Source organism: Lissotriton helveticus, chromosome 1_1 (assembly GCF_964261635.1).
Source record: "Lissotriton helveticus chromosome 1_1, aLisHel1.1, whole genome shotgun sequence".
NCBI classification, from domain to species: domain Eukaryota; kingdom Metazoa; phylum Chordata; class Amphibia; order Caudata; family Salamandridae; genus Lissotriton; species Lissotriton helveticus.
Window position 1 is genome coordinate 1,486,242,199 of NC_136057.1, and position 288,358 is coordinate 1,486,530,556.

A 288,358-nucleotide genomic window follows, 5' to 3' on the forward strand; every position below is an offset into this window, starting at 1 on the left:
CCCATGTCGTGGAGCGCTTTGTGTGCGTGGGTGAGGAGCCTAAACGTGATCCTCTTGCTGACGGGGAGCCAGTGCAGGTTTCTCAGGTGGGGTGTTATGTGGCTGCGGCGAGGGATGTCGAGGATGAGTCGTGCGGAGGCGTTCTGTATGTGTTTCTGAAGTTTGGCTGTGGTTCCTGCGTACAGGGCGTTCCCGTAGTTCAGTCAGCTGGAGACGAGGGCCTGGGTGACTGTCTTTCTGGTTTCGGTGGGGATCCACCGGAAGATCTTTCGGAGCATGCGCAGGGTGTTGAAGCATGAAGATGAGATGGGGTTGACTTGTTTGGTCATCGTGAGGGAGGAGTCCAGGATGAATCCCAGGTTGCGAGCGTGGTCCATGGCTGTCGGTGCGGTGCCCAGCGCCGTGGGCCACCAGGAGTCATCCCAGGTGGATGGGGATTGTCCGAGGATGAGGACCTCCGTCTTGTCTGAGTTAAGTTTCAGACGGCTGAGCTTCATCCTATCCGCGACGTCTTTCATTCCTTCCTGGGGGTTGGTTTTGGCGGTGGCTGGGTCTTTGGTGAGGGAGAGTATCAGCTGGGTGTCGTCGGCGTAGGAGATGATGTTGAGGTTGTGATTGCGAGCGATGGCAGCGAGGGGGCTCATGTAGATATTGAAGAGGGTTGGGCTGAGCGAGGAGCCTTGGGGTACGCCGCAGATGATCTTGGTGGCCGTGGAGCGGAAGGGAGGGCGGCGGACTCTCTGGGTTCTGTCGGAGAGGAACGAGGTGATCCAGTCCAGGGCTTTTCCTTGGATCCCAGTGTTGTGGAGGCAGGTTATCAGGGTGCGGTGGCAGACGGTATCGAAGGCGGCCGAGAGGTCTAGGAGGATGAGAGCGGTTGTGTCCCCCTTGTCCATCGGGGTCCTGATGTCATGGGTGGCTGCGATGAGGGCGGTCTCGGTGCTATGGTTGGCTCGGAATCCGGACTGGGATGGGTCGAGCGAGTTGTTTGCTTCGAGGAATGCAGTCAGTTGTTTGTTGACGGTCTTCTCGATGACTTTAGCCGGGAAGGGAAGGAGAGTGATGGGGCGAAAGTTCTTGAGGTCTTTTGGGTCTGCTGTGGGTTTCTTCAGTAGGACGTTGATCTCTGCGTGCTTCCAGCTTTCTGGGAAGGTGGCTGACGCGAAGGAGTTGTTTATGATGTTCCGGAGGTGGGGTGCGATGATGGCATTGGCTTTGTTGAAGATGTGGTGAGGGCATGGGTCACAGGGAGAGCCAGAGTGGATGGTGTTCATGACGTGGGTGGTGTCTTCAGTGCTGACGGGGGTTCAGGCGCTGAGGGGGGTGGGTGTGATAGTTGGTTCGGTGGCTGGAGGTGTGGTTTGGGTGCTGAAGCTGTCGTGTATGTCTGCGATCTTGCAGTAGAAGAACGTGGCGAGGGAGTTGCAGAGGTCTTGCGACGGTGCGATGCCTTTGTTGCTGGCCCTGGGGTTGGAGAGTTTTTTTTACGATGTTGAAGAGTTCCTTGTTGTTTTGGGTGTTGTTGTCCAGCCGGTCTTTGAACGATGTCTTTTTGGTGGTGCGGATCAGCTGGTGGTGTTCGCGAGTGGCGTTCTTGAGGGCTGTCATGTTTTCTGTTGTCCGTTTGTGGCGCCAGGTTTTTTCGAGGGTTCGGCAGGATTTCTTTGAGGCTTTGAGGGCGTCGGTGAACCACATGGTTTTCCTGTTTCTGGTCTTGCCTGGGGGGTTCTTGAGAGGAGCAAGGTCGTCGGCGCAGTTGGTGATCCATTGTGCGAGGTACTGGGCTGCCTTGTTGGTGTCAGGGGTATCGACTGGTGGGTTGTGGCTCACCGATGTGGTAAGCTGGTCTGTGGCGACTTTGCTTCAGCATCTGCGGGGGATCTGTTGCGTGTGGTGGTGGGATGTAGTCTTCTTGAAAGTGAAGTGGATGCAGCTGTGGTCTGTCCAGTGTAGTCCGGTGGTGTGGCTGAAGGAGACGTGGTTGCTTGCGGAGAAGAAGGGGTGAGCGTGTGGCCGGCGTAGTGGGTGGGGGTGTTCACCAGTTGCTTGAGTCCGAGGTTGTCGAGGTTGTCGAGCAGGGTGGTGGTGGTGCTGTCGTTGTTGTTCTCCAGGTGGAAGTTCAGGTCCCCTAGGAGGATGTATTTGGGCGATGCTAGGGCGTGCGGGCTGATGAAGTCGGCAAAGGGTTCGCTGAATTGTGTGCACGGGCCCGGGGGTCTGTAGATGAGGGTTCCTCTGAGTGTGGTCTTGGGGTTGGTGTGGATCTGGAAGTGTAGGTGTTCGGCGGCGGAGATTTTGTCTTCGGCTTTGGTTGTGACGCTGATGGTGTTCCTGTAGATGATGGCGATTCCTCCTCCGTTTTGGTTGACGCGGTCCTTCCGGGTGATTTTGTAGCCATCAGGGATGGCTATGGTGATATCGGGGGCCGAGTAGGCGTTCATCCAGGTTTCCGTGAGGAAGGCGACGTCAGGTGCTGTACTGTCGAGGAGGTCCCAGAGTTCGATGGCGTGTTTGTGGATGGAGCGGGCGTTGAGGAGGATGCACGTGAGGTTTTTGTTGTTGTCGCTTTGTTCGGTGGGCGGGGTGCAGATTCGGAGGCATGTGAATTTGCAGGTTTGGCAGGCGAAGGGTCCGTGGGTTCGTTTCGGGGCGGCTCGACAGCAGGCGGGTGAGCGTCCGGCATTGAGTGCGTTGAGGGTGGCGGTGTTGTATCTCAGTCGTGTGTCCTGGCTCCTGCGGGGGCCAGGGGTTCTGGTGCTGGGCGCGGTCCAGGCACGGACGGGCGCAGATGGGCTTGCCTTTGGCGCGCCAGTGGCCACTGTGCGGCCTCCATATGAGGGGCTGTGGGAGGGAGGAGCAGCTGGGAGGGGGGAGTGGGGCGGCGAATGGGAACAGCGGGGGGGCGGGACCGCAGGGACGCAGCAGTGGAAAAGGTGGCACAGAGAGAAACTGGGGAAAGCGGGTAGAGGACACAGAAGGCAATATGGTGGAAAGGGGGCACAGAAGGCAAAAAGGGGGGAAGGGGGTACAAAAGGGCACAGCAGATGTCAAATGGGGAGTACAAAATACAGAAACAAAATCCAAAGGGAACAAGTGAAACCGGGAAAACAGAAGGAAACCGGGGAAAAAAACGGGAGATGGACACAGAGACAATACGGGGAAAGGAGGCACAGAAGGGCACACCAGATGTCAGGTGGGGAGTACAAAATACAAAAACCAAAATCCAAGGCAACAAGTGAAAAACGAGGGTGAAGACCAGAGGAGACTCACGCAGCAACAGGCAGCGGCAGGGGCAAGGCGACAGCAGATTGCGGGGGCAGCGTCACAGGAGGACCGTGTAGCGGCTGGGGGGCGGCCTACCGAGGACAGGGTCAAAGGACCTTCACTGTCAACTATGCCTCGAATGCCATGGGCTACCACTACCAGTGTTGACTCCATACTGTGACCACTTCCGAAGCATATTTGAGACCTATCTAACATCCTGCAGGTGTACATCACAGGTGTCAGTTTTGCATGTAGGGCCCTCTCCTGGATTTCCGCTGGTAGCAACCGTAAAGAAACAAGTCGATTATTCATGTCCTTGGGGTTCTTTGATGGTTATTAATAAGAAGGAGGTGAGATTTATTTTATAATTGGAGATGGTAAGGGGAGGGTTTTTACAGAGCGTGATTGGATTCGGTGGCAGGAAGCAACTGGGTACAAAAAGTGTTTTTTTCTTTTAATGGGGGATGAGAAGGGGGAGCTTTTTGCAAAGGGTGGTGTAGGTGGATGGCAAAAAGATACTTATTTTTCTTTTTAGATTTGGAAATTAGCAGAGGAGGGTTTTGACAGGGGGTGATGGGATTTTGTGACCTGAGGCCAGGTAATTTGTTTTTTTAGTATGGGGGTGTAACTCAACAGTGGCGGGTGGGGTGAGTAGCAGGAGACAAGGGGCCAGATGTAGGTAAAATTATTTTACCACCTCTTAAATACCGAATCATACCGATTCGGTATTTAAGAAGTGGTAAAATATAAGTACCGAGATGTAGGTAAATACAGATGTGCATTTACCGAATCGGTAAAATTCGGTATTTACCGATTCGGTAAATACCGACCGGTAAATGCCCATTCATTCCTATGGGCTTTGAAGCCCATAGGAATGATTGGGCATTTACCGGTCGGTATTTACCAAATCGGTAAATACCGAATTACACTAGGGTGCAGGGGGTGTCACTTTGACACCCTCTAGCACCCCCAAAACGGGTTCAGGTGCCATGTGGCAGGCATACCTGCCCTAAGGGCAGGTCTGCCTGTCATATGGCACAGGTGTGCATGCACACATGTGCATGCACACCTGAATCGGTATTTTACCATCAACTTGTATTTGATGTTAAATACCGATTTTGTAGGGCTAGTGGGACTCAGAAGAGTCCCACCTACATCTCGATTTTACCGATTCTGTAAAAATACCGGTCGGTAAATTTACCGACCGGTATATTTACAGATTCGGTAAAATTACCGAAATTGCCTGTTTTCAGCACCTACATCTCAAAAGATAAATACCGGTCGGTAACGGCCGAATTCGGCCGTTACCGACCGGTATTTGGCTACCTACATCTGGCCCAAGATGCTTTATACTTTGTTAAAATTTAAATAAAATGATTTATGGCTCCCCTATTACTTCTCCTCCCCTATAAGCTTTATCCGAGGGATGCAGGGGCTGATGATCTGGGAGCCATATGTAATATATAATTTTAGATGGGTAAAATGTACATTCATAAATGTTTTTTTCCCTCTGACTTCTGAGTGACTTCATAGACAACTCGAGCTTCACTTTTGCCGTCTTTTCTATGTCACTCAGAAAACCTCAATGAAAAACATCCACAGTTAACTTTCTACAATTCTTTATATTATATTACTGATGTTACTAATGGGGTCTTTTGCTGTGGTAAAAGCATACTTAGGAACCGATTACGATGTCGGTCAGAAGGGCATCTGAGAGCCTTTTGGGATCGAACCTTCCGACCGACTTGAAGTCGGTTTTCCTGAACGACGCATTACTATGCCCAAAAACCATTACTTACCGACCGAATCGGTAACTCCAATTCCGACTGGATCTTCTGCATGGGAAGCCTTCAGAAATGCTGAATGAAGCCGTTCGGAGCCACTTCGGAGTCCAAATCCGCTCACCCTTTTAGGATGCATACTTCCAATGCGCCAAACCGTTAGCACAAACCCCCTCGTCAGAGCAGTAGGAAGCGGAGTATTTCAACTCTGAATCTCGTCACAACACAACTCCTGTGTCTGAGGCTCTGCAGCTATGCATCCCTCTACTATACATCTTTGATGAATACTCCAACCCCATCCGACGTGGTCATCTCAGACGGTAAGTTAGACACTTACACCTACAGAATAATGTAACTATCCCACAAAAGACAATACAGTAGAAACCAGGGGTGTTACTAGAGCCAAATTTCAGGGGGGAGGTCTGTTACTTCCAGCAATCTAGAGCCAAATTGGGGTTGGGGGCCACTACTTCTAGCAATGTAGAGCCAACTTGGGAGGGAGTTACTACTTCCAGCAATGTAGAGTCAAAGGGGGGGCTTCTACTTCCAGCAATGTAGAGCCACATTGGGGGAGGGGGTACTACTTCCAGCAATGAAGAGTCAAATTGGGGGGGGGTACTACCTCTAACAATGTAGAGTCAAATTGGGGGTTGGTACTACTCCCAGCAACGTATAGTCAAATTAGTGGGGGGGTGACTACTTCCAGCAATGAAGAGCCATTTTGGGGGGGGGGGGGACTACTTTCAGCAATATAGAGTCAAATGGGAGGGGATACTACTTCCAGCAATGTAGAGTCTAATTGGGGGGGCTACTACTTCCAGCCAGCAATGGAGAGCCAAATTTTGGGGGGGGGCTTTTACTTCCAGCAATGTAGAGCCACATTGGGGGGGGCTGCTACTTCCAGCAATGTAGAGCCAAATTGGGGGGTGGGGGCTACTACTTCCAGCAATCTAGAGCCAAAGGGGGGGGGGCTAATATTTCTAGTAATGTGTCCTTTAATAATGTAACAGGTGCTCATGCAAAGTGCCTCAATACCTTTGAGTGGAGTACGAGCTGTAGAAAACTGCAAAAAGAACAAAGCCTAAGGTTACTAGTCAGGAAATGTAGTCTCACACAGGGGCAGCAAAAGTAATTGGCAACTTGAAGGTATAGACGGAGTGCAGATGTATGTGCTCTAGGGACTGTTGAAAAACAACAAAGCTTTGTCATCAAGTAATTGATTACTTAAAGACCTGTGAAATACTCGGGTGCTGCTGCGATAAGATGACAGACCAGCCACAGCAGCTCAAGAACTGTCTTTGTTTGTGGTAAGCTGTCTCAGCCTGGGCTGACCAACACAATGTGGGGGAGGAGGGGGGTGCTGAAACACATTGAGCTATATGGGTGTTGCGTTCTACTAGAAAGTGTTCTGTACAGGCTCAAATTGGGAAGGCAGGTGATCCAGCGCTCTGATTGAAAAACTGTCTCACCAACGCTACCTATCACCACAATACTCACCATTAATCATGAATCATTTACAAAGGCCCCTAAACCAATGAGACAATTTTTTGAGCGACTGAATCATGTGACCTAATTAATCATAACTATTCACAAACTATTTACATAACTATATACAACTGCAGTTTATCTATTCTCACCATGGTTTTAAGCATTTATCATTTATAATTAGGCCACTAAGACGATTGGATCAACTGTTGGAAAGTAGACCATGAATAAACAAGACCAGCTTGTCGTTTCAAATCTAATTTTTATTAACTTTATTTATCAAAGAAAGAGCATTTTCGTTAAAGAATCTTTATTTTTAAAACTAATATGAAAGCAGCATTATAATAAGAAATGATTTATTAGACTGACATTCTCAAGGCAAACTCAGAAAACATGAATAATTAGCAAAAATAACAGTTTCCATTCCCTAAATCTATTTCCCTGTCTATTTCTCACTCCACCTAGAAAGGAAAAATCATTTAAAGTCTGCTGTCCTTACGTGAGCCAAAAGTCCAACAGCATGTCACGTCAATCAGGAATCGGAAAGTAAGAGTTTTTTCCCTGCTCCAAGTGTCAGGTTTTATACCTTTCTAACTAGCTAAACTTTCTACATTTTACATTCTTTTGCACAAAACCGAGTTTCTTATTGGCTTTCCAGTGTCAGTCCACAATAAAATGTTAAGTCATATCTGAAGTCCAGGCTTTACATAAGCCCTATTGTCCTTTACTTCCACAACTTTCGGCTTCCTCAAAAAAGATAGTTTTCCCTCGAGTTTCAAACTTTAACTTCCTAGCCTTGGCAGACACATTAAGTTCCTGTCCTTGAGCCTTTTTCTCCGAGAGCACATTCTGCATAACGAAAGAACTGCTTTTTCAATCAATGATGTCAGTGAAGTAAAAATCTCCACATCTGCGCATATGCAAGGCTCCACTCTGGACAAGCTTTCACGTCTGCAGTTCTATTAGCCATTTTCTGAACCAACTTTAGGCCTCTCTTTAGAAACTATTATTAAACAAACACAAGACATCAATTAATTAAAAAATTGAGACCCATTCTATTTCCCACACCCAATACTAAATGAACCCGTTAATTATGTTATCTAGCAAAGCACACACAGGCAGCATCACAATTACTTTTCTTCTTTGTACTGCACGATTCTCCACGAGCTTTTGTCACAGAAAGGACATAACATAAGCACACAAAATAAGCACATGCCATTAGTTAACCAGCCGCATTTAATACTGACAAAGACAATAGACAAGATTAATTTATTATTTTTCTTTGCGTTTGCAACATAAAGCACATTAATTTATCCCGCGTGTATAAATGATTGAATTTCTTAAACTAAGTTGATTAGTAATTCACCACATGCTTATTAATTCAATTACTTCTGTTATGGGAGATCAACTTCGCAAGTTTGAACAAAATCTTGTTCTTTACCTTGCTCCATCAACTCCCTCATCTGGTGATTTCAAAATCACCAAATAAAACTCAATGTTTTTAAATTTTCAACCCTTGAACATGTTTTGGACTTTCTTAATATTAGTATCTCTAAAGTTTGGTTTCATCAACTTTTCTGCAACTTTCATATTGAGTTCTCCGAAACTCTTCTAATTCTATTTATTTTTATTTTTCTTTTCTAAGTTTGTAAATTCTTTTCTTTTCTATTACATGTTTTCTTCTCCTGTGTATCATGCAACTAAGTTTTAACAAAAGTATCACTATAGCTATGACTATTAAAGGAAAAACTATTTTACCAATAATTGAACTACCAATCTCTAGAAACCAGTGTTTGATTGCTGCAATTCTCTTACCCAAACGTTCCGAAAAACTATCATCTTCTAAAGGTTTTACCTCATCAGGTAACTCAGTAATGTTTTTGATAAACATTTCTATATCCTTACTTTTGTCAGGAATATATGTACAGCAATGTTGGACATCTAAAATTCCACGAACTCCACCCTCTTTTGCCAGCAGAATGTCTAAAGCAAGACGATTCTGCATTACCATTGTTCTCATAGCAATAAGCTCTGTATTCACTAAATGAAATCCAGTAGCAGTGTCTGTTGACAGCCTATCAACAATTGTAGACATTTTTCTAATTTTGTTTGCATTCAGGGTTATTCCTACCATAGGTATTACTGCACCAAATATGTCTCCCAAGATTTCTGAAAAGCTTTTTCTTCTGAATCTACTCAGATGATTGCTAATTTCAAATGAACCCTTTGCATTTCTATCTACATGAAAAAACATTTGAAAAACTAATCCCACGTAACATGTCCCATACCAGTGGTCTGGGAGATTGTACTAAGCTTTGTTCCCACAAACAAAATAAATTCCAGGAAAAATTGGATCCTTGCCTACCTTAAATCCCCATCCCCCTATAATGCGATAAGTGTCTTCACATTGACTTGCACCTACAAAATAGTTATCAAACAAAGTATTATCTCTTCTAATACATAATTTTCCACTAACAGGTTTATCTATATGAATTGCAACATTTTCATTTCTTCCATTGAGTTTTTCATCTTCTATTTGCCAAAATGTTGACTTAATTTGTTTCAACAACTCATTTCGCTTATAAATTGCCCTTCTCTCTTCCACCAAATTTAAGAATGTTTTCTCTTCTGTTCTCAATTTACATGTTAAATTATTTCTAAAAGCATACTCATAAGTAAATTCACTAGTCACTAGGAAAAATTCCCTCATCTGTTTAGCATATTTCACTTTATTCAAACTATTATCAACTTTTAAATTTGCAAAAATCTCATCAAAATCTGAGTTATAGTACTCTAAACGACCTGTTTGATAAAAACAAACTAGCTATTACACTACAGGTTATGCCATAAGTAAGAGGAAGCATATTATATGTAACACCTTCAGACACAGAAGTAGGTAATTTCACACAAATATAGCAATCTTTTGCATCCATCACCTTAACATATTCAGATAAAAGTCTTGAAAAAGTATTACTAGAAAAATCACCTACAGATCTATCTTGGTAAATCTCTGGATTATGCACAATAATTTTATCCGATTTTTCATCTTTATCATGATTAAACACAACTTTACTAGTCATATTAGTTTTATACATCTCTTTATCTACTCCAAAAGGAAAAATGACAGCTAAAATTAACCAAACTAAAATTATCAGGATTACACATATTGAAGACAATTTGCAACATCTTCTGAAAATTGAGCATCTCGAATTAGTATTAGTAGAAGGCATCTTTACTTACAAACAAGAGCCTTTGAAAAAAAATCAAAAATTAAAAATTACTAAATATACTCCTCTCTCTTTTTTTTTTAACTGATAACTTTATTCTCTAACAGCTTTTCTTCGACCTTATGCCATACATCAATGTGTTTTTCCAGCTAACACAATTTCTTTGACCTTGTGTCACCTAACACAATTTCTTCAACCTTATGTCACCTAAGGAACAAAATCAATCATTGTCACTTGCATCATCCAAATGAACCTGATTACTATTTACCTCAACTACAGGTGGTATAATTATATAGGTCCATTCAGGTGACTTGTACTTCTGGTTTGGCTTTATTACTCTTTTTGCTCTGCTGTTAATCACTTCAATTTTCTTTCCTGCTTGTTTTTTCTTATTTGAGTCTTCTTCCTTTTGACTTGAAATCTCATTGACTTGCTCTTTTGCTATTTTAAATTTTAGGCCTTCATTTTCATTTGGCCAATTATCTCCCTTTCTTGATAATTTCTTTTTTGGGTCAGCTAGATTATACTCCACTCTCCAAGCTCTTTTCCTTGAACTTTTTACTTTTGATTCATCTTCACTTTCATCTGTAGGAAGGTGGATATCTGACTATGGTTGCCCCCAACTTTTTGCCTAGTGTTTAGCTGGTTTTCGACCTAGTTGGCCTGGGGCCCTGCTATTCAGGACCCAAGACTAATTGCTCTCTCTGTAAAATGGACTCCATGTACCTTAGGTACATACCTAATTGGATACTGGGTCACCTTATCAGTCCCTGTACAGTGTACCTTAGGTACCCAGGGCATAGGTGTACCCAGGGCCTACCAGGGGCTGCAGCATGTATTATGCCACCCCTGGCTGGCCATCCAAAACTGACACAACTGGCTGCTAAGACAGCTGGGGCAAGGTGGTGTAATCACCCTTTGCTGTAGATATAGTATACCTATATCTAACCCTAAAATGGACACATATCCTCCTATCAGTCACTCCTATGGCAGGCCTTATCAATCCTGAAGGCAGAGTGCTTGAAATTATGTGAGATGGTGCTCTAGCATGAGCTGAGCCTGTCTGCAGCTTGCGGAACCAAGTCCTTATAGCCGTTCCATGATAACTCTATACCATATACTCTTAAGTGCATTATAATCCTCGCGGTTGAATGCTAACTTTGGTATAGCATTATCAAAACATGTCGAGTAAGGTGTCATACGAATTGGAATACTACCCCCTCGCCAGTTCTGGCGACGGGGGTAGCATTCCACCCTTCTAGAGGGACACGACATGTATGTAACTGTGAACCCCGGTTAAAGTTAAGCAGAGCCTCAGCATCACAAAATGGATGCTGCCATCACAGACACAAGTCTGACCTCCTGCTGCTGGGAGTCCTTCCAGCGAGGGAGGCTTGGACAAAGGGTTTCCTGCCTTGGGAGGTGCTAGGACCACCCCAGACAGGATTTTGTGTATTGGGTAGGACCGGCCTGAAAGGAATGAGACATGCCTGGGGCACACAAGGTGCCCTGTGCATACACCGGTTCAAACCAGTTGCTGGGGCACCCCTGCCTCAGCTCTGGCACGAAGCCGGACAAAGGATAGGGGGTGTAACCACCCCCCTTTCTGGTCACACCCAGGGGAGGGACCTAGTCGTAATGAAGCCCCCTTTAGGAGAATAAAGGTAGGAGCTGGTCCCATTCCAAACTAGATTATCCTGAACAACTTTTACAAGAAGAAACTCTGGACTTCGACGTTCTGCTCCACAGAAGACTGAAGAATCTCCCTTGTGGGCAAGGAGTGTCCACCCTGCAACTGCAGGCACCATCAGGCGTCCAGCGGCTTCACTTTGTCGTCTTCCCTCGAGGATCCAGACTTCAGAGCCTGACGAGACCCAGATTCCCAGACCTCTCCGACCTCAACTCACATCTGCAGCACAGCTGAGATCCGTTGGTGCGACGAGACACTTGGGACCGGCCATCTTGAACGAAACTGCACTTCGCTTTCAGCATGACTTCTGAGGTAAACTCGACTAAGTGCTTTGGGGATTGAGAAGCCGCAGCCCCGAGCAGCCCCTGCACCGAAGACCAGCCCTCCAGCATCCACGAGATCTGCGTGGGGCCCTTTGGCTTGGTTGCTGCTCGACGCGTTGTCTGGTCACTTGCCGGCTGGCTAGTGACCTCCTAGACGACGATCCTTGAAATCTTCACTGCTGGTCTGGTTGCTCCAGACTGGCCCTTGCTCCCCTCCAAAAGAGGAGCACCCCGGACTCTTCTAGTCCGCACCAGACGCCTTTTCCACTCACCGCATGGGTTGCCTTTGCCAAGGCCTGTTGACGCCGAATCCGGAACAGACAATGCCGACAGCGAGAGCCTGCGTGGGACAGCTCGTGCCCTCATCCTGGTTGTCGAAGACACCTCCTGGTCCACGTGGCTGCAGAGTCAAGCGTCCACTCTTCACCTGATCGCAACGACGACATCTGGTTCCTTCCTGGTTCCACTCCGGTCACTGGCTAGTGACTTTGAACATTGTCCCCTCTGCTTTCAGGTCCTCTTCTTCCTCCATCCACCCGTGGATCGCACCGGACATCTTCAACTTGGTCGCCTGCAGCATCTTTCTTCAAGGCTCCATTGACTTTGACGCGGAAACCCGACACACTTTGACACCTATGCACCCGCAGCCCGTGGGTGAGGTAACAAGAGCATTTCGGTGCTCAAGGGTAGATTAACTCTCCTAGTGTCCAGATTTCCAGTTGTTTTAGTCCTAGATAGTAAAGATTGTCCGTACTTACCTTTTTCGTAACTGTACAGTCCATTGACTTTGTTCCGCATCTCGCGTGTGAGTTCACACTCTGCACACGCGTCCCGTGGGCCTCCTATTACTTACCTGAGGTTAGGATAGTGTAGTCCCAGCGAACCTACAGCCTATGGACAGCTCCATTCCTTCTATCGATTTCCTTATACCATTTACTTAGTATATGGTTTGTCGTGCCCCTAGGGCACCATTGTAATTTTGTGCAACTTATCGTATTTTTCCTAAGAGATTGTCATGTGCTTAGCCCTCTGACCTCATAAAGAGTTCAGAGGTGTTTGTTATTAATAAATATACTGTTTATTTTCATAACAACCTGTGTGGTGTCCTTTCATCTGGTATTCAAGGGGTTATATGTGGTAAAACAGCTGGCTTCACATGCCAAAAGAGTTTAGCCTAAGACTGCTTTGTCCATTCTACCATTAGGATAGCTGGTCTATAAGGTTGACTTACAACCAATCACCATAAGGGTTGTTTGGACTGATACAAGGTGATCACTAGAACTAGTGAACATCATATATCAGGCCAACTTCTCACATCATCTGTTTCACTTTCTGTGTTATCAGCTTTAGATCCAGGTACTTCTTTACTCAGCAGTTTCACCCTGTTAGGAACATTATCCTTATAGCCGGTACTTGGAATTTCTTCTTCTTCTTCTTCTTCTATTACTTCCAATCCACCAGTTTCAGAATTTTCGTTCCTTCTTCCGGAGCTTCCAATCTGCTTTTCAATACTCTCCTGATCTTGAATCACCTCTTGTTCAGACTCTTTTTCTGCTATTTGATCTAGCAGATCTACATCATTTTCAGAGTCTGGTATTACAATCTCCTTATTTTCCTCTTTCAATGCCTCATTCACATTTGAATTTTCCAGATGTCGACCTTCTTGTCGATCTATAGGATCGGGATTTCTTTCAGGTCCTTCTTCTGAATCTGAATCAGCTGTTGTTTCACCTTCGTCAGGATTTTCGGGTGCTGGCACACGTATTGTGTGACTAGCATGAATCCATCTCTTCAATCCTCTACACTTTACTGCATTTATTGTGACTAATATCACTTGTCTTGCCTTCTGCCACCTTGGTACTAGGCAATTTCTTCTCCAGTGTACCTTTGTTCTTACCCAGTAACAGATCATGAGCTTGTTCTTTCTCTTTTGTAATTACTTCGGTTCCCACCTGATGGAACACAGAAGTCACCACATCAGATAGATTTTTGCAGTAAACCATAATGACGCTATCATTAATGCTCAACAGTTTATCAACTGGAACAAATGCTTGCCTCATGACCCTGCCCATTAGGATCTCATGAGGGCTCAAACCTGTCTTTCTATCTGGAATGCTTCTCAAAGACATCAAAACAAGTGGAAGTTCGTCAGTCCACTTCATTCCTGTCGCTAGACACATCTTTGCTATTCTGTTTTTTATTGTACCGTTCACTTGCTCAACAACACCTGATACTTCTGGTCTGTAAGCACAATGCAGTTTTTGCTTTATGTCCAGTGCTTCACATATCAATTTTAGCAATCTGTTTTCAAAATGTGTTCCACGATCAGTCTCGACCGTCACTGGAAATCCATACCTTGGTATGATTTCTCTCAAAAGCAATTTTGCCACAGTAACTGAATCATTGTGACGTGTTGGGAACGCTTCTACCCATCTTGAAAACAGACAGATTATCACCAAGACATATCTGAGTTTGTTGTGAGGTGGCGTATCAATGAAGTCAAGCTGTATTCTGGTAAATGGACCACCCTCCCGTCCTATGGTTCCCATGCTCACAACTGTTTTTCTGTTTGGATTGATCTGCTGGCAGATCAGGCACCTCTGACAAAAAGATTCTGCAATTATTCTGAATTTTGGATTGTACCATGCTTGTCTAAACAATCTAATCATTGAATCTCTGCCAATATGTCCCGGACCATGGTACATGCGTACCATGTCAGAAATCATACTGTCTGGCATTACTGGTCTGTCATCTTTGTAAACCCAAACCTCATCTTCTTCTCTCTGTCTGCATCCTGCTTTTAACCATGTGTCTTTCTCATCATCATCTGCTTCATCTTGCAACTCTTTTACTCCTTGCCAAGTCTCAACTACAGATGTTAGCATAAGTGAGTTCAAAACATGTTCATTGTCTTTTTCCCGATTAATAGACATATTATTCTTTGCACATAATTTTGCTATTGAGTCAGCATATGAGTTTCCTTTGGTTATGTAATCCTCTCCTTTTTTATGTGCTGTGCACTTTACAAGTGCAATTTTTTCTGGTAGCTGAATTCCGTCAATTAATCTTTTGATTAATTTTGCATTTCTGGTTGGTGATCCCGCAGAAGTCAAATAACCTCTTTGAGACCAGAGCTGGCCATAGTCATGGACTACGCCATAACCATATTGACTATCAGTCACTATGGTAATTTTTAACTCTTTTCCTTTTTCACATCCACGAATCAAAGCAATCAATTCTGCTACTTGAGCTGAACGAATTCCTTTGAGACAAGAAGCTTCAATTACATCTGCAACTGTGCACACAGAATATGCTGCACTCAGAACACCTTCATCTGTTCTTAAGCATGAACCTTCAACAAATAGAACATAATCTGATTCAGCTAATGGGACATCTTTTATATCTTGCCTAGGTTTAGTGCAATATTCTAATACATCCAGACATTCATGATCAATCTCATCCCTGACTTCTGTTTCTGTACCATTCGGTAATAATGTGGAAGGATTTAAATTCACACATCTCGCTATTGAAACATTGTCTGAACCAAGAATAACCTTTTCATATTTTGTTAGCCTGTTATTCGTCAAATGCTGTGTTTTGCTTCTAGTGAGAAGAATTTCAACTGAGTGTGGTACATATACTATTACAGGAAATCCCATTATTATTCCTTCACTTTGTTCCAAACTTACACTTGTTGCAGCTACTGCTTTCTTTTTTTTGAGAACCTTTATTGTCACTGCAAGTAAATACAAGTATGGGCCTACAACCACCTCGGCCGGCCGCTAGTCAAGTCGTATGTACAGCAAAGCAATGCAGAACAATACAGCAGCCCGAAAATCAGGGTCTAAGAAGTGTCCAGGATATAACTTGTATTCAAGCGTACTGTGCAAGATTCAGGATTTGAGAAGGTTCATTTTACAATAAAGAAAAACTCAGAATCAATGCCATACGGTCATACATGGTCCTACAATAGCAAGCAGGAAACAGGAAATCCGCAAACAGTGCAAATACGTTTGAAGTAGTGGGGGTAAGGCACACGAGTCAGGATAAATGTAAAAACAAACGCGTTACGTAGCAAAGCTGCACCCCACCCCTCAAAACGAAACATACTGTAGGAAACACGAAAAACGATGACACCAAAAAGGAAGAAAGACAAAGGGCCATAGAAACAAAGAAAGAACAAATTAACAAACCCCATCCCCCTACCCCCCCACCCTGCACCCCTGCAGAAGGTTACGGCCTATCCCCCCCCAGCAGCGTGCCTGTCGCCCTAAATAAGAGTCCCGAAATATAGAAAAAGAGAAAAAGAGGAAAAAGAGGAAAAACATGGGGAGGGGCCATCGATCTGGCCACCCGGCCCCCCCCCCACCACCACTGCGCACAGTAAACATCCTAAAAGCAAGATCAGAATAGCCATGGAAAACATTAATCACTGATAGCACAATCAATAACATCCCCGCTGAGTGTCCCCCAAGTCACAGTCAGCCAACAATAAGTTCCACTATGTCCTAGACGGTCTCACCCCTGGCCTTTCCTATCAGTAGTACCAACATATGTCCACTTATCAATCGGCATACAGAGCAGAGTGGAGGGTCCGAGTGATCCGGGCGGACCGGGCAGTGTTGTTATTCCATGGGACTTCAGCCACCAAAACCCAGCCGAGCATGGATGGCGGAAATCCGTCCGTGTCAGTATCGACCCCGAAAACATCCTCCAGTCCGGACACAGTCTCACCAGCCAGGGAAAGAGAGTCACACCATCCAGTAAGCGCTGAAACGCCGCCGGGGAAGCCCGAACCACGGATCGACGTTGTCTCCCCAGCCGACGAATAGATAAGTGCCCCGACGGGTCACTCACATGTACAACAGATCTGTCCAAAGCGATCCCATGAACCGGGTCTCCCAGCGTCTCCACGAACATAGGCGTAGCTGTAGCACTCATCACTGACGCAGGCAGCTACTGCTTTTAAGGAACCTGGTAATGCTTTTGCAACTGGGTCAAGAACAGCTGAGAAATAGGCTATTGGCTTTCTCAGTCTTCCGTGTCTTTGAATCAAAACTGATAATGCCCATCCTTCTCTTTCACTGCAGTACAGCTCAAATTCTTTTTCATAATCAGGCATTCCCAATGCTGGAGCTTCACACAAACTTTTCTTTAACTGTTCAAAAGCTTCTAATACATATTCAGTTAAGCTAATTGGGTCTTTTATGTCTGCTTTTGTCAGTCTCTGCAGTGGCTTTGTGATTACTGAAAATCCACTAATCCATTGGCGACAATAACCAATCATTCTTAGAAACATTCTGACCTGTCTCTGTGTTTTTGGAGGTTGCATTGCTTGAATCATTTTTATTCTTTCTGTTGTCACCTGTCTGACTCCCTTTGCAATTCTGTGACCAAGATATTTTACTTCCTGTTTGCAAAACTGTAATTTTGCAGGAGACACTTTATGTCCCTCATCTGCCAAATGATTTAAAAGAGTAATGGTATCTGTTACACAATTATCTCTCATTTTTGCAGCCACAAGGAGAACATCAATATACTGCACTAACGTAGATTTTCCAGGTAAATCTAGATTTTCTAAGGATTTCTTTAGCAACTGATTAAAAATAGATGGACTTTCAGTATATCCTTGAGGGATACGACACCATGCTAGGATACGCTCTTTGAACCTGAACGCAAAAATTTGCTGGCTTTATGGATGCAATGGAACAGTAAAGAATGCATTACATAAATCAATAACTATATACCATTCTGCATCATGCGGAATCTGATATAAAATTACCGCTGGGTTTGGTACAACTGGACAACATGGAACAACTATTTTATTAATCTTTCGAGGTCCTGAACAATCCTGAAAGTTCCATTTGGCTTTTTAATTCCCAATGATCGGTGAATTACATGGGCTACTCTCTATTTCTTTTAGAACACCTTGTTTTATGAACTTGTCTATCACAGGAGTTACCCCTTCAATCACTTCTGCTTTCATTTTATACTGAGGAATGTTTGGATAATCTGCTCCTTGTTTTACTGATATTTTTACTGGGTCTACATTTTTCATCAAACCCATTTCATCTCCAGTAAAATCCCACATTTTTACATTCACTGTCTCTTTTAATTCTTCAGGTAGATTACTCTTATCAAATACAGGAAATAATTTACTTTCTTCTGCCTCAACCATTAACATTGTTAATTTGTAAAGCCCATCTTCTTCTGGAGTTTGGAGCTCAATACCATCCGGTGAGCAATATATTTTACAATTCATCCCTTCCTAATAGATTTACAGGACTGCTATCACAAACTACAAATCTATGCATGTCCTTAAATTTGCCAATTTCAACTTCAACTGGTTCAGTTAAATCTGTTTTTATTTGCTGATTAGCTACACCTACTACTTGGATCTTTTCACCAGAGAGAGGAAGGTTTTCTATTTCCACTGATCTAACAGTAGAACGGGTAGCACCTGTATCCACTAGGAAAGTAATTTCTACATCATTCACTTTACCATTTACAAATGGACCAGATTGATCTACCTCAAGAGTGGCTCCAAGCATACACTCTTCCTCCTCTCTCAGGCACCGTCAGAAGTAATCTTCAGATTCACTCCCTCCATCTTCTTTCATCAAAAATTGTTGTGAAACATTTGACACATTCACTCTTGGCGATCTGTTTACCTGTTCGCCTCCGCTGAATCCTGTTTCTGCACTGTATCTCTGCACATTTACACAGTTTGGAAGTGGCGGTTGTGGTATCTGACTCTGCTGAAACACTACCTGTCGCTGTAGCTGTTGCTGCTGATTTATCTCATTCTGCATCTGTGAATTTAATGATGCATTTTTAAAATTTCTGGGCGGATTCTTACATTCGCGCTTCCAGTGTCCAATTTTGCCGCAATTAAAACATGGGAGTTTCTGTTTTAACTCTTCAATATTTCCCATCAATTTTGGCTTATTATAATTACCTTTAAATTTCCCTTGATTCTGATGAACATTTTTATTTCCTAAAGTTGCTATTTGTTGTTCAGCCACTTTTACCTGAGCCCACATAGCTTTTTCTTTTAGCTTCTTTTGTTTCGCATCTAATTCATCACTACAGTATTTTGCCTTTCTCAAAATTTCATCTACTGTGAGTGATTGCCAACCAACTATCCCAGATCTAATCATTTCACCAATTTCAGGTCTCAAGCCATATACAAATCTGTATATAAAATGGCTCATATCCTTTTCACTCAAACTTTAATAACCACTGTATTGTTTAAATACCAACAGTAATCTTTCATAAAATGAATGTACTGATTCTTTTGGCTCTTGGGTTGTTCTATCTATTTTAACCCAATCTACTTCTTTTGGGGGAATCTTGTTTTTCAACCACCCAATTACCTTTTCATACACTTTCATTACATCTGATGAAGGAGCACCTGTTACTTTATTTCGAGCAGGTTCTTATTTAGGCCAATCTATAGAAATTTTACATTCTGTCCATAGATCTGATGGGACAACTATGTCAAAGAATCCATCAAGATCAACTCATAAAACTTTTGAAACTTTCACAAATCTGTACACCTGTCGATACCATTCCACAGGTTTTTCTCTCAATCGAGGAAAATCATTTGTAAACAGTAAAATGTCCTGTCTTGTCCAAGGAACATGCACATACCCTCCTCCCGGTATTTCTCTCATTGGAAGCTCATTTACTACTGTTCCTTTTCTCTGGTATGAAAAGCTAAGGTTGTTCTGTCTTCCTCTCTTTTCTTTGCCCATTTTATTCTCCATTTACTTAGTTCACCCCATTTTCTCAAGATGACAATGAATTCTTTTATATAAATTATTCTTCCAGTGGTATTCATATTTTCAATATCTTTTTCAGAAAAATCTACTCTATAATGTTTCTGCAAATTCTTTTGCTTACTTAAATCCACTTCTAATTCAAAAGCTATTTCTTCTAATTGATCATATTTGTTTTTCGTTTTCCATGCTATGCTTTTACAAATAAATAATAATTCATCATCCTGATATGCCTTCAAACTGTTAGTTCCAATTGTTCCAATTATTAATTCCTCTATATCTGCTTTTAATTTTGCAACATCAAGTAATTTAGATTCTGGACTTTGTGTTAAATCTATTTTATTCGCCCTCTTTTCTGGAGTTCCAGAGTCAGAATCTGCACCAGATGGAGTTTTACATGACAAACTTTGATTAAAAGTTAAATCGGGCATCATTGTTTTCTCTCGGTGTATTTCAGACAAGTCTGAATAAAAATTTTCAGCCACTTTCTGTATTTCTGCATCCAAAGGAACAGTTAAAGCTGAATGTCTAACTTCTTTTTGATCAAATACTGGAAGAACTGGTCCAATCGTTACAGGTACTGTTACTGCTTCCATGTTTTTAGTCAACTGCTGTATTAATTCATCTTTTGAACGAAAGTGTTCTGAAGTATTTGGTAATTCCTCACACCTTTCTGTTCTCATTACATTTCTTGGGGTTTCATTTATTTGAACTGGGGTTTCAGCATAATTTCTATTTTCTCCTGATATACTAGAATTACATCTTGTTTCTACTCTTTCAGGTGATTTTCTATTATTCAGATTTGTACTAGGAGATGTCTCATCAATTATTTCTCTTTGAGGAGCACTTTGGGAAGATCTTGGTGGGGCACTTGGGGAAGACCATGAACAAACTGGTTGATAAGGTGGCGGTTTTCTATTAAATATTTCTTCTAATACCGCATCCTCCTGATCACTTTCTTCACTATTTTTCTTTTTCTTTTGGGCACTCTTTTGTTCAGTTACCTCATTAACTATTCTCGCTGGGTACAAACCATCACACATATCTGCACGTCTCCATCGACGCATTCTATCCTCATGTGCTTCTCTATCAAGACCTAATCCAGTACCTCTTGGGATTCCTCTATTCTCTCGTTCTAATTCAAACATTTCATCCTCCCATTCAGCTAAAGCCTCAAATTGAGTAGGTCTAGGCTTTGGTACGAGTTTCATCATCTTTTCTCTTAAATTTTTCAAAACTGCTATGTTAAATGATCCATCTTCCGGCCATGCCAATACACCATCATTTTCGGTATATTTCATCCAATTCTCAATCCAAAGACAAGTATGATAACCATATTCACCTAACATATAAGCTGCAGGTGTTTTGTACTTATGAAGTAATATTCCACCTCGCGTTTCAATTTTCTTGTTAGGTTTAATTTTGTTTTTCAGTTTCTGAAACCATGAAAGCTTCTTTTTCTCCTTCATGTAATAATAATCCATGTTTTTAAACAATTTCCCTTACTTCAGAAAAGATCGTAACTACTTCTAACAAGGAAGTTGTTATTCCGCAACACCAACCAATCCGTGCGCGAAACTCACCAACAAGCCAATCAGGTTAAGCTACGTCACTGTCTTGCTCAACCAATAGAATTACTGCTTTTCAGGATGAGCCAATCAGCTGTAAGCTTGCATTAGTCACATGAGCCAATCAGTGCGCGAACACTGTGACGTATGTTAGCCAATCACAGCGCGACACCAGTGACGTATACTGCCGCTGCAGCTTCTTTGTCCCTCGCTCCGCTCCTTGAACTAACACCTCCTTTATAAAATATTTTCACAGCGCCATATTTACAAAACTTTCAATTGAATTCAGTTAGTAACTTCATAAAAACAAACCATTTGTCTGCTTCGCTAAAATAAAGTGATAGCTTTCCCAAACATACAAGTATTCTTTTGCGTGAAATAGACGACGCTATTCTCACAGAATATTTAAATTCGTTGATAAAATAAGGCTACTTTACCCTTCTAGCAGGTAATAGTGAACTCGTTTCTCTCAAAATGCACATACAGAGATATTTTATACCTCCTTAGAGACAATTCAGAGTTTCACTCGATCGTATATTACAAATTCATTTACGCACATTCATACAGGAAAATCCCTAACCATGCATATATAAATCTTTAGTAGAACTTTAACCCACCAATAGAAATCCTCACTCGCCAGTAAGATAGACGACGCTTCCTTACCCTTCACTCAAGCTTGGATAAATTCTACTACTCTTTTCACAGTGAGTTTTAAAACAGGACATACGTCCCTATACTCGAAAGCTACGATTTCATAGACAACCCTCACTATGCATTCTACCTTACACACCTAAAATCCCTAAACCTGTGCTGTACGTCCACAACACATGTGATATACGGCGATACCACTATTTTGAAACAGATCAAATGCACTATGTAACTTCACCTGTTACACTTCTCTTGCCGGCAAACCAGGAATTTTCACACTGCTGGAAAAAACCTTTCAACTACATATAACAACTGAACAGACTTAACATGTTTTAGACATCAATCCTATGTATTTACCATGTAACATGTCAGTTACCTAGTAACCGCACTCTGCTACCAAGTAATTGATCCAGCGCTCTGATTGAAAAACTGTCCCACCAACGCTACCTATCACCACAATACTCATCATTAATCATGAATCATTTACAAAGGCCCATAAACCAATGAGACAATTTCTGAGCGACTAAATCATGTGACCTAATTAATCATAACTATTCACAAACTATTTACATAACTATATACAACTGCAGTTTATCTATTCTCACCATGGTTTTAAGCATTTATCATTTATAATTAGGCCACTAAGGCGATTGGATCAACTGATGGAAACTAGACCATGAATAAACAAGACCAGCTTGTCGTTTCAAATCTAATTTTTATTAACTTTATTTATCAAAGAAATAGCAATGTCGTTAAAGAATCTTTATTTTTAAAACTACTATGAAAGCAGCATTATAATAAGAAATGATTTATTAGACTGACATTCTCAAGGCAAACTCAGAAAACATGAATAATTAGCAAAAATAACAGTTTCCATTCCCTAAATCTATTTCCCTGTCTATTTCTCACTCCACCTAGAAAGGAAAAATCATTTAAAGTCTGCTGTCCTTACGTGAGCCAAAAGTCCAACAGCATGTCACGTCAATCAGGAATAGGACAGTAAGAGTTTTTTCCCTGCTCCAAGTGTCAGGTTTTATACCTTTCTAACTAGCTAAACTTTCTACATTTTACATTCTTTTGCACGAAACCGAGTTTCTTATTGGCTGTCCAGTGTCAGTCCACAATAAAATGTTAAGTCATACCCGAAGTCCAGGCTTTACATAAGCCCTATTGTCCTTTAATCCACAACTTTCGGCTTCCTCAAAAAAGATACTTTTCCCTCAAGTTTCAAACTTTAACTTCCTAGCCTTGGCAGACACATTAAGTTCCTGTCCTCGAGCCTTTTTATCCGAGAGCACGTTCAGCATAACGAAAGAACTGCTTTTTCAATCAATGATGTCAGTGAAGTAAAAATCTCCACATCTGCGCATGTGCAAGGCTCCACTGTGGACAAACTTTCACGTCTACAGTTCTGTCAGCCATTTTCTGAACCAACTTTAGGCCTCTCTTTAGAAACTATTATTAAACAAATACAAGACATCAATTAATTAAAGAATTGAGACCCATTCTGTTACCCACCCCCAATACGAAATGAACCTGTTAATTATGTTACCTAGCAAAGCACACACAGGCAGCATCATAATTACTTTTCTTCTTTGTACTGCACGATTCTCCACGAGCTTTTGTCACAGAAATGACATAACATAAGCACACAAAATAAGCACATGCCATTAGTTAACCAGCCGCATTTAATACTGACAAAGACAATAGACAAGATTAATTTATTATTTTTCTTTGCATTTGCAACATAAAGCACATTAATTTATCCCGCGTGTATAAATGATTGAATTTCTTAAACTAAGTTGATTAGTAATTCACCACATGCTTATTAATTCAATTACTTCTGTTATGGGAGATCAACTTCGCAAGTTTGAACAAAATCTTGTTCTTTACCTTGCTCCATCACAGGTAATCGGGCATTGGTTGATGGGCTGGTACCCCAGAGTCACCTGTGGGCAGTTTTTTACGACCTCTGTAAACCACCCCAAGAGACTGACATACTTCCCTAGTCCCCACCGGGCCACTGCAATGTGGTCCCAGTATCATGTCCGCTCCCCAGCTGTGCTGTAAATTGGGGGCCAGCCTTTGGGGCATACTCACCCTGGCGCCCTGCCTTGTGTCCCCTTATAGAAGCAGTGTTATCTCCCCCACCGGAACATCACTTTTGGTACATGGCAGATGTAGGGAGGTTGCGTTGTATGTAGGGGCCTTGCAAGGAGGTAAGTTCACTTTGGCCATTCTCACCTACCCCCTACCTCCTTTGTCATCAGCAGGGTGCTTTCTCACACCTCCCTTGCCAGGGTAATGCCCTTAGGCTACAATGAAAGGGATGATCATGGAATGTTGGCCACTCTTAGAGAACCCGAGCCTCATTGTGATCCCGAACCGACCCTGGTTCCGTAGCATGTTGTGTATGTCAAAGGAGGGAATATCATCATCATCAGGTAGGTATAGTCGCACCGCTAAATACTAGGAGAAACACACATTTGAGGTTGTAACAGGAATGCCGATAGCCTCAGATATGTATGTATCACAAAGTGAATGCAGGACTCCCCCACAACATGCAAAAAAACATCTCAAGGCAGCAGAACTGCAATTTACTCACAAAAGTATGTCCGCAAATACATATCCACTGGCACCATGCCAACACCTACATGTATCTGTCCAAAGGACAAATCCTAATATCTGAAACACATACAAAGACCACAACATCTCATGTCATAGGAAGTCACATTGCAGGGAGTGACATAATTTATCCTAATAACCTTGTCATTTCTTAAACACTATAGAAGTACATGTTGTACTCCGGATAGCTTCCAAAGAAAATACAACATGTACAAATCACACAGGAAAGTGAAGTCAAAATCTATAGCTGATCTACCAAGTAGCGCGAGAATATATCCGCCCAATCAGATGGATAACCTAGGCCTAGCTTATTTAATATCTCACACCTCACTTTACATGATGCACCAATTGTAGACAGATCAATACATGTCTACAAACAACAAATTGAATACTCCAGTACAATGAGGACCTCCATTCCCCTTCAGCCCAATCTCACAGTCTTCAGTTGGGATACGATCCTGCCACATGGAAGTGTGCTAAACTTCTTCCCCTTCTGAAGAAACCTACTCCCGCCCCCCTGCAGCCGGCCAATTATCGACCCATTTCTCTTCTTCCTGCACTTGCTAAAGTATGTGAAAAAGTGGTCTTCCGGCAGCTTGAGGCTTTCGTGGAATCATCAGGGGCACTCCACCCAGCTCAGTCAGGATTTAGATCCTCCTACAGCACGGAGTCTGCCCTGGTGGAGATGTCGGAGGCTATCATAGAGTGTCTGGACGGGGGCGGCAGAGCTGCCCTGATCTTACTCGACCTCTCTGCCGCCTTCGATACGGTGCCCCACCAGCGGCTTCTGGACAGACTCTCTGCTGTAGGAATTTAGGGTCTGGTCTGGGAATGGATTAAGTCCTTTCTGGACTCCCGCTCACAACAGGTTTGCATGGCCTCATGCTCTTCTTCTGTCAGGAATCTGGAGACTGGGGTGCCACAGGGGTCGACCCTCAGCCCCCTCCTTTTTAATATCTACCTGATGCCGCTTGTCTACCTGGTTGAGGAGCTGGGGGCCAAGGTGATCGCGTACGCAGATGATACGCAGCTGCTTTTCACCTGGGATGATGCTAACCTGAACACCGATATGGCTCAGAAATGCCTAGCCTCGGTTTTTCAATGGCTGGCCCAGGTTTCCCTCAAATGTAATGAGGACAAATCGGAGGTCCTTCTCTACGGCCAGTTTCCGGAGGATTTCAGGACTCGTGTGTGGGCCCCTGGGCTTCCCTTGCCCGGTGCCCAAATCAGGGCCAGCAAAGAATCTGGGCATCTGGTTTAGCGAGGACCACATAAAAAAACTTACGGGAATCAGTTTCGGCACCCTCAAAACCCTTAGGAAATGTTTCCCTCTGCTCCCTAGGGCAGCGAAAGAGATGGTCACCCGTGCCCTGATTGTATCAAGACTGGACTACGCCAATGCCCTGTTCCTGGGGCTGCCAGCTTATCTGCTGCACAGGCTCCAAATTATTCAAAACGCTGCAGCTAGGCTTCTCTTTAATGCCCCAACGCGATCTAGCGCGTGTCAGTACCTACGTGAGCTGCACTGGCTTCCGGTAGCTCAGAGGGTGCAGTTCAAAGCGATTACTCTGGCCCACAGAGCACTTCACGGTCTGGGCCCCATCTATCTTAGGAAACGTTTCGCCTTCTATGTGCCTAAACGCCATCTGCATAATTACAAAAAGGGCGTTCAGCGGCACAACGCCAGATGGTTGTCCCTCCCTTCCGCAGAGTCTGACTGGGAGGCAAATCCATCCCTGCTGCTCTCCAACATATTTCGGAGTTTCAGATCTTTAAGAAGCAGCTAAAAACCCACCTGTTCAGCATGATTTACTAACTTGCGCCCTGCTCCCTCCTTTGCTCTCTTCCATGCCAGGACACTATAGAGCAGAGGTCTTCAATCTGTGGGGCGCGACCCCCAGGGGGGTCACGGAGTCCTTGGAAGGGGGTCGCAGATTCTGTCAGTGCATGCAGTTCCTGGCGTTGGGCTGATTGAGAGTGCTCACAGCGGAGGCCGAGTTCACACCGAGGGGTGAAAAACATCAAAGCCGCATTAACAAGTAAAAGATCTTTTGAAGACCTGTCAAGTACTTGGGTGTGACTGTGTGTGTGTACAATCCTGTCATCTACCACATACCAGGCTTACATGCCAGGAACTATCACAAGGAATCTGCTGCCCTTTGGGCCTGCAGAAAAGGTAAATTAGGATTTTAAACACAATTGCTTCACAGAATAGCAGTTCATTTTCTGCATGATAGTATCAAGAGCAGAAAGGGTGTGACTAATGATTGATTCTTTTGTGAAACAAAATCACAATTCATATGTGCTACCTACATTAGATATGCAGTAAAAGCACACATTTTACTTTTAGTCCTCCTTTTGAAATTATATTATTGAAATAGTTCACAATTTAGTCGCATCGGGTTTAGTTTTGTTCCGAAAGGAAAGGTTGACAAATAGAAGTTTAGATTAATTAAAGATTGTTTCTCCATTTCTGCTGCTCCCAAATGGAAAACACACCTCTCGGGAAGTTGAAATCATGGAAACTCATATTAGTTCATCTTTGGTCTATCGTAGCATGCGAACTCCCAGTGTTTAGGGTAGCTAATATTTGCAGTTAGTGGTAGTATGTGTCCGTCTAAAGCACCTTCTGGTGTCCTTTTAGGCAGCAAACGTTTGAAGAAAATAGGCTGACATATGGCTTATTCGGGACCATTCTGTTTTTCCTGCATTTCTTTTAAATGTATTCACGTCTTGAGGAAGATGATCACTGCTTTCGTTACAATTGCATACTGCTCATATAATAGGAAGCTTGTTATATGCTGCTTTTTATGAGCGGGCTTCACTTCACAGCGCAGCTGTCGCCAGACAAATATGTGAGCATCTCTACAGAGGTTTTGGCTCCGCCCACATTTTGAGAGCCAGGAGTACAGTAGGTATTAGAATTCTTTCGCTTTTTCAAGAGAGGCTCCCTGTAATAAGAATTCATCGTTTACAGCTTTTCTTGCTTCTTTACTATCGATTGAGGACTGAATATGTTGTTCTGTAATGAAATAGATGGGTTTTAGATTTGTGAATCTCCAATTCTTGCTATTTTCTTTCCCAGACTTCTATTTTGCTGTTAATCACTTGTTTATACATCTATCTTGTTGTTATTTTATCTTGGACAGATCCTTTATGCAAGACCTCTAAAGGCTATTTTTTCCGTGAGCCACAGTATAGGAGTTTGAAGATTGCCTTGTATATTTAATATTTGGAACTCTGGGCCTAAGAGCCTGTGATATCTAGTGCCTATACATTTCCTTTTTTTTTTAGATTCAAATACGTTTTTATTCATCAAAAGGAGTACAGGTTGGATGGATGGATGGATGAATGATGGATGGATGTGTGAAAAGATGGGTGGATGAATGATGGGTGAATGGATGGATGAAAGGGTGGATGGATGAAGGATGGATGTAGAAGGATGGATGTATGGATGGAAGGATGAAAGGGTGGATGTATGTATGGATGAAAGGGTGGATGGATGAAGGATGGATGGATGGATGAAAGGATGGATGGAAGAAGGATGGATGTATGGATGGATAAAAGGTTACATGGATGAATGATGCATGGATGGATGTGTGAAAAGGTGGGGGGGTGAATGATGGGTGGATGGATGGATGAAAGGGTGGATGGATGGATGTATGGATGAAAGGATGGATGGATGGATGAAAGGGTGGATGGATGAAGGATGGGTGTATGGATGGGAGGATGAAAGGGTGGATGGATGTATGGATGCATAAAAGGTTGCATGGATGAATCATGGTTGGATGTGTGAAAAGGTGGGTGAATGGATGAAGGATGGATGTATGGATGGAAGGATGAAAGGGTGGATGGATGGATGTGTGAAAGTGTGGGTGGGTGAATGATGGATTGATGGATGCGATGAGGTCTAACAGGCACATTTATGTTTGTCAAAAGTTGATGATGAGGACTACCAGTTTCTAGAAACTTTTTTTCGGAAGGCGGTCCTTGAATTTGAATTTAAATTTGAATTTAAAATACTTGTAGAGCGCAGCATACACCATGCGGTTTCTTGGCGCTATGGAGGCAGAATTAGCAGAGGAGAGGCAATATCTACTGGTGCAATGAGGGGTATTTACAGAGGGAATGCCTGAGTAAATAAGAAGGTTTTGAGGTCTTTACGGAAAAGAGAGTAGTGCTTGGCCGACCGTAAGTGGTCGGGGAGGGAGTTCCAAAAGGTGGGTGCCAAAACAGAGAAGTTGGCCCCTCCCCACTTTTTGCGTTTGTAGCGGGGTACCTGCAAAAGTGATTGGGATGATGAGCGGAGCTCTCTGGCAGGGATATACTCCTTTATCAGAGAGGAAATGAAAGCGGGAGCTGAGCCCTGGCGCGCCTGAAAGACCATGCAGCCAGTTTTAAAAAGAGATCGCTCCCTAACAGGCAGCCAATGGAGCGCCTTCAATAGAGGGGTTGAGTGATGGGAACGGGAAAGGCCGTACACTAATCGAGCCGCCTTGTTTTGGACCATTTGGAGCTTGCGAAGGCTATACGCCGGAATGCCGTTGTATAGGGCGTTGGCGTAGTCCAGCCGGGAGATCACCAAGGCGGACATAATCAGTTTTAGTGCCAGAGGAGAATAGAAACGGGAGACAATACGAATAGTGCGGAGAGTGAGAAAGCAGGAAGAGACAACAGAACTAACTTGTGAGTGTAGGGTGAGTTGATTATTCATTTTAATGCCTAGTCTTGACTATGGGAGAGGGAGTGGGAGGGGGACCAAAGGAAGAGGGCCAAAATAAAGAGTTCCAGGGACTGGAAGAACCACCCGTGAGAACCAACTCAGTTTTATCCGGGTTCAGCTTCAGATGGTTGTGGTTCATCCAGTCCCTGATAAAAATCATAGTAGTCTGAAAGTTAGAAATAGAATAGGGAGATGAAGAGAGGTTGAAGATGAGCTGGAGGTCATCCGCATAGTTATATACGGTGACCTCCAGCTGCTGAAGTGCAAAAATTAGGGGATAGATATAAAGATTGAACAAAAGAGGAGAAAGAGAGGAGCCCTGGGGAACACCACACGTGACCTTTAGTGAGGTAGCCGAGAAATCCCCCAACCGGACCGCCTGGGTGCGGTCCCTCAGGAAGGACGATAGCCAAACCAGGGCTGAGCCCGCGATTCCCGCCGCTCTGACACGTGTAAGCAAGATGGAGTGGTCCACCGTGTCAAAAGCGGCGGAGAGATCGAGGAGCACCAAGGCCTGGTGTTTGTTTTGGTCCATGCCCTCCCTGAGGTTGTCCAGGACTGACACCACAACGGACTCAGTAGAGTGCCTAGGCCGAGAGCCCGCCTGACAAGGCGCCAGGCCCCCATTTGCTTCAACATGGGCGCTGAGTACCGATGTGACATGGCGCTCAAGCACCTTGCCCAAGTAGGGCAACAGTGATATAGGGCGATAGTTGACTGGGGCAGAGGGATCTGCACCAGGCTTCTTCAAAATGGGCACTATTGTAGCAGATTTGAGTGCTGGGATCACAACCCCCTGAGCAAGGGAACTGTTGAGAAAGGTGATCGGGGGTTGGGTGCAAACAGAGTAAATCTGTTGAAGAATACGGGCAGGGCAGATATCTGCCGGGGAGCCTGATTTTACCTTAGGAAGTATTGCCAAGAATACTTCTTCGGTGAGAGGGGGGATCGAGGAAAGGCAGCACTGGACAGTAGGAGGAAGGGGTTCAACAAAAGTCAGAGAGGGGGGTGAAATATTGGCTTTGATGTTAGTAATTTTTTCCAAAAAATAGGAATTCAACGAATCACATAAGAGCTGGGTGGGCGGGGGATTAAGTGTAGCCCTGTCAGAGAAGGCTAGATCGTGGATAATTGTGAAAATCTCCCTAGATTTGTTCTCAGCCACCAGAATTTTTGCTGAAAAATAGGCAGTTTTGGCGTCTAGTATGGCTTTTTTGTAGTCGCTTAATAGTGTGGTGTAATGTGTTTTCAGTAAGGGACAATAGTCCCTTCTCCATTGCCTCTCAGCCCGCCGAAGGGTCAGCTTTTTTTCTTTCAAATCTTCACTGAACCACCGATTTGACTCCTTAGTCCGTCTAGTTGAAATCCGACGTAGGGGGGGCAACCGAAACGCTGCCTCCAGCGAGCCAGGTGTTAATGGCTGTGGCTTGTGATGAAGTAGATAAGCCCGCCAAATTAGGTGAAGAGTTCAGGAGAGAAGAAGATAACGAAGGGAGGTCGACACGGTTCCAATTCCGCGCCCAGGTGTTTTTGGCAAGCGGGACCTTAGTTACAGGGTTGAGGTGGAGGGAGAAGGAGATTAGGGCATGATCTGACCAGGGACATGGGGACACAGACACGGACGAAACGGAAATATTGAGAGACCAAACCTGGTCTAACACATGTCCGTGTGAGTGTGTCGGGACTTGTATGTGAGAGACAAAGTTTAGGGATTGGAGTGATTCTGTGAACTGTTTGGAGGAAGTACACTCAAGAGGGTCCGTGGGCCAATAGTTAAAATCGCCTAACACTAGGACCGAGGCGTAATTGACTGCCAGCGTGGCCAGTAAGTCCTGCAGGGCTGGCATGAACAAGTGTGAGGACTGGGGCGGGCGATACATTAGTAGACAAGTGAGCGGGGGAGAGAAGGTGAGAGAACGCGCCACAAGATGCTCAGTGGGGGTAATGAGAGGAGAAGAAAGAAGTTGAAAATTATACTCAGACCGGGCAATAAGAGCCACACCGCCCCCTGTCTTACCCGCTGGGCGGTCTGCACGGAGGGCCACGTAAGAAGTGGGGAGAGCAGCCAGAAGAGAGGGCAAAGAGGACTCACAGAACCAGGTTTCGGTTAAGAATAGTATGTCAGGCTTGTGAAAGTCAAGCAGAACATACAGTTCCTGATAGTGTCTAACCGCTGACCTGGTATTGAGCAAGATGATAGACAAAGGAGGGAGAGAGGATGAAGGACTAGGGTGAGAGAAGGGCAGCGTCGAGGATGTCGACTGAGAAGATGGAGAAGCAAGACCGAGAGAGGAAAGGTGGCAGATGATGGAATCAGGTAGAGACCGATAGCCCTGTAAGGCTTTTAGATCCTCTGAAGAATAGGAGATTTGAAGGGCGTGAGGACACGCCCCTAGCCCCGTCCGGCCGCGGACGGGCGCAGACGGGCTTGACTTAGGCTCGACTTCGGCGCGCCTTCGTCGCGCCCGCTGCGCTCGTCCGCTGCGCTTCCTCATAGGGGACATTTAAATAGGGGCGGAGCGCGGGGGTGTGGCGCCGAGCTAGGTCGCCTGACCAGCCCGATGTAAGATGGCGCCCGCACACCACCGAGCCCTGGGAGTAAGTGAGGTTATTCTCCTGTTAATTTTCAGCAAGGTTAAAACAGAAGTATAGCAATTTAAAAAGCAATGCCACTGCTCTCAGTCAGCAGGGCGCTACAATAACACACAGTAAAACAGTGCTGCTCCTGTCTGCATGCGCGAACCCTCTGCCACCGGGGTCGCCTTCCTCCAACAGCGAGCAATGCAGAGCCACTCCTAAATAGGGGCGGAGCGCGGGGGGTGTGGCGCCGAGCTAGGTCGCCTGACCTGCCCGATGTAAGATGGCGCCCGCACACCACCGAGCCCTGGGAGTAAGTGAGGTTATTCTCCTGTTAATTTTCAGCAAGGTTAAAACAGAAGTATAGCAATTTAAAAAGCAATGCCACTGCTCTCAGTCAGCAGGGCGCTACAATAACACACAGTAAAACAGTGCTGCTCCTGTCTGCATGCGCGAACCCTCTGCCACCGGGGTCGCCTGCCTCCAACAGCGAGCAATGCAGAGCCACTCCTAAATAGGGGCGGAGCGCGGGGGTGTGGCGCCGAGCTAGGTCGCCTCACCAGCCCGATGTAAGATGGCGCCCGCACACCACCAAGCCTTGGGAGTAAGTGAGGTTATTCTCCTGTTAATTTTCAGCAAGGTTAAAACAGAAGTATAGCAATTTAAAAAGCAATGCCACTGCTCTCAGTCGGCAGGGCGCTACAATAACACACAGTAAAACAGTGCTGCTCCTGTCTGCATGCGCGAACCCTCTGCCACCGGGGCCGCCTGCCTCCAACAGCGAGCAATGCGGAGCCACTCCTAAATAGGGGCGGAGCGCGGGGGGTGTGGCGCTGAGCTAGGTCACCTGACCAGCCCGATGTAAGATGGCGCCCGCACACCACCGAGCCCTGGGAGTAAGTCAGGTTATTCTCCTGTTAATTTTCAGCAAGGTTAAAACAGAAGTATAGCAATTTAAAAAGCAATGCCACTGCTCTCAGTCAGCAGGGCGCTACAATAACACACAGTAAAACAGTGCTGCTCCTGTCTGCATGCGCGAACCCTCTGCCACCGGGGTCGCCTGACGCCTAAAAAGGTTTTACAAGGGGGTCTCGGAATCAAAAAGTTTGAAGACCTCTGCTCTAGAGTAACAGTGCGCGCTACAAAAACCATTATAACATAACAGTCCCACATCCTGTGTCCCGATGAGTGCAGCCATGTGAGAGCAGGTCCTCATAGGGAGACACAACCAGAATGGGTTGTTGGATGTGTCAGCAGTAACAACATAGGAAGGACCCAGCACAGATCCAGAGCAGGACTCAAGCTAATTAATCCCTTACATATAATCCCTACCATGCACACAGGTCAGATAGCATGCACACCACACTCAAATATATAGGAACACAACTTTCTTGGAGCACACTATGCTTTGTCAGGCCACGTTGACATGCCCCTGGTGGACCCGGACAATTCACCCACCACTGTTCACAGAGGCCAGCCAGTAGGGCATGGGATAGGATACCTAGTGTACAGTCAGGACAGGGTATCACATGTCCCACTTGGAATCACAGCACTCAAAAAAGGGACAAAGTGATATCAGTCCATACGGAGCAGCCCTCAGATCTGCACTTACACAAGGGATGGTTCATCACCCAAAACCTTGGGTGAATGAAGACACAGATCTCTAAAATAAGACATTTTCTCACATACAAAAGACAGAAACAGGGAAATGTGTTTGCTGGCATATGGTAGAATGAATTCCCGGCACACAAGTCACAAGACATCTCCATATTCAAACTAAAACCTCTCTATCAGCTCATTATCATGTCCTGGACACAATTTAGGATGTATAGTAAATCATCTTTATTAATTAGGAAATGCTGCTCTGGTCAGATGGGCAGGACAAACATTTAGCAAGGAATCAAGCACACCACAACAAGAGCATATGGATCAAAATCAAAGACGATAAACATAACAAAATAAAACAGCATAGAGATCATGTGCATTTTAAATGTCAGCAACACATATACCTCACAGGCCACACATGGGGGGTGAGACTAGAGCCTCTAAGACAATAGCAATTGACAACAGTTGTCATTGTAGCGCATGTGTACTCCAAAAGACACCCCTACACGTGAACAAAGGAGGAAATGTCATGCAGACAGTCTGCCTCACATGACAGAGCAGCTGTCTCATCTAGCCATGTCCGGAACACCTCTCAAAGTGCCTTTGACATGTGTCTTTGACCATCAGCCTACAAAGTCCTACACCCATACAGCGGCTCTTCATGTAACAGTTTTACCAACAGCTTAGCTACTGCAATCCTCTGGAGGCACACAAATCAATCCCTGATCTGAGCAGTAGCCTCAGCCCTACACCATTAGCAAGTCTCTGTGCACAAGTGTTGCTGTCTTGGGACTGCAGTGGCTCTAACAATTCATGCACATGGGTGGCATATGATTACCATGTACAGATCCATCCTTCTTTGGATTACTTCAAAAACATCATCACCAGGAATATCCCTCTCTCCATCCACTCCAATGCAAGGAGATTGAACCAACCCCTCACTGGTCCAAATGCATCTGGAACACAGCAACACAGGATTATAGCATACAGCCATGTACAGAAATGATGTATCAATTACAAAATAGGTGCATTACGTTGTGTGCACAGATAGCAGGACACACACTTTTGTAGTTGGACAGCTGAGTCGAGACAGGGCCTGTGCCACATGTCAAATTTACTGGAATGGAGTTTGGCATCATGCCTTAATGTATATCTGTAGTGCCTAGCCTATTCTCACTCCTCGCATGTGGTGTACTCATAATATCTCAGTGTCCCATAGCAAGCGAGCAGGTGACAGTGGGTCATTCTTCATGTGTCCAAACACATCAAACACCACCCTTGAAGTGCAGGCTGTGTGTTTGGGGCCGAGGCGCCGAATCAGTGCTTGCCACTCTCCATATGTGTCCCATCTCAGCCATCCATGTGCAAAGAACTGGAACCCTGCAATGTTAGGATCTTCCTGCAACTGGACAAAGATAATGTGCTCCTGGTCCCTGATTGGGTACCCCACTGAACTCAATCCTGTGTCTCTCCAGGGGTTAGTCCTTCTCATAAATTCTACTGTGGAAATGAGCCAATACGTGCATAATAAGAGACAAAGAGTAAGGGATCATGTCCCTCAGTAGCCACAGGCCCGCTACCCCAAAACCACACTTTCACCAGGCTGTCAGCTCCACAGGGGAGCTGTGCTTCACGGAGCAACATTGATCCCAAAATCTCATGTGCCATGCATTTGAGAACATGCTTACTTTGTACGACTGCCTACCAAACAAGCTTTACACTGGTTATTGCAGTTGTCCTGCCACATAACATTCCATTTAAACAGTCTGGACATCCTTTGCTTTGGCAGATTCAGGGACACAGTGCCACACTTATCATGCCACCATTGCAGATCAGCCCTCGCAGATTGGTGTCAAACTCCCTGGAGGTGGCACCAGGCACAGCCACTGTGTGGCAAAATCACAAGATGCAGGGGAGCATTAACTTCTTAGAACGTGAAATACAGCCTTGGCCTGTAATTGGAAAAGTGATCCTAAAAAACATCTGTGGACGTAATGAGGATATGGCCCTGCTAGGATTCACACAGTGAGACACTTTGCATCATCACAGTTAAAGATCCATCATTTCAATAAAACAGGAAGCTCACACATCACACACATGGACTGTGGATGTCTCCAATCACTCAAGAGAGATACAGTCACCTGTTTCAAGTATAAGCTCATAGGCATTATCGAAACTGGGCGAGAGGCTGAACAATGCATGCGTGGTCAACGTGGCAGTGCGCAGAATCACTCGGAGTATCTCTTGTACCAGCCACCGGCAGGAAGGTCAAGTTCAGGTAGATTCAATCCAGTCAGGAATCAGGAAACGTCTAACTTGCATTCAGACTAGGGGAGAAGGTATAGGCCACAACAATACACTGTGAAGGAGTCATGGATGCCTGCCTGACTAGTGTGCCTCTGGGGCAGGTGATCGCTAATCATCAATTTCTGCTGGGTTGTTGTTAAGCAACAGAGGAGGTAGGACAGCAGTTGCCCGACTTCTCACTCCGTGGGTATTCCAGCTTGTCATATTGCAAAGTAAATGCAATGCAGTTGTACAATCAGATGGGTGTGGTGTGTTTCAGCATCAATAAACAACAGACTATCTCCTCAGGTCTTATCAAAGCACCATAGGCCTATGCTGGGTTGTAGAATATGGTCTATATCTAAACTCTCTCATTAAACCTCAAGCAAAAAAATGTGTTGAACCAAAATCAAGATGTGACAATAAGGGGAAATGTATCCCTTAAGGACTAGAACCCTCACTCACCAGTAGGTGACATGCTTCATCATGTGGGTTCCTCCTTACCAGTAGAAAAATCTAGTCCTACTGGAAGCTACGACTTCTTCACTGTGATGAAGGAGTTCAGAGATGTTTTCTTTCAGTTATTTCTATGGGGGAAGGATGCTAAATCCCATATGTGGGCCTCAAGGAGTAGCGAGGGTGCAGCGCAAAAGAGAGACAAATGTGATGAACTAAAGAAAAAAGTGAAAAGTTAAAACTGCCTAGGTTGATGCACAACCACACATTTATTCACATGCTCTCCCTGACAGGATTAAAACATAATGCAAATCAGTAGTATAGATTTAAAACTACTATTGGTACAAGGTCGACATGTTTCAGCCATATGATCAGTTTCCTGTATCAGTGGCTTTCTTCAGGACCAACAAGAATAAATAATTATATTTGCTGCTGCTGATATACACAGTGTAAATAAAGAATGATACAAAGCAAGTATTCCTGCGTCGTTTTGTCATGTAATACATGGAATATCTGAAAAATAAATGAGAGAGAAGAGAACAGACACATACATCATTTGAAGTGCTCTGCTACTGACATAATCATGTGTCATCACATTGTCAATAGCCTTAGATATCAATAGTAAATCATGCTTCACTTACCCTCTATTTTTTTTTTTTTTTTTAATATATTTTTATTGCAGAATCAGGAATAACAACATCCAACAAACCAACCCATACACCAACGGCACCCATCATACAGTGCAATAATAATACAATACACAGCCGATTGGCCCACATCCCGGAGGCTGGGCGGCGCTTCAACGAGTCAGTTCACTGGAGGTACCTCGGTGCACGCCCTATTCGGGACACAGGGCAAGTGTAACACTTCCTTTCTGCTTTTATCCCAGAACAACCCCCCCCCTCAACTGCTGCTAATGCGGGTTCCACCATCCCCCTCCTGCTCTCGGGTGACAAATATCAGGAAGCTTTGACAAGCAAGTAGCCACACGGAATCCCTGGACATTACTGATCAGTGTCCTCGCCTTCGGTTATGTAGTCCCTTAATGCCTGCACCACCAGCTCCCAGGACCGTGCCAGTTCCAAGCTCTTCTCGTTGCCAGTTCTAGTCGCCTGGCGCATTCGTAACACACTCTCACAGCTCGACCACTTCACCAATTCATTCCTCCACCTCCGTACAGACGGCCCCTCTTTAGACTTCCAGTGCCAAGTGATTTCACGCTGTGCCAGTATCAGTCCCAACCCAATGAATTTGCTCGTAACCTTGGTCTTTTTGGTATGCGGGAACCAAAGAAGCAGGCATGCGGCCATGTCAAAGTCTACCTCCCGATCCGTAACAGCATTCAAGAGGTCCCCCACCTCAGACCAGTAGTCCCCCAATGACGGGCAACCCCACAGCATGTGATCAAGATCCACCTCAGGTTCTAGACACCGCGGGCACATGGCATCAAGCACCTGGAAGTGTCGCCGTAACCTCTCCGGGGTCAAATATGCCCTATGGAGCACAAAATAATGCACCTGTTGGAATCTCGCATTCCTCGTCCCTTTCCAGGTCCTGTGTAGGACCTGACCCCATACAGAGTCCGGGATCTGTCTACCGACGCTGGTCTCCCAACGCGACTTCAGCTCAACCAACGGGGCCAGACCATCATTTAACATCCTATTGTGGAGGCAGGTCACCGCCTTCACGGTGCCCGCTGCCATCACTACATATTGGCACACCGTCGTCACCTCCGGCTCAGCCAATCCACCCCCCCAATGCCTCTGCAGGGCCGCGACAACCGCCGCATGCAACAGGAAGGTACCACTCGGTAGGCCGAATTGCTCTTGTAAGGTTTGGAACGGGGCCAGCGTCCCGTCCACATAAAGGTCTCCTACCATCTGCAAACCCAGATCCTCCCATTCTAACAATTGGGACCAATCACCTCCATGCGGTAAGGCAGTGAGCATTCCCAGCGGAATCTCCTGTGCGTATGGCCGGCGCTTCCCAGCCCTCTTCAGGTGCCTGTTCCAACACAATCTGAGCGTCCATTCCTCCATCGTGAGGTCCCTACTGGCCAGTCTCTGTTGCATCACGATAGACGACAAGACATGCCTCTGAATGCCGACCCCCCGGCCATCTTCAGGCCCCCTGAACTCTCTGGCCACGTTCTGCGTCAGGACCTGGAGCTGCGCTGCCAGATAGTATAACTCATAGTCGGGGACGGCCATCCCTCCCTCACACTTGGGTCTCATCAGGGTGGTCAATGCCACCCGCCTGCGGCCGTGGCCCCAGAGAAAGCCAGTCACCAACATCCTCAGCTCCCGAAAGATACCCTGCGGGATCCACACCGGCAGCGTTCTAAAATAGTAGAGGAGCCTCGGGAGTGCCACCATTTTCAACAGCGCCACACGGCCCAGTACAGACAGCGGGAGAGAGGCCCAGAAGTCCATACTGCCTCTCAGCGCCCTAATACAGCGCCCCACATTCCCCTCAAGGAGGTCCGCCGCGTCATGGTAGATGCGCACTCCTAAGTAAACAAAACAAGAGGGTTCCCACATTACCGGCCTCGTGAGCTGCGGGCAGAGCGTGGTCTTCCGCAGCGGAAACACACATGTCTTAGTCCAGTTCACCCTGAGGCCTGAGAGCCTCCCGAACCTGCCCAACATGTCCACCGCGCCTTCAAGAGCCCTTCCAGAGTCCGCCAGGTACAGTAACAAGTCGTCGGCATACAACGAAATATAATGCGAGTCAAGTCCCTGCGCAATCCCGTCGAAAACCACTCCCGTTCTCGCCTGCGCCGCCAGTGGTTCCACCGCTAGAGCAAAGAGCAGAGGAGATAGCGAGCAGCCTTGCCTCGTGCCCCTGCAGACCGGATAAACCGAAGAGACCAAGGTCCCCAGTCGCACCCGCGCCTTAGCCGAGGAATAGAGCACTTTCGTCCAGCCCCGGAACCCCTCCCCAACCCCGAACTTCAACAGCACGCCATCTAAAAAATCCCATTCCAAGCTATCAAACGCCTTTTCAATATCAACCGTCAACACTACCGGGCCTGGATCCGCCATGGCAGCACTATCAAGGACCCCAATCAGCCGACGGACATTCATCGAAGTGCTCCTAGAGGGGATGAATCCCGCTTGATCCCTATGCACCAAAGAGGTCATCAGTGGTAGGAGCCGGGTGGCTAGGATTCGGCTCAAAATCTTATAATCTACAGTCAGCATAGACAACGGACGAAAAGAAGAAACATCTAAAGCATCCCTGCCCGGCTTCAGCAGGGGCACAACCAGCGCCTCCGTCATAGAGTCAGGCAACCGCCCCAATTGTTTCGCCTCCGCATATACAACCTGCAGTCTGGGTGCCAGCACTTCCATAAATTTGACGTAGAACTCGATCGGCAACCCATCCACCCCAGGGGTTTTGTTCCGCGCCATATGACAAATCGCCCCTCTGATTTCCGCTAGGGTGACAGGGCCCCCCAGATCCCGGGCATCCTCCTCATCCAGTACCGGCAAAGGGATCTGATCTAAATAATCGCCAATGTCCGCGGCGTCCACTTCGAGGTGGCTGGTGTACAGACCCGCGTAGTAGGACTGAAAGCGCCCCAGGACCGCTGACTGCGAATAAACCACTTCCCCATCCTCCTGTCGCACACTCATAACCGGACAACCTCTAGGGTTCGGATCAGCCAACTTTGCAAGGAGCGTGCCCACTTTATCTCGCTCCTCATGCACTTTCACCGCATACAACTTATAGTCATAGCACCGCAGTCTCTCCGTTTCAGTTGCCACCGCCTCTTTAGCTCGCAACAAGCTGTCTTGCAGCTCCGATTGCTCGGGTCGCAGCCGTTCCACCCCTCTCAGCACTTCCTCCGCCTTCGCGAGGTCATTCAGCACTGTTCCTCTCACAGTCAGAAACCGCCCCATACACACCCCCCTCACCACCACTTTCATCGCATCCCATTCATTCGCTCTAGTCGCTGTCGACCCAGCATTGACCGTGAAATATTCGTCTATACCCTGTCGGACCGTGTCACAGAACGCCGGATCCTCCAGCGTCTCCGGACGAAGTCTCCACGTAGGGACCGCCGATCTCGCCAGCTGCCATTGCACAGAAATCAGCAGTGGGTTATGGTCCGATATGGTTCTAGACAAATATTCAGAGTGAACCACCACCTGCGCTAGAGATTCGCAACACAGCACCGAATCCAGTCTAACATGCAGATCATGCAGTGCTGAGAAGTAGGAATAATCTCGAGTTTCGGGGTGCTGCGCCCTCCATACATCCACCAAGCCCCACCTCTCCTGCCAGTCCCGCCTGTGGGTCGCAAGTCTGCGCACTGGGGAGTCTACCAAAGGCGGGTGTGACCTGTCCAGCAGCACATCTGAAATGGAGTTAAAATCCCCCGCCAGCAATACAGGGCCCGCCAAATAATACGCTAGTGAGCGCGACAAACCCTCAAAGAAGTGTGCTTGATCAGCGTTGGGGGCATAGATGTTACACAGCACCACTTCCCTACCACACAGCCGTCCTTCCACCACCACATAGCGACCCTCCGGATCTATCCTCTGACTCGTGACTTGGAATGGCGTGCCCGCTCTGATCCATATTAATACCCCTCTGGCAAACGCTGAGTAAGTCGTGCCAAACACCTGACCCCGCCACCTCCTCTGTAAAGCCCCACATTCCTGCTGTGTCAAGTGAGTCTCCTGAAGCATCGCTATCTGAACGCCCCGCCTCACCAAGTATGCATGTACCTTGTGGCGCTTAACCATAGTTCGAATACCCCGGACATTCCATGTGACACATTTCAAATTAGGTAACGTCCCCATAGAGCATCAATCCCAACAGTGGCTCACGCCAATAAATGTGACCCGCATCGCAGCAATTGTACAATCCCTCCAACACAAACCCCGTAACTCCCAACCCCCCCCTCCCCAGGACAGGGCCTAATAACCCAGCTTCAGCCCCGTTCCAAACCTCAAACACCCAACACATCACACTAATCTGTGGTCGACACCACAGAAGACCTTAAGGGTCTAATGAGGACAATGGAGCTCCGAACCAGGACGACAGAGCAGCCACCCCGCGCCCACAGCCCCATACTGCTAGTGCAGCCCCATACCTGGCAGTCCAATAGAAGTCAGGAGCGTCCAGACCTGACAGAAGTTCAGCGGCCATGAGCTTCAGCCATTAAAGATACCATCTGATGTTTGTGGGGTAACCTCCGGCCCCTGAGCTCCCCCCACCTCCGAGCCTTCATCACCGGACTTCACACCTTCACCCTCTGAAGCCGAACCTCTGGAGGCGTCATCCCGCTGCGAGCCCGTGATGGACGCCGTGGCCTCCAGCGCACTCTGTCTATCGGCCAGTATTTGCGCCTCTCGCTCGGCCCGTTGGCGCCTATTCCGGGAGCGGATGCGCTGCGACTTCCTGACCCTGACCGGCTGCTCGCGATCCCTGGCGGGCCTGTGTGCTCGATCCGTCCCTGCACGATACAGTTCCAGCCAGGACCATGCTTCATCGGGTGTTTGGAAAAAGTGAGCTCTGTCATCAACAATGATCCGCAGCTTGGCTGGAAAAAGCAAGGAGTATTGAATCCCTTCCTCTCTCAGCTCTTTCTTTACCGACAGAAAAGACGCCCTGCTCCGCTGCACCTCCTGCGTATAGTCCGGAAATATCGTCACCTTGCTGTTGTCCACTTGGAAGGGCCCATGATCTCTCGCCCTTTGGATCAGCAGATCCTGGTCCTTGTAGTGCAGCAGTCTGGCCACCATCGGTCGAGGCGGTCGGCCCTCCAGGGGAGGCCTCGCGGGCACCCTGTGCGCTCTCTCCAGGGAGAAGAAGGGGGAGAGGCCCTCCGGCGCCACCACCGTGCGGAACCAGTCCTCCAAGTAGGCCACCGCATCATCCTTCTAAATTTTCTCTGGAAGCCCCACCACCCTCACGTTGTTCCGGCGGTTGCGTCCTTCCGCGTCCTCTGCTCGACGCTCCAGAATCGCCAGTCGGTGGATAACGTCATCAAGTTTGTGCTCCGCCGTGACCACCGCCGGTTTCAGCTCCTGGAGCAGTTGTTCATTGGATTTCACACGGTCAGAGAGCTTGGCGTGGTCCGCTCTCAGCAAGCCAAGCCCGGACGCCACCTGCGCAATATCCTGGTGCAGCTCATCCTTGGTGGTAGGGATCGCGGCCAGAATGGCATCAAGACGGAGGTTCAGCCGCATCTCCTGCGGCGAGGGTTCCGTTAGGACATCGCCATCCGCGGCCCCGGTCGTTCCGTCACCTCGCTCATGAGGCGCAGCGAGGCCAGCCCCCTGCGCGGCCATCTTGACGACGGGAAACGTGCCACCCAAGCCTCTTTTAATGACGGTCGGCTGCTGCCGTCCTTCCGTCCTTCCCGCTCCCAGGGCCACCTGGCACAGTCCAATGGCAGATCACAAGGTGCGCAGCTCCCCGGTCTCCAGACGGCGCCAATGGTCCTTCCCCAGCGCTCCGTCGCCAACCACCAGCTCAAGAACGGACTCCACGCAGCCCCACCGATATCCTCAGTGCGTCGCCAAAGTGCAGGGGCCAGGGGTGTGAGCCTCCACGGAAGACCGATAGTCAGGGGTCGCCCCACCGGGCAATTTGAGCCCCCCGCCCCCGGCGGCACCAATCCGCGCTGCGTCAGCGCACTGCGGGGTCCACACACTGCCTCACCCCCTCCTGCGGCCAACCGGGCGTCCACTCGCTCTGGGCAGCTGCCCCCTCAGCACACGGCCTCTGCGTCAATATCCCCAGGGAGGGGTCGGCCACAGTCGTCAACAGCGCCGCCACCGGTGCAGCGCGAGTGAGGGCTTCACTCTCCTGCCGTCCGGGCGAGCAGGTGGGGGAGGGGCGCCGCTCGCGCCAAGGCAGCGCCGCCGTCCTTCTCCGGTGCTCCGGTCCCGCTTCCTGGGATCCCCCACCAGCGCACTGCTACTCAAAGGCCCCCAGGCGCCTCAGATCGCTCAGCACCCCACAGCGCGCCGCTCTCCGAGCGCTCGCTCACTTGGCGCCGCCATCTTGGCTTTGTCCTCCGGCCGCACCGATCAGGATGCCAGGTCCGTCCGCCTGCTGCGCCCAGGGTGCCGACGGGGGTCAGATGCTCCCCGTTAGTTCAGGGACCCCGCCGAAGCACAGTTCCAGCTGCCAGGTAGCGCGGGGCCAGCTATTCCAGGAGAAAGACGGGACTCGGCGCGGAGCAACTCGCTCACGCAGCCATCCCGGTCGGTGCCTAAACCGCTTCACTTACCCTCTATAGTAGGATATTCAAACCTCACCTCAACCTGGCAGGCAGCTCAGGGAAGGAGGCCCCGCTCTGTGGGAAATACATTTTTTACACCTATAAGTCACACCTAAACAAAACATCACCAGTTTTATTGGGGTGACTCTGAAACTCCCGTGTACTCAAAAGTGCCAGACTGCCACATATCAAAGAACATATCTGTTATTTTTCTAAAGGATAAAGTAAGAACTAAAGTAAAAACTACATTATCCTGTGTCCACGTCTAACTCACTGTTAAAAAAACTGATTTTCTAGCTTACTATCATATGGTGGTTGGCTGTATACCACCTATCTAATGTAAGCATATGGTACTGCTTAGCTGTAATCAGCTGTCTTGATATTACTGAATCCCATCCTTAAGAAACCAGTTAAACTGAGGTTATGACTGGTTATGGCCCCCCTGAGGGAGTACATATGGTTACAAAAAGCAAGGAATCATAGAGGACAATGCCACTCTACCTTCCAACTTACAGCCCACTATGAGGCATTCTTTCTATGTAGAGAACTATCCAATGAAAATCCTTTCCTGAGAGGATATTTTAATTGCAGAGCAGTTAATCAGAGAAAGCTAGCCACTTACCTGTCAGTCGGTACCTCTTGGCAAAACAGAGCCTGCCCCGGGAGGTACCGACCTAACAGGGATGCCGGATTTTATAGTGTCTCGTTTTTCAAACGGCGCACAACCCAACGCAGTTCGGATAATTGTTGGAGAACATAAAGATACATAGCAGGTAGGTTGCCTGTGATTCAAATGTGCAGATTCTATGGCCGAGCATTGCGCAGGCGTGGTACTCGTTACAACAAACACTATGTTAGAGCGCATGCCTGTACATTGTAGTGTGCTATCACTGCACATGCGCATTGGATTCTACGTCCTGCAGGCAATGATGAAGCCACCTAAAGGCCTGACAGAATTGCACGCTGTTTGAAAAACGAGACGCTATAAAATCAAGCACCCCTGTCAGGTTGGTACCTCCCGGGGCAGGCTCTGTTTTGACGACTGACAGGTAAGTGGCTAGCTTTCTCTGATTAACTGCTCTGCAATTAAAATATCCTCTCAGGAAAGGCTTTTCATTGGATAGTTCTCTAGATAGAAAGAATGCCTCATAGTGGGCTGTAAGCTGGAAGGTTGAGTGGCATTGTCCTCTATGATTCCATGCTTTTTGTAACCATATGCACTCCCTCTGGGGGCCATAACCAGTCATAGCCTCATTTTAACTGGTTTCTTATGGATGGCATTCAGTAATATCAAGACATCTGATTACAGCTAAGCAGCACCATTTGCTTAAATTAACATGGATAGGTGGTATACTGCCAACCACCATATGATAGTAAGCTAGATAATCAGTTTTTTAACAGTGAGTTAGACGTGGACATAGGATAATGTAGTTTTTACTTTAGTTCTTACTTTATCCTTTAGAAAAACAACAGATATGTTCTTTCATATATGGCAGTCTGGCACTTTTGAGTACACTGGAGTATCAGAGTCACCCCAATAAATCTGGTGATGTTTTTTTCGGTGTGAATTATAGGTGTAAAAAATTTATTTCCCACAGAGCGGGACCTCCGTCCCTGAGCTGCCTACCAGGTTGAGGTGAGGTTTGAATATCCTACTATAGAGGGTAAGTGAAGCATGATTTACTATTGATATCTAAGGCAATTGACAATGTGATGACACATGATTATGTCAGTAGCAGAGCACTTCAAATGATGTATGTGTTTGTTCTCTTCTCTCTCATTTATTTTTCAGATATTCCATGGATTACCTGACATAACGATGCAGGACTACTGGTTTTGTATCATTCTTTATTTACACTGTATATATCGGCAGCAGCAAATATAATTATTTATTCTTGTTGGTCTTGAAGAAAGCCACAGATACAGGAAACTGATCATATGGCTGAAACATACTGACCTTGTACCTATAGTAGTTTTAAATCTATACTACTGATTTGCATTGCGTTTTAATCCTGACAGGGAGAGCACGTGAATAAATTTGTGGTTGTGCATCAACCTAGGCAGTTTTAACTTTTCACTTTTTTCTTTAGTTCATCACATTATTTGTCTCTCTTTTGCGCTGCACCCTCGCTACTCCTTGAGGCTCACATATGGGATTTAGCATTGTTCCCCCATAGAAATAACTGAAAGAAAACATCTCTGAGCTCCTTCATCACAGTGAAGAAGTCGTAGCTCCCAGTAGGACTAGGTTTTCCTACTGGTACGGAGGAACCCACATGATGAAGCATGTCACCTACCGGGTGAGTGAGGGTTCTAGTCCTTAAGGGATAAATTCCCCCTTATTGTCACTTTTTGATTTTGGTTTAGCAAATTTTTTTGCTTGAGCTTTAATGAGAGAGTTTAAATATAGACCATATTCTACAACCCAGCACAGGCCTATGGTGCTTTGATAAGACCCGAGGAGATAGTCTGTTGTTTATTCTGTCTAAAGGGGAAATTTTTCCTTGCAGGTCTATAAACCTGATTCCCTGGGACCCCAACCCCACTCTTTGTTGCTACAGTGTTTCAGCATCTGTCAGGATGGCTAACATCATAGCCTGCAACTGACCCGCAGTCTTTTGATGACCTAGTGATGACTGTATACAGCAGAGCCCTGGGGATATTGGCCCTAGACAACACCCAAGTCTCCAGGCCCAGCCACTCAGTACTGAGTTCAGTGCTGCACACTCCAATAACCTAGAAGTTGTTGTGTACCAGTCATCATTGAAATATTTGAAGACCGAATCCCTCGAGGAATTAGCAAAATGCACGGCCAAACAACAACGTAGGATGCATTCACCATGTGTGGTCTGGGGGTGCTGCACACTACTCCCAATCTGTATGTGTATTTGGCCATCGTCTGATAGTCATTACAGCTGTTCAGCATCTTCCTCCTCAGGCTGTAGTGTGAGCTGCTAACAAATAATTCCATTCCGAATGTGCAGATAGTGATCAGTAGAGTTGTAGGAGTACTCATGAGTCTCAGGAAGTAGAATCCACCAACAGTGTTTGAGGGATCTGTGCGCTGCCCATTGTTGAAGATAAGCTGCCAGCACTGGAGAGGATGCTGGGGGTGCTTAATCTGTGGCTCTCAGACACAATTGACATTGACGCACTCACGCCAGGGGATATGGGTACAGCTTTTGAGGATGAGGGATATGTGCATAATGAAGTTTGCTTTGTCCACATTTGGCACTGAAACAATGTCCCCTAATCCGTGAACACATCAAGGAGACCCTCTACAAAGACATATTGCCCTCAGGCTCTGTGGCAGTATTTAATGGGCTAAATGGGACCTCGTATGGACCCACACAAGGGCTACCCTTGCCAAACCAGAGTACAGTATGCATAAATATTGGTCATGCAAACACTTATGGAACTGGGTATAATGATCCGGTGTCACATGTGTCTCTTGTAACTTTTTTTCATCAGCACATCCAGAGTTATCATTACAATGCATCTATCTCAATTGGTGTGCTCATACCTCTGACATTCAAAGTCAGAATGCCATTAGTAGCCATGTGTGTAGTGTACTGGGAAGTATGGGGGTGCATTTCAGGAGTAGTCTGCCCACAGGTGGCCTACCAACACACATCCTGGAGTATCCTCCTGGGGGGGGGGTATGACCCTCTAAGCAATGGACTGCCATTCAATGTTCATGCATCATGACAGTAAAATATGAGCACTCAACACTTTCATCCCAGGGCAGTATCCAAGGGGAACAATGAGCAATCAGTGACAACATTTACCTATAATTGGTGACTTGCCATTTATGCTCACATACAACTCAGACAAGGCAAGGCTATGTGGAGGAAATGTGTCCTATGATGCCAATAGGTTTTGCAGACGCCATTGTTCTCCCAGCAGCCATTTCAACACTCTGTTATGAACAATCAGTGCCAGATAGCATGCTGCAGCTAACACATACTACATCCCCACCTTTCATGGCAACTTATATCCATCTAATCTGCACATGTGCACATTTCAACATTACCTCTTGCTCTATATATTCTTAGTTTACTCATGCTGGTCGGACCCTCTCACATCCACCTCAAAGTAAATGTTCATTTCTCAATCTATCCATCATACACAAGCTCTTCATTATCACCCTGGGGTGCAGCTATTCTGAAAACCATTTCTGCCCTCCAAGCTCCACCCTTGTACTCTGAGTCTTCTACCCAGACTCTCACAATCTCATACTGGTGCTGCCCTTCGTACATCTGCACCTACATTCACAGCACCACTCTTCATCACTCTGTACACAATACCTCTGCCATACATGATATGCACACAATGTACTGTACTCATCATCTTCTTAGTAAACGTTATATGATCATGTCAAATGTACACTTATCACCATTTGGACCTTCTCTAATGTCTTGGATTGCACTTTCATAACAATGTGCAGCATCACATCCAGCTCTGACATTCACACTCACCACATCACCACATCTCTCACCTAGATACATACATTGCTCAATGAATATGTCCTCATTCATTCGTGTCTCACCTTTCACTCTCCCTACTCTGCTTAAATTCTACTGATAGTCATGTCACAAACTACTGCATCCACAGATTCAAAAACATGCAGCAACTGGACAACAACTCACATCTCCCCATACAGCACCCTAACTTAAACTTGCACAGCTGGTGTATACCCTTGACATCCACTCATCCACTTTGTTACAACCAACAAGTTTAACTTAGCTGTGGATGTGACAGGGCCACACGGAGATGAGTGGCCACATGCATCAAACGATTTTGGAGTCGCAAACGGTGCGAATCGGAAAATTCGGCCGTTTGTGATTCCAAAATCAGATTTTGGTATGCATGAAACAATTGTTCTAAGACCGCAATTTTTTGCATTTCCTAAAAATGCGATTGCATTTAAGGAATTGCATTTGTGTGATTCCTTAAATGCAATGCATGAATGTTTTCAAAATTGCGAATTCTGAAATAGGAGGTGCAAATTAACACGAGGTTGACCCTCGTGTTAATTTGCGAAATCTTTAAAAAATGCTCAAATAAGCATTTTTGAAAGTGTCATGTTACACACACATGTCCTTTGGACATGTGTGTGTGAAACTTGCACTTAAAAAAACATTTCAAGGGTGCAGGGGGGGGGGGTCCTTTGGACCCCCCTCAGCACCCTTGAAATGCATCAACAAATTGCGAATCGCAAAAAAAATAATGTAAAACGGCATTGATTCCTATGGGCCTCTAGGCCCATTGGAATCAATGTAATGCCATTCCTTAATTGCGATTCGCAATTAAGGAATTGCAAATACAGAAAATTAAGAAATCCCAAAAATGTTTAGGATTTGTTGATGCATAGGATTTTGCAATTCCTAAATTGCGATTCCTTAATTTTCGCAATTTAGGAAATGCAAAATCCTACAATGATGCATGTGGCCGAAAGTTCCATGCTCCATACCTCCATTTACTTCTGAACTTTAACAAATACCTTTATCAATGACACTGCTCTGTCACAGTCATCTCTCACCATTGTGCCACAGACTACAGCTCTCATCTCTTGCCAGACTCCAAACTGTCTAACTGGTTCAACCTCAATCACATATACCTTGCCCAGGCTTTAACCGGTCTGACATGTTCACACACTCTGATTTCCACACCCCAGCATTTCCAAACATTCACATTGTAAGGATGAGGCTATTTCAGGTCTCCTATACAGGAACTGCCTTTGAACCTAACTCCTACCTTACACACTCATAAAAATCCTAACTTGTCCTGCCCTCATTTCATATGAGTCTCCAGTCCATTACCAAAATGGAGAAACAAGTCTCTCTCACCTCTACCTTTGTTAAGCTAGCTCAGCCCATGCAACATCAACCTTGCAAAACACATCTGCAGCTAGGCCTCACATTCCAAGTTCCATCTCCTCCGTGGTCTGCCAACTTAGTGCATTGGTGTGAAACCGGCTCCTGTGGCATCTGTACAGCAGACGGGCATGCAATACTTCTGTGCACTCACAGTCTACTCTGCTTACCACATGTAGCACAGGGCAATCCAGTAGACTTAACAGCACTCCTAGTTCAGTTCTGTGTGATCTATGGCAGCTTCAACCATAGCTCAAAAGTACTCCATTGTCAAATATGCACATATAACAACCTACACACAAATCATAATCTCAACTACAAATGATGTGTGATTGAAATCGTAAATTCCTAGTTTGTACAGACAAAACAATTGTCAGTGGAAAAGTGTGAAAATATTCAAAATCTCAACCATTCTCAACTCTTATCACTTGTCACTCATCCCTGTTGAGCAGTGGACAAAGTGCTATAATTACATTTTGCTTGTCTGACTTCAGCTGTTGGGGCGTACCATAGGAATCCCCGATGTTCATCCAGGTAGGGGCAGAGATTGCTGCGGTGTATTGTCATCTTAAAAAGTCACATCTTCTGCTGTGTCACAAGAGGAGGCTAGAAGAGGCATTGGATAACCAAGCACACACAAATGTTGTTTACTCAGAATGCACTAACAGGACTTGACATAGCCTAGCATTGCCAACCGGACAATTAGATGTACACTAAAAATACCCTTTGAAATTATTAGACTTTGCCTAAATGTCCGAAATATAAATAAGACACAAAGACCATGCAGCACCAGCATTGTCCCTGAACAACTAGATGAAAATCTTGGACACAACAAACATAGTCCACTCCTGACAGTATCGTCACAACTCTGAATCCATAAGTATATAAGTCACATATGTGGCCTAACTGATATGGCTTTTACAGCCTTTGGCAAATACAAACAGACTGCCATCTTAGGTACAATGTTATATGTGTCAAATCCCATCTCTTAATCATATGCCTGAAACAAAAACATTTATAACTTGTGGCGATATGTGAAATGCACTTGCAAGTTGCACAATTTGGTGGAAAAGGTAGACACATACTCATGATACATATCCCTATGACGTCACACAAACAAACCCTTGTCAACCCAGGATACACTATAGGTTTCATTGTGGAACGCCATAAAGCTTATCAGAATGGCAAAAAAAGTTGAACACACAACAAAACCACAAGCCTGAAATACCACACAATGAGTCTTGGTTACAGTCCGCGTGTCACACATCCTCTCTGGCCATGTAGACACACTCAGTCACCTATTTCACAAATACTCGTTAAAAGCTTGGCCAACATATTGCATCTAACATCAGTGTGGGATAGACCATACATCCCCATACCTCTGCTCAACATACTTTGGTCTGGTGCATCAAATATCAGGCTGTAGGAGCAAATGCATGGCTATGTGTGCCCCAATACAGAATCTAAAGGAACATCACATGAGCCTGATGTGGCCCAAGTCCATTTCCATGAGTTGTGGAATGGACAGACTCTCACACTCAAACTGTGGCATGAGGCTACAATGAAAGGCACATTACATCGCTAGGCACAGTACAACTCCACAATCACTGCATGCCATCACTAGCATTCTAATTGTGTGACAACCATTCAGCCACTATACTCTGTGTACACATGCAGCTAACACCTACAACAAGTATGTCTCTGTAAGGACTGTAAAACACTGTAACTTACTGAGACATGTCCTGGACACACACTATCCACTTGATGTCCCCCCAAAAAATCAAAGTTGGAATGACTGCCCTCTCATTGTACAGGCCCTGGACAATAGAAATCACAGACACATTGGCTAACAAGAATATTCACAGGATGTGGAGTCCAGGGAGGCAATAGGGTCGGGACATTGTCAGAATAATGCTTAATTTACACTAAAAATGGCCACAGGAAATGTATCAGATGGGTCCACAGCCTTGAAGGATATTTGCCTACAGTGTCATGCTACATGTGGCAAAGTTGTCCTTACCACTAGTCTACCAGATCTATAGAAGACACAGACTTGGGTCCACCATTATTAAGTCACATGAAAGATTTGTACCATTACTTTGTGTAGTACATGGGTGTGTCCAAGGTCACTGCCATGTATTCAAACCCCATCTATATGCAGGTGTATTGATCAGACAGTGGTGTTCCTGCACATAACATGCAGCATGCTTCTCCTAAGTTGTTGCACTTTGATAGAGACCATAGACACATTGACTAACAAGAATATTCACAGAAAGTGGAGTCCTGGGAGGGCACAGGGTCAGGACACTGTCAGAATAATTTCTAACTTACACTCAACATGGGCAGAGGAAATGTATCAGATGGGTCTACAGCCTTGAACAAAATTGGCCTACAGTGTCGTGCTACCTGTGGCAAGATTGTCATTGCCACTAGTCTACCAGATCTATAGAAGACACAAACTTGTGTCCACCACTATTAAGTCGCATGAAAGATTTGTACCATTACTTTGTGTACATGGGTGTGTACATGGGTATGTCGAAGGTTACTACCATGTATTCAAACCCCATCTGTATGCAAGTGTATTGATCAGACAGTGGTCTTCCTGCACATAACATGCAGCATGCTTCTCCTGAATTGTTGCAGTTTGAGAAACTTGCACTATGTTGACATATGAAAGCATGTGTAAGTATGATTTAAAAATGAAAAGGTTTGTGACTTCACGTGAGACTGGTAGATAAAACTGATGTTGACTATGACAGCCAGCAAACGTAGACACCAACATCTTCAATACATACTGTCAAAGTGCCCCATACTCTATGGACCACATGCAATCCATGCCATAGTAACCTCATTGTATACTTACACTACTTATTGTACATGATTTCCAGTTCACTAAAAAACTATTTGTGGGACACAGAAATCAGAAGACCGGAATGTAAACATGCTTTATTCAGCATAAAAATAAAGGTAAATAAATCTCAAAAGGCCAATTGGCAATCCAACATGGGTGTCAGGGACTGTCCGGGACTATGTCGGGAACACAGTCAGGGACATGGGCAAGGACTGGGAACTGGGTAGAAAACGTACCTCAAAGACAATACTCACAGTGAACAAGAAACATGACCTAGGTAGTCAGCTGTGCCCACGGACCCTGGCGATCAAATAGGAACAAGCAAGGCAGTAACAGCAAGGGGGTAGAAATAAACACAAGCACAATAAGCAAGGAGCTAGCTAGGAGGAGTGCTTAACAGGAAAGGAAGGAAATCGCAGGACACGCTTGGCAGAAAGCAGGTAACAAGCATACAAGATAACAGAAGCAAGACTGCAGAAATAGAAAGACAGCAAACGGAACGGGAACAAAGGAAATGGGAAGAAAGGCAGGGAGGGGAAAAGGATATACAGAAGGGGAGGCTACAAGGGTATACCAGAATAGTGCCGGTTCAGGAATCAAAAAACTAAGTAGCATGGAAGGCAGCGCTGGAAAAGGAACAATAATTGAGCTAAGGCTCAGGAACCAAGGTAGCACTGCAGGCAGTGCTAGTATAGGACCAGGGAATTACTAAAACTTAGGAGTCAAGGTAGTATTGCAGACAGGTCTGGTTCAGGAACAGGGAATTACTAAAGCTTCAGGAGTCAAGGTAGCACTTCAGGCGGTGCTAGTTCAGGGACAGGGAATTATTAAAGCTTCTGAAGTCAAGGTAGCACTGCAGGCAGTACTGGCTCAAGGAAACAGAAAATAGCTACAGCTCAGGATACAAGGAGTAAAGAGAGCAGTGCAAATCAGGAACAAGAAATAGCTGAAGTCCAGGAACAGGAATAAAGAAATATCAAAAGCTCAGAAAACAAGGATCGGTCTCACCGGAAAACAGCTGCAATGACCAACCCTGGGCTGAAGGGCGCTGGGGTTTAAAAGAGCTCACGGTACTCAAGCACATCAGCCAGCCACAGGTGAGCTGAATTGCTCCACCTATCATTGGCCTGCATGGGTGGCGACAAAGCAGTGAGCAGGGGATTACAGGTAATGGAGTTTCTAGCATGAGCAGACTGGCTTCCACAAAAACCGTCATGGATTGGGAATGGATGTCAATTCCTAAATGATGTCCAAATGCCTAGAAGTCAGGATATGTATACAGGGGAGTGTGTGGAAGCATATTAGAATACTGGAAAGCCCCACAATTCGGCCCCATGGTGTTGGGAACAAGAGCACAGGGAGTGAATCGTGACAATGGGTCGATGGGCCCAAACCACCATACCCATATTTTCTTCCTTGCATATTTCTGCTGGGGGTCACCTCCCTGGAAAGGGGCATCTAGGGGGCATGCCAGGTACCAAAGGGACAAAACTAGGGAGGACTGGGTTGGGTTTGGGGAGGGATGGAATCAGGAAGGTGGGTCCACTTCAGTGGTAGTATCAGATTGAGGGGGCAGTGGGTTCACCGCAGAGGTAGGCTCAGATTGAGGGGGGGTCAGCTGTAGTGGGAGGGCTAGATGGAGGGGGGATGAGCTGGGCTTGACTAGTTTGGGAATTTTATAATCTCGAATGGTGTGAACAGGAATAGGGAGAGGCTGTGACTGTTTTGAACGGGCATGTTTGGATCTGGAGGTACTGAACTGGTCTAGGGAAGTATGGGTAACTGGAAGGGGTTTCGATTTAGAAGACCAGTGGGGGGGGGGGGAGTTCTGGTGGGGGTGATTTCGGGCTCTTTTCCCTTCCGGGGGGAAGGCAGATGTAGATGGCAGGGCCGGGGGTGGGTCTCCTCTTCTTGATAGGTGCTTGGGAAGTTTGCATAGTGAAGAGTTTTAGGGGAATGAGGTGGATTGCCTCTGCTGCGGGTGGAGCAGGAGAAGCAAGGGTAGGGGTTGTGGAGGCAGAGGGTTCTGAGGTCTACGGACTGTCTGTGGATGCATGTGTGTTGTCTGGTGGTATGTTTGTGGTGGCGAGTGTGCTGTCTATCTTGTGACTGTGCATGTGTGTGGGTTTGTCCTTGTGTATGTGTGTTTGTGTTCTGCATGTGGATGTTGAGGTAGGTGCACACATACCTTTGTGTGTGATTGGGTCAGGAAGGGTAGTTGGGACTGAGGATGTGTAAGAGGCAGGAGAGGGGTGAGAAAGCTGGAGCTGGGACACTGCTGTCCTCAGGGTGGAGGCCAGCGCCTGATTGGATCTCTCTAGGGCATACATGTCAGAGTGAATGCTCTCCAGGAATTATACCATTTGTGTAAGGTGATTGGTATGCACCTGGTGAACATTCAGCCCTGCTGTCTGCCCCACAGAGATCTGCCTCAGGATGTCGATGGCCTCCACATTCAGGGCAGAAGGGGAGACATGGCAGGAAGTGAGTACCTGGCATGAAGGAAACGTCTCCCCTTCTAGGGGAGCGGCCACGGACAGTGGAATGGGTAGCAGCTGAGAGGGTGCAGATGGTATGAGTGGTGCTTGACTTTGATTCAGAGGATTCTGTTCCTGGATCATCTACCACCACTAGGAAGTCCTCACTGGAGCTTGAGATGGCTGATGATCCAACTGATGTTTCTTCAGATGTGCCCTCAGTGAGGCACCCCTTACCCTCTGCGCCACTGGGTCCCTCCTCCTCAGACTCAGCTCGGGACCCAGTATGATGAGCTTCTTCCCCTTGGTCCTTGGAACTGCCTCCTCCACTGGCCGGTGCTGATGCTGTGAACAACAAGGAAAAAGAATCATGTAAGTTATCTGTATGTACTTGATACATGGGTATCATCACAAATCTTCACAGATCAACCAAAAACATAATTTGGACTTGTGCTATTACATTTTGATATGGTTCCCTACATGGCACTTGTTAGAATGCCAGTTAACCATTGGTCCCTCACACACAATGTTCTCTGCAACACAACATTGGGTACACCAATATCAAAAACAACATACAAAATGTCAACAATTTCACTATGTAGCAGGTGATGTATTGTCTTTTGCTTCTGACAGTCTTGTGTCATGACAACCCACGGGGGGTTAGTACAGGAGCCTGTTGGAACTTTAACCTCTTTCATGCTCGTGACTGCCATGAGTCGTCAGGGGTCAAGGTGGGTTTGTGCACAGGACGGCCCCCGGCCATCTGAATCCCCGCCCACTAATGGAAACGTCTGCACAGCGCGAAAATTCCGCACTCACGGAAGGGGTTATAAAGGGTTTCTGCACCCGGCAACCCTGCAAATTTAAGTGCTCCAAGTGTGGCGGACGCCACCCTCTCACGCAATGCTTCACGTTGGCCACACCCTAAGAACAGTGGCAAGTTACCAAGGGTCGGGGGCACACTGGGCCAAAGGGTTCCTACACCGGTTAATGTTGAGGCTATGAGTCCGTGGCTCTCATGATACCCTGACAGAGAGGCCGTGCTGAGGATTCATTGGGGTTTCACGGAGGGTTTTCGGGTGGGTTACCAGGGCCCCGGGAGCAGAGATGGGCAGAGAATTTGAGGTCAGCAAAGGAAGTGCCGGTTGTTGTTGCAGCTAAATTGCAGAAGGAGGTGACTGAAGGTAGGATAGTACGTCCATTTGACCACTGGCCTGTCTCAGACCTGATTATATCACCTTTGGGAGTTGTGCCTAAGAAGGAGCCAGGGGAGCTCAGGCTGATTCATCATTTGTGCTGGCCGGAAGGGAGGTCTGTGAAAGATTTCATTGCCGAGGATTCCAGAGTTTTGAATGCTTCTGTTGACGATGCAATCAGTTTGGTGCGGGTGTGTGGGCAGGGCGCAGAATGTCAAAGTGTGACATAAAGTCGGCCTTTCGCCTCCTTCCCATACACCGTGCGGATTTCTCATTGCTGGGGATGTAGTTCGAAGGGCCATCTTTGTTTTTTTTTTTTTTTAAACACTCTTTATTCATAGCTGTGCATATCAGAAGAAGAACATGTACATTTTCAACACACGTATGTATGCAACAACCACCTTTAACCGCTTTTCTCCCCAATCATATCTTCCCTTAAACTCAGGGGTAGCCTTCGAGACATATATCGTGTGAAGAGTAATATAATGTCCTTGAATGTCTCTAACATCTTTCCGGTTCCAATACAAATCAGCAGTATATCTGCTACATTGTCCTGTATTACAATAGGAAGAGAACAAAATAACATACCCAGCATCCATCCCCCTCCCCTAACAACCCTCCCATACTCTATCCCTCCCTTACCCTGGTGGTAACCGAATCCTCCCTGAGCTACCTCCAGCCAACTATATCTAATATGTACACTGTCCAGTGTTGAACCCTGGTAAGTCGTGAGTTTTCTCTGGAACTAACAGATCTCGTCAGGGTGACCTCTATGCTGTGCACTATCCCTACTCTCCATGCCCAGGTGCCGGGACTAGGTCCATTTCTTCCAGCGCCATTAGCATAATCTCCCAGTCTTGTGATATGGGATATTTTCTTTGACCGCGCGCCTCCTCCCTTCGGAGAGCTGTCCCCTCTGCTCGTCCCCACTTCACTAATTCTATCTGCCATAACAGTGGCTCCGGTGATCTGGGGGATTTCCACCTCATCGTTAATGCTATGACTGCCAGTAGGAGTGCCAAATCAAGGAATTTCAACTGGGCCTTCAGTGACTTAGGTCGCCTACGAGACCCCACTAGGCAGAGCAGTGCTTCTTCTGGTACTGGCAAATGAGTGACCGTCTGTAGTGCCTGGCACCCCCCCGCCCAATACCCCCGTATGCATGCACAGGACCAAACCATATGTAGGAACCCAGCCTCGTCCTCTCCACACCGTGGGCAACAGTGGGGGGAGTTCGGAAACATTTTGTGTAGCCTTTTGGGGATCAGATAGGCTCTGTGCAAGACCATCACCTGTATAAACCTGAACTTAACGTTTCGTGAAACCCGCCTAGGGTGTTCCAGGATCATCTGCCACTCTTTATCTGTTAGCATCGTGCCTGTGTCTTGAACCCAGGTGTTCCTAAGTGTCATGATCGGAATTGATGCATGCGTTTTGACCCCTGTGTACAGCCAACGGACTAAGCGTCCCCCTGCTCCCATGTAGTATAATAAATGAACCAGTTCGTTCTGTGCAGGTTGGAGTCGTTGTGGCGCCCAGATGGTTCTAATATAGTGCGTGACTGTGGCGTGTAACAGGTAGAGTCTGTGGGAGCGCCTGTGGCCTGCAAGAAGGTGTCATGATCTAGTAGGTTACCGTCTCCAAAAAAGGTGCCCACCCCTGTTATCCCGGCCAAAGCCCAGGGGCGCAATACCCTTTCTGTAAGCCTACCCTGTGGCGTTGGGATTCCCAATAGGGGGACGTTTGCTGCATATGGTACAGCCGGTGAAGTGTATGCCAGGGCTTTCCTCCAACACAGCAGAGCCGTGCGCAAGAGCGGGTGACAATCTGTGCGAATCCGACTTCTCGGGAGCAGCAGGGCGTGTAGCTCTCCCCGGTCCAGCCTTTCCGGTGTATAGTCAATTTCGTGGAGATTCCTGCCTGCCGTCCAGTAGGACAGCCATTGGAGTTGACTAGCATAATAATAGCCACGGAAATCCGGGGCTCCTGGACCCCCCCGATCTAGTCCCTAGTTGCAGCTTACGTAGGCCAATCCTTCTCCTACCGACACCCCAAATGAGGCTGATTAAGAGGGTATTGAGTGTATCAAATACTTGTTGAGGTAGAATTACAGGGAGATTAACGAAGAAATACAGCATGCGGGGGAGCATAACCATCTTGAATATCGTGATTCTGCCCATGACTGACAGGGGCAAAGAAGTCCAGAAGCCCACAGAATTTCGAAGACGCGTAGTAGCTCGTTTAATGTTCCCATCAATTTGGCCTTCTGGCGACCTATACACCTGGATCCCCAGGTACTTAAATGTGGTCCGGGGCACCGGGATTAGGTAAGCTCCAAAAGGGATGGAGACAGGGCTTAGTGTTTCCCTGAAATAAAAACCCTGTGATTTGTCTGGGTTAATTGCCAAACCCGAAATCTCCTCAAAGTGGTTAAAGATATCGTGAATATAGCAGTATGATCCACCTCCAGGTCTTTGAAGTATAGTAAGATATCATCTGCGTAGATCGATATCAAGTTATGTGTACCCCGAATCGGTACGCCCATCTGCTCTCCCAGAGCACGCAAGGCTATGGCCAGGGGCTCAAGGGCGAGGACAAATAAGAGTGGGGATAGGGTGTAATGAGTAGCTATCGGAGATGTGCCGTCCTGTGCGCGCCCTAGCCGAAGGATTTTTATAAAGCATTCTGATCCACGCCAAGAAGGAATCTGGAAGCCCGAATCTCTCCAGGGTTGCAAACATGAATGACCAAGACAAAGAGTCAAATGCCTGCCTGAGATCCAGCGCTACACAGCCAGCCCTGGGGTTATCCCGCGGCGTAGTTGTCATGAGTGCGTGCAACCTCCGTGTGTTCAAGGAGGTGCTCCGTCCCGGGAGGAACGCACATTGTCACGATGGACAAGGGTGGGAAGATAGGTTTGTAGCCTCAAGGCGATCACCTTGCTAAGTATTTTATACTCCGTGGAGAGCATCGACAGGGGTCTATAGTTTGTCATGTCCAAGGTATCCCTGCCAGGTTTAGGTATAGAGATAACCAGTGCCTGCATCGTCGATTCAGGCAAGTGTCCCTCCTCAAGCGCCGCCCGGTATACTTTTTCCAGTACAGGCACCAGGGGGTCAGAGTAGGTCGCGTAAAACTCCACAGGAAGCCCGTCTATACCCGGAGTTTTATTGTGGTTAAGGAATTTAATGGCAGTCCGTATTTCACTCTGTGTGATGGGCCCCTCCAGTTCCCGTTGGGCGTCAGCCGTCAGGGCCGGAAATGGAAGGTCGCGGAGGAACTCAGACACTCGGTCCGGATCCTCTCGACCAGAGGGGGCATACCATATTTTCAGATGGTCATGAAACGCTCTGTTGATCTCCAATTGTGAACGGACCAGGTCGCCCGACTGGGCACGTATTTGGGTTATCACCGGAGGGTCGGGTTGGTCTCATACTAAGCGGGCCAGTAAAGCCCCCGATCTGTCCGCCTCCGTATGCTGTCGGCGTAGTTATTCTTTGTGGTCTATGACCCTCAACGTTTCCAACATATCAGCATGATCTATATTACCTTTTTGCAACTCCCCTCTCTTCTCGGGGTCTACACTCGCTTCTCTTTCAAGTATCTTTAACCGATCTTCAATCTCACAGAGTTTTCAGTGAATTTCCTGTCTGGCTCCCACCAGCTGGCCCATGGCTGCATCATGCACCACCACTTTCATGTCGTCCCACACCACCAGATTGGTAGTGGCGGAGTCCCAATTTTCTATAAAATATTTACTCAGAGTATCAGACAAGGTCGCCCGGAAGGGGCCGTCCTCTAGGAGGAGCGGGTTTAACCGCCAGGTAGGAACCAGGGTCGGGACTCTGCCCCAGAGGAGGCTGAACAACAGAGGTCTGTGATCTGAAAAGGTTTTGGCTAAGTACTCCGGGTTTCCTACCTTCAAGACCAGTGACCCGGAACACATAACTCTGTCAATTCTAGTGTGCAACGAGTGTAAGTGTGAATAATAAGAATATTCTTTTAGCTCCGGGTGTAAGGCACGCCATATATCAATCAGGCTCCAACCTTCCGCCCATGTCAGGAACATCTCTGTCAGTCAGGAGACCCCAGCGATTTGTAAGGGGGGGGGGAGGGTGTGATCTGTCTCGGCCCAAGTCCAGAACCATGTTCCAGTCACCACCCAAGACCCAGGGGATTTCCGCCCAATCTGCGAGCGCCAGGCCCACCGAGATTAAGAATATATCGTGATCAAAATTCAGGGCGTAGATACATCCAATCACTATCAGTATACCATCTAGGGTGCCCTTCACCAATATGAATCGGCCCTACTCATCCACCTTTCGCTCCAGCCCTTCAAACGGTGTACCATGTCTGACCCAAATAGTTGCCCCTCTGGAAAAGGCAGAGTATGTCATTGAGTAAATAGTACCTCTCCATTTTTTCCTCAACTTTAGAGCTTCCGTTGCAGTGAGGTGGGATTCCTGAAGGAAAGTGACCTGTGTGTGGTGTCTAAGTAGGAAGGAGTGTATCCAGTGTTGTTTCTGTATTGCCCCAAGTCCCCGCACATTCCAAGTAGTAAACCTATACGATCCTACAGTGTCAGCCATACTCGTACGTAGTCCAACTCAGGAGTGGCCGGAGGCCCTTGTCATGATCCCTACTTACTAACCACCAGGAGACTACCCACCCCAATTCCCATTTTAAGAACTGAACAGAAACGGCGCAGCAAAGCAACAGTGCTGGGCCCAACTTTAGAACAAGGAACAAAATATCCCGAACACCAGTGGATTCATCTTTGGGGGGGCGGCCTAGCACCAATCTAGTCATCTTGCCATTCCTACTGGGTACTGCTGGCTCAACGGTACACTGTCCCTGGGGGCAAAACTGCAGAAAGAAAAAATGTTTGATTCACATTCGCTGTTTATAGACATCCTGGTAGGACCCACCTCCCACCTCTGTGAAGTGTGCTCTCTCTAGGGGAGGGGAAAGGAGTGGGCTCCCACCCACACAGGATGGGATGTTGCTTGAGCCGGATAAAGAAACACAGGCTACACATCGTAAAACAGCAATAAATACATGATGGCAATTTACACGCCTCCCCTTCAGTGTGCTAAAACATTGAGCCACAATGAAAGATCAAAGTTTAAAGCATACAATACGTTTGTCATACTAGTAGTCCTCTCCCATCGGGGCCAGCCTCACTCTCAATTGTCCATCAGGTCATCTGCCTCTCGAGGCGTGACGGTAGGGAACAGGATTACACTATGTTCCGAATCCGAATGGACAGTGCTGTCTTCCGAGTCTGTTGCGATCTTTCCGGAGTCTTCTCGGAATGTGCCCACCATCGCCAGGGCTTTGATTTGGTCTTCCTTCTGTTGTTCCCGCGAAGGGCCGTGTCTTCTTGCCTCCCGTCTCAGTTCTGGGGACTCCGTCTCGTCCCGTGCCTGGCTATCCCTCGACTCGCTGTTGGCCGACTCCTGGGTGACCTCCTGGCTCCCATCGATGCACATCAACTCCAACCACTCTTCGACATCCGAAGGGCTCTCAAAGAAGTGTGTCTTCCTGCCATGAATAACCTTCAGATGAGCCGCGAAGAGGAGCGCGTACTTAAGCTTAGCCTTTTGTAACTTCCTCTTCACCTCCATGTACGAGGAACGTTGCTTCTGGACCGTGTTGGTATAGTCCGGATAAAGGGAGATCCGTTGATTGTCATACTGGATGAGGAATTTTTCTCGCGCCTTTTGCAACAAAACATCCCTGTCTCAATAATTGAGTATCTGTACAATGAGAGGGCGTGGGGGGCTACCTGGTCTGGGCTGACCAGTCGGGATCCTGTGTGCTCTTTCTACGCAAAAATGTGACGAGAGGCCTTCCGCCGTAATATGCTCTGGGAACCACTGTTCCATAAAGTCTGCAGCGTGGGCCCCCTCACACCGTTCCGGAAGGCCTATGATGCTGATATTATTGCGGCGATTACGCCTTCCGCGTCCTCCTCCCACTCCATGAGAGAGGTGACCTGCAGTTGGAGCTGCTGGATAGAGGTAGTATGGCCCGCCACCGTTGGCGTAAGGTCCGCTATAGCTAGGCCCTGGTCCTTGACTTTATCCGTCAGTTTGTTGTGGTCTGCTTTCAACAGGGACAGGTTCGTGGTCAGGGTGCCCATCTGCTGTTCGAGCACCGCCCTAGAGTCACGTATTTCTTTTAGTATTATGTCCAGTTTGTCCACTTGTTGCTCATCTCCGTGGAGTTGCGCGGAGGTCCCCGAGAGTGCCCCCCCATCCCCAGCAGCCTGCACAGCACAAACCATTGTGGGTCCACCCAAGCTCTCTGTCACTCTCACTCCCTTGCGGACCATGATGACCTGTACTCGTGTTCCCCTAGTAGTGAGCTCTGTGGGGGTCCCCGGGGAGGCCCCGTCCCAGGAATCAGTCCTACGTGAGGGATCCGTCCCAGAAAACACTCAACGGCGGTCCTCTGGCCTGTGGGGGCAGTGGGTTCAGGCAGGAGACACTGTGCCCCTACAAGTTAAGGTAGTTGGGGGGTCCTTTTGCACAATCCCCACCTTAGTCAGAATGCGTCCCTAACTGGGAAGTAAACCGCCCCTCTCCACAATCCTGCTCTCCAGTCTAGAAAGTGGGTCCCCCCGGAGTCCCCCACAACCAAGGACTTGGGCCTCTGCACCCCCCTGCAGCGTCGATTGCTTCATGTCCCAGAGTTCCGCCCCGATCCGGGCCTTGAAGTGTTCCGCGCATTCAACGCGCGTTCTTAGATCCCCTCTGTGTGTCGTGGGGCTAGCGGTGACTCTATCTCGTAGGGTAGGACCGAGCTGTGGCAGTATCAAAGAAGGGGGGGAAGGCCTCTCCCGTGGCCTCCCGCACCTGGCCGGGATCTCCCGCAGCTCCGTTGTAGACGGCAATCTCCCAAAACCGGGGGGGGTGCCCAATATCTCCGCCCCGCTCCTCTGCCCCAGTCCGCCAGCCTCCTACCTTCCACCAGTGGTGTCGCACAGTTCAACGGTCCCGTGGCAGACCTCAGCAGCGTTATGCGCCGGTGCGCTCCTCCTGTTCACCACGGCATACCCGGGCTATATGTCCGCCCGTCTCCACTCAGTGTCATTAATTACGCCTCTCAGATAGGCGTCCGGACCCTCCCGTTGGTGTCGCTGTCCTGCGGGGACTCTGGACCGGGCACTTCCGGTGTTGCTCGGCTCGGGTGTTCCGGCCTCGGCTCTCACTGTGGCCCCTGGCTTCAGCTCAGCCACATCACAACAGGCCCACTCGAGCAGCGCTGGATTTTACGGGACCTCCTTCGTCCTTCAGCGGGTCCCAAAGGCATGGCTGGGCTCTGTTAGTGTTCCCCCGCCCGTCGCCACGTCCCTGGGGGGGTCCCAAGGTGCCAATGGTCAGGATAATGCCCCAGTCAGTCCCGGAGCTCTAGCAGTACCCGACTGCTATCATGGCCGGCTAGCCACGCCCCCCGAAGGGCCATCTTTGTTGACAAGGTTTTGCCCATGGTTTGCGCGATTTCCTGTGCATTGTTTGAAGCGTTCAGCTCTTTTCTGCAGTGGGCATTTACGTGCAGGAGCGGTCATCTTGAGGTGTCTCACTACTTGGACGATTTTCTATTCATCAGGAGAGCTCGGTCTGGTGAGTGCGAGAGGGCGCTTAGTCAGTTTCAAGTCCTTGCGCAGGATTTCGGGGTTCCATTGGCACTGGAAAAAACAGCTGGGCCCAGCTGCAGTTTGACATTCCTGGGCATTGAGTTGGATTCAGTCACTTGGGTGGCCAGGTTAAAGTGCCGGGAGGGCTTTTTGCAGATGCCTCTGCATTGCCATGTTGGGTGCCGTGCTTCCACATCACAGAGTCAGGATCTCGATGGTGGTCAGGGCGGACCTTTGGGTGTGGCAGATGTTTCTGTCTGACTTCAATGGTGTATGACTGGATTTTGTGGATGACAAGATGGTTTGGCAGGTGCAACGTCTCTCTGACGCTGCAGGGGCTTCCGGGTTTGGGGTCTACTGGGACAGGAGATGGTGCGCAGAACAGTGGCCAGGACATTGGTTGAAACAGGGCAGGAGTATTGCTTTCTTAGAATTCTTCCCACTGCTGGTAGTGCTAGAGGTGTGGGGCTTGAATTTCCATAACAGGTCAGTACTGTTCCACGTGGACAATATGACAGTAGTGGACTTGGTGAATAAGCAGAAAGAAAGAGACCTGCATGTGCTGTGCTTGTTACGAAGTTTTATGTTGCATTTCCTGTGTTTGAATGTGCTGTTTTGCGCACAACATGTCCCAGGTGCAAGCAATGATGTTGCAGATGCATTGTCTTCTTCGCAGTGGCAGCATTTCAGACATCTGGTGCCGGGAGCAAATGCTCGAAAGACCAAGGTGCCGAACGGCATCTGGGCCTGGGGTGGAATGAGAGTAGTGGGCCTCGTCGAAAAATCCGTAGCTGACTATACGAGGCACACTGACAGATTGGTGTGGTCTGAATTCAGCGCGTTTCTGGGATGGACCAGTGAGACTTGGCGCAGGTCACGGCAAAACTGTGAACAGGGAGTTATTCGTTTTGTTTTGGATTGTATTGACAGGGGGTTGTCTCAAACAACGATTGGGGGCAAATTGGCGGGAATTTCTTTTTACAGCACGTTGTACATGGGTTTTGATCCAGCAAAGAGTGAGTTGTTGAGCTGTAGTGTAGTTCCTATCATCCCAATAGGCTCTGCGCATTGGAATAATACCTACAGCAGTAAAGGCCTAGGCCAGACGTTAACTAGGTCTACTACTGTCGATACTAGACTTAAAGTTTTGGGTTTGCCAGCTTAGCTCAGAGTTCACTAGAAACTTTCTCGAATGTTCAAGGAGGACTTAACTTCCCTGATTAGACAAGAAGGGATTTAGTTTCTGACAACCATAGAACATGACAACTTTGCTCTCCCCTAATCAAGAGTAAATCTCGAGAGTCGTGTGAACAAAAGGCAATTTATTTTACTCAGTCAGTACGTGCATTCTTAGTCTCATCAGAATGTAGAGAAAAGGAAGAGACGGGCGTGTTCAATAAAAAGGTGTTATTTATTGATCAGTCTCTTTTCTCGTACAAGAGAAATGGATCGATATTATTGCAATACTTATAGTTAAGTAAAGTGCATACATTAAAAGCAATAGTATAAAATAATACTGTAAAAACATTGATATGGTTTCTAAGCCATATGATGTTTTAAAATGAATAAAATATATTACATACACATATACATTTGACTAAACGTACTCAACTGGTGTTTCTAGATACGCCTACCCCGTGTACCTGACCTAAGTCTAATACGTGGGCGGGAATAGAAAGTTACAGTTTAAGTTAAGTTTGTTTTTGCCAAGTGAATAACTAAAGAATTCTCTGTGAGGGGTTATTCAGTTCTGTACCTGGAAGTTAGGATGAATGAGGGATGGTATCTCTCTCTCTGGTCTCGATATTCCAGGCTGCCTGCGAGGGCTACCCAGAAACGCCGGGGCTGGAATTCTCGGCAGGAGAAGTCAGCGCGTCTCTCAGCGCGTCAGGAAGGCGGGGCTGCTGCCAGCGGGGTCTGCTCTGCTCTTGGCTTCGGCAAGTATGGCTGCTCCGTCTCGTCACCACGCGTGTGTTTGCCTAGGGCAAGATCGGTAATATTTATACCTTTAAGGTACCGAGATTGACGTAAGGATGGACATAGATACGTCAATAAGGATGTCATACGACTTGCTCGTTAGCACATTCTTTTACTGAAGTTCTCGGTGAAATCAAAACAATGGCCGCAGGGTTTTGCCCAGGTTGTCATAGGTTTGATTTGTTATGAGAACTCCGTATGCCTTATCAGGGGCTGGAGGAATATCGCTTGTCTAATTAGATCGCAAGCGTTATGACCTAATCAGATAACACGTTCCTGTGCCGTAGTGTGACTGCGTCAGATAACGGTATCTGCATCATGGGGGTTTTCTGCCTCATGGGCTGACTGCTAGTTAACTTGTTGGTTTGTTTAACTAGAATAGGGTCAGGAATAGGGGGATCGATTCAGAACCTATAGGAATACATGACACCCACTCCACGCTAACTATGGACATATTTACTAATCTAGGCATAGTATAACATAGTACAACATACTATAGAGTAGTGTGTATACCTTACCACCCCAAAATACATAAATGCATTTTGAAATTCTTCAAATATACGGAAAATTTGCAGACATATATATTGTATGCACTCAAGCTATGGAATAATGCTAAAGTAATCACGCATTTGTATACATTATTGCTTATTTGGTATATGAGAATTACACATGAAATGGTTTCTTAAATACAGAAAAAAAGTTTCGAGACCATTCCATCACAGAATAAAATATTTGTGAACATACCAGCGGGCAGCTAAAGTCTATAAAGTATCTAAAAATAGAAATCTTAGTTCGTTAGGAATAGTTCCTTACTTTAAGCAGAAGATAAGTGTCCCGAAAAACCGAAAAAATGAATTGGGGCTTCTGAAAGAGTTGCTGTCCGTGAACTGGAGTGAAAAATAGTTCATGTGACTTTATTATTTAAAGTTGAAGGCCGAATTCAGGGAACGCCGTGTGCGAGCTTGCTCAAAAGTCTCTATTTCTGTTCGGGTGAGAACATCATATCATTTAGGCTTTCGAAAAAACTGTCAACAGCTTCCTGGGAAAGTTCCACTAACTCGGAAATAGGTGTAATCATGCATTCTTGCGCATGATTGTCTCCATTGACATTCTGATTCGCATTGCTGACAGAAGGTCGTACCTGTTCGATGCTGCTTTCATCTTGAACTTCACTACCCATCAATCGTAGTGGTGAAGCTTCCACGAATGCCGTCATCAGGATTGGTAGCCTTTGAGGGCAGCACAAAGCATGAACCTTGATCGGGCTCAACAATGTTTCTGCATCAATCGGCGCATCCGATTGTAGCGTCAGACAGGTGTCTAACACGCATTCTTCTCCGCATAGCAGACACCTCAATACAGGTAAAACACATCTTTGCCACATTGGTCGAAATTATAGAAACCAAGTCATGTTCAGGTCTCTAAGCCGGGAGAGTCCCAGGATTTTTGATATCCGGTCCCGGTATCCAATGGCTAGGATTGTTTCTTCCCTTGTCGCAAGAGTTTTGTCTGTGACATGGGTTGCCATAACGAAAAATAAGGACTAAGAATAGGATTCCTGCAATTAGTCCCAAGATCAGGGGAAGTCCGCCAAAAATCGAATGGACGAAATCTGGAAAAATACCCAGTATGGCTTTGAATGGTGTTAATGCCATCGAAAATACTGTCTTAAATACCTTTGAGACCCCATTGGTATCAAAAATATTTAAGATTTCATTCAGGATTTCCGCGAAATGTACGGGGGAATTAGTTGATAATAATGTATGTATCTCTGCAGTCGTCCTTGCGACTTGTAGATCATACGTTTCTTTTGATGACGAGAGCCTGGTAGGCGCCTGAAGAAGCACTGTTTTCATTCTGCTTAAAGTATCTATTCGAATAGAAGTAATTTTCAAATCGGGCCATGCCCTTGCCTCCCTGTCTGGGAAGGAGCTGGGGAACAATGAGCGTCCACAGCACTTGACCTTCGCAGTCGTAGTTACTAGATAAGGAGTCCCGGGCATAAGACTACAACATCTACGGTCTACAATAAGACTGTAACTCCCATTATAGAGTCTTTGAAAGAATGGTTCTATTTCTGTTGCAGGTGCGCCTTGCTGGTGACATGAAAGGTTGTATGAATTCCCTTCACAGGCTCCATGCAAACTAATTCCGTTACACAGAAGTGTGCCACTTAGTGACATCGCACAATTGTTGCCACTAAGAAACACTTTCTGTCCTTTATTACTGACACATGCATGTGAATAGGGCAGGTTCCATGTTGTTTTAAGGTACCCCTTTCCCAATTTCTCGTACATGCCAGCCTGTATATATTTTTGGCAGTATTGAAACCTGAAGGTTGAGATTGGAATATTTATTATCCCATGTATTATCCATTCACTGACAGGTCGTTCTGACATTGTCACTGGTAATCTTTCGAGTTTTTCAATGCTCAAGATTGTATAATCAGCACCCTTTTGTGCCATACTGATTTGTCTATCAGTAAGGTTAAAGATTTGGAATAATGACGTTGTGTTGATTAGACGCCAAGGCACATAGCCTGAACGCAGATTTTGTAACGTCCAGCCAAGCTGTACAATAGAACGCAATTGTGACTGACCGTGTTGTAATAACAGTAAGTCCTGCGATAATATGTCGATTGCTGAAGACACAATGCTGTCCAAAGAAAAAATTCTGGAGGACAGAGTCATTAACCCATTGTCCACTACAGAAAGTGATTTTTCCAAATTAATACGGTCAATTTCCCGTATTCTCTCTGCTGTTTCAATTTGAGTAACCTTCCAGGCCTCATTGTATGCTGCATATACAGAGGCTGCTATGAAACGCTTTTGACGCTGTTTGCGTGGTCCCAAAGTGAAATCACGCAAGTCAGCACCATCAGTAAGTAAAGTTAGGTGTTGCTTAATTTCTGCCAGTGTGGAAGTTTGTAGCCACTGAAGGCATAATTTGCCCACACTGTAGGTTGTTATTATCCCTGGGTGATATCTTTGAGGATATCTAGGGTCTGGCCTGGTCATTTTGAACCCCTGTGTTTTGTTCAGGAATCTGTCTTGACAGTTATTAGTATCTGTGGGCCAGATCAACCACTGTTTCCAATCAGGATGTGTTCTGTTTTGGTTTAATATATGGTTTACGTCTATCTCTTCATCTGTATCAGAGTTATTGCTAAACATTGTTGGCTTTGGAATAGACGGTTTATTTAAATCTTTGATTTTGGCTAGGCCTAGACAGGTGGTTTGTTGAACAGTGTCATTTAAAAATATCATTTGTTCTGGGATCATGCAGGCTCTAAACAAAGCTTCTATACCCTGTACTTGCCATTCTTTTGTACCCCAAACACTTTTCAATTCAACATTTTTGTCCCAATAATCAAATCCTAAAGTATTCATTTTTTCAAAGAATGAGTCTGAATATAACAATTTTGTGTTGGTTATCATGGTCTTGGTCCCTGTTTTGTTTGACAATTTAAAATAAAATGTTTCAGCATTACTTGTGTTAAAACCTGAAAAATATGAATATTTGTCGTAAACGGTTCTTGAGCTCCCTTTTGGAGGTGTTGCACAATGTTCCCATTGATTATAATTTAAAACATTTCTAGGTTGTGCAGATCTATGTAAAAACTGGTTACCATAGTGGTTATAGCAATATATACTATCATAATTTGTAGAACCCTGCAAATAATCATGTTTGGTAAATTTAGCAGACATTACTAAGTCAGACATCATATTATTAATGCTTTCGAAGTCCCAATCATCAGCAAATGAGTTTGGTTTTGCAAAGTCACTCAAGGAGATCTTAATTTGGTGTGGATATTTCAGGATCTCGACCGGACCATAAATTTCATAGTCAGTGTTGTCCCAGGCTACCCCACCAGGTATCGGATTGGCTGTGAAGTTGGCTGAAGAAAGTTCTCTTTTCTCGACGTGTGAAGATGTGTGTGGTTTGAGGATCAAGTTGATTTTCTGACTTGCTGTGTCCATTTTAGCATATTTTCCCTCAATGAAGCGTCCCAATGTTAGTATCATGATGAGCCAAAGTATGAGGATAAATGCACCAAAACCCACCCAAAATTCAATCCATGGGGAAATCAGATATGTTTCTTTCAGTTGTTTCAAAAGTTCCTTAGCTTTATCTTTAAAGGTTTTTGATGATGGCTGTGTCTTTGATTCACTGAAGCCTTCAGAGGAATCATCGAAGTTTATGAAGTAGCCGGATGCAGTTCTGTCAATAGTTCCAATTGGTTCAGGATTACTGTTTCTTGCATTTTCACTTGGTACTTCATTATAGATTGGTGTGTCTCTGCTAAATGTTTTTATTTGGGTTTTCAGAGGTCTGAGTTCTATTGCATTGTTGCATAGTCCTTGTTGTTTTTCTTTAGGCGTTTCGAATGTGATGAGCCTCTTCGTTAGAACCTCTGTACTGGTAGCAAACCTTGGTGTTCTGCTACTTATTGGGAGTCCACTTGGCCTACTGTTTGTTATCGGCCACATGTTGTGGTTTTACCAGGTCGATGGATACAACTCGGTTCTCCTTTTTACCAGCAAGTGGCGGTAGTAGAACTGATCTTGTCCCGTTGACAGACAAGACTGGAACTGCTTTTCTGTAAGAAGGCCCAAATTCCTTCTTTACCGCGATCTTTTCCCTGACTAGATCCCCGACTTTTGGAATCCAGACAGGTCTTGCTGGGACAGGTGGTGGTTCTTCAGTGGTTGTTGGCTGTTGTTTCAACTTTATGTTGCTCAGGTCTTTTCTTGTTTTGTTTAAGTCCTGCAAAATAGCCAAACGGTCTTTGATATCAAAGCATTTTTCTTTCACCACTGAAGTCTGACTATCAATGTCAGAGATCATCATCCTAGTTCCAAATAATAATTCGTAGGCACTGAATCCCTTCAGAGAATTTCTTGGCAAGTTATTGAGACTACGTTGGACACTTATTAGATGTTTGACCCACCCAGCTCCCGAACCTAATATCCTTTCTGCTATAGATTGCTTTATGCCTTGGTTTTTTCTTTACACCATCCCGTACCCTCAGGAAGGAAGTGAGAAGATTCCCGCTGGGCTATGCTCATTTGGTCATGTTTCCCATCAGGCTGTTGGGCTAGAGTGAAAACAATGGTCAAACGTAGCATGCTCTTAGCGTATATGCCATTTAGACTCGCAAATCTTTGTATAACAGTCCGGACGTCAGCCGAGTGCTGGTGATCTACATTATAAGTGGAACTAGCCTGTATAAGTTAATCGCAACCCTTCCTTTTTACTCCTGATTTTTCCTGGAGTAAACCGACGAGGTATTAAACTGTTTCTCTCCCCACTGCGATCTCTGTTGCAGTTTGGGCAGTTTTTTACAAACATGGTATGATGCAGGCTCATGCCTGGCCACCAGTACCGTGATTGTAATTCTTCCAGAGAATTTTTTAGTTTGAGGTGTCTGAGACCCTCGCCCATGTGTGCGTCTGCGATTAACAAGTTTCTCCTGTCCATGTTTGGAATCACTCTATCCCCCACTCCAGGGATTCGAGCAAAAGGGACGGAGTTTGCATCGATTATGTATGTATAATTGAGTGGATAGTTGATCGGTAACGCTGAGCAGTCGCCTTTTGATGACGTTTTCACCGCCAGTACTGTTTCACCGTCAATGTATTTTAATGTACGCTTTTTTCGAACTACGGGAGCCGATTTAGTGGCTGCCGCTGCGGCTGTTTCAGCCAATGAATTCCCTGCAACGTGAACGCCATCACGCTGATGACTCAGTGAGTGTGTCACGTGAGTCTTTGGTAGTTCTTTTTGTAAAAGAGCTATTTGTTCCCAGAGCAGTTTTTGCTTTATTGGTGCATCTGTGTCATCTTTGTAACCGTTTTGAATCCATGTCTGCAAATCGCTGTTATATGATTTGACGCAGTAATATGAATCTGACACTATAAGTGTCGGGAATTCACAATCCGCATTATCTAGCGCCATTTTCAATGCTAATATTTCAGTTTGTTGTTCTGAATTAGTTTCTACTGAGTGTGTCTTTGTTAATAGAGGTTTTAGTTTACCTCCGCGCCACACTTCTTTTGTAATCTCACATGTGGGGTTGTATGCCTGTTCTCCCCAAACGGAGGGTTGAGCATGTCCGTCTGTATAGATTACACAGGCGTAATGTCGTAAAGGCAGAATGTCGATTGGCAGAGGATATGTTTCTTCATAATCTAGATTTTTTAATTCTTCTAGTCCCTAGAAAATTGTCAGCCAGGCTATACTTGATAATTCATATCCTACGTATAAGACTGTTAGATGGGCAATTCTGGATTTTTTAAAGTTGAATTTGTAACCTTCTGCTGCGAACCCAAGTATTATGGTGTTCACTCTCTTCAAGTGAGTCTCCAAGTCATCATCTGTTAAGTAAATGTCATCGACATAAGATAATGCTTCATCATCATATAGTTGTAGTAATTCTGTTACTCTCGCTGAGAATGCTCCCGGGCTGTTCTTGTACCCCTGGGCTAACCGACAGAATTGTTTTTGAGTGCCATTTATTGAGAATGCAGTTAAATATCTGCTCTCTGGTGCTATGTTTTGACAAAAGAATCCATTAGAGATGTCTAATGTTGTTTTGTATTTTTTGCGCACTATGTTATTCATTAGTGCAGCACTGTGTGAGTTTTGTACTGCAAAAGTTTTGCAACATGTGTTAAGGTGTCGGTAATCCAAAACTAGATGATATGAATTGTCTGGTTTGGAGACCGGAAACAAAGGGTTGTTCATTTGTGAGGTGCAAGTTTCAATCACCCCCTGGTATTCTAGCTGATCTAGTATTTCATTTACCTGTTTTTTAGCTTCTTGCTTAATTGGGTACTGCCTTTGTGCAGTTGGTTGTGATTTTAACTGGATTTTGTGAGGAGGAGAGTCCTCATCCCATCCTACATGATTTTTATATAAGGCAGGAGCTAGAGCCACTGCCCATTTTCTGGCAAGTGTGTATTTTTTATGAATCGGGATATGATTCGAGAAGGCAGGCATAATTACTTCTTCGCCATGAGGGCACTCCCTTACAAACTCTGGTGGCCAGTCTTTTTCAGCTAGAAGGATATCATAGCCCTTGGAGAGATTATCCCAAAATAGTCCCCTTATTTTCCTAGTCTTATCCCCCTCTATACGCAATGTTATTTCGTATATTTTGTGAGGTTTGCTAACTCTGGTGTCCGCAGTTTCCACTTGAAGATATTCATTCGTGTCCACTGTCTCCAGATGATTCATAAGGACTTTGCGAGCTATGCTCACTTCTGCTGCGCTGTCTAGCATTATCTGAGCCCATTCTCCGTTTTTCAGTTGTGTCCTCAGTATTCTCGGCATTGTTAACTACCTTGATACTAGCTACCTTCTTTTTTGGAAATTGTAATTTCTTTTTTAGCTGAGCAGGTTCCTTGTCTTTGGACTTGGTGTGCTCTTCTCTTTGTTCTGATCGTCCTCTTCTTTCCGATTTCTGCGAGGAAGTCTGAAAAGATTGAGAGGGACGTGTATCAATGTCTTGATATCTATCAGGCTTTTTTATATTATCCCTATTTCTAAGGTTATATCTTTTCCCAGAGGGGTCACTCTGGGGTGACCTGTGTCTTTGGTTCGGAGATTTCTCTCTTCGCCTAGGAGACCTTCCTCTGGACTGGAATTTCTTTTCTTTAGGATTGGATTGTTTGTTTCCATCCCAGTTCTTTTTTGGTGAATTATTATTAAAAAATATTTTTTCTGGACTTTCAGTCAGTTGTGGTTTTACTGGTATTCCACCTAAACTATCTCTGCCTAGTTCCTCATAAGATTTTTCTATGATTCTGGCAATTTCAGCTGGTTGGTCTGCTATATATGTCTCTTTTAACCTCTGGCGAATCGCCACATTTGCTGCTTCTCCTTTTATGTTGGCTAATAGTATAGCCGAGACCTGCTTGAAGTCTTTTAGTAATTTCATACCAAGAGTTAAAGCGGGTTCAGGACCATATTCATCTTGAATTTGTTTTAGCACATCTGGTATTACCGAAATGGATGGAACACCGTGCGTTTTTGTGTAGATGGAAGCAAAGACTGTACCCCAAGTATCACAGTCCTCAATGTGTGGTGCGATTCCCATTGGGAGACAGATAGTCAGAATCCAGTGTTTTTCTAGCGGGGTGGTGTCAGGAAACACCGCCTCAATTTGGGTAATTTTCTGTGCCAACCAGAATGGTATTTGTTCCCGTTTAGCCGGTACTTTACCTAGGCAGGACTGGATGTTCTGTGGTGTAATTTTATTTGTGTTCCCCTGGTGAGGGGTCAGCTGTGGAAGTTTAATCGCTGGCTGAATTGTTGAAGTCCGCATCACATACTGAACTAATTGTCTATGAATTTTTATTAATTGTTTTAGCTGTGTTAACAGCTCTGCTACAGACATCCCATTGATGTCTGGATGTGGTGTGTATCCGGCTAGGACCGGCCACGTTGCTCCTGGTCTACCTAAAGGACCGAGCCTGGTGATGTGATTGTTATGTTTTAGGGCGCCATCAAATAAGAGCAAATGCTCTTGGAATTTGAGTGGTACTTCCACCTCCTCGAAAGGAGTGTACTCATTAGGAGGTTCCTCTATTTTGTAATAGTGGAAGTACTTTGTTACAGCATTTGCTGCTGGAAAATGTATCCATGAATAGTATACCTCTGTCTGCCGATATTCGTGTGCCTCAATTACGAATATGACTGTGCCACCTCTGGGTGTCAGTCCATTTTCTATAAGTTTTAGGGTTATAGATCTCCTTTTGATGACCGGGATGAGTATTATATCCCCGTCCGCATCTCGTGCTGCAGCATCAGCCGCTGCGAGTTCAGCTGCTAATCTAACTGCCTCTCTTTCTTCTTCATTGTCTGACATTTTACTGTCCCGAAGGTTATTTCTTTTGTTTGCAGATCAGGTTTCTTATGGAAACAAAGATTAGATGCACAATATTTTGGAACTGTTTATCCTTCAACGTTGACTTATACCAAGAAACATACATAGGAGTTCCCTCCTGCGAGTTTCTGGCGGATATAACCTTTCACCCACTCCAGACATCTTTGGAGTATTTGGGAAAAGGGGTCTGAGTGAGAAAGCACGACTGAGTTACTCTAAATGTCTTACGTTAGTTTTATCGCCCTTTCCAAACGCGTTGGGCGCCATGTAGTGTAGTTCCTATCATCCCAATAGGCTCTGCGCATTGGAATAATACCTACAGCAGTAAAGGCCTAGGCCAGACGTTAACTAGGTCTACTACTGTCGATACTAGACTTAAAGTTTTGGGTTTGCCAGCTTAGCTCAGAGTTCACTAGAAACTTTCTCGAATGTTCAAGGAGGACTTAACTTCCCTGATTAGACAAGAAGGGATTTAGTTTCTGACAACCATAGAACATGACAACTTTGCTCTCCCCTAATCAAGAGTAAATCTCGAGAGTCGTGTGAACAAAAGGCAATTTATTTTACTCAGTCAGTACGTGCATTCTTAGTCTCATCAGAATGTAGAGAAAAGGAAGAGACGGGCGTGTTCAATAAAAAGGTGTTATTTATTGATCAGTCTCTTTTCTCGTACAAGAGAAATGGATCGATATTATTGCAATACTTATAGTTAAGTAAAGTGCATACATTAAAAGCAATAGTATAAAATAATACTGTAAAAACATTGATATGGTTTCTAAGCCATATGATGTTTTAAAATGAATAAAATATATTACATACACATATACATTTGACTAAACGTACTCAACTGGTGTTTCTAGATACGCCTACCCCGTGTACCTGACCTAAGTCTAATACGTGGGCGGGAATAGAAAGTTACAGTTTAAGTTAAGTTTGTTTTTGCCAAGTGAATAACTAAAGAATTCTCTGTGAGGGGTTATTCAGTTCTGTACCTGGAAGTTAGGATGAATGAGGGATGGTATCTCTCTCTCTGGTCTCGATATTCCAGGCTGCCTGCGAGGGCTACCCAGAAACGCCGGGGCTGGAATTCTCGGCAGGAGAAGTCAGCGCGTCTCTCAGCGCGTCAGGAAGGCGGGGCTGCTGCCAGCGGGGTCTGCTCTGCTCTTGGCTTCGGCAAGTATGGCTGCTCCGTCTCGTCACCACGCGTGTGTTTGCCTAGGGCAAGATCGGTAATATTTATACCTTTAAGGTACCGAGATTGACGTAAGGATGGACATAGATACGTCAATAAGGATGTCATACGACTTGCTCGTTAGCACATTCTTTTACTGAAGTTCTCGGTGAAATCAAAACAATGGCCGCAGGGTTTTGCCCAGGTTGTCATAGGTTTGATTTGTTATGAGAACTCCGTATGCCTTATCAGGGGCTGGAGGAATATCGCTTGTCTAATTAGATCGCAAGCGTTATGACCTAATCAGATAACACGTTCCTGTGCCGTAGTGTGACTGCGTCAGATAACGGTATCTGCATCATGGGGGTTTTCTGCCTCATGGGCTGACTGCTAGTTAACTTGTTGGTTTGTTTAACTAGAATAGGGTCAGGAATAGGGGGATCGATTCAGAACCTATAGGAATACATGACAGAGCAGAATGTTGAAAGGTTGGGGGTGGGAGCGGGGTAAGGGAGTGTGCCAAGGAAGGCAATTACTTTTGATCTGTTGCAAGGTTTGTTGGCAGAGTTGTCTCATTGTTGTTATGATGAGCATGAGGTTGCGGTGTTCTGTTTATGTATGATATGGATGTTCTTTGGGGCGTTTCGGGTTTCAGAATTGTTGGGTGCACGAGGCAGGGCGGGGATAATATATGAGGACGTGCGCTTGGACGGGACGCGTTTGAGTATTTGGTTGGGTCGTTCTATATTGAACCGGACGGCTAGGGGCAAATAGGTGTGGCTGAGTGAAAGCAGTTGCGTGGGGGCATGCCCGGTGTTGGAGTGGAGAGGTTTTTGTCAGCAGGCACAGTGGGTATCTGGTGAGATATTTTGTCATGTTGTTTGTGCATTGGGCATCCAAGTATGCAGACAGGCAGGTTTACGGCTGTAGCTTGGGCCTGCGCAGCAGGCACCATGAGGTGCATTGGTGGGGGAAGAGCAGGATGCGCTGGGGGCGTTGTTGCCCTGGCTCGCAAAAAAGTTGGCGCAAAGAGGCTGCCTGGAAATGTTGATGATACATCTGGGTAAAAATGACTTAATAAAGCAGTCTGGTGTCTCCCTGTTACATTTGATGCAACGTGATTTGGAGGCCATGAAGAGCAATCTTGCAGGCGCATGTATTGTTTGGATTGAGTTTGTACCAAGGAGAATCTGGATGGGTGCACTAAAGCCAGCTGCAGTTGAAAAGGCTTGAAGGAAATTGAACCGCGCAATGAGAGTTTTTTGTAGGAACAAAGGTATCAAGGTGATTGATCATGTGGGTTTAAGGCTGGAAGAGCCATTGCTTTTTCGTGATGATGGGGTGCACCTTTTGCACATAGGTAATTCATATTACATGATGGAAATGAGAGACCTCATTAGAAAATTGTGGAATTAGTCCATTTGGTGTCAACGGGCTTGAGGGCGAAAGGTGCACTGAACTTGGGTGGGGCAGGTGACCGCCCTACGGGGGTTCCCTGGTTGGCAGTACTGTGGAGGAGTGGAGAGTCTATGACAGGCATACTCACCCCCCCTCCGGGCGGGGTGATACAGGTGTGTGATGGGGGTGCGGGATGGAAGAGTGCGATGGCTGGAGATACTGGAGGAAGTTGAAAGGTAAGTGAGGAAGCAAATGGAATAAGGTAGGAGGTCGCTGAGTGAAGCGGGAGAGAGTAACTGGAGTGTGGGAATGGATGATGGATGAAAGAAATGATGTTTGGTATTGTTTATAAGTTTATTGATGTTTTGGTTAAATATTGTTGTCAACTTTGTTCTAATAAAATGGCCTTTTACGCTAACATACAGCGTGGAGTGGTTATTGCGCAATGCGGCCCCCGGGGGGAAGTAGGGTCGGCAGACCAGTCTCCCTCCAGGGTTTTTGCGCAGGACAGGAAGGACAAGGCTGTAGGTAGGGTCAAGGGGTTGGGTTGAGGGTGGGGTCAGGGCTAGAGTATAAGGGGGCAGGGGAGGATATGCCATCCTCTTCCTACCCTCAGCGCCATTAGGGAAGGGTCCAGTTTTAATTGGTCCACCATCCCTCCCTACATGTTACAGGAGTGGAAAACGGGTACTTACCCAGAATAGCGTGCCAGTTTAGGACGAGTTGAAGGGTTGTGCTAGAAGTACTTTGGAGGAGCGGGGAGTCTATGACGGGCTACTCAGCCCCCCCCCCCAGGGAGGGGGATACTGGTGCATGAGGGGGATACTGGTGCATGATGGGGATGCGGGATGCAAGAGTGCAATGGCTGCAGATGCTGGAGGAGGTTGCAAGATAAGTGAGGAAGCAAATGGAATATTAGAGGAGGTCACTGAGTGAAGCGGGAGAGAGTAACTGGAGTGTGGGAATGGATGATGGATGAAAGACATGACGTTTGGTATTGTTTATAAGTTTATTGATGTTTTGGCTAAATATTGTTGTCAACCTTGTCCTAATAAAATGGCCTTTTACGCTAACATACAGCGAGCGTGGAGTGGTTCTTGCGCAATAGGTGGTGTTGGTGTTTAAGGAGAGACTGATAGTTCAAACTGAAGAATCAAAATGGTCTGACTAGATCCTCCAGAAGACTCCGAGATCTGGTCAACCATAGTGGGGGAAATCTCAAAGCCGTTGGCTGCAGATGAGTGCTAGGCATTACTATCATTGCTGTTTTCATCGATCGAACATGCATAATTACAGATGTCACAGGCTAAAGGACTCACCCCAGGCGCATTAATCCAACAATCCGTGGGGTGGACAAGCTGTAAAGCCTTTACTTGGTCCTCATTGTAAAATAACCTCTCCAGTAGACAGGGACCAGGGTTTGTGGACTCTGGATACATACGGGCACAGGCGGGCTTTCCATCGGCGCACCGGAAGTGCACCCACTGCACGTGTCTGCTCCCCGGCCATCTTACATAGAGATGTATCACTTGGGGCTACACCATAAACAGCAGAGAAATTGCAGCACAACAAAAATAGCAGTCGGGCGGGGAAACTGCACTTAAACATGTGCTTTTCCTGCAGCTCAATAAAGAGTAACACACAAGACCCAAGTCCCTCCGAAACACCCTTTGTTACCACAGAAGGCAAGGATTTTAAACCAAACAAGCCAAATGAAAACAGAGTAATTAAAAAAAATATTAACCAACATACGTAGGAGCGCAGGGAAAAACTATTTTATTAAGAGGCTCTAGCAGACGTAATAATTAGGCAGAGCGAGCAATAAAATTCTTGTGTTTTATAAGCATACAGAATGTAAACATCTCTTGCGACCTACAGCCAATCCACAGTTCCTAGGCTTGGCCATAAACTTGACCTCTCTCCACTTACTAGAAAGGTGCATCAGGATAGTGTGGAAAAGTAAATTTTGCCATGTTCTGTGTCCCTACGAGTCCTCCATCATATGTTATCTGTGCATGATTAAATATGCATATGTATTCCCTATGTACCGATTAAAGACGCAATTACAGTTGTGTCCACCTCTAGTATGTCAGTTTCCAGTTCTCGTGAATACTACGAATATCAGGCCTATGTAAAGTTACGTTGCCACGTTTCTCAGTGTGCACGTTATTCCATTGTAAAGTCCCCGTTTCTAGGCCTCAGAAGGACCTGGACACCAGATTCAGCTCCTGTCTCCTGTCTCCTGAAGCCTCGCTGAGGAGCGATACAGCCCCCACCTGTATCCTCGACCCTTCACTTACTTCCTGCCTCGCAGTGCCCGGCTCAGCCTAGCTCTGCCTCTGAGTCTGCCAAGAGTATGTTATGATTCCAGTTATCAGTTCAGTCCTCCTTCTCTGCATTCCTAAGCTACTGAATTGCATCAATAGTTTCCGTCATTGTCTAGCCTTTACGTCTCCACGTTAGAGAAATTCTGCATTTAATGGTCATTTAATATTCTTCATCATGCCCTACATGTAGAATAATGCATGCTCCAGTCTTAGAGTCTGTTAGCCTTTACCCCGATAACTTTTGGATTCTATCAACATGTTCTCTAAACATCAGATACTAGATACTGTTTAGGTACATGTCGCCCTGACTCTCCAGACTTCAGTCTCTGCTCCTAGCACAGAGTTCGTAGCCCCCAGTTTCTCCTAGTAACACGTCATTGCCAGTTTGCGCGCACCATTAGGTCAGAGGTCCCGGCTCCTTAGGTAGCCCCCTCCATGTCTCCGCCCCATTCATGACATATTCTGTTACGTTTGCATCACATGTCCATGTATACGCCCTGTTACACCTCTTTTCACCCTTATCTTTCGCGACTGCTACGCATCACGCCTTCTGCTCCACCCACTGCTACGCCTATTGCAATGTATTGCTATGTGTTTGCGTTATGTATATATGCTGGTGTACTGTTATTAAAAAAGTCATCCTTTTCCTGCTTTTTGCCCGATCCTGACCCCGGCAGCGCTGTCGGGCCCTGCCATCCTATTCCTGTGCAGGTTGTCCTGTCCCTGTCCTTTATGCTGTATTAAACCTGCAAAACTCCTACTACCTCGAATCTTGACTCTTATTTATTGAGCTATCTGTTATTACTATGCCCAGACAAACCTAGATCAGATATTATTTATTTATATACCACATAATGGCGCCCGAATAGGGACTTGCCCTTTCCCCACGCGTCGGTGAAGCCACGCCGACCCCCTGACCCTCTGCAGTCGTGACGGAACTCTTCTGCGCACCGGCAGATATTTCTGCTTCAAGTATCCCTCAGGCCCACGGAGGAGACGGAGGAGGCGGTCCAGCATCCAGACGAGACGGTGGAGGAACGCGGCGAGTCCCGACCAGAGCCCAAGCCGAGAGTCCAAGGTCCGAGGTATCCGGAAGCCCACCCGTAACAGAAGTCCGAAGTTCGTCCGTCCGGCGTTGAAGCAGTCCAGTCCCGTCCGAGGCCTTCCGTTCTTGCTGCCCGGTGAGTACCGTTGCTGGGGTAGTATCTAGACAGGGTCAGTCTAATTGACTCTGGTCCGTGGGTTGGTGGTACACAGACCCACAAACGAAGTGTTCACTTCGGTGGATGCGGGTCCTGACGTGTCTCTGTATGAGACCGGTAAGTTTCGTACTGTTTCAACAGTGCATCTAGTTTCTGTTCCAGTCAGTTCTGTTCTCGAGAAAATTCATGTATTCTGTTTTCCGTATTCCAGGTAGTATTCTGTTCGAACTGTTATTCTGAATGTTATTCATGTATTTTAATGTCGTGGTATGAGTGCGAAGTGATTATCGTGTTTATTGTGTATTGTATTGTGTCCAGATTATAGTTCAGTCATGCCACTCTTCTCAAAACTGCGTCAGTTAAAAACCAGAAAAGGTCTGTTAGAAGCAGCAGTTCCTGTCCCGCCTAGGGACAGTCCAGGTCATTTTATGTATCAGAAGCATGGCATAAGCGCCATATTGTATCTAGATTTATGGGTAGAGTATACCAAACAGTTAGAAGAAAAGTATAGATGGCCCGTATCAGGTACATGGGATGCCGAGTGCATCATGAGAGTAGAAGAAGCATTATGGAAAAAGAAAGCCAGACAGTCACAGAAAGATGCCATCGAGTTATGGCGCAAAGAATCTCATAAAAGAACCGAAAAAGAAATCAGAAAGTCAGAATTAAGTAGAGAATCCTTGGAACGAGCCCAAGAAAGGGAATTAATCGAGATTGGTGAACGAGTTAAAACCGAACAGTCAGACAGACAGAGGCATGCCCTCATCAAGGGTATGTATCCTCTCCTTGCCGAGGGCTTGCCAAAAGCGACCCCAGAGGCATCCAGTAATTTCCCGCCACCATTAGTTCCGACCAAGCTACGTCACAAACAGACCGCAGCTGATATTTTTATTTCGTCCTATTTGGACGACACAGTCCCAGAATATGCAAATCCTGTTCCTGCACCGCCAGTCCCTGTAAATCAGGCACTTCCCGCTCCTCCAGACACCGGAGTACCTGTTACGGTACCCCCGGTCCAGCCCGCCATACAAGTCCAGCCTACATTTCCATTTCCCACTCTGCCAGGACGAAGAGCATCAGTAGACGACTCTAGTTTAGGGGCCGCAGGAGGAGGTCCTCCTCAAACCCCGCCGCCACACAAGCGTTTAACGACAGCCGAATTACATATGCAAGCGTCACAGCGTACGCCCAGGTATCAGTCTGTTGCAGAAATAAGAAAAGCCCTTACCGAATGTGGCTATGATCCAGTCCCAGGCGAGGATAGTATGGTTTTATATTCATTACGCGTAAGAAAGGTGACCGAGTATCTAGTCACCCTACCAGATATGAAAGAAGATCTAGACAGAATATATCGTTTCATTCGTACCGGGAATGATCCAGAAAGTATTAGTGATGTCATGTGCCAAAGAAAAGCTGAAGTCCAGCTCATGCTATTAAAGTTTCTGATTAATTGTCTAATAAGGGAACAAGATTATCCGACCAAAGATCCAGTCGAAATGAGAACCCTGACAAGGTGGAGTGATAATATAGCCGAGGGTAAGCACAAGACTATCGGTGCTATAGAGAGTATGTATAAGAAGATTCGTAAAGAAATAATAAGGATACACGAACAACGTAAAGCAGCACAAGTAAGCGAGAAAGAAAGTAACTCTGATACTGAAGAGGTTGAGGACGAGAATCCCGACAGAATAGCGTATGTAGGAAAATCTAGATTTCCAGATCGCCATTTACGCCTAGAACACAAGTCTATTTTTCATCATCCAGCACCAGAACAAGGTTCTCTAGAACAAGTATTCCAAGCTACCGATCACATTCTGAAATCACGAATCGGTTATAGCGAGTTAAGTACCATGCATGAACAAGAACTAGTCCGATCAGCAGTCCGATGGATTACTGATTCTACCACTTTTCCAGACGAAATAGTGGCACAAATGTTTCTGAAAATGCCCCCAGCCGAGCAACGACTGGCGGGTATGTATATGATCCAGCACCTCATTACATTGTATGAGGGTCAGCACTCTGATCCAGGCCCGTTACATGATATCCTGAACGAGTTACTCCAGTATAGATGGAAAGGTTTAGGTACCGATTTAATTAGTGTCATTCTAGAACAGCGTCACAAATATAGAACGTTTTTGAATCCGCATTTTGTTCATGTCTCACCCCCAGAAAGTAAACCATTTTACATGGAGAGACAGAATCCGTTACGAGAAGTCCACCCAGTTAGAGGAACGGGTGGCGAACTAGAACGAGTGTTTGTTTACACTCCGATTACAAAGATGGAACTTCTAGAGATGAAGAAATTAATTCCCTGTCATGATAAAGATCCAGCAGGGTTCCACCGAGAATTAAAAGACATGCTCCGTATGGGAGAATACACGTATCCAGACATAATTAAAATGCTGAAAGTTCTGTTGCCCGCAGGGGTGTATGAAAAGCTCAAGGAAAAAGATTGGGAGGTGGGAGAGAAAAAGATCGATTGGGCAGTTCTAGAAGCTGAAGATAAGGCACGAGTACCAGGTACCGGTCTTGGAGCGAAATGTAAAGAATTACCTGAATTATTGATTCAAGTTTTACCCAGATTGTTAACCACGAAAAAGGAAGACTGGGATGCAATCTCAGCCTGTAAACAGAAACAAGACGAAGACATTAGTGATTATTATTCCAGATTTGAGAAATGTTTTAGCATCAACAGTGGCCTCAAGACAAGTAGTGAGTCATACCCTCATCTTTTTGTTACTAAATTAGTCGAGAATTCAAGTCCACCAATTAAAAATCGAGTTTTGAAAGTCGAAAGTACCTGGCAAGCTAATACCCCGTCCCAGATGTTACAGATGCTCCAATACCACCAGAACAGACTCAGAGAAGAACAAGATCACGAGAGAAAACGTATGAAAGACACGAAAATGAAAGTACTAGTTGCACAATCTGTTCCTCAAGACAGTCAGAAGAGGGGACCGAATCAAGCCAGTCATCCTGCAGCTCCCGTTAAAGGGAACTGCAATTATTGTAAACAGCCAGGTCATTTTATAAACGAATGTGCAGTTCTGAAACACAATATAGCTACCGGTAAGACTAAAGAAAGACCACGTCCGCCAAGACAAGAACAAGTTTCACAGACTTCTCAGCCACAGAATGCACCACAGACAGTTAAAGCACCGCAGCCTATCGCTGCAACACAGCATGTTACACAGCAGATGTACCAGTATGCTCAGTCCGAGTATCCAGAGTATCAGCCATATTCATGAAACAGCCTAGAGAGGGAGGTAGGCTTGCCTCTCATCGAGATACCTGTAGATCAAGAAGGTCCCTATGTTCACAGTCAAGTATTAGGGAAAGACAGAAAGTTTCTGATTGATACAGGGGCAAGTAGGACCACAATAAGTCATGCCGAAGTTCCAGGGGCTCCGCTCTCAGGCTCAAGAAATGTTTCCCTTGGATTTTCAGGAAAACCTATCGTAAATGAAATATCAAAGCCAGTTACTCTAGAAGTAGGTCCATTGTCCCGTACTACTGATCTGTTACTTACTAAGTCATGTCCAGAAAATCTATTAGGTATTAAAACACTGAAAGAATTAGGTGCAGTTATATGCTGTTCCCCAGAGGGAATACGATTGTTCCTACGTGACTTCAAGGGTCACTATGTGTTACGAGATTTTGATCCTAGATTGTCTAATGTTCCGCAGCATCTATGGGCGCAAGGTCCAACTGATGTTGGCTTTATGCAAATCACACCCCATCGTGTGACTCTCAAGCCAGGTGTAGTCCTGCCACGAATCAGACAGTACAGATTGCCACCTGAGGCTGTAGCAGCCTTATCCAAAATTATTGACGAGCTCATCGCTCAAGGAGTAGTTGTAGAAACTGACTCCAATGTATGCAATTCTCCGATCATTCCAGTCATGAAACGTACTGATCCAAATGCACCCCCAGTATATCGATTAGTGATTGACCTACGAGAACTTAATAAATGTATTATTCCTCAGTACCCAGTGGTCCCAGATATCTCTTCCCTATTAACAGTTATTGATTCCGAAGCTTCATTCTTTACTGTAATCGACCTCAAGAACGCATTTTTCAGTGTCCCTATTCATCCAGACAGCCAGTTTCTTTTCGGATTTTGTTTAAATGGAAGGAGCTATATGTTCACACGAGCTCCTCAAGGTTTCACAGAAAGTCCTAGCATTTACAGTCAAGCACTTAAGAGACAACTAGACAACATTCACATGCCAACTGACACTGCCCTGCTCCAGTATGTCGATGACCTACTGATCACAGCCCGTTCTGAACGTGCTTGCGAGCGAGCATCCCTTACAGTCTTGTATTTCCTAGCCGAGATGGGGCACAAGGTGTCCCCTTCTAAGCTTCAATTCTGTGTCCAGCAAGTGGTCTACTTAGGACACTTACTGTCCAAGAGGGGTAGGCAGTTGACACCAGACCGTATCCAGTTAATAGCGAGTCTTCCCCAGCCCAAGACCCAGAAGGAGGTACGTGCTTTTATTGGCCTTACTTCTTACTGCAGACAATGGATTCCTCAGTATGCATTTCTAGCTAAGCCACTGGTACAGTTAACGACACAGGAGGCAGCCGTATCGACTGTACTCCCTTGGACATCTGAACATACACTCAGTTTCAATGAGTTAAAGAAAGCTTTATGTCAAGCTCCAGTTCTAGCTACACCAAACTACAGTAAGCCTTTTACACTTTTCGTCACAGAACGCGAAGGTACGGCATTATCTGTTCTCACACAAGATCAAGCAGGACAATACAAGCCATGTGCTTATTTTTCGAGCACATTAGATCCTGTAGCCCAGGCTCTGCCTGCGTGCCTCAAGTCAGTTGCAGCCACAGCACTAGCTATCAGACAAAGTGATTCCATAGTATTAGGACACTCCCTGACAGTACAGGTTCCACACTCCGTGGAAGTTCTTTTAAACCGAACACAAACTCAGCACCTGACAATTGCACGTTTAACAGGTTATGAATTGACACTGTTCCAGCCACACATAGAAATCAGACGCTGCAACGTTTTAAATCCTGCTACACTGTTACCATCAGTTACTTTGAGTCCGGACACACACGACTGTGTGGAAGTAATTAATATTACGACAAAGCCAAGACAAGATCTGACAGATATTCCGTTACCAGACCCCGACCTGACACTGTATGTGGATGGTTCATGTATGAGAACAAGTACAGGAGAACTAGTCGCCGCGTATGCAGTGACTACTGACACTGACGTTATTGAGACACACCGTATTGACACCCTGTCCGCTCAAGCAGCAGAGCTAGTTGCTCTGACACAAGCCTGTATACACGCCAAGAACTTGAAAGTTAATATTTACACCGATTCACGTTACGCATTTGGAGTCGTAAACGACTTCGGAGTGCTCTGGCAGGAGAGAGGTTTCATGACTTCACATGGAACCAAGATTCAGCATGGTCTCCTTATTCAAGCTCTGTTAGATGCAATACATTTACCAACATCCATTGCTATCATGAAATGCAAAGCACACACGAAAGTTACTGACATTGTTTCCCAGGGTAACGATCTAGCAGGTCGCACAGCCAAGCTTACAGCACAGACTCCAGACATTCCAGTTAACATGACACACACTCCAGATCCGACTACATGTATGACAGTTAAGGACCCTACTCAAGATGTCATGGATATCCAGTTACATGCTACTCCCGATGAAATCAAGAAATGGTCCGAACAAGGAGGGGTCCAGACAGATCAGGGATGGTTAACGAAGGGTAGAGACACATGGTTTCTCCCCGACTCTATGGTTCAAGTCATTATTAATACCGCACATAGTCCAGCACATTTAGGAGAAAAAGCTATGTTAGACAGTATCCAGAATATTTGGTTCAACAAGCATTTACGAGCTGCAGCCAAGCAGAAAGTCCGTACCTGTATGATATGTTGCCAGTTCAATCCAGGTAAAAGTGTCCCGGTGGAACAAGGTGGATTCCAGCCCCCTGACCACCCTTTTGAAGTCCTCCAGATGGATTATATTCAAATGGAGCGATGTCGAGGTTTCAAGTATGTCCTTGTAGTTGTATGCGCTTTGTCCAGGTGGACAGAAGCATATCCAGTCCCAGATTACACAGACGCGACCACTGCCAAGCAGTTGGTTCGTGAGTTTTTCCCCCGTTATGGACTCCCTAGGGTCGTATATTCTGATAACGGCCAGCCATTCTCATCAGAGTTAATGAAGCACGTTTCCCTGTTGTTAGGGTACCAGTGGAAGTTTCATTGTGTACGCCATCCTGAAGCAGCCGGTCTCGTAGAGAGACATAACCAGACTTTGAAAATCCGTATTGCAAAAGTTTGTCAAGAGAAAGGTGTAGACTGGCTAGTAGCTCTGCCAGTTGCTTTGTTCTATATGCGCATGGTCGCACACTCCAGATCAGGTCTGTCCCCGTACGAGGTCGTTTTCGGCCGCCCCCCTAATATGTGGGGTACACCTAGACCCCGAAGTATTACCGATGTTTCAAGTAATATGCTGACAGATTACCTAGCTTTCTTGATGTCTGCCCTCAACTCTTGTCGTTCACAGGTTGCCGCCGCATTTCCAGACAATACCGAGGTGGCACCGCATGAAATCGTTCCAGGATCCATGGTCTTGGTTCGCAATTTTGACCGCTCAAGTCCGCTGGAGCCACGCTGGAAAGAGCCCCGACAAGTCCTCCTCGCCACACGTACAGCCGTGAAGTTGGAAGGACGCAAAGGCTGGGTGCACCTTTCGCACGTAAAGAAGTTTTACGGACTGAAACCCGTCTCAAAGAACATTTCCCAGGATTTGAAGGATTGCCAAAGTACTATTCTCAAGGACTGTCCCGCAAAGAACAATGATACTGCACCCTCCCTGTTAGAGAAAACTCCGCAACAGGAGTATAAGTTGAAACTCCGGTCTAGTAAAATAAGTCAGCCAGTTTGATTGTCTAAGTCCTCCCCTAGGTGAAACGGTTAGACTGTTTCTGACATGTATAAAATAGACCCCCATAGTGAGAGAGTTAGTCAAAACTCAATTCGATGTATCGTTTTCCTATGTTTCATATTATTTCTCAGCATTATGATTTCCTGCACCAGTTATGCATTTTATCTGTATTTTTCAGTTTCTCATGTAAATAAGTCTGCTAATGCTACAGTAGAGCATACGTTTAGTGATCTACCTCCTCATGAACTCTCTTACCGCCTCGCTATGCGTAATAATTCTTTCATCCGCATGTTACATTATTCACACCAGACCAGCAATGCCACTAATTGTTGGGTGTGTGGTCGACTCCCCCCTTTCCAGATGCCGAAGGGAGTTCTGCCACTCTTCCCTTATCCTTTTTCACATAATGGTTCGTGTGGAGCATGGTCCACGTTAACGTCATCCTCAACAGATATGTCTTTTCTTAACAGTACATGTTTTCCAGACAAGCAAGGTCTCCCCCACAGAACCGGGTTAGATCTAGAAAATGAAGTGTATAATTCAGGTAACTATTCTTCGAATTTCATGGTCCTGAATGTTCAGTCTGATACTACTCCAGACTTACCTGCTATTTCAGTACTACCAGTCAAAGGCGAATTATGTGTCCGAAATAATGGTTCCGTACATGTAGGACATAGTGATTGTACTACTATTGTCAAGTATAGTGACAGTGGGAAATCTATTTTCAAAGCTTCACGTCATTCTTATTTTATTTGTGGTCAAACTGCATATGTTCGTCTGCCCCTCGATTGGGAGGGAACCTGTTACATTGCCTTCCTACTGCCACCTGTTTTCCTAGCCCCACCTGATTATCATAGAAACACACATCTAGTACACATTAGACATAGAAGGGAGATCGAGTCCCCCATTGTCGATTATACTGAAACTGCTCTAGAACAGTATACAGATTTCAATAGAGGTTTCTTTTTCTTTATAGGACCTATCCAGAATAGTAAGCTAATTCGTAGATTAACCAGAACCCTTGAAGCTGTAGTAAATGAGACTGCCTCTGCTTTAGGTAACTTAACCGAAGAGCAATCTGCTATGAGATTTGTCGTTTTGCAAAATCGTCTCGTCCTTGACGTCATACTGGCCGATAGGGGCGGGGCCTGTAGAGTCATCGGATCTAGTTGCTGCATTTTCATTCCAAATAACGCGCCGTCTGTTTATTCAGCTATAACCAGACTCCATAAAATTGCCCATCTGTTACACCAAGATCCAGGCACCTGGACATGGTCCGGTTGGTTCTGGAACATAATTTCCGCCTGGGGATGGAAAGTATTGTCATTTCTAGGTATTGCAGTAGCGATCATATTCAGTTGCTGCCTCTGTATACAATGTGGCCCTGCGATTTGTGGCATTTGTGCTACCTCTTGTATTCCTAGTCCCAAGCCCCGTTCTAAATCCCGTTCCAGGATAATTCGAGACGAGCAAATGATACTGTATGAAATGATAGATGGTATCATGAATATTGATGTTTCCTGATGGAAACGTAGTGACAAGGAGGGAATGTGGAAAAGTAAATTTTGCCATGTTCTGTGTCCCTACGAGTCCTCCATCATATGTTATCTGTGCATGATTAAATATGCATATGTATTCCCTATGTACCGATTAAAGACGCAATTACAGTTGTGTCCACCTCTAGTATGTCAGTTTCCAGTTCTCGTGAATACTACGAATATCAGGCCTATGTAAAGTTACGTTGCCAAGTTTCTCAGTGTGCACGTTATTCCATTGTAAAGTCCCCGTTTCTAGGCCTCAGAAGGGCCTGGACACCAGATTCAGCTCCTGTCTCCTGTCTCCTGAAGCCTCGCTGAGGAGCGATACAGCCCCTACCTGTCTCCTCGACCCTTCACTTACTTCCTGCCTCGCAGTGCCCGGCTCAGCCTAGCTCTGCCTCTGAGTCTGCCAAGAGTATGTTATGATTCCAGTTATCAGTTCAGTCCTCCTTCTCTGCATTCCTAAGCTACTGAATTGCATCAATAGTTTCCGTCATTGTCTAGCCTTTACGTCTCCACGTTAGAGAAATTCTGCATTTAATGGTCATTTAATATTCTTCATCATGCCCTACATGTAGAATAATGCATGCTCCAGTCTTAGAGTCTGTTAGCCTTTACCCCGATAACTTTTGGATTCTATCAACATGTTCTCTAAACATCAGATACTAGATACTGTTTAGGTACATGTCGCCCTGACTCTCCAGACTTCAGTCTCTGCTCCTAGCACAGAGTTCGTAGCCCCCAGTTTCTCCTAGTAACACGTCATTGCCAGTTTGCGCGCACCATTAGGTCAGAGGTCCCGGCTCCTTAGGTAGCCCCCTCCATGTCTCCGCCCCATTCATGACATATTCTGTTACGTTTGCATCACATGTCCATGTATACGCCCTGTTACACCTCTTTTCACCCTTATCTTTCGCGACTGCTACGCGTCACGCCTTCTGCTCCACCCACTGCTACGCCTATTGCAATGTAATGCTATGTGTTTGCGTTATGTATATATGCTGGTGTACTGTTATTAAAAAAGTCATCCTTTTCCTGCTTTTTGCCCGATCCTGACCCCGGCAGCGCTGTCGGGCCCTGCCATCCTATTCCTGTGCAGGTTGTCCTGTCCCTGTCCTTTATGCTGTATTAAACCTGCAAAACTCCTACTACCGCGAATCTTGACTCTTATTTATTGAGCTATCTGTTATTACTATGCCCAGACAAACCTAGATCAGGTATTATTTATTTATATACCACAATAGACTGCCGCTAGCAACTGCAATGTGCCAACCCTAATCACATTTGCGATGTTATCTTCAGTTGATAGTTAATATTTAAAATGAAATGTGTGCCTGCCATCTTCAGACAGCATTCATGTAACAAACCAGGCCTGCCAATTACAGTGCAGAGGGGTGTTATGTGTGCCCGGCTGTGTGCAATTTTCCTTCTGTACTTAGGAAACTTTGGGATTAGACCCGTATTTTTTCCACAAACACACTTCAACAGGTGCATGCCACACCAGTTAAGTAAGGTGTTGGTGGTGCCTCAGGAGGTGAATCTCGGCCACAAGCCTTAACACACCTCCAAATTAATTTGATTTATGACTTTTAATGCCCAGCATGAACCGCTTTTAAATGTTCTCTAAAACGATTTACATCTTGAAAATCAAAATACAATTAAAATAAAAAAAGATTAGCTTTCAATTCCAGCTGCCAGCGGTTACCATTGTCTGGAGGGACCAATTTGGCATGGGGCTGGCTGTCCATCTGCAGGCAGTAATTATCATTATCATTACTTTTACTTTATTTGGTTGTTTACTTAAAACCATCAAAGTATACAAATAAATCCAAGATTTTACCATTAAAACAATTAAAAGAAGATACAATTCTTCGGTTACATATAAAATCTACAGTAACAATAACAGGAATAAAATGTTAAGATTGTTAAGACAAGCAGTCATCCAGTTGACTCCGACACAAATAGGGGCACACCACTTGGGTCTCTTTGGAGTAAAATGTTGTATACAGTACCCAGTTCATTTGCTCTGACAACTAACATTTCATAACCGCAAAAACTCAGCAGAGTCTAGGATGAAAACTTCTATTGATTGATCCAAAATAAGACTAAAAAAACGACTGACTGCAAAAACTATTGGTCCTGTAGTATCTATTTTCAGGATTCTGTAGGCAGCCTGGTGTTGCCTAACTCCAATGTTTAAAAAGATCGGTCGTATCCACCTCCTGCAGATCGTTTGGTATTTAGTGCAGAAAAAGAGTATATGTTCTTCTGTCACTTGAGGTCTAGCACAGGCAGGGCATAGTTCTAATAATAGTCCAACAGCCTGATTGCTAGAGAACCTTAATAAGAGGTTGCCATACCTGAATCTAACATATAGACTTTTGGCAAGAGGTGGTGTAATTTGATCCCAAAAAGGTTCAAAACTAGGGCATGACTTGGCACTTAAACACTTAAAAATTGTGGTGTTAATTGGTTTGGTGACACAGCACTCTCCCACAGCCACCCACCACCTAGTCTTGAGCCTAGATGGATCTCCTCTAGTTGCCCTCTCTGGGTGTTCCCATGTTTCTGCCATACCAAGTGATTTATAGCAGCTTGCAACATGTTTAAACCTGGGTAGACTTTTGGCACCACTGATCATCAGAACCACCCTCGGGGAATTACAGTAATCAGAAGCTGTGATGTTGTCCACAGACATAGCCAATATGTTAAGGGTTTCAATGAAGCCATGTCAACAATTCTTTTTGTAATTAGGTGAAAAAACAATGGGGTCAGAGGGATAGTGATAGGTACAGAAATAAGGGATCTAGCGAAGATGTTTTCAGATATTGTCAATTTGTTTGTGTTAATGTATCCCCATATCTCTGCTCTATACAAAGCTCCACTCTGGGATTTTCCTCGATACACTTCTAGTGCTGAAGTCAGCGATCGGCTGTAAGACTGCCTGTGGTATCTCAGTATTGATTTTGACCTAAGGGTAAGAGAGCTCTTTTCCAGTTGTTGTTTCCAGCCAAGTGTGTCGCTTAGTCTTATCCCTAGGTAGTCAAACTTTTTCACCCGCTCCAAGGTTCAAATGCAATCCTGACTTCTCGTGATTTACCTTTAGCTTTCCCGAACACCATAAATTTGGTTTTGGCTACATTAAGTTCCAAACTCCTGTTCCTACAGAAGTCGAAAAACGTATCCACTAACATTTGGGGTTGTGGAAATAAGTAAAGAATGATCTGCAAAGAGCTGAATTGGGACCTTCGTGCGATTCATGATGGGAGAGTCATTCCTACAGTTCAATAGACTATTATTAGCCAAGTTGTTAATTAACAAGGAAAATAGCGTGGGAGTGATTACGCACCCCTGGCGCACCCCACGCTGTATGGGTATTTTGTCAATTAATTCACAATTTGTTCCCCACCTAACCTGGGCATAGTTGTCCCCGTGAAGTCTAGCTATCAGAGTCACCGGGTCTATTGGGGTCCCTAGGTCAAGCATTATTTTCCACAGCATTTTGCTTGGTACCAAGTCGAACGCAGCTCTTGGGTCGACAAATGTTACTTAAAGTTTTTGTTTTTTCAGTTGCACGTATTTCCATGTTAACAATATGCATCTAAAAGCCTGATCAAATGTGCTGATTTTGGAGCTGAAGCCTGCTTGATTTGGGGACAATATCGCCTTCTCTTCCATCCAGCTGTGGAGTTTTGCCTGAATTTGCCGTGCAAAGATCTTTTGCTGGTTGTCAATCAAGCTGATGGGTCTATAATTGGAGGGGATGGAAAGTCTCCCTTGTTGTGTATAGTAATTATCTCGACTCCCCTCAAAGTTGGTGAAATAGCCCCACCAGCCGATATGCAGTTTGTCAAGAGGTTTATATACGGAGCCCATATCATGGGTTACGATTTATATAAGTATCCCGGTATCTGATCAGGGCCAGGGGACTTTCCTGCCTTTACTCTGTTTATTGCTGACGAGGTATCATCCAAGCTAAAAAGTAGCGTTGTGCCAGTCGTAAGCATAACAGGAGGGATGTTAGAAATGTTTTGTTCAGTTCTTCTGTTGTGTATACAGTCAGCGTCCGCATTCCTGGAGTATAATGTAGAGAAATTCTCAACCAAGACCTCCGGCTGAATGTGATAGCTAAGGGTATTTGTGTTTTCCAAGTTACCCGTTGCACAAATATGCCAGAACAAGAGGGTGTCTTTGCATCTGGCGGCTAATACCAGGTCCTGCCAATTCGTATCTGCGAAATCACATTTTGCTTTTTCAAGTGCAGTTTTATACCTATTGCGTGCCAGGGCTGCCCCAGACTGACTATGCTCCTTAACCGCTAGCTGTAAAGCCTCTGTTACTGATTTGCATTCACAATTAAACAATTTGGTGTTTGTTTTGCCAGCAGGCCTACTACCAGAACTATTTTTAGTGAATATGGTTTGCAGTGCTCCATAAAATTCATTATGCACTTATAGTTTGGTGGTTGGGCCTGATGATATACACAATCCAGGCTGCTACTCAATCCAGACAAAAAGTGTGTAAATAATTAATAGATCCTAGCATATAGGTGCAGGTCTGCAAATACTTTGGGCCAGGTGACTCTCTACGATTATTGGTTACGACTTACGAGAGGTTCATCCGCCCTGGAAAGACAACTAGATAGTTGCCTATCCAATGCAGAACCCATCATTTTTAACAACAAGGGATTGTGATTGCTGTCAAGCCTCTGGCAATTAACATGTCCCTTACAAGTGACCAAATTCTAACGTCAACTATGATATATTCAACTATGCTTGTGTTGGCACCGCATTTGAAAGGGGTCTGCCTATGTATGTCTGATGCAGTCCTCCCATTACATGCCCTCATGCTCCTTCCTGTGACCAATGATGCAATCTGCAGGGACACAGAGGTTGGTTCACGACAGTTTTTGTCCGTTACTTGATTGGGTATGCCCCAAATCTCATTCTCCTCCTCCAGTAAAATACTTAATAATGGGGAGGGTTCAAAAGTGGCATTGAAGTCCCCTGCAACTATGATCTTGGAATTACTTTGGTATGCTCCCATCCGATCATCTAACAATGATAATACGGGGGACTCGCTACTGTAGGGTTTGGACCTAGCATGGATATTAAACACAGTTATGTTTAGACCTGTTTGAAAGGTAAGCTGGATCCCCGGTATATCTTGTGATTTAATGTCAAGTGTTTATATTTGCAGGCTAGGGTATTCCTCACAAAGATTATCTGTCCCTCACTGGCTCTACCCATTTTTTTGGGTGCTATGGCTTCCACGCCATAGGTCGTGTAGCCGTTTCTGTGTACTCTATCCACAGCCCAAGTCTCCTGAAAATACAAATGTCATTTTTAACTATAAAGGAATGCCATTCTGGGTCTTTTAATTTTAAATGTATCCCTGCCAGGTTCTAGGAAATTATGTTTAAGCTGTTTTTTGCCTCATTACTAGGTATGGCTAGGCATCTGCAGAACTCTGTGTCAATAGGCAATGTATTGTCGGTGGTGGGTTTAGTCGATCTGGTACAAAAGGTAATTGGCAATAGGCGCCCAGCCTTAGCTGCACCAGAAATGCTAGTGGGTAATGCATCATTTTTCACTTCGAGATATAGATTCATAGTGGGTGACCCAACAGCATGACTGACTTCAGGGGATTTTACATTTAAAGGTACATGAAAGGGAAGAGAAAAGTTATTAATGTTGCTAAGTCAACCCACACCACCCAATGGGGATGAAAGCCTCACCCTTGATATAAAACCATGTGATACGTCAGTTCCTGGGCTGTAGTACTTAGATCTAATGTGGGAATTATTTAGGTGTTTTGTCCTAATATCTAGTGGCACTTCCTGTTTCTCCCAAGAAGGAAGAGGACGCAGGAGAGGCAGCAGCAACCAGCTGGCCGGCCAGGAGGACTGCTCCGCGAACCCTGAGGAGGCTGCGTAAGACGCTGGATGCCGCCATTGCCCCGCTGTGGCTGTCTGTCTTTGTGTTACCAATAAAGTACACACTTACAGTGGGAAAGGTCCTCTATCACAAAGGCTTTAGCACACGTAGCATTTGCAACAAAACCTGCACAATGACAGCATCCGTCTTTATACTGCATCATATTATAATACGAATGCTGTCAGTAAGCATGTCATTATAACACAATTTATCGTTGTAGCCAACTACTGTAGTCTAATTTTCCAGACTCAGGTATGCCCCATGGGCTGAAATAGATGCACGACACAGGGTGATCTAGAGGCCATCACACAAGTGCTCTAACCTGCGCAACTGCACCTGATAAGCCCTGTAAGTTTCATGTATAAGTCCATAAGGTGCATGAGGGTTAACAGAGCTTGTAAAGTCTCTCCTTTCTCATTCAGGTTGCAATACAGGGTTTGTGCCAAGTTCGCAAGCAAACATATCTGTACTAACAGTCCCATCGAACCTCGTGAACGTCACTCTGCCCCATCTCCAACTTTCTTTATAAGGTATAGCAGACACCAAATAAAAACATTAAGTGTATTAATACTGAAGTATTATTTTAATACCCAAGTATTAATGTGCAGTTACTGCTAATTCGTTATTAAAAAGACAGGCCATTTAAAGGAGTTTTTAAGAAAGTGACTTATTTTTAGGAGCAGGATGCCAAGCTAAGTAGGGGTTTGTGTGGGAATGTGTATTAATGCTCAGGTATTGATTTTAATACCTGGGTAGTCATGTGTTTTACTGTTTTTTTTTTAATAAAAAGATTAGGCATTTAGATGAGTTTAGTAGAAAGTTACGTACTTTTAGGATCGAGATACAACGGGAAAAAGGGATGTTAGGTGAGTAAGTGTATTAATGCTCAGGTATTAATTTTAATGCCTGGTTATTAATGTTCTTGTAGTGTTAATTGTTTAGTAAAAAGATCAGGCATTCAAACAAGTTCTTAAGAAAGTTACTTACTTTTAGGAGCAGGGTGCCAAGGCAAATAATGGGTTTGGGTGGGGAATTAATTTTAATACCTGAGTATTAATGTATGTTTGCTGTTAGTTTTTAATACAAAGAACAGGCATTTAAATAAGTTTACTCGAACATCACTTACTTTTAAGAGCAAGATGCTAAGGGAAAGCAAGGGCTTTAGGTTCGGAAGTGTATGAATGCTCAGGTATTACTTTTAATACATGGTTATTAGTGTGCTTTTACTTTTTTTATAAAAAGATCAGGAATTTAAACTCCTTCTCAACAAAGTCACTAACTTTTACGAGAGGGATGCCAAGGGAAATAGGGAGGTTTGGATGGGGAAGTGAAGTAATACTCTGGTGTTAATTTTAATACCTAAGTATTTATGTGTGTTTACTCTTCATTGTCAAATAAATAGAACATACATTTAAACGTGACTAGAAAGTCACTTACTTTTAGGAGTGGGATGCTAAGGGAAAAAGAGGTTTTATGTGAGGAAGTGTAATAATACTCAGGTAATCATTTGAATGCCTGGGTATTAATATACACTGATTTGCAAGTATGGAAAAAGTTATTTTATAATTGAAGAGTATACATTAAACGTAGCAAGAATAGGATATACCCCAAAACAGAATTTATTTTGACAATTATTTTAAATATAATAAATTCTTATAGAATAAGCCGTGTTTAAAAAAACACAAACTAAGTAAAAAAGTCAAAATTGTATTTAAATTTTAATTGAAGACCCAAAACATAAAATGTATTATTTTACAAATCCTATTTTCACAGAGCAAGTGTACATTTTTAATGCAGACATACAATAAGTTTTATAAACATTGAAAAAAATATATACTCAAATATTTGTATTGGTACAAATGGTTTCAAATGTATTTTCCCATTCATAACAGATTACAAAGACATAAGAGGAAGAACTTCAAAAAGTACATTGAGGCATGGAAGTGACAACATTTGGATCCCAGAAAAGAATAATGTTAAGATAAGAATGATTTTGGGAATGTATATTTAATACATATCTTTATCTTTACTGTACTTTACTGTAAGGTAGAATTGGGCAGGTAGTAAGTTTATTGATCCAGTAAAAATGCACGTTGTCTAGATCTTAACAACAAAACACTTACCCATGAATGTTGCAGCAGTTTTCCCTCATTGCAGAGTTTTTGGTCAATAAAAAAAAAGTAACAGTCTTCTTCTCAAAAAAGCAGAAGAGATGTTAACTGTTTAGGGACACGCAAAAAACTAATTTAGTTGAAAAAGAAATTGCATGAAAACCAATTACATTGAGGTGTAATATGAAAACAGGCAAGTTATGTGGTGGGTAGATAAGTTGAGTTAGTAGTGTAGTATGTATGCAAGACTGTCCAGGTAGTCTGAAGCCACCATCAACGAAAACTGTTGAAATTTGGCCAAAAGTCGTTTGGACATTCCTTACTCTTTTTTAAACAAGTGGGTTCAGGCTACCTGATAGTGATTGTGCAATCCTCATTTCTTGAAAACTTTGTTCCTTCTTAAAAATTAACAAGAAATGATATAGGTTAGAATGATGTTTGCCAAATGTTTTATTGAAGGAATTGTGCCATCACCTCTATTGCATTGTAGGTTCTTGCACCACCCACTAAACAGGATGTGTAGCAGTTCCACCACTAAATAGCAAATCTAGGTTTAAACCCGTAGGTCCTGCTTAGATTGCCGATCCAGGTGTTTTCAAAGTAATTTGGTAAGGGATACATTTTTCACCATTTTGGGCAAAGTAATCAGATTCTGAAATTGCAGTGTTAAATTCTTCTACTTTGTCAAGAGGCACGAAAGTTAATGCAGTTAATTTACGTAATTCACACTGCAGTTTACTTTCTGCAAAGAAATCCTCAATTAAGGATGCTTTTTGTATTTTACACCAAAACGCCTGAGAAAAGTGAAAAAAACATCCTTGAATTTGGTTTTCTAGGTACAATTTGGTAATTGTATTTATCATTGATAACTCAAAGTCAATTATTACTTTTTTCTGACTTTTACTCACTGTTCTAGCTTTTACCACAGATACAAATTCTATATTGAGGACAGCTTATCAGGTATTAAATTATATACCAAATTCAAAGTGGTATTATTTATGTTAGAATGCATTGTGTACATTTAGGTGAATGGATGGGGCATAGATTTAAAGGTCCCATCCAGCATCTAAATTTCAGAATTATCAAGACTTATTAGATTATGTTCTGTGGTAAAAAGTTGTACTCTTTATTGAGGGTTTTGGTTGTCGTGGAGAAGGAAAGGTTCATCAGTAAAAGTTAAAGTAAAGTTTATGAGGTATGTGAATATCGGAGTATATTTGCAGAGCAAAACAGTGTGGATAACTTGCCTGTTTTCTTCTTTGTGCCAATCTACAGAGTTTGGAAATGGCTATCAACATTCATTGTAATGTTTTGTGATACCTCGCACAAATCTGGGCCACAGGGATCATTGGAGGTGAATGCAAGCGTTTGTATGTGTTACACATGTTCTCCACTGCAGAGTGGTCATGTTCTGTTGTACTAAGGACAGCCTGCTCCAGGGTAACTGCTTTGCCTGTGCAATGGGACAGGTGATACTGCAACACCTCCAATTATTTCTGGGATTAGTTATCTTCCCCTTACAGTAAAGATAGCCATTGTATTTTAAAAGCCAGTTTCTATGTCTCGAAGCAACATACAAAGCTTGGTGAGAAGGAGCCATTTTTTTCAAGCTTGTGTGAACAAAATTTAAAAAGAAAAGGCATAATAATTACATTTATTTGGTATGAAACTGATATTTTTCTTTTAGTTTTCCTAATGATCAGTTGGAGAAATGAACAAGCTATTACTTTCAGCAAGAGGTGAAAAACAATCGGAGGAACATCTCTTCAGGAAGACAATGTGTAAAAACTTCAAAACTACAACATGCCTTGTGGGAGAAACACATTGTTAGCTTTTTTGCACAATAAGTCTTACTTGTGTTTACCTTAGTGTTGTCTTGTCTTGGATGAAGTGGGTTTCTGGTTTATTAATGATTTTGGGTATGTGGTTTCTCAAAGTGGCCATTCTGTTACCAAAAACACTATTATACCAGAGTATTATTTACTGTTTTAGTTTCTGAATATATTAATAAACCAGAGTGTATGTTCAACACCTGCCATAAGTTTAGTACAAGGCAGAGTGAGAATAATAAATTTGACCCCAGCCACTGACCAGCACCTCGCCTGAGGGTCGCGCCCAGAGGAGTGAGAATAGTAAATTTGCCTCCAGCCACTGTCCAGCACCTACCTTTAGGGACACCCCAGAGGAGTGAGAATAGTAAATTTGCCCCCAGCCACAGTTTAGCACCTCCCTATAGGGATGTCCCCAGCGGATCGAAAATAGCCTGCCTGAGGGACACCCCAGCGGAGTGAGAATAGTGAAGTTCAACCCTCCCCCACACACTGTCCAGCACCTACAACAACTTTATACTTACAATGTCAAAACAAACCTTTTCTCTTATAAGAGGAGTATGGTTTGACTGCAATGTAACTGCCACAACAGTTTCCTTCTACAGTTGGAAAAAGAGACACATAGGGTTTTTCAGAAAATATACACTCCACAATGGAGATGTCATATTTTAATACATGTCCCCATATAACATTCGAAGAAAAATGTCCCAAGGGGGTATTGCTGTTTGTTAACTGTAACATTGATTTGAAAACGTATTTTACCAGACCAAAGAAAACTTTTCTTACTTTAGAAGTGATTCATTCCCCAACAATAATACAGGCAGTTGTGAAGCCTGTCCGTTTTCTGAAATAGAGGAAAAACATCTTATTTCTTTTTGAGCATTATGTTTCTAAGGTTATAACAGAAAGTAGGTCTAAATGTGGAGCCTAGTTTAGTCACTAGGTGGTACTGTCTCAAGTTGCAACAATTATTGACAGCACAGGTGTCAGCCATGTCTGGTGGTGATCAGTGTCACAGAGCAACTGACATATAAATATTATAGACCACCATTTTGTTGTTTTACCTTTGGTACGTATTTTTAAAAATGAAAATATGTTTTAGAATGCAATTTTTTAAGGAAATCGTTTGTGACAGACTGAGCCTTTTTGTTAACAATAGTACCCTGTGCTGTTTGTAACTATGAGAAAACATGTAGCCATTTTGATTTGTGGAATTAACTTTTACTTGAACCAGACAGTAAGGCAGGGTTGCATGTGCATTCACTTACTGCACATGTGCATAGGCATATGGCTGTCATAAGTGAGCCAGCAAAGGATGAAAGGAGAACAGTGCCTCGTCTTAGTATGTATGGTTCGGTGCTGCTCTCTCTCATGCAAAGCACTGCATCAACTTAAGTTGTTGTGCTGCATTGCAAGACTTCTTAATCAATCTGATGCTTAAGCCATGTTTTCCTTTATCCCAATAGTAGAGGGCACAAAAAGTGCTGCAGTCTACAGGCGGTATTTACATTTTCATGCCATCTGGTGTTATATGAAAAGTGGGTTCATATTCAAATTGTGAGTTGGAAATCCCATCGAAGGTTCCCTGTCTCCCTACAAAAGTTACTATTATTTTTCTTCATATTTGTAAACATCCTTTTTTTCAAATTAATAGTTTCTCGTGCTCTTAAAGTAGCCACTTGGCCTGTGCCATACATTTTCAGAGATTACTAAGCAATTCATTATTTCTCTTCAATCAGATGTGGAGTATAAAAATCCAAGAAACTCATTCAAATATTGTGTGGCTACTGTTATAGTTTGTGACTACTGTAAGGCAAAAACAACTGAATGGTCCCAAATTCGGCATTATGTTGTGGTGAGGATTCACTTTGGCTTGAAAAATATTTAACGGCCTGAAGTGGACCATTATTAGGTTAAAATATATGCACAGGTATGATTTGATTATCACCTAAGAATAGAAGCATTAATGGGTTTTTTCTCAGGTCTAATTTGTTTCCCAAAATGACTCAAATAGAGAATATCCTATACATCACTAACTATATTACATTAACTATTAAGGACATGAGCAGGAAAACCCAAGGACCTAAAGGACCCAAAGACATAAACCGAACCACAGGAGACAACATGTGATCGTTTCTAAATAAAAAAGGACAACAACAGAAAACATTCCCCTAAATTCATCTTTTCCGAATTTCTGGATATCTGCCAGCAAAGAGCTTGGGGAAGCCCGGCATTTTAATCATAACATACACTCTCACCTAAGCATGGAGCTGTGTAAATACAGAAACAATATGTAGAAATATGGCCAGTACAAAGGGTCCACTATTTCCGCATCCAGGAAACCTGGGTGTGTGGAACAATAAGAGAGATATCCCACCAGGGAATACAGTTTTGACTGACTTGTAATTTGCCCCTAGTGACTTCTGATTTTGATTCTGAATCAAAATTCTCTTTATTCGGCTGTAAAACAGCCAAAAAAGCATGCTAGATATGTACAAAATAACAATTAAATACATACAAATTATTTAAAAGCACACAAATAGAATACATAAAATCATCAATTTTGGTAATATTAATGACCAACAATCTAAATAAAACAGGCTGGGATAAACAAAACCAAATTTAAAACAGAGACGGGTGCAAATGCATCACTCTACTAAAATCAATCTAAAGGCATCTACGTCCTGGAGCGGACTGCGACATTAAGAAGCAGAATCACATTTCCACATTTCGTCATTTGGTAATGCCAGTAAAAAACGGTATGATTGCATACAAAGCAGTAGATTCCAAAGTCTCATAAATGGTAATAGGAATTTTTGGTAAACATTTGATAGTATTACCAAAAGAAGAGAAAATTTAACATAGTTTGTTTATGCAAGCTAGTACGTAGGCATTCTCTAAAGTCGAGCGGAGGCTGGTATCCTGCCAGAAAACAAATAAAATATTTCACTGTACCTGTATGGAAGCTAAACACTAAAAGCCTGTCCCAACTCGCATTGGTATTCAGCAAATAGTTGATAGAAATAGCCCTGGGATTAAGATACAAGTAATACGTAATACTTAATTTTTGTCTTTCAGCCATCAACCTCTCTTCTTTAGCTTGCTCTAGCAGCAAAACTTGCACTTACTTTCTAACTGAGGCTGCCCGCGGCGTTCTGTCTATAATCATATCAGGCAATCCAATGGCTTCCATAAATTTTTTTGATATATGCTATCCAGGGATCAGAAGACCCATGCACATGTGAAACAATCCAAAATTATCTCTCCAGTTAATTTAGCTTCTTCTGAGCTCTAGATAGATAGCCACAGGAGAATTAGCCAGCTACTATTAAAATCGCCCACAAAGTCTAATCCTAGTTCATTGTGGCAAATAAAGCTAGGAGGTTGACACAGGGGCTGACAGTACTCTCCGACAGAATCATTTTTCCTTCCTGTGGAGGGTAATTAAATCACCCAAGCCCCATATGCCTGCCCCATAAGTTGCTATGGGAGGAACACACCATGCTGAATATATTTGCAAGAGGGATGTAAGAGCCCTCTCTACCTTAGGGGACGTGAGACTTTTCAGAGAGCGAATAGCCCTGGAAAACTATGACCTAATTCGTGCGATAAGCACAGACCTTGTCCCAGATGAACTGTGATTGACCCCGGGTAAGGCAAGGAACTAGTACTTAATACTACGTCCTTACCCACTGTAATAATTAAGGGTCTCAGAATTTTGGGCCACAGGTCATTATAAAAGACTATCACCCAGATTCATGAAGGTGCCTTTCTGCGAATAGCAATTTGCGAGAAATAGCGATTTGCAATTTGAAATTCGCAGAATGGCATTCATGTAGAAATGCGATTGAAAAAAGCGAATCGCAATCGGCCGCAATTGCCGATAGCAATTTTGCCACAATCGCTTAAATTTCGCAGAATCTGCATTTTTCCATGTAGAAATTGGTTGGTTGGTTGTAATACTTTATTCGATATATAAATATCATAAAAGTACAAACAATTTAAACATAAAAACACACATATCTAAAATATCATATTCAGTTCGATTCATTCCATAATATTAAAAAGATAAAAGAATATTTACATATAAAACACTTGATTATATATAAAAAAGTCATAGGTCATATGCAGTAGCGGGTTTAGGTGACAAGTTAGCCTTCAATAGTTTTTAGCAGCCTTGATCGTATAAACCATGCATTTGATAGATACTTAGCAATCCCACATACGACAAACAGAGATGTAGTATCTGATGAGAGGATACGCAGAGCAGACCTAACATCTCTCACTCCCAACTCTCTACATACAGGTTTTAACCATCTAGCTCTTGGTTTTTTATACGCTGTACAAGCGAACAAGAAATGGGGTAAAGATTCGCTCATACATGGACAACCTGGGCAGGTATGGGAATGGGTCCTCACTCCTTTCCATCCCTCCATGAATTTGTTCAGAGGAAGTACTCCGTATCTCATTTTCATGAAGAGCGTCCTATCTCGTGGGATTTGGATAAAATCAAGGAAGGGTTCAAACTTCTTGGTAGGTTTTTGTTCCAAAAATTTTGTAGTTAGAGACCCCCATTTTGTACTTTTTAATTCCTCCGCCTGGACCCATTCCCAGTAGATTTTTTTTAAATAATTTGCTTGTGGGGAGGGGATTGGGAGATCCAGAATTCACCCAAACCTAAATTCAAAACCAACTGCTTTAGTTTGTTTAGCCAGTGGATCTTGTTTGAACTATTCAAAGTGATCAGCTCATCCAACACTAAGGCATAGTTTGCCAGTTCTGGCGTCCTTCTCAGGCGCACCCAGAACAACAAAGGACGAAGGCGCACAATGTCTGAGATAGAGTGTTTTCCCATGTCTATAAAGAGCGGTTTAAGAGGAGTAGAGGGCGGAAGAGCAACCATCTCCCTCATAAACGTATTCTCTGCTCTTGCCAGATTCGTGGTGTTTTCACATCCCCACAGCTCCGAGCCATAGATAGCAGAGGCCAAGGCCTTGCCATCATAGACTGCCAGCGCTGGGGCTACTGGTCTGCTGGTGGACAAGCGCTGATTTCTCAAGATTTCTCCAGCAGTTCTTTTAAGGTTCAAGAGCATTTTGGCCACATGGGAGTCCCATTTCATTCTGTTGGTGATCCTGACACCCAAGTAGTCAAACTCCTCCACCACCTCTAGTGGGGACCCATTCAACGTTACACTCATTCTCCTGGCTTTTTTTCCTCCTGACAACACCATCACTTTGGTTTTGGCTGTGTTTACAGTAAGCCCCCTCTCAGCACAAAATACATTGAATCTATCTAGAAGCTTCTGGAGCCCAGAGGGGGTTTTGGACAATAAGAGGGTGTCATCTGCAAAGAGGAGAGTAGGTGTTTTCTCGCCCGCCAGGGAAGGGGCATCCGTAGAGTCCTCCCTCAAATGGTCTACCACCCCATTGATAAAGAGGGAGAACAATGTCGGGGCCATCGCACATCCCTGGCGGACTCCCCTCTGTACAGGCACCCTCCTAGTAAGTTGTCCCTGGGCCCCCCACCTGATTCTGGCGTAGTTTCCCTTGTGGAGTGACCGCCCCGACGCTGTTGGTAGCGGTCGCTCCCCCACGCTCCCTGCTCTGCTTGGTATCGTTGTGCTGCGATCCTACCCAGACCTGTTGCCTTTCAAATCTGCTAGCCCCTGTCCTCATAATCGCTGTAGGGCGATCAGCATTGCATAGATTAAAACTGAATTTCTGGCCGTTTTGCCGACTTTAGCACTGTACTTAAATTCTACGCTGTTGAAACGCTATTTGTGTGATATTGCTCTACCTGATTAGGAAATCGTTCACTGTTGCGCTTTTGCACACATTGTGTCAATATCTCATTTGTCTTTGTGCCTGTGTCTACTTTCGTTTTTGCTGCCATTTTTGTTGTTATTGTGCCTGGAAGTCCGTCCTCTACAGCCCGCCCCGCCTCCCAGCTGAGCCTCCCTCGCCCCTCCCCCTCCACTATCTACATATGACAGATGCTTTTACGCGCAGCGTTCACGCGCAGCGATCGCGCCCCATGCGCGCCGAAGGTGCGCCAAAGGTAAGCCCGTCTGCGCCCGTCCGTGCCTGGACCGCGCCCAGCGCCAGACCCCCTGGTCCACTCAAACCCCACTCCACCCGCATAACTTATGACACCGCCACCCTCCTAACCCTTAACCCCGGACGCACATCACAATGCTACGACGCTGCCCCAGGACACACCCATGGACCCTTCACCTGCCACTCCTGCGACTTCACCTGCACTAAGACCCCCACCAATTTCTCTAACTCCAAACACAGCTCCGACCCTAACCACCTGAAGTGCATCCTGCTAAACACCCGCTCGATCCACAGACACGCCACTGAACTCTGGGACCTACTCGACACTGCTTCACCGGACATCGCCTTCCTTACAAAACTTGGATGAACGCCTCTTCAGCGCCCGACATAGCCATAGCCATCCCGGACACTTTCAAGATCATCCGTAAAGACCGCACCAACCAAACAGGAGGAGGCATCGCCATCGTCCATAAGAACACCATCAGAATCACGACCAGCCTCGACGATAACCTTACAACCGCCGAACACCTCCACTTTCAGATCCACACCGACCACAGAACCACACTTAGAGGCACCCTCATCTACAGACCACCAGGAACCCGTAAACAATTCAGCGAAGACATCCCTGACTTCATCAGCCCACATGCCCTCGCCTCCGAGAACTACATTCCACTGGGAGACCTCAACTTCCACCTGGAAAAGAAAAACCACAGCAACACCACCACCCTTCTGGACAACCTGGCCAATCTCGGACTCAAACAACTTGTTAACACCGCCACCCATATAGCCGGACATATGCTCGACCCAATTTTCACCTCCAGCAAGCACATCTCCTTCGATCACACCACAGCTCTCCATTGGACGGACCACAGCTGTGTTCACTTCAGCTACAAAACTACCTCGACCCACAACTCCCCACAACCTATTCCACGAAGAAACTGGAACAAAATCACCACCGACCAACTCCTCACATCGCTCAAACAATACCCTCCCGCCCCCCCATCGGATCCAAATCAAGCGGCCACCAAACTCAAACAATGGATCACTCACAGCGCTAACGAACTAGCACCCTTGAAAAACCACCAAACCAAACAGGGTAGCAAAAAGGCCCCCTGGTTCAACGAGGACCTTAAGAAATCCAAGAAACTATGCCGTACTCTCGAGAAAACATGGAGAAAAAAACCCAACCACTGACAACCTGACCACCTTCAAGACAGCCACCCGCAAACACCACCAATTGATCAGATCCACCAAGAAATCAGCATTCAAGGATCGACTCGACAACAACGCCCAAAACAGCAAGGAGCTATTCAACATCGTCAAAGAATTTACCAACCCCACCACAGCCTCAAACGACATTACTCCCTCCCAAGAACTCTGCGACTCGTTATCCTCCTTCTTCTACAACAAAATCGCCGACATACATAACAGCTTTGAGAACATTCCCATAGAACAGTCCACTCCACCCACCTCCGAACCTAAACCGCCCTCTAACATCCTTAACGCCTGGAACCCAATCACCACTGAAGACACCAGCCGCCTAATGAACTCCATCCATTCAGGCTCGCCAACCGACCCCTGCCCCCACCACATCTTCAACAAAGCAGACTCCATCATCGCACCCCATCTCCGTGATGTCATCAACTGCTCCTTCAACTCCGCTACCTTTCCAGAAAGCTGGAAACACGCCGAACTCAACGCCCTCTTGAAGAAACCCACAGCGGACCCCTCTGAACTTGAGAATTTCCGCCCTATCTCCCTCCTCCCATTCCCTGCCAAAGTCATTGAGAAAGCCGTCAATAGACAGCTCGCCGCTTTCCTTGAATCCAACAACTCCCTCGACTCCTCACAGTCCGGTTTTCGTGCCAAACACAGCACCGAAACCGCCCTTATTGCAGCAACAGACGACATCCTAACGCTACTGGACAACGGAGAAACAGTTGCCCTCATCCTACTCGACCTTTCCGCCGCCTTCGACACAGTCTGTCATAGCACCCTCACACAACGCCTCAGCAACATCGGCATACAAGGAAAAGCCTTGGACTGGATCATATCGTTCCTCACCGGAAGAACCCAAAGAGTCCGACTCCCCCCATTCATATCAAAGGCCACCGAAGTCATCTGCGGAGTACCACAAGGATCATCACTCAGTCCCACCCTCTTCAACGTTTACATGAGCCCCCTCGCATTCATCGCGCGACAACACAACCTTAACATCATCTCTTATGCTGACGACACCCAGCTGATCCTCTCCCTTACCAAAGACCCCAACACCGCCAAAACCAATCTTCATGAAGGCATGAAAGAAGTAGCCGAATGGATGAAAAACAGCCGCCTAAAACTCAACTCAGACAAAACGGAAGTCCTCATCCTAGGATCATCCCCCTCTGCCTGGGACGACTCATGGTGGCCATCGGCCCTGGGCACGGCACCCATACCCACAGACCACGCACGTAACCTAGGTTTCATCCTAGACTCCTCCCTCTCGATGACCAGACAAGTCAACGCCGTCTCATCCTCTTGCTTCAACGTACTTCGTATGCTCAAAAAAATCTTTCGCTGGATCCCCACCGAAACAAGAAAGACGGTCACCCACGCACTGGTCACCAGCCGACTGGACTATGGAAACACCCTCTACGCCGGAACCACATCCAAATTACAGAAAAAACTCCAACGCATCCAAAACGCATCAGCCATTCTCATATTGGACATCCCGTGCCAAGCTCACATTACCGGTCACCTGAAAGACCTCCACTGGCTTCCCGTCAACAAGAGAATAACGTTCCGTCTCCTCACCCACGCACACAAGGCCCTCTACAAACTAGGACCCGAATGCCTCAACACACGACTGTCCTTCTACACACCGACCCGCCAACTAAGATCCTCCAATCAAGCCCTCACCGCAGTTCCGCGCATCCACAAATCCACCATGGGAGGAAGATCCTTCTCCTACTTGGCGGCCAAAACCTGGAATCCTCTCCCCAATCACCTCCGCCTTACCCAGAACCACATTTCCTTCAGGAAGGAACTTAAAACCTGGCTATTCGATAAATAATGCCCCCCTTCCCCAAGCGCCTTGAGACCCTCTGGGTGAGTAGTGCGCTATACAAATTCCTGAACTTGAACTTGAACTTGAACTATCAACTCCAAGAGATAGCTCGGGAACCCCATCTCCAGTAGTACCTTCCAGAGTTTATCTCGGGGGACCAGATCAAATGCCATTTTTAAATCTATGAAGGCCAGATATAGATTACCCTTTGCCACACAAACCGTCTTCAAATAAATAGCATACAACCTGAAGACCTGATCTATTGTTCCTACATTTCGTCTAAATCCTGCCTGGAAATGGGTGAGTATACTGCCTTCCTCTATCCAGGACCCTATTCTGGTAACGATGACCCTACCAACTACTTTCTGAATGGTGTCAATGAGGCTAATTGGTCTGTAGTTGGCAGGGTCCTCCCTGTTACCTTTCTTGTATATGGTCACTACCTCTGCACCCTTCCATGACTCAGGGACAGGATGCCCCTGCAAGATCAAATTCATTAGTAGGGTGATAAAGCACAACCATAATTCGGGTGCATATAATAATAAGTCGCCAGGAAGCCCATCCGGGCCTGCTGCCTTACCAGGGGATAAGTTTCCAATGGCTTCTTGTACTTCCCTGATATGAAAGGGTTCAGGATCACTATGGGTCTGTGATATAATAGTGATTGGTGGTACTACGTGTTGCCCCAAGTTAACTGGGTCGCAGTACCCTTTTGCAAAATGAGTATACCATTCGTCTTCCGTAATATGGTTCGGTATGGGCTCTACACCCCTTCTTTCCAGTTTATTTATCAGGTTCCAAAAAGTGGTCGAGTCTTTCAAGCTGGCCGCTTTTTTTAATTGCTGCCAGTGCTCTTCCTCCCACTCTTTTTTGGCCTGTTTAATACTAATTTGATAGGCCTTGCGAGCTAGCTTCACTGCCATTGGATCTTTCTTCCTTATGGCGCACGAAATGGCCTTTCTCTTTGCCCTGCAACCTGCCGTGTACCAGGGGGTTCCCTTGTTATGTATATTGTTCTTTACTGATCCTCTGTTCTCTCATGTAGAAATTGCGATCTCGCAATTAGCGAAATCGCATTTTGCGATCTCGCTAACTGCGAGATCGCAAAAATGGGAAGGCGCATTTCGAGCCTATTGATGACATCACAACCAGGAAGTAGGCTTTTCCCACCCACAAACAGAACACAGAGCCAGACAGTGGAAGCAGCATTCTGAAGAGCTCCAAACCTTTGACAGTGCAGCACCCCAGCAGGACACAAATCCTCAACATGTCCCAGGAAGCAGCAGGGAGCAGTGGGCAAGGGAGGAAGAGAAAACACAAGTTCTCTGAACTAGAACTCGAGTATTTGATTGAGGGGGTCACCAAGGACCATGCACGCCTCTTCGGCAAAGACTCCCGGAGGGTGCTAGAGGCAGACAAGCGCCGGATCTGGCAGCGCATCCGCGCTAAAGTAAATTCGGTTGGGGTGACCCAGCGGTCAATTGATGACCTCAAGAAGCGCTGGTACGACCTGAGAGGTCGTTCAAAGGAGCGTATTGCCGAGAGGCTTGGGGAGCGACTGGCCACCGGTGGAGGGGAACCTATTGCCACACCAAACACTCCATTGGAGGACCTCATAGAGGACACCATCGCACCAGAAGCCTGCGTGGGGGTAATCCAGCTGGACTCGTCCCGACCCAGCCAACAATCAGAAGGTAAGTGCCATGCGACTGCGACCCTGTCCCCCAACAATGCCCATGACTCCTGAGCTAGCAATATGACATCCCAAGTAATGCAGGCCATGCACACCTGAAATGCCCCATTGCATTGTGGTAGTTGTAGTGAAATCATAAATCCCCAGATAGCTCAACACAGCCAGACCTGTCAAATCAAAGTAATTCCAAAAGCCAGTCAGGGAAAGCAAGCCTGCATGCATGTATCAACATCTCATGTGCAAGAGACATAACATTAATCATGCCCCCTTTACATCACAGGTGCTGTCGACCAATCCAGCACTGATAGCGAGGCCCTGCACATCGCGGAGACCCAGGAGGACACTGAGGGTGAGGGCCAGTCCAACCAACAACCCGGTCCATCACAGCCACCTGCAGTGCTTCCACCACCACCACCCCGTGTGGACAGGGCCACCCCTGTAGCCACAGGTGTCCAGCCAACACCCCAATAGACATGCACAGCAGTGGTACAGGCCACACCACCAGCGCCTAGGAGGCAGACGAGGCGCACAGCTGGATCAAGAACACACTCCAGCGCACTGAGGCGCCAGCAGCGTCAGGCCTCAACAGGCACGGGCAGGGCACTCCTTCTTCCTGATCCTGGCCTGGCCATTGAACGCCGCATGCTGGCGGTGCACCGTACCCAGGTCCGTCACCTGGCAGCAATCCACACACAGCTGCAGGCGACTGGCCAAAATATCGCCCAGATGACCGCAGCTGTCAGGGAGAACAGCCAGCTGCTGGTAGCCCAGCAGGACATGACCCGCCGCCGCCAACTACTGGCCCGCCTGTCGGCCTACACCAGGTCGAACCACATTGTTGGTAATACGACGTCACAGCTGGCACGCAGGTCACTAGCCATGCAGGGCCAGATGGTACAGTGTTGCCAGGATGTGGCCAGGTCACTTGATCTGCTAACAGCAGCAGTGCTCGGCAGCCAGCCCACTGCCCATGGAGAACCAGGGGGGCCTGACGATGTGAGCAAGGTAGCGTCGACAAACAGCAGCACATCCTTGCCGCCTGTGCCTGTACGTCGCCGCAGCAGAAGGCCCACAGCATCAACTCGGGCCAACACCGTCCCTCAGGACCCAGAGAAACGACTTGGTGCGTCTCGTCGCAACCGCCAGTGAGAACTTGGACACTGTCGGTGGGGCCATGCTGGAGACCCCTGCAAGCCCTCTACCCCTGCATGGGGAGGTATGAAGAAATACTGTCCTCATGTGACACCAAATAAACAAAAGTCCACTTTATTGTGCATTAACAATAAAGTTTTATGGTCTGACTTGAATCGAACTCATGTCATTATTACATTTGTCATGCATGAGTGCAGTGTTTTGCGAGGGGTATGGGTGCACTAGAAACAGTTAATAGTGATGTGGTTGCGGCGCCTGTGTCCTTCAGCAGGATTTTCCCCGTGTGCATGACGCACATGTGGAGGTGGGCGGTTGTCCCCTTCCGACTCACTGCCAGATATCTCCACTGGTATCCTGCACTTGGTAGCAATGTTGTGGAGTATTGCACACACTGCCACGATGCGTCAGCAGACCTCAGGTGTGTATTTGATAGCCCCACCAGTCTTGTGAACTATGCGGAAACGGCTCTTCAATAGGCCAAATGTCCTCTCAATGCAATTTCTTGTGCGTATGTGTGCAGCATTGTAACGCCGTTGCTGTGGTGTGGCAGGGTTGAGGTATGGGGTGAGGAGGTACTCACGTAGGCCGTATGCGCTGTCACCTGAAGGTAAGAAGCACAGGGTGAGTGCCTGTTCTGCGCAGATACATGATCACAGTGTAGTATTTGGGGGCATGTGTACTTACCTAGTAGGTGTCCTTCGCCAAAGTCTCCCCTGGCCAGTCGTGTGTGCATGCCGCTGTGCCGGAAGATGAAGGAGTCATGTGTGCTCCCCGAATATTGGGCCACTATGTCCGTGATGATAGTCTTGGTGTTGCAAACCATCTGGATATTGAGGGAGTGGTAGGACGTGCGGTTGTGGTACATGTATTCAGTTTGTGCTGGTGGGCAGATGTGGATGTGGGTACAGTCAATGCATCCAATTACATGTGGGAATTGTGCAACGTTGTAGAAATTAAGCTTGGTGTCTTTCAAGTCCTGTTAGGTTTTGGGGAATGAGATGTAGTGGTGTAGCCGGGTCAGCATTGCATCCAGGAAACTCCTTAGGCAGCGGGACATGGTGGGCTGGGATATCCCCCCTGCAACAGCGACTATCCCCTGGAAGCTTCCGGAGGCCAGTAGGTGCAGGCTGCACAATACCTGGACATGGGTGGGCACGGCATTGGTCCTCCTTGTTGGGTGCTGCATCAGGGGGTCTAGGTCCCGGATCAGCTTGATGATCATTGCCCCATTCAGGCGGTACTTAGAGTAAATTTGCTCATCAGTTTGGCCCAGAAGGGTGATCCGCTGGCGGAAAATTCGCTCCTGGATCCTGCGTCTGTTCTGTGCTGCTCGCTGTAGCCTTCGCCGCCTGACCACCATGTAGAGTCCTGGCATTGTGAGAGTCCTCATGCTCCAGCTGCGTCCCCTTAAGTGTGTTTGGTCAGAGCTGCACCTGTTGGTAGTTTGGTAAAGTCATTTATTTATTTATTTATTTTCCTTCATGGTTACCACCTGGTTTGGGTTCTCCTTAAATTGCACCTCGCAAATAGCGAATTTTGGGATTTTCGCACTATGCGATTTTTTTTGAATAGCGATAGCGATTATTTTGCGATTTCGCAAATTATTTCGCAGAATCCATGGTATCTCGCAAATTCCGATTCGCTAATGGGCTTCTTCCTGGATTCTGCGAGTTTATTTGCGACCTCGCATTTTTTCTTTAGCGAATTCGCAATTATCGAGTTTTCACTATCAAGAATTCCTTTTCTTCAAATTGCGCTCGCAAATGCGAATTCGCAGCCATTTGGAGCGCAATTTGGCTTCATGAATCTATGTGTTAGTAAAATTAGTTAATAGAGGTGCTCACCACGGCGGGGCGAGGATGACTTTCTCGCCAGCGAGATTGACAGGCACTCGTAACCAGAGCCTGCCACAGCTTGCCTGAAGTTTTAGGGATTGCGGAGCAGGGCACTGCATTGTGGTAGTGGAGTGTCAGTGTTGGTGCCAAATATCGAGTGTGAAATCTCAAGTTACCATAATACGGCTGCCATACGAACGAGACCAAAATATCGACAAGACTATATACAATGCTATACAGAGTGGGCTACCTGAACATTGGTGGTTTGAACCAGTCACCACTGACAGCCGTTGTAACTTTCCCGCCCCTCCTTGAACACATCGCAAGAAGCGCCCGGTGAACTGAGCGGGGCTGCCACCGCTGGAGAAGACGAATGCGGCACCAGCGGGGGATTGCCCCTTACTCCCCCAGACCTCCCAGACCTAGCAAACGGGAGTACAGCTTGCGCTCGCCCTCAGGGGGCCAAACAAACCTACCTGCCTGTGCGGAGGGCTGCGGGATTCGTCAGAGAGCAGAGCAAACAGACCTGCAACCCGCCACCGTCACACGAAAGCCGCGAGTAATCGCTGCAGCGCGGTTATCACAGATCAAAGCAGCCCGACTGACGGAGGCCCCAATCAGCGAGAAGCCCAAAATAGTTAAATACGCCAGCGGAGGTGCAAACAGCAGCGCCTCCCATACGAATCGTGGTGGAGTTCGAGGAGGCTGCACTGGGCACTGTAGGCGTCTTGGGGCTTTGGCATCCTGTGTTTGCGGAGCAGAGGCAGGGGCTTGAAACCAGCTCACTAGACAAGTCTGGGCTGGATTACACAAGCCTTGAATGTGTGCACCTCCAGCCAACAATAATCTACCACCAAGCCCTGTGTGCCAGAACTGTTGACGGTGGGCCTTGGCTGCAGACTACACTAAAACAGACAGGGGGGCACTCCGGAAGTTATCGATCAGCTGTGGTTTAAGTTGTTGTTTAGTTGTGTGCTGCAGGTGGGTGTTTGTTGCTAGTGTGACCAGATCAACGAGTATTGTCTGCCTGCCTTTTAATGTCATTTTAAAGCAGGGACGGCTAGTGGAGACAAACAGGGTCCCGCTTAGTGCCACAGTTACCTGCTGCCACTTCTGCCTAGGGGGGCTGCTGACTCGGATCTCTCTCCACTCGCCTCCACCTGGCTCCACGCACAGTCCAGGCGGACCGCAACTACCAATCTGCTGTGCGTGGCGCACCATCAACTACGTCACGGCAGAAACATCAGGAGGCGCTTTGGAAGCACCCAGAGGAGGCCGGTCCGGGCCATCTTTCTGACTAACAGCCAAAGTCAAAAGCTGTTAGTAATCAGGTACTGTTAGTATGTCTATAATCTACTACCTAAATCATAATATTTGTATACACTTGTGGGGTTTTGTGTAGGGATTGGTGTTCTACAGCCCAACTATGAATAAGCATAAAGGAGTTGCGGGCACACTGGATGCCTTTTTAGTTAGGCCGGAGTCCTTATTGACTCATGAAATAGAATTAACTGAACAGCCCCTTTCCTTAGACCCATCTACTCGGCAGAGACGTCTATCACTGGGCGTCTCTGATTCTAACCGGGGGGGACTTTGCACAAACATTGCCATCTATAATGCCTTCAAATGTGTCATTGAATTCACCTGTGCTAGTTACAGACTCAACACTACCTGCGGTTTTGGAAGCTCCTTGAAGGCCACCAGAGCAAGGAGTTCCAAAACCTCAGATGCAGGAAAGGACACAGAGCCATCAAAAAAGGAAAAGCGGGGTGCCCAAAAAGTTAAAAACGTGAAGGGATCTCAACTTGGTAATTATGTTAAAAAGGCAATTGCTCATGACGTGTTGATCACTACTTCGGTTGGTACACAGACTGATGTGGTCCCTTTGCTCCCTGCAACAAGACACAATAGTACTGTGGTGTTACAACTGCCACTCATTCTACAGTTGAGGCCTCTGTAGTAAGTACTGTGCTAGCCTGTGTTGAAGAATTGTTTGAAAAGATATTGACTCCTTTATGGGAAAAACTAGATCGATTGAATCTTGCCATAAACAGCTTAACACTTTGCGTGCTGGTGACGGAACCACTCTGTCATCAGCCACGGACGTGCTGTGCTAATGACGGAGTGGTTTCGTCACGGCCCGGCTGCCGCGCCTGCGCGGCATCAATTCCGCGCCTGTGCTGAGCGTTCTATTGAGCGGGCGGGCCGTGACAGAACCACTCCGTCACAAGCACAGCGCACTCGTGACAGAGTGGTTCCGTCACGAGCATGGCGGCGCCGCGTGGCCCCCTTCCCCCTAGCACCGCTATTCCGCCGCGGCCAAGGGGTTAAATAATCTAAGTAGCAATAATGTGACTCAACAACCAAATGCTACAGTGAGAGAGGGCTGGAGGTAGTAGCAGAGGGTAATCAATTTGAGAATTTGCGAAATCTAGAGGGTAAGGCTAATGATTGCCCTTTGATAAATCACAATGCAAAAAAAGCAAAACACAGGAAGTACCCAAAGGCTTGAACAGGAAATATGTAGAAGCAGCACAATACTGTTTCACAATGCTCAGCCACAGACACTGGGTCCAACAATATAGCGAGTGGCCTAACTAATGTTTGTTTGAAGCCTAATACTGATGTGTTGAAGCTACCACCAGCCATGTGTCCCTATGTGCTAGTTCTGGAGGGCGTCCCTCCTCTTAGGGAAGATCAGAGGGAGACGTGGGCCGATTTATGTAATAAATCCACAGATTGGTTAGTAAAACATAAAAGATTCCATCCGTCCACCGTAAAGGAGATCTTAATGGTTGGGTGGGTTGGTACATCTCCCAAGTGTATTGATGGTGACTGCATTGTGATTAATTTCCTCAGGCCACAGATGGTTCGTAATTTATTAAACTTGTGTGCCTTACCCTTACCCTGTACTCAGAACACCAGCATTTGTGCCCTTCCTCTCGGATACTTCTAAAAACGTCCACTTGGGCCTTTTTCGTACAATCCCACTCCAACTTCTCTTTCCAACAGGTTTCAGGCTCTATCAGATTTAAATGCCCAAGACTGACAATCATCTGTATTACAACGTGAATCGCAGTTACCAGATGGTTCTCAGTCTCCAGTATTCACTGCTTCCGCAGATAATTAAAATGGTCAGTTAGATTTATACAAGGATCAGGACGGGATATGTCTGGCATTAGTACAAGCAGCGGCTACACCCCATGATAAATTAGAGGTATGGTCAGCAACTTCGCCTGACGAGAGTGTGGTTACAGAAGATGTTAACCAGCCAGTACAAAATAAGTGAGTTGAATATTTTAATCTCAAATGTACCAATGATGATAATATGGGTCAGGATATTGCAGGAACTAGGAATGGTATGGAAGTAGCACCTAATCAACTAACTAGGAATGAAGGGCAACCAGAAATACGATTCACATCATGGAATATAGCTGGGCTGTCAAGAAAACAAGTTGATGCAGAGTGGCAAGAGTACGTTGGGTAAAGTGAAATAATTCTCTTGCAAGAAACCTAGGCCTTAGAAATCCCACATAAAATAGGATTCAAAACATATGGCGTTAATGCTATTCCCTCGACTAGAGGGAGGCCTAAGGAGGTCTTGTTATCTGGATAAATATTACGTTATGTATTGATATATTACAGTTGGATTTTTCATCACAGGATTTAGTTGAAGTGAAGGTCCGAACACAAGACAAAAACGAGGTATACATAATAAACATTTACAATAGATCTAGTATAGCTAGCAAAGAATCTCCTGTATTAGAACAACTAGACCAATTTTTAAGCACAATTGACCGAAGGGTTAAGGTAATTGTGGGGAGCGATTTTAATCGTAAATTTGAGCCTTTCGTGGGGCTCAAAATATTTTCAAAGAAGAAGACATGGCAAACAATATTCCCCCATTGGAAAGTACCCCGGCAGTACAGTGCACAGTTGCTGTTGCACAGTTAACAAGATTGGTGTCAGGACATGGTCTCCGAGCTTGCAACAGCCATTTGCCTTCTGACAGCCCAAATGCTGCTACATTTAGCAGGAGTAATGGCAAGAGTTGTATTGATTACATATTGGTATCCATTGACCTTTGGGCAATTTTATATGATCTCATAGTTTAGGATAGATCTGATAGTGACCAATATCCTCTATGTTCGACAATAGCAGTAAAAAAATTTCAATTAACACCCTTGGACAATAGAGATATTAACTTTACTGTCATCGAACCACTACTAAGTAACAACCGTAGAGCCTTAAAATGGCCCTCTGTAGGGGGAAACAAAGAGGCCATGAAACAGATCTACGAAACTTTTGTAGACATTATTTCTCCATATGTAGATCTTCCTGCTCCAGATTGCCCAATCATGGATATTCATCATACACTGGTAGATGTACTGACACCTATCTTGAGTAGGATTCCTAAAGATTGTAAAAAGGGGAAAAATGATGTTAATAATCCTTGGTATAATAAAGAGTGCAGGGAGGCAAAAAAGGAGCTTATCATGGCAACAAAAAGTTAAAAACATAGTTATATTAAGGGAGAAAAGGACCAAGGTCAAGAAATCCCTAACACAAACCAAAAAACCATGGGATGATAATATTTGGACCGAATTGATCAGTGCAGCCAAAGCCAAGGACCATTTTAGTTTCTGGCGATTGATATCTAAAGGATATAAGATGGAGAGCTGCTGCAAGAACCTCTTTTTAGATGCTAAAACATGGGTCAGCCATTTCTCCAGCCTTTTTTCTAAATCTACGAGTGATATACAACTTGACATGCAAGATTATGTAACAGCGCCAACTGTAGCCCCTTTACATTTTAGTTTGGAAGATACTCTGTTAGCTCTAGATGCAGTAAAACCAGGAAAGCGCCAGGTCCTGATAAGATATCGTGTGATTTAATAAGGCATGATAAAGAGGTTTGGGGCCCTTATATAAATTTTTTATGCAATTCAGTTGCCGCAGGTGGGTTAATACCGGAATCATGGAAAGGCGCCGAAATTACGACAATTTTTAAAAAAGGTAATCGCCAGGACCCTTCGCACTATCGACCGATTAGTCTAATAGATGTTTTACATAAAGTTTTTGCTCGACAAATTTTAACAAAATGAAATGCTTGGAATGAGGAGAATAATATTTTATCAAAATATCAGGCCGGCTTTAGAGCCAGAACCAGCACAATTGACCAGGTATTCAGATTTCTTTGTATGAGTTGGAAATATACAGTATTTAAGAAGGGCCATCTGTATATCGCCTTTGTTGACTTAAAGGCCACCTTCTACCTCATCCCTAGAAGTCTCCTCTGGAAATCGCTGAAAGAATGAGGAGTACCGGGGGAAATACTATTGCAAATTATAAGAGCAAGCAGATAATTTTGCAAAGGCCAGATGGGGGCCGAGGGGGGAGTTAACCAAGCCAATTAGAGTAAATAGGGGAGTTAGGCAGGGATGTGTGCTGGCACCCACCTTATTTTCACTGTATGTAAATAACATTCCAGAGTATTCATTGGGCTGCAAACATGATTCTCCCAAATTAGATGGGGTGCCAGTACCCGCCCTCCTATTTGCAGACGACACCATCTTATTATCCCAAACTCCAAAAGATATACAATGTTTAATAAATACCTTTGGTACATATTGTGAGGCTAAGGGCCTGGAAATAAATGCTAGCAAAATAAAATATATGGCAATTAATCCACATAAGTCTTTTAAAAAGAACTTAACTGTTAAAATCCTGAAGCTAGAATGTGTGCAAAATTGTAATTATTTAGGGATAACTTTGGACACTAAAATGTCTTGGAAACCGCAACTGGAGAAAAATAAGACTATTCTACTCCAAAATTCCCTGCCAATAGTTAAGAAACATGAGAGCAGCATGTCTAAAGTGGTATCCCCAGCCCTTGAAGCATATAAGTACAGGGCACAATCGGCATCACTCTACGGGGCAGAATTGTGGGGGCCCTCATCAAATAATACTTTTATGGTAGGTGAAAATACGTTTTTTAGGAAATGATTACGCCTTTCGACGCGTACTCCTCTAATACCTATAGTAATGGACCTAAATGTACGCAGCTTGGACCACCAGGCAATTCTAAGGCCATTGTTGTTCTGGGTACGATTGTGGTCCACAGAAGAGCTTGTACATTATACAGAAGGGCTGGAGAAAATTCTACGGCTCAACCGTGGCACAGGTTTGCCATGGCTTAAGCACGTCCATGGTTGGTTCATTAAATTAGGGTTGAAGCATTTTTGGGAGGAACCCGCTCAACTATCTATGGTCTCTAAGAAAAAGTCACCCCTGGAGAGCCCCCGCCCCACCAATACTTAATTCATCAGTTACTTCTCCTTTGTTACCAAACCTGATTCGAGCCTTAGTGTCCATGCCCAAGCAGACCAACAGATGTACTTATGATGGAATATTTGCAAGTTAATAAGAGATTGCCACAACTTAGCCCAATTAACACAGTTGAAGGCCATTGTTAAGTACATAAAGGCTAAATAAAGAACAGACTGCTTGGCCACAGTACACTTCCCAATCATCAGGTTTAGGTTGAGACATTGGTCGATCGTACCTATGCCTCTTCAAAATCCATATTGGCATTTATTTAACACATTATTTCAGTGCCCAATTTGACTTCTGATTCTTAGGTGGTGTACGGTCTGCCTTGCACCCACAACTGCCTGCGCCTGACGAGGAGCTGATGGTGGTCCTGGTTTCTGACAAGGAAGATGGCCAAGAACTGTGTTTTGTAACCCAGGAAAGCATTTCAAACAGTCAATCAGGGTTGGAGGATTGACTTTAAAATGTATTTGGATACTGGGCTTTTACTTTGAAATCGAACATTAGTTGGGTATTTGAACTTTCTTTGTGACTATATATTAGTTGAACTATTTCCATTTTTTATTACATTATAACATTATTTCCTTTGCCCTCACTATACCTTGCTGGCCACACTCCTTTGGTGGCGGGGATTGTATTTTTGCATATCATGACATGTTTTGAATCATGTATAAATCATTTATTATATTGTAATGTCAATGCCCGACAACTGGTGGGCTTACACTATACTTTTTATATTATTATTTTCCTAGCCCTGAGGAAGTCGCGGGTTTCTTGTCCCGTACGACGAAATACGTGTTGGCTGGACGCAGAACAAGACACTAATATTAAATCATTTTGTACTTTATTGGTTGTTTCTTGATGACAAAAAGTTTTTTGTACTTGTAATAATCTATACTTTGGTGTGCAAGGGATTGGCATAACATTATTCCCATCTGATATTCTCTACGTTATTTTAGTCCCTGCCCATCCCCCAATGTAATTCTAGCTCCCTACATCCTTTTTTTTTAAACAAGTCTTTATTGAGATATTTTTAACCCCTATTTTACATACAATCAGAAAAAAAAGACTCCGCCCTCCACCCCCCCTCCTCCCCAGGCATGAAAGCATAAATATTTGTACACGGTTAGTGATATGACATTTTTGTTAGAACAATTTGACACAAGTATTATACATTTCCTATATTAGTTCACAAGATTTGACATAGTTGAGTTATAAAGGAAGATTATGTATCCAGCGTGTGAGGGTGTCCCAGATTTCCAGCCCTGTCATTTGTTTCCTTCTACCCTTCCTACGATATATAGCCATTTCTAGGTTATATGTGGCCAGGAGTCTCGCCCGCCATTCTTGAAAAGCGGGAGGATTGGGGTCTAGCCAGGCTGCGGCCAAACATATTCTAAAGACTGGTGTGGAGATAAATATAAGCCCTTGCATTCCTTTAGGACGAATATCTCCGTCCAGCCCTAATACTAATTCACCCGTTGTAATTTCAATTCTTGAATTAAAGATTTCAGACAGAAAGGTGGATATTTCCCTACGAGCTGTACCCAAAGTAGCACATGTAGCAAATATGTGTACGATGTCTGCCTCATACTGCATACAACGTGGGCATTCCGTGCCTCTGCCCATGCCCCACTTGGAAATCTTTTTTGGTGTATAGTATAGCTGGAAATAGGTTTTGTAGTATTGGGCTTGTAAGTTAGCCAACATTAACCATGATTGGGATGCTTTGAAGGATCTCTCACTTGTCCCTTCCGCCACATCCAGTTTATCTTGTCATTTTTCCATGAATTTTTCCATGTCGTCCGGTAGTGCGGACGTCAGGTTATCATAAATTACTCCAATCTTAACAGTCGTATTTAGGCTGATTATTTCGATTGTCTGATTTTTTTTAAACTTAGATGGGCCTCCCCCTTTTTTTATTAAGAAGTCTCTGATTTGTAGGAACTTAAAGAAGTCTCTTTGGTTTAACCAAAATTCCCTTTTTAGTTCCTCGAATGACTTGAATCCTGTGTTGGAGTAGAAATTGCCACACCAGGTAATCCCTGCCCTTTGTCACCTTTTCATGCATGCATTGTTAAAAGTCTCTGGGATGTTGTTATTCCCCAATAGAGTTGTATAATAGGAGAATCTCCCGATGCCCAGGAGTTTTTGTACGTTATTCCATGCCGAATATACACCCTTAAGAGTTTTAAATCGTACCCTTTTAAAATAGCAATTATACGTTAATCGCCAAATATGTTCACTAGCTTCATTGCCTAAGATTGGTTCCTGTGGTGTTGGGATCACCCCCTCCAGCTCTGTGTACATTTTTGGGGTAAGCAATATATTGCTATACTTTAGTATCGTGGACCACCAGTAAACTTTGAGGTTGGGTAGTGCAAGGCCACCTCTATCTTTTGGGAGTGTGATGTATTTAAGTGCTCTGCGTGGCCTTTTGTAGCTCCATATAAATCGAGAAAATAAGTCCTCTATGTCTTTGAATATTCGTGGGATGAAGTCAAAACATATGGTCCTAAAAAAGTATAACAATTCGGGAAAGTATAGCATTTTTATGGCCACTAGGGTCAGGTGTAGATTATCAATTCTATGGAGGTTTTTTTCTGTTTGTTTTATAAGTTGTTCCAAGTTGACTTTAATCAGATTATCTAGGTCGGCGGTTATATTAACTCCTAGGTACGTGGCATTTGCGACTATCCGGTTTTCCTGGTATGTGACCTTGCTATTAACAACTAACTGGGGTTTGCCCTGGTTAAGCTTGTATCCTGATACCTCCCCAAATTGTCTGGCTTCTTCTTCCATAGCTTTCACTGCTTCCCTGGGATCTCCTGTGACTATCGCTATGTCGTCCGCATAGGCTAAGGTCTTGGTATCGCCATTTATGGTTTTGATTGGTGGAATTGCCAGGTTGGATTCTAACCTAAGAATAAAAGGGTTAATAAAGATTGCAAATAATAAGGGGGAGCAAGGACACCCCTGTCTTGTCCCTCTGGTTACTCTGATTTTCCCAGACATCTCCCCATTTATCATAACCCACGCTTCAGGGTTTGTATATAAGATGCAGGTGGCTTCAATAAATCGCTCACCAATCCAACTCTCCGACATAGCTGTCCAAAGGTACTGCCAGGAGACCCTGTCAAAAGCCTTCTCCATACATCCATGGACGAATGCACTATTTTTTTTATCTTTTGCTCTCTCTCCCATCAGACAGTTGATATATTGTAAAATTTTGTGTTTTTTCTGTGCAAGGAGATGAATGTAGGAGAAGTTATTTATTGTGGCCTGGTTGTGTCAGGATAAATCAATGACTGGTATATAAATTATTCATGGGGTTGGATGCTGATGCCCATGCCCACTTTGGGGAGGGGAATGGTCCTGAAGGTGGGTTGTTGGTATGGTATGTGGGTGAGGTGAGCATTGCAGGTTGGTATTGTGCCCTAATTGACTGAGGCACATGGCTTGGGCCTTACCGATTGATAAAGGCACCCATGTGATATGGTCTGTATAATCAGCATGGCACCTTGAATTAGCCTCCGTCGACACACAGAGATGTGTTTGGTACAATTTCACCATGTCCTGGAGTAATTTTTAATGTCAACAAAGATACAGGTCTCTATCAATCTTGGGTCATGTTGCTGGTGGTTTTCGAATTTTTGCAGGATCTACCCCAGGTGGCCATTATCAACCCCGCACAGAGGATTGGGGATTGCACAGATCCTCGCAGAGGATAGCATTCGCCTGTGCAAACTCCCCCTCTTCTGCATGAGTGACATCTCACTTGTTGTGGAAGGGACATTATTTAATAGGAAAGAAGTCCTCCTCACCCGGTGTCACTCAGAAGATTGAGAGAAGACCAGAGATGCACCTAAGTTGAGAGGTGGAGGAGTGTACTTGTAGGCTGATGGCTGAATTCAGGTAAGTCCTGCACAGGAGGGCAAGCATCTGTGACGTTGTAGCTTTTGCCTTGGTACTTGTAATTGTTAAAATCATAAATGTGAATCAAGACATGACCTTAATGAGTCAGTTAAAGGCATTTTCGATTATTGTACACGTTTGTGTTGAGCACATTTTATCTCAAAATATATACCAAAAAAGCATTAATGTTTTCTCATGAGTTTGTTAGTGGCATGGAAATCACTGTAACATACCTTGTGGGTGGTGTTTAGATGTTGTGTCTTGCTGCCCTAGCACTGTGGAGGCTCCTCCTGCTCCAGCTTTAGCTACCAATGCACCTGATAGAGGGACTGCAAAAAACAAACAATGCATACATTTCAGAATAATTAATTATCAACGGGGGTGGGGGGTGAATCTAAGTGTGAGTGACTGTGAGACGTGTACCTGTCTGTGAGAGGTGAGGCGAGTCTGACATGAGTTTGATGTTGTAATGTAGAAGAAAGCAAGCGCGAGTTAGGTTATTACCTTGCCTTATGATGTGATTTCTGTAAAGGGGCTGAACATGTGGCGGGCAGCGTATGTTGACGAGAAGATGTGTTCATCGAGGGGAGTCAGACAGAGACGGGACCCGACTCCAGGAACCTGCATCCTGGAACATCTCCCCTTCACACACCTCCTCTAATTCTGCCACTTCTTTGTCAGGCCCCTCGCGGTGCACCGTTGCCCCCAATACATTCCCAGAGTATGTCAACTTCTGCTACATGAAGTCCTTCTCTGCTCCACTGAGTGCGTATGGAGGCAGACCATTTAGCTCTCTGCATTTATGTAATGATAAGCAACAAGGTCGGTTTCCTCCTCTGTGAAGTTCCACGAGTGGTGTCGACTACATCATGGCGGCTGTAGCGGTTATCTGGCACTGTGCAAAGTAAAACAGCCCAAGGAGAACACAGCAGATCATTCGGTGAAGGCTGTTTGTTTGTGCTTGCAGGGATAATGTTTGTCATGTGTTTGTGATTTAGGTCAGATAAATGGTGTTTCTTTACAGTTTTCAATTCAGATTTCTTCTTAGGCGGAGATCTCTGCCTCAACGTTGGGGGTATCTGTCTATAGCATAATTGAAAAATACACCAGGTATTCATTTATAAGTCTCTCCGTCCCCTCGTCTGAGTTTGTGGAGACTGATCAATCCTTATTCTTGGCATATATTTGCACCTGGAAATAGTGAATAGTATCTAGGCAGAGATATTCTGCACATGTGTAAGTATACACTTTTATGTGCAGCGATCTCTGCACGTAGATTTACCTTTCGGAGTCAAGGCCACTATCATTAGCTGCTACCACGCAAACAGAGACAGAAACAAATGTTGTTTTCATTTGTTAGCACATTAAAGCTAGACCTATTGCATTTGCCAATGATCAATACACTGTGCGAAGAAAGTAAATTAATTTTACCTTATTAAAAACCCACAACTATGCTTACATAGTGGGCACTGGATCTCCTGCGGTCAGACCGCCGGTCTTTTACGAGTATTTGCATAGTTGAATATTCTTTATTGCCAGTTATTATGTAGCAAAGGCATTTCCATCTTTCCTTTCTCACAGAATCAGAAGACAATGGTCAGATTTCTGGCTGCACCTCAAATTCGAAAAGTCCTTTCGGTAGCAAAAGCCAAGATTCTTCTGTGCTTTGGTGACCCTACCTTAAATCCTTACAATAATTTCCCATATATTATAGTGAAACATTTTTCGACCTTCCCAGAAACGTCCTCAATTATGGACTATCACATGACAATGGTAACTTGAATTTGTTTCACTGTTGAGTAATGAATCCAGAAATGAAGTAATTAAAGGTATTTATTCATATAATGAGAATACCAACGGAGCTTCCTTTCCTCAGTCCTTCTCTCTGAACAGCTGCTTCAGTTAATCCAGTTTGTCCAGTGAGAACAACTGATGAAGTGGAATGCTCTATTGAACAATAACATTCTACAAGTACATTTAAAGCTCGAGTAGCAACACGAGAACAGATTCTTTAAAGATACATAACACAACACATCTTCCTCCTAATACAAAAAAAAATACAAATGAAAAGAAAAACATTAATCAAATAAATCATCACATACAAAATCTTTTAACCATACAGGTTTAGATCTAATTCTCACAGATCGATCAACATTAATATTATCATCATGTGATGTATCAACAGAAGATGTAACACTATTTGGAATAGGAACAAAAGAATTGTTGTCAACACTATCACTATTTGGAACACTATTAGAAAGTTCTACATTTTCTATTTCCTTGGATGTCCCAGCATTATCTGTTGCCTTAGATGTTCCAGCTGCACCACTTGTTCCAAAACCAATAGTTCCATCATTTTGATTTTTCTTCATTCCTAAATCTTGATTCTTAACTCCTTCGACGCTCATGACGAGCTCAGCTCGTCATGGAGTTGCCATTCATTTCAATGGAAATTACATGGGAAGGATGGAAAAGGCCTTAGCATCCAAGTGGTTAATGAGATCATCTTCAATGATAAAATGTTGAGAATTCCCTTTAGAAAAACCTGAATCTCCTGTATTTTTGTACAAACCTATGTCACTTTTGAGAACTGCAATACGTTTTAAATTCCACACTTTGCCATCACTTAAACGAACCGCATTTCTAAAGATTTTTTCTACTTTTAATGGTTCAGAAAATTGACTCTCACCTTTTTTAACCTACCAAGGTTTTTTACCTTTGACCCAGGATCCTACACTGATATTGCAAAATTTTACATTGTGTTTCAAGATATATATTTCCTTGTTCCTCAAATGTTTATCTTTTATTCTGTTCCTTAACTCTTCCAAAGGAATCACTGGTTTCTCATTTGTAACCATCTATTCTGGATTACACTTAGTACGTACAGATCTTCCCCTCATAACCTCAAAAGTTGATGTACCTAAAACTTCATGAGATGAAGTTCTATACATCCAAATGTTCTTAAACAACTGTAACTCCCAATCACAATCATTACTCACAGTGTCGTGTATTTCTATAGGTTCTGAATCGATCCCCCTATTCCTGACCCTATTCTGGTTAAACTTACTAGCTAGTTAACTAACAGTCAGCCCATGAGGCAAGAAATTCCCCATGATGCAGATACCGTTATCTGACGCAGTCACACTACGGCACAGGAACGTGTTATCTGATTAGGTCATAACGCTTGAGATCTAATTAGACAAGCGATATTCCTCCAGCCCCTGATAAGGCATACGACGTTCTCATAACAAATCAAACCTATGACAACCTGGATAATCCGTGCGGCCATTGTTTTGATTTCACAGAGAACTTTAGTAAAGAATGTGCTAACGAGCAAGTCGTATGACATCTTTATTGACGTACCTATGTCCATCCTTACGTCAATCCCGGCACCTTTAAGGTATAAATATTGCCGATCTTGCCCTATGCAAAACACACGCGTGGTGACAAGACGGAGCAGCCATACTTGCCGAAGCCGAGAGCAGAAGCAGACCCCGCAGGCAGCAGCCCCGCCTTCCTGACGCGCTGAGAGACGCGCTGCTATCTCAAGCCGAGAGACCCAGCACCGGCGCTTCCGGGTAGCCCTCGCAGGCAGCCTGGAATATCGAGAGCAGAGAAAGAGATACCATTCCTCATTCATCCTAAATTCCAGGTACCGAACTGAATAACCCCTCCTAGAGAATTCTTTAGTTATTCACTTGGCAAAAACAAACTTAACTTAAACTGTAACTTTCTATTCCCGCCCACGCATTAGACTTAGGTCAGGTACACGGGGTAGGCGTATTTAGAAACACCAGTTGAGTACGTTTAGTCAAAAATATATGTGTATGTAAATATATTTTAATCATTTTAAACATCATATGGCTCAGAAACCATATCAATGTTTTTACAGTATTATTTTATACTATTGCTTTTAATGTATGCACTTTACTTAACTATAAGTATCGCAATAATATCGATCCATTTCTCTTGTACGAGAAAGGAGACTGATCAATAAATAACACCTTTTATTGAACACGCCCGTCTCTTCCTTTTCTCTACATTCTGATGAGACTAAGAACGCACGTACTGACTGAGTAAAATAATTGCCTTGTGCTCACACGACTCTGGAGATTGACTCTTGATTAGGGGAGAGCAAAGTTGTCATGTTCTATGGTTGTCAGAAACTAAATCCCTTCTTGTCTAATCAGGGAAGTTAATCCTTCCTTGAACATTCGAGAAAGTTTCTAGCGAACTCTGAGCTTAGCTGGCAAACCCAAAAATTAAGTCTAGTATCGACAGTAGTAGACCTAGTTAACGTCTGGCCTAGGCCTTTACTGCTGTAGGTACTATTCCAATGCGCAGAGCCTATTGGGAAAATAGGAACTACACTACATGGCGCCCAACGCGTTTGGAAAGGGCGATAAAACTAACGTAAGACATTTAGAGTAACTCAGTCGTGCTTTCTCACTCAGACCCCTTTTTCCAAAATACTCCAAAGACGTCTGGAGTGGGTGAAAGGTTATTATATCCTCCAAAACCTCGCAGGAGGGAACTCCTATGTATGGTTCTTGGTCTAGTCAACGTTGAAGGATAAAACAGTTCCAGAATATTGTGCATCTAATCTCTGTTTCCATAAAGAAACCTGATCTGCAAATAAAAATAATACCATCCTGTCAGTAAAATGGGAGACAGTGATGGAGAAAGAGAGGCAATTAGATTAGCTACTGAAATAGCAGATGCTGATGCTACCATGCAAACAGCAGACCCGGATATAATACTCATCCAGGTCGCCAAAAGGAGATCTATAACCTTAAAACTTATAGAAAATGGACTGACACCTAGAGGTGGCACAGTCATATTCGTAATTGAGGCACACGAATATCGGCAGACAGAGGTATACTATACATGGATACATTTTCCAGCAGCAAATGCTGTAACAAAGTACTTCCACTATTACAAAGTAGAGGAACCTCCTGAAACGTACACTCCTTTCGAGGAGGTGGAAGTACCACTCAAATTCCAAGAGCATTTGCTCTTATTTGATGGCGCCCTAAAACATAATAATCACATTACAAGGCTCGGTCCTTTAGGAAGACCAGGAGCAACGTGGCCGGTCTTAGCCGGATACACACCACATCCAGACATCGACGAGATGACTGCACCAGAGCTATTAATACAGCTAAAATAACTACTAAAAATTCACAGACAATTAGTTCAGTATGTAATGCGGACTTCTACAATTCAGCCAGCGATTAAACTACCACAGCTGACCTCTCACCAGGGGAACACAAATAAAATTACACCACAGAACATCCAATCCTGCCTAGGTAAGGTTCCAGCTAAAAGGGAACAGATACCATTCTGGTTGGCACAGAAAATCACCCAAATAGAGGCGGTGTTTCCTGACACCACCCCGCTAGAAAAACACAGGATTCTGACTATATGTCTCCCAATGGGAATCGCACCACACATTGAGGACTGTGACACTTGGGGTACAGTCTTTGCTTCCATCTACACAAAAACGCACGGTGTTCCATCCATTTCGGTAATACCAGATGTGCTAAAACAAATTCAAGATGAATATGGTCCAGAACCTGCTTTAACTCTTGGTATGAAATTACTGAAAGACTTCAAGCAGGTCTCGGCTATATTACTAGCCAACATAAAGGGTGAAGCAGCAATTGTGGCGATCCGCCAGAGGTTAAAAGAGACAGATATAGCAGACCAACCAGCTGAAATTGCCAGAATCATAGAAAAATCCTATGAAGAACTAGGCAGAGATAGTCTAGGTGGAATACCAGTAAAACCGCAACTGACTACAAGTCCAGAAAAAATGTTTTTTAATAATAATAATAATTCAATCAGCCTTCGAGGCATTAACAACACCGTGTAATTTACCAACAACAACATTGGATCCAGATTGGTTGCAATGGGTAAATTCAATCACAACGGACAAAGTATACTACTTCTTTGATCCAGAACTAGAAGAATTGAAAAATCTAAAATATGAAAAAACGTATCCTCTGCCAATCGACATTCTGCCTCTAAGACATTACGCCTGTGTAATCTATACAGACGGACATGCTCAACCCTCCGTTTGGGGAGAACATGCATACAATCCCACATGTGAGATTACAAAAGAAGTGTGGCACGGAGGTAAACTAAGACCTCTATTAACAAAATCACACTCAGTAGAAACTAATTCAGAACTGCAAACTGAAATATTAGCTTTGAAAATGGCGCTAGATAATGCGGATCGCGAATTCCCGACGCTTATAGTGTCAGATTCATATTTCTGCGTCAAAGCATATAACAAGGATTTGCAGACATGGATTCAGAACGGTTACAAAGATGACACAGATGCACCAATAAAGCAGAGACTTCTCTGGGAACAAATAGCTCTTTTGAAGAAAGAACTACCAAAGACTCACGTGACTCACTCACTGAGTCATCAGCGTGATGGCGTTCACGTTGTGGGGAATTCATTGGCTGAGACAGCCGCAGCGGCAGCCACTAAATCGGCTCCCGTAGATCGAAAAAAGCGTACATTAAAATACATTGACGGCGAAACATTGCTGGCGGTGAAAACGTCATCAAAAGGCGACTGCTCGGCGTTACCGATCAACTATCCACTCAATTACACATACATCATAGATGCAAACTCCATTCCTTTTGCTCGAATCCCTGGAGTGGGGGATAGAGTGATTCCAAACATGGACAGGAGAAACTTGTTAATCGCAGACGCACACATGGGCGAGGGTCACAGACACCTTAAATTAAAAGATTCTCTGGAAGAATTACAATCACGGTACTGGTGGCCAGGCATGAGCCTGCACTACACCATGTTTGTAAAAAACTGCCCAAACTGCAACAGAGATCGCAGTGGGGAGAGAAGCAGTTTAATACCTCGTCGTATCAAGGCAGATAACATCTCCACTAAAAAAAGAATGGCTTGCGATTAACATATACAGGCTAGTTCCCACTTATAATGTAGATCCACAGCACTCGGCTGACGTCCGGACTGTTATACAAGATTTGCGAGTCTAAATGGCATATACGCTAAGAGCATGTTACGTTCGACCATTTTTTTTTTCTTTTTCTCAGGCAATCCAGCAGAATGGCCAAATGAGCACAGCCCAGCGGGAATCTTCTCACTTCCTTCCTGAGGGTATGGGATGGTGTAAAGAAAAAACCAAGACAGAAAGCAATCTATAATAGAAAGGATACTAGGTTCGGGAGCTTGGTGGGTCAAACATCTAATAAGTGTCCAACGTAGTCTAAATAACTTGCCAAGAAATTCTCTGAAGGGATTCAGTCCGTACGAATTATTATTCGGAACTAGGATGTTGATCTCTGACCTTGATAGTCAGACTTCAGTGGTAATAGAAAAAACCTTTGATGTCAAAGACCGTTTGGCTATTTTGCAGGACTTAAACAAAACAAGAAAAGACCTGAGCAACATACAGTTGAAAGAACAGCCAACGACCACTGAAGATTCACCACCTGTCCCAGCAAGACCTGTCTGGATTCCAAAAGTCGGGGATCTAGTCAGGGAGAAGATTGCGGTAAAGAAGGAATTTGGGCCTTCTTACAGAAAAGCAGTTCCTGTCTTGTCTGTCAACGGGACAAGATCAGTTGTACTACCGCCACTTGCTGGAAAAAAGGAGAACCGAGTTGTATCCATCGACCTGGTAAAACCACAACATGTGGCCGATAACAAACAGTAGGCCAAGTGGACTCCCAATAAGTAGCAGAACACCAAGGTTTGCTACCAGTACAGAGGTCCTATCAAAGAGGCTCATCACATTCAAACGCCTACAGAAGAACAACAAGGACTATGCAACAATGCAATAGAACTTAGACCTCTGAAAACCCAAATAAAGACATTTAGTAGAGACACACCAATCTATACAGAAGTACCAAGTGAAAATGCAAGAAACAAAAATCCTGAACCAATTGGAACAATTGACAGAACTGCATCCGGTTACTTCATCAACTTCGATGATTCCTCTGACGGTTTCAGCGAACAAAAGACACAGCCATCATCAAAATCCTTTAAAGACAAAGCGAAGGAACTTTTGAAACAACTAAAAGAAACATATCTGATTTCTCCATGGATTGAATTTTGGGTGGGTTTTGGTGCATTTATCCTCATACTTTGGCTCATCATGGTATTTACCTTGGGACGCTTCATTGAGGGAAAATATGCTAAAATGGACACAGCAAGTCGGAACATCAACTTGGTCCTCAAACCACACACATCTTCACACGTCGAGAAACGAGAACTTTCTTCAGAACTTTCTTCAGCCAACTTCACAGCAATTCCAATACCTGGTGGGGTAGCCTGGGACAACACTGACTATGAAATTTATGGTCCGGTCGAGATCCTGAAATATCCACACCAAATCAAGATCTCTTTGAGTGACTTTGCAAAACCAAACTCATTTGCTGATGATTGGGACTTTGAAAGTATTAACAATATGATGTCTGACTTAGTAATGTCTGCTAAATTTACAAAACATGATTATTTGCAGGGTTCTACAAATTATGATAGTATGTATTGCTATAACCACTATGGTAACCATTTCTTGCATAAATCTGCACAACCTAGAAATGTTTTAAGTTATAATCAATGGGAACATTGTGCTACACCTCCAAAAGGGAGCTCTAGAACCGTATATGACAAATATTCATATTTTTCAGGTTTTAACATAACTAATGCTGAAACATTTTATTACAAATTGTCAAACAAGACAGGGATGAAAACCATGATAACCAACACAAAATTGATATATTCGGATTCTTTCTTTGAAAAAATGAATACTTTTGGATTTGATTATTGGGACAAACATGTTGATTTGAAAAGTGTTTGGGGTACAAAAGAATGGCAAGTACAGGGTTTAGAAGCTTTGTTTAGAGCCTGCATGATCCCAGAACAAATGATATTTTTAAATGACACCGTCCAACAAACCACCTGTCTTGGCCTAGCAAAAATCAAAGATTTAAATAACCTATCTATTCCAAAGCCAACAATGTTTAGCAATAACTCTGATACAGATGAAGGAATAGACATAAACCATATACTTAACCAAAACAGAACACATCCTGATTGGAAACAATGGTTGATCTGGCCCACAGATACAAATAACTGTCAAGATAGATTCCTGAATAAAACACAGGGTTTCAAAATGACCAGGCCAGATCCTAGATATCCCCAAAGACATCACCCAGGGATAATAACAACCTACAGTGTGGGCAAATTATGCCTTCAATGGCTACAAACTTCCACACTGCCTGAAATTAAGCAACACCTAACTTTACTTACTGATGGTGCTGACTTGCGTGATTTCATACTGGGACCACGCAAACAGCGTCATAAGCGTTTCATAGCAGCCTCTGTGTATGCAGCATACAATGAGGCCTGGAAGGTTACTCAAATTGAGACAGCAGAAAGAATACGGGAAATTGACCGTATTAATTTGGAAAAATCACTTTCTGTAGTGGACAATGGGTTAATGACTCTGTCCTCCAGAATTTTTTCATTGGACAGCATTGTGTCTTCAGCAATCGATATATTATCGCAAGACTTACTATTATTACAACATGGTCAGTCACAATTGCGTTCTATTGTACAGCTTGGTTGGACGTTACAAAATCTGCGTTCAGGCTATGTGCCTTGGCGTTTAATCAACACAACGTCACTATTCCAAATCTTTAACCTTACTGATAGACAAATCGGTATGGCGCAGAAGGGTGCTGATTATACAATCTTGAGCATTGAAAAACTAGAAAGATTACCAATGACAATGTCAGAACGACCTGTCAGTGAATGGATAATCCACGGAATCATAAATATTCCAATCTCAACCTTCAGGTTTCAATACTGCCAAAAATATATACAGGCTGGCATGTACGAGAAATTGGGAAAAGGGTACCTTAAAACAACTTGGAACCTGCCCTATTCACATGCATGTGTCAGTAACAAAGGACAGAAAGTGTTTCTTAGTGGCAACAATTGTGCTATGTCACTAAGCGGCACGCTTCTGTGTAACGGTATTAGTTTGCACGGAGCCTGTGAAGGGAATTCATACAACCTTTCATGTCACCAGCAAGGCGCACCTGCAACTGAAATAGAACCATTCTTTCAAAGACTCTATAATGGGAGTTACATTCTTATTGTAGACCGCAGATGCTGTAGTCTTATGCCCGGGACTCCTTATCTCGTCACTACGACGGCGAAGGTCAAGTGCTGTGGACGTTCTTTGTTCCCCAGCTCCTTTCCAGACAGGGAGGCAAGGGCATGGCCCGGTCTGAAAATTACTTCTATTCGAATAGATACTTTAAGCAGAATGAAAACAGTGCTTCTTCAGACGCCTACAAGGCTCACGTCATCTAAAGAAACGTATGATCTACAAGTCGCAAGGACGACTGCAGAGATACATACATTATTATCAACTAATTCCCCCGTACATTTCGCGGAAATCCTGAGCGAAATCTTAAATATTTCTGATACCACAGGGGTCTCAAAGGTATTTAAGACAGTATTTTCGATGGCATTAACACCATTCAAAGCCATACTGGGTATTTTTCCAGACTTCGTCCATTCGATTTTTGGCGGACTTCCCCTGATCCTAGGACTAATTGCAGGAATCCTATTCCTAGTCCTTATTTTTCGTTATGGCAACCCATGTCACAGAACAAAATCTCACGACAATGGAAGATACGATCCTAGCCATTGGATACCGGGACCGGATATCAAAAATCCTGGGACTCTCCCGGCTTAGAGACCTAAACATGACTTGGTTTCTATCATTTCGACCAATGTGGCAAAGGTGTGTTTTACCTGTACTAAGGTGTCTGCTATGCGGAGAAGAATGCGTGTTAGACACCTGTCTGACGCTACAATCGGATGCGCCGGTGGATGCAGATACACTGTTGGTTCCTACCAAGGTTCACGCACTGTGCTGCCCTCAAAGGCTGCCAATTCTGATGACGGCATTCCTGGAATCTTCACCACTGCGATTGAAGAGTAGTGAAGTTCAAGATGAAAGCAGCATCGAACAGGTACGACCTTCTGTCAGCAATGCAAATCAGAATGTCAATGGAGACAATCATGCGCATGAATGCATGGTTACCCCTATTTCCGACTTAGTGGAACTTTCCCATGAAGCTGTTGACAGTTTTTTCGAAAGCCTGAATGATATGATGTTCTCTCCGGAACAGAAATAGAGACTTTTGAGTAAACTCGCACACGGCGTTCCCTGAATTCGGCCTTCAACTTTAAAAATAAAGTCACATGAACAATTACAATCCAGTTCACGGACAGCAACTTTTTTCAGCAAGCCCCTAAAATATTTTTCTATATATTTTTTCCCGGGACACTGATCTTCTGCTTAAAGTAAGAAACTATTCCTAGAGAACTAAGATTTCTATTTTTTTAGATTCTTTATAGACTTTATATAGACTTTAGCTGCCCGCTGGTTTGTTCACAATATATTTTATGTGATGAAATGGTTTCGACTTTTTTTCTGTATAGCCATATTAAGAGCCATTTCATGTGTATTTCTCATATACCAACAAGCAATAATGCATAAAATGCGTGTTTACTTTTGCATTTAATTCATAGCTTAAGTGCATACAATATATATGACTGCAATTTTTCAGTATATTTGAAAATTTCAAAATGCATTTATGTATTTTGGGGTGGTAAGGTATACACTATACTCTATAGTATGTTGTACTATGTTATACTATGCATAGATTAGTAGATATGACCATAGTTAGCGTGGAGTGGGTGTCGTGTATTTCTATAGGTTCTGAATCGATCCCCCTATTCCTGACCCTATTCTGGTTAAACTTACTAGCTAGTTAACTAACAGTCAGCCCATGAGGCAAGAAATTCCCCATGATGCAGATACCGTTATCTGACGCAGTCACACTACGGCACAGGAACGTGTTATCTGATTAGGTCATAACGCTTGAGATCTAATTAGACAAGCGATATTCCTCCAGCCCCTGATAAGGCATACGACGTTCTCATAACAAATCAAACCTATGACAACCTGGATAATCCGTGCGGCCATTGTTTTGATTTCACAGAGAACTTTAGTAAAGAATGTGCTAACGAGCAAGTCGTATGACATCTTTATTGACGTACCTATGTCCATCCTTACGTCAATCCCGGCACCTTTAAGGTATAAATATTGCCGATCTTGCCCTATGCAAAACACACGCGTGGTGACAAGACGGAGCAGCCATACTTGCCGAAGCCGAGAGCAGAAGCAGACCCCGCAGGCAGCAGCCCCGCCTTCCTGACGCGCTGAGAGACGCGCTGCTATCTCAAGCCGAGAGACCCAGCACCGGCGCTTCCGGGTAGCCCTCGCAGGCAGCCTGGAATATCGAGAGCAGAGAAAGAGATACCATTCCTCATTCATCCTAAATTCCAGGTACCGAACTGAATAACCCCTCCTAGAGAATTCTTTAGTTATTCACTTGGCAAAAACAAACTTAACTTAAACTGTAACTTTCTATTCCCGCCCACGCATTAGACTTAGGTCAGGTACACGGGGTAGGCGTATTTAGAAACACCAGTTGAGTACGTTTAGTCAAAAATATATGTGTATGTAAATATATTTTAATCATTTTAAACATCATATGGCTCAGAAACCATATCAATGTTTTTACAGTATTATTTTATACTATTGCTTTTAATGTATGCACTTTACTTAACTATAAGTATCGCAATAATATCGATCCATTTCTCTTGTACGAGAAAGGAGACTGATCAATAAATAACACCTTTTATTGAACACGCCCGTCTCTTCCTTTTCTCTACATTCTGATGAGACTAAGAACGCACGTACTGACTGAGTAAAATAATTGCCTTGTGCTCACACGACTCTGGAGATTGACTCTTGATTAGGGGAGAGCAAAGTTGTCATGTTCTATGGTTGTCAGAAACTAAATCCCTTCTTGTCTAATCAGGGAAGTTAATCCTTCCTTGAACATTCGAGAAAGTTTCTAGCGAACTCTGAGCTTAGCTGGCAAACCCAAAAATTAAGTCTAGTATCGACAGTAGTAGACCTAGTTAACGTCTGGCCTAGGCCTTTACTGCTGTAGGTACTATTCCAATGCGCAGAGCCTATTGGGAAAATAGGAACTACACTACAACAGCACCTTGTATAGCATTTTTTAGTACCCTGTTGACTCTCTATACCATACCGTTACCACTTGGATTATATAGTGCTGTAGTGCAATGTCTTTTACCCACCTTCTTAAAATAATCCTTGGCAATATTTGAAGTGAACTGTACACCATTGTCACTAATAAACAATACTGGTAATCCTTCACCAACAAAAACACAATCCAGAAAATGTATCACAACTTCAGAACTGATTTTCTCAACTATTTTCAAAACTGGCCATCTAGAAAATAGATCAATAACAGTTAAAACATACTTGTTGTGTGCTCCAGTAGGCCCCATTATATCAATGGCAACTGTGTGCCAAGGTGCTTTGGGAATAATAGGCTCAGCCATAGCTGGTTTCAAGGATATTAGAGTTTTGTCTGAATTAGCACACCAAACGCAATCACTAATGATTCTTTCAATAAATAAATCCCATCCTCGTCGCCAAATTTGTTGAGTAATGAATCCAGAAATGAAGGAGTTAAAGGTATTTATTCATATAATGAGAATACCAACGGAGCTTCCTTTCCTCAGTCCTTCTCTCTGAACAGCTGCTTCAGGTAATCCAGTTTGTCCAGTGAGAACAACTGATGAAGTGGAATGCTCTATTGAACAATAACATTCTACAAGTACATGTAAAGCTTGTGTAGCAACACGAGAACAGATTCTTTAAAGATACATAACACAATAATCACCTGCCTAGGACTATGATATTCTTTCAAAAGTCCCTTCCATTAGAACTTACCATTAGCAGTTTAAAATTGCACGACGGACAGCCAGATCATGAGATCGGAGACAAATGGAACAGTCAGTGTGATGGGCACAAAAGAGTCACTGATATGAAAGCTACAGACCTGCCCAGATATTTCCTAGAACACACAGTCTCTCCAGATCAAGAAACAGCAATCCCCTCCAGCTTCAAGGAATATGGAACAAAAGACAGCAGCACAATACAAAAACGCAGATGAAAAGAAGAGAAGTCCTTAGGTGTAAGTTCAGGCCAAAATGCAGCAATACAGTCAGTGGGAAACTCCAATTAATTACTTGGAGAGGGAATCTCTGAATCATCAGTACACCCGGCTAATATATTTGCGACCCAAAGTGACTGTGGTTGGCAAAATGTGAATGAGAATTGTTTTAGCGGGCCAGGAGATGAGGCAGCAGTAGGAGAGGTTAGAATGTTTAAGTGTTTTTTCCAGCTTAAAGGCAACGTATTTGTACTTCGGCTTGGGTGTACGTTTGTCACTATGGTTTAGTTATATGATATATGTCCAATTTCCAGAGATTTGAAATCATTCATTCTTTCTGAGGACTCATCCCATTAATTTTCCATAAAGTGCGAGAGACGGATCATGGTAGGAGCAGGCAGCAACCTTCGCCTGTCGAGCCATTGTGTTCCTTCCAACTGCCCCCTGTCACCATGTGATGTGGTTCTACTGGGTCCCGGGGTTAAGGAAGAGAGGTGGAGGCAGTGGGACACTGTAGAGTTGCAGTGACCCCAAGCCCTTCATTGTGGGCCTCCGTTGGATTACCCACATGGTCACACCTTTCGTGTGACTACAGAAGCTCTTCCATCATCAACACACCTTCCTAGCTGTACATCAACTAACATGGATGCTCTCTTGGGGGTCTACTCTCTTGAGCTAGGACCCCTGTTATGCTCACAAGAAGTTTAATTGCCTATCTCATTAATTTTCCTGACTGCCTTATGGCCTATCTATACGTGAAAAATGCAGACTTGCTGTGCTAACACTCACCTACTCCAGGCAGTCTATGCCCCTTTATTTCCATTTGTAATCCGTCCATTGGACCAAATCGTAATATGAATGATCTACAATAAAGCAATGGCAGAAGGAGAAACTGGTCCCCATCCCGCAAAACACAAATAAATGATAAAAAAAAAGGAAAAAGCTTAGAGATCAAATTGAGGCCAAACTCGTGCTTGTGCAAGTGCTAGCTAAATGCCTACAGCCATATACAGAGGAAAACTTTGTAAGCCAGTGACACTTAACACCAAATGATTCTCAGTTGGGGCAATATAAACTGACAGACACTGCTAATTGGCTGAAGCCAACTGACCCAAAGCCCCCTTTGGTAGACGTTATTCATTGCGTCCAAAACTTTGTAAAAATATGTACTTTTGCTAAACCTGCACCATTTGTCCAGCAGAAGGAGGTGAGTCTCCCGTCCTCACTTTGGTTCTGTGAATGTGTGCGGTTTGCTGCCTCTTGCATGTTTCCTGTGTGTGTTTATTGTACAGTGGGAACGGGGCAATCTAACTTCAACCTGTGGTGCCACATCAGATCCCTGCCTTGTAAGAACTAGTAATTATGACAACTGAAAAAGTAGGTGCAGTCCTTTTCAGTAAGGTGAGTTTATTTTGTATGCTTGCAGGAGGATAAAATCAGTTTGCCCCTTTACTCTTTCAATAGAATGTCCTAACACTTTTTAGGTCTCCCCTACGCAGCTGGCACGCGCTGCTTAGGAGGACCATTAGCCGTCGTTCTGCTCTTTTTCAAAGCACATACTCGTACTAGTGGCGGCATCCACCTTGCGGGAGCGCGCAGGGCGCGCCACAAGCATGAGTATGTGCTTCCAAAAAGAGCAGACTGCTCTCCGGAGCGCGTGCCTTTCTCCTCGCTCACACGTCCCGGCAACTCACTCGCTCCGCCCTCTCCTTCTCGCGTCTCAGCGTCTGCTCAACTTACTCAACGCCAGTGACAACACCCATGCGCAGGTCGATCAATGGGAACTACCACAAAAAGCAGCGCAAGGCATTAAGTTAAACACAGTAATATATCCCACAATGCACATCTTACAGAAAGCTATCTGGGCCCAAACCAATCTATCCCCACATGAATCCATCATGTCCTCTCCAGCGAAAAATGTGAGGTATGTGTATTGGTCAATCTGGCGCACATTATTCAGCCTATGGTGATGTAATGACGTGTTCTTTGCTTACTTCTATAATGCTTAACTTAATCGTCTTCCTCCAACGACTGGCCCCTTTCTGAGGTTGAAGCAGGAACAATATGATAGCATGAAACTGAATGATCCAGCACTACTCGTCAAATAGCTTGCTGGAAAGGGGGCACTAACTTACAATTACGGTCTGCTTTTCACAATGCTGAAGTTTGTGTGTCATAATGCCCCACAGGCCAATCGGAATGTCTCTCAAAAAATGTTTCCTCTACTTCTTAACTCTTCTGAAGATAGTCATTGTAGCCCCGCACGTGCCTGGTAACAGAGATAGCTTATCAAGTACATTTTGCAAAAGTACACCGCCATGTTTCCTTTAGCTTTTTTTTTTAAACCAAAGTCTAAGAGAGAGTAAGTTGAATCCCTGATGCTCCCAGGTATGTTTATAATACATTAGTGCATGTTTTTGATACCATTTTCATTGAGATAATAGCGTTTCATCTGCCTATTCCGTTTTTAATAATTCTACAAAGAGTTTAAAGGGGGGGGGGGGGCAAAGCAGATTGCATATGTTTGCCGCTCTGTGGGGCAATTTTAACCAGATATTCTCAACAATTGAACAGTAAATAAACATACTTTGCACATAAGGACAATTGTAAAGGCAGCATTGTTGAAATGAACAGCTGGCACAGATGTCCTTACTGAATTTGTTGATCAGTGGAAATGTCCGTCTGATATTTCAGTGCACGATGCAAATGCATATAATACAGCCCCATGATCTACAGCTTTAAACATGGCCAGTAACGCTATTGCTTCCCTTTATCTATGCCAGGTCTTTTGATTTAATTTGGTGTTTTTGTCCTTGCCACCAATTCTCTGACCTTTTCACTAGCCCGTAATTCCACTTTCTAGAAACAATATTTAAGCATTATGATCTTGTGACATCCTGACACAGTGATGCAAGCATTCACATGTGTAAAGTGAAGAAATAACTATTGGGGTCGGCAGTACCCTTCTCCTCTTTAACCACCCTCGGTAAGTACTTTTACAATCATTTGCTTCTGAAATGGAAACGGCTAGGTAGCACCACCCCCTAGTGGTAGTAAACAGGAAATGGGCAGGTGCGCATATAAGTGAAATGACACAACTTGTGTAACGGTCATGTCACATCACATATAGTGGTTGGTCTTGGCACGTCATAAGATTCCGTGTTTATAGCATGATGTACAGCCGTTCACCCGTGCAAGGTGGGTGAAATTAAACCACATATCCCGGTGGGCGGAAGCGCGCGCTGCTGAACTGTGTATACTCATTCTAGCAAGGTTTACTCTGCGTTTCATCCTACCGAGTTAATTTACTCATCCAAGGACAGGCGTCAAGTGAATCAGGGGCATAGGAGACACTAAAATTCTGGGGGGGACAGGGACAACCTTGTGGACTTCCCAGTGACCCTATACAAATCACCGCCCGTTAAACAAATACAATCGCATACTTTCGAAGTGAAATATTGAGAAAAGCAGGCATGTCACAGTTTGCATGTATGCTTTATTGTTATTTACAGTCATATAGTAATCAGACCAAATGTTAAAAAAACATGTATATGAATCTTGCATCTTCATGCACCAAGCAAACAAAGGTCGCTGACTTAGGGTGGGGGCGTCGTGTTTGCAAGCGCATTATGGTTTGAAAAATACCTGCTGCTGCATTCCTGGTCTCCAGCAATTTTCAGGCAATAATAAAAATGTGAAGATCACTTCAGTGATTAATGTTCTTTATTGAGAGAGATCAGAGGTTTGTCTAGTGAAAGTTTTGACTCTTGGTAAGGTTGCCACAGTGGGGTCATATGCCTGCTGCAAAGAACGTTTACCACGCAGATCACAAAATGCATATCATGTAAATAGGTCAGTGAGTTATTGCTGTTGTTCAGAGCTCAACGTCCCCGATGGCTCAAGCAAGTGTGTCGCTATCTTCACCTTCTTGGTGCAACACCCTTTCCTGCTGTTTTAGGTATAAGATTCAGGCTATCCAAGCAGCATTTATTCCTCGCAATAGCACTATGGAGATACCTTTAGAATGTCATCTGCTGGTCTAGTCCCCACCTGGTCCGTATTCAGCACAGTGGACCCATTGGTGTGTCATAAAATTTTGAAGGTTCTGAAATCAGGCTTACCTTCCGACCCCTGCCCAGCGAGGACACTAGCAGCAGTTGCCGAGGTTATCAACACTGAGGTTAATACCATTATCAATCTGTCTCTTCAGAAAGGGGTGGTCCTGCGGGCTTGGAAGGAGGATAAGATCCTTCCTTTTCTAAAAAAAAATGCCGTTGCTGGACCCCCTCCGCCCAGGGACTTACTGACCTATCTCCCTCCTTCCTGCTGTGGAGAAGGTGTGTGAGAAGGTGGTCAATAAGCGGTTGTCCGGCTTTGTGGAAAGGGAGTTGCTTCTGCGCCCTGCTCAATCAGGGTTTAGGGCATCCCACAGCACAGAAACTGTGCTGGTGGAGGTGGCTGAAGCCATTCGGGAGTGCTTTGACGCCAGCGGGAGAGCAGCATTAATTTTGCTTGACCTCTCGGCGGCGTTCGACACGGTCCCACACGTTCGTCTTCTCTCATGTCTGGCTAAGATGGGTCTGTCAGACGTCGTGTGGGACTGGTTTAGGTCATATCTGGATGGGCGTGCTGAGCAGATCTGGATCCCACCATCCTCCTCCTTCCCTCAGCCGGTAACAACCGGTGTTCCACAGGGTTCCTCCCTTAGCCCCCTTCTTTTTAACATCTGGTCTATTTGGCAGAGGAGTTGGGGGCTAAGGTGATGGCATATGCAGATGATATCCAGCTGCTTTTTACCTGGGACAAAGAGGCGGACACGGTATTACCGGTTCAACACGGTCTGTCCTCGATTTTTAAATGGCTGGCTGAGGCGCAGCTTAAATGTAATGTAGAAAAAAACGGAGGTTCTGCTCTTTGGAAAATTTCCCCTTAATTATAGAGAGCAGCTCTGGCCTCCTGAGTTACCTTCACCCACCTCGTCAGGGAATGCAGCAAAAAACTTGGGGGTTTGGTTTAATGAACGGCTTTCCTTCTCGACACACATCAACAAGCTGGCTGGATGTTGTTTTCGGCCTGCTTAAAATCCTCAGAAGATTTTTCCCACTCCTCCCTCTAGCACAGAGGTCTTCAAACTTTTTAGTTCCGAGCCCCCCTGTGTAGAATTATTTTTGCCGGGCCCCCGCCTCAACATTTTTCACACTTATTCTATTAAACTGGCAATGTTTAAATATGTCTAAACTTATTTAAAGATTGCAGCTAAGTTCTGTCACTGTTCTAGAAATGCAAACAAATACATGATTTCCAAACATACTATTCTGGTGAGGCAGGCCTTACTAATGTGTAAAAGTATCCACAGTGAGATTATTCGAAATGGTATTGGGGGTCTTGGAGAAATTTTGAAGACCCTTCCCTTTTGACACCTTTTTTCCGCAGGAATTAAATGACAAATGATGTTAATGATGGCCCATTAAAGACGTGCTTACTGCTACTCATTTTGTTAGGCTAAAAACAAAACATACTGTTTCTTCTGGCCAGAGCCTGGGCCCCCCCCTGGGATCACTTGAGGCCCCCCTAGGGGGGCCCGCCCCCCAGTTTGAAGACCTCTGCTCTAGCAGCGAGGAAAGCTGTTGCCTGTGCTCTGATCCTGTCTAGGTTGGACTATGCGAATGCCCTCTATGCTGGTGTTCCTGGGTACCTGCTGAAAAAACTGCAGGTGGTTCAAAATACAGCAGTCAGACTTTTGTTGGGCATTCCGGCTAGAAACAGTATCCGACAACAGCTATGCTCTCTTCACTAGCTCCCCATAATGGAGCGAGTCAAATTTAAATCCTTGATTTTGGCCCACCGTGCCCTGCATGATCGTGGTCCTCTCTATTTACAGAGCCGCTTTTCTTTTTATGTTCCTGCACGTCCTTTGTAGTCCTCGTCCCTTTGCTATGCTCTGACCCCTCGCTTTAAGCTTCAGAGAATAGGGGGCAGTTCTTTTACGGTGAAGGCGGCGGCTGCCTGGAACGCTCTTCCTCTTGCTTTACGCACTATCCAGGACCCTGCTGTTTTCAGGAGGTAACTGAAAACTCATCTATTCTCCTGCTAGTACTCCATCTCCTCCCCCGCCAGGCTCCGCGCCGGGATACTCATGAGTAGCTGTGCACGCTATAAATTTATGTAACATAACATAATAGAGATTCTTTGGGTATTTGCAGTTTATAAGTTAAAATCCTAACATTAAACAGTGAGCTATTAACCGTCATCAAAGAACTGCATGAAAACTTCAAGGTATAGATTAGAACGTTTTGATTTTTCCCCAGTCTTTCCTCATCCTAATGTTGGAAAATTGATTAATTAGGATAGAAATCAATTCTGGTTAATAAAGAGAACCCCCCAACCATGGTGTTCTGTTTTAAATTCTGAGTTTGTGCTTCTTTAGTGTTGCAAAGTCATCCTGTGGCCTGTACACTCCCCAAAGTTTTGCTGACTGGTACTGGCGGTACCTGACTGACTGACCCTGGCCTCTGCCTGAACAGGCACAGGGCCAGTGCTATTCTGAAAGAGACACTTATAGATACTGTGAAAACACCTACATACACTAGGGTGCACTATGGGTTAGGGTACCCCACTCTGACCTCTCCTAAATGGCCTTAGTACATAATAGGGCAGGGGGATTAGAACTACCTTTAAGTCTCTAGAATATAATAGGGCATGGCAGTTTAGAGGCCAGCAGCCCTTTCTGCGTTTGCATGTGTGCACTGCTAAAGATAGAGGTCAGTTTAAAATCAGCCCTGTGTTGTAGGACTACTTTTAAAATGCAAATTGTGTCCAAACTCGACTTTTGGGTTTGGCATACTTACAAATTGATCAACTACAATGCTGGAACAAAATTCAGTTAAGTGGAAAAATGTTTTCCACTTAACTATGGCTGTATCATATTTGCCACATAATACATCATCTGCTGCATAATCTAAAGATTTTACCCAAAACAATGTTGTAGCTCAAACGGATCAAAAACTACTAAAAGAAATGTGACTTGTGTTGCTGTGAAGTGTAGGGCCCTTTGCAAAGGTTGACTGGTCACCTTTCCCACTGCTGCATTTGTTTGTTACACAGGTACTAATGATGCAAAAGCTTTGCAGAGGCTGTTAGTATGTATAAATATGTCAAAATAATAAAGTATCATAAAATGCACCACATTACGCTGCAGCCTTTTTATTGTTGCATAATTTAGTCAACACTGTGACATATTTTTGGCCTCCATTACTGCATAACTCAAGTGGCGGGAAAGCAGGCTGCACATGTTAAAAGTGTTTGTGAGTGAAGCAGAGGCCATGAAGTTTGCAAAATTAGGGGCTGATTACGATGGCAGGCGGACTTCAGTCTGTCCGCCATCAAATCGGGGAATGGAACCGCTGGCCTTCAAGGTGGCAGCCCCACGATAGTAATTACAATGCGACCGCCACCATGTCGTTTGCAGTGCCTATCTTTTACATTGCAGCAGGTGTTGCTGGCTGCATCATTCGCTGTAATGTAAAAACTGACATGTTACACATATCACTGCACTACGTGCCAGGCACAATGCGGTGCCTGCCACATGGTTCAGTGATATGTAGGGGGGCATCTTAGATGCCCCCGGGTCCCATGCCTGGGGGGAAAGGGGCCTGCTATGAGCCCCCAACGTCCCTTTCCGCCAACTTTTCCATGGCGGGTGAACCGCCATGGATAGGCTTGCGGGTAAGAGGTATCGTAATCCCTAGTGCGGTGCCTGGTAGGCACCACTAGCATTGAAGGAACAACGAGCCCCTCCGTCGAACTGGAGGGCCCAAGGAGCCAGTCGGGTGCGTGGCGGTTGGTCTTTCCGACCGCCAGGGAACCACCCACCATTGTAAAATGGCTGGTGGTGATGCAGTCACCGATGGCGGTGGGGCCACCACTGACGGGGTGACATGGCGGTCCCACCTCCATTATAATCACCCCCTAAGATTGGTGTGCATGCAAATCCTTCATTGCCGTTTCCTGGTGAGTTGCACTACTACTGCTGAAAAAGGCCAATGGAGGTACCAATGGGTGCAGTGGACTGGCCTCAAGGATCTTGTGACCTCAGTGTCACTGTCGATCTAGGGTGTGCTTCTTCGTATACCTGCTCACAAGACTGGAGGTGAACTGCAGTATGGAATGTGGTAGACAGGCCTTCAAGGTTAACTCACACTTGCCACCGTTAGGATCCACCTGCGGGTGCTAAGACACCAGGGCTTCTAAGGTCTATTGGGCCTTTTAAGGTGTAGCATCAGAATCAGTTCTGTCAGGAGTGCGGTCTGGTGGACTGGTCATGAAGGCTGAAAATGGTGCGCCAGTTCCAAATTCAGCAGCTCTGGCCAGAGTGCCACATCCTCTCCCACACTGAACACCATACTGCCCCACTGAGAGAAATTTGCACTGCCTTCAGCTACAACTCAATTGTGCTGCGACTAAATCCAAATTATGCACTAGACAACAGTAAAATGCTGCCTGAAAAAAATGAATCACCCTGGAAAAAGTAAACACTCATAAGGAATGCAAGAAGAAGCAAAGAATGTGAAATGTATTCAGGAACAACATGGTTACCTTAACAGTTTTAAACTCATTATTCAGAAATCAGTAAGTGATTTTGCTTGAAAAATTCAGGACAGGACTACAGGATTAGGAAGGGACCCGTTTCAATGTCCATTGCTTAAATCCTTTCAAAATGTAAGCAGTTTGGTTTACAAAGGACCACATCCTCGGACACAGAGCCGCAGTACACATTTTATAAGCTAAAATAATTAAAATAGTTGAAAACGACCATATTAAACATTTCCACTCCAACCATCAAGCAGGTATTGCAGTCCCTTTAGGAATGGTGCACTTACCCACCCTGAAAAAACAATGTTGTTCAAAGAAAGAAGAGAAAAAAAAGAAAGTAGCGTTTTCACTGGCAAACTCTGTAAAGTGGCACTAATGTGTGTGGGTGTAAATAACAATCTGGCCTGTCTACTGACCACTCTGTGACGCTTTCTTTAGATATTTAATCATTTTTTTCTCTCTGTCTGAGTTTTTTCTTTGGAATTATACAACAGTCAGCAAATGCGGACATTTCCAGCCAAAGTGTTCTGCTCATTTTTGGATCCATTTCACAGGGAATCAAATAAGGAAAAGGTGAAGCAAGAGAGAGTACTTAAGAGCTGTCTCTAGAAATCAGAACTGAAGGAGGTGGGAGACCGAGACAGAAAGAGATTGAGGAATAAAGAGAGGGAGGGGGGCGGAGGGAAGCTGCCAGAGGCAGATCAGGAATGGGCACTGTCCTTGCCTTCCCTGGGCATCACGGAAAAGAGACAGAGTTTTTTTTCCTTCTCTGCCCTTCCCAGACCGCAGAGCCTTCATGCAGCATAACAAAGCGCAGAGGGCGGTGGCCTCTTTGAAGACTTTGACTCCAGGCAGGTCAAGTGCAGGGCCATTAGGTAGGACTTACACGTGCTAATGGCCCTGTGAATAACAGAAGGCAGAGGGGAAAGTCTTTTGTTGCCTCGTTCCCCCATCCTTGTCCCCCGTGTCCCCCCACTCCAAAATCTGGGGGGGATATATCCCCCGCGTCCCCCACGCTTCCTACGCCCATGAAGTGAATGCAGTGGTAAGTGTGCTGGTGGGCTTGCTTATGTATAAATTATTAGACTGCATGTTATGGACACCTTTCTATGTAAAATGACTGTATGCCTAGCTGATTCAAGCCATTATGATGTGCACACAGCTACAGAAATCCGTTGGAAAAGCCAGATTTGTCGATACAGGTTGCCCATCACTATTCACTGATGTGTGTTCACAGTACACATTGGTCTCAAAGCGCAAAGTGGCTTGAAAAAGCCCAATCAAATAAGAAAGAAACCACGGGGCCTATTTACTAGCCCCTTGCGCCACCCATACGTCTTTCCCCATGTTAAAAATGACGCAAAAGTGGCACAAGGGGCTTGAAAATAGGCCCCCACGTGTATATTTAAAGATTACTGTGCACTTCCGCTTACATGAATATCACAGTCGTATACAATTAATTGTCAGCACTGTTTTCTATTCGTGGGCCTGATTAATCGCGTTCTTCTGTTCATACGGCGGCAAATTTTATTTATATAGCCTTCCAACTAAGGTTTTTCTAACTTATTGTCCTCTCTGTTTATTTTTTTAGCAACATTCAATTTCAAGCATTGGCATAGGCAACAGGTCTCGTCTTTGGGACCTTATAAGTGTTTAGCCATGCAACAGTTGATGTTGTTGCACCAAGGATATTGTGCTGGATAACTAAACACTGATAAGGTCCCAAAGGCGAGACCTATTGGCTATGCCAATGCTTGTTTTAATTACTCACTGTTTTGCCACGGGCACCAGACCGGACACAGGATTCTAGCAGCGAGGGGGGTCAGGAATGCAAGACCCTCTTGCCCAGTGGCTTGCTTGCCGCCACCGTCATCTTGGTGCGCCTGGAGGTGCTTTAAAATCCTCTTAGGGCTTCCGCAGTGAGGCACGCCCGTTTTTCCACCAGCACCGGATAGGACACAGGATTCCAGCAGCAAGGAGGGTCAGGACTGCAAGCCCCTTTGGCATAGCAAGTAAAAGATGGAAATAATCCCTAAGAAACCTGGTCAACATAAACCGCTCGTGGGTCGACAAAGGCCACAAAAGATATGCCTCCGTGGAAGGAGTATTTTTGAGCATCACAAATTTACGAACGCTAAGTTTACACAGTTCTACCCCATCTCTATTAAGTTTTTTGAGTGAAATAAAAGACTTCTTTACAAACTCCACGTCCGCTGTGGTAATAAGATCAGGCCTTAAAAAAAGGTCTGGGCGCCCCAGATCACCAAAACAGCCCTTTATATATTTAAGCCACGGGATATGATTCATGTGGTCCAGGCTCAAAACTTCTCTCAGTATCTGGTGGTTAAGGGCTAGGTCTTTATTTAGCCAACAATTGAGCCAAAAGACCAAAGGGCGCATGGCCAGAATGTCACAGATGAATGGTAACCCTGTTTCTTCATGTACTATTAAGTTAGATGTTCCTCTAGGTACTCACAGGAGCTGTTTAAAAAGGTGTCCTCTGCCACCTGGATACCCTCAAATGCTGCATGTCCCCATAGTTCACTACCATACCTGGCAATAGCAACACTTTTTGCCTGGTATATTTTCAACATTGCCGCAATAGGGCGCTTACCCATTTTTGCGGCAAAGTTGAAAATGGCTGTATTTGCTCTAATCACCTCCGCCCTATTTCTCAGGACTAGGGCACCCCAATTCAAGTGGTCAACTAATAAGACGCCCAGGTATGAGAAAGTTGAGGTTATAGGTACTTTCTCGGCATTCACTTTAAAGGGATACTGCTTCTTGGGGCGCAACCCAATCTGCATAATATAGGATTTTGAATTATTTATGTCTAGGTTGCGTTGAGCCATGAAGCTTCGAAAGGTGTCAAGCAGAGTCTGCAGACCCCTTGCAGTTCAGGCGAGGAGGACCGCGTTGTCCGTATAAAGCAGGAGGGCAGACCGCTTCGCCCCATGCAAGGGAAGTCGGCCCCAGTTTCTACCAAGATCTTATCCAGGTCATTGATGTATAAATTAAAGAGAAACAGGGCCAAGATTCACCCCTGCCGTACTCCCCTTTCGGTATTAAAATCCGTAGATACCCTAAGATCCTGGGCGAATCTAATGTTTGCCTTGGTGTCCCTATGCAGGTCCCTCAGTTGACCAGGCTTGCCCCCACCCTCATGGCCCTCATGGACTGCCACAATTTTCCCTGATTGACACAATCGAAAGCGGAGGAAAGATCCATGAACGCCATGTAGATGGTACCCCAGGCGGGCAACCGTGTACTTCCCGAGGATCATATATAGGTTGAAGCATTGTGCTAAGGTAGAATGCCCTGGGCGGAACCTGTATTGGATGTCAGAAATTATCTTTTTTTCTTCCGCCCAGGCGGCCAATCTGTTTAGTACAGCTCCGCCCATAACCTTGACCACAGAATCAATAAGGGAGATCGGTCTGTAGCACAAAGTGCTGTTGCAATCTCCCTTCATGAATACCGGAACGATTGTTGAGGTACCCCAAGAATAGGAGCACACCTGAAACTGAACTAGTGATTCATTGGGCTCTAATCTTTTATACAGTCAATCGCAGTCATCCAACCTTGAGAGTACTGCAAATCTATTTGACACCTGTAGCATGGGGGAAAAATGGTGATGCCCCAACATGTTATGCCTCCCTACCGTGGGGTTAAGTTGACTCTCCCCGAAAGCCTCAACTGGCCTTTAAGACCGCCTGTTGCATAGTAAGTTTAGGTCGTTACGCCTTGAAAGCTCAGGCTTATAGAAGAAACCCAGAGGCAAAATCTGAATACCAGAATCCCTGTTAGCCAGTCCGGCGCAAACCTCCCAGAAGATTCTCTCCACAAGCAATGGGTTATTAAAATTCACGATTATACAATCACCCCCACAGGTTTCTTGGTGTTTCCCAACCGGCCCACACGGCGTACCATAATAATATTTCATTCCACCGCTGTGCCCACAGAAGTGTTATTAGATAACCAGTGGGTGACCTTGTTCTTAAGTTGGGGGAAGTCCTCCTTTGTACCTTGTGAGAGTGGCTGGACAATCCCCAGGATAACCACCAATGGGGTAGATGGAGGCGGTAAATTAATAACTGCTAAATTCTGCAGGGCAATAGTAGAATGTCCCTGCGGCATTCCCGCATTCTTCCCCAAATCGTGGGTGGCTTGTCCATGTTGATTTGCTAATGGGACCCCATTCAATGCCAAACCATCAGTTGTGCCGTCGGGCATCCCCCTACACTTCTAGAGGCCAAATTGCATCACAAGAAGGGATAATGCTAGAAGATCGAGAATCCCCAGTTACCCCTAATAAAGGCGGGATGCCTGATGCAGTTTTGGGTTTTGTTGACTCTGTGACAACACAATTTGAAGGTTGGATAGATTGCAAGATTTTATGCTGATCTGCTATACTTTGCTCTATACGGTTTAGCTTATCCACAATAGGGAACAACTTTTCCTCCAAATTGCAACACAGGATAGATTAAAAAACTTCCAACATGGGCAAATCAACCATAGGAGATGCTACTATCGAGGATACCCTATTATCAGATGCAGGCTTTGGCGGCACATTGGGTTTGGTCTTTTTGACTTGGCTACCTATTGCTTTACACTTTCTTTTCAAGCTACCACTAATCCGGCGATCCTTCCCCGTTTGTTGTGTTGAATGGAGGCCACAGGGTGCCTCTGTTGATGTATGAGTAGTCTTCCCACTCTTCCCACCATTCCCTGATGTGACAGAGGAGGCAGCACCTTTCCTGTTTTGGATAATCACAACGGGAGACAGGGGCCTAGGGGGTACCTGCACCAGGGATTCTAGTACGGGAAAGCACATCCGTAATGTGGGTGATACTCCCCAACCCCGGGGAGAGAGATATACTCTGTACTTTGCCAGTGATTTCCCTGGAGCGGTTGTTAGACCCACCCAGGAGGGGATAAAGACCACTGGAGGGAGATCCAGATAGGCGCCTATTTACCAGTTCAATCTCCTTGTCAATGACTCAAGCAGCTCTTGACAAGAAGGTGTTCATGGTGGTTACTGTTACTCTGGCTGTACCTCTAGCCCCTCTTGGTTCGCCTGGGTCTTTCGCCTCCCCATAGTAACTGGCCAATATAATTATCCAAAGCTTGCGAGAATAGGTTGGCCCCTCAACTTGTAGCTTTATTTCAAATTTGTCACAGTACGGATAGAAAACAAATGGGAAACTTATTGAATAGTCCCGGGGGAATCCACTTCGCCTACCTAGGGAAACTAATCTAGAACATGGTAACCACCAGCTAAAACCAGGAAGACAAAAAGTGAACATGCAAGTTAAATAGTTGTCCAGGTGACTGTAATCAAGAATAAAATAAGGTGGCCCAGCCCAGCCTCTTCCGGCCCCTGATGGGCACGGATGGGCCCGCCCTTGGCCCGGGCTTTGCCCAGGGACGCCCGCGCACGTCCTGCGCTGCGTGAGCCCTGCCGCTCTTTTATGCGCCTCCCAAACGTTGACGTGGCTTCACTCGGGCAATGGCTGCTGGGCAATGTAGTCCCCCCAGCGGCAGCGGGGCAATGGCGGTGCCCGGTGTCTCAAGCAGCCTCCTCAGGGTTCGGGGGCAGTCCTGCGGGATGGGACAACCAGCAACAACAGGTGAGGACGGCAGGTAAGGGCAGAAGATACAACAGAAACGAGCTCCCGCTCTGCAGGAGCCCTGCCGCCCTTTTATGCGCCTCCCAAATATTATCGCAGCTTCACTGCTGCAAAGGCTGCTGGGCAATGTAGTCCCCCCAGCGGCAGCGGGGCAATGGTGGTGTCCGGCAGGGCAATGGCGGCGTTTGGCGGGGAAATGGCGGTGTCCGGCGGGGCAATGGCCGCATCCGGCATCTCAAGCAGCCTACTTAGGGTTCGCGGAGCAGTCCTGCGGATGGGACAACCAGCAACAACAGGTGAGGACGGCAGGTCAGGGCAGAAGATATAACCGAAACGGGCTCCAGCGCTGCGGGAGCCCTGCCGCCCTTATATGCGCCTCCCAAACGTTGACGCGGCTTCACTGCTGCAAAGGCTGCTGGGCAATGTAGTCCTCCCAGCCACAGCAGGGCAATGGCGGCGTCCAGCGTCTCAAGAAGCCTCCTCAGGGTTCGCAGAGCCCACGAAGCCGAGTAGGCAGGTCAGGGGATTTGGCAAAACAGGCGAGGAGGTTATCTCTTTAATATTAGTGCACACTTTGCGCCAGTATGTAGAGACCAAAGGGCACAGCCAAGCAAGATGAGAGAAGTCCGCCGTGGGAGACGAGCACCGGAGACATCTATTACTAGGGAGGAGACCAATCTTAATAACTGAACGGGGAGGGGTACAGCTGGTGTAAATATTACAATGGATGAGGCACAGGCGGTAGTTGGGAGACAAGCGTTTAGTCTGCTTACAACAGTACAGTCCTCGCTCCAGACCATGCAGGCGCGATCAGCAGATATTAAGGAGGCCCCTAGCATGGTGGTGTAAAGCCTAGAGACGAGTCTGCAAGGAGAGGACAAACTGTATGTCAGGTCAAGGGCAGCCATCACAGGAGGTGGCTGCAGGAACATGGAATGCAAATCCCGACAAGATGCTCTAAGTTGATAATATAGCAGTGTGTCCATTGGGCCAGACTCTGTCGGTAGTGAGAAGAAATTGCCGTTGGGATAAAGGTCAGATAGAGTGGTCAGACCCATGCCAGCTGCTCGTTTCACCATTCATGCTGTGTGCTGTGAGGGGAAAGCCGGGTGGTATGTGACAGGCATGGCACCAGCGGAGAGCAAGCCCTCAGCCTGAATATTTGCAAAGACCATCCCAAGCCCAGCGCAGGGTCTCCACTGTGTCGATTTCTCCATGCGGTGGCTTGGCAGGGGCAAAGATCGCAGCCTGTGGGAGCAAGGGGGCCGCCAGGTCAGGTTTGACCGCCATGTGAGGCTGGAACGGCGTCGGATGTAGCCAGAAATTAAGGAAGCTGGCCTGAAGAGCGTATAATTTAAAATACGGGGCACCCATCCCACCGCATGCAAGGGGAAGCGTGAGGATGTCATACGCCATTCTGGGCTGACGCCCGGCCCAGACAAAGGAGATGATGAGGGAACGGAGAGTGTGGAAAAATTAAGCTGTGAGAGGAACAGGCACATTCAGAAACAAATATAAAAACTTCAGGGGGGCTACCATCTTATCGATGGTAATACGCCCCGCCAGGGATAGAGGTAGGCGCCGCCAAAGGGGAATCTTGGTCTCCAGCCAATCAAACGCACAACCAAAATTGGATTTCCAAAGTTCATCCACATTCCGACTGAGCCAGATGCCCAGATATCTGGTGGGCCCGATGCCCACACGAAAGGGTCGTCCGGGGTGAGGGGGATTGTGGCATCCGTCAAGGGGAATAGAATAGACTTGCTCCAATTAACCTGGATGCCGGATAGACCCCCGAATCGCCCCACCTCATGGACCATGGGCCCGAGGTTCTCTTGAGGATGGCGGACATAGAGCATGACATCTTCCGCGTACATGGAGACGACCAGGGCAAGGGCCATTAAGCCCAGGGTCCTCTGAGTGTGGTGCTGCTTGAGCCTGACTGTAAGGGGCTCCATGGCCACAACAAAAAGCATAGGCGAGAGTGGGCACCCCTGCCTAGTACCCCTCGAGACTCAAATGGGTTCTGATGTCTGACCATTGATCCAGAGTCGGGCCACCGGGAGGGCGTAGAGGAGATGTCAAGACGGGGAAGGAGAAAAAAAGGAAGGGCCATTCGAGAGTATCAAAGGCCTTGGTGGGGTCTAAAAGAGCACCACTGTCGGTAGAGCGGACTTGATCTGATGAAGTACAGCAAAGATGTTGCGGGGGTTATGCGACGTTGCGTGCCCAGGGATACATCCAGACTGATCCGGGCGAGCAATCATGGGCATGAGGGGTGAGAGGCAGGAGGCCAGAAGCTGGGCCAAGCTCTTATTGTCGGTGTTGATGAGTGATAAGGGGGGATATGAGTCCAGAAGTTCAGGGAGTTTGTCTGGTTTTAAGAGCAGTGTCAACAGGGCTTCGCGAAGTGAAGGGGGGAAGTGGCCTGATTTGAAGGAGTCATTATAGATAGCGGCAAGATGCGGGATAAGGATGGGTGCAAATGCTTTATAGGAAGAAGGGGGCAGACTGTCGGAGCGGGCTGCTTATCCCCGGGCAGACTATTGATAGCAGCTAGGATCTCTTCCTTAGAGAAGGGTTCATCAAGGTATTCCCGATGGCCATTGCCAGCCAGAGGAGCTCAAGAGTGTCAAAGTACTGGTCCAGGAGGCCACGCGATGGAGTAGGCCCGGCAGTGTAAAGTTGAGTATAAAAAGCGGTGACTCGTAAAATGACCTCGGAGGGAGAGGTAGTGCGTTCCTGACCCCCTGTCCTGCAGTGCTATGATGTAGGAGGCAGCATGAGGCCATTGTAGAAGATTGGCTAAGGTCTTACCGGGGCGGTCATTCTCGCTGTAATGACGCGACCTCGCTTCCCTACCCAAAAAGGAGAGCTTCCTATCAGCTTCTTGCTTGAATTAGGAGAGTTTACCTCGGAGCTGTACAAGGGTGTCGGGTGGGGGCTGACAGAGTGCAGAGAATCTAGGGCCTTAATTTCTCCCTCCAGGCACTCAAGAGTGCCACAGATAGAGCGAAGGACACCCCACTGTTTGGAGATACATTTGCCCCGACCCACCACCTTGAAAACCTCCCAAAGTGTGGAGGGGGAATCCATGGAGCCAGCATTAAGTTTGAAATAGTTCTCTATTACAGTATGAATCTTGGCGCATTGGGGGGCAGGCACCAAGCGAACATACGGTTAGGGACATGCGGGGGAAGCAGACTGAGACTTACGGTTGCTTGGTCCGAAAGAGTGTGCGCCATAGGCTCAACCGATGTGATCCATGCATATGCATATCGAGTCGTAATCCAAAGATCCAAGTGGGACCATTAGCCAGAAGTGCCCATAACGCAGGTGCCCTCATGCACGTCCAGATGGGTATGGTGCCTTGTATCCAAAAGGGAATTGTCGGCTAGAATGGAGCACAAAAGAGAAGTGAAGCGTGGGTGCAAAGCGCGGGCCCACAGCGATCCAGGGTGGCTGAGGGTGTAATGTTAAAATCGCCCCCCCCCCATAGCAATGCGGCAGGACCCAGGGAGGATATGTGTCGCCAGACCTGCGCAAGGAAGTCTGGATCATCGGTGTTAGGGCCGTAAATTGCTGCGAAGATCAGGGGCTGGGCTAAAAGAGTACCAAGCAGGATGACAAAACGCCCCTCAGGATTGGCAATGACCTTGGTGGTGCACCAGGGGAGCCCTCTACGTAAAAGGATAGACACTCCGCTGGAGTAGCTAGAATAGAATGATGAGTGGATTTAGTCCCAGTGCCAAGAGTGGAGCCTGGAGGTGGTTGCGGGGAGCAAGTGAGTTTCTTGGAGGAAACAGATGCCGACTTTGTGACAAATGAGGTGTGCATGTACAAAGTGGGCCTTTCAATGATCATTAAGGCCACGGACATTCCAAGTCCAGAGTGTGGTGGCCGTCATAAAGCTATGCCAGGAAGGTGAATGCCAGATAACGCCAGGTGCAAAAAGGGAACCTGAAAAGTGTAAAGTGCGATGTGCAGCACAGAGAACAGTGTATCAGACAACACAGTACAAATGAGGTCAGATAAAAAACCCAATTACAGGCCTATAAGATCTTTTAAAAAGCTAATGGGATGAATGTATTATATGATTTGAATCTAAATAGTTTATTTTATGCCCACAATACATCGGAGTTGGTCTTTAGAGGCTGGTTATGTTTATAATGGTTTGGTATCTGTTTATTCATAGATTATTTACCGAGAGAGAAAGTGTGAGTTCAGTACGTGTCGGGCCACTAAGGAGACGACGAGCTACCATTATTTACCAGTAAGTGCAATACAAACTTGGAGGTTTGACAATTTTATGGAACGGTTGCGCTATTACATGAACGGAGTTAACACACCTGTTTCATTTAAACAGTTGGATGATTCGTTCTGTGAATTTGATTGCAGCGATGCATTAGAAGTGAAGCAGTGGTGGGGATACTCATTTACTATCAGAGGTACAGCATACTTGTTCGGTGCATCATAGACAAGGGCATAAAACGGTTTATTTAAGACTTTTGGCTTTTGTACACTTATGTGTCACAGGGTACACTATTTCCTTTTTTTATTTATTTTTAGATAGCAGTCACGGTGTTGTTTATATAGCACGAGTGTGCACTTTTAATTTCACTAAGGGTTAGGCTATCTGGCCGTCACTTCAGTAGTTTATTTTAACAAGAATTATTGTATATAGGCACCTTACAGCATGAGTTATAAACTAATTTGAGTACATTAGTGATAAAGAGTATTGGAAGATATATGTGATGTTTTATGTTGTAGGTTTTGAGAAAAAGTGTTACTCTGGAGCCCTAGTCCTGATGAGGCCCGCAAGTTGATGGGCTGAAACGCGTCGACACAATCAGAGGGAGACACCCGAAAGAAATTAAAAGTTTGAGCCATATATTCATGAGCATTGATATAAAATTCAGGATTAAAGTTGATAATCTTAAATGCTCAATAGGGTGATCTTACACATAAGGAATGCTCAGGGATACCGTAGGTAGAGCATCCATTATTGAATGATAAGGGCTAAGAGAAACTACAAGTGAAGTGTACAACTGTTTGTTTTTATTTATGTTGATTGTTGAAACATTGAGTGTATATATGTCTATTGTGATAAATGTGTATATATATGTGTATATAAATGTGACACTAATGTAGATTTTTAAAGAACATCTAGAAGAGAAAAAAGAAGCAAAAAAAGAAAAAAGAATAAGACTAATTAATAAATATTTGCTGCTTTAATTGAAAATATTAGATATTTGTTTTGGGTCAACTGGTATTGAGTGATTTTCATTAAAATTGTGAGATTAGTTCTTCAGATTAAAAAAAACTTTTGGAGAAAGGTAATTTGAGTATCTTTCTGACTTATGTTTGATGTATTTATCCCAAGGCATTACTTTTTTTGTTAGATATATAAAGAGGAACTTATGGCACCCACCACGCTGAGGTACTGGGTTTTTAAGAACCGGCACAGAACCGGTAACCCAGCGGTGTCAGGGTACACCCAGAGACCTCAGGTTCTTCCTGATCCAGACCACAGAAACTCAGAGTCTTCTAGGTGAAGTCAAAGATCGATTTATTGGCTGCAACCAAGGTAACAAGTGTCCTAGAAGTACAACACACGGGGAAGTATATTCTCAGGAGACTGCTCGCATTTACAAAGTCAGGCTTCTCTCTTTATACAGAATATTCGGCTTCAGGCAAACATTCTTAGAATTTGCAATATATCATTTACAGGTTTTGGTTACAAAGGAAAAGCAGAGTCATGATGACATGTACATATTTCACGTCGTGCTGCCCACAACAAACCACCCGGCAAGGCCCAACATTTCATCAGGTATCGGTGGACCCCCAATAAAACAGGCACCTCCCCACCATAAAGTAAGTGAAGCAAAAAGAGTAGAGACAGATGGGAGCAAGATACGGCAGGTGTGCGCGCTGAAATGGTTTTATGGCCTGTTGAGCCCTGATGCTATCTAGTTTGGCCACTGGGAGGGGAACTGACCTAACGAGTTCGGCCTGGGGCTATGGTTCCAACTTGCACAGGTCATAGGAAAGTCGATTAAGGAGTATGTGTCCTTGTGGAATTGAATTCAGCTGGATTAAGACCTATGTAAAGGGCAACACATAAATGGAGGCCAAGGGTTCAGGACGTGAATGACGATTTCGAGGTGAAATCGTCACCCGAATATGCTGAAAATATTTGTACATGGTATGCTCGTCATTCTCGGTCTTTTGATACCAAATTCGTCATGTTTCGACGAGGTTTTAATTCATGAATCCAGAATCTTCAGAACCACAAACCCTCCTTTTGCCCTTACATAGGCAATTAATCTATCCTCATGTTAATCTGAGTCCAGATCCATATTCCTAAAGTCATTGAGATGTTGCTGTAACATCATTCTAGTACTTAGTTCATCTCTTGACACAGGCTTCCTTACACATGATGTAACACAGAGGCCACATATTGCAGGAGCACACTGTATGCACAGACAGAACAGGAAAAAAATGGCTAAGACCATCCCAATGACCATCATAATTTTCCATTCCCAGGCGGATATCAGTTCCCAGAACCATCCCATTAATGACCAATCTCCTTTATCCACATGAATAGATTCGGAAATCTTATGTAGTTTGGAGATGGCCTGGTACACTGTTGGAGCGTTATCAGGGATGAAGACGCAGCAACTCGATTGGATCAATCTGCATACCCCACCTCGGTCTGCAAGTATGACATCTAAAGCGACCCTGTTCTGAAGGGTCATAAGTCGATCCGACTGGAGCTCAGCAATCAAGTTACTAAGGGCACCAGCAGTTTCGATCACGGTGGACTCAACTACCCTTGTCAATTGCCTTATGTTCCTGCTGTTAGCCATGGATCCCCAGAACGGCAGAAAACCTTTTGCAAAGTCCCCAAATTCTTGACCTGCAGTGTCTTCTTCACTCAAAACACCTCTAACTATCCTTGTCCGGTGGTAGTCTGCCGCTGCTGTGTAGGTGGGAGGCAACAGGAAGGAAACAAAACATGAGCCCGAAAAGTCGGGGGCAACCATGTATAGGCTCTATCGTGGCAGATGAAATAGGTACCCTTAGCTGCTAAAAACGCAGGGGAAGTCTGAGACGCAAAAACATACGTTTCAGTACAGACACTCTTTCCTAACTGAGCCCTGGGATTCGTGCCATTACCTTGCAGACACAGATGACCCTGATGGGGTACAATCCAAATCGGGGACGATCTCTCAGCTTGCTGTTTCTCACTCAGAGTAGCTCCATATCCAGTCATGTTCCATCCTATGTAGACTCATGTCTCATCTCTAGGGATAGTCTCATAAGAACTACCTTCCTTAATCATGTCTACTATACCCTTGACTAGAGAACTTTTCCTAGGATTGTCTGTTACTGAACGTAGGGGGTAGATTTCATGCGCATATATGAACATTGTCCTATATGCCCATACAGAACCATTGTGACTGAATGGGAGGACCAGATAAGGGATACCTTTATCCGTTGTGTGAGGCATAAGACCGCACACCCAACAGTTAGTTGTGTTCATTACAAGTTGGTGTTGGTGTAACAACTGAACAAAAGAGTTATTAATGAACTCCAATCTCCTATTGGATTCGTGGTCAGGCAGAGGGTGGAAAGAATGAGAGGAAACAGTGGGAGGAGGTATGGGTGATGCAGTGGGTGCAAATGTTACACGAAAAGAGAATAAAACATAACTTATTAAAAATACCATGACACTGAATAGCATAAAAATACACAATATTATAAAACTTTTCTCTGTCATCACGTTACATAGTCTGCGCTTTAAGGTCGTTTGTTTGGCAGGTCTCTCCGCATCCGGAAACTCCATCCTCTCTAAAGTGCTGCCCGCGGTGGGAGATTGCCTCTGCTAAGGGATGCTTCTGTCAGTCTAGGGCAACTCCCTTGGACCAACCAGAACTACCGACCTAACGTCGTCAGCTGCACCCCAAAGACTTTAATCAACTGCGGCCCTAGCAGCGGAACCCGGATGGCGGTTCGAAAAACAAAAATAAGCAAGTTTCCTAGATGGGAGAGCTGCACTTTCAAAAATAGTACTTGGGGGAAAAGGAAATATCTGTTTTATTAGTCCATGGATCTTAGTCTCAAATTGCAAAAGAAATTGTTTTATTAGTTCGTTTTTCTCGGTCTCAAATTATATCGTTGTTTCCCAGGTATTGTCTGATCCTGGAACAAAAGGTCAGGCTCTGTAGTGTTCAATAGCTTGGATGGTGGCACAGCCTTGTGCAAAATTTTCTCATTTTCTTGTTCAGAGTCAGTTCTTTTTACATGCAAGTCATGAAAAGGGACGGCATGTGACACGGTATCAGGTTCTGGGTCAGCGACACTCTTCTGGACCCACTGGTCATAGGGCAGAGGGAAAGGGATTTTCTTACAATGGATCCCGTGGACCCAGTTGGCCTTCCCCTCCACCCGAATGGCTGATCTTGTAGAAAGAAGGACGAGATGAGGCCCGGTCCACCTGGGCTGGTCGTTCTTCGTTCTTTGGAAGTTCCTGACAAGAATCCAGGAACCGGGGTCAATGGCGTGACCCGGAGTCTCAGAGACCGGAGGCAGGGTGTTGTGGACCTGTTGATGCAAAACACGCAATTTAGCCGTCAATTCATACAGATAATTAAGCAAAATAGGGTGTTCAAGCTCGCTGAACTTGGTGGGTCTAGGCACTCCCCATATGTTGGCTGGCCGGCCAAAAACTATCTCATATGGACTAAGTTTCACTCGTGAATGCACAGTCATTCTAGTGGACAGGAGTGCTAAGGGTAGAGCGTCAGGCCATTTAAGACTTGTGCTCGCTTGGATTTTGGCCAGTTTAAGTTTTGAAGTGCCATTGTAACATTCTACTAGTCCAGCTGATTGGGGGTGATTTGCAGCGTGGAACTTCTGCCGAATACCTAGCCCTTCACACACACTCTTCATCACACGACCCACAAATTCACTTCCATTGTCAGACCAGACCATTCTAGGCATTCCAAACCTGGGGAAGTACTCTTTCACAAGGGCTTTTGCTGTGGACAAGGCAGTATTGTCTTTTAGGGGATAGGCTTCTACCCATCTTGAGAAGGCACAAACAACAACGAGTACTATTTTAAGTTGTTGCACCTCTCCATGTGGATGAAATCTAGCTGCAAAACCTCGAACGGATACGTAGGAGGCGCAAAATGACCAGCTGGAGTTGGGGTTCCCCTACCAGGATTGTGTTTCAAACATACCATGCAATTCTTGACAACATTCTCTGCACACTTGGGAATCCCTGAATTCTTCCATACTGGGGCCAACAACTCGCAAATCCCTTTCACGCTGATATGAGCCATTCCATGAGCCATTGTAACCACTGCAAGCACATATGCATCGGGTAACAACCATCTCTGATGCTCTGATAATTCAATCCAGCAACCATTTGCATCCATTCTACCCGTACTTTCTCTCCACGTGCTCAATTCTTTCTCTGTGGCCTCAGCTTGAATGGACTTCACACTCTCTATTGTGTCTTCACACATTCCAACATCACCAGTCCATCTTGCAGGGCCTGCAACATACATTCGGCTCATTACATTCTTTGCCGTTTCCTTCGCGATCTCATCAGCAAATGCATTTCCACGACCTACATCATCAGTCACCTTCTTGTGAGCACTACATTTCACAATCGCCATTTGCAGAGGCAAGGTCAGTGATTCAAGAAGCTCATTCACCAACTGACCATGCTGAATCTTAGCTCCATGCGAAGTCAGGAATCCACGTTCTCTCCAAAATCGCCCAAAACTGTGAGCCACTCCAAATGCATACTGACTATCAGTGTAGATAGTCACTTTCATCCCTTTAGACAACACACATGCTCTTGTGAGTGCAATCAATTCTGCTGCCTGAGCTGAATTATGCGGGACACGTGCAGCTTCAACAACTGTATGCAAAGTCGTAACGGCATATGCTGCAGTCGTGTCACCACTCGGGAGCTTGAAGCATGAACCATCCACCAATAATGTACCATCACATTCAGCAAGAGGAGTATCGGATAGATCTATTCTCCCTTTCGTCTCTTCCTCTGTTCTGAGAAAACAATCGTGCTGTTCTGAAACATCTGATTCCTCTGCAATTGGCAACAACGTAGCTAGGTTTAAGGTACTGCATCTTTTTATGTGCACATGACTCACTAACAGTGTCAATTCGTAGCTGGACAATCGAGCACTAGTTAAGTGCTGTGTCTTGGTTCTATTTAACAACGTGTCTACTGTATGTGGGACCATCACGATTAGTGTATTATTCATTACTAGACCAGCAGACTGTCGAATAGAGACAGCTGCTGCTGCTGTGGCTCTTAAACAACTCGGTAATGCTTTTGCCACCAGATCCAAGGTCGACGAAAAATAGGCACATGGACGCTGCCTACCTCCAAACAACTGAGTCAGCACCGATAATGCACAGCCCTCCTTCTCGTGGACATATAATGTGAAAGGCTTACTGTAGTCGGGGGTACCTAACACAGGAGCCAAACACAATGCTGTGCGCAATTCGAGAAAACTTTTCTGACACTCTTCAGACCAAGGAATGGGATTGGGTGTATTTTTACACGTTAATGCCACCAAAGGTTTGGCTAATAACGAAAAATTTGGAATCCATTGTCTACAGTACAATGTAATGCCCAAGAAAGCACGCACTTCTCTCTGTGTTCTTGGCACATTCAATTTCGCTATTGCCTGAATTCTTTCTGGGGTCAGTTTCCTTCCCTCCTTCGATAAGAGGTGACCTAGGTAGGTCACTTCTTGTCGGCAATATTGCAGTTTGGAAAGTGACACCTTGTGATGAAGATCACACAGATGACGCAACAATGACAGCGTGGCCTTTTTACAAATTTCCTCAGTGTCTGCAGCAATGAGTAAATCATCCACATACTGTACAAGAGTAGCACCTTCAGGTAAAACAATCGTATCAAGCTGTGTTTTTAGAGCTTGACTGTATATTGATGGACTTTCACAGTAGCCCTGAGGAGCTCGTTTAAAGCGGAAGCTGCGACCTCCTAAACTGAAGGAAAAAATATCCCTGCTCTCCTCAGCAATCGGAATGCTGAAGAAGGCATTCTTCAGGTCAATCACTGAGAACCAAGAGGCAGAAGCTGGAATCATAGTCAATAATGTGGTAATGTCGGGAACAACTGGGAATTGTGGCACAACTATTTTATTCACCTCTCTAAGATCAATCACAAATCTGTACACAGGTGGCTGGGAAGGGTCAGTTCGTTTTAAAACAGGCAGAACAGGACTATTGCAAACGTTGCCTCGTGTTTCTTCAACCACATCTTTTTCAATCAATTCGTAAACGATCGCTAGCAAAGCTTTTTCACCCTCACTAGAAATCCTATATTGTGGAATTCGTGGCATTTTAACATTGGCTTTCAATGTTACAACATATGGTGGAATTTCTAAAAGACCTACATCATTAGGACCAGCGGCCCAGAGAATGTCTGGAAGAAACGACAATTCTGCAGGAAGTTTATCCCTCGACAAATATATGGGAGAAACCACTTTCTTGCCTAAAGTAAGTTGTACTCCTGAAGGAGAACAGTACAAAGTCGCATACAATCTTTTTAACAAATCCAATCCTAGCAAGTTTTCACCACAACCTGTTGTCAGAATGAGGGGTGCTTCAAATTCGCAAGGACCAACAGAAAGAGACAAAGGGTCAGAAATCGGATTTCTAACTGGGGCGCCAGAAAAACCTACAGAAACGTTCATTTCGCCAGACAAAGGTGCGCCAGGGAGTTTGGAGTGCATAATAGAACGCTTTGTAGCACCAGTATCCAACAGAAAAGGCTCTGACACACCTGATGTAATCACCTCGACGTAGGGTCCACTCTGATCTACTGGAACTGAAACAACTCCCTCTCTTTATCTATGGCTGTCCTAGCAATTATTACCCTCCAAATACTCCTCTTCTGTATAGTAATCATCAACATAGTATTGAGCTGTCCTGTCAGATGCGTTGTTCTGTTGATCAAACCTATTCATAGAATTTTGTGGTGGAAGGGGACGTGTGTTCTGGGGGACGTTCCCACGTCCTCTACCTCTAGGCGCTGGCTGAACACCACGACCTCTTACACCAGAAGCACCATTTGCACGCTGTAACAAAATAGGGCAACTATACTTAAAATGACCCTCTTCTCTGCAATATGAACACTGGTTGGGGCCTACAGGTACACGGGGTTGAGTATACTCGACTCTTTGCGAGTTCCTCTGATACTGTTGAGGCTGCTGAAAATTATTCTGACCATTATTATTTTGATTACCACCACCACGTGGCGGATATGCTTGCTGCAGCAAAACCTTCGTTTTTAATTCCTTGGTTTTCTTTTCTACTCTATCTTTCTCGTCTTTGTCTCTATTCTCGTAATATTGGGCAGTAGCTAATATCTGCGCTGAAGATGAGACTTCCCAAGAACTTTTTGAATCCTTTAACTTTTTACACAATTCTGGAAGCAGATTGTGCACGAATTTATCGACGAACAATCTCTGACCACCTTCTGTGGTCATATCTTGACCGCTGTGGTCGACAAAGGTTTCTTCAAACCTGGTGAAGAAATCTGAGACTGTCTCTTCTTTCTTCTGCTTGCATGCAGACAACTTATCCCAATTTACACGTATTGCAGGCATTATCGTTTTCATGTAATCTACTATTTTACCAGGGAGTTCTGCTATCAAAGGCTCAGGCTTGGCACCACCAACTTGTCGGGCATCTGCAGCGGCAATATTAGCCCATGAGTCACCCAACTCTTGATCATGATCTGTATGGCGAATTTTACCCCATAAAGGCTGTGGAACAACATTCCCAAATAACATATCAATATCGGCTAAATTCATTATGCATGACCCAGCGGTTTGTGACAACTCTTTGTAATACCCTGCAGAATTTTTACGCGGATCAGGTAATGTCTGCTTAAGGGCTAAGACTTCAGCTCGCTTCCATGGGACATGTACCCATACACGCTGAAAGTGTGGCAGAATAGGTGGGTTAGCAGTTGTGTCACCCTCTCTCCATTGTGGGCGAACTTCTCTCATAGGGTATTGTCGCGCCTTTTTCCTACTAGATGCACCAGGCTCAGATTGTGACCCAGAACTGCTCCCCTTACTCCGATATGATAACAATATTTCAACTGCTTTCTCCACATCAGGACCTACAATCATGCCCTCTCCAAACTTGAACCGTACACGACACAATTCCTGCGGGTTGCATTCTAAATCATTGTCTTCCAAATCCTCACAAAGGAAAACACACATCTGTTCAAAAACATATCTCTGCGTCGGTGCTTCCCAATGATGGAAGACTTCCATGACCGACTCTACATCATATTTTACGGTGTCCATAACCCATTTTCGTGCCAAACGATTCAGTGAGTCTCTCTCTTGATAGTCAGGCAGTCGACTTCGCAACTGTCTTCGTTCCATTTTAGGGGTCGTAGTAGGCGACCCAAAAAAAGGTGAAAGAAGGTTAGTGACAGTGCTGGCCATTTTCTGCCGAATGGAAGGTGAAACTGAAGGAAGAACGGGGTGAGATAATAATAATAATATATAATAATCCACATTTGTATAGCGCACAATCACCCATTAGGGTCTCTAGGCGCTGGGGGCCGTCGGGAAGATTAAGCAAGCTATTGCCCAGAGTCGCATGGTGCTGGGCTAACCTGCCGCCGGAGCTGGGGATCGAACCCTGATCCCCAGATTCCAGCGTCAGTCGCACTGGCCGCGGCGCCACACCTCTAGGCAGAGGCAGAGATACCAGCAGAGGAGGCATCAAGAGAAATAGAAGGTGCACTAGGCAAAATCGTAGAGGGAGCATTAGGAGAAGTAGAAAGTACAGTAGGCAAAATCGTAGAAAGCACAGGTGGAGAAGATGTGGTCGGTGAGCCTGGAGGAGGCTGCACCGTAGAGATAGGAGTCAGCTGAAGAACAGCTGGTGGGTGCTGCGGAGGAACAGAAGGCATAGGTTGCACAACTAAAGGCTGCTGGGGTGCGGTGGCATTTTGCGCATAGGGGGGTGGCAAACTTAGTAAGTGCGACATTAACGGATCTTTTTCGCGCTCTTTTGCTGCCTCTTGCTGAAGAGACGGCAAAACTGGATAGCATTTATCCATTGCCATTTTACGTTGCCTGTGCAACTGTTCACTCATCTGTTCTTCTTCATTGTCTTTAAACTGCATAGCAGCTTGCATTACTGAAAGTCCCCCTTCTCTCTTATTTTTCTTAGCTATTTTGATTTCCTTTTGTTTGGCCTCCTTACGCCATAGGCGGAAAGAGTCGAACATTGCCGGCCGGGCTTTCTTTTTGAAAAGTTTAACTTCAAGGTTATCTAAGATTTCGGTATCAAAACTACCATATTGGGGCCATTTTAAAACACCATCTTTCCTGGTGTATTTGATCCATACTTCGTTGTATGTGATGGGGCCTACTCCATGTTTCACATATAACTCGTAAGTTGGAGTTCCAACCGGAGGAACCGGACATGAGTCCTCCAATCGGGAGTCCCTATTATTACAACCAAGACAAAACAAATTTCCAAGTCTAAGACTAGGCATCTTCGCTCTCTAGTCTAGTTCCAAACGTCAAAGGATTATCGATTACGATATTTCTCGTGAAAACACGAGTCCTTCGGTTTTGGTGCTTGCAAGTACCAACAATTATCCCAAAGGATACCCAAGACTAAGACCAACTAAGGACTGGGAGACGCTCCACTTATACTTAACTGAGATATCGATGACGTCACCAGAAGACTCGTCTTAGTGTTTCGCTCTATCAAACTTCAAGGGTCCAAATCAGGGTGATAGCCGGTGTAGCAGTCCTTTGTAGTCGTCGGGAAGCGGGGAACCTCGCAGCGAAGACCTTCGGACCACGTCGACATGCAGGGGTCGATGAGGTGGTTGGCCATCCTCCGGAATTTTCACACGAAGCTTCTCACGAACCTCTGGCTGACTGGTACCACTGGAATCGCCCCACGTTGGGCGCCAGCTGAGGTACTGGGTTTTTAAGAACCGGCACAGAACCGGTAACCCAGCGGTGTCAGGGTACACCCAGAGACCTCGGGTTCTTCCTGATCCAGACCACAGAAACTTAGAGTCTTCTAGGTGAAGTCAAAGATCGATTTATTGGCTGCAACCAAGGTAACAAGTGTCCTAGAAGTACAACACACGGGGAAGTATATTCTCAGGAGACTGCTCGCATTTACAAAGTCAGGCTTCTCTCTTTATACAGAATATTCGGCTTCAGACAAACATTCTTCGAATTTGCAATATATCATTTACAGGTTTTGGTTACAAAGGAAAAGCAGAGTCATGATGACATGTACATATTTCACGTCGTGCTGCCCACAACAAATCACCCGGCAAGGCCCAACATTTCATCAGATATCGGTGGACCCCCAATAAAACAGGCACCTCCCCACCATAAAGTAAGTGAAGCAAAAAGAGTAGAGACAGATGGGAGCAAGATACGGCAGGTGTGCGCGCTGAAATGGTTTTATGGCCTGTTGAGCCCTGATGCTATCTTGTTCGGCCACTGGGAGGGGAACTGACCTAACGAGTTCGGCCTGGGGCAATGGTTCCAACTTGCACAGGTCATAGGAAAGTCGATTAAGGAGTATGTGTCCTTGTGGAATTGAATTCAGCTGGATTAAGGCCTATGTAAAGGGCAACACATAAATGGAGGCCAAGGGTTCATGACGTGAATGACGATTTCGAGGTGAAATCGTCACCCGAATATGCTGAAAGTATTTGTACATGGTATGCTCGTCATTCTCGGTCTTTTGATACCAAATTCGTCATGTTTCGACGAGGTTTTAATTCTCGAGTCCAGAACGATTACATGAATCCAGAATCTTCAGAACCACAACAGCCTCTCTCAGCAGACCCTTGTCAGGATCCGATCTACCACACAGTAGAGATCCAGACCTGCTGTGTGAGTCAGCATCCTTTAAACTCTTAACAGCTTCAGCCGGCGCCACCCAATCTGGGGCAAGTGTTGAGCTAATATCAACTCCGAGTGAACTCATAGCATCAGCCTCGGATGCCAAATGGAAAATAGGCCCAAAAGCTACTCGTACGTCCCATACTAGGCCCCCCTCAGTCCAAAACAGCAGCAAACGGGCTGATTACTGACTTTTTAAAAATCGCTATCAAAACTACTTCGGAAAATCGTCATCTCAACGACTACAAGACTCCGAAAGCAAATAAATCAACTCCCGCCCCACTTGACTCCCTCACTACACTTAGCAGCCCAAACCACATTAAACCAAAACAAACATTGCCAGACAATTTATACAGTCTATTTAAACCTCCTACCAGGAAAGAGAAGCAACACCTTAATACCTCGGTCAAGCAAACAGCAAAATCCGGATCTCCGTCCAGGATTGAAATGAAAGATATAAACACAACGTGCCCCAGAGAGGTCAACATGTTAAAGGACAATGCAACGTCACTACAACATAAAGGTCAACAAAACTCCCACACAAAACAATACTCACATCTCCCCGCTCTTGCCTTTGATGTTCTCAGGGCCCATAGGGGGAGCAACTACAATGAAATACGGTGCTGATTATGCTCCACAGCATGAGATTTTTCCATACAAATAAAAACTTTAATTTACTCCCCATTATGTCTCAAGGGCCAACCACGACTTTTTCAACAGAAGTGTTTTGTTAAAACTATTCAAGGCGCTCCCTTCTTTGAGCCACATCAACTCCAGGGACATTGAAAGTATAGAGTTCTACCCGAACCGGCATTCCGTGGACTTCCAAGAATCAACCACTGCCACGTTCACCGACTACCTCCTTACTGAGCAAATCTGGCAGCAGAGGGTCACCTTTGAAAAATGGGGCATAGAGTTAAAAAAGATCGAGCCCCAAAGTTACCCCAGCCCATTACACATGCCTATAAATCCAGGGGGTGTGCTACAAGGCGCTAAAGGCCAGGATAACTGGAGCCCTCTCCCAGGCAAAGATTCCAAGGCTAGGACAATCACAATCACCTTTTCTCATCCTGAAGCCAGTCAGTTCACTGGACCCCGGCACTCAAACATGCCTGGAATCTCCCAAGCCAAGGCATGAAACTAGAAGACCCGGACTTCATGCAGTTCAATACACAGCATAATATATTCCTCTTCCAGGAAACCTGGCTAACAAAATCCCCCCCCCCCTTGTGGGTTACAAGAAATTTCAGAACCAGGCCATAAAGGGGACTAATCAAGGGAGAGCAAAAGGGGGCCTCTCCACCGATACTTCCGGACTCACCGTTGCCATAGACCTTGATTCCCCTTGGTTGCTATGCGCCAAACTTGACATTCGACCTTCCACCAGTCTTTTGATCAGGAACATTTTCATTCACCCCACGCTCAAACAAAAATCAGCAAGTATTGACCATTTATTAGCCTCACTTGCCACTCTAAAACTTGCCTACCCTGACGCTAATATCATTCTGTCAGGGGACTTCAATATGACCTTACTGCAAGAAACAAACGGTACCAGGGGGCATGCTCAGGCCAAAACTCGACGTGACACCCTTGGCAAGGAATGCGCAGCTCACCTTTACGATCTCTCAATGCGAATGCTCAATGGTTACAGCCCGACAGATACCCCAGCAGCTTACACAAGGGTCACTCAAAAGTGAGCCTCAATTATTGACTACACTTTCACGGACCACAACCTTGCTTCCCAGATCACAAACTTTCAAATCTTGGATAGAGCAGAGAGTGACCATCAACCACAATCCCCACGCTCTTAAAAAACAATACAAATCCAATTCTCGTCTATGCAACGCCGAAACAGCTCCACTGCCATAACCTAAAACGCCTCATTTGGAAAAAGGACAATATACGCGACTTCACGGAAACATGCATCAGTATCTTGGAGAAATCCAAAATCGAACCTTCTAGCATTCGGGCTTGGGAGTCATTTACCATAGAGTTAAATCAAAAATGGTCCAAACATGCAACTGTCAGAAAAGTAGGAAAATCGTTGGGGGTAGCATGGTTCACCAAAAGCCTTAGATTTAAAAAACAACTGAATAAAAATGTATGACAACTAAGAAGTCAGGCCTCATCTTCCACCCAAGACCAATTGCTTCTAATCTCCAAAGCCAGAAAAGACCTTAAAAGAGACATCAAGGTTGCCAAGAAAGTATTCTAGGAACACCTCTGGGCGAAACTCCATTACTCCTGCAAACAAAGAGACTCCAAGCGCTTCTGGGAAATCATCAACCAGCTAACAAACGGCAGGAACTGACACCACAACTCGGACATTATGGAGGACACATGGAGTGCCCACATTGAATTACTATATAATGAAATTTCACCTCCAGGCATCGTTGATTGTGGCTTCCAACCAAGTAATGGAGCTATTGGCAGAGCCCTAGTAAAAAACGACTCCCCCTCCGATCCAGATTTCCTTCCGCAGATCCTTAAAGAACAAGTTGTAAAAACAATAAAAAAATTAAGATCCGAGGGTGCCCCTGGGCCCAACAGCCTCCCAAACGCCTTGTTTCGGCACAATCCATCATTCTGGGCAGACTATTTGTCTCCTCTTTTTCGGAAATTTTAACCTCTAAAACGATTCCTGACTCTTGGAGAGGAAGCATTCTAAACCCAATATACAAATCGGGTTCTCGTTCCAATCCTTCAAACTACAGATTGATCGCGTTAATCGATGTGGAGGCTATAATCTATGCATCAAACCTGCTGGCAGATTTAAAGGACTGGGCGGCGCAAACAAACCTTATTCTTCATACGTAAACCGGATTTAGGGCAGGGATGGGCACCTTGATGAACTTTTCCGCTGTAACCCTTCTGGCCAATCAAGCCCTCACAAAATCAAGGCCTCTTTACGCATGTTTTATCGACCTTAAAGCGGCCTTCGACAAGGTTACAAGAGCCAAGCTATGGGCAAAAATGTACAAATGGGAGGCCCCAGCTAAGTTGCTGGAGGCCATAATCAACCTGTACTCTCAGACGTGGGTCCAGATCAGGAAAGGAGATGGGCTCAGCATTACTAAGAAGATCTACACATCAAAGGGCTAAAACAAGGGTGCGTGCTGGCACCCTGCCTCTTCAACATTTACACCGCTGATCTGGTCGAGCACCTTCGATCAATCTTGTCACAATGCCCACACCCAGCCTTCAATATGCGGATGACATTGTTTTGTTGGCGCAAACGCCAATTGGTTTGCAACGACTAATTACTGAACTTGGGGCTTATACCACCTCGGTCCAACTAACCATCAACCACCAAAAAACGAAGGTGATGCGCTTTAACAAACACCATAAAGCCGATCACAAATTCACTTGGACTTTGGACAAGGACCTTTGACCGAGGTGGATTCATACAAATACTTAGGCTTCCAAATTGATCACAAACTTACCTTCAAGATTCACCTGTCCCAAGGTCGTACGAAATCCAAACAGCTGCAGTTTGCATTCAAAGTCTTAAAAAACAAGTTTGCAGGCGGCTTCACTGGTCACCTACTAAAGGTTATAGCAGCAAAATTCCTGCCTTCCATCTCATATGGCACAGAAATCTTGAATGGCAAGGACGGTACAGGCCTAAACTTGGAACAATGAACTCTCTTCAAGAAACTGTTTACAATTCCCTGCCATATTTCTCAAGCTCAAATTCGACTTGAGTATGGTCTAAGAAACCAGATCCTCGACAGACAAGGTGCACTAGTCAAGTACTATTGGAGGATGCGGGACGCAGACGATAACACACTTGCCCACCATTGTTGGGTAGAAATTGAAAAGCAAGCCAGCCTCAAAAATTCAATCTTCGAAGCTCTGAAAGCCACCCTCTCAGCACTAAAGTTAGAGGAGGCATGGCTTACAGCTCCTACCTACTCCGGCTTTAAATCTGTGGTCAACAATGCCAGAAAACGGCACTCTTTACTATTAGACAAAACTGCCCTAGCAAAAAAAAACACGCCTGGACCGTGATACAGACATACCAGAGGTTGCAACCTCAATCCTACTTGCTAGATCAATTTCGGCATCAGAAAAACCACTTTTTAACGCTACTAAGGCTTGGGTCACACCCATCAAAGGACCTAACCCCGAAATGGAAATACTCAAGGCAATCAAAAGAATGCCGCCTGTGAGGAGGTTGGGATGAGTCCTTACTGCATCTACTATGCATCTGCCCTGTTCTAATAGAAACGCGCAAAACGGGCCATAGGGAGGTCTTCAGGAAGGAACAAATAAGAACTTGTAGAGCAGCAGCGATTCACTGTATTAGGGGCTCATCCATCCCACTGTCCTGCAGAGCCATAAACGTTCTAAAAAACGCGGCAAGAGAACTGGCCAATGCAGAATCTGTTAATCAACTCATATAATGTCAGAACATCTGGCTCCGAAATCCTCCGACAGCCTTGCTCACATGTTAATATTTTTCTAAATATCGTCTTTTTAAAAAAAATCTTTTACAAAAATAATAACAATGTAAATCCTTGCAAGTTTTACCCATGGTTGTTTTCCCACCCTTTTATGATTTTTTTTAATGAAATCAAATAAAAGTATATTCATTCATTCATAAAGAAGCTTGGCTCTAAACCTATAGAAACAGTCAAAAAGATCTATGAGGCTAAATTGATTTCTGTTGCCAATTACGGGGCAGAAATAGCCAATACAACACTTGCTCAGCGAGTTGAGAACAGTTTTCTAAAGAGGTTATTAGGTGTCCCTCAATCTTGTTCCACATTCATCTTTCACTCTGAATAGAATGTACCCTATATTACCAATAGAATAACCTCTACCCCGGTTCTACTATGGCATTCAATCTGGAAGAGAGAATCATTAAAGGTAACTCATGAAATTTTACAGGACTGCTTAACCCTAAATGGTATAAGTAAGATCAAATGGCATCGATATGTTAAGAACATCTTATACGCAATAGGAATGGGTGAACTATTCCATAGACCACTCACATGCTCTGCTGTGTCTAAGGCAAAATTGCAAGAACTATTATTAGAGAAATACATTAAAGATAGATGGAAACTTAATTGCACTAAGACTAGGGACATACAATACAACTTAACACCCATGCTTAATAGGACAGACACTAACTACCTATTTTTTGTCACAGAGGCACAACATAGATATCTTCTGCTGAGGCTTGTTTAAAATTGATCCCTTTTATTTTGGGTTTTCCACCTAAGGTTTATTCTCTGGGTCCACTCTCAGCATGCCCCTGAGATGGAAGCTCCCGTCAAGGGGAACTTCATCTATTATTCTTCTGTAGGTTTTATATTGAGGAAAGGAAAAAATATATTTTTCCACTCATGCGTATCCTTAATTTTAGACAATGCCGCCATGCTCTCTATTATCTACAATCATTACCCGATTCACTAACTTGTTACTGGATAGCCTCGTTTTTATGTGTGCTCTAAATACAAGAAACTATCTTCTGTAATTTATCATATGATCGGTTTTCTTTTATGGATTTCATATTCTTTTAATCATGTTGTATTTAATCACATATTCCTATGAAATTGTACACACATTTGTATTTTAATCCTTTTTCTGATTGTATATTGCACATAGAATACTTTTTACGCTGTTTTTTGTAATGGCGAAATAAATTAAAGTGATTGCTTATTCTGGGACTCGGTCTGCTGAAATCAGGGTTAGCCTAAGGCTGAAATACAAGGAAGAATTAAAAATGAAATTACAGGTTCCCTTGGTTATTCCTAATTTCTGTGGGGAATCTCAGGACCCACTTGTAATCCTTGCTATTTCTATTGGCACCTCCTTCCTTGCAGTTATGAATGTCCCTGGTATCTAGAACCTAGGGAGGAGTTACTGGATGATATTAGATGCTTCGCTATAAGGCACTTAGTGAAGTTGAGCAACACGGAAAAGCTTACCTCTTTAAAGAGTCGGAATAACATTTTCGGGCTCCAGCAGAGGCCCTAAACTCCTCCGACTACATCCTCCTAGGGGACCTCAACTTCCACCTGGAGAACAACAATGACAGCAACACTGCCGCCCTGCTTGACAACCTCGCCAACCTCGGACTCAAGCAACTGGTGAACACCCCCACCCACTACGCCGGCCACACGCTTGACCCCGTCTTCTCCTCCAGCAAGCACATCTCCTTCAGCCACTCCACCGGACTACACTGGACAGATCACAGCTGCGTCCACTTTAACTTCAGGAGAACCACGACCCACCACCACCCGCAACTGGTTCCCCGCAGAAGCTGGAGCAAAATCACCACCGACCAGCTCACCACCTCCCTCAACCAGAACCCTCCCACCAACACAACGGACCCCAACGAAGTGGCCCGCAACCTCACACAGTGGCTCACCAACTGCGCCGATGACCTGGCACCACTGAAGAACCCCCCCCCAGCAGACCCAGCTGCAAGAAAGCCTCGTGGTTCACCAACGACCTCAAAATCTCCAAGAAAAACTGCCGCACTCTTGAGAAAGCCTGGCGCCACGACCAAACAACGGAAAACATGACAGCCCTCAAGGACGCCACCCGCAAACATCACCAGCTGATCCGCACCACCAAAAGGACTACATTCAAAGAACGACTGGACAACAACACCCACAACAGCAAGGAACTCTTCAGCATCGTTAAAGCGCTCTCCAACCCCAGCGTCTGCAACAACGACATCACACCCTCGCAAGACCTCTGCGACTCACTCGCCTCGTTCTTCCACCGCAAGATCGCTGACATTCGCAACAGCTTCGGCGCACAGACCACGCTCCCAACAACCGAACCAGTGCCCCCCACCACCACCCTCTGCACCTGGACCCCGACCAGCACCGAAGACACCACCCGCATGATGAACACCATCCGCTCCGGCTCCCCAACCGACCCCTGCCCTCATCACGTCTTCAACAAGGCCGACTCCATCATCTCACCCAAACTCCGGGACATCATCAACATCTCCTTCGCAACCGCGACCTACCCGGAGAGCTGGAAACATGCCGAGCTCAGCGCTCTCCTGAAGAAACCCACTGTGGACCCCACGGATCTCAAGAACTTCCGCCCCATCTCGCTCCTCCCTTTTCCTGTCACAGTCATTGAGAAGACCATCAAAAAGCAACTCGCCACCTTCCTCGAGACAAACGGATCCCTCGACCCCTCACAGTCCGGCTTCCGAGCTAACCACAGCACCGAGACCGCCCTCATCGCAGCCACCGACGACATCAGATCCCTGCTTGACAACGGGGAAACAGCTGCCCTCATCCTCAGCAGCATTCGACACAGTATGCCACCGTACACTAATACAGTGCCTCAGCAACACCAGCATCCAAGGGAAGGCCTTGAAGTGGATCATCTCATTCCTCTCCGGTAGAACCCAGAGAGTCCGCCTCCCCCGTTCCGATCGGAGGCCACCGAAGTCATCTGCGGAGTACCTCAAGGATCCTCGCTCAGCCCCACCCTCTTCAACGTCTACATGAGCCCCCTCGCAGCCATCGCACGCCAACACAACCTAAACATCATTTCCTATGCTGACGACACCCAGCTGATCCTCTCCCTCACCAACGACCCCGCCACAGCCAGAGCCAGCCTCCAGGAAGGAATGAAAGACGTCGCAGAATGGATGAAGACCAGCCGTCTGAAATTGAACTCGGACAAGACGGAAGTCCTCATCCTGGGATCATCCCCCTCTGCCTGGGACGACTCCTGGTGGCCCCCTTTCCTGGGCAGCGCCCCCAAGCCAACGGACCATGCTCGCAATCTGGGCTTCATCCTGGACTCCTCCCTCACGATGACCAAGCAAGTCAACGCCGTCTCGTCATCCTGTTTCAACACCCTGCACATGCTCCGAAAGATCTTCTGGTGGATCCCCACCGAAACCAGGAAGACACTCACCCAGGCCCTCGTCACCAGCCGACTGGACTCTGGGAACACCCTCTACGCTGGAACCACAGCCAAACTACAGAAAAGACTCCAGCGCATACAGAACGCCTCTGCACGACTCATCCTGGACATCCCCCGCCGCCACATCTCTGCCCACCTGAGAGACCTGCACTGGCTCCCCGTCAACAAGAGGATCACGTTCAGACTCCTCACCCACGCACACAAGGCTCTCCACGACATGGGCCCCATGTACCTCAACAACCGCCTCACATTCTACACTCCCACCCGCCAGCTCTGCTCGACCAGCCTCGCCCTCGCCACCCTCCCACGAATTCGCAGAGCCACCGCCGGAGGAAGATCCTTCTCCTACCTGGCGGCCAAGACATGGAACTCCCTCCCCACCCACCTACGGCTGACCCAGGACCATCTCTCCTTCAGGAAACAACTCAAGACCTGGCTATTCGAGCAGTAATGTTGTGTTTCTATCTAGGACCCTAATTCGATATTCCCGATTTATGCCCTTATATGGGTATAATAAATAATATCCTTATAAAGGCATAAGAATCATATCCATATTTAGTAATAGCCCATGCAGTCCAAATACGACAAGGCTACTCCCCTAGACTCCTAGAAAGTACAACGCGTTCTTTAAATAAACCAAGCCTCCAGCAGCCCGGGAAATCCCCCTGCTTTTGTTTTGATTTGCACAAGAACTCCTGGAGTACAGAAAGAACTGTTAGTTCTTAGTGACGTCTTATGTCCAACCTTACGTCAAACCCGGCACCTTCCAGGTATAAATATACCAACGTTGCCTTAAGCAAACACATGGTGGTTTGGAGCAGAGCGGCTATCTACTTACCCGAAGCCCAGCTGATGCGAGAAGCCGAAGGAAGCCGCCCCTCCCTTTTGACGCACTGAGAGAGACGCTGTCTTTTTATCCAGCCGAGAAAATCCAGCTCCGGTGTTTCCAGTCACCCTTGCAGGTTGCTGGGAGAGCGAGTCCTGAGAGAGAGATACAAGACCTCCTACATTCTATTACCAAGGTACGGAGCTGACTAAACCCTTAAGAGAATTCTTGATTCAGATTCTTGGCAAAAACCAACTTAACTTAAACTGCAACTTACTTACTCCTTCCCACATATTAGGCTTAGGTCAGGTACACCGGGGTAGGCGTATCTTAGAAGCACCAGTTGAGTACGTTAGTCAATATTTTTATGTATGTATATATTTTATCCGTTTTAAAGTATCATATGGCTAAGAAACCATATCAATGCTTTTACAGTATTATTTTATAATACTCCTTTTACTGTACGTACTTTACTTTATGATAAGTATTGCAATTGTGGCAACTCACTTCTCTTGTATGAGAAAGAAGACTGCTCAATAAATAACACCTTTTATTGAAAACGCCCGTCTCTCTATTTCTCTGCACTCTGGTGAAACTAAGTATGCATGATTGACTGAGTGAAATAGCTGTCTATTGTTTTCACACGACTCTAGAGATACACTCTTTATTCTGAGGGAGCTAAGTTGTCATGTTTATGCGGTTGTCAGAAACTAATCCCTTCTTGTCTAAATCAGGACGGTTAACTCTTTCCTGAACATTCGAGAAAGTTTCTAGTGACCTCTGAGCTAGCTGGCAAAACTAACTAAGTCTAATATAGTCAGTAGAGACCTAGTCGACCTCAGTCCTACGTCTACACTGCTGTTTATATTATTCCAATGCACAGAGCCTATTGGGAATATAGGAACTACACTACAGTAGCGGATCCCTCTCCCCCAGCGCCTTGAGACCCTAGCGGGTGAGTAGCGCGCTATATAAATTTGCCTGATTGATTGATTGATTGATTGACATTCTGTTGCTTATGTACAGAGGAGCTGCATTGCCTTTTGGGAGAAATGAGCACTGCATCGTCAGAGAGACATTATTTTAGCAATTCTTTAAATATGCACAGAGTGGGCTTTGGTTTGGCTCCACTGTGAGAGGTATTAATCTCTCACCTCATGCTATCAGCTGACAATGTATCATTCAGTCTTTCAAGAGTTCCTTCCATTAGAATATACAAGAGACTTTTCTAACTCTGAAAAAGAAACTCAACTATGCAGTTTGTCGAATTCTGGGCCAGGTGTACGACCATTCAGTTTTTCAGGTCGCAAATTGTGATTTTTTTGTGACTCGCAATATGAGACCCCCAAAATGGAAAGTACTAATGTTTCTTAGACACATTTAGCGATTCCTAAAGGGGTCGCAAATGACGTGCCTCATCAATATTCATGAGGCAGGTTGCAATTTGCCACCCATTGGGAATGGCCAGAACTCACAGGGATGATGACCTGCTGGCAGCAGACCGCCATGTCTGTGACTGCTTTTTAAATAAAGCAGTTAAAAAAAATGCAGCCTGTATTCCTCAAAGGAAAACAGGATGCCTTTAAAAATGAAAAATTAAACGTTTCTGTTTCATTTAAAAAAAATGTTTTAAGAGCAGGCAGTGGTTCTTTGAAGTAGGTGATAACTGTATTATTTTACGACCGCATTTTCAGTCACAAAACAATTGTACATACCAGTGAGACTCTCTATTAGTAAGGGACGCCCTTGGCATGCCACTTTCTAATAGCGACTCGCAAACCCTATTTTGCGACTCAGTAATAGGTTATCGCAAATTAGGGTTTGTACATACCACAACCCTTTTTAGCGGTCGCAAATGGGCCTATTTTTCCGTGTGTGACAGCTACAAAGGGTCGTACATCAAGCCCTCAGTTCTTTTTCTACTATATGCATTCTACATGGAAAGCAATATTTTTTGCTAATGCATTGGCAAAGCCAGTAGGGCAGACTACACCAACGTTTGCGCACACAATGGGGTCGATTAGGATCGCGGACGGACTTGAGTCCGTCCGCGACCCCTGAGGAGGAGGGAACGTCCGCATGGGCTGCGGCGTTCCCTCCGATCAAATTAGGATGTGACCGCCAGGGTGGCGGTCACATCCTCTATCTCTAACATTGCGGCGGGTGCAGCTTCAAGCTGCACCCGCCGCAATGTAAAAAATCCATGCACAGCATTTGCGTGCACAAAGCGGCAGGCACCGCGCGGTGCCTGCTGCATTGTGCACGCAACTGCAGGGGGGTACCATAGGTACCCCCCATGTGCACCCCCCACCCCACCTTCACCCAGGGGGCCCGCAACGGGCCCCCGAAGTGAAGGTCCGTATGCATTTCCACGGCGGTAAAGCCGCCGCGGAAAAGCATATATTTACAGACATCCTAATATGCCTGGCGGTGTCTGATAGACACCGCCAGACATGTTAGTGCTTTTCCGCCGCGGTCGCCTTCCGACCGCGGCGGAAAAGCGGCGGACAGATTATCAGACCCACCAGCCATCCTAATTTGGCGGTGGGTCTTTGGAGTCTCCGCTGCGGTTTTTCCGCATCCTCCAGGCCGGCGGACACTTCCGCCGGCCCGGAGGATGCGGAAAAACCGCCATCCTAATCGGCCCCAATATATGCATACAGCATTTGTGAATACCTGCGTTTACAAGTTGATTGGTACATTAAAGTGAGATCTATTGGGTTGCCACTGCTTGTTTTTTTTAAAGAAACGGTGTGGTATATGGGTTTGTGCTCTGGTGCTGCTTTTCCTGGATTACTTCTGGTAGTCTCTCCTGGTAGTCTCTCCAGATTCTTTTTTACCGCTTAAAAAATAAATCTCTCTTTGAGTCACCATCTTTTGTTTACAGTGTCTTTATCAGAAATGGAAGCGTCCACCCTAAGGTAATGGACAATTTTTTAATGTGCATCAGAAGAGGAATTTGCATAGTTAATTCCGGACCGAATTAGTGCCTGAGGACAATCCCTTTTCAATCACCAAAACGTCCAGTGACAACAACAGTGTCGAGATTTACTTCGGAACTTGATCACATTTCCCAAAGAGGACATTTTCATTACAACCCCACCTCGGGCCTCCCTTTCCCTATACCTTCGGCCCGTGCGCTGTTCAGAGTGTGTTAAACGACAGAATAATTAGTGTTGAAGAAAAACATCCACTGCTTTTCCCTCCCTGCAGTATGTATCCTCCCAAATTGAGCGTTTGCGTTTAATAATCAGTCACTCCGTTCTTAAACAGTTCAATATGTTTCTGGGACAGTCAGCAGCGCGCTGGCTGTGTGGCCTTTCCCCAGAGCATGCAGATCTTACGGATTCTTCCACACACAAATTACTTACAGCAGCAGAACGGAAGGGGTGGGAGAGAAAGGCCCGAAATAATAAAAAAACGTTTCTTAACTTGTCTAATTGAAAAACTTCAGAAAATGCAATGCATTGAAATTACTTCCTTCCTGACATTACAGCAGGCCGGGTCGCCTTGTGTAATTAGGGCACTTGTTTCCAGGTTTGGTTTCTGCTTATCCTTCGAAACACTTCAAGGCCGCCGCTCAAGCTTCCGTGGTGAGAATGATGGTGGTCTGCGGTACACGGCTGTGTGTTGGTACATCGTTAGAGCGCTGGCATTCATAGGAGTGTCACCCAGGCTCGGATTGGAAAGTTGGGCAATCGGACATAGGCCGATGGCCCTATGGCCAAGGCCAGTTGGTGGTCTGTTTATTGGTTGACTAAGATGTCCAATCAGCCAGGGCTGTCCCTGTCTGCACTGCAAGTGCACAACGTCCTTTGTATACCTATACTGAGCTTGACCCACCTCAGGCCGGTTAATAGTTACAGGCAGAGTGACAATCGGTTGCTTCTTCTGTCACAGCATGAGGTGTGCCAGCTGTTGTGTCGGGGGCCCTAGGCCCTCATTGGAGTAATGACTGGACGCAGACACACACTGGTTGCTGGGTTAATGAGCCACGAGCACGTGCGCTTGGCTCCTTTTATTGACTGTGTCACGTGACTCGTGACACAGTGGTGGGTGGGTGTAAAGTGTGAGATCACATCCTGTGATCAACTAGAATGTGTCCAGCAGGACACAACATGCCTCCCAAAATTTGATAAAAATTAAGGAAAGACAAAAGTCCGAACCTGTGGGAGGAAGTACATGAATATACAATAATTACAAATTTACAATGAGTCTCTTCAGCCGCTTGCTTGATGACGACGGTGGAAATTGCTGCTGAAATATTAATTCTTCTGCGCTCGACGTCCTGGTTCTCGGTGGGCGTGCTCTTCTGCACTTGCGCCGTGGAAGTTTGTTGGTCAGTCCACTGAGATCTTGCTTTTGAGGGTGACGCCAAACAGGATGACCAGATGTTAGACTTGAAGGATGTTGTCTTCTACTGGTCCGTCGGTTTCTTCACTTTAGGCAGCTTGGCTTTACATTACAAAGGATGGAGTGTTGGAAGGACATTCTTCTCACTAGGACGCCCCTCTCTCGGGTGTTCTCCTGCCACGAGATGTCCCGGAGGCCCTTTTCATTAGGTTTCCACTGGGCCGGGTGTTCTCCACAGCGTTGCTCCAACTCCACAGTCTGCGTGTGAATGGAGGAGACGATGAGAGTACTACCTCACAGAGTCCGTAGTTCCACCTGAAGGGTTGTTGTTGACTCCTGCCTTCGCGCACAAGTTCCTCTTCTTCCTGGGACGTGCAGGTTAGACGGCGATGGATCCATCTCTTCTGTCGGGACCCTCTGCCACCGGTGTCCCTGAGGCCTTTGCCCCTTGGATCTCCACGGGCTGGTGTGGATTGGTCAGTTCTCCTTGTTCAGGCCGTCTGAGCTCCCTCCGCATCCAGGTTTCCGCTCGATCCCAAAGCTGGGTGTTGCCAATGGTCCGGCCTGTGCTCTCCTGCAGTCGACTGGTCGTCGGGGTCTTGTGAATAGGTGTCTGTTCTGTTCCTGGTGCCATCAGTGTTCTCCTGGACGTGTGGGTCACTGTACACGATGTTGTGGTGTGTGTCACCTCTTCTTCTTGTAAGTTTGTAGACTTATCACACCTCTCCCCACCTTTTCCAGATGATGTTCTTGGCGTCGTGCCACAAGACTTCTTTCTTCATTCTTTCTTTTCACAACACGGTGCGGTCACCTTTCTATCTTAGTCTTTCTGACCAGGCTTCTTCAAGCAGCGTGCACTCCGCCTGTTTCCCTCTGGTCTTGTCCTGGCTTTCGGACACTATCTTCTTCTCTTCTGTGACTGGACCGGTCGTTACGATCTTTTCTCTTGCCTCCGTTTTACTTCTTTTCTTCAGGTCGGTGTCATCAGACTTCTTCGTGGTCCCATCCCTGGACCTCTTCTTGATCTTCACATCGGACCTTCTGACATGACATCTTCATCCTGACTTCCTGGCAGAATACCTTTGCTGAGCCTTTATGGCGGGTCAGCATTCCGCCGACCTATTGGCAAGTCGGCTTTCTGTTTTCCTTTTCGGGCGACCATCTGACTGGTCGGCTTTTTCTGTGGGTGCGCATCTGGCTTTTCGGATCATCCTTTTCTTTCTAGGCGATCTTCCTTGCTACCAGATGGGGTGGACAGCTTCCTCTTCGCGAGTCTTCTCGCTATCCGCGATCGTTGGGATCGCCATTTGCTTCTGCTGCAGTGCTTTTGCGTTGCCGCAGTTTCGTCTGCGCTCTTTGTGTGCTCTGCTGCTTCCGGAGGGTTACTTCACCACTCCATGGACCTTCTCCGGTGGGTGCACTTCTCGTGCGCACTGCCGGTGAGGCTCTTTAGCTTCTTGGCGTTGTGATCTTGCGTCACTCTTTCATTGCACGTCATTGTGCATGGCAGTTGCAAGTTTGTGCTTCACTTCGTACCGTTGTGGTACATCTTCAGTGTCGCTTTGTTCCTTGCTCTTCTTTAGCTTCTCTGGCATCATCGCTCTACTCCACGTGCGTGCTGCACTTCTGCTTCTTCCAGTACTTTGGGTACTTGCTGCGTACTTCTTCTAGTACTTGAGGTGTGGCTTCCTTACTGTCAGGCGCTGTCCTGTACCGTCCGTGTCCGGGGTACACTTGCGCTCTTCCATCGGTTGCCTTTGAATCTTGCTGCTTGCGGAAGACTGTCTTGACTCTCCCTTGCTGTCCAGCGTGATGCTGTTTTCTCTCCTGCGGTTGCGGTGAGCATCTGTGGCCACCAGGCTTCACCTCAGCAGTGATGATGGGTCTCAGTCTTCGTCCGCGTCGCTGCAGCCTTGCTTCACGTCTGTAGGCTTTCCCTTGGCTTGTCTTGTGCTTGTTTGCATCATTGGCTTCTTTTGGTGCAATGCTCCCCAGTATCCACTAGATGGCAGTGTAGGCTGTGGGTTCCCTTCAGCAGTAGCTTACATCTACCTTGACTTTCTCTCCTGTTTTTTTTTTTGTGTGTGTGTGCTTGGAGTCCCGGGCCTGCAGGACCCGCTGTTGCTATGGAGTGTGCAGGAGGGGGCTGGAGCCACTGCTGATCACCAGGAGCAGGACACCCCCTCGTCTCCAGGTAAGTTTATCTCTTCCTCTTATTAGTTCTGACTTGGGGGCAGGAGGGCACAAACCTCGAGTGTTTTGCCGTGTGTGAGGCATCTCTGTGTCCCTTGCTTAGAGGGGAGGAAACGACTCCGGTCTCTTGTACAGTGTCCAGGATATTGTGGAATTGCTGCTGGGTGCATTTGGGCAGCTTGTAACCCCTATATTTACAGCCTCTATTTATCTTTCAGCGGCGTTGGCCGCTTGCAGGCATTTCACTCTTTTGCTGGCGGACCCCGGAGGTGTGGCATGTATCTTTTGCCGGCGGCGGCGGCTCTCGCGCATTTTCTTTGCACCCCCTGGATCGGAATTGGCTAGGCGGGAGGGACCATGCAGTCGCTCTGCTTCGCTGCCGCTCCAGCGCCTGCCCACCTTCACCGCTTGGCCGTCGCAGCCTCTTTGCTCCCCCTGCTGCGCGGGGTGGAGGGAAGGCTTACCGGAACACCAGCTGGTTCTTTGTTGCTCCGCCCCGCCGCCTTCTCATCACACGCGGCCTGGGGTTATCTCCTCACGGGCGTGCGCCCGTCAGCACTTCTTTAAATTCTATTCACCCCGCCGCAGCACTTCACTCACGCTGTGTGGCGGGGGACGCTGGATGCAGGCCACGGGTGGGCTCCGCTGGCCTTGCTTACTTGTTGGCACTTTTCTCTGATAGCGGGTGGGCTCCGCTTTGTATGCAATCGTACGGGGGGTCGCTTCTGGCATGCGCGACCCCCGGGGCCATTCACCGCACCCGGGCTCACCTCCGGCCTACGGGCCTCTTCAGCCACGCGGGTGGGCTCCGCCTTGGCTCCTCCCTGTGGGGCACAGTCGCGACCGTAACGGGTGGGCTCCGGTCGGTCCGCCCTTTTCCATGGGCACTCGGCGTGGCTAGAGAGGTGCGGGGTGGGCTCCTGGTCACCTCCTCAGCAGGTACTAGGCCCGGGGCACGGCACTCGCCCCTTGGGCCTCTCGGCGGTCGGCGCTGCCTCCTCAGGGGGTGCCCTTCGCTCGGGCAGGATTCACTCCCCCTCACCCATGACGAAAATGGCTGTGGCACGCTGGGCACAGCTACCACTCCTCGTCGCCATTTTTGTGTCGGGGGCCTTAGGCCCTCATTGGAGTAATGACTGGACGCAGACACACACTGGTTGCTGGGTTAATGAGCCACGAGCACGTGCGCACGGCTCCTTTTATTGATTGTGTCACGTGACTCGTGACACAGTGGTGGGTGGGTGTAAAGTGTGAGATCACATCCTGTGATCAACTAGAATGTGTCCAGCAGGACACAACAACTGCCTCCTGGCTACCTCCAGGTGCGACAGAGGCCTCAAGGAGCTGCTGATGAGAAGCCTTTAGCACTCGCTTTGCAGATGACTGGGGTATGTGTAATATCCTTTACCACTCTGTAAAAGACTGTCCCATCAATGTATGAGTAGGCATTGCACTCTCAATGGAACGTCATGATGTAATTTGTAATGTGCGGATGTGAGCTAGCCTGGGAGTTGCTGAGCAGTGGTTGAAGAGGGTTGATGGGACCGTCTGTATCTAATAACCTTATATCTACAATTCTTCCTCCTGGTCCTCGACTAATTGAGGTGGCAACTTGGCTCACTGGTGACGATGATGTTTTAAGGTCTTCCAGCAAAGAAGTGAGGTGGTTTTTGGAAGGTCTCAACACTGGCTGTGCTATGGAGTTACCTGGCGTGACAGGCATCATCTACAATTGGATGTAGTGTACCTCTAGCCACACAACTGTGAGAATCTCCGAGTCGTTGGATAAGGGGCAGCCTGAGCCTTCTGAGGAGGTCCAAGGCAGGGGTTCATGCACATCTTTTAATGTTAACGTAAGCAGAAGCTTAATAAGCAGCGAATAGCCAGGTATCTACTACCTGCAATATGAAGTGATACCTATGAAAGCGCGCACATCTTTCTGAGTTTGCGGAATAGGCATTTTAACAATGGTACTGATGCGCTCAGGGGTCAATCTCCTTTCCTCCTTCGACAGTAGGTGACCTAAGTAGGTGACCTCCTGTCGACAATATTGAATTTTGGAAAGGGATGCTTTATGGCCATGTTGAGCTAAATGTAGTAACAATTTAACTGTACTGTCTCTGCAACCTTGTTCTGTATCCGAGGCGATGAGCAAGTCATCAACATATTGAAGCAATACATTACCTGTAGGGAGCAACAAGGAATCCAGCTGACTTTTCAATGCCTGACTATAGATACTCAGACTCTCTGGATACCCTTGAGGAGCGCAACAGAATCTAAAATCTTCTACCAGCTAGGGTGAACCCGAACAGATACCTGCAGTCAGGATGAATGGGAATACTGAAAAATGCGTTTTTCAAGTTAATGACAGAAAAGAATTTAGCAGAAGAGAGTCATAATGTTAGGGACCACCAGAAACTGGTGGAGCACTATTTTGTTAACTTCACGCAAGTCAATCACAAAGCGATAAACATCTGCTTGATTCTCAGAGGGACCCGAAGGTGTCCATTTGAGAATGGGAAGAATAGGGCTATTACAGACATTAGCAGTCAGCTCCTCAACCACTCCTTTCTCAATCAAATCCTGTACATTTTGCATCAAAGCTCGCCCACCTGCCTGTGGTATTTTATAATAAGGGATACGAGGAAAAATAGCACCATCCTTTACATGTATCGAAACCGGCGATATCTGCCACAAACCCACATAAGTGTCGCCCGTTCCCCAAAGTATGGGTGGCATATTTTTAAATTCAACCAGGAGGGGCCTATTTTTGAATAGGCACTGCTTAGCATACACCACATCTGGACCCATCGTTATATAAACACCTGGTGGGGAGCAATCAATCATAGCATGCAATTTCTTCAACAAGTCCAAACACATCAAATTCTCTCCAGGTCAACAAGAATGGTGAATCCACAGTGAAAGGACCAATAGTCAATGCAAGGGGTTTTGAAATGTGGCTCACAACTGGTACACCAGAAAAACCTACAGAAACAATATTATGGCCAGACAGAGCCGCTCCAGGGACCAAAGAATGAGAAATAGAACTGTTTGTTGCACCTGTATCCACCAAAAACTCCTTGACCGAACCATGCACATCCACACTAACACACGGACCGCGTTGATCTACAGGTATCAGAACTGGTACCTCACTCTGTCCCTGGCTGTCCTAGTTATAAGACATCCCTGTCACCTCATCCGTATCATAATGATCATAAAAATACTGTCCTCCCCGAGCGTAATCAAAATAGTTCTGATCAGAGTGACCCTACGTTGCCACAGCACTCTGAGCCCTGTCTTAGGCATCGGCTCCACAACCCCGTCCACGAGAACCTTGTCCTCTAGGAGCCGCCACCTTCTGCAAAAACACCGGACACTTGCTAAGCCAGTGTCCCTCCTCTTTACAGTGCGCACACTGATTCACCCTTAAAGGCATGGTACTTGCGGGCCTGCTAGTGCGTGGCAGCTGTTGGGCCGAACCACCACATCCTCTACCATTTTCCCTAGAGGCCTGCTGCAACAACACCTTCATCTTCAAATCCTTGTGCTTCTTCTCTGACCTCTCCTTATCCTCATTTTCCCTGTGCTCATAGTACTGGGCCATATTCAAGATAACAGAAGTAGAGAAGATGGACCAGGTGCTTTCGGCAACTTGCAATTGGGTCGCAATTTCAGGAACCAAATTGGAAACAAATCTGTTAACAAACAGTCGCACACCACATTGGATCGACAAATCCTGTCCACTATAATCTAGAAACACACCTTTAAACCGAGTAAAAAAATCAGACACACTCTCATCTTTCTTCTGACGACAAGACGATAACTTGTCCCAATCAACTTTTCTCGGATGAATAAGAGAATGCATACAAGTAATGATACGGCCGGACAAAGCAAGTATCTCCACTCTAGGCTTATCACCTGTCTTCCGTTCCTGATCCCTTGTTTTAATTTGATTCCAGGTACCACCCAATCCCACAACATGATCCTGGGTGTGTACTTGTCTTTAAATATCGACCGGAACTAGTAAACCAAAAAACATTTCAATATCTGCATGCGACATTACTGTTGAAGAGGCTTCTTCAGTCAATTCCTTCTAATACGCAGTAGGATTTTTCCTAGGGTCAGGTAACTGAGTCTTAAGAGACAAAACTTCACTCCTTTCCCACAGAGTTTAAACTCATTGTTCTTGGAAACATGCTGCTACACCTTGTCTAACATCATTGCCATGCTGACCCCTCAGCTCTGGTATTTTGGGATGGTAGATAGGATGAACCTCCCGCATCAGAAACTGAGATACGTGGGTGGGGCTCTTCTCAAGCAGTCTAACCTGATAAGCAACCAAAGTTGCAACATTACCGAAGACATGAGCAGGCACCATATCAGTAGCATTCTCATGATCCCTAACATCATATATGATCTGCGGTGCTGCACCATTGAAACACTGCTCCCAAAGACAATTCGAAGTAGCCGACATATGATTAAAGGCATGCTACTGTACGAAAGGCTCCTACTCTTTCATCATACTCCACACATCTTCCACACTCTAAATAGGGTTTCAGGCCCACTGCCCATCCTGATTAGTCACCACCTTTTTCTCTTCATCTCCCGTATCAGATCACACTAATGTCCGCCCCATACGCACCTTAAATTTTGTCCAGTCACTACACTTAAATCAACATACTGGTGTCCCACTACTCAAACACATGGTGGTTTGGAGCAGTTCGACTATCTTCTTGCCCGACGCAGCTCGCTACAGCAAGTGCCGAAGGAAGAAGACCCTCCAGCTGACGCACTGACATGGAGGCTGCCTTTCTCTCGCTGAGAATCCAGCTCCAGTGTTTCCAAGCTCACCTTGCGGGGTGTTGGGAAATCGAGTCCCGAGACAGAAAGACCAGCCCTCCTTTAATCTAAAACCAAGGTACGGAGCTGATTAGACCCTAAGAGAAATCTTGGATAGATTCTTGGCAAAGAAACTAAACTTATGCTGTACCTTACTTACTTCCTCCCTCGTACTAGACTTAGGTTAGGTACATTGGGGTAGGCGTATTTCAGAAGCACAAGTTGAGTACTTTTAGTCTTTGTTATTTATGTATGTATTTTATGGCTTAGATACCATACAATGCTTTTACAGTATTATTTTATAATACTCTTCTTGCTTTATGCATTATACTTTACAGCCAGTATTACGATTGTAGCTGTTCATTTCTTCTGCATGAGAAAGAAGACTGTTCAATAAATACTGTTATTGAAAACGCCCGTCTCTCTATTTCTCTGCACCTCTGATGAAACGAAGCATGCACGATTGATTGAGTAAAATATCTATCTATTGTTTCCATAACTCTGAAGATACGTTTTATCTTGGGGAAACAAAGTTGTCATGTTTATGCGGTTGTCAGAAACTAATCCCTTCTTGTTTATTCGAGAAAGTTTCGAGTGACCTCTGAGCTAGCTGGCACTCACAATTAAGTCTAATATATTCGATAGAGACCTAGTCGACCCCAGTCCTACGTCACATCTATAGGATATATTATTCCAATGTGCAGAGCCTATTGGGAATATAGGAACTACACTACATGGCGCCCAACTATTGATAAGGTACTAATTTAATGCTTGATACTAGAGTAACTCAGTCGTGCTTTTCACAGAGTCCTCTTTTTCCCCGTAAAATACTTCAATAGACATCTGGAGTGTGTTAAAGGATAACATATCCGCCATAACTGAGTTGGACGAAAATCCTACATATTAGTTTTTGGTTTATTCAACGTTGAAGGATACAGTGTTCCAAAATGTTGTGCACCTTATCTTTGATTCCTTGAAACTTGCTCTGCAAAACTTTCAACAAAATGTTGGATACCGACATCGAGAACGGTGGACCGGCAGGCAGTAACGCAACCAGTGGACTGCAGCTGCAGCCCGACCGGGCTTTGACGTTACCGGTTTCCAAGAAACCAACGCGGATGCTATAATCATCCCGGAAAACTTAAGGAAAACCATCACTATAAAGCTTATAACAAATGGCCTATCACCTAGAGGTCGTAGGGTAATTTTAGTCATAGAGGCACACAAATATTGAAAGACAGAGGTATTCTACTATTGGATTATCTTCCCAGAAGCAAATGCATTAACACATGTGTTCCATTTCTACAAAGTAGAGGAAACTCCAGCAGAATACGTTCCTTTCGAGGATATTGAGATTCCATTAACATACTAAGAGCATGCGCTCTGGTTTAAAGGCGCCCTTCAACATCAAAACCACATTACCAGGCTCGATCCACTAGGTAGACCAGGAGCAACATGGCCGGTACTAGCCAGCTATACACCACATCCTGCCATTGAACGAATGACAGGTCCATAACTATTAGTTCAACTAAAACAATTAATTAAAATACATAGACAATTGGTTCAATATGTCATGCGGACTCTAACAGTTCAACCTCCTATCAGGATTCCACAACACACCCCTCACCAGGGGAACACAAATAAAATTACACCACAGACTATACAATCAGTCATTGGTAAATTACTCGCAAAAAGGGAACAAATTCCATTCTGGATAGCTCAGAAAATCACTCAAATAGAGGCAGTATTTCCAGATAGTACACCTCATGGGAAACAGGACTCTAACAATCTGCTTACTAATGGGGATCGGACCACACCTGGACGACTGCGACACTTGGCGTACAGTCTTTGCTGCAATCTACACAAAAACTCATGGTGTTCCGTCTATGGCGATAATACCAGACGTCCTGAAACAGATTCAAAATGAATACGGGGCAGAGCCTGCTTTAAATCTGGGTATGAAATTACTTAAAGATTTCAAATAGGTCTCAGCTATAATATTAGCTAATATTAAAGGTGAAGCAGCCTCCGTGGCGATGTGCCAAAAATTAAAAGAACTTGATGTAACTGAGCAACCATATGAACTGGCCAGAATAATAGAAAAATCCTATGAAGAACTAGGTAGAGATAGTTTGGGTGGGAAACCAGTGAAGCCCCAACTAACAGAAAGTCCTGAAAAGGTCTTTATCAAAAACACTCTCACTACTCCTAAAAAGAAGTGGGAAAACACTAAACAGACACTTCCTAAAGAGAAGCTTTCTCAATCCAGAGGTAGGTCTCCTCAAAAGGAGCCCTCTGAAAAGAGGTATAACCTCAGGAATAGGGATAATTTGAAAAAACCTGATAGATATCAAGATACTGATACACGTTCCTCTCGTACCTTTCAGACTTCTTCGCAGAAATCCGAAAGAAGAGGAAGGTCAGAACACAAGAAAGAATGTGTGAAGTCCAAAGACAATTAACACGTTCCAAAAAATAAGAAAACACAATTCACCAAGAAGAAGGTACCAAGTCAAAACATCAGACATGCCGATCATCTTGAGGACATAACTCAAGAACGGGGAGTGGGCTCAGACAATGCTGGACAGCGCAGCAGAAGTTACCATAGCTCGCAGGATCCTGAAGGATCATCTGGAGACAGTGGACTTGAATCAGTACATTCAAGTTGAAACTGCCGATACCAGGGTTAGTGTACCCCATAAGTTCTATGAAGTAACACTAAGGATGGAGGGGGACAGAACTAGGAAAATAAGAGCACTCTTTTGGGAGAAGCTCTCTAAGGGTTATGACATTCTTTTAGCTGAAAAAGACTGGCCACCAAAATTTGTCAGGGAGTGCCCACATGGCAAAGACATCATTATGCCAGCCTTCTCTAATCGTATTCCAATTCACTTAAAATACACCTATGCCAGAAAATGGGCTGTAGCCCAGGCTCCAGCATTATATAAAAATCATGTGGGATGGGATGAGGATTCTCCTCACCATAAAATCCAGTTAAAAAATCAACCAACTGCTCAGAGGCAGTATCCAGTTAAGCAAGAAACTAAAAAACAGGTCAGGGAGATCTTAGATCAACTTGAATACCAAGGGGTGATTGAAACATGCACCTCGTCAATGCACAATCCTTTGTTTCCTGTCTCCAAACCAGACAATACATATCGTCTAGTTTTGGACTACAGACATTTAAATTCTTGTTGCAAAACCTTTGCAGTACAAAATGCACACAGTGCAGCACTAATGAATAACAATGTGCGTAAAAAATCTAAAACTACATTAGATATTTCTAATGGTTTCTTCTGTCAAAACATTGCACAAGAAAGCAGGTACTTTTACCGCTTTCTCAATTATGGGGACACAGCGTCACTTCTGTCGTCTCCCCCGGGGATTCAAGAATAGTCCAGGGTTATTTTCAGCCAGAGTAACAGAATTACTACAAACGTATGATGATGAGGCATTATCTTATGTCGATGACATCTATCTAACAGACGATGATTTGAACAGGCACTTGAACAGAGTGAATACCATAATACTTGGTTTCGCATCTGAAGGGTATAAATTCAACTTTAAAAAATCAAGAATTGCCCATCTGAACACCCTATTCTTAGGATATGAAGTTTCAAGTGAAGGCAAAAGCCTGGCAGCAAAGTTTTTAGGGAAATATGCGCTGCTCTAACCTACAAAAAACGCTGAAAAACATAGTCAATTCTAGGTTTACTGAATTTCGTAAGAACTTACATTCTAAATTACGCAGAAAGGGTTAAACCTCTCTACGAATTAATCAAACCTGATTTCAAAACAACTAATTGGACTCAAAAACACACAGAAATTTGTGCACCATTTTAAGGGATAGTCCAACTCCGGTTCCGTATTGGTGATGGTGAGCGGGATCACCACCGACTTGTCCCAGTTGATACTGAGGCCGGCGTATTGTTCATACTCGACATACTCTCTAATGAGTGGGTTCATGTTCCTATTAGGGTGTGTGGTGTAAAGGACCATGTCGTCAGCATACAATGAGATACTAATCGGTCGCAGAGTGAAGCGCAGCGCAGTGTCAGAGTGCTTCTGACGTATCTTGCAGGCCAGCAGCTCAAGTATTATAGCAAAGGGCATAGGTGACAATGGGCACCCCTGTCTTGTGCCCCTGGCGATTGGTATGGGAGCTGAAGTCAGACCGTTAATGCGTATTCGTGCCTTCGGTGTCGTGTATAGCAGAGAAATCCACTCCGGAAACGGTTCGGGGAACCCCATTTCACGCTGTGTCACGAACATGAAACCCCATTCCACGGAGTCAAATGCTTTAGCGGCATCTAAGAGGGCCGCTGCCGCTGGCACCTCCGGGTCCAGTTGATGCTAAAGGGAAAAAATCGTACGAAGATTTTGAGCCATGGGTCGCATTGGCATGAAGCCTGCCTCATCCGGCAATATCAGGTTGCAGAGGAGTGGGTGTATTCTATTCGCTATTATTTTTGCCAGGATTTTCGCGTCCTCATTAATTAAGGATAGGGGCCTATAGGATTCACATTTCAAGTGGTCTTTGCCCGGTTTCGGAAGTGATACAAGTAGCGCTTCCATAAGAGTGTCTGTGATGTGTCTCGTGGTTTGTGAAGGCTTGATTTTGAATGATAGAGCCCTTCCAGGCCTACCTCCCTCACCATAAGCATGCGCCACGTACCTGCGTGAGAGGTATTTTACTTCGTCCGCAGCGAATTCATTGTATCTATCTATATGTTGTCGTATCTCGGCTAGAATAGAGTCTGCTGGGCCCTCTTCGAACCTTCGTTCCAAGATCTGTATGTCAGTTTTGATTTTTTCCAATTGGGTCTGGATGTCCCTCAAAATCCCCATATGAGTGCTAATGCAATAGCCACGTATAGTCACCTTAAATGCTTCCCACAAAGTTTTCGCGCTCTCAACAGAGCCCGTGTTTTGCTTAAAGAAGCTCACTATGGCCTGCCTTAACCCCTCTCTGAACACCTGATCCTGTAGTGCGGTGTGTTTCAGTCGCCAGGTGAACTGTCTCGGTGTATGCGTTGGTACGTTTAGTTTGAGCACGACTTGTGCGTGATCTGACAGTGTCTTGGGCATGTGTGCCACCTCTGTAGTCCAAGTGCAAGCATCTTGAGTTACTAGCCAGTAGTCAAGTCTAGACCATGTGAGGTGTTTGGACGAAAAACATATTCCCTCCAGTGTATCCGGGTTCCTCTGCCTCCACACATCCAGCATATTCCATTCAGACATCCCCTCCCGCAGCACCCTTGCCGAGCGTTTGCCGTATCTGTCCAGGCCAGTCGATCGATCTAATGTTGGATCCAGGCAGGTGTTAAAGTCCCCTCCCCAGATTATGGTGCCAGGCTGCAACTCCCTCAAAGTCGACCAGAGTTTAGTATAAAAGTCAGGGTCCTCTATGTTCGGGCCATATACATTCACCATGGTCAATCCAGAACCCCTGTAGTCACCCTGTAGTATAGCAAAGCGCCCCTGATCGTCACAAAGTGATTTGAGATGAGTGAAGGGGACAGTGCATTTTACCCATATGAGAACCCCCTAGCATAGGACCAATAGGAGGATGCCAGCCTGTACGAGGCCCACCGTTTACCGATATGTTGTTCCCGAGTGTCGGTGAGGTGTGTTTCCTGCAAGCAGGCTACGTCTATTTTGTGTCTAAATATGCTAACAACCTGCGTATCTTTTGTGGGTTGTGCAGGCCCCGTACGTTCCACGTAAGGAGGTTCAGAGGCCTGCAGTCATTAGAGGGGCCACCCATTGTGCGCAGTCCAGCGTAGTGGCAACCCTCCATGTGTTCGCCGTTGGAGTGTATCAGTCTTGAATGTGTCAGTCTGTAGTCTGCCAGTCAGAGATTTTGGTCCCCCCCCCCACCCACTCCACCGCACCAGAACTAGTGGAGACATCTCTCAAAACTTTCTTCATCTTGTCCCACGGTCAACGTAACAGGAAAAACAAGAAATACAGAAATCAAAAAACTTTGCGATTCACGCGCGGGGGTCAGAGCTGCCTACCCATTTCCTGTAACCAACGTTACATGAGTCTGAGCCCTCTACATCACAATAGTAACTCCCTCTCCCCCAGTATTTCTGAACATTTTAGCAAAAGCCACAGGATAACTATATAGAGCATCGGGGCATCGCCAACAGCAGTCCCACCATTGTTGCATGCAGCAGACCAAGCACAAGGGAGATATATTGAATAGTCACTTATCTGGATACGTTGGTCGCTGCAGTCCCATAGCGCCGGTGCTAGTGTCCAGTTTCTGCGAGCCCCAGCGGCGCGCCATCAGCCCCCCATCTCCCCTCAGCCCCCATGCAACGAATATAAACTATTCCACATCGGACAGTGCGGGGGGATCCCCATGCACACTTCTTGTTGATCTTCTCTGCACACTTTGCTTCTTCTTTTGCTTCAGGAATGTCTGCACCTCCTCTACGTTGTTAAATATTCTCGATTTACCCTCAGTCGTGATTTTGAGCCGTGCAGGGTACAACATTGCGTAGGGTATTTGGAGCTCATGTAGTTTTGTCTTTGCGTCCAGGAACTTCTTCTGTGCCTCTTGCACCGCTGAGGTGAAGTCCGGATATATGGAAATGTTCATCCCCTCATGAGTGAGCAAACCTAGTTCTCTGGCTTTCCGTAGCGCTGCATCCCGGTCTCTATAATTGAGGATTTTAGCTATAATGGGACGCGGCCTAGAACCAGTTGGTGGTTTTGGTGCCAATGTTCTATGTGCCCTTTTTACGATGAAAACTTCTGAGAAGGTGTCCCGGCCAAGCATGGTGACAAGCAAGTTCTCTACATAGCGTTCCATTGGGCCCGTGCTGGTTGTCTCGGAAACACCCATCAGGCAGATGTTACTCCTTCTGGACCTGGCTTCCAAATCCTCTGTCTTAGATGCCATCAACAGTAGTTGTTTCTCCATCCTTGTTTGCTTCGTTTCCACTTGTGTCTGGGAGTCTTCGGCCTTGGAGATCAGTCGCTCCGCCAGGTCTAGGCGCTCCGCATGTTTATCTAGGCGCTCGGACATTCTATCCACCCTATATGTTAAGGAGTCTATCTTTCCGTCAATGTTCGTGAGGGAGGTCTGTATGGTATGAAACATGTTCTGTATGGCCTCATTAGTGACCCCTCCTGCGTCCGTTCTCTGTTGTGTGGGCGGGGTCTGCGCTTCGGCATCGGCATCTCGCTGTTTTTTGGCCTGGTCAAAGGTTAGTTTTGGCTGGTTGCGGTCGGGTTTCCCCATGACTCCGACCTCACGGTTTGCGATGGGTCAGCGCGAGCGGTCACTGTGGCATTGAGGTCCCGCAAAGGAAAGGCACACTCATCGGGGCTAAGTCAGGGATCTGGCCAGGACGTCAGCTCCAGCGTGTGGGTGTTGCAATGAGATAGCGTGTTAGCAGTGCCGCTCAACCCCTACCACCACACTGGTGTACGCTTGTGTGCGCCACTCCTGCCCAGCGCGTGCTGGTGATCTGCTGCGCACCGCGCCAGGATCCACGTCAAACTCGCTGCGGCCACGTGTGGTGTCAGTTTGGTGCCGCCGCGGTGCCAGGCAATAGCAAGTGCTGCACTGCAAGTGTGATTCCCGCTGCCACCACAATCTCCTGGTCTCTTCTGCAGTGTCAGCTAGGCAGATAATGTCAATGTAGGCGGCCGCCCGCGCCCCTCGGCCTCTCACCCCTCAGTTGTGTGGCTCCCCTGACATGCGCTTCCTGTCAGCGCGTCCAGCGTGCCTGGGGGGGTCAAAATCGCCACGCTGGTACCGGGGAGGGGGCAAAACCAGCCCAATGCGGCTACCCCCAGGGGTCCGCTGCAGAGACGGGGGAGGGAGGGGGATGGGAGGGAGCGCCGCTCCAGCCACCTCAGCTCTCGGGCCGCACCTCTAACCGCGGGCCTACCTCACCGCCATCAGGTCGAGTCGCAGGGCGTCAGCCCCCTCCCCCGAGGCTCTCGATCCCTTCCACAGCCTCCGGTCGCTTCGCTCAGGTGCTCGGGCCCAGCAGGCAAGGCGCACCAATCAGCGCGGCCGCCGCGCACGACTTGCATACCGGGTCCCCGCTCACGCGAGGACGGGGCTTGGGCAACACCGGCAGGCCTCCCCGCCCAGAGGCCTCAGATCCAGGGTTCTGTGGCTCCGATCTGCCGGATTCAGACAGTCGGCAGCGTCGCTGGGTCACCCACGGCTCTTAGGTTGTGATTCTGTGGGGTCGGATGGGAGGGAAGGATATTTTTTGAAGGATAATCGGGGCTCAGGCGAGGAGCTCGCTCAAGCAGCGGCCATCTCGCTTCGTGGCTAGCTCCGCCCCCCACTCCGACAGAGCTTTATCCTGATTTTGTCCTTTGACTTGACCGCAAAGAGCAAGTCTTTTTTTGTTTCCCTGCAATGTGCATTATACCAGGGATTCACTGGGACTAAGTTGGTCTTCGGTTTACCCACCGGACAGAACACATCAGAGAGGATCTGGGTGAGCCCTTGATGGATTGTCCGAGCCTCGACCCCCTCCCTGAGCTGTTATTTCTGTCTGGGACCTCACCCATATCAATTAGACTAGGCAAAATCCTACGATAGACCTCTGCAAGTTTTCATGGGAAATCTATTATCTTTGGCCACTTAACTCTTCGACTGTTATTAGTTAGAAAAAGCGGGAGACCAACGGCATTTTGATCAGGGGCTGCTTTTGGGATACCCATACTTTCCGATTTCAGCGTCATAACCAGAGGGTTATCATCACTGTCTTTTCTTTTATCTATCTTAAAATCCAGGACCATTCCCCATGTTCTGTGTTCGACTAGTATGTAGTCCAAAATAGAATTACGACCTTCTCGATTGAATGTCATACGCCCTGGTGTATCCGATTTCGTCCTCCCATTGCAAGCCCTAAGGGAGGACAAAAGTATAAATGAGTTGATTTGTAGTACTAAAGGGGTCCAGGCTCTTACTAACTGGATCTGTGGTTCCGGTATGTGCCAGATTTGGTCTTCATCCTCTGTATCAACTTGCCTTGTAAGCGGCTCAAACTGACAATTAAAGTCACCACCCACAATTTGGATGATAGCCGGGTGAAGAGTTGAAATAAACTGCTGGAGCTGATCTATAGTGGCAGATTCCTTCCCACTCACGGTTGGACGGGAATATACATTTATAAAAGCAGTTTGTCTATTTTCTGGGAAAGTAAGCAAGACACACTGGACATCTAGAGACCCCGTAGGGATCTGGACAGCCTGGGCCCCTAGGTGGGTGCCCACCCATATACTAAGACCCCCTGAGGGTCTCCCCATTCCCTTATTGGTTGCTGGTACACTAAAAGTGGAATACCCCAGCCTTTGTATATCATCCAGTGCCCAGTTTTCCTGGGGGAGGCAAACATTGCAATCCTCCACAAATGCTCCCCACTCTGGGCATGACAATTTATTTTTAATTCCAGCCACATTCCATGACAAAATTTTCACTGTTTCCTTTAGCTCGCCCTCCCTAGATTCCGTTACCACTGGCTCTGGACTTAGTCCTACAGTAAACACAGCATCCATACTATTAGCTATGCAGTTTTGGCTAAACCCACCACCCTCCGACACAGTTGCCCTTTCCACTGCCACCTGAGGCACCGCGCATCTAGGGACCACTTGGCTCCCTATGCCGGGGAAGCTAATCTCTGCACAGGCCCCCTCACTACAGTTCCTAGTTCCCTTGGCAGCACACTCTGGATCCCTCCCCACAATCCCACCCTTATGTGGACTAAATGCTTCAATAAGGCACCCTGACAACTCAGGCCGGCTATAGTCCATACACGGGGCATCCTCATTACCCTTAGGGCACTGGGGTGGAATCCGCCGTCAATCTATCTGATCTAGGACACTGAATCTGTTACTCAGTGCAGCACGTCCCAGCTGGGGGTGTAGTTGTTATTGCCCAGCCCAGGGACCTGAATGCCCTGGGTTCTAGATCCAAAGGTAGTATAGTCATTCCTTTGTTGTTGCCCTTTTTCCCCAATGGGAGTTGGATAGAAATAGGTCAGGGGTAATGTTTGGATTTGCGTGCCCAAGTGGCTTGGCCCCCAGTTGGAAATATAGTCCACCACCTTCCTATCTCTAAAATTGACAACTACACAATCTCCCCTGATATTTTTCACTCTTGGCCCCACCCATTCAACACGACGGGCAAACAGAATTTCTCTTGATACATGGGGAGGTAGTGGCCTATTATAGTTGAACCAATGCATGCATCTGTTTTTAAGGTCCCTATACTCCTCCCTTTTCCCCCGGTCCAAGACTGGAACTCCTGCCAGAACAATGACATACGGGGCGGACTCAGGAGGGAGGTCCAAGCGTTTCAGTTCGGTACTAAAATGGACCGAGCCTTCACCTCCCGTATGTGGAACTTGTAAATTAGAAGCCCCTCCACCCCTCCCACACATAGAAGTTCTTCCCCCCCTTACATCATTCCCACTGTTCTCCCTTTGCTGTGTCAGCTGTCCTGTGGGACAGTACCTTCAGTACTCAGGCCATCTAAATTGTTTGGGACCAGAGCAGGGGGTTACAGGTGGCATTGGCACTACCTATATCCATCTGTGCGGTGTGAATAGTAACATCCGTACTTAGACCAGCCCCCCGCCCCCCTTCAATTACTGGTTGGGTACATTGTAAGCATGACAACCTGTTCTCAATATCATTGAGTCTTTCATATAAGGGGGCGGCAAGTCTCCACAAAAATACTTTCCATTTTTATCCAGAACTCCTCTCCATACTCATTTGAGGAAGTAGGATTTGTATTTGGCGATGTCGCAGACATTAATCCCAGGCGCTGGTCAGTATCTCTATCCATAACTGTGCCCTCTGTGGTGATAGGCGCTTGTCCCTCAACAGTGTTGTTACATTTCTGTATTTTGGATTTCCTCTTATTTAGCGGAACGCCCCCTCGTTTCCTTTTCACCACTGCCACCGCCGGTTTTAAGCCCCTCATGGAGCTGGTAGCAGAACGCGTTTGTAATTTACCCACCGGAGATCCAGGAAGGTCTGGCAAGACAATCCTATCTGCTATCCCCAGATCAGGTGTGGCTAGTATAGAGTCCAGTGGAGCAGGGGCTTGAACAACAGCTGACACTACTATGGTATCTGTAGGTCTAGATTCCATTTGGGCCTGATGTAGTCCCTCGGTGGCAGCCCCCCTGCTGGTGATCTAATCGAAACTGAGTGATTAGGGGCTGCTACCTGTGCCAAGTGACCCAAAGATGACCTTTTGTCCCAATTAGGGTCGAGGGATAGCCTTTTTTCCACAATATCAATTTGATGGGTCAGCATTGATGATGCCCTAATAAGGAATTGGTCCAGCGTCCCTATAAATGACCCACCAGGGATTGACTTTCTTCCCTTTCCTACGTTTACTGTCGCCATTTGATAAGCGGTACAATAGTTGGTGCACCGATTCTCCAAGAGAATTCCAGTCAAAAGAGACCTTACGTTTTTGCACTGACCTTAGATGTAGCTTTAGGATGAAGGCGAAAGAGGAAGGCCCTGTCCCGTCCTTGCACGTCCTCGAACAGGCTCAAACGGGCCCGCCCTTGGCCCGGGCTTCGCCTGGCGCACGTCCGCGCTGCGGAGGTCAGAACTTCCTGAAATACTTCCGGTGTGTGAAGGAGGGAGGCGGGGCGGTCTCCAGACGGCCCCCGCGGCTCTCTGGGCTTCCGAGTCCTCCAAATGCAAACCACGGCAGGAACCAAATGCGCAGTGTCTCCCGCGAAGCGGGAGACGCAAGAAGTTAAATAGCGCCTGGTGTGTGTGAAGGAGGGAGGCGGGCGGTCTCCAGATGGCCCCGCGGCTCTCTGGGCTTCAGAGTCCTCCAAAGGGCAAACCTCGGCAGGAACCAAATGCGCAGCGTCTCCCGCGAAGCTGGAGATGCAAGAAGTTAAATAGCGCCTGGTGTGTGTAAAGGAGGTAGGCGGGGCGGTCTCCAGACAGCCCCCGCGGCTCTCTGGGCTTCCGAGTCCTCCAAAGGGCAAACCACGTCAGGAACCAAATCCGCAGCGTCTACCAAGTCATTTATCATAATTTGCTTTGGGGCAAATATGCACACATTAAAAATGGCGATTTTTATAAGGTATTTGTTGACTTATTGTCAGCTTTCGATTGTGTAATTCATGAGAAACTGTGGGCAGAAATGAATTCACTGGGTATCGACAGTAATATTATAAATTTTTCACAAAACCTTTACTCAAACAGCTATGCAAGAGTACTGTTTGGTACAAAAGGAGGGTGAACTTGCCCCTTAAGAATAGAAAAAGGGGTTCGCCAGGGATGCGTACTTGACACTTTTTTATTCAATTCCTATATTAATAACTTGGGCAATACGCTGGTTAGTTCATGTACTGATTTGCCACAAGTAAAGCATCCGTCAATCCCAATTCTGCTTTACGCGGATGACGCAGTTCTTATGGCGCACACCCCTCTGGCCCTGCAATCCCTCCTTGATAGTTTCACCCTATTTATGGAGAATCTGGGGCTACAAACTAACATAAGTAAGACCTTTGCTATGAAAGTGGGCCATAGTGTAGTCAAGTGCCACAACATCTACATAGGAAAAGAGATTCTACCTCAAACCCTGACTTTTTCTTATTTGGGTATTTTATTTGATTGCAAAGGGACCTGGAAAAGTGCTATTAATGCAAGAAGATTGCAGATTGTAAGATCTATCATGGCCCTTCATAATTTTGCCAGGAAATTGGGGAATATCCAACCAAAAGAAATGATAACTATCTATTATGCAAAATGCAGAACTATCGCAATGTATAGTTCTGATTTTTGGGGCTACGTGAATGTTGATTCTCTACAGGCGGTGGAAAATGCCTTTTTTAAAAGTCTTTTAGCACTTCCCTCCAGTTGTTCAAATCATGTATGTCAATCAGAATTGGGGGCTAATTATCTAATAGATCTGATCAGGATTCAACCAGTTCTGCTTTGGCACAAAATATGGACCTCTGAATACACGGACTTGAATCGTGTCATAGCTAAGGACTGTTGTGATTTTCAATTGGCCTTAACCTCTTTGACGCTGATGACGGCTCCCGGCCGTCATGAGTCACGGTGGGCGTGTGCTGATGATGGCCGGGAGCCGTCATGACTACGCCCGCGATTGGAATGCTCAGCACTGCGGTGGAATTCGCGCCGCAGTGATGAGGTTAAAGATCCCTTGGCTAAAGTTTATTAAGAACTTTATGTTAGATATTGGCCATCTTAAGTTTTATGAAGGACCTGAATCTCTGTCAACCATCTCAAGGACTGCACTAAAAACAGAGTGCCTAAATCACCCGAGGGATTTGAGATTATGTGTAGAACTGGCCAAACCATCTGTGAAACACAACCAAATGGTCCTGACCACTTTTTCAATGCAACCATACCTTTTTAATGTTCTTAATGCTCAACATGAATTTGTTTTAACACATTTTAGGCTAAACATATTCCACCGCCTGACAAGTTTCCCAACCCTCAATAACTGGTCTAATGAATTACAGCGTTGCCCCTATGATAACGTATCTAACCAACCGACTATGCACATTGTACTTTCTTGTAAATTTTATATGAATCTGAGAAGATGTCTTATTGTACACTTATTGAAATCACTATATTTTAACAATGTAGGCCGTAATTCTTAGGTCTTGCTGAGTCAGCGCGCATGCGCTGCTCGGAGAGACATTTAAAAGCTACTTTGGGAAGTGCTCCCAAAGCAGTGACCAGCTCTCTAGAATGCGCACAAGCACGCGCGCGCATGCCTTGCGTGTTTTAGCGCATCATCGCGGTCACTTTCGCTTTCACAGCGATCATGATCGCGATGACTTTTGTTGCCATTGCTTGTGGTTGATGTGTATGTCACCTCAAGTCACCCTCTCTCACTGCCCTAAATTCATGCCTCACTCTTTTATAATCCTCTTGTCATCCACACACTTCAAGCTGTCCATTCACATCCTTTCCCACCTGCGTCCTCGTGCTGGAATGTATTCCTTCCTTGTGTCTGTATTGACTTATCTTTCACTGCCTTCTCTTATTTTGTTTTATCTGAATCCTTTTCAAATGTCCTCGTGTCCTTCCCCATCTCTGTTTTGCTGATGCCCTCTATGTGCCTTCGCTCTGCGTCCACCATACCCCACTCCTTCTTGCCTCACCTCATCCCCTGTGCTCAGTACTTCAGTACTTCCTCTTCACTGGCCACTAAACAGTGGAACTGCAGACTCTGACTCTGTCTTCACCCAGCATTCGTTTATGTAATTCTTCTTCCTGAGTGCAATTGGGTGCATTTTCTCTATCGAAATATGACTTTCTTTTAACAATTCTGTTTTCTTGCAAAGCCCCGTGGTGAAAGTGTTCTGTAAATGCCTTCAAGTGAAACAATTTAATAATTTCACCGGGCCAAATCAGTCTCGAATTCATCCCATGACAACATTCAAACTGTCACGCGCACACTTACCAAATGAAATGCTTGCTGTGGGGTTGAAAGTCCGTGGCGCAGTCTCCTCATTTCTTATTCTGACTGGTTCAGCACATTTTGTACAGGACACTCAAACCACGAGTCCCACGTCAGGCGCTCTACGTGCGTGTGTCTGCTGCTCACCAACGTAGTATGAGGCTCTGTTGGCCAATGTGAGTTTAACCCGAGTAGAACCGTTGCTAACTTAGGTGACTACCATTGCCATGATGTGACTAGTGGATGGGGCACAAGCCTTTTTACCTGTACCCCAGCACGAAGAGTGCACAGCAGGTCTCTCTGTGCAGTGTGTGTAACCATGGAACCCCATGATTGCCACTAATTGCAGGTGGAGTGGGCCAAAGTAAAGATGGGGTAACCCTAAGATGTGACCCTGCATCTTTGTAGCCCCTAGGTTTGTAGGGTGCCTCATAGTGTTTAGAATTAGGGAGAACTGCTGTCTCCCCTTTCTCTTTCCGCTCTTTGCCTTTCCTTTTCCCCTCGCTGCAGAAACCGTTATAAGCGACTCGCATGCGCCTGACTCTGCACGAAGTTTGCTTTTTGCAGCAGGTCAGTCTATAGCCAAAGAGAAACAACACGCGAGCAAAGAGTGCGACAAAATGCCTGGACAAAGCAAAAAGATGAGCTACCGCCCATCCTGGGTCCTGTCCTTCTGAACAAGCTCGGACCCGGCAACAGCATTTGATTGGACAGAGCTCATCTGATGTATAATCCACAACATGACAGAGATAGATCCCCTGCTGGCTGAATACCATGGAGCAGTAGTGGACCTGAAGGAAATGCACTTTTGACTGATTGGCAAGTTTAAAATTTGAGTGGCCAATTGCCAATAGCCCAAATGCCACTGTGATGGCCTATGCAACGTATTTGACGTACATATTTTATTTGGGAGAGCACCTCACACTTGTGAGGAGGGAACTAAGATGGGCATAGGCCACGGGCCATTGTATTCCTACAAGGGATGCTCTGGGAAGCACATTTATTGATGTGACAAATTGTAGTGCTATCTATATATGGGTTAGGGGCAGGATTGTTTGTTATGTAAAGCACAGTGTAGACCTCTTGGGAGAAAGTTCTTCTTTTAAGAACCATAGAATCTGAACCCCGAGGTATCCCTCTTTTCTTCAAGAGCAGTTGTGCCTATTCCTGAAACTGCCATTAGCGAGACTACCAAATTCACTGTGGCACAAAAAAATTAAAGAAAACAAAATCTACCTTGGATCACAAAATATAACAAGCATTGGAATAGCCAATAGGTCGCGCCTTTGGCACCTTATAAGAGTTTAGCCGGGCAACACTTGATGTTGTTGCACAGAGGATATTGTGCTGCATAACTAAATACTTATGAGATCCCAAGGGCGAGACCTATTGGCTATGCCAACGCTTGTTATATTTGCAACTTCTTCCAAATCTGTACACGTGCGTGATACTTGCAAGATTTCTTAGGGTGACTCAAGCAAGGAGAAAATCTTTATCAGCAGTGGGTTGATAAATTAATTGTTTGTTAAAATGTGATCTGCACCTTTGCACTCCCGATTTTATTGTATCTTAATTGTCTGTACTCTTTATTATGTATTGTATTCTTTTAGGATACACCTTGTGTGAACTGAATAAAGATACATTTAATTGAATACACTGGTGCAGCAATAAACAAAAAAGGTTGACACAAAGATTGGTTAACAAAACCCAGTAATTCTATTAAAAATGGTTTTCTGTATCATGATAATCGCTTATTCCTGCCAACCCCATCTCTAAGAGAACAAGTCCTACAGTGGGCTCATGACTATCCCTTAGCAGGACACCCCGGAGTACAAAAGACTTCAGCAAATTGTCAGAAAGATTTTTGGTGGGAGTCCATGTGCACTGACGTCACAAAATACATAGCTGATGGGAACTAGAGGGCGGGCCAGCTAGATAGCCGCACTCGTGTGAGGCTTCTGTTGTCCGGGAGGGCAAAACAGTATAATTCTGCCCCCGGAGCCCTTAAGTCTGGCCAAAAATGCAAGCAGCAGTCTGGTGTGAACTGTTGAGGAAGGCGAGGGAGTAAACATTCCCCACGCAGCCGATCAAGGTGGTGCCAAGGGGAGGTCTACGAAACTGGGACCTGATTCTATTACAGGACCGGAGGCTTCAGATTATGCTTCTCTTTCTTTACTGTAATTTCACAGCAGCCAATAAACACACAGTTTAATAAAAATAAACTACAGAGGCCATGATGCTTAGCCTTAGCCACGCCTCCATGAACACTAAAAGAGTCCTGGTAACACTCCCAGCGTCCTCTTTCTTTGCTGCTCACACAGCAAGAGATAAGTGCATGCTCCTTATTATACTGATTTATATTAAGTTGTACATTCATGGTAATTGAAGTACTGTGAGCGCGGCGCTTAGACGCTTGTTTATACAGCTATACGCACTATGTGCGTTTCCCTTTTGTATGGTTTACAGTTTTATTGGTGGCTAAATTTAGTTCTTAAATTCGCGGGCTCTTCCCGCGTTGCAGACACCGCGATCGCGGCATTGTTATTGGCGCTTCAGCGTGCTGTGACGGAGCTTTGCTCCGGTTGCATTATTGTTGTCTCTGAGTGAGCGCCAGGTGCGCGCCAGTACCCGGCCGCCTTGCGGTCCTGCCTTACCTCCGGTTGGCCTTGATTCACCGGCGTGTCGCGCAAGGTCTTCCCTCATCGCCCGAACGCGCTAGGGGCCGCGTACCACTCGGCAGACGCGTGCAGCGTGACGCGCGCCCATTGGGCTATGTTTTGGTAGGATTTGGGCACGCGTTGGGCTGCACACGTCGTTTGCCGTTTTTCTACCGTTTTTTTGTCGCATTGTCATTTAGCTGGTGGAGAGTGATGCCTAACTGGCTGAAATAACAGTTTTGCCTTCTTTTGGAGTGAGCACATGCTCCATATATACTTTATATTGGCCCATACGCCCTTTGGGCTGCAAGAACTGACTACAGCACCTGCTGAGGGGGTCTGGTACTGGTTACTTGACTTTTGGATAGTGTGCATTGGGGCTGACCCCCCCCTGACTCCCCTTGTGCCTACCTCTTGTGAACTTTGTTCTTCCTGTATTCTTTCCCCACTGTTGAGGTATGGAGGAGTGGGTGTATTTTGATGAGGAGGCGGGGAAGAAACTTATGAAGAGCAGCCTGCTGCTGCTGTGGAGGACAAAATTGTTGACGCTCTGGACGCTTCCGTCCAGGCCTCGGTCAGCAAGGCAGTGGAAAGCGCAGTTCCTGCGACTGTGCATCAAGCATTGGCGGCTGCGCTTAAACCGATAACCAAGCAGCTGGAGAGCTTTGCAAAGCGCCATGGCTTTACAAAGGACAAGTCCACGAAGAAGACTCCACCAGCTCCTAAAACTACTCCCGCTACTGCTACTACTGATCAGTGGCCACACTCTGGCGCTTTGAGTTCTCTCCCGTCTGCGTCCGCGCAGGACCATGCCTATCCGGCAGGTGGCAAGGCTACCAGCAAACAACATTATGTGGACACGGACACCACTACTACCACTGGTACTGACACCACTGATACGGATGAGGAGCAGCCTCCGAAGAAGAAGACTAAGAAGGACGTCGCTTCGGCGTCAGATCCTCCTCCTAATACTCCCTTTACCTTCAACCCCTCTGACATTATTCATCCCAGATCATCATATTGGGTCCCAGCCCCGGCGGTGGCAGAATACCTTCAACAAAATATTAGGAAGGGTTTTGATAAGGAGGTTAGAAACCGACTTAGATCAGAATGCCCTCGTCCCGACCTTGCCCATAAGGTGGCGGAGACTCCTGAGATAGACCCTAGCCTTCTTACGTTCCTCAATAAGTTCGCTAAGGACCCTAAAAAGGGTTTAGACCGGGCCTGGCGAGGTTGCCAGGACAAAATGCTAGACGTCGTTGGCCAAAATCCTGGAGATGGCCCTGCAGGCAAAAGAATCCAATGTACCAGTTGACCCTGATATCTTGGCTGGTTGGACTCAGCGAGCCATTTGCCTTTTAGGCAATGCTAGTTGTGCAGTGTCCACGGAGCGGCGCAAGTCTCTTTTGATGAGAATGGACTCTAATCTGACGATACTTGCGACAGCAGAACCTGGGCCCCTTGCAGAGGGCAACCTTTTTGGCGACCGTTTCGTGAAGGATGTCTCCAAGTACGTAGGCACCTTCACTTCACTGGATAAGGCCCAATCCGGCATCAAGCGTTTGCTTCAGCAACACCTTTTTAACAGGGCCGGACGAGGTCTGGGAAGCTCGCCAGGCCGCTTCGCCAATCAAGGTCCCCCCAGAGGTAACTTCGGACGAGGTAGAGGAGACTGGGACTCGACCAGAGGTGGCACCTTTTATCCCACGCGACGTCCATACTCCAAAGGCAGATACCAGGGAGGAGGCAACCGGGCAGGGTTCCATGCCCAGAATTCCTCAGGTGATTGCAATAGCTTGCTTCCATTTACCATTGGGGGTCGCACCATTCACTTCCTTCACACTTGGAATCTCCTGACTCAGGACGCTTGGGTCCTTCAGACTATTCAGGGATTTCGACTGGAGTTTTACGAGACACTGAGGCAGGTACATCACCCGAGGGTTCTCCATTTTTCCCAACCAGAGAGGATTTGTATCGACAAAGAGATAGAAGAATTGCTTTGCAAGCAGGCCGTAGCCGAGTGCGAGTACAGCCCACACGGGTTTTGCAGCAATATCTTCCTAGTGCAGAAAAGGGGTGGTGGTCACAGACTAGTGTTGAATTTAAAGGACTTCAATTATTTTCTGGTCTACAATCATTTCAAGATGGAAGGAATCCATCTGTTGACAGATCTCTTACAGCCGAACGATTGGATGGTGCGCTTGGATCTCAAAGACGCCTACCTTTCGATTCCCATCTATCCTCCCCATCGCCGTTTCCTTCAGTTTCAGTGGAACGGTCGATGGTTCGAATACTCGGCCCTTCCTTTCGGGCTTTCCTCGGCTCCTTGGTGCTTCACCAAGGTAATGAAGCCGGTGGTCGCGCACCTGCGGGAACATGGTGTGCGCATGATAATATATCTCGACGACATCCTGATCATGGCCCACAGTCCAGGCCTAGTATCGCGGCATCTTCAGATGACAATCTCTCAGCTCCAAGCTCTGGGGTTTGTGATCAATTAGGCCAAATCGGCCCTGACACCATCTCAGTCGATGGATTTCCTGGGGTTTGTGATCGACTCGCAGTCGGCACAACTCAGTCTTCCACAGTCCAAATTGAAGGACCTGAAGAAGGAGATTGTCTCCCTTCTCAGCAAAGAAATGATCTCACTCAGGAAGATTGCCAGAGTAGTGGGTTTGCTGGCATCGTCCGTTCAGGCGATATTTCCGGGCCCTCTACATTACAGGGCGTTGCAGAGACTCAAAATTCAACATCTGCAGAGAGGTCTGTCTTACTCAGACCTAGTCCCTCTGTCTCAGGAGGTGAGAGACGAGATGCGTTGGTGGTTGAGCCACGTGGAAGCGTGGAACGGCAGAGCCATTTTCGGCTCCCTGCCCGAGATAGTCATCGAGTCCGACGCCAGCCGTTGGGGCTGGGGGGCACGCTGTGGAGATGTTTCCACAGGCGGACGATGGTCTCCGCAAGAGCTAGAGCTTCATATAAATTGCCTGGAGCTCCTCGCGGGCTCCTTCGCCATCAGAACTCTCTCACCGCAACGGACCTCTTGCTGCATCCTCCTTCGGATGGACAACGTCTCGGCGGTGCGTTACATAAACAAGCTAGGAGGGACGAGATCGTCCATGTTGGTGGAGATAGCCAAGGATTTTTGGCATTATTGTCTCAATCATCAGATCACGATTATAGCAGAGTATATTCCGGGTCAGTCCAACGTGATAGCGGACTGGAACTCGAGGCATCTTCGGGATTACAGCGATTGGCAGCTGCTTCCGAGTGTGTTCAACTGGCTTCAGGCTCTATGGGGCCCTTGTCAGATGGACTTATTTGCATCCAGGTTGAACCGTCAGCTTCCCAGGTTCTTCAGCTGGAGACTGGATCCAGCAGCGGAAGCAACGGATGCATTTCTGCAGGACTGGTCGGGGACGGTGAACTACGCATTCCCTCCCTTTCTTCTGATTCCTCGAGTGGTCTCTCACATTACCAAACAGAAGGCGGAGGTGGTCCTGGTGACGCCTCTGTGGAGATCGCAGCCCTGGTTCCCGATGTTATTGGGGATGTGCTGCGACCTACCCAGGATACTCCCGTGGTCGGAGGATCTCCTCCTAGGACCTCTACGGGAACAGCATCCGTTGATCCTATCCCAACGAATAGTGCTGATGGCATGGAGGCTTTCAGGCAACAATGGAGCTTGCCTGGAGTTTCAGGAACGGCTAGCGACTTTATCAAGCAGGCCTGGGCCCCTTCCACGAGAAAAAGGTATTCTTCATCCTGGAAGGTATGTTTATGTTGGTGCGTGGAACGGGATTTGGATCCCGTGGGGGCAGGACTTTCACACATCGTAAATTTTCTGTCAGACAAAGCGGCAGGCGGTTTGGCTTATAGATCCGTGAATAACTTCCGGTCTGCCATTTCCGCGGGACATACCCACATTGACGGAAAACCTGTGGGTATGCATTCTTTGGTATGCAAACTCCTCAAGGGCATACGTGTCGCGAATCCTCCCAAGCCCAAGTATTCTGGGCTATGGGACGTTTCTTTGGTCATCAAACTCCTTGATAGTTGGCCCGCTAATGATTCACTCTCCAGGAAACAGTTATCTGCGAAACTAGCCATGCAATTGTGTTTGTCAGCTTGCAGACGATCGTCAGATGTACGCGCCTTGGACGTTACAGGTAGAGTATTTACTCCGGAGGGAGTTTCTTTTATCATTACAGGTCGTACTACGACCCTTTCTAGACAGGTTCATTATAATGCTTTCCCGACTAATTCCAAATTATGTGTGGTCCAATGCTTGAAAGCTTACGAGGAGTGTACTCGTTCTGTGAGACCAGCTGGTGTCACGCAACTTTTGATTGCTGTTCAAAAGCCATTCAAGCCTGTGTCCTCCGCTACTATTGCAAGATGGCTTAAGTTTATCATGAAGGAAGCTGTTGTTGATATTCAACTGTTTGGGGCGCACTCTGCGCAGCGCCATGGCTTCGAAGTCATATTTGTTAGGAGCTAGCATTCAAGATATCATGCATTGTGCTGATTGGTCGTCTGAATCGACATTCAAACAGTTTTATTATAAGCCGGTGGGAGACATTACATCAGTTGTTTTTGATACAGTGTTAAACTAGCTTAATCTGAAGCCTCCGGTCCTGTAATAGAATCAAAAATTAGCTAGCATTCGCGCCAAGAATTTTCAATTCTATTAAGGACACAGAGGCGAGGATTATCCCACCCGGCTATGTTCAATTGTATGATCATGCTTACCCACCCGTTTTGATATGCTTAAGGCTGTTTTATACAGAAATGACGGGTTGTTATATTTCCTTTTTTCTAGGCAAAGACAAGAAATCCGAATGAGGAGTCTTCCGTTGAAGAATGAAGTTGGAACGGTGTTCCCTGTTATTCCCTGTTGGAGAATATTATAGACTTTTGGTTGTTGGACTTATTCTGCAAGTTCGTGCAAAGAAAGAGGACGCTGGGAGTGTTACCAGGACTCTTATAGTGTTCATGGAGGCGTGGCTAAGGCTAAGCATCATGGCCTCTGTAGTTTATTTTTATGAAACTGTGTGTTTATTGGCTGCTGTGAAATTACAGTAAAAAAAGAGAAGCATAATCCTCGCCTCCGTGTCCTTAATAGAATTGAAAATTCTTGGCGCGAATGCTAGCTAATTTTTGATTCCTTTGTATATCAGAGAGCCTGTGATAGAGAGATAGTGAACACACCAGGCCTGATCTGCAGCTGGCCTGCGAAATTGGCAAATCCCACTGCATGAACCTCACTGCTTTCCTGCTGCCCTGGCCAGCTGCACAATAACCGTTTACCCCACAGACCTGATTGATCCCCCGCTGGAGAGATTTCATCAAGGACAATTGGGGTGCCACACTTGTGGACAGGTGACGTATTAGACCTGCTGCATCTGGCTGGATCCCACCTGAAGTTCTGGAAGGCATGGGGCCGAGGCCTAGGGCCATCCAGCGAGTCGCATCCACATTGAGCACTGCACTGGAAGCTAACTGGCCATATTGAGGGCATCGCAGCCTTCAGGAATGGGCAAAGCAGGAGGCAGGCAGTCAAAACTGCCTTTTGAACCCCATAAAAAATCACCATAGACAGAGCCAGGGCAAAGCTGCAGTCATTGTGGAGGGGAACGAGAATCACCAACAGGCAGGTGAAGATAACATGAAAACCCTACTGCTAACGATGAAATACAGCCTCACATCGATGGAATACAAAATGGTTTCCATGTGCATGTGCACTTGCATGGAGTTCATAGCCCAAAAGCTAGAAAAACACAATGGAAGGATTAGCGAGACAGATCACAGGACTTCGGAACTGGAAGACTCCACTTGCGAAAATTAAGAGACCAGATGTGCAACTGGACCACCTACTAAGGGTCATAGCTGCGAAAAATGAAGACTTAGAGGCGAGGTCCAAAGGAATAACACACAGATACCGGGGATACCGGAGTCAACCAACACAGGGAAAATAGAGAAGTATGTAGAACTCTTGCTGTTTACCGCATCCTGCAAAGGCTCATTCTCCCTGCTGCTTGTGTTGGAACGAGCCCACAGGTCCCTCAAGGCTTGCCCTTCCCCAGGTACAGCCCCTCAGACCTATAGTAACATGACTCCTCAACTATTGAGACCTCGAGGCAGCTGTATGCCTGGCAAGAGAACAGCAGCCAATTTCGTTCGAAGGCCACAGAATCGCGTAATACCTTGACTTTACACTAGCAGTCCAAAAATCCCTGAAAAAATTCCGCCTGGCCAACAAAAATTTGCAGCTGGCTAACATCACCTACACCATGCTCTGCCCTGCCAGGTTCAAAACCATGCATCAGGGGAAACAGCGCTTTTTCACCACCCAGCAGCAATTGATGGAATACCTCAAGCATTTGCCCCTAGGTGCTCCCCCTGTGGGACACACGTCGCTTGAGAGTAGATCAACCTCCCTGCTCTCAAAGCAGGGGTAATGGACCATCAGCTGGCTAAGGACATTCTTCCAGGCCATGCACACTAGCATCCTCGACTAGCTTTATGCTTGGCAAGAGAACAGAAGACAATCTTGTTTGGGGGCGTGGCTAGCTAGCCAGCATGGCGGACGGAGTCTGCTAGAGCTCCGGTGCCGCCGGGAGAAGACGAATCCTGCTTGCCGTCTCTGGGGGCCGCCCTGAGTCACCGACGGTCGGATCCTGTCCTCTGGAGACCCGGCTGGACTCGCCTGCATTTCTGAGGCTCTAGACGCTACCTGCACCTGATAAACCGCCGGGGCGAGCTGAGGCCTGGGCCCGCGTGGCAAGCCGGGGCCTCGAGTGCGGGCTGCACCCGGGTCGAGGTGCCACCTTCTGCCGCCTTGCTGAGGACATCCCTGGACACTGAGGTACGGAGGGCGATCCTGCGATCAGCGGGACTGAGCAGCCGACCACGCACCCTCGACGGGCCCCCGCCTGACAGACACCCTGCACCCCCTGACTTCTGGAGGCCCCCCCTTGGCAGCGATTACGGAGGCTGGGCCGGGAGGGGCTGCTTGGCGCGGAGGAGCCTTCCCTGGAGAGTTCCGGGTTTCTTCTCTGACCAAGTGAACTCCTGTTCAAAGTACGACTTCGGTTGTGTCCTGGCCTAACTCCTAATACTTTTGAAGACATTTGGTCAGACACGAGACTGGGTCAGAGAGGGATCTATTTCTCAAAAAAGAGAGAGTTTCCCAGGGACCAGAAAGGACTGGGTTAACGATTCGTTATCAAAGAAAAAGGTTCCTTTCTGTGTACTTATTTCAGAAGGTGACCATGAGGCCTATCCATATCAATTGACTATTTTTTAATTTGCAATTGAGGAAGACAAGAAGTCAAATTTTAAGATCCACACTAGGATAATTTTACTATTTACTCAAGATTTATTTTCATAAAAAACTCATATTAAAAATTCATTTTAAATACGCATTCAATTATACATTGTGGTGCTCTGGTACATTTGTATATCCACTAACTAACAATTCCGTATTACGGTTTCTATCACAGAGTCGCCACTTTATAATATGCACTCAAATTTCAATGTACACAAATACAATACAAGAGTAAAAACATATCTTTTTACATAAAAAAGTCCAAAAGTCGACGCGTTTCGGTGCGTTTGTTATACTTGTTGCACCTTCATCAGGACAAACAGGTTTAAAAACAGATATACTTCTTCTTTTTATAAATAGAAGAATAGACGTCCTTCTGGTAATTAATACCCCCCTCCCTGGTCCCCCCGGGGGCGAAGACCGGCTGACGCTGGGACTTGAGACGTAGATTACCTAAAGGTGGATGAGAGGTGCTGGGCGGCTGCCCCTGACGTCCTCCCCCCCCTCTGCATATTCGCGCCTGCGGACAGGGGTGCTGCGGCCGGACGGCTGTGACTGGTCGGTGCCCGCGAGCGGGACCGGGATCCTGATTCTGACCCTGGTAAAGGGGTCTGGGGAGTTTGCCCTACGACGAGCAGCATGGGGCGGAGAGGAGTGAAGGCGACCGACAGTAAAGATGGCCCTCCTACCGACACCTTATCTGATGAGGCCCTGGGCGATCCCAAGTCGGGGACTACGGCCTCTCAACCACATGAGGGACACCAGGGTGACAAACTGGACCTGATTCTTAAAGAAATTAGAGATTCTAGGACTGCGATGGAGATGCAGCTGGGCACCCTTACCTCGAATCTATCTCTCCTTAAGGCTGATCACTCCAAACTGTCGGACAAGGTCAAGGACCAGGGTCTGGCGCTGACAGATCTTACCCCAACGGTGGCTGAACATACGGAATCTATCCAGCGACTCCAGCACCAGGTACAGACCCTTGTGGATAGGGTGGAAGATGCGGAAGGACGCAATAGACGAAATAACGTCCGAGTCATTGGCCTGCCGGAACGCTGTGAGGAGCCCCACGCTGCGGAGTTTATGGAGACCTGGTTCCTGGAGCATGTCGCTACGGAAGGCCTGTCCGCGTACTTTTGTGTGGAGAGGGCACACAGGATCCCTACCGGGCAGCCGAGCCCGGGCCGACAACCCCGGCCTCTGATCGTGCGAATCCTCAATTACCGGGACAGGGACATGTTACTCAGACAGGCCCGGCTGAAATCTGTCATAGAATATGAAAACAAACGCATCTCCCTTTACCCAGATTACACCAATCTGGTGCAGAAACAGAGGTCCTCATACTACGAGGTAAAGAGGAAACTCCAGAAAGCCAAGCTCCGATACGCCCTGCTGTTTCCGGCGAGACTCAAAGTGGTTCACGACAGCAAGACCCACTTCTTCGACTGCCCCGCGGACGCGGAAGAGTGGCTGGAAGTGATGGACATTGAGCGAGAAGTGACCCGGACTCAGGGCTCGACGTCCAATGGAACCGGAGATGGGGCGGCTCCAACGAACGGCGGAGCGGGTCCGAGCAGCTTGGAACTGGAGGGACGGAGACCTACGGCTCATGTGCAGAAACAGGGTCAGGTGGACGCCATTGCGATGGTGGGCTCCTTTAGAGACGACCGAGAACAAGTGAATACGGATACGGAGGACAGCACGGTGCATTCAGACTCTGAGAACAGCTTGGTGCTCTTCCCGAATGTGACGCCCCGAGCGGCGGAAGAAATCCTGGACACTGCCTTGGAATAATGACAGCTGCAAATGCACTCTGTCTCGCTGAGTCCACCTGGTATCCTTTTTACTCCTGTAACATTCATGGGGCTCTGGGGGGGGGGGGGAGACCCTGTGGGCAGGGGAGGCACCTGTTGTTTCGCAGTCACTAGGCGCTCTTGCAGTGCTGCGCCCTTTCCTGCTGCCCTCCCCACTGTGTGAGCTGGACAAGGTATTCACCCTGTACTAACACAGGCACATTTCACTGTTTTGCGGGACAGAAGCAGCTTACCCCCCCCCCCCGGGGGCGGCCGGTAACAGTGACTGATTATAAAAATGACTCTCCCGGCGGCGCCGTTGAGCAGGCGGCACCAAATAACATTGTCCATTAGATGTGGCGTAAGCATAGCAGACCCCCCAAGAGCGTATGCATAGTTTATTGTTTGCTTTTGTTGTACTGTTTCTTGTTTGGCACGGCTGGGTTCCGAGGCTGCGCCTCCAGAGTTGGGATTTGGGGGTGGGAGGAAACCGTCTTATGGTCACAGTGGCGACTGCACACACTACATTACACATTGCTGTCTACTCGAGCACCGGTATCTGATTATGGCTGAAGTGAAAGGGAAGTACAGGCTGGTTACCTGGAATGTGAGAGGATTGGGGGCGATACAGAAACGACATAGAGTGCACGCCTTCCTGCTCCGTCAGAAAGCACACATTGTGTTCCTTCAAGAGTCCCACCTAACGCAGACTGATGTGCACACCCTGCGGAAAAAATGGAGAGGGACTGTTTTTTCCACTACATACTCTGCCTTCTCTAGGGGAGCCACGATCTGGGTGCGCTATGGTGTCCCCTTCGTAGAGATAGATAGGAGGACGGATGACCAAGGGAGATATCTTTTGGTTAAAGGCACTCTGGATGGGATACTGGTAGTCCTGGGTAGTATTTATGCCCCGAATCACGATCAGGACAGGTTCCTCCCAATAGTGAGTAGAGCCCTAGCAGACTGGGCAGACATTCCTTGGATTTTGGGAGGGGACTGGAACATGATACTGGACGCGGGGTTGGACAGGTCACATCCTCCGCTTCAGGGGACAGGGGTTCATAAACTGTCTGACTCCTTTCGAACATGGCTCCAAGGGTGGGGGCTGACAGATATGTGGCGTACACTATACCCGACACACAAAGACTACTCGTTCCACTCCCCACTACATACCTTGCATACACGCCTGGACAGGTTTGTTGGCACCAAGTCCTTGATGGCACACTGTACGTCCTCGGCCTACCTCGCCAAAACGTTTTCGGACCATAGGCCGCTAACGCTAGATCTGGACTGGGGCAGGATCCCCTCTCCGGTGCCCACCTGGAGACTCAACCCCTCCCTACTCGAGGATGGCCCATTCCGTGCTCACTTGGAAGACACACTAACGGGCTATTTCAGGGACAATTGGGACTCTGGGTCCTCGAACCTGGTTGTGTGGTATGCCATGAAGGCGGTGGTGAGAGGCGCTGCGATTGGCAGATTAGTGGGCGCCAGACAGGAAGTACATGACAGACTCCGCACGGTTGAGGGCCGACTGGCAGAGCTTGAAACTGCAGTGGGGACAGACCCTGCCCGCAGGGGGATCTCCAACTGTGCAATATTGAGCATGCAGAGCTTTTGGAATCCCTAAGGGTAATGGATTACAGAGAATACTTGCGGCGGCAACAGGCGGAGGCGGACAGGTCAGGTGCACTGCTGGCTCGTCTGATTAGAGACACCCCTGAGACCCCGATGATCACGAGTGTCAGAGATGACATGGGCAGACAGGTACACACACAGATAGAGATTAATCATGTGTTTAAGACCCACTTGGAAAGATTGTACGCCCCACCCCCTACTGACACTCGGGATGCAATGTTAGCCTTCCTGGACGAATTGCCGATCCCGGCCCTTCCCCGAGAGATCCAGACGGTACTAGCCGGGCCCGTTACACAGCATGAAATCAAAATAGCCATCCACTCTCTAAACTGGGGCAAGACCCCAGGCATGGACGGTCTTCCAGGAGAGTTTTATCAAACTTACTGTGATACGCTGGCTCCTATTCTGGAAAAGATCTACAAGACTGCGTATGAGACAGGCCACCTACCGGCTTCGACTATGCAGGCCTTGGTCATCTCCATCCCGAAGCCCGGCAGGGATGCACTGGATGTGAGTAATTATAGACCACTGTCTATGCTCCCCTCGGAGTATAAAATCCTTAGTAAAGCTATCGCATTGAGATTACAGGCCCACCTCCCTGACCTGATCCACACGGATCAATGTGGCTTCCTCCCAGAGAGGAGCACATCTCAAAATATGAGACGTCTACATGCCCTCATGTCCACTGCCCCCGCGGACTTACCGAATGTTGGATGCATTACCCTTGATCTACGGCAAGCGTTTGACTCCCTGACTTGGGAATTCATGTTTGAAGTCCTGCGTCGCTTTGGACTCCCAGATGCCCTGATAAAATGGGTCCGACGGCGCGAGCACGCACTGGCCGACACACGTCGGACAGTTATGACGCACATAGGGGCACCCGGCAGGGCTGCCCGCTGTCACCGCTGTTATTTGTACTTACGCTAGAACCCCTGGCGATTGCACTTCGGACTAGGGCGGCAGAGGCGGGCATCCTAGTTGGCGACACTCATAACCTGGTCTCCGTCTACGCAGACGACATAATGCTGTTCCTACGTGACCTGCAAGGTGACCATACTCTACTGGCACATACCTTTGGGAGGTTTGAGAGAATATCAGGCCTGGCGGTCAACCCTGGGAAATCACTAGGGTTCTTTTTCCGCGAAGGGCGGCAACCCACCCACATACAGTTTGGGGAGCACGCGATCCAAGTGGCCCGACTACGTTTAAGTACCTCGGTATTAATGTATATCGAAACCCTGACGATCAGATTGAGGGTAATGTGCGGAGAGCAATTACTGGCCTTCGCAGCAGTGTGGCCTTCTGGACGTCCCTACCCCTGTCTGTTATGGGCCGGGTGGCGATATCAAAGATGGTCCTGCTTCCCCGAATCTTGTATTATTTTGTGAACCTGCCGGTCCTCCTACCACAACCCATCTTTACTATGTTGAACACGTTATTGATCACCCTGATCTGGGGTACGGGTAGGAGACGGGTAAGCCTCAAGAAACTACAACTGTCCACCAGACAGGGGGGCCTGGGAGTGCCTGATCTACGGGGCTATTACTACGCTAGCCAGCTTCAATGGTTGACGAGATGGGTGGCGGGTAAAAACCTCCATGAGATTGCTTTTACACCACAAGAGCTGGCACGAGGGTCTCTCCATTCCCTTCTGCTACCTGCGGCCAAGACTCCGCGGGACTGCCACCCTTTATTGCTGGTGGCTCTGAAGTGCTGGCGGAACGCGCTTAAATACACGGCAGAGACCCCTCCCTACGCAGACAATATCCCCCTACTGGGCCTACCGACTCCACAGGGACCCCTGTCGGGACGCAGATTACAACCCTGGACAGATGCTGGGGTGGACAGAGTGGGAGACTTCTTTGGGGACGACAACTTGCTGGATCATGCCACTTTTACACAAGCCACGGGAGCCCCGCAACGGCTCTATCTCCTACACGCCACGGTCTCCCATTACGTAAGGCGCACTTGGGCTCCACAACGCACTAAACCATCACAGCATGAATTGGTCCATCTCCTTCACTACATGGGGTCAGGCGGACATTTAGTGAAATGGCTTTATGTGGGAATTCAAGAACACGCAGCTGGATCCCTCACCCCACTCAGAGAGGCCTGGAGCACAGACACAGGAGAGGACATTACAGATGGGGCCTTGAGGACCATCCTCGGGCACCCCAGGAGAGTGTCTAGAAATGCTAAATTCAAATTTATACAAGCCATGGTGCTACACAGGGCTTGCCTCACTCCACAAAGATTACACAGGATCTTTCCCAACACCCCCCACTGCTGTCCTAGATGTCAGGGTGATGATGCTGATATTGTTCACATGATGTGGGCGTGCCCGAGACTGCGCACATACTGGGAGACAATTCGAAACACACTACACACTATAACGGGTATGCAGGTCCCGGGGGGCGTATTACCCTGCCTGATAGGTAATAGGAAGAGACCCAAGGCCTGTAAGGCACAACTGAAATTTACGGACCTAGCCCTCTTGCTAGCACTCCGGACCCTCACTATGAGATGGAAGTCCCTTAGACCCCCGGACATAGAGGTGTGGAGATCCGATATGCTGAAATGGGGGAAGGCGGAGGCAGCGGAATTGCGCAGGGAGGAAGAGAGGGGCCACCGGAAATATCCTGTAGCACAAGACTGGGACCGCATGCTGTTGGAACTGGAGGATGGGGACCTGGAATAGCCCCGGGAGGAGGGTGCTTGATTACACACCAGCTATGGGGGGAGGCACTATGTAAAGCCGACCGGACTTGACACACTGGTGACCATGCCTATGACCTGTAATGTCCATCCCTGCAGTCACATACCTGTTGGATGAAAGTTCTACATGATGTACAAGGAAAGACCAGAGGACGGGAACGGGGTGGGGGGAGCTGGGAGGGAACGGGACACGGTTGGGCGATTCAGTACTCTATTTGTCATGTAATAAAGGAACACTTGGATTTGATGTTTGGAATTTCACGAACTGTGATGCAGGGACTGACGTATGCAGTACTGCCCCAAAGTTATGTTTTGAAAAACGGAAAAGACTGACAGTATGTTAAAGATGTTCTGCACATTGTAATACCTGATCCAGTCATGAATAAAGAGTTTAAAAAAAAAAAGAAGACAATCTTGTTTGTAGGCCACAGAATTGTGATATACCCCGACTTTACATTAACAGTCCAAGAAGCCCAGAAAAAATTCCTCCCGGCCAAGAAAAAATTGCAGCTGGCTAACATCACCTATGCCATGCTCTAACCTGCCAGGCTCAGAATCACACATCAGGGGAAACAGCACTTTTTCACCACCAAGCAACAATTGATGGAATACCTCAATCAATCAATCACGGTATTTGTATAGAGCGCTTCTCACCCGGGAGGGTCTCTAGGCGCTGGGGGAAGGGGGTGTGTTACTGCTCGAACAGCCAGGTCTTGAGTTGCTTCCTGAAGGAGAGATGGTCTTGGGTACGTCGAAGGTGAGTGGGGAGGGAGTTCCAGGTCTTGGCTGCCAGGTAGGAGAAGGATCTTCCTCCGGCGGTGGTTCTGTGGATGCGAGGTACGGTGGTGAGTGCGTAGTTGGTAGATCGTAGCTGGCGCGTGGGCGTGTAGAAGGTCATTCGGTCGTTGAGGTACTTGGGTCCCAGATCGTGTAGGGCCTTGTGTGCGTGGGTGAGGAGTCTGAACGTGATTCTCTTGCTGACGGGGAGCCAGTGCAGTTCTCTCAGGTGTCCGGTGATGTGGCTGTGTCCCGGGATGTCCAGGATGAGTCGTGCGGAGGCGTTCTGGATTCGTTGGAGTCTTCTCTGGAGTTTGGCTGTAATTCCGGCGTAGAGGGCGTTCCCGTAGTCCAGTCGGCTGGTGACGAGTGCCTGGGTGACGATCTTCCTGGTTTCAGTGGGGATCCATCTGAAGATCTTTCGGAGCATGCGCAGGGTGTTGAAGCACGAGGAAGAAACGGCGTTGACTTGTCTGGTCATTGACAGGGAGGAGTCCAGGATGAAGCCCAGGTTGCGTGCGTGGTCTGTAGGTTTGGGGGCAGTGCCCAGGGCCGGGGGCCACCAGGAGTCGTCCCAGGCGGAGGGTGATGATCCCAGGATGAGGACTTCCGTCTTGTCTGAGTTCAGTTTAAGACGGCTGTTTCTCATCCAGTCGGCGACGTCTTTCATCCCTTCGTGAAGGTTGGCTCTGGCGGTGGTGGGATCGTTGGTGAGGGAGAGGATCAGCTGGGTGTCGTTGGCGTAGGAGATGATGTTGAGGTTGTGTTGGCGTGCGATGGCTGCGAGGGGGCTCATGTAGACGTTGAAGAGGGTCGGGCTGAGAGAGGATCCTTGTGGTACCTCAAGCGCTTGCCTCGAGGCGCTCCCCCTGTGGGGCGCACGTCACTTTATACTAGATTGACCGCCCGCTCTGAGAGCCGGGGTAAAGAACCCTGTTGCTCAGCCAGCTAAGGACATTCTTCCAGGTCATACACGCCAACGCCCTCAACTAGCTGACTCCAGCTGAGCCCAGAGAGACCACATGGCTGCCTATCTGCTTCGTAGTAAGTTTCACTAGACATGAAGATGTCAAGCAAGAGGACACTAAGAGTCACAAGGACAATATTAATGAAAGGCTCCTGATTGACAGGGGTGCCACATACCTGTCTCAGATGCCCCGTTCACTTGGGGAGGAATGGCCTCCCCAAGTGTAACCCCTTGGTGATACCCTGGAAGGACACCCCGATCCCAAGTTTTGACATACGCTTTCTTCTGTTTTACTACTTTTTTCCTACTGTCTGCCTCTTCTCTCCTCTACTACCTCCTGACTCTGCACTTCCCCATCTGACACGTACCTACCTTTTTCCTACTGTGAACTCTTCTGTTTTTCATCTACCCTCTGGAACCTCACAATGTTATTGGTTTAACATAACACTATACTTGTTGCTTGACATTGGGGCTGTATTGACCTTTTGGGGATGTTGGGGAGAGGAGATAAATGTCCTCGGCAAGTTGGGGAAACTGTTGTGGGAGGGGGAGGAAGAGGGAAAGAGTTCATGCAAATCAAGTGCAATCCACAAAGCTCTGAACGACTGCATCCACTCACTACTGGCCCACGGACATACCAGTTGGGCCTTTGTCCCACTATGCCCAATGGTTTGATTACCAATGGCAGATAAGCTACAGCACCCATGAATTATCTTTTTAACGTGGAATATTCGGGGTCTGGGGAACCCATTTAAGCGTGGAAATATTCTTGTGTTCTTGACAGGCACAATATACATGCTGCTATGTTACAAGAGACACACATGGCTCCTGCTCCAACCCCCTTGTTTGTAACACGATGGGCTTCACATAGTTGCTTCTCTTCCTACTCCTATGTGAGAGGGACAGCTATTATAATCCGTAAAGATACCCCCTATATTGCAGAGGGATCCCTGCATGACTTGCAGGGTCAATGTAGTATAATGTGGGGCAGGTTGTCATCCCAGTTGGTCACACTTGTCAATTGTTATGGCCCAATCATTAATGACACTAGTTTCTTTGCTAAGCTATGTGGAATAGTTATTAATATTGGCTCATTACACCTTATATGGGGAGGAGATTTCAACCTCACTATCAACACTAACCTCTGCCAATCTCACCCAAACTGCATCACCACACCAATGCACAGCTCCAGGTCATATCAGAGCACCAGCTTCTTGATACCTGGTGGTGACTAGGGGTCTAGGCACCTGGCTAGTACATGTACAACACTTAGTGCGAGCATACCCATACCACTTTCCAGTGGTCATGCGCCTGCCCTCGCCAGAGTCTGCGGTGCAGTTTTTGTCCTGCCGTCTCCCCTCTAATGCACTACTGGATGTCCCTTCAGGGAAGACATACAGGAGGAGGTAAAGGATTTCCTCAAACATAACTGTCGTAATCACGCTGTACTGAAGAATAAATGTAATGCAGACACTTATGAATAAAAAGGAAATCTTCAGATTTATTTAGTATGCTCGGTACATAGATGCATGCAGCTCTGTGGGAAACTGCTGATCAAGTGAATCATAACATTCTTAGTGTCACCTACCAATACAACATTCTTATTACATACATGTAATTCTACAGTGACTATCCTAAAGAGAAATATCAATCACTACACACCCCTTCTTAATACAAAACAAATAAACAATAAGAAAAATTAAGAACATTTAAAAGCGGATAAAATCATCAAATTTCTTTGGCGTAATAATACGTCTCTCAAACTTGCTAGATTTATTTACCACTGTATTGTCCTTAGGGACTAGTCCACTCTGCACACTAGATTCCTCAACAGAAGGTTGATTATGAGAATGAATCTCTTCAGAATTCAAACCAAGCAGACTACCACCACAATATTTCCCTTGGGGATCTTCACCACTAACTCCAACATTTGAATCTTGTGCGACTAGTGGAACATCCTCCAATTGAGAAGTTTGATCACATGGATCAGTATTCATTCTCATCTCATTCCCTTTTCCAAAAGATGGTAAAACATCCATCCACCAATACTCTTTCTTCCCTTCTGAAACACACTTTCTTTTAAAAATAGTATCACCACATATAGCAATACGACTAAAATGATGTACAGTACCATCATCAAGTTCAACCATATTTCTCATGGCTTTAGTAACTGTCCTCGGGTCCAAAAACTTGGACTGGACTTTACCTGTCTTCCTTCCAGATTTAACTCTTACCATTTGTCTCACCTTAATAAATACTTCTTTGGTACCATGTTTTGCATCAAAATAAAGCTTATTTTTGCATTGAGAATCCAAAATAGATTATTTGACTTGTGCAGAATCCCATTCATATTTCCTGCTCCTCCCTAACCATCCAGGGTTGATTTTTGCAATGGGGAAACCTTCCCCGCATCAATCCAAACGGACTCTCACCGACAGTGTCATGGACAGTTATCCTGTACGACCAGATCAATTTGTTGAGTTCATCATCCCAGTTCATATTTCCTTTCTTTGCTAACTGTAAAACTCCCTTCAACACTCTATTAACTCTTTCCACAACTGAATTTCCACTGGGATGATACAATGCCGTAAACCTCTGTTCAATACCAGTGTTGTTCATAAATTCTTTCATTGAATTGAACTCCATTGTCAGTCAAAATGGACGCTGGAAAAACCTCTCTTAAAAAACATTTCTCCAGGAAGACACTATTAGAAACAACTTTAGTGACCACTTCAGTTTCAAGCCACCTGGAAAACAAATCAACAAGAACCAATATGTATTTAGTAACTCCATCTTGCCACATTATAGGTCCCATAATGTCTAATGCAACGTTTTCCCACGGCAAATTTGGACAACCAAGAGATGACATGGGCGGATGAAGTGTTTTATGAGCTTTATAAGAACGTTCACAATAGACACAAGGTCCGTACAAACCTCTCTATGTCTAAATCAATTCTCGGCCACCAATATAAAGATTTAATATTTCTTTTAGTGCGGGACACTCCAGGATGCCCCTCATGACCTACGACTACAATTCTATTACGTAAACCTGAGGGGGGTATAATTTACCACCTCTTCACACAAAATCATCATCTAAACTCAATTTGTCACAAACTTCCCAACATGCTCTAAGTTTAGGATCAAGCTTGCACGGTGGATAAAAGACTCACTTGATCACTTCATCCCGATGAACTGGTCAAGACCTAAGCGTGTGCAGTCCCATCCGTGGTACTCCGATGCGCTAGCAAGGAAAAAAAAGCAATGCAAGCTCCTGGAGCGCCTCTGGAGGCGATCATATGACCACCTGGCTAGAATCAATCTCAGAACAGCTACAAAAGCTTATCATAAACTTATAAAAACCTCTAAAGCCAAGTATTATACTGATCTTATTAATTCCAGCACCAATCGCCCCAAAACCATTTTCTCTTTAGTAAAAGACCTGACTAAGGCCCGGGAAGGCTCAAGTAACTTGATGGTGTCTGACCCTCATTGTGAAAAGCTAGCATGTTTCTTTATTGACAAAGTCAAAGGAATTTACAACTCCCTGAATTCGGATGACTTTAATATGAACTCTATTCTCATCACTGGTCTTAATGACCCCATTTACTCACTGCAATCCTTTCCACCCATTGAGCAGAGAGAGATGGAACTCCTGACAAAAAAAGTGAAGTCTGGTTCCCCGGAAGATCCCGTTAAACCTGAACTGTTTAGAGCTTTCCAGGATACCATCCTGCGGGAGGGGCAGGCTTTATTTAACAACTCGCTTCAGTCAGCTGTCATCCCCACATCTTGGAAACATGCTAAAGTTGTTCCTCTTCTAAAAAAACCCTCTCTGGACCCCGCCAGATCGGATAGCTTCAGACCTATCTCCCTACTCCCTTATCTTACTAAGGTGATGGAGGCCCATGTGAACTCTATCTTGAACACCTATTTGGAGTCTAATGGAATCTTGGATGAGTCTCAAAACGGATTCCGTGCTAACCACAGCACGGAGTCTGCTTTATTGGCCGTCACGGAACATCTGAGGGAGGTGCAGGACCAGGGGGAAACATCTGCCCTGGTTCTGCTGGATTTGAGTGCGGCCTTTGACACGGTCTCCCACGGGATCTTGCTTGAGAGACTGTGGGAGATCGGAGTCAGGGAGAGCGCCCTGGACTGGTTTGCGTCATTTCTATCAGACCGCTCATTCCAGGTAAACGCCCCGCCATACTCATCCAGCAGGCACCCCCTGGAATGTGGGGTCCCGCAGAGCTCTGCGCTTAGCCCCACATTGTTTAATGTGTATGTCCGCCCCCTGGCCATGTTGGCCCGGGAACGCAAAATTAAATTAATATCATATGCGGACGATACTCAACTCGTCTTCACCTTTTCTAAAAATACCGAGGCTGACCAAACTAAATTCCAGGAAGATATCATGGCTATCGCAAACTGGTTGTCGCAGAACTATCTCCAGCTAAATTCATCTAAAACTGAGATACTTCTTATAGGCAAGGAATCACAGATATGGGATAAACACTGGTGGCCCCCTACACTAGGACCTACCCCTACCCCTAAGGAGACTGTTAAAAACTTGGGCGTGATGTTGGACAACTCACTCTCGCTGGAAACTCAGGCCAAGAGAGTGGCTGGTACCTGCTATGGCCGCCTTAAGCTCTCTGAAGCCCATTCTGGGTTTCTTTGAGCCACATACTCGATGGATTATAGTCCAGGCTCTAGTCTTATCCCATCTAGACTACTGTAATGCTCTCTTGCTTGGGTCTAATCTGACAGTGACAAATAGGCTACAAAGAGCCCAGAATGCTGCTGCTCGTATCGTGTGTGCACTACCAAAAACCTGTTATACCTCACCTATTCTTCGTCGCCTGCACTGGTTGCCGATTAAACAACGCATCCAGTTCAAAACCCTATGTTTAACCCATAAAATTCTGCATGGTGTTAGCCCCCAGATCTTGCGGGAACTATGCTCCCACTACGTCCCTACGCGTGCCCTCCGTTCGGCGGACCTATTTCTGGCCCGTACAATTAAGATCCGGAGGAGTAGAGCTGGTGGCCGCTCCTTCAGGTATCTGGCCCCGAAACTCTGGAACTCTATCCCCTTAGGAGTTCGGTCCATCTCTAGCCATTTGCTATTCCGCAAACAGATTAAAACTTGGTTGTTTTCTTCCATTTAATTTTCCTTTGCTGTTGTGCTGTCGCGCCCTCTGGTATGTTCACAAGCACAGGGACGCCCCGTTGCTGGGGTAGCCATGCGCTATAGAAGCAGATTTAACATAACATAACATAACATAACACTGGTTGGACCATCCGTTAGTAATTCTATTTTTAACAGTTGACAGAACTTCATCTTTCATATATTCTTCATCCCAATCATTCTTGCGTAATCCAACAGTATCGCTAAACACTCCAGCAACACAAAAAATCGGACTAAGGATCAGGATCAACTTCCTTCATAGGTAAAGATAAATGACTTAGAAAATCTGCAATCACATTTTTAGCTCCAGGGACATATTGCACATCATAAACGAAATCTTGAAGTCTCATGGACATCCTAGCAATTCTTGCTGATGCCCTTGAAAGACCCTTGGTGGTGAGTAATTTCGTAAGAGGTTTGTGGTCAGATCTTAAGGTAAACTTCTTTCCCCATATAAATTTCCATGGCCCATACACATGCTAATGCCTCTCGTTCTATCACAAATACTTCTCTTCAGTGGGAGACAGAGAGCGGGATGCAAAAGCTATGATAACTTCCTTACCATGTTCAGAAATTTGTGACAATACGCCACCAAGACCAGTGCCACTGGCGTCAGTTGTTACAATCGTATTAGCAAGAGGATCAAATCCCTGTAATGTGGGTGCATTAGCAATAGATTCTTTGATGCTATTGAAAGACTTTTGCATGCATCATTCCATACAAATGTAACTTTGTTCCTCATTAATGAGCTCATGTCCAATGTTTTCTGTGAAAAATTATTGACAAATTTCGAATAAAATTCTGCCAACTCCAGAAAAGATCGCAGCTTGCAAATTTCGTGGCCCAAATAAGTGACAGATTTTTCGGCAAACTTGCACTTGCTACTTTCAGCAATTAAACCATTATCTCTAAGAATGGAGGCCACTTCTCTCAGAACACTGTCATGGTGTGCCTTATCCTTCCCCATAATTAAAATGTTGTCTTGAAAGAATACGTCCTCTCGAATGTGACCAAACAGATTTGACATCAGCCTCTGAAATACTGCAGCGGCTGATGCCAACCCAAAAGGCATCCGTTTAAATATATTGCACCCAAAAGGTGTGCAGAATGTAGTGAATTGCCTGCTGTCTTTATCCAATACTACTTGATGATACGCAGCAGAAAGATCCAAAGTGTAAAAAATATGTGGCATTGCGTGTAAGGGATAGCATTTCATCATTCCTGGGTAGAGGAAACTTGTCCACCAAAATATTGTTGTTAAGATATCCTAAGTCCACACATAAGCGGGCCTTGCCATTGGATTTATGGGCTACGACCAATGGAGAAACCCACTCAGCAGCATCTACAGGTTCAATAACATTGTTTGTCAATATATTTTCCAATTCCCCTTTAACTTCTTCCCTAACAATAAAGGGAATATTTCTTGCTTTAAGGATTTTTGGAATTGCTCCCTCTTTCAAACAAATTTTATGAGTAAAACCCTTCAATTTTCCCATGCCACCCGCAAATACTTCTGGAAATTCTTGTAGCACCCATTTCTTGGTGTCTTCGGCTTCACAAGATACTAAAACTTGCTCCTTGCTGTTAGCGTTAAGAATGATGTCTAACAACTTTTGATCTTTCCACCCCAAAACTGATAGTCCTTCCTTAGCTGTATACAGTTTTCCTATCGAATGTCTTTCCTTTAAATGAAAAATTAAAGATCTGAAACCTAACATATCGATTTTTTCTCCTGTAAAACTTTAATCGGCCACATCATTAGGTTCTAACCACACCCCAATACTCTTTACAAAATGTTTTTTAAATAAATCTTGTGAAATGATAGTAAAGGGAGACCCAGAATCTGCTGCCAATTGTACTGTGATACCTCTTAAGGAGACATGACACAACGGTTTTGAAGAAGAACCACCCGTAATATTTAGTACCACTTTCTTTTTCTGAACACAATTAATCTGTACCTCATTGTCACTGTAATTTGACGAACTTCCTTCCTCCTCTTCCTGTAATCAAGCAACTTTGCCTTTGGACTTTTTCTTTGATTTGTGTCTGCAAACCCTAGAGAAGTGTCCAACTAAACCACATTCTAAACATTTTGCAGTTCTGGCAGGACATCTCTCATACCCTGCAGAATGTGAATAACTACCACATCGATAACAGATCATATTACTAGATTACTTTTGTTCAGTGACATCTGTTTTTTGTTTGTCAGTATAGTCTGATTTCTTTTTTTCAAACTTTGTACCTTTATACTTTTTATACACAGACTTCTTTTCAACAACTTTCCCCACAGCTTCTTCTGAACATTTTTTTTCTTGTGAAAGTGTAGCTTTTGCACAACGCTCAGAGAGTTCAGTTTTTTTACCATCGCAACGATCTCCTTTAAAGATGCTTCGCCCTCTACCCACAACTTGTCCTGTAAGGACCTATTCTTAGTGTACATGACCACCTAGTCGCGTATAAACTCGTCATGCAGTTGTGCAAATCTACACTTACTTGCTAATTTCTTCAATGAGGAGACATATTCCTCTATCGATTCGTGTTTTTCCTGCTACCTGTGGAAAAAAGAATGTCTAGTTACTGCAATACAGAAGGCGAAAAATGGTCATCCAGCTCCAAAATAGCTACTTTAAACACATCTAAATCTCCTTCTGATCTTTAATATATATGTAATTCATTAAATATGCGTAAACCTTCAGGACCCAAAGAGTACAATAACATCCTCTTTTTCCTTTCAGGTGAAAAGTTCCACTGACATCTTCAAGATTTGCGATGTAGTTGAGAAAATATTCCTTCCAGTCCACCCATGCGACAATAGGTTCACCAGGAGTAGGCAAACATTCTTTAGGAGAGTTAATATGCACATTTGACACACTGTTGTCTCCTGCAGAGTTTGACCTCGAAGGTACTGCATCTGTAGAATCAGTAGGCATGGCGGTAACAAGATAACTATAAGCAGTACTCAGTTGTCAAAAGAGTATTCCTTGAAAAATTGCAGAGCAAAGTGAACTATACCCAAAAGTGAAAAGAATTCAATTATAACTGGTAGCCAAAAAAAGTAAAACAATAGAACCCTAAAAGATTAAAGCCAAACCTCAAGAAAATAGTGCTGCATGCACCAACACATGTACCGGAGTGACCAGAGGGTCAGGAAAATACCATGAAATACTATCTTATTATGAAAACGATGTCGCGTTGCTTGAGATTGATGAGTAGCGTGGAGAAAAGTATGTAGCGGTGATTATTCCTGATTAAATGCTTCCAAAAATGCCTCGGCAAAGAGCGACGCTGCTTGCTGTATGATTGTAACCATGGATTCCAAAATGGCCGTACGACGTGACCTTGAAGCGCGCTGACGTTTGCTGCACGTAACGTGAACTCGCAAACAAACACTAACGTCAGTTGCGTTCCGATCGTGTACAAGGAACACGCCTGTGAACAATGGTGCAAGAAGACTGGAGCGTGGGGAGTGCGTGACTTGAAAAGGTGAGACGGTTGGGTATAGAGACAACCCTTGAATCCTGCAGGATCCCCTTTCTTCCGTCGACTCCCATTAAATCCCACAAGCTCTGTACAAACCTCTCTATGTCTAAATCAATTCTTGGCCACCAATATAAAGCTTTAATATTTCTTTTAGAGCGGGACACTCGAGGATGTCCCTCATGACCTACGACTACAATTCTATTACGTATACCTGAGGGGGGTATAATTTTACCACCTCTTCACACAAAATCACCATCTAAACTCAATTTGTCACAAACTTCCCAAAATGCTCTAAGCTTAGGATCAAGCTTGCACAGGTTGGACCATCTGTTAGTAATTCTATTTTTAACAGTTGACAGAACTTCATCTTTCATATATTCTTCATCCCAATCATTCTTGCGTAATCCAACAGTATCGCTAAACACTCCAGCAACACAAAAATCGGACTAAGGAGCAGGATCAACTTCCTTCATAGGTAAAGATAAATGACTTAGAAAATCTGCAATCACATTTTTAGCTCCAGGGACATATTGCACATCATAAACGAAATCTTGAAGTCTAATGGACATCCTAGCAATTCTTGCTGATGCCCTTGAAAGACCTTTGGTGGTGAGTAATTTCGTAAGAGGTTTGTGGTCAGATCTTAAGGTAAACTTCTTTCCCCATATAAATTTCCTAAAATGCTCCATGGCCCATACACATGCTAATGCCTCTCGTTCTCTCACAAATACTTCTCTTCAGTGGGAGACAGAGAGCGGGATGCAAAAGTTATGATAACTTCCTTACCATGTTCAGAAATTTGTGACAATACGCCACCAAGACCAGTGCCACTGCCGTCAGTTGTTACAATCGTATTAGCAAGAGTATCAAATCCCTGTAATGTGGGTGCATTAGCAATAGATTCTTTGATGCTATTGAAAGACTTTTGCATGCATCATTCCATAAAAACTGAACTTTGTTCTTCATTGATGAGCTCATGTCCAATGTTTTCTGTGAAAAATTATTGACAAATTTCGAATAAAATTCTGCCAACCCCAGAAAAGATCGCAGCTCGTCTTTTGACTTTGGAGCAGGTGCGTTGAGTATGGCCTCTACTAAACTACTCTTGGGCTTAATGCCAGACCCCCAAATTTCGTGGCCCAAATAAGTGACAGATTTTTCGGCAAACTTGCACTTGCTACTTTCAGCAATTAAACCATTATCTCTAAGAATGGAGGCCACTTCTCTCAGAACACTGTCATGATGTGCCTTATCCTTCCCCATAATTAAAATGTTGTCTTGAAAGAATACGTCCTCTCGAATGTGACCAAAGAGATTTGACATCAGCCTCTGAAATACTGCAGCGGCTGATGCCAACCCAAAAGGCATCCGTTTAAATCTATTGCACCCAAAAGGTGTGCAGAATGTAGTGAATTGCCTGCTGTCTTTATCCAATACTACTTGATGATACGCAGCAGAAAGATCCAAAGTGGAAAAACATGTGACATTGTGTGTAAGGGATAGCATTTCATCATTCCTGGGTAGAGGAAACTTGTCCACCAAAATATTGTTGTTAAGATATCCTAAGTCCACACATAAGCGGGCCTTGCCATTGGATTTATGGGCTACGACCAATGGAGAAACCCACTCAGGAGCATCTACAGGTTCAATAACATTGTTTGTCAATATCTTTTCCAATTCCCCTTTAACTTCTTCCCTAACAATAAAGGGAATATTTCTTGCTTTATGGATTTTTGGAATTGTTCCCTCTTTCAAACAAATTTTATGAGTAAAACCCTTCAATTTTCCCATGCCACCCGCAAATACTTCTGGAAATTCTTGTAGCACCCATTTCTTGGTGTCTTCGGCTTCACAAGACACTAAAACTTGCTCCTTGCTGTTAGCATTAAAAATGATGTCTAAAAACTTTTGATCTTTCCACCCCAAAACTGATAGTCCTTCCTTAGCTGTATACAGTTTTCCTATCGAATGTCTTTCCTTTAAATGAAAAATTAAAGATCTGAAACCTAACATATCGATTTTTTCTCCTGTAAAACTTTAATCGGCCACATCATTAGGTTCTAACCACTCCCCAATACTCTTTACAAAATGTTTTTTCAATACATCTTGTGAAATGATAGTAAAGGGAGACCCAGAATCTGCTGCCAATTGTACTGTGATACTTCTTTTTTTTTTTTTTTTTTTTTTTTGGGTTAAAAACTTTTATTGAGCAATCAGATAAAAAGTACAAAGATGGGCCTACAACCACACGGGCTGGCCGCTAATTCGGCAAAGCACGTAACATGCAATAAACATTAATCTCCGTGGCCAGGCCCAAATCACAGATTAAATATTGCACAAAGCATATGACAGGACACAACAGTTTTGTCTTAAACATTAAAATAACAAACCAAAACAAGGCGAATGTAGCAATCACGTCAGCCCAGATGACAGAGGGGAAGTACACTAATCAGGAAGATAAAGGTAAATCAATGAGACTCGGCAAGGCCGGGGGGGGGGGGGGCAGCAGGGAGGACAGGAAAATCCTAAAAAGAGAATGAAAGATTTCGGGAACGTCAGCCTAGGGAGACAGGGCAACATCGGATGTGTCAACCAAGGGAGGGGTACAAATGTCTCCACGATACGCATTCCACTGACCCCAAATTTTAGTCCATGCCCTGGGTCTACCCCTAGCCACATAGACGGTCTTCTCTCGAAACATGGACCAGTCCATGTTATCCTCCCACACCGAAACGTCCGGCGGTCTGGATGCGCCCCAAAGTTGCGCAATGTCCCGCTTCGCGACCATGTACCCCAAGGTTGCCCATCTGGTCTGGGCCACAGAATAATCGGTGGGTTCCCACACGTTCAACAGGCATCGTCGGGCCTCAGGCCGCAGGGCAACACCAGTCACGACAGTCATCACATCAAACATCAATCCAGTAGGCCGCTACCAACGGGCATTCCCAAAGTATATGCATAAATGTACCACTCATCCCACAGCCACGCTTACATAAGCCATCCGGGGAAAAACCCATTACAACCAGGCGCGGGCCAGTTACATACACGCGGTGGAGGATTTTAAGTTGCACCAAACGAAGACGGGCAGGAATGGCTACCTCCTTAGGAGAAGAGAGTGCTGACTGCCAATCCTCGTCATCTAATTCCAATCCGTCACCGACCCACAGCTCCCTAAGGCGGACCAACAGGTCGGCGCGACTATGAATCAATTTTTTATAAATAAGGGAGATAGTACTATCAGGCAGGTGCCCATCTAGTATATGATCTTCAAGGGGGGAAGACTCGGGCAGGGTCACACCAGGAGTTAGAACCGAGGCCAGGGCATGCCGGACCTGCAGATACCGAAAAAACTCTCTATCACTCAAGTCGTATTCTGCCTTAAGGGTCTGGAATGACTTCACGCTACCTTTCGCACAGAGATCACCCACCTTACATATCCCAATCATATCCCAGCGGTCGAATCCCTTAGTAGAACAGAGACACCCCAAACGTTCAGAGGCATAAAGCGGTGTCGCTAGTGTCAGTCGGTTCTCCCAGCCCAAACTCACATGCGCGGCGCGCCACACAGTGACTGCGATCCTGGACGGGCCCACAAGATGGCGCCCGGCCGATCTAGAATAAAGCGCTCTGTTAAAGTCCCCTCCCGGCAGCTGGAGTCTATCCATCTCAAAGGCCGGATCCCGACCCGGTGAATACATCGCGTGGTTGATGGCAGACAGCTGGGCAGCCCAATAATATCTCTTGATGTCGGGGAGCGCCATGCCCCCGTCATACCAAGGGATGGTAAGTTTCGCAAGGGCAATACGTGGACGCCCGTCCCAGATCAGTTGTCTTTGAAGACTCTCGATCTCTCGGAAATAGGTAGCGGGAACGTCGTCATAAGAATTCTGAAGTGCGTAGAGGAACCGCGGCAAGGACATCATTTTAAAAAGGGCTGCCCTGCCCAGAGGAGACAGGGGCAGTTTACGCCAACGGGCCACATCTAGTCGCAGTCTAAGAAGCGGGGGGAGGAGATTGCGCTCGAATCGGAGTGAGGAGTCCAGCGTAATAAAGATCCCCAAATACTGGAAGCCAGACTGGACCACCTGGATAGGAAATCTGTCCGGCAATGGGGGCAAAACACCCGAAAGAACATACACGCAGGACTTAGCCCAATTAATAACTAGGCCCGAGTTAGCTCCAAACGAGGTAAGAACATCAAATAAAACATTTAGAGATTTACGCGGGGAAGTAAGATACAAAAGAATGTCATCCGCGTAAAGTGAGATGCGGTCCTCAAAGTCCGGTGACCAACGGATCCCCTTGAGTGAAGGCTCCCATCGAAGCCACGCAGCTAACGGTTCCAGGGCGAGCGCAAAAAGCAACGGAGACAAGGGGCAACCCTGACGGGTCCCCCTACCAAGGCAGAAGGGGACAGAAACTCTACCGTTCACCACTACCTGCGCTAAGGGTTCAGCGTATAACAACTTTACCCAACCGATAAACTCAGGACCAAAACCAAATTTTTCAAGAGCAGCCCAAAGATAGGGCCACTCCACTGTGTCAAAAGCCATCGAGGCATCCAACGAGGCCAAAATGGCCGGTTCCGTCAGAAGCCCCGCCCTCGCAACAGCACCGTGGAGACGACGTAGGTTAAGAGCCGTGTTGCGATGTGGGATAAATCCGGATTGATCCGGATGAACCAAGTCACTAATGACCGACAAGAGGCGGGTCGCCAGGAGCTTAGCCAGGACCTTGGGCTCAACGTTTAACAAGGAAATGGGCCTATAAGACGAACAAAGGTCCCGCGGTTTACCGTCCTTGGGAATTACGACTATCGTAGCGAGACGCTGATCATACGGGAGAACACCCCGTTCCGGGGACTCCAAAAACATGTCGCGAAGATAGGGCGCCACCTTATCAGGACGTAGCTTGTACAGTTCAATTGGCAACCCGTTCGGGCCCAAGGCTTTGCCCGAACGGAGTGAGCGAATGGCAGTAGCTATCTCGTCAGTAGTAAAAGGGGACTCCAACGATTTACAGTCTAAATCGGAGACACTGGGCAAAGCTATATCGCGCAACAGAAGGCGAGAGTCAGCAACATCCCGTCCAGACACAGGGGTATAAACCACACGAAAATATTCAGCAAAACATGCAACTATTCCAATCGGGTCCGTCACTCTAACACCATTCGACGATTGAATCACAGGCACCACACGATTCGCCCTCTCCTTCTTATCCAACCACGCCAATAATTTGCCCGCCTTGTCCCCCACATCATACAGACGGCCCTGTTGCTCCCGGAACATCTGTTTGGCCGCATCCGTGACCAAAGACTTATAAGCAAATTGTTTCAGACCCAGGGCATGGAGTTTATCAGATGTGACTTCCGACTCTAAGGCAGCCTCCCTTTCAGCAATCTCCCTCTCGAGGTCCACCACCTCCCGATCCCTCGCCCTCTTGGATTCAACAATAAGGCAAAGGGCCTGTCCACGAATCACTGTCTTAAAGGCCTCCCACAGGGATATCGCAGAGGAAACGGAGCCCTCGTTGTCCAAAAAATAGGCGTCCAAAGACTTAGTCAAAAGGTTGCGGGTCTCGGGGGAGGTAAGGTACCATGGGTTGATAGGAGCAACCCGGCCCGCCGCCTCCACCCCCATCTCAAAACAAAGCCAGAGCGGAGAATGATCGGAAATGCCCAGGGGGAGGTGTCTAATCTCACGCACCGCCGGCGACTGGGCCGCAGGCATCAGGAAATAATCCAGTCTAGACAAACTCCCATGGGCCCCAGAGTGGAAAGTGTATTGAAGCTGAGTAGGATGCATAAGCCTCCAGCAATCCACCAAACCAAACGTGTCTAGAAACCCACCCAGCCACTGTTGGGCCGAAGGAGTGTCCCTAGGGGGGTGGCGATCGTGTAGACCGGAGAACACAGAATTAAAGTCACCTGCTATGAAGAGAGTACTATTAGGGAGGTCCAACAAAACACGGCCCAAATCGGAAAAGGTAGAAGTCTGCAGGCCGGGGGGGACATAAACAGCAAATAAAGAGAAGGTACGACCCTCATAACGACCCACGAGGACAGCATATCGCCCCCGATCATCAAGGATCACATCATCAACAGCTAGGGGGAGGGAAGCCCGAACAAGGATACCCACCCCCCTGGAACCCGTGGTAAACCCCGAATGTGCGGCAAGGCGATAGCCCCACCTATTCATCGCACGACAAGTATTGCCCACCAAATGAGTCTCCTGCAGAAAAACAATATCTGGAGATAAACATCGTAAACATTTCAACACCGCACTCCGCTTAATACGATCCCCCAGACCATTAACATTCCACGAAACAAACCTCAACCCGCTACCCCCATCCCACACAGCAACGCCGAAACCCCTCCACCATGAGCATGACATAAAAACCATCAGTAGCAAGATAAAGTCGCCTTGAGAACATAACACACAAACATCGAACTTCCCAACCACCCACCCCCCAACAATCAAGAAAACACCCCCCACCCTGCACCCCTGCAAAATGCTAAAAAGCCACCCCAACATGCAGTGTGCCTGTCGCCCAAGAACCCCCATTCTACAAAAAGACCCCGGAGGAGGAAAGGCTCTGGCCCACCCGCCAGCCCGATCAAAACAGATGACGAGGAAAACACACAAACAGTAGAGGTACTTAGGCATAGAATCCCGGAAGAGTTTACTCTATACGAGGGCCCAGGCGTAGACGAATTGTTCAGCTCTCCACACCACCCTCAGCACCACCCGGGTGGGCGTCGGACTCAGTCGCAGGAGGTCGGCCAGGCAGAGAGTCCAGCCAGTCGTTCACAGAATCTGGCCGATCAAAGAAAAAGGTTCGGTCATTGTACTCCACTCGCAGCCTGGTCGGAAACAGCATAGCGTAGCGTAACTCCATGTCCCGAAGACGCTTCTTGTCACCACGGAAGCCCATACGCTGTTTCTGGACCTGTTGAGAAAAGTCCGGATAAAAGTTCACCGTGGCGTTCTCAAAGGCCACCGGGCCCTTCACACGTGATGCTTGCAGGATAGCGTCCCGATCCCTATAATGGAAGAGTTTCGCAACAATAGGCCTCGGCGGGGTACCTGGCTTACCCTGGCCTCCCGGAACTCGATGAGCACGCTCTACTGCGAAAAATGTACTCAGTCCAGACGGAGAGAGATAGTTTTGGATCAGGTCCTCAACCAGGAGATCAACAGAGTGAGGTTCTGGATTCTCCGGAACGCCAACCACGCGCACATTACAGCGACGTGCCCTGTTCTCAAAGTCCTCCAGGCGCCGGGTCATGAACTCGTTCACCCTACGGAGATTACCAATCTCCGTCTGTATCTCCGAGACGTCCGTCGTGAGGCTGGATGACTTGAGATCCAATGATTTCACCTTCTCATTGGTTTTCGATAGGTCGGCTCGAATCAAGTTCACATCAATGGCCACGGTGTCGATTTTGTGGGCCAAGGCCTCGTATTGTTGGCCTATCGTCTCCCTCATGCCAGAAATGGCGCCTATGATGTCCTGCAAGGACGGCTCCGTTGACGCGTCCACGATGTGTTCAGCAGCACCTGGACCGGGCAGGGCGGCTCCGGGGGACCCCTTCAAGTGGGTGTAACGGTCCATAATGTTAGACTGGACCGGGCCCCCGCGCAGGGGTGTCTTGGTCTTCCGTGTCTCTCGGTCCCCTCTGCCCGCCATGTTGGAAACTGCGTCACAAAGAGATTCACCAGGCTCGATGGAATGGGCACAGGAAAATAAGGCCTCGGAATCAAAGAGCCGCCAAAAGGGTACCACCAGGATAGAGCCAATCAGATAGGAGAATAAGCCAGCCAAAGGCCCGACAGCCGTCTCGTGCCCCGGACCCAGCCCAGGCCAGACTCCCCTGCCAGATGTCTCAGTCTGAGGCAGAATCGAAACCGAAACTCAAGAGGGGGACCCACAAGTCAAATCCCCCTGCCGCTGTTGTTCAACTCCAAGACGGCCACAGAGCCTCACCCAGTCCCGGGCGTACCTCAAGGGCGGATCCCAAAAGTTTGAATCACCGTAACTCCGGCACCCCGGGTCAGAATCAAATTCCGAAAGTTCCAGGACGATCAGCCCAGCATCCTCTACACAAATCCTCGTGAAAAGTCAGGATATGTTCAGGATATCATGCCGGGAGTGGCGGGGGTCCGGAGAGCGCTGTGCTCACGCGGCCATCTCGGATGCCCGCCAAGCTCCTCCCCCACTGTGATACTTCTTAAGGAGACATGACACAACGGTTTTGAAGAAGAACCACCCGTAATATTTAGTACCACTTTCTTTTTCTGAACACAATTAATCTGTACCTCATTGTCACTGGAATTTGAGGAACTTCCTTCCTCCTCTTCTTGTAATCAAGCAACTTTGCCTTTGGACTTTTTCTTTGATTTGCGTCTGCAAACCCTAGTTAAGTGTCCAACTAAACCACATTCTAAACATTTTGCAGTTCTGGCAGGACATCTCTCATACCCTGCAGAATGTGAGTAACTACCACATCGATAACAGATCATATTACTAGATTTCTTTTGTTCAGTGACATCTTTTTTTCGTTTGTCAGTATAGTCTGATTTCTTTTTTCAAACTTTGTACCTTTATTAATTTTTATACACAGACTTCTTTTCAACAACTTTCCCCACAACTTCTTCTGAACATTTTTTATCTTATGAAAGTGTAGCTTTTGCACAACACTCAGAGAGTTCAGTTTTTTTACCATCACAACAATCTCCTTTAAAGATGCTTCACCCTCTACCCACAACTTTTCCTGTAAGGACCTATTCTTAGTGTACATGACCACCTAGTCGCGTATGAACTCATCATGCAGTTGTGCAAATCTACACTTACTTGCTAATTTCTTCAATGAGGAGACATATTCCTCTATCGATTCGTGTTTTTCCTGCTACCTGTGGAAAAAAGAATGTCTAGTTACTGCAATACAGAAGGAGAAAAATGGTCATCCAGCTCCAAAATAGCTACTTTAAACACATCTAAATCTCCTTCTGATCTTTAATATATATGTAACTCATTAAATATGCGTAAACCTTCAGGACCCAAAGAGTACAATAACATCCTCTTTTTCCTTACAGGCGAAAATTTCCACTGACATCTTCAAGATTTGCGATGTAGTTGAGAAAATATTCCTTCCAGTCCACCCATGCTACAATAGGTTCACCAGGAGTAGGCAAACATTCTTTAGGAGAGTTAATATGCACATTTGACACACTGTTGTCTCCTGCAGAGTTTGACCTCGAAGGTACTGCATCTGTGGAATCAGTAGGCATGGCGGTAACAAGATAACTATAAGCAGTACTCAGTTGTCAAAAGAGTATTCCTTGAAAAATTGCAGAGCAAAGTGAACTATACACAAAAGTGAAAAGAATTCAATTATAACTGGTAGTCAAAAAAAGTAAAACAATAAAACCCTAAAAGATTAAAGCCAAACCTCAAGAAAATAGTGCTGCATGCACCAACACATGTACCGGAGTGACCAGAGGGTCAGGAAAATACCATGAAATACCATCTTATTACGAAAACGATGTCGCGTTGCTTGAGATCGATGAGTAGCGTGGAGAAAAGTACGTCGCGTTGATTATGCCTGATTAAATGCTTCCGAAAATGCCTCGGCAAAGAGCGACGCTGCTTGCTGTATGATTGTAACCATGGATTCCAAAATGGCCGCACGACGTGACCTTGAAGCGCGCTGACGTTTGCTGCACATAACGTGAACTCGCAAACAAACACTAACGTCAGTTGCGTTCCGATCGTGTACACGGAACGCGCGCTGTGAACAATGGTGCAAGAAGACTGGAGCGTGGGGAGTGCGTGACTTGAAAAGGTGAGACGGTTGGGTATAGAGACAACCGTTGAATCCTGCAGGATCCCCTTTCTTCCGTCGACTCCCATTAAATCCCAAATACAAGTAGGAAAACAGATAGGCTCACCTTGAAGGCTTGTGGCTTCAGGAATGGACAATTGTTCTTCAAGAATATTGTCCAAAACAAATGTTAAACGTCCGAAAGTTTATCTTTTCTTGTGGCTCACCTCGCATCCACCAGGGGAAACTTCAGGTTATCCACACGATAGCTTAGCATGCCACCTCCTTCATAGTCGATCATGTACAGTGCAGTTTCATATAGGAACAATACAAATGCTCCCAAAAGTCCTTGAAAGTTGTAGAAATGGTTCAAAAACTCCTATCTTGTGCCCTGCCCGTCGCCAGAAATTGTAGTAATCGCGCTATACTGAAGAATAAGTGTAATGCAGACACTTATGAATAAAAAGGAAATCTTCATATTTATTTAGTATGCTCGGTACATAGATGCATGCAGCTCTGTGGGGAACTGCTGATCAAGTGAATCATAACATTCTTAGAGTCACCTACCAATACAACATTCTTATTACATACATATAATTCTACAGTGACTATCTTAAAGGGATATATCAATCACTACAATAACATAGAATCGGTCCCCACACTAGCCACAGTATGGGAGGTACTAAAAGGAAGAATCCGTGGCCTTTTCATTGCGAGGGCAGGAGGCTTCCTGAGAGACATATCCAATACTTAAAAAAGAAGCATTGGCATAGCCAATAGAACTCGCCTTTGGGGCCTTATACGCGTTTAGTTATCCAGCACAAAATCCTTGGTGCAACAACATCAACTGTTGCATGGTTAAACACTTAAAAGGTCCCAAAGGCGAGACCTATTGGCTATGCCAATGCTTGTTTCTTTAAGCATCTGTATGAGTAACTAAATTTAATGAAAAAATATTGAGAAGGGGTTTGCTGCCGACAGCCTGCCTCTCGATTCTGCACTAAATCCCTGCAGAGCCTGTCCAGCAGGAGTCATCACTAGGATCAATCTCTTTGAGCCGCAAACGTAGGCATTTGCTTTGACAACTTTGCTGAAAACCTCCTAGTGGCACATCTGAAATAAAGGATTATGACGTGATCTGGCTAGCTAAATCACCTGACCAAGTTTAGCAGTGGCAGGAAGATGAGAAGCAGATTTTCAAATTTTGTGATAGGAAACTTTGTTAACTTCCAAGGGATCTGCCTATAACGGATTAACAAATGAGTACTTGTTAATATTGTTTTTCTTAATAACACTTGTCTAGTGTGAGAGAAATGTGCATATTTATAAGTATGTTAAATTACGCATGATGCAAAACTGCCTTTTGAGGTTATATTTTAGTGCATAATGTGCCCTAGCGTCAATGCGAAATGCAATTTCTGCACATAAAGCGCAAGAAGCACAAGTGCCACAAACATTATCTCCTCGTATTAGTCGTTCACGCTGTTCCAGTGCTCTCGCTGTAAATTTCTGCTGCTGCAAGCGGCACGCAACTGTGCAACATGTCATAATTCCTCGAATTTAGCATAAAAAGCGTTATTGCAAAATTACCCTAATTTATTTAAGATTATCCAGTGCAAGTGACATTTTGCAGAGGCCTATAGTTTAGTTCACAGTTTTTTAATATATCTCGTGTCAGCTGCTCAAGCACATGCCAGGAAAATAGAACATTTCTATCTTCCAGAGTTCAACTACAGATAGCAGTAGGTCGAATCTACGGAGTACGTGTTGAGTTATCTGCCTAGCTTAATTGTCTTTAAAATTACATAACCGTACATTCATTCACTTGGCCCTAATGTGTTCAAGACAGTCTATTCCCCCTTAACTGTTTTCCCTCTGTTACCATCATTGTACAGACCGTATACTCCATGGATGGTGTTTTCTCCGTATAATCCAGGCAAAATGAGAATGTCAATTTCTCTCTGGCCACAGGCGAATAAGTAGTTATATTTTTTCATTGGCGCACTGCTATCTGGCGGAAACTCGATAGATGACAACAAATGTGCACAATGGAACAGGGATTTTGATCAGATGGATAAACTAAATCGCCTTGCATGTTTAGACTGCCTTTACAATCTAAGGCCTGTCTGCGGTTTGCTATAGTCAACACTTCCATACAATCACGGGGCTGGTGTGAAAGGCAACTGCTACGAGCATACACAGGTCAGTGTCCATTACGTCGGATGGATAGCGTTACACCAAAGCTTTTTTTAACCCCATTTTTTGCAGTGATATTATCTCAGGAGGCTTGGCTGGATAATGTCATTTTTTCCGAACCACAGGCTAGGAGCGAAACCTTCCCCATTTTCCTTTCTAGATGTCCTTGAGAAAGGCAAGAGAAGGGAGGCCATAATAGCGCTTTGATTTGCTTCTCGACTTGACCAAACAGATTCTGAGTGTCATCTATCAAAACAATGGGATCTCTTACAATCACTCTAAACTCAAAGATTAATTAAGAGCCATTAATAAAGATATTACTGTATTCTGGACTGTGTTTCAAGTTTCAAGTTTATTTTATTTGTTTGATTAATTAAAATCTTACAAAAATGTGACCTTAGAGAAGGTATCAGTTTCAATTCACATTTATACATCTTGCAAATAGTAAATGTCACTAAAAATAAAAAAATGAAATAAAAACTAATAAAACTAAATAAAATGTTCCTTATGACCTTTGGCAATCACATTTAAAATTTTTACAAAAGCAACATTCATTGGTAGGTCATTCGGGCTTAGACACGCCATTATTGCTTGTCTACAGGTTCTTATATCTCGTGCGTTAAACAACCTCCTGAGGATTAGTCTCCTTTCTAAGGATATGGCAGGGCACAGACATACCAAATGCACAATGTCTTCTTTTCCCCCCTTGCAAAGTCTGCATAGCGTATGTCCCTCGTTTGATTTCCAGGGTGGAAGATGACACAAACCTGGCCATAGACCAAAGCGTGCTCCAATGAATGTTCGCTTACTTTGGACTGACCATGCCGTATGGAGGTAAGCTTGGACTTGTTTTTTTTTTTAGCCATTTATGATTGGCCATGAGTGCTTGCATTTTACAAATAAAGCTTTGTCTTTTAGCAGCGATAGGTGAGTAACCAGCTTATTGATTGTTTTTTTAAAGCTTTCCTGCGTTATTGTGTTCTCCCAGATTACTGATATTCCAAATTCTTCTTTTGCGTTGTTTAGGTATTTCCACGCTCGCAGTTTCTGGTTGTCTTTAAGCTATAGACAATTGATTCACCTGATCATTTTTTACTCTATTCCAAACTTTTAATATTTGGCCTTGCCGGGCGTATAGCTGATTGTTCATACCAAATTCCATCCTTATTTGCGCTTGTGAGGCGTTACATGGAAGGGTAAATAATATTTTATAGGTTTTTGCTACAGCATTGTTAATGAGCACAGCATCCTTCCCATTTAGCACTTCAGCACCGTAAGTTAAGGATGGTAGTAGTTTGGCAGCTATGATTTTTAACAGCGGCCCGTGTGACAATGCAGATAGATTCTTCTGTAGAGTTCTAAATGCCGCAATCAAGCTATTTGCCTTCCTTGCAATATCTTCCCTTTGTGGTACAAAGCTTCCGGTCTCATTGAAAAGGACACCGAGATATCGATAACTCTCCACTTGCTCTAGTTGTGTTTGTCCCAAAAACCATTTAATCTTTTGTCTTTTTTTTCCTGTCACAACCATTATTTTTGTTTTTGTCTCATTTATTGTCATTTTGTAGTGTAGCTCCTATTTTCCCAATAGGCTCTGCGCATTGGAATAGTACCTACAGCAGTAAAGGCCTAGGCCAGACGTTAACTAGGTCTACTACTGTCGATACTAGACTTAATTTTTGGGTTTGCCAGCTAAGCTCAGAGTTCGCTAGAAACTTTCTCGAATGTTCAAGGAAGGAATTAACTCCCCTGATTAGACAAGAAGGGATTTAGTTTCTGACAACCATAGAACATGACAACTTTGCTCTCCCCTAATCAAGAGTCAATCTCGAGAGTCGTGTGAGCACAAGGCAATTATTTTACTCAGTCAGTACGTGCATTCTTAGTCTCATCAGAATGTAGAGAAAAGGAAGAGACGGGCGTGTTCAATAAAAAGATGTTATTTATTGATCAGTCTCTTTTCTCATACATGAGAAATGGATCGATATTATTGCAATACTTATAGTTAAGTAAAGTGCATACATTAAAAGCAATAGTATAAAATAATACTGTAAAAACATTGATATGGTTTCTGAGCCATATGATGTTTAAAATGATTAAAATATATTTACATACACATATACATTTGACTAAACGTACTCAACTGGTGTTTCTAAATACGCCTACCCCGTGTACCTGACCTAAGTCTAATGCGTGGGCGGGAATAGAAAGTTACAGTTTAAGTTAAGTTTGTTTTTGCCAAGTGAATAACTAAAGAATTCTCTGTGAGGGGTTATTCAGTTCTGTACCTGGAAGTTAGGATGGATGAGGAATAGTATCTCTTTCTCTGCTCTCGATATTCCAGGCTGCCTGCGAGGGCTGCCCGAAAGCGCCGGTGCTGGGTCTCTCGGCTTGAGATAGCAGCGCGTCTCTCAGCGCGTCAGGAAGGCGGGGCTGCTGCCAGCGGGGTCTGCTTCTGCTCTCGGCTTCGGCAAGTATGGCTGCTCCGTCTTGTCACCACGCGTGTGTTTGCATAGGGCAAGGTCGGCAATATTTATACCTTAAAGGTGCCGAGATTGACGTAAGGATGGACATAGATACGTCAATAAAGATGTCATACGGCTTGCTCGTTAGCACATTCTTTACTAAAGTTCTCTGTGAAATCAAAACAATGGCCGCACGGATTATCCAGGTTGTCATAGGTTTGATTTGTTATGAGAACGTCGTATGCCTTATCAGGGGCTGGAGGAATGTCGCTTGTCTAATTAGATCTCAAGCGTTATGACCTAATCAGATAACACGTTCCTGTGCCGTAGTGTGACTGCGTCAGATAACGGTATCTGCATCATGGGGGTTTTCTTGCCTCATGGGCTGACTGTTAGTTAACTTGATAGTTAGTTTAACCAGAATAGGGTCAGGAATAGGGGGACTGATTCAGAACCTATAGAAATACACGACACCCACTCCACGCTAACTATGGTCATATCTACTAATCTATGCATAGTATAACATAGTACAACATACTATAGAGTATAGTGTATACCTTACCACCCCAAAATACATAAATGCATTTCGAAATTTTCAAATATACTGAAAAATTGCAGTCATATATATTGTATGCACTTAAGCTATGAATTAAATGCAAAAGTAAACACGCATTTTTATGCATTATTGCTTATTGGTATATGAGAAATACACATGAAATGGCTCTTAATATTGCTATACAGAAAGGAAGTTCGAGACCATTTCATCACATAATAAAATATTCGTGAACATCCCAGCGAGCAGCTAAAGTCTATAAAGTATCTAAAAATAGAAATTTTAGTTCTCTAGGAATAGTCTCTTACTTTAAGCAGAAGATCAGTGTCCCGGAAAAAAATATGTAGAAAAATATTTTAAGGGGCTTGCTGAAAAATATTGCTGTCCGTGAGCTGGAGTGAAATTGTTCATGTGACTTTATTTTTAAAGTTGAAGGCCGAATTCAGGGAACGCCGTGTGCGAGTTTACTCAAAAGACTCTATTTCTGTTCTGGAGAGAACATCATATCATTCAGGCTTTCGAAAAAACTGTCAACAGCTTCATGGGAAAGTTCCACTAAGTCGGAAATAGGGGTAACCATGCATTCGTGCGCATGATTGTCTGCATTGACATTCTGATTCGCATTGCTGACAGAAGGTCGTACCTGTTCGATGCTGCTTTCATCTTGAACTTCACTACTCTTCAATCGCAGTGGTGAAGATTCCAGGAATGCCGTCATCAGGATTGGCAGCCTTTGAGGGCAGCACAAAGCGTGAACCTTGGTAGGAACCAACAGTGTATCTGCATCCACTGGCGCATCCGATTGTAGCGTCAGACAGGTGTCTAACACGCATTCTTCTCCGCATAGCAGACACCTTAGTACAGGTAAAACACACCTTTGCCACATTGGTCGAAATGATAGAAACCAAGTCATGTTCAGGTCTCTAAGCCGGGAGAGTCCCAGGATTTTTGATATCCGGTCCCGGTATCCATTGGCTAGGATCGTATCTTCCATTGTCGCGAGAGTTTGATCTGTGACATGGGTTGCCATAACGGAAAATAAGGACTAGGAATAGGATTCCTGCAATTAGTCCCAGGATCAGGGGAAGTCCGCCAAAAATCGAATGGACGAAATCTGGAAAAATACCCAGTATGGCTTTGAATGGTGTTAATGCCATCGAAAATACTGTCTTAAATACCTTTGAGACCCCAGTGGTATCAGAAATATTTAAGATTTCGCTTAGGATTTCCGCGAAATGTACGGGGGAATTAGTTGATAATAATGTATGTATCTCTGCAGTCGTCCTTGCGACTTGTAGATCATATGTTTCTTTTGATGACGTGAGCCTTGTAGGCGTCTGAAGAAGCACTGTTTTCATTCTGCTTAAAGTATCTATTCGAATAGAAGTAATTTTCAAACTGGGCCATGCCCTTGCCTCCCTGTCTGGAAAGGAGCTGGGGAATAAAGAGCGTCCACAGCACTTGACCTTCGCCGTTGTAGTTACTAGATAAGGAGTCCCGGGCATAAGACTGCAACATCTGCGGTCTACAATAAGAATGTAACTCCCATTATAGAGTCTTTGAAAGAATGGTTCTATTTCAGTTGCAGGTGCGCCTTGCTGGTGACATGAAAGGTTGTATGAATTCCCTTCACAGGCTCCATGCAAACTAATTCCGTTACACAGAAGCGTGCCGCTTAGTGACATAGCACAATTGTTGCCACTAAGAAACACTTTCTGTCCTTTATTACTGACATATGCATGTGAATAGGGCAGGTTCCAAGTTGTTTTAAGGTACCCCTTTCCCAATTTCTCGTACATGCCAGCCTGTATATATTTTTGGCAGTATTGAAACCTGAAGGTTGAGATTGGAATATTTATGATTCCGTGGATTATCCATTCACTGACAGGTCGTTCTGACATTGTCAATGGTAATCTTTCTAGTTTTTCAATGCTCAAGATTGTATAATCTGTTATCAAAGACAAAGGTCCTTAGCTTACATATTTTGCAAGGAAAAAGATAAAATATAGACCATGATAGGCGACTATATGTGTCACTGTCCAGCCGGACAGGATATTTTTATTTTCAAGAAGTAAGACTTGTATTTCAAAGATAAGTCAACAGGCACAATCCTGTACCAAAGAAATTCAGAGAACATACAAGGTGTTCGAAAGTTTTAAAGCAGGCAAAAAAATGAAAAAAGAAATGAGCAACATTGGCCACTTTTAAGTCAGTGTTCAATTGAAGTAGTGCCAAAGAAGGCACCAGACACAACAGAGTTTAACATAATAGTTTGGTTGTCAAGGTGCTTTACAAAAGTCGACGTTTCGATCCCCTATGCTCAAATGTTTGGGATCATCATCAGGACTGACATATTATACAGCTTTTGCCTGACAATTTAACATACACGAAATTTAACCGCCTGTAAGAAGGGGAGAAAAAGGGGAAAGAGGTAGGTAACTTTAGAAAGTTATGTACTCAACCTGGAAATTAAGAAAAGAAAATTACTCCTGAATGTCCAAGTGTTTCAAAGGACCATTATACTTATTCGGATTCGACTTACTCGTGCCTAATATGTTGTGTACCACTCGTGAGGGGCCGGTCGGAGTGAATGTGACTTATGTGACTGTGTAGAGAACCACTCTACTGGCTATGTACAATTTAGAAAAAATTAAAGAATTACTTTTTCTATTACCATTCAGCCTTTTGTGGAGAGTCAATTTACTGGCTATGAACACATTTGGGACAGTTGGACCTTGGTCGATCACCTTTTATTTACCCCTTGGTTGAGAAACAATCTTCTACCTATGGACACATTTTGAAAACATTTTGAAAGCATTTTTTGCTCATTATATCTTTTGAATCATCCATTATTTGGCCCCTTGGTAGCACAAAAAACACTGTTTACGTTTATGCTATAGGTTTAAAACCGATTTAAATAAGTACTCCTTTGCATGCAATTACACCCGTTATGTGACGCTGCTAGCATGCATCGGGTTGCAGTCGCGGGTTTGTACAATTTGAAGGGCTTACCCTGAATAGGGTTAATTAGTCCCAATTCAACCAGGTGGTATTATTGCCGACCTGAAATAAGAAGCGGGGAGAAGGGTCAAGGCGAGCCCCGAGCGGGAGCGGAGGCATGAGTTCAGTGCGCGGCGCGGGCTGGGGTTTACCTGGGCGCAGTCCTTCCGGAGTAAGGACTTCTGTGGAGAATCAGACAGGCGGTGTGTTTATGCCGACCTGAAATGGAAAAGGGGGGAATGGTCAAGGAGAGCCCCGTGCGTAAGCGGAGGCTTGAGTTCAGAGCGCGGAGCGAGCTAAAGTTTACCTGGGCGCAGTCCCTCTGTAGTAAGGACCTCTGTAGCGATGGCTTGGGGCAGGTTACATTAGCCGGATAATCCTAAGGGAGAAGGGGGGTGACAAGAAGGCGGATCAATACCGCGTCCAGTTGCACAGACTGCGTTTACAGTCCGTAGCGTTCTGGTTTGGAGCGAGTCTTACCGTGCGGAGGGTTTTGCAACGATGTGCAGTACCGGAGCTGGCGGAGCGGTGTCCTTCTTTCAGCTACCGTCTTAGTCAGAGACGCGTGCTTAAATACATTAATGCCGAAGGGAATTGGAAAGAGAAGATGGATCGGCGTTGGCCGCCATCTTGGTGAGGGAATGCGTGGGCATTCAGTCGCGCCATTTTGCAAGGGGATTCACAATTGTGAAACAGTGCCTGAGGGGATTGGAGAGAGAGAAGATGGATCGGCGTTGGCCGCCATCTTGGTGAGGGAATGCGTGGGCATTCAGTCGCGCCATTTTGGGAGGGGATTCACGAATGTGAAACAGTGTACAATATTTACATTTGGTGGTGACTTAACGTGAGAAATAAATTAGTGAATTGTGCGGGCGGCGCTTACGTGGGTGACTTTATAAAACCATATTTACATTATTTACACTGGATTATATTCATTAAGGCAGCCAATAACTAATTTTCAGAGACATAACAGTAGAATAGAATGGACCCAATGAATTATGGTTTGACCAGATGCTTAATCATGTGGGCACCCTAGGCATGCAGAGGGTAAATGTTGTACATTTGGCGCAATTATAGGAGACTAGTCCAATCTTCGAGGCGATTCAGGCCATTTTGGATAGTGTCGAATTTTATCATAGTCCTGAGTTCATCCCTGTTCAACAGTTGTCCAATGTTCCCACCTCTTGGGGGAGGTTTTATTACCTTGAGAATAGTCCATTTAATATCATTTTCGTTGTGTCCAAAATTGATGAAGTGGTCCACCAGGGGAGCGTTCGCCGTTCTGCAGCGTATTCGACTCCTGTGCTGGCAGATCCTGGTCTTCGCTTTCTGTGTCGTTTGACCCACGTAGAGTTTAGGGCAAGGGCACTCAATTGCATATATAACATTTGATGTATTACAATTGGAGAATGATCGTCTCTCATACGTGGTGCTTTGGTGCGTGAATTTTTTACCCTCCACCGTGAATTCGCATACATTGCAATTTCCGCATTTAGCATGACCAATAACAGGGGGTAAGCCCCATGCTGATTGGAGTGTGTTGTCCTGCGGAGTGGTTGGTAAGGCTGCCCTTACTAGGTGATCCTTTAAATTTTTGTTTTTGCGAAACGCAAAGAGTGGTTTATCAATTTTGATATTACCAACATTTATGGTGGGCCAGTGTTTGAGGATCGATTTCCTAATTTTGTTGGATATTGGAGAGAAGGTGGTCACACAGGCTATTCTGTCTCCTTTAGTCTTGTTTTTTGGCGATAGTAGGACTTCGCGGGGACAGTACCAAGCTCGCTTGGAGGCTTGTTTCACTATCCTCTTGGGGTAGCCTCTATCCTTGAGCTTATTCGAGAGTATTGCTGCCTCTCTAAAGTAGTCAGTTTTACAAGAGCAATTGCGCCTTATCCTCAGGAACTGTGAATAAGGTAGTGAGTCTCGGAGGGCCCTGGGGTGATTGCTTTTGTAATTGAGAAGCGTATTGCGCTCTGTTGGTTTCCTAAAGAGTTTAGGTAGGAGTTCACCTTCAGCATGGAAAATTGTAAGATCTAGGAATGCTATTGATGTTTTGTCATGGGTCAAGGTAAAGGTTAGACCACAGCAATTGTTGTTTAGCCAGTGGAGAAACTGCAATAGAGTATCAGTATCTTGCCTCCAAATTAGGAAAATGTCGTCTATATAACGACGCCATAATTTTATTCCCGGGAGGAAGGGATTAGAAGGCATCAAAATGGAGCCGACCTCCAGTTGGTCCATAAAGAGTATGGCCAGGTTGGGGGCAAAAATAGCCCCCATGGATGTACCTTTGATCTGCTGATAGAAGATGTTGTCAAAGCAGAAAAAATTCCTGGTCAAGCAGAGTTCCAGTAATTGGAGAATAAACAGAGAGGGAACCCTGTGTGGACGTGGCCGTGTATCTAAGATGTTTTGGATAACTAACAGGGCTGCAGTCTGTGGAATATTAGTATAAAGCGATTCCACGTCTAGTGTGCAAAGTGTTTCATGCAAGGGGTTGAAGTCTAGATGTTCCACCATGTTGATCATAGACATGGTGTCCCTGATGTAACAGGTCGTGGAGGGCACAAAGTCCTTAATAAAAAAGTCGACATATGCTCCTAGCGGTTCTAGAACAGAGCCACAGGCTGAGACAATCGGACGTCCTGGTGGACTGGTGAGGTTTTTGTGTATTTTAGGGAGAGTGTAAATTACTGGGACACGTGGCGACTTAGTGTTGAGAAAATTATATTCCTTTTTGCTCAAATAACCATCTGCACAGGCTTGGGACGTTACCCCCATGATGGCCTCCTGTATTTGTTTAGTGGGATTCCCCGGGAGTCTTTGGTAGTGCTCGCGGTTGTTCAATTGGCGTAAGATTTCAGCCTTGTAGGTCTCGATTTCCTGAATAACTATGCCCCCTCCCTTGTCTGCACTTTTAATAATTATGCTATTGTTACTTTTGAGGGTTTCTATGGCAGTTTTTTCTTGAAACGAAATGTTGTAGGGTACAAAAAGTTTCTGATTCTGCAGTAGTGTTAGGTCATTAAGTACTAGTTTTTCAAACGTCACGATTTCAGGAGGTATCATAGATGACGTTGGTGAAAAGGTTGAAGGGGGTCTGAAAGGGGTATATGAGTCCTGTATGGGACTTGGGTGTAGTTGGAAGAATGCTTTCAAGCGAACTGTGCGGAAAAATCTGAGCAATCTTGAGTACTCAATACAGAATTAGATCTTCTCAAAAAAGGCCTCTCCTTTGTGCCAACCACTCGCCCTGACTATATGGAACTGCAAACGGAATTGCTCAGATTTTTCCGCACAGTTCGCTTGAAAGCATTCTTCCAATTGAACAACCGCGAGCACTACCAAAGACTCCCGGGGAATCCCACTAAACAAATACAGGAGGCCATCATGGGGGTAACGTCCCAAGCCTGTGCAGATGGTTATTTGAGCAAAAAGGAATATAATTTTCTCAACACTAAGTCGCCACGTGTCCCAGTAATTTACACTCTCCCTAAAATACACAAAAACCTCACCAGTCCACCAGGACGTCCGATTGTCTCAGCCTGTGGCTCTGTTCTAGAACCGCTAGGAGCATATGTCGACTTTTTTATTAAGGACTTTGTGCCCTCCACGACCTGTTACATCAGGGACACCATGTCTATGATCAACATGGTGGAACATCTAGACTTCAACCCCTTGCATGAAACACTTTGCACACTAGACGTGGAATCGCTTTATACTAATATTCCACAGACTGCAGCCCTGTTAGTTATCCAAAACATCTTAGATACACGGCCACGTCCACACAGGGTTCCCTCTCTGTTTATTCTCCAATTACTGGAACAATGCTTGACCAGGAATTTTTTCTGCTTTGACAACATCTTCTATCAGCAGATCAAAGGTACATCCATGGGGGCTATTTTTGCCCCCAACCTGGCCATACTTTTTATGGACCAACTGGAGGTCGGCTCCATTTTGATGCCTTCTAATCCCTTCCTCCCGGGAATAAAATTATGGCGTCGTTATATAGACGACATTTTCCTAATTTGGAGGCAAGATACTGATACTCTATTGCAGTTTCTCCACTGGCTAAACAACAATTGCTGTGGTCTAACCTTTACCTTGACCCATGACAAAACATCAATAGCATTCCTAGATCTTACAATTTTCCATGCTGAAGGTGAACTCCTAACTAAACTCTTTAGGAAACCAACAGAGTGCAATACGCTTCTCAATTACAAAAGCAATCACCCCAGGGCCCTCCGAGACTCACTACCTTATTCACAGTTCCTGAGGATAAGGCGCAATTGCTCTTGTAAAACTGACTACTTTAGAGAGGCAGCAATACTCTCGAATAAGCTCAAGGATAGAGGCTACCCCAAGAGGATAGTGAAACAAGCCTCCAAGCGAGCTTGGTACTGTCCCCGCGAAGTCCTACTATCGCCAAAAAACAAGACTAAAGGAGACAGAATAGCCTGTGTGACCACCTTCTCTCCAATATCCAACAAAATTAGGAAATCGATCCTCAAACACTGGCCCACCATAAATGTTGGTAATATCAAAATTGATAAACCACTCTTTGCGTTTCGCAAAAACAAAAATTTAAAGGATCACCTAGTAAGGGCAGCCTTACCAACCACTCCGCAGGACAACACACTCCAATCAGCATGGGGCTTACCCCCTGTTATTGGTCATGCTAAATGCGGAAATTGCAATGTATGCGAATTCACGGTGGAGGGTAAAAAATTCACGCACCAAAGCACCACGTATGAGAGACGATCATTCTCCAATTGTAATACATCAAATGTTATATATGCAATTGAGTGCCCTTGCCCTAAACTCTACGTGGGTCAAACGACACAGAAAGCGAAGACCAGGATCTGCCAGCACAGGAGTCGAATACGCTGCAGAACGGCGAACGCTCCCCTGGTGGACCACTTCATCAATTTTGGACACAACGAAAATGATATTAAATGGACTATTCTCAAGGTAATAAAACCTCCCCCAAGAGGTGGGAACATTGGACAACTGTTGAACAGGGATGAACTCAGGACTATGATAAAATTCGACACTATCCAAAATGGCCTGAATCGCCTCGAAGATTGGACTAGTCTCCTATAATTGCGCCAAATGTACAACATTTACCCTCTGCATGCCTAGGGTGCCCACATGATTAAGCATCTGGTCAAACCATAATTCATTGGGTCCATTCTATTCTACTGTTATGTCTCTGAAAATGAGTTATTGGCTGCCTTAATGAATATAATCCAGTGTAAATAATGTAAATATGGTTTTATAAAGTCACCCACGTAAGCGCCGCCCGCACAATTCACTAATTTATTTCTCACGTTAAGTCACCACCAAATGTAAATATTGTACACTGTTTCACATTCGTGAATCCCCTCCCAAAATGGCGCGACTGAATGCCCACGCATTCCCTCACCAAGATGGCGGCCAACGCCGATCCATCTTCTCTCTCTCCAATCCCCTCAGGCACTGTTTCACAATTGTGAATCCCCTTGCAAAATGGCGCGACTGAATGCCCACGCATTCCCTCACCAAGATGGCGGCCAACGCCGATCCATCTTCTCTTTCCAATTCCCTTCGGCATTAATGTATTTAAGCACGCGTCTCTGACTAAGACGGTAGCTGAAAGAAGGACACCGCTCCGCCAGCTCCGGTACTGCACATCGTTGCAAAAGCCTCCGCACGGTAAGACTCGCACCAAACCAGAACGCTACGGACTGTAAACGCAGTCTGTGCAACTGGACGCGGTATTGATCCGCCTTCTTGTCACCCCCCTTCTCCCTTAGGATTATCCGGCTAATGTAACCTGCCCCAAGCCATCGCTACAGAGGTCCTTACTACAGAGGGACTGCGCCCAGGTAAACTTTAGCTCGCTCCGCGCTCTGAACTCAAGCCTCCGCTTACGCACGGGGCTCTCCTTGACCATTCCCCCCTTTTCCATTTCAGGTCGGCATAAACACACCGCCTGTCTGATTCTCCACAGAAGTCCTTACTCCGGAAGGACTGCGCCCAGGTAAACCCCAGCCCGCGCCGCGCACTGAACTCATGCCTCCGCTCCCGCTCGGGGCTCGCCTTGACCCTTCTCCCCGCTTCTTATTTCAGGTCGGCAATAATACCACCTGGTTGAATTGGGACTAATTAACCCTATTCAGGGTAAGCCCTTCAAATTGTACAAACCCGCGACTGCAACCCGATGCATGCTAGCAGCGTCACATAACGGGTGTAATTGCATGCAAAGGAGTACTTATTTAAATCGGTTTTAAACCTATAGCATAAACGTAAACAGTGTTTTTTGTGCTACCAAGGGGCCAAATAATGGATGATTCAAAAGATATAATGAGCAAAAAATGCTTTCAAAATGTTTTCAAAATGTGTCCATAGGTAGAAGATTGTTTCTCAACCAAGGGGTAAATAAAAGGTGATCGACCAAGGTCCAACTGTCCCAAATGTGTTCATAGCCAGTAAATTGACTCTCCACAAAAGGCTGAATGGTAATAGAAAAAGTAATTCTTTAATTTTTTCTAAATTGTACATAGCCAGTAGAGTGGTTCTCTACACAGTCACATAAGTCACATTCACTCCGACCGGCCCCTCACGAGTGGTACACAACATATTAGGCACGAGTAAGTCGAATCCGAATAAGTATAATGGTCCTTTGAAACACTTGGACATTCAGGAGTAATTTTCTTTTCTTAATTTCCAGGTTGAGTACATAACTTTCTAAAGTTACCTACCTCTTTCCCCTTTTTCTCCCCTTCTTACAGGCGGTTAAATTTCGTGTATGTTAAATTGTCAGGCAAAAGCTGTATAATATGTCAGTCCTGATGATGATCCCAAACATTTGAGCATAGGGGATCGAAACGTCGACTTTTGTAAAGCACCTTCACAACCAAACTATTATGTTAAACTCTGTTGTGTCTGGTGCCTTCTTTGGCACTACTTCAATTGAACACTGACTTAAAAGTGGCCAATGTTGCTCATTTCTTTTTTCATTTTTTTGCCTGCTTTAAAACTTTCGAACACCTTGTATGTTCTCTGAATTTCTTTGGTACAGGATTGTGCCTGTTGACTTATCTTTGAAATACAAGTCTTACTTCTTGAAAATAAAAATATCCTGTCCGGCTGGACAGTGACACATATAGTCGCCTATCATGGTCTATATTTTATCTTTTTCCTTGCAAAATATGTAAGCTAAGGACCTTTGTCTTTGATAACAGTAACTACCCACGGTCCTCAGCAAACTAGTCGGGTTCCCTTGTGTTAATTTATAAACAAGATTGTATAATCAGCACCCTTTTGCGCCATACCGATTTGTCTATCAGTAAGGTTAAAGATTTGGAATAGTGACGTTGTGTTGATTAAACGCCAAGGCACATAGCCTGAACGCAGATTTTGTAACGTCCAGCCAAGCTGTACAATGGAACGCAATTGTGACTGACCATGTTGTAATAACAGTAAGTCTTGCGATAATATATCGATTGCTGAAGACACAATGCTGTCCAATGAAAAAATTCTGGAGGACAGAGTCATTAACCCATTGTCCACTACAGAAAGTGATTTTTCCAAATTGATACGGTCAATTTCCCGTATTCTTTCTGCTGTTTCAATTTGAGTAACCTTCCAGGCCTCATTGTATGCTGCATATACAGAGGCTGCTATGAAACGCTTTTGACGCTGTTTGCGTGGTCCCAGTATGAAATCACGCAAGTCAGCACCATCAGTAAGTAAAGTTAGGTGTTGCTTAATTTCAGGCAGTGTGGAAGTCTGTAGCCATTGAAGGCATAATTGGCCCACACTGTAGGTTGTTATTATCCCTGGGTGATGTCTTTGGGGATATCTAGGGTCTGGCCTGGTCATTTTGAAACCCTGTGTTTTATTCAGGAATCTATCTTGACAGTGATTTGTATCTGTGGGCCAGATCAACCATTGTTTCCAATCAGGATGTGTTCTGTTTTGGTTTAATATATGGTTTACGTCTATCTCTTCATCTGTATCAGAGCTATTGCTAAACATTGTTGGCTTCGGAATAGACGGGTTATATAAATCTTTGATTTTGGCAAAACCAAGACAGGTGGTTTGTTGAACAGTGTCATTTAAAAATATCATTTGTTCTGGGATCATGCAGGCTCTAAACAAAGCTTCTAAACCCTGTACTTGCCATTCTTTTGTACCCCAAACACTTTTCAAATCAACATTTTTGTCCCAATAATCAAATCCAAAAGTATTCATTTTTTCAAAGAATGAATCTGAATATATCAATTTTGTGTTGGTTATCATGGTTTTCATCCCTGTCTTGTTTGACAATTTAAAATAAAATGTTTCAGCATTACTTGTGTTAAAACCTGAAAAATATGAATATTTGTCATAAACGGTTCTTGAGCTCCCTTTTGGAGGTGTAGCACAATGTTCCCATTGATTATAATTTAAAACATTTCTAGGTTGTGCAGATTTATGCAAAAAATGGTTACCATAATGGTTATAGCAATACATACTATCATAATTTGTAGAACCTTGCAAATAATCATGTTTTGTAAATTTAGCAGACATTACTAAGTCAGACATCATGTTGTTAATACTTTCGAAGTCCCAATCATCAGCAAATGAGTTTGGTTTTGCAAAGTCACTCAAGGAGATCTTGATTTGGTGTGGATATTTCAGGATCTCGACCGGACCATAAATTTCATAGTCAGTGTTGTCCCAGGCTACCCCACCAGGTATAGGATTGGCTGTGAAGTTGGCTGAAGAAAGTTCTGAAGAAAGTTCTCTTTTCTTGACGTGTGAAGATGTGTGTGGTTTGAGGACCAAGTTGATGTTCTGACTTGCTGTGTCCATTTTAGCATATTTTCCCTCAATGAAGCGTCCCAAAGTAAATACCATGATGAGCCAAAGTATGAGGATAAATGCGCCAAAACCCACCCAAAATTCAATCCATGGAGAAACCAGATATGTTTCTTTCAGTTGTTTCAAAAGTTCCTTAGCTTTGTCTTTAAAGGATTTTGATGATGGCTGTGTCTTTGATTCACTGAAGCCGTCAGAGGAATCATCGAAGTTGATGAAGTAACCGGATGCAGTTCTGTCAATCGTTCCAATTGGTTCAGGATTTTTGTTTCTTGCATTGTCACTTGGTACTTCAGTATAGATTGGTGTGTCTCTGCTAAATGTCTTTATTTGGGTTTTCAGAGGTCTGAGTTCTATTGCATTGTTGCATAGTCCTTCTTGTTCTTCTTTAGGCGTTTCGAATGTGATGAGCCTTTTTGTTAGGACCTCTGTGCTGGTAGCAAACCTTGGTGTTCTGCTACTTACTGGGAGTCCACTTGGCCTACTGTTCGTTATCGGCCACATGTTGTGGTTTTACCAGGTCGATGGATACAACTCGGTTCTCCTTTTTACCAGCAAGTGGCGGTAGTACAACTGATCTTGTCCCGTTGACAGACAAGACAGGAACTGCTTTTCTGTAGGAAGGCCCAAATTCCTTCTGTACCGCGATCTTTTCCCTGACTAGATCCCCGACTTTTGGAATCCAGACAGGTCTTGCTGGGACAGGTGGTGATTCTTCAGTGGTTGTTGGCTGTTGTTTCAACTGTATGTTGCTCAGGTCTTTTCTTGTTTTGTTTAAGTCCTGCAAAATAGCCAAACGGTCTTTGACATCAAAGGTTTTTTCTATTACCACTGAAGTCTGACTATCAAGGTCAGAGATCAACATCCTAGTTCCGAATAATAATTTGTACGGACTGAATCCCTTCAGAGAATTTCTTGGCAAGTTATTTAGACTACGTTGGACACTTATTAGATGTTTGACCCACCCAGCTCCCGAACCTAATATCCTTTCTATTATAGATTGCTTTCTGCCTTGGTTTTTTCTTTACACCATCCCGTACCCTCAGGAAGGAAGTGAGAAGATTCCCGCTGGGCTGTGCTCATTTGGCCATGTTTCCCCCCCAGGCTGGATTGCCTGAGTGAAAACAATGGTCAAACGTAACATGCTCTTAGCGTATATGCCAATTAGACTCGCAAATCTTGTATAATAGTCCGGACGTCAGCCGAGTGCTGGTGATCTACATTATAAGTGGAAACTAGCCTGTATATGTTAATCGCAAGCCATTCTTTTTGCTGGTAATATTATCTGCCTTGATACGACGAGGTATTAAACTGCTTCTCTCCCCACTGCGATCTCTGTTGCAGTTTGGGCAGTTTTTTACAAACATGGTGTAGTGCAGGCTCATGCCTGGCCACCAGTACCGTGATTGTAAATCTTCCAGAGAATCTTTTAATTTAAGGTGTCTGTGACCCTCGCCCATGTGTGCGTCTGCGATTAACAAGTTTCTCCTGTCCATGTTTGGAATCACTCTATCCCCCACTCCAGGGATTCGAGCAAAAGGGACGGAGTTTGCATCGATTATGTATGTATAATTGAGTGGATAGTTGATCGGTAACGCTGAGCAGTCGCCTTTTGATGACGTTTTCACCGCCAGCATTGTTTCACCGTCAATGTATTTTAATGTACGCTTTTTTCGATCTACGGGAGCCGGTTTAGTGGCTGCCGCTGCAGCTGTTTCAGCCAATGAATTCCCTACAACGTGAGCGCCATCACGTTGATGACTCAGTGAGTGAGTCACGTGAGTCTTTGGTAGTTCTTTTTGTAAAAGAGCTATTTGTTCCCAGAGCAGTTTCTGTTTTATTTGTGCATCTGTGTCATCTTTGTAACCGTTTTGAATCCATGTCTGTAAATCGCTGTTATATGATTTGACGCAGTAATATGAATCTGACACTATAAGTGTCGGGAATTCGCGATCCGCATTATCTAGCGCCATTTTCAAAGCTATTATTTCAGTTTGTAGTTCTGAATTAGTTTCTACTGAGTGTGATTTTGTTAATAGAGGTCTTAGTTTACCTCCGCGCCACACTTCTTTTGTAATCTCACATGTGGGGTTGTATGCATGTTCTCCCCAAACGGAGGGTTGAGCATGTCCGTCTGTATAGATTACACAGGCGTAATGTCGTAGAGGAAGAATGTCGATTGGCAGAGGATACGTCTTTTCATATTTTAGATTTTTTAATTCTTCTAGTTCTGGAAAATTGTCAACCAGGCTATACTTGATAATTCATATCCTACATATAAGACTGTCAGATGGGCAATTCTTGACTTTTTAAAGTTGAATTTGTAACCCTCTGCAGCGAACCCAAGTATTATGTGTTCACCCTTTTCAAGTGAGTCTCCAAGTCATCATCTGTTAAGTAAATGTCATCGACATAAGATAATGCTTCATCATCATATAGTTGTAGTAATTCTGTTACTCTCGCTGAGAATACCCCCGGGCTGTTCTTGTACCCCTGGGCTAACCGACAGAATTGTTTTTGAGTGCCATTTACTGAGAATGCAGTTAAATATCTGCTCTCTGGTGCTATGTTTTGACAAAAGAATCCATTGGAGATGTCCAGGGTTGTTTTGTATTTTTTGCGCACTATGTTATTCATTAGTGCAGCACTGTGTGAGTTTTGCACTGCAAAGGTTTTGCAACATGTGTTAAGGTGTCGGTAATCCAAAACTAGACAATATGAATTGTCTGGTTTGGAGACCGGAAACAAAGGATTGTTCATTTGTGAGGTGCAAGTTTCAATCACCCCCTGGTATTGTAGCTGATCTAGTATCTCATTTACTTGTTTTTTAGCTTCTTGCTTAATTGGGTACTGCCTTTGTGCAGTAGGTTGTGATTTTAACCGGATTTTGTGAGGAGGAGAATCCTCATCCCATCCTACATGATTTGTATATAAAGCAGGTGCTAAGGCCACTGCCCACTTTCTAGCAAGTGTGTATTTTTTATGAATCTGTATTTGATTCGAGAAGGCAGGCATAATTACTTCTTCGCCATGAGGGCACTCCCTGACAAACTCTGGTGGCCAGTCTTTTTCAGCTAGAAGGATGTCATAACCCTTTGAGAGGTTATCCCAAAATAGTCCCCTTATTTTCCTAGTCTTATCTCCCTCTATACGTAATGTTATCTCGTATATCTTGTGGGGCTTGCTAACTCTGGTGTCTGCAGTTTCCACTTGAAGGTATTCATTCGTGTCCACTGTCTCCAGATGATTCATAAGGACTTTGCGAGCTATGCTCACCTCTGCTGCGCTGTCTAGCATTGTCTGAGCCCACTCTCCGTTTTTCAGTTGTGTCCTCAGTATTCTCGGCATTGTTAACTACCTTAATACTGGCTACCTTCTTTTTTGGAAATTGTAATTTCTTTTTTAGCTGAGCAGGTTCCTTGTCTTTGGACTTGGCGTGCTCTTCTGATCGTCCTCTTCTTTCCGATTTCTGCGAGGAATTCTGAAAAGATTGAGAGGGACCTGTATCAATGTCTTGATATCTATCAGGTTTTTTAATATTATCCCTATTTCTAAGGTTATATCTATTCCCCGAGGGGTCACTCTGCGGTGACCTCTGTCTTTGGTTTGGAGATTTCTCTCTTCGCCTAGGAGACCTTCCTCGGGACTGGAATTTCTTTTCTTTAGGATTGGATTGTTTGTTTCCATCCCAGTTCTTTTTTGGTGAATTATTATTATTAAAAAATATTTTTTCTGGACTTGTAGTCAGTTGCGGTTCCACCTAGACTATCTCTGCCTAGTTCTTCATAGGATTTTTCTATGATTCTGCCAATTTCAGCTGGTTGGTCTGCTATATCTGTCTCTTTTAACCTCTGGCGGATCGCCACGTTTGCTGCTTCACCTTTTATGTTGGCTAGTAATATAGCCGAGACCTGCTTGAAGTCTTTCAGTAATTTCATACCAAGAGTTAAAGCAGGTTCTGGACCGTATTCATCTTGAATTTGTTTTAGCACATCTGGTATTACCGAAATGGATGGAACACCGTGCGTTTTTGTGTAGATGGAAGCAAAGACTGTACCCCAAGTGTCACAGTCCTCAATGTGTGGTGCGATTCCCATTGGGAGACATATAGTCAGAATCCTGTGTTTTTCTAATGGGGTGGTGTCAGGAAACACCGCCTTTTTTTGGATAATTTTCTGTGCCAACCAGAATGGTATCTGTTCCCGTTTAGCTGGAACTTTACCTAGGCAGGATTGGATGTTCTGTGGTGTAATTTTATTTGTGTTCCCCTGGTGAGGGGTCAGCTGTGGAAGTTTAATCGCTGGCTGAATTGTTGAAGTCCGCATTACATACTGAACTAATTGTCTATGAATTTTTAGTAATTGTTTTAGCTGTATTAACAGCTCTGCTGCAGGCATTCTATCGATGTCTGGATGTGGTGTGTATCCGGCTAAGACCGGCCACGTTGCTCCTGGTCTTCCTAAAGGACCGAGCCTTGTAATGTGATTGTTATGTATTAGGGCGCCATCAAATAAGAGCAAATGCTCTTGGAATTTGAGTGGTACTTCCACCTCCTCGAAAGGAGTGTATGTTTCAGGAGGTTCCTCTACTTTGTAATAGTGGAAGTACTTTGTTACAGCATTTGCTGCCGGAAAATGTATCCATGAATAGTATACCTCTGTCTGCCGATATTCGTGTGCCTCAATTACGAATATGACTGTGCCACCTCTAGGTGTCAGTCCATTTTCTATAAGTTTTAAGGTTATAGATCTCCTTTTAATGACCGGAATGAGTGTTATATTCGGGTCTGCTGCTTGCATGGTAGCATCAGCATCTGCGAGTTCAGTAGCTAATCTAACTGCCTCTCTTTCTTCATCACTGTCTCCCATTTTACAGACAGGATGGTATTATGTCTATTTGCAGATCAGGTTTCTTTATGGAACAAAGATTAGATGCACAATATTTTGGAACTGTTTATCCTTCAACGTTGACTTGACCAAGAACCATACATAGGAGTTCCCTCCTGCGAGGTTTTGGAGGATATAACCTTTCACCCACTCCAGACGTCTTTGGAGTTTTTGGGAAAAGGGGTCTGAGTGAGAAAGCACGACTGAGTTACTCTAAATGTCTTACGTTAGTTTTATCGCCCTTTCCAAACGCGTTGGGCGCCATGTAGTGTAGCTCCTATTTTCCCAATAGGCTCTGCGCATTGGAATAGTACCTACAGCAGTAAAGGCCTAGGCCAGACGTTAACTAGGTCTACTACTGTCGATACTAGACTTAATTTTTGGGTTTGCCAGCTAAGCTCAGAGTTCGCTAGAAACTTTCTCGAATGTTCAAGGAAGGAATTAACTCCCCTGATTAGACAAGAAGGGATTTAGTTTCTGACAACCATAGAACATGACAACTTTGCTCTCCCCTAATCAAGAGTCAATCTCGAGAGTCGTGTGAGCACAAGGCAATTATTTTACTCAGTCAGTACGTGCATTCTTAGTCTCATCAGAATGTAGAGAAAAGGAAGAGACGGGCGTATTCAATAAAAAGATGTTATTTATTGATCAGTCTCTTTTCTCATACATGAGAAATGGATCGATATTATTGCAATACTTATAGTTAAGTAAAGTGCATACATTAAAAGCAATAGTATAAAATAATACTGTAAAAACATTGATATGGTTTCTGAGCCATATGATGTTTAAAATGATTAAAATATATTTACATACACATATACATTTGACTAAACGTACTCAACTGGTGTTTCTAAATACGCCTACCCCGTGTACCTGACCTAAGTCTAATGCGTGGGCGGGAATAGAAAGTTACAGTTTAAGTTAAGTTTGTTTTTGCCAAGTGAATAACTAAAGAATTCTCTGTGAGGGGTTATTCAGTTCTGTACCTGGAAGTTAGGATGGATGAGGAATAGTATCTCTTTCTCTGCTCTCGATATTCCAGGCTGCCTGCGAGGGCTGCCCGAAAGCGCCGGTGCTGGGTCTCTCGGCTTGAGATAGCAGCGCGTCTCTCAGCGCGTCAGGAAGGCGGGGCTGCTGCCAGCGGGGTCTGCTTCTGCTCTCGGCTTCGGCAAGTATGGCTGCTCCGTCTTGTCACCACGCGTGTGTTTGCATAGGGCAAGGTCGGCAATATTTATACCTTAAAGGTGCCGAGATTGACGTAAGGATGGACATAGATACGTCAATAAAGATGTCATACGACTTGCTCGTTAGCACATTCTTTACTAAAGTTCTCTGTGAAATCAAAACAATGGCCGCACGGATTATCCAGGTTGTCATAGGTTTGATTTGTTATGAGAACGTCGTATGCCTTATCAGGGGCTGGAGGAATGTTGCTTGTCTAATTAGATCTCAAGCGTTATGACCTAATCAGATAACACGTTCCTGTGCCGTAGTGTGACTGCGTCAGATAACGGTATCTGCATCATGGGGGTTTTCTTGCCTCATGGGCTGACTGTTAGTTAACTTGATAGTTAGTTTAACCAGAATAGGGTCAGGAATAGGGGGACTGATTCAGAACCTATAGAAATACACGACAATTTGGTTCTCCTTTGCATATTTAAGTGTACGATCGATCAGTCTTTGCAGTCCCACTTTTGTGTGGCTCAGCAACACCACATCATCTGCATATAGCAAATTAGACATTTGTTTTCCGGCTACCCTAGGTGGATGTGAGTTTACCTCGTTTAATGAGTTGGTAAGATCGGCCACAAATAAATTGAAAAGTAAAGGTGCAAGCACGCATCCCTGCTTAAGGCCACGAGTCACCAGTATTTTATCAGTCAAAGCTCGGCCATCGCCTATCCTCACCTTGACCCAATTATCAGAGTATAATAACTTAATAAGAGTCAGTAGTGAGCCTGGGATTCCGTAGCCCTCGAGTTTTTTCCATAGCAGGGACCTATTTACTAAATCGAAGGCCGATCTGAAATCGACAAAACAAAAGTAAAGTGACTGTTTAGAAAAAAGTGTCTTATCCATTAGAACTGATAAAATTAACAAGTTGGTTGTGGTGCCTAAGCCCTTAATGAAGCCGGTTTGGTTAGGGGGTAGTATTGACTTTTCCTTGACCCAATCTGTCAGAATTGATAATAAGAGACCTGCAAATAGCTTGGCGTCCGTGTCTTGCAGGGTGATCAAACGGTAATTCTCCGGTAATTGCCAATCACCCTTTTTGAACACGGGCGATATAAGTGATCCTCTCCAGGATTGTGGTATTTTCCTCGTATAGATAATTTCATTGAAAACCTTTGTCAGATAGGTAGCCCATAATAGGGGGTCCTCTTTATAGAGGGCAAAAGGGATACCGTTGGGACCCGGAGCTCCATCCTTTTGTCTCTTTATTATGTTTGCTACCTCAGTGATTGTAAAATGTATCACCGGATCCGTTTCAGTTGGTCTTTCAGTGGGCTCTTTATAGCCCCCACCGTTGGTACATACTTCTATTTCGACGAAAAGGTTTTTTTAAGGAACCTTACCCAGTCCTCTTCTGTTATTGGCGAAGCTATCACATGCTTATTTGGTCTGTTTATTTCGTTAATAATTTTCCAAAATTCTCTAGAATTTGGTTGGTTACTAGCGTGGAAGATTTTTGTCCATAGCTCTTGTTGGATTTTGTTTTTTTCAGACCATATTAATTTCCTCAAATTACTATTCGTATTTCTGAGTTGTATCCTAACGTCTTCATTATCCGGCATCCTGTCAAGTTGTTTCCTCAACTTGTTATGAGTCCGCCTCACTTTTTTAATAGTGTAGGGAAGATTGATTTTATTATCATTTTTTATTTTTTTTCCCCTGAATTTCGATTTCTTACTAGTCGTGTTTTCATTATCCAACTCTACTGCCTTTTCAGTAAATTGTTCCCAGCATAATATTGCTGCCTGCGTTGCTTGCTTCTCAAAACATTCAAATGCCAATTTTTGGGCCATTTTATCTACAACATATTTTTTATCCGATTTCCAGATAAGTTTCTTATGATTAATTGACGTAATCTGTCCTCGTGTGGTTAAATAACTTTGATGTCTGGAGAAATCAAAACACAATTCCACTATTTGCTGGCTGTGATCACTGTCGATTCGCTTATTGAGTCGATAGGAACCAATTTTATCAAACATGTCTAGTGACATTAAGGTAAAATCAATTCTTGATTTGGATTCGTGGTTGTGAAATGACCAGCCAGGTGGTTGATCCATTGGGAACCTTCCATTTAGAGCACGTAATCCTATTGCCTCCAAGTCCATCAGTAGGTTTTTCCCAATTGAATTTCCCTTGGGAATTGGACTTTGATCCAATGATTGTTCCGGGATAGACCATTCATAGTTTTGAGAGTGAACCAAATCATTCCGTGTCATGTTAATCAGCAAGTTAATATTAAAATCCCCTGTGGCTAAAATACTGACAGTCGGATCAATCATTAGTTGTTCCAGCAGGAATGTTATTAATTCAAAACTTATGTTCTTGCGTGATGTCTGATTTGGTGGGATATAAATATTAAGTATTAGTAAGTTAATCTTGTTTTTTAGCTCATCATGCCCCGTTGTTATCTTAACAGCTTGTATATTTGCGTTATTGGTATCCAGCTGTTCATGGTTGATTTTGAGGCCCATCCCAATAAATATTGCCAGGCCCCCACATGGGCGTCCAAACTTGGTATATTTGATGGCTGGTACATAGAATCCTTTATAACCTTGTAAGAAGAAAGCTTCCGTGTTCAATGTCTCTTGCAAACATATGATTTGATAGATATTTGAGAGGGATTCTATTCCGGCGTTTTGGATTTTTTTCCCCAGTCCATTGATGTTCCATGAACATATGGTTACCGCCTTGCGATGGTCTCTCCGTTCCTTCAGTTTGTTATGGTTATTATCCGGTCAGAGATCGTGCAGAGCATTCCGTATCCAATTCTCGTTTATTTGCCGAGGTTTCGTTTATTTGCCGTATTCTGGACTGTGAAACCATAAAAGACTGTACCAATCCCCTCTTCATTGATTTCATGTGTATTTTAGCAATTTCATAGTTCTGCTATTTCCCCCCATACTATGCAATTACTGCAACTATTCAAGAGACCAGTTACACAGTTAAAAAGTAAAAAACAAATTCTGAAAAAAGTTGCCGGCTAGACCCGAAACCCAGCAAAGAGACCAGTATCATATGGACAAATCCAAGAAGCAAAAAAAAAAAAGGGCGGGCGCGCCTCGCGCTAAAAGTGGGAGGGGTGGGGGGAGTGCGAGAGCACACAAAGCGTTTCCCTTGCAGAAGCAAGCCAGGGGCACCATGTGTTTGTAAGTTAATTACAAACATATGGTGTTAAGCTCTCTCCCGCAAGCGAATCGGCAAACGTGCAGGTGTTGCCATTGAAGGCAATGGAATGTGTGAGCGTTTTTGGCTGAAAAGCCGAAGCGATTGCTAAAGGTGTTTTGCCTGCGTATGCGAGACCTAAAAATTAGAAAGGGAACTCCGGTAGTTGGAAGCCCAGCCTCCTACCGCCCATGGGTGGGAGGTGTGAGCTAAACTCAGAGACAAACTCACAGACTTTCAGAGTACGGCCGATAGGGAGAGTCTCTCCCGTGGCAAATATCACCAGGCCAGAAAATGGGGGGAAGGGGAGCGATCAGGGTAGGTGCTGGCAGAGATGATACAAAAACCCAATTTCTCAAATGATATCCTTGAGGTCAAAGATGCTGAGGGGCATCCACAAAACAATACTGAAGCCATACTTCATTCTTCTTGGTCTTACTGTTCCTTGCTATACACAATTTGTTGCTCCACTCCCCTGGATGTGAAACTTATATGTAAGACATAGTCCCTGGATGGCTGAATGAAGCAGAAGAAGTTTCTCTTGGCTGATTTCGAGGAAGATGAAATCAGAACAGTCATTATGCAGCTAAGATCCAGGAAGGTCCCTGGCCCAAATGGCCTCCCTGCCTAATTCTATAAAATGCACGTTGATATTCTAGCACCACTCCTCAAGACCCGTTATTAGGAGGCCCAAGAATCAGGCACTCTTCCGCTCTCCATGCGGGAAGACCTAATTATTTTCCTTCTAAAGCCTGGAAAAGCAGTAGATATCTGTAAATCATACAGACCCTTATCTTTAATCAAATGTGATGCGAAAATATTGGCCAAGCTGCTGGCTAACCATCTCAGTCTCCTGATGGACGCACTGGTGCGGCCAGATTAGGCTGGCTTCATACCGGGCCTTTCGCTGTCAGGCTGATGAGGAAGGTGAATGGCATCCTATTTTCTTTTGCATGTCCACGGTTGAGGCCCTTGTGGGAGGCAATTTTTGTCGATATAGAGCAGGCAATCGGGAAGAGAGCTCTGCCCGAGGCCGAGGCCGTTCTGTTTGGATTACCTAGAGATAGAATGATGTTAACAGAGGCTGAAAAAGTTTTTCTATTTATTTCTTGTACTGTAGCCCGTTCATTAATTCTTCAGAATTGGAAATCTAGTGACATCCCCTCTCATTTGAAGTGGTTTAATAATATGAAAAGGACACATAATTTTGAAGAAGCTTACGCAAGACGGGTGGGAGCCACTAGGAAAATTTGCCCAAAATTGGAAGTTTTTTAGTAATTTAGAAAAGCTAAAGGAGGGACATTAGCACTCAATATTGATGTTGAAGTTGTAGTAGTTATTGTGATAAAAAAAAGAAGAAAAAAAAGTAAATGAAGAGGCCTTTCGTCTCGTCATTGTAGGCAACATTAACGAAGCCTGCTTCTCCAGGTGCCCACAGGGTATTCTAAAACTCTTGGGAGCAAGGACACCTCGCGGGGGCATTGCGTCAATGTCGAGGGAATTACACCACTCACCACATGAGGTATTTCAGGCCATAAATCAAGACGTGCGTAGTCCAGCCTGTCAGCACTTAACGCTACAGTATTTGGTGGCTACAGTCGCAGGGCAAGGTCCGAACGAGATCACTCACCATAGGGTCTCATTCACTGTTCGCCCTGCCACCACAGGGTAGCACCGCCCCTCGTATCACAACCGGTCTGAACAGCAGAGGGTACAACAGCCTTGGTGGTAGACTGCAGCATCCGGGTGCTCATCTTTTACCTCCCCGCAGCCCTTGCTCCGCTTCTCAGGGCTGCTGATCCCAGCCACTCAGCCCCACTGATCCCAGCTGCTCTCACCCAGGGGTCCGGTCACATTCATCTCCTCTGGTACCACAGGGTTTCTGTCCTGTGGATTTATCAGGGGGAGAGGGGAGGGCAGGATGGGCTCCTCCACCGCTCCACAGCATCTCCTGATCTCACCACGCTATTCCAGCCGCAGCAGGTAGGCCACACTTGCTCCCTGAATCGACCAGCCCGTGGCACCTCACCAGCTCAGGGTTGGGTACCGTTGCCAGTTGGCTTCTGAGAGTCTATATCTGGGACTCACGATCGCTCATGTCTCCATCCAAGGCAGGGTGGGTCGTGGCTCTCTGGCGATGTACTTGCTGTGGGTGATGGGTTTTGGCAAGTGTAGCTGGACCGCTGCAATCCTCACCCCCAGGGTTTTTTCATTGTTGTCACGAACTCTTAGAGGTGGTGCACTATGATACTGTGTGTTGGGGCAGTGGTCCCCTCGAAAGGCAGGCAGCAACGCAGTTCAGGAGGGCGTGTCTCCCAGAAGCAAAGAACAGCCTGGAGGCGACGCGCCACAGTGCCGGGATACTCGCTGCTTCTGCACCCCCATACCTTGAAAAAGACTCACGAGTCCTGGACGTCCCACGGGAGGCAAAGCTGGAGGGCAGGCAGAATTGGAAGCAGCGGCTGTTGATGTCGGCAGTCATTGCGAGGGGTGACCTTGTTCCAGTTATTCAGCAGCCATCCAGAGAAGCGCCACCAGGCATCAGCACCGCCGAAGGATAGATCCGTAGAACAGTCAACCATCAATGATTCGTCAGGAGGCAGGGGGAGGAAAGGTGTCAGCAGTGAGAGGCGCCGAGAATAATGCTAGAAGCCAGGCTGGGTAGGTGTTGTGAGCTGGTCCAACATGTTCAGGAGTCACAAGTAGATGCTGTAGACGTGGGCAGGTAGAAGTAGATGAAGTTTATTAAGTTCTTAGAAGTAGATACTGTAAGCCCCACCAGGAGCAGCCTCCTAACTGCTCAGCCCATCTTCCAACTGACAACCACTCATACACCAGGCACCCAAGCATTCCACTCACACTAACATTCTAACCGGAACACTCACACTGGCTGAGCAGCTAGGTACAGGATGAAAGAGAACATATTAACAAGAACTGAGGATACTACACATCCTCTCCCTTTTACACTAACAATTAATAAGACCTAAACTAAACCCATACTAAAATGAAAACAACTATACACAGAAAATGTACAAAAGATGAAAACAGTCCATAAACCCAGGGATGCATGGTGAAATACATTGCGAGAGGGAAAACAGACACACTAAGGAGGAAAGAAGGATGAAAGGATAGAAAAACACACTAACTCCATCCTCCTTTTTTAATAGAGAACAAAGAAAATGTAAAAAGACCAGGAAGAACTCTCATACAACAAGTGAGCATAACACACATGATAGAAGAAGAAAAGGGTAAACTTAACCCAGACTAGAATACAATGGGTGGAACGACACCAAAGGAAGTACTCCTCACGTGAGAAGACTGTGGGGAAAACACAATACGCCACCCCTCAGGTGAGGGACACTGTGGGACTAAAACCCAAGTGAAAAAAAATTAAGTTTGGGACTGACACCCAAATGTACAGATTAAATCACATGGGACTAACCCTCAAGGATCTGTGCAGCATGGGAAACAGATGCAGCACAGTGTGGCATCAAAAGATGAGTACCCACACACATGACAACGTGAATCGAAGTGAAGGGACTGACACCCAACACCAAAATACCAAAGGTGCGACTAACACCCCCTTTAAACTGAGAAGATGAGAGAGCACTGAAACCCAACCCAAATGTAAGTAACTGAGAACATGGGGTCATGGGACTAAAAACCCACTCCCATCCCTAGACAGGGATAAAATAAAATATGGGGAGAGGGGTTGGCCTAACGGCTAGGGCGCTCGACCTCGGACCTGGGGATCTGGCTTCGAGTCTCGGTAACGACGCCAAAACCTCCTGTGATTCTGGGCAAATCACTTAATCTCCCCGTGCCTAAAATGAAAGTGTGTCCTCATGTAACGAAACTGGAAAAAATATGTAAAGCGCTCTGATACCTGATTCGGTTCGGGTCTAGTTCGCGCTATATAAAACTCTAAAAAAAATAAAAATATATATGAAATAAGAAAAAATTGGACTAAAACCCACTCCCATCCAAAGGCAGGGAAAAAAATATGTGAACGTGGGGTCATGGGACTAAAAACCCACTCCCATAGACAGGGATAACAATATTCGAAACAACTCACATATACGTCATTAGAAAAACACAATGCTTCTTTTTTTCTAGACTGTGTGAAACCAAACATTTTGTCTGTACTGAAAGCCAAAAACATAATATGCTTAAAGTTAGTTCTATAATACTAAAATATGCTCTGTAAGCAAAACATTTACCCCCCCCCCCCCCAAATAAATGTAATTGGTGTGCCTGTCACCGCGATATTAAGGGACAGACATTGATAAATCCAGGAAACTTAAAAAAATTCACTGATGTGCTTGTCACCAGGATATTGGGGGACAGGCTTTGAACAGCTCCAAGAGACGTGCCGCCAGAAAGTACTTTGCAGGTGATGCAATGCCCAATGAAGACCGAAGAACACTCGTTACTTGGCAACAGGTAAAATTCGACTATTATTCAGGTTCGCAAAAAACAGGAACTCCACCACAAGAGTTGTAAGTCACAAAAATGGTGTCCAAAAGAAGAACTTACAACAGTGGTGTTGTGACTGTAAATGCACTTACTTGAATGGGTAATCCATGGAGAGGACAAAACATCCAACTCGCCGTGACAGTGAAGGCGCAAACTTGAAAAGTGGCAGAAACCATTTTGAGCGAGCAAACCTCATATATATTTTATTTCCCCACAAGGTTTGTGTGTGCAGACACATGTTTGTCAAAGCGCTCACGACGAAGCAACAGTCGTCGTCCATTTGAAATCAATACGTGGTTGACAGAACGAAGCGTGAAAGACAAAACAGACTAATTCCAAAATGGTGGCAGGCCCAGAAGACGTACGCCGTGTGGCTTATGGCTCGCTCCTGCTACCAAACGTCTATATGCAGCATTGCGAACTTCGGGATACAGGAGATGTCATGGAAGATCAGGAGAGGATCCTCGCAACACCACGGACCAGGTCAGGTGCACGAGCCACATTTGAATTTTAAAATGAAGCGCAACTGTAATCTCTTACCAGCCATGCAGAAGAGAATACATGAAAAACATTTAAAAACACATAAATTGTATTCTCCTCACCGGATGGCTTTCAAGTGGCAGTTTAACCAAAATCAGGCAATTTGAGGTCACAGTTTTTTCAGTGCATCACTCGCTTGTATAAAACTAGACGGTTAGCATTCTACCAAATCCATTAAAATGTCATTGTACAGGGCAAGGAAAAATGCAATGCCATCAGCATTGGGCACGAAGTATCACACGTTGATTTAAACAGTAAGTCCCATGAAAACGAAGCTGTAGAAAACACTTTCAGAGCCCATGCAGTATTAAATTCTATAGCAAGTGCACAGCCACAAATGAAAAATTGGAAGTCTTTCGCCAAACAGAACATTTTAACCTCGCACTGGGGGCAAAACCACAATTAGCCACAGATTACCTTGTATTGCGATGCCTTGTATACGTTTGTTGTTGCAGCATAGGCTTTTGTTGGAGCTTTGCAGACTTTAGAAGAGCCAAAAGCATGAACAGCTTGATGAAGTATTACCAGCTGATGAGAGTACAGGAATACAAACACAGCACGCCTGGTCTTGGGCTGTCCGATGAGGTGGACACTGGTGGGGCCGTCAGGCATTATAATAAAGCTACAAAAATCTCCACCTGTATTTAATCAGTCTGTGCTTGTAAAGTCACTGGAAATATACATCTCCCTCCCAGGAGAAAGTAGATCAACAAACCAACATGGGATGTAGATACATGAATACGTTTTAATCAATATTCATAAATAAACAATTCATAAGTTTCAATACATATGATAACAAAACAAACACAATGGAAAAAGAAATAGTAAACCCCCACGGAAAATAGACATTCACACAATCACTCCAACTCAAACTTCTTGGTTAGAGCCAAGAGCTCCACCGAAAAGTGCCTCAATCATATATATTGTATAGCTTGGACTGCTATTAGTGAGACGAAATAATATTATACCCAGTGGGATTTCTCAGTTCCTTGCCTTTCATCCCTTTAGACCCATAGGTCTTCACCTTTTTGTAATTTTTAGATTTTTAGTTAGCCTGAATGAATGGATCCCTGTAGGATCAGGACGTATGTGATTAAATGAGTTTGAGTTGGAGTGATTGTGTGAATGTCTATTTTCCGTGGGGGTTTACTATTTCTTTTTGTTGCTTTATTATATTGTTCCCTTCCCCTGCATCTCCACCTATAGCAGTTCTCAGGGGTCCCCTTGGTTTATTGGAGGGGCAGTCAGGCATGCTTGACTTGCAAAGTTCATGCTTCTTTTTCCATCAGCTTTATCTTGAGTTCTCTTACTTGGCACGTTGAGTTGAATTAAAATCCCATTTAAATCGTCACCATAAAAATAGTGGGCTGGTCCCACATGTTCAGGAGTCACAAGTAGACGCTGTAGATGTGGCCGGGTAGAAGTAGATTAAGTTTATTAAGTTCTTAGAAGTAGATACAGTAAGCCCCACCAGGAGCAGCCTCCTAACTGCTCAGCCCATCTTCCAACTGACAACCACTCATACACCAGGCACCCAAGCATTCCACTCACACTAACATTCTAACCGGAACACTCACACTGGCTGAGCAGCTAGGTACAGGATGAAAGAGAACATATTAACAAGAACTGAGGATACTACACATCCTCTCTCTTTTACACTAACAATTAATAAGACCTAAACTAAACCCATACTAAAATGAAAACAACTATACACAGAAAATGTACAAAAGATGAAAACAGTCCATAAACCCAGGGATGCATGGTGAAATACATTGCGAGAGGGAAAACAGACACACTAAGGAGGAAAGAAGGATGAAAGGATAGAAAAACACACTAACTCCATCCTCCTTTTTTAATAGAGAACAAAGAAAATGTAAAAAGACCAGGAAGAACTCTCATACAACAAGTGAGCATAACACACATGACAGAAGAAAAGGGTAAACTTAACCCAGACTAGAATACAATGGGTGGAACGACACCAAAGGAAGTACTCCTCACGTGAGAAGACTGTGGGGAAAACACAATACGCCACCCCTCAGGTGAGGGACACTGTGGGACTAAAACCCAAGTGAAAAAAAATGAAGTTTGGGACTGACACCCAAATGTACAGATTAAATCACATGGGACTAACCCTCAAGGATCTGTGCAGCATGGGAAACAGATGCAGCACAGTGTGGCATCAAAAGATGAGTACCCACACACATGACAACGTGAAGCGAAGTGAAGGGACTGACACCCAACACCAAAATACCAAAGGTGCGCCTAACACCCCCTTTAAACTGAGAAGATGAGAGAGCACTGAAACCCAACCCAAATGTAAGTAACTGAGAACATGGGGTCATGGGACTAAAAACCCACTCCCATCCCTAGACAGGGATAAAATAAAATATGGGGAGAGGGGTTGGCCTAACGGCTAGGGCGCTCGACCTCGGACCTGGGGATCTGGCTTCGAGTCTCGGTAACGACGCCAAAACCTCCTGTGATTCTGGGCAAATCACTTAATCTCCCCGTGCCTAAAATGAAAGTGTGTCTTCATGTAACGAAACTGGAAAAAATATGTAAAGCGCTCTGATACCTGATTCGGTTCGGGTCTAGTTCGCGCTATATAAAACTCTAAAAAAAATAAAAATATATATGAAATAAGAAAAAATTGGACTAAAACCCACTCCCATCCAAAGGCAGGGAAAAAAATATGTGAACGTGGGGTCATGGGACTAAAAACCTACTCCCATCCCTAGACAGGGATAACAATATTCGAAACAACTCACATATACGTCATTAGAAAAACACAATGCTTCTTTTTTTCTAGACTGTGTGAAACCAAACATTTTGTCTGTACTGAAAGCCAAAAACATAATATGCTTAAAGTTAGTTCTATAATACTAAAATATGCTCTGTAAGCAAAACATTTACCCCCTCCCCCCAAATAAATGTCACTGGTGTGCCTGTCACCGCGATATTAAGGGACAGGCATTGAACAAATCCAGGAAACTTAAAAAAAATTCACTGATGTGCTTGTCACCGGGATATTGGGGGACAGGCTTTGAACAGCTCCAAGAGACGTGCCGCCAGAAAGTACTTTGCAGGTGATGCAATGCCCAATGAAGACCGAAGAACACTCGTTACTTGGCAACAGGTAAAATTCGACTATTATTCAGGTTCGCAAGAAACAGGAACTCCACCACAAGAGTTGTAAGTCACAAAAATGGTGTCCAAAAGAAGAACTTACAACAGTGGTGTTGTGACTGTAAATGCACTTACTTGAATGGGTAATCCATGTAGAGGACAAAACATCCAACTCGCCGTGACAGTGAAGGCGCAAACTTGAAAAGTGGCAGAAACCATTTTGAGCGAGCAAACCTCATATATATTTTATTTCCCCACAAGGTTTGTGTGTGCAGACACATGTTTGTCAAAGCGCTCACGACGAAGCAACAGTCGTCGTCCATTTGAAATCAATACGTGGTTGACAGAACGAAGCGTGAAAGACAAAACAGACTAATTCCAAAATGGTGGCAGGCCCAGAAGACGTACGCCGTGTGGCTTATGGCTCGCTCCTGCTACCAAACGTCTATAGGCAGCATTGCGAACTTCGGGATACAGGAGATGTCATGGAAGATCAGGAGAGGATCCTCGCAACACCACGGACCAGGTTAGGTGCACGAGCCACATTTGAATTTTAAAATGAAGCGCAACTGTAATCTCTTACCAGCCATGCAGAAGAGAATACATGAAAAACATTTAAAAACACATAAATTGTATTCTCCTCACCGGATGGCTTTCAAGTGGCAGTTTAACCAAAATCAGGCAATTTGAGGTCACAGTTTTTTCAGTGCATCACTCGCTTGTATAAAACTAGACGGTTAGCATTCTACCAAATCCATTAAAATGTCATTGTACAGGGCAAGGAAAAATGCAATGCCATCAGCATTGGGCACGAAGTATCACACGTTGATTTAAACAGTAAGTCCCATGAAAACGAAGCTGTAGAAAACACTTTCAGAGCCCATGCAGTATTAAATTCTATAGCAAGTGCACAGCCACAAATGAAAAATTGGAAGTCTTTCGCCAAACAGAACATTTTAACCTCGCACTGGGGGCAAAACCACAATTAGCCACAGATTACCTTGTATTGCGATGCCTTGTATACGTTTGTTGTTGCAGCATAGGCTTTTGTTGGAGCTTTGCAGACTTTAGAAGAGCCAAAAGCATGAACAGCTTGATGAAGTATTACCAGCTGATGAGAGTACAGGAATACAAACACAGCACGCCTGGTCTTGGGCTGTCCGATGAGGTGGACACTGGTGGGGCCGTCAGGCATTATAATAAAGCTACAAAAATCTCCACCTGTATTTAATCAGTCTGTGCTTGTAAAGTCACTGGAAATATACATCTCCCTCCCAGGAGAAAGTAGATCAACAAACCAACATGGGATGTAGATACATGAATACGTTTTAATCAATATTCATAAATAAACAATTCATAAGTTTCAATACATATGATAACAAAACAAACACAATGGAAAAAGAAATAGTAAACCCCCACGGAAAATAGACATTCACACAATCACTCCAACTCAAACTTCTTGGTTAGAGCCAAGAGCTCCACCGAAAAGTGCCTCAATCATATATATTGTATAGCTTGGACTGCTATTAGTGAGACGAAATAATATTATACCCAGTGGGATTTCTCAGTTCCTTGCCTTTCATCCCTTTAGACCCATAGGTCTTCACCTTTTTGTAATTTTTAGATTTTTAGTTAGCCTGAATGAATGGATCCCTGTAGGATCAGGACGTATGTGATTAAATGAGTTTGAGTTGGAGTGATTGTGTGAATGTATATTTTCCGTGGGGGTTTACTATTTCTTTTTGTTGCTTTATTATATTGTTCCCTTCCCCTGCATCTCCACCTATAGCAGTTCTCAGGGGTCCCCTTGGTTTATTGGAGGGGCAGTCAGGCATGCTTGACTTGCAAAGTTCATGCTTCTTTTTCCATCAGCTTTATCTTGAGTTCTCTTACTTGGCACGTTGAGTTGAATTAAAATCCCATTTAAATCGTCACCATAAAAATAGTGGGCTGGTCCCACATGTTCAGGAGTCACAAGTAGACGCTGTAGATGTGGCCGGGTAGAAGTAGATTAAGTTTATTAAGTTCTTAGAAGTAGATACAGTAAGCCCCACCAGGAGCAGCCTCCTAGCTGCTCAGCCCATCTTCCAACTGTCAACCACTCATACACCAGGCACCCAAGCACTCCACTCAGACTAACATTCTAACCGGAACACTCACACTGGCTGAGCAGCTAGGTACAGGATAAAAGGGAACATATTAACAAGAACTGAGGATACTACTGTAGGTGACGGCCATGGCAGTGCGCTGGGGCCAATCTCCTCAATAGCTGGCGATGCAGCTCCACCGGGCAACGGCCATGTCGGAGATGGAGGTGTTTTTGAAAGACTGCACAATACAGCACAAAAAATGTACCCTGTACCTCCTTAAACCAATGGCACGGTGGAATGCTTTAATAGGGCGTTGAAGAAAACATAGCCATCGCCAAGGACAACAGGCTGGATTGGAGTAAGAAGTGGTCAGAAGGGTTGAAGAATATAGTATTTCTCCCCACTCGATCACTGGAAAAACTCCTGTTGAATTATTTAGGGGCCAACAACCCTACACCCTAGTAGCACCCACGTGGGTAAATGATAGGGAATTGAGGTCTGGCAGGGTAAAGTCTAACAGAGACAGGAAACTGAGAGAAGCAAAGAAAATGGAAGCTCATAAAGAAAAATGTTATGTCAGAAAGTCTGTTAAGAGAACAGAGGTTAGAGTGGGTGATTTGGTGCCGACTAAAAGACCTGTGAACAAAGGAAGGCGTGCAGGAATGTCAAAACCTTTTATGGTTGTCAAGATTTTTACCAATGCAGTTAAGACAGAGGATTCTACAATTTTGAATAATAACCGGTTAGTCGTGTTCAATTATAATCTGGTTAGATGTGAACCTGAGAGCTATGATCTGACTGAAAAGCACAGCACACATACATAGTAAGGAAGTCCAACAGAGAAGTTGCTCCTCCAACTCGTTTAAAAGACTTTGTTAGGTAGGCCCTAGTAATCTGTATATTTCAGCATGTTTTTAAAAGTGATGAGTACGGGCGTGGCCAAGATGGCGGAGTGAGAGGTGGCTAATCCCCGGTGTTCCCCCACTTCTGCCCTTTTCTGACTTTTCCGGGGGTAGGAGAGTAAAGAGGATCGTCCTGGTAGATGGGAAGGCAGGAGCTGCCGACTCCAGTGCGGCGCTGCAGAGAGAGGACCGTGGCCGACGGCGGCAACGGGCACCAGAGCAGCGACCGGTGCCGCGTGTGCCCGAGGCAAGCACCAAGGAGACCTCGTGGCGGCGGCGCCCAGGGGAGGCGGAGAAGAGGCGACGGCCCAGCGACTCCAGAGTATGACCCTCGCAGCCCCACTGCTGCCCCCAGGTGAGCCGCAACCGCATGCGCCGGGGTCAGCCTGGCGGCGGGAATGCGCCCTGCGGGGAAGGCGCCAAATTGAGGTCGGGGACGCGGCCTACAGCGGTTCTGCCCAGAACTGCCCGTGCTGCCATATACTGAGAGCCGGCCCCGTCGGACATTGGCAGGGATCACTACAAGAGGCCAAAGAGTGGCCCGAGGTGAGCGCTGCAATCGAGGCCGAGGCCGGGGACGCGGCCCAAGCACTGGGGCTCCCGGGCCTACCTGCACCGTCCGGCTCTGATAACGGGCCCCACCGGACACTTGCTGGGGGCCACGGCATCAACTGCGGAGAGTAGAGTGACCCGCTCGCATCCGCCGGTGGTCCTGGCGGCCCGGGGGTGGCACCGACATCAGGGCCGGAGACGTGGCCTACAGCCGAGAAGGCCCGGGCACACCTGCGCTGAACTGTGATTAGCAGGGCCCCGTCGGACACCTACATGAGGCCAACACAGGAGCCAAGGGAGGGCAGCAAGACACCCCCACGGCCATTGGCGGGCTGCACGGCAGGGGGGTGAGCGCCGACAACGAGGCCGGGACGTGGCCTACAACTGGGAGTGCCCTGGCCTGCACACGCTCCCCTGACCCACGGCCTAGGCCCACCAGACATCGGGAGGGGGCCACAACAGCAGGGGAGTGACGGAGTGACCCCCTCGCAGCAGCCTGCACTCTCAGCCGTTCAGGGGGGCAGCGGGCCCAAGCAGACAGAGTCGAGGGACTGGTGGCCGGTGAAGATTCCGGGGTCCCCCAGCAGCTGCGTGGAGCACGACCGTCAGACCCCCGCAGGAGCGGACGGAAGCCCCCGCGGGCCCGAACGCAGAGCAGCAAGACGAGGTGAGGAGAGGCGGGGGCCCTTGAGGGAGCTGCGGCCTCGCACCTGCGATACAGGCCGTCATCACACGCACGGCGCACGGATCACCCCTGACCCCCGGAGCAGGGGTGATAACCACAGCGATCTTAACAGGAGGGGTGCCAGGAATAGCCTAGAGGAGAGACACACATCAGACTCCCCCACATGTGGCAGCAAACGCCCAGGGCCCGGGGACCCGGCGGGGGACCCGTTCGGTGAGGAGAGAGCAGAGGCGCAGTACACCCCAATGGGAGACTCATCATGGCGGGCCAGAGAAAGAAAGGGGATCGCACCCTCCCAGAAATGCTCAGTAAGGGACAGGCGAAGGGAGACAAAGGTCAGTCGTCCCCAGGGTCATCCAGACAGCGAAACAACCCAAATGAAGGCGAGGTACCCATCACCAAATCCTTCCTTGAGACTTTATTTAACTCCCTCCGAGATGACTTACACACCCTGAAGCAGGAGGTCGCAGGGGAGGTCCGAGAGATCAGGAGGGAGTTGAATGGGCTCGGAGAACGGGTGGCCACTATCTAAGACGCGGACCGCGCAAGAGGTGAGGAAGTGGAGCAGCTGCAGCAGGACATACTGCGCTTGAAGGAACAAGCGGACCTGCAGGCCCACGCAGAGGATTTGGAAAACAGGTCCCGATGGAATAATATACGGGTCCAGGGGGGTTCCAACTAAAGAGGAAGGAGCAGATGTCACTAGCTACCTGCAAGCCCTCTTCCGAGACATACTGGGGGAACCGGCGGACTTTGAGATCAGGATTGACAGGGCGCACAGGGCTGGGTTGGCGAGGCGTGCACCCGCCCCGCCACCAGACATTCTAGCCTTTTTACCGGACTTTCCTCTTAAGGAACGCATTCTCAGGGAAGCACGGCAGAAACAGCCCCTGCGGTTCCAGGGCCATTCCCTGGCCCTATCTCAGGACCTGTCTGCGATTACGCTACAAAAACGCAAGGCCTTTAAGGTTGAAACGGACTTCCTGAGAGGCAAAGAAATTCCATACTCCTGCGGGCACCCTTTCCGACTGATATTTAAATGGAAAGGTGCCCTGCACCAGCATCGCTCCCTCCAAAAGACATGCAAGCTGTTGGGCATCACCCAAGCGGAGGAGAGTGTATCGCCGAAACCATCGCGCCGGCCATCCAGAGATGTTTGGCAGCAAATCGCTTGACGCCGCTCGCCAGCGGGTAGCCTGAAGCCGGATGCCCATACCATCAAGAAAGAGATGGACAACGCCATCCAAGAGGTGGCCAAAGACACCACATCCTCAGATTGAGTGTTCTCCGGGGGAGTACGTACTAGCATTTGCCATTAAGTACGGTCCGGGAGCGGGGGGGGGGGGCACTCGGAGCAACATGGTTGCACGTCCACACAGGTAACTCACCACAGCCCTGCGCCATACAAGGGCAGGACTGAGACTATGTTCGGGTTCTGGGGTATGACTCGTGTTTGGGAGTTCTGTGTTGGGGTTAGGAAAGGGGGTAGGGGGGTCGAAGGCCGGGGGTTGGTCTGGTTGGGGTTGGGGAAGGGGGAGGGGGCCTGGGGGCTGCTCGGGGGGGTTGGGGGTGGTTCTTGGGGGGGCACTCCTCTGTCCACCTTTTTCTTCAGGTTCCCATACGCTACACAAGGCAGCCGCATCACTGATTGTAAGACGATGACACACGCAAAACTTACGATTCTCTCCCTTAATGTACGGGGTCTGAACAACCCCATCAAGCACCAAGCAGTCCTCTCCCTGCTGGAGCACTCCACAGCAGACCTCTGCCTCCTACAGGAGACTCACCTGCTACGTAAGGATCAACATCGCCTTAAGTCCCGTGCCTTCCCCACGCAACTATTCTCGTCCTCCTTCAAGAAAACAGCAGGGGTGGCGATATTGGTGTCTAGATCATTCCCGGGCAGGGTACTTAACCAAGAGGCAGAGATAAAGGGGCGACTGCTGGCACACAGGTTCCTCCTAGCGGGTCAGACACTGGTTGTAGGCTCTATATACGCACCTAGCGAGGGACAGGAGGGCTTTCTACAGAAAGCCTTAGCACCGGCCACAGCCAACACGGAGCGACACTTACTGCTGGGGGGCGAACTCAATCTAGTTTTTCATAACACGACGGACCGTTCCTGCCAGAGATCGGGTCAGGTGGGGGCCCTTTCCAAGTCTGGACATGCACACCTCAGGGATCTGGGCCTTATAGATCTATGGAGACACTTACACCCACGTAGTACTGCATACACCTATTACTCGGGGGCTCATAAGACTTATGCCAGGCTCGATTACTTCCTCTGCTCTTCCCCGCTGGTGCTGCGAGCGCAGGAAGTAGACATTATGCCTGCATCACTTTCAGACCACTCCCCAGTAGTGGCAACCTTCTTGTTGCCGGCCGCTTCGCCACCGCAGCGACATTGGCGCCTTAGGGAGTCCCTCCTACATTATTCGTCAACGGTAGATCGGATCAAATCCGCCATCACACACTTCTTATCCCACAACGATAACAATGAGACCTCGCGGGCGATGCAGTGGGCCGCCCTTAAGGCAGTTTTACGGGGTAAATTTATCTCTATTGCCACGGCCAATAACAAAGAGCGCGCGCAGAAACGGGCAGAGATCGCACAGAGAGTAGCGGAACTGGAGCAAATGCACCGGAGTAGGAGCGGTGCGGGCGTGGCGCCAACTGTGCACAGAGAGGAAAATGTTAGCAGCCTTGGACCAAGACAAGGCGGAGTATGCGGCCCTCCGCCTCCGTCACGCTTATTACGCAGGGGGGGACAGATGCGGATACCTATTAGCGAATAAACTGCGGGAACAGCGCCAGAGACAGGGAGTGCAGGCCATACATACGGCGCAAGGGGACTTGGTGTCAGACGACGGGGCAATCGCTGAGGCCTTTGGGACATTCTATGAGACACTTTATTCGGGGGATTCCCTGGATCTGCGGGCAGACCAGGGATACCTGAGGAATGCACATCTCCCTTCCCTGAACCCAGCTCAGGCGGAGTTCCTGGATAGACCCATCAGTCTAGAGGAGGTGGTGTCCGCGATCTCGCGGCTGAAACTCGGAAAATCCCCCGGCCTCGACGGGTACCCGGCGGTGTTCTACAAAAGGTTCTGTCACCAGGTGGCCCCCATTCTGCAAAATTTGTTTAACTCCTTTGCCCAACCTGGCACGATTCCGGTGGACCTCTTGGAAGCCTCGATCTCGGTCATACCGAAACCCGGAAGGGACGCCACCCGCTGTAGCTCGTGTAGACCGATTTCGCTCCTGAACATTGACTTTAAATTATACACAAGCATCCTGGCAGGACGGTTGGCGCCATACATGCCACAGCTGGTAGAGCCGGACCAGGCCGACTTCATACCCCAGCGCCAAACCAGCGACAACACTAGGCGAGTCCTCCACTTAATTGAATCAGGGTCGCGCGCACGACACGACTGCATGCTGTTGACCATAGATGCCGAGAAGGCCTTCGATAGGGTTCACTGGCCCTATCTTGAACAGGTCTTGCACCTCTTTGGATTTGGGGATGTTCTATGTACCCGTATCCTGAATTGCTATAGGATGCCTAATGCGGTGGTACGTGTCAATGGGCATACATCCCCCCGCTTCCCGATTGGCAGAGGGACGAGACAGGGGTGCCCCCTGTCCCCTATCTTGTTCGCGCTCTACATGGAGCCGCTAGCACAAAGGATCCGGCAACACGCACTTATCACAGGAATGAAATTCGGGGGACACACAAACAAGATTAGCCTGTACGCTGACAATATCTTACTTTCCCTCACCAGCCCCGTCCAATCGCTCCGAACTCTCTTTATTGAACTTCACACTTTCGGACTGGCGTCCGGGTTCAAGATAAACACAGACAAGCCGCTTGCCCTTAATATCTCCCTCTCGGCCGAGACGTTAGCGACGGTTCAGGAGGAACACCCTATACAGTGGTCAGACTCTACAGTCCCATACCTGGGGGTCCTACAGGGCCCCTCCATCCCAACACCGTCGAAGCTAACTATGCCAGACTCCGCACACAACTCCGTGGAGAACTCCGGAGATGGAAACGTCACTCCCTCTCCTGGCTGGGGAGGATAGCAGCCACTAAAATGACGCTCCTACCACAGATACTATATATATATATATATATATATATATCAGACACTCCCCCTGCGTCCTCCAGCGGGCTGGATCCAGCAGACGCAGTCCGAACTGGCGTGTTTCATATGGCAGGGCCGTCATCCACGTTTCAAATAGGCTATTGCTGTGCTTCCACCTGAACACGGGGGAGTGGGGGTACCAGACCTACAACAATTTTTATGCGGTGCAGCTCCATAGCCTAGTGGAATTGTACCAGTTGGAGTCCGGCAAAAGACCAGGCGGTGGCGGGAATGCCCCTACAAGGGATTCCTTTCCTCCCGAAGCATCACCGGCCCCCTAATTTATATGCATCCCACATCACCGGCACGGTCATGGAAGCGTGCGACCGGGCCGCCACCAAACACAAGTTGACGTCCTTTCCCTCCCCTTTGACACCAATATTAGCTTACCCCGACTTTACCCCCGGCCTCGACCCCAAAGCCTTCACGGTGTGGCAGCACTCCCCTTGCAGGTCGCTAGGGCACCCCTTTTTAATCTAAACGGTATCCTTTCATTCCAGCAAATGAGAGAGGACTATGGCATCCCAGAGAGTGATAGGCTGCCTTATATGCAGATTCGCCACTGGGCGCTTCTGAAGTACTAAAAAAATATACCATAGAGCTATACTTACCAATAGCCCATATACCTTATTTACCAAGAATAAGTCAGTCGGCAATGGAGAAGGTTCAATTGTTTATTTTGCAAAGTACCCTATATAGGGGAGCCTCTCTCTCGTCTTCACCCTCAAGGTGCGCAGAGGAGACTGCTAGATTACATTCAAAGCAGTGCATATATAGTTTCAGCATACCTCATGAAAACCCGTACATGGAAAAGTACCACTTCTCGTGAAGCCAACAGGAAAACCCATATAAGGCACAATTGATTGATTCCAAACTCAGGTCAAACTATTTCCGGGGTAGGTCAGTAAAGGTACCTCCCTTTCGTTCTCGGGCACGGGAGTACAGGCACGGCGTCTGCAAGAATGTGCTCATCCACAAGAAAGGCAGATGCGACCTTGAGTTTCCAAAGTTAGAATCAATGGTCCGTTCATAGACCAGGCCGACCTCTCAGGCTCTCCACACAGTAGCAGGTCACGTGTTTTCCTAGCAAGAGCAAGAGGTACAGGGAATTGAAACCAACATGGCGTTTGTTCAGTCAAGGCCCGATTCTTAATGTATGCATGGTTCGAGTATATTCACTAGGGGGGGTTTTCCTAAGGCGGTATGCTAATATATTGGATACATTAAGCCAACATTATACAATATCGATTTATATTTCTTCAGACCGCCCTTTTGGCGTGATGAAGCCAATATACATACAAAAACACACCTTCATCTATTTGCATTAGATCTGTAACTTCGTTCTGCACTAACTGTTTCTCTATTTTCGCCTGGCGCGAAACTGTTAACGAGGAAGTAAGCTTGGCAGCGCAATAAGAGCAACATGCTGGCCCACAATGTAGGCACAGGCAACAAGTAAATACCAGCCTAATTACTCCAGCCAGGATCATAAAGATCTTCCAACCCCAGGTGGACAAGAGGTTCCAGAACCACCCTGTTAAGGACCAAGTACCAGTGTCAGCATGAACTTCCGCAGCCAAGCGATGTAATTTCTGAATGGCTAAGTGTATAGTTGGAGCAGAATCAGGGATATACACACAACAGGAGCTGCCGATCACGTGGCATGCTCCTCCTCGATCAGCTAGGATGACGTCAAGCACCATCCGATTTTGAAGCGAAACGAGCCTATAGCCTGAAGCTCTACCGTCAGATTAGTCAAAATTCCAGGAGTGGTTTAAACTACATTTTCCTCCACTCTGGAGAGACGTCTAACATCTCTGCTAGTAAAAATAGGACCCCATATAGGAAAGAGACCCTACAATATGTCCACAAACTGCTGTGATGCGGTGTCAGTCTGATCAGTACTATCAGTATCGATACTTCTACTGGCTCGATAGAGATCTGAATTTAGTTTAGTCAGCTGGTGATTCTTATGATAATTAGAAGGGGCTATATATACTGGAGGATAAAGGAAAGACAGGTAACACTGCCCTACCCATCCTCGGCAAAGCCAAGTGTAAGCGTTTTCGCCGCATACAAAATACACATTAGGCGGAGTTATCAAGGGCGGGGTGCTGTTGGTATGCAAAGTGTAGGTGTAGTTACATCTACTGTCTCCTACCTTAACATGACCTTTACCTTGAATACAAAAGGAAGCAGTACTATTTAAAATGGAAACTGGCATTGCCTTATCATCTGTGACATTACAATCTTGGAAATACTGAAAATATTGCGTGGAGTTAAAGTGCTCAAAATCCAACATTTCTTCCTTCAACCATGTAGCATTCTCATAAGTGGTATACATATTCATACAGGCATCTGGACCTAAAGATCCCTCTCCATGGTTTCCCAATGCATCAAATCCCTGATGTTGTTCTATATACCTTAAAACAGCTTCATAATCTTTTTCTGTATATCTTTTGGGGTCGGCTACATAATGTAGATACATAAGGGATAGCAACTGAAACCAGGCCTCACAGCTCGCTAAGTGTGATAATGGCAGAGAAATGAATAAATCATGACGATGCATTACAGATGGCAAAAGGCCACATACCCAACAGTTTGTCTTATTTGTGGTGCTATGAGCTTCAGGTAACATTTCAATTAACACATTTTTAACATACGTTTCTCGATGTCTATCCTTATGGGGAGGCAAAGTATAAAAGAAATGTTCAAGCTGAGCTGTTGTAGTACCTAATACCTTGTGCATAGGATATTGAAATTCTAAATATACAAACACACTCATTAATATTATCATCAATCAATCAATCAATCATAGCATTTGTATAGCGCGCTACTAACCCAGAGGGGTCTCAAGGCGCTTGGGGGGGGGAGGGGTCTGCTACTGCTCGAAGAGCCAGGTCTTGAGTTGCTTCCTGAAGGAAAGGTGGTCCTGGGTCAGTCGGAGGTGGATGGGGAGGGAGTTCCATGTCTTGGCTGCCAGGTAGGAGAAGGATCTTCCTCCTGTGGTGGCTCTGTGGATGCGTGGAACGGAGGCGAATGCGAGGCTGGTGGAACGTAGCTGGTGGGTGGGAGTGTAGAAGGTCAGGCGGTTGTTGAGGTACCTGGGGCCCAGGTCGTGGGGAGCCTTGTGTGCGTGGGTGAGGAGTCTGAACGTGATCCTCTTGCTGACGGGGAGCCAGTGCAGGTCTCTCAGGTGTCCGGAGATGTGGCTGTGTCGGGGGATGTCCAGGATGAGTCGTGCGGAGGCATTCTGGATGTGTTGGATTCTTCTTTGAAGTTTGGCTGTAGTTCCCGCATAGAGGGTGTTCCCGTAGTCCAGTCGGCTGCTGATGAGTGCCTGGGTGACCGTCTTCCTGGTTTCGGTGGGGATCCACCGGAAGATCTTTCGGAGCATACGCAGGGTGTTGAAGCATGACGACGAGACGGCGTTGACTTGTCTGGTCATCGAGCGGGAGGAGTCCAGGATGAAGCCCAGGTTACGTGCGTGGTCCGTTAGCTTGGGAGTGGTGCCCAGGGCAGGGGGCCACCAGGAGTCGTCCCAGGCGGAGGGCAATGATCCCAGGATGAGGACTTCCGTCTTGTCGGAGTTCAGTTTCAGGCGGCTGTTCTTCATCCATTCGGCGACGTCTTTCATCCCTTCGTGTAGGTTGGTTCTGGCGGTGGCGGGGTCGTTTGTGAGGGAGAGGATCAGCTGGGTGTCGTCGGCGTAGGAGATGATGTTGAGGTTGTGTTGGCGTGCGATGGCAGCGAGGGGGCTCATGTAGACATTGAAGAGGGTAGGGCTGAGTGATGATCCTTGTGGTACGCCGCAGATGACTTTGGTGGCCTCGGATATGAACGGGGGCAGGCGGACCCTCTGGGTTCTTCCGGTGAGGAACGAGATGATCCATTCCAGTGCCTTCTCTTGGATTCCGATGTTGTTGAGGCACTGCACAAGGGTGCGGTGGCAGACCGTGTTGAATGCTGCGGAGAGGTCCAGGTTGATGAGGGCCGCTGTTTCCCCGTTGTCGAGCAGGGATCTGATATCGTCTGTGGCTGTGATGAGGGCGGTCTCGGTGCTGTGGTTGGCATGGAAGCCGGACTGCGAGTGGTCGAGGGATCCGTTCGTCTCAAGGAAGGCGGCCAGCTGACTGTTGACGGTCTTTTAGATACCTTGGCAGGAAAAGGGAGGAGCGAGATGGGACGGTAGTTCTTGAGGTCGGTGGGGTCCGCTGTTGGTTTCTTCAGGAGGGCGCTGAGCTCGGCGTGCTTCCAGCTCTCCGGGAAGGTGGCGGTGTTGAAGGAGGTGTTGATGATGTCCCGGAGTTGGGGTGCGATGATGGAGTCGGCTTTGTTGAAGACGTGGTAGGGGCAGGGGTCGGTTGGTGATCCGGAGTGGATGGTGTTCATCACGCAGGTGGTGTCTTCGGTGCTGACCGGGGTCCAGGCGCAGAGGGTGGTGGTGGGGGGCGTTGGCTCGGTGGTAGGGTGCGTGGTCTGTGCGTTGAAGCTGTTGTGTATGTCGGCGATCTTGCTGTGGAAGAACGAGGCGAGGGAGTCGCAGAGGTCTTGCGAAGGAGTGATGTCGTTGTTTCCGGCACTGGGGTTGGAGAGCTCTTTGACGATGTTGAAGAGTTCCTTGCTGTTGTGGGCGTTGTTGTCCAGTCGTTCCTTGAATGCTGTCTTCTTGGTGGTGCGGATCAGCTGGTGGTGTTTGCGGGTGGCGTGCTTGAGGGCAGTCATGTTGTCTGTGGTCTGGTTGTTGCTCCAGGCTTTCTCGAGGGTGCGGCAGTTCTTCTTGGAGTTCTTGAGTTCATCTGTGAACCAGGAGGCTTTCTTGCTGCCGGATCTGCTGGGAGGGGTCTTCAGTGGTACTGCAATAATTATTACAAAGGCTACCTTCACTCTAGTAGCCCGACCGGAAAACATGGGAATATTTTCAGAGAAAGGTCGGGGCGCAAGGGCTCGCTCGTCTTCAAGGGCAAATCGGGCAAAGGGGTACATCCTAACTAAAAGTCCAAACTAAACTCGGAAAAGGGTGTAAGCCAACTGCCAGAGGGTTTCTTCTCCCTGTGTCCGTCTAGAGCCTCACAGGCAGGCTCCTATTGTTCATCAAAAAGGAACAACTTCACTTTAATTCCACCGTTGCAATTTAGGCCCTTAATGTAACACAGTCTTTCTTTCTGAACAGAGCAATGTGACAGTTCCAAGCTCTCAACGGGTTCAGTCCAGTGTCTTGCTCAGTACCCCAGTAAAGAGCTATCTCCAACCCTACAGCTCAAGTCTTCCCCTATCTCCTAAAATCCGAAACTGGGGTACCGCATTGTTTTCGGGGCCGTAAATTGTATCGAAGATGGCCAGGTTGTTCCTGGTCATGAAACAACACAGCAACAGGGACATTCGGTGCAACAAGGTTTTCAGAAGCCTCTGAGGAATCAGCCTTATCAAAAGATTCAGGGACTGGGGCTAATTCGTCTCCTTGCGGTATCAACAATCCTTCCTCTTGCCCGATTTCAAGGGCATCTGAGAAAGGCACAAAACTCAACCTCCGCTCTCCCCATTGCGTTAGAACTCCGTCTCAGTTCTGCTGATCAAAAGGGAGCGGAAGGGGCAATTTCTTCACGTGGGAGACATGAATCCAGTGCTTCTTCCCGTCCACTTTCACTGCTGTCCGTGTTGCCAAAAGAATCTGGTAAGGCCGGCTCTACCTTGGTTCCAAACTCGATTTCTGCTGATAATTTCGGACGAGGACCCACTGTCCTGGCTCCAAACGATGTCCGGGACCCTCCGGCAGCAGCTGCAATACAGCTGACACCTGTTGATGAATGGAACGCAAATCTTTAGTTAAAGCGTACAGATAATCTGTCATCATAGGGTAATCAATATCACGGAAGGACGTAGGTCTTGGGACATCCCACACATTAGCTGGTCGACCAAAAACTACCTCATAAGGTGACAGCCAGGCTCTTGAATGGGGGGTTACTCTTAATGACATTAACGCTAGGGGTAAAGCATCAGGCCAGCTCAAGCCAGTGCTTTCTTGAATTTTTTCCATCTTTAATTTCAGTATACCATTATATTTCTCAACCAGTCCTGCAGACTGCGGATGTCGTGCTGCATGAAATTTCTGTTTTATCTTTAAACCATTACAAATATGTTTGACAAGGTCTGCATTAAAGTGTACCCCGTTGTCTGTCCAAATGACTCGAGGCAAACCAAATCGGGGCAGGAACTCTTTGATTAGGGTTTTTGCAATGACCATAGCGGTGTTATCTTTAGTAGGATATGCTTCAACCCATTTACTAAAAGCACATACCACCACCAGCACAAATTTGAGGTTATTCACCCTTTCGAGTTTAATATAATCCATTTGTAATACTTCAAACGGTAAAGAAGGAGGCGCAAAATTCCCACTAAGGACTGTCTCCCTCCTTCCAGGATTATACTGTAAGCAAACCATGCAGTATTTAACCACATGGGCAGACATTTTTGGAATATTCGGGTTATTCCACACAGGGTCTAATAATGCACAAATACCTTTTGCACCAATGTGAGCGCGACCATAGGCCATCACAACTACTGCATACACCAGTGCATTGGGCAAAAGCCATCGCTGTTTTTCAGTCAAATCAATCCAACAATTGTTTTTATCCAACTTCCCTATTTCCTGTTTCCAGTTCATTATTTCATCAGGAGTAGCTTCTTTCTGTAGTTCTTTAACACTTTCAATAGTATTGTCAAACACTGTTGTCTCCGCCACCCATCTGGCTGATACACTGGGGAATATAGCAGACATTTTAGTTTGCGCTGTATCTTTTGCTACCTGATCGTCAAAGGCATTTCCCTCCCCTGTGGTATCAATAATTTTCTTGTGGGCGCTACACTTGATAATGGCCACCTTCTCTGGTAAGGTTAAAGCATTCAACAATCTTTCAATCAAAGGGCCATGTTGTATCCTCTGACCATGGGAGATAAGAAATACTCGTTCCTTCCACAGCCGCCCAAAACTATGGGACACGCCAAAGGCGTACTGGCTGTCTCTAAAAATATTTACTTCTAAACCTTCGCTCAGTTCACATGCTCTTAATAATGCAATTAGTTCAGCTGCTTGCGCTGAGTGATGGGAAACCCGAGCGGTCTCCACTATTGTTCTGAGGGTAGTTATACCATAAGCTGCTGTTGTTGTGCCATCTGGTAACTTAAAACATGAGCCATCCACATACAACTCCCCTTGAGGTTCAGATAAAGGGGTGTCAGTGAGGTCTACTCGTCCCTTCGTTTCTTCTTCAGTCCGAAATATACAATCATGGACATCGTCCTTTTGATCACTCGAAGGGAGGGGTACTAACGTGACTGGATTCAGAGTGGCACATCGTTTAATAGTAATGTGGGGTGCAAATAGAGTTAATTCGTAACCAGTCAATCGCGCACTCGTAAGGTGCTGGGTTTTTGTTCGATTCAATAATATATCCACAGCATGCGGTTCCATCACTGTGAGGTCAGTATTCAAAACAATCCCCTCCGACTG